Source organism: Dendrobates tinctorius, unplaced genomic scaffold (assembly GCF_039654945.1).
Source record: "Dendrobates tinctorius isolate UK_male_01 unplaced genomic scaffold, ASM3965494v1 ptg000049l, whole genome shotgun sequence".
Classification (NCBI taxonomy): Eukaryota; Metazoa; Chordata; class Amphibia; order Anura; family Dendrobatidae; genus Dendrobates; species Dendrobates tinctorius.
The window spans coordinates 553,634-841,991 of record NW_027361717.1 but is presented as its reverse complement, the minus strand read 5'-3'; the positions used below and the strand labels follow the sequence as shown (position 1 = coordinate 841,991).

Here is a 288,358-nt window from a genome sequence, read left to right as displayed (position 1 = left end):
ACAAAGTTGCTATATTATAGTCAGTGACAGACCAGGAGAGATGAAGAGATCTTTCAAAATTTGATTTTTACTATTTTGGCAAATTTGCCCCCAAAATTTGATTTCCCACTGTATATCCATACAGTGCATGAACTAAGCATTGAACACATCACCAATTTTCTAAGTAAATATATTTCTAAAGGTGTAATTGACATGAAATTCTCTCCAGATATCCAATCCACACAATCAAACCATACACTTACGTCCATATATATTTGGACAGAGACTACATTTTTCAAATTTTGGTTCAAGACATTACCACAATGAATTTTAAACAAAACAATTCAGATGCGGTTGAAGTTCAGACTTTCAGTTTTCATTTGAGGGTGCCACCCTGTTTTTAAAGGGACCAAAAGTACTTAGATAGTAATTAGACAGATTAAATAATTGTAAATAAAATGTTCATTTCTAGAACTTGGTTGAAAACCCTTTGTTGGCAATGACTGCCTGAAGTCTTGAACTCATGGACATCACCAGACGCTGTATTTCCTCCTTTTTTATGCTCTGCCAGGCCTTCACTGCGGTGGTTTTCAGTTGCTGTTTGTTTGTGGGCCTTTCTGTCTGAAGTTTAGTCTTTAACAAGTGAAATGCATGCTCAACTGGGTTGAGATCAGGTGACTGACTTGGCCATTCAAGAATATTCCACTTCTTTGCTTTAATAAACTCCTGGGTTGCTTTGGCTTTATGTTTTGAGTCATTGGTCGTCGTTTCATACTACAGATGGACAATCAGTTTGGCTGCATTTGGCTGGATCTGAGCGCACAGTATGGCTCTGAATACCTCAGAATTCATTCGGCTGCTTCTGTCCTGTGTCACATCATCAATAAACACAAGTGACCCAGTGCCACTGGCAGCCATGCATGCCCAAGTCATCACACTGCCTCCGCCGTGCTTTACAGATGATGTAGTATGCTTTGGATCATGAGCTGTATCACGCCTTCGCCATAATTTTCTTTTTCCATCATTCTGGTAGAGGTTGATCTTGGTTTCATCTGTCAAAAGAATTTTCTTCCAGAACTGTGCTGGCTTTTTTAGATGTTTTTTAGCAAAGTCCAGTCAAACCTTTTCATTCTTGATGCTTATGAGTGGCTTGCACCGTGCAGTGAACCCTCTGTATTTACTTTCAAGCAGTCTTCTCTTTATGGTAGATTTGGATATTGATACGCCTACCTCCTGGAGAGTGTTGTTCACTTGGTTGGCTGTTGTGAAGGGGTTTCTCTTCACCATGGAGATTATTCTGCGATCATGCCGCCACTGTTGTCTTCCGTGGGCGCCCAGGTCTTTTTTGCATTGATGAGTTCACAAATGCTTTCTATCTTTCCCAGGATGTACCAAACTGTAGATTTTGCCACTCCTAATGTTGTAGCAATTTCTCGGATGGGTTTTTTCTGTTTTTGCAGCTTAAGGATGGCTTGTTTCACCTGCATGGAGAGCTCCTTTGACAGAATGTTTCCTTCACAGCAAAACCTTCCAAATGCAAGCACCACACCTCAAATCAACTCCAGGGCTTTTATCTGCTTAATTGAGAATGACGTAATGAAGGGATTGCCCACACCTGTCCATGAAATAGCCTTGGAGTCAATTGTCCAATTACTTTTGGTCCCTTTAAAAATAGGGTGGCACATGTTAAGGAGCTGAAACTCCTAAATAGAGATGAGCGACTTTGCCTTTTTTCGGGTCGAGTCGGGTTTCATGAAACCCGACTTTCGCAAAAGTCGGGTCGAACGAAATCGGCCGACCATAGGGAAAAGTCGGAGGCCGATTGAAACACGAAACCCAATGCAAGTCAATGGGGAAGCAAAGTCAGCAGGGAGTGGAGGACAGTAAACACACCTACAGTGCCCATTTCAATGCCAAAAGCATCAATTCTTATAGCTGAAGCTTGTCAACCTTAATTTACTTCCTAATAATAGTTACGCATTGAAAACTAGGGGTCATTTGGCTAAAGTTGTGGGGGGGTTGGGCTGGTTCCAGGTTTTCATGTGCCCTGGGCCAAAGAGTGTCAGTGCACCCCTTTAACACATACCACAACTCATGATGCTCCGATACGAAACAGAAATATAGGTGTAGTACAATGACACATGCTTCACTGCTTACATGACATGACTGATTTATTTTAAATTGTACAATAGCTCAAAAACAGGACAGTATATTACTTCATACAGTATTATGGCCACCACATTGTGTGCCATACAGAATAGTGAGCTGCATATATTTCTCCATACCAAATAATTAGTCACATATAATGTTTCATACAGTATCTGATGAGCTCCACATAATGCTCCATATATAATATGCCCCATTTGCAATGCTCCAGTGTATAATGTGCCCCTTAGATGCTGCTCCAGTGTCTGATCTGCCCCATTTACATTGCTCCAGTTCTTGATGGGCCTCATGGATTCATGGATGATGCTCCAGTGTCTGATGGGTTCCAATAATGCTCAATATATAATGGGCCCCATTTGTAATGATCCAGTGTATAATGTGCCCCTTAGATGCTGCTCCAGTGTCTGATCTGCCCCATTTACATTGCTCCAGTACATGATGGGCCTCATGGATTCATGGATGATACTCGAGTGTCTGATGGGCTCCAATAATGCTCCATATATAATGGGCCCCATTTGTAATGCTCCAGTGTATAATGTGCCCCTTAGATGCTGCTCCAGTGTCTGATCTGCCCCATTTACATTGCTCCAGTACATGATGGGCCTCATGGATGATGCTCCAGTGTATGATGGGCTTTAATAATGCTCCATATATAATGGGCCCCATTTGTAATGCTCCAGTGTATAATGTGCCCCTTAGATACTGCTCCAGTGTCTGATCTGCCCCATGTACATTGCTCCAGTACATGACTGGCCTCATGGATTCATGGATGATGCTCCAGTGTCTGATGGGCCCCAATAATGCTCCATGTATAATGGGCCCCATTTGTAATGCTCCAGTGTATAATGTGCCCCTTAGATGCTGCTCCAGTGTCTGATCTGCCCCATTTACATTGCTCCAGTACATCATGGGCCTCATGGATGATACTCCAGTGTATCATGGGCTCTAATAATGCTCCACATATAATGGGCCCCATTTGTAATGCTCCAGTGTATAATGTGCCCCTTAGATGCTGCTCCAGTGTCTGATCTGCCCCATTTACATTGCACCAGTACATGATGGGCCTCATGGATGATGCTCCAGTGTATGATGGGTTCTAATAATGCTCCATATATAATGGGCCCCATTTGTAATGCTCCAGTGTAAAATGTGCCCCTTAGATACTGCTCCAGTGTCTGATCTGCCCCATGTACATTGCTCCAGTACAAGACGGGCCTCATGAAGTCATGGATGATGCTCCAGTGTCTGATGGGCTCCAATAATGCTCCATATATAATGGGCCCCATTTGTAATGCTCCAGTGTATAATGTGCCCCTTAGATGCTGCTCCAGTGTCTGATCTGCCTCATTTACATTGCTCCAGTACATGATGGGCCTCATGGATTCATGGATGATGCTCCAGTGTCTGATGGGCTCCAATAATGCTCCATGTATAATGGGCCCCATTTCTAATGCACCAGTGTATAATGTGCCCCTTAGATGCTGCTCCAGTGTCTGATCTGCCCCATTTACAATGCTCCAGTACATCATGGGCCTCATGAATGATGTTCCAGTGTATCATGGGCCCTAATAATGCTCCATATATAATGGTCCCCATTTGTGATGCTCCAGTGTATAATGTGCCCCTTAGATGCTGCTCCAGTGTCTGATCTGCCCCATTTACATTGCTCCAGTACATGATGGGCCTCATGGATGATGTTCCAGTGTATCATGGGCCCTAATAATGCTCCATATATAATGGTCTCCATTTCTAATGCTCCAGTGTATAATGTGCCCCTTAGATACTGCTCCAGTGTCTGATCTGCCCCATGTACATTGCTCCAGTACAAGACGAGCCTCATGGATGATGCTCCAGTGTCTGATGGGCTCCAATACTGCTCCATATATAATGGGCCCCATTTGTAATGCTCCAGTGTATAATGTGCCCCTTAGATGCTGCTCCAGTGTCTGATCTGCCTCATTTGCATTGCTCCAGTACATGATGGGCCTCATGGATTCATGGATGATTCTCCAGTGTCTGATGGGCTCCAATAATGCTCCATATATAATGGGCCCCATTTGTAATGCTCCAGTGTATAATGTGCCCCTTAAATGCTGCTCCAGTGTCTGATCTGCCTCATTTACATTGCTCCAGTACATGATGGGCCTCATGGATTCATGGATGATGCTCCAGTGTCTGATGGGCTCCAATAATGCTCCATATATAATGGGCCCCATTTGTAATGCTCCAGTGTATAATGTGCCCCTTAAATGCTGCTCCAGTGTCTGATCTGCCCCATTTACATTGCTCCAGTACATCATGGGCCTCATGGATGATGCTCCAGTGTCTGATGGGCTCCAATAATGCTCCATATATAATGGGCCCCATTTGTAATGCTCCAGTGTATAATGTGCCCCTTAAATGCTGCTCCAGTGTCTGATCTGCCCCATTTACATTGCTCCAGTACATCATGGGCCTCATGGATGATGCTCCAGTGTATGATGGCTCTAATAATGCTCCATATGTAATGGGCCCCATTTGTAATACTCCAGTGTATAATGTGCACCTTAGATGCTGCTCCAGTGTCTGATCTGCCCCATTTACATTGCTCCAGTACATGATGGGCCTCATGGATGATGCTCCAGTGTATGATGGGCTCTAATAATGCTCCATATATAATGGGCCACATTTGTTATGCTCCAGTGTATAATGTGCCCCTTAGATGCTGCTCCAGTGTCTGATCTTCCCCATTTACATTGCTCCAGTACATGATGGGCCCTATTTTTAATTAATCCAGGCATGGTATGTGAAAAGAGCTCCATGGAGTAATCTGAAGTGTGTGTTTCCACATCCTTCACTTTTAGTGTGGGTGAAGGACACAAGGAAAGGGGTTGCTCCTGACCAGAAGCCTGCAGTTATGACTCAGTGCTTGCATTTTTTACAACTTCAGAATAGGAGGCCATAGAGCAGGAGGCTGTTTCAGCAATGTAAGCCACAAACAGTTCCTGATACTCCGGCTTTAAAAGCAGTCTACCTACTCCCAGAAAAGGGAGCCTTACAGGCCTTCCAGAGCTACACCATGACGCTGGCTCAACACCTCCTGCCTTAGCTGCTATTGTGTTTTTGGCACTACCAGCAGATGCACCACCACCACCATCAGTACCAGGTGGCCCTCCACGCCCACATCTGCATCCTCTTCCGCCATACTTCCTCATGTTTTTGAAAATGGACCCAAAATGCCAGCAGATACATGGTACTGTATCATAAGCATACAGCTCTATACAGTCTATGGATAACAGTAAATCTCCATATATATTTCATGAGGCATACACAGACATTCACAGGCTCAGTATGGATTACCCAATAAAATAACAAGTTGAAAAAGGGTACAGTATCACCAGTTAAAAGGTATATATAGTACAGTATAAACATTCTCATTCTCCGTATACATTTCAGGAGGCAGACACAAATGCTCTCAGGCCCAGTATGGATTACACAATTGTTGTGAGTTCATTTTTCCCTTCACTATTGAGGTCTGATGAACTCCCTCCTCTGGTGAAGGAAGGTAGTGAGGCTGATTATCAGACACATGGGCAGCTAGATGATGACTGGGTGGCTGGAATTGAGGACTGGATATAAGGCTGCCGACGCCCTTCTTCCTGGCTGGTGATTTTCCTGCTGGATTCTTGGAGACCAGTCTGATTCCTGCATCTCAAAGCTAAGTTTTTCTGCTCTGCTTTGTACTCTTCAGTTTGTTTTTGTTTTGCCTTGTTTTTTGGGAGTTCTGCCATCCCCGGTCGGGGGTGAGCTGAATTCCATTTTTGTCTCTGATCTTTTGCGCTGTCTTCAGAATATACCTGAGTGCTGATATAGTCTTTTGAAGCCTAGCGACTTCAGGGCCTGTTTTTTCTATCAGTCGGTTGGCTCATTTTTATAGGGTTTTTGCGGATGGCAGACAGCAGCTTTCCTATCCTGTCCTATGTAGTTAGCTTGGGCCCCATCATTTGCTCAACCTATCTTTCTATCTGTGTTAGTGTTTTCATCTTGCTTCACCGTCATTATATGTTGGGGGCTGCCTATTGCTTTGGGGTCTTCTCTGGGGCAGTTTAGTTTTTCCCCTTTCTATTTTTAGGCTATATAGTTCTCCGGCTGTGATCGAGGGGTCTAGGGCACCGTAGGAACCCCCCACGGCTACTGCTAGTTGTTGTGGATAGGTTCAGGGGTCTGCAATCCGATAGCTGCCAACCTCTCTGGTTTTTCTGGACTTAGCTGGTATTTTGTTTTTTCCTCCTTCGGTGACTCATCTTAACACACAATAATATGAAAAGCTGTAAATGGGTTATGTAACACAAGCGTACAGCTGTATACAGTGTTGGGGTAATCTTAAAGTTCCAAATATATTGCCGGAGTAACAGACAGACGTTTACAGGCTCATTATGGATTACACCAGAATCTAAATAGCTAAAAAGGTTACTGTATCAGAAGCGTTCTGCTGAATACAGTGTTGGCTAAATTGAAAATATCGGTATATATTTCCGTAGTCACCCTCAGACGCTCACTCAGTTTGGTTTTGACCATAATAAAAAACGTTGCAAAAAAGTTCCTGGATAACAAGATAGCAAGTATATATTTTTTAGGGGACAATTGAAATCTCCATATAAATAGTCCCGTAGTCACTCTCAGACGCTTACACAGTATGGATTGGACTTTAATGCTAAATGTTGAACAAAGATACTGTATAACAAGAAACAAGCTGTATCAAGTATAGTGTAAAAATTTGTTTCTCCGATTCACCGTATATATAGAAGGCATAACCCACACATGCTCACACACTATGGATGATGTAGGGAAGGTGGACTGACAGACAAACCAGCCTGTAGTGAGAAGCAGAGGTGTAGTGCAGTATGGTGTGAAATCGCTAAGATAAAGAGAAAGGGTGGAGTGTTTTAGCTTGCCCATTGGAGGGCAGTAGAGAGTGTAGGCGTGGAACTGAATAACTGCCATTGGTCAGAGAAACTGTTAGGTGATGGTGGGCGGAGTTACCAGAACTGGAAGTATGAAAGGCTGAGGGAAGGTTCTGGAAGAGTCAGTCAGCGAAGGGAGCACAGTAAAGAGAAAGTTCTGCTGAGGAAATAGAGACAGTGGAAAGGATCCAGAGAGGACTGACAGTTGAGGCTGTCACGGGGGGGTGAGCCAGAGGACAGAAGCCGCAGACGAAGACGGCCTGGGGCTATCATACGGACGGTGGGCTCAGACTGGTGCAGCGCTGTGGTGGTTGGGCCAAGGCCAGCCACAGTGGAAGAGCCACAGAGGATTGCACAATTATAGTTACAAAGGAAGAGAAGGTACCGGGGCGTGTGTACAGAGAAATGTGAAACGGCTGTGGTGAATTGCTGTTGTTGACAGAAGGGTGGACACTAAAAACGGACCTGTTCAATACAAACTATGTCTCAGTCTCGTGTTTGTCTGTGGCAAGAAGAGTGTCCCCCCACAGTTGGTTATCCTACAGATGATACCTTAATACAAATTTTTGAAACAAGGTACTGTATTAGCACATACCATGTGTGTCCAGTCTAGGGTTAAATTTCCATCTATACTTCCGGAGTCAGACACAGACACTCACAGGCTCACTATGTATTACACCAGAATTAAAAAAGTGGAAAAAGCGAAAGGTATTCATAGCATACATCAGTATACAGTGTTGTGGTACTTTTAAATCTTCGTATGCATTTCTGTTAGGATTCGGATTCCTGCCATTTACTCAACAGGGATCCAGATCCTCACATTCTGCACTCTCCTCCTATTTTTCCACTGCAGAGGAGATTTCAGAGGAGATTGCCTTGCTGCAAATCTCTCCTGAGGCTAAGTCCTTCTGTCCTCTTACTGGGCATGCTCATGGGACGATCCCCCATTGGAGATCGGTCATGTGCTCAGGTCCCGCTCCAGTTCTCATTGGTCCATCTCAGAGATCTGGAAGCGTGCAGAAGGTCCCGGCTGCTATAAAAGGCGTGCATGGCTGTTCCGCCATGCACTAGTATAGTCATACTTGCTGCTGTGTGTATGAGGACGGATGCATGATTCTGGTGCCTGACTCATTTGAAACCCCTTCCCTCTGATATTACGCATGTGAATAGGGACTGAGTTAGTTTCAGCGTCAGCGCTCCTCTGATTCAACTTGCACAGCTGCTAGCGTCCGACATTGCGCTTGTGCCTTGCCTTTGTCGTTTGGCGGCAGTGTCCACGCCGTGCTGCAGTAGCAACTTCCTTTGCGTTCACAGTTGCAATGCCGCGCACGGGAGGTTGAGACGGATGTAGTGCTGCCTTCTTGGGCTACTCCTGTGACCGTATACCGTGTGTGCGTTTTTTACTGAGTACTGTGACTACAACAGGCTCAGTTATTTGTGTTTTGTACTATTGGCATCTCCGTGAGTTTAACTGAGATTGCTCTTCTCACCTGGGTGGAGTTTAACCCTGTGTGCAATTCCGCTATTTTGCTCCTGCCACCACTTAGCAGTGGTTATTTCACCTACTGCACGGTGGACCTCGAGCGGCGAACGCACTTTATTTATATTTTTATTTAGCGCGTTCCGCCATTCTAACACATTTCAATCTCAGTAAGCCAGTTAAGAATCTCCGCTACTGGAAACTACATGGATACAAGTATAGTACAACATAGGGTATCAAACCTGCCATCATCAGTACATCTTAAAGATTGGGCAACCCCCTATTATATTAATACTAAACCTACAAGAGAAGCTGGAATCTAAATTGCCCCAGACAATATATAAGCAAAAAACATCTTCTTTCTTATAAAAATATCATTTTATTAGAAATTACATATAATGTGGTACAAACACAATAAGAAATGAGTATATTATCCTAGATGGTAAGACACAGCCCCCCCGAGGAAGCCCCGTTGGGCGAAACGCGTCAGGTGATAGTGAGGTGCATCAGGACCCCACATGGGTAAGGTTTTTTCGCACGTTGGCATTTAGCACTCTGTCACTTTGAGATCTAAGGTAGTGTTTGTTCTGGTGATTGACTATACAGGGATACCATTCCTTATATCCCCTTTTATTCAACCTCTCTGGGCATTTTACTATTGCTGAGCAACTTATGTGGATCATGTGGCTGCCTATATTCATAAAATTACATATGCGTTACTCAGTAGCCTTTATTTGGGAGAGTTTGGATGGTTTGTTTAATAATTTCCTACAAGTTTTGTAAAACCTACCATTTTGTAATAATGTAACTAATGTGTGCTATATTATAAAATTCCTGGTGCATCTTCTCTGTGTCTTACCACCTAGGATAATACACTCATTTCTTATTGTGTTTGTACCACATTATATGTAATTTCTAATGAAATGATATTTTGTATAAGAAAGAAGATGTTTTTTGCTTATATACTGTCTGGGGCAATTTAGACTCCAGCTTCTCTTGTAGGTTTAGTATGGATACAAGTACAGATGCAAAGTCGAGTGTTAGCAGAAATTTTGGAATTACTCATCGCAGGGAAACCTCCCGGTATATGTTGCAGAGACTATGCAGACCCTCAATTACTGTGTCTGTGGAGAAAGCGAAAAAGGTTCTTTGTGAAGAAAGGATTGCTTTATCGCAGTAGCATGGATCACATCACCGTTACTTGTCTCCATCAAATTGTGATCACAGGGAGAGATGTACCCATGGTCCTCACTGCCTATCATGATGTGTCTGGTCATTTTGGAGTGCAAAAGACAGAAGCCACAGGCTGTAGGCGATTCTATTGGATTGGCATGAGAGGAGACATTGAAAAATGGTGGGAGGAATGTCACACGTCTGTGACTATCACAACTGTGAAAGGTGATCATAAACCACCACTGCATCCGCTTGTAAGCTGACTTCCATTTCAAATGGTAGCCATTGATCATCTGAAGGTGGAGGCCAGCAGGACAGGCCATAGCTACATCTTAACCATCATTGGTCAATACACCAAATTTCGAGTGGCTGTCCCTGTGAAGGATTTAACTGCCCAGACTACACAGCGGTGGAGCAGGGACAGGTAAGTATTGCAACTTGCAAGTGCTGTGGCCACGACCGAGCAGGGCGGGGCACAATCGTGGTCGGCGGTACTGGCACAGGGCCCCTCATAGTACGCTGGTGTGTCTGACGGCGAGTGGGTACTCCCACCATCTGAGACACTGTATTGTACTATGAGGGGCCCTGTGCCATTGCCGGCGGCCATCAGTGGGCCCATCCACCTGTTCAGAGCAATGGCACTTGCCGGGGTGTGCCAGGTCTTGACCCCAGCCGTTGGGGGAGGGGTGGGCAGCCCAGTTAGGGAGGTTTAAAAATTGGCATATGTAGATGTGTTGGCTGAACATTCAGCTGCTGCAAAGGGCATAATTGGGCAAGTCTGAGGAAGAGGAGGTGTGCTTAATGGTGGCGGTGGTCTTATAGTGGGGGTAGAGATGGAGCGTTGTTGGCTACCTTCAGTCGGAGCAGGTGCACATGTGCTACCTGAGGTTTTGTAGTGTGTCCACGCTTGCAAGTGCATGTTGATTAAATGTCTAAGCATGCAACTGGTATTCAAATTTCTGAGTTGTTTACCTCGGCTAAAGGTCCTTCCGCACTTCTTACAGGTAACCTTTGCTTCGTCAGTAGGATTTTGGACAAAGAAGTGCCACACTGCACTCTTCCTACTATGGTAAACATTTTCTGGCCTTGCACGCTGTGCTAAGTTGACACGCTGTGGTCAAGCTGTCCTGCAACTTTTTTAGTTTTTGTTCCATGTTTTAGGACAGCTACGGGCCTGCTAGATAACCGCTGCTGCGATGTCAATGCCTGCTGCGGATCCTTCTCCTTATCTGAACTATTGCCAGCGCCACCCTCCTCCCCCAATGGATGCCAATCCGGGTCCAGATCAGGGTCATCCATCACCTCCTCTTCAAAGACATCTGCACCTTCCTCTTTACCTTCCTCTGTGTCACTGTGTAAAGTGGTATGGTATGCGGGAAGGGGCACCTGGGTTTCATCAGGGTCAGATTCTGGCTCAATAGACTGGGAGGGCAATGTAGTGCTGTGGGTCAATGTACCAGCAGAATCATCTAGCAGTGGCTGTGCATCAGTGCAGTCCATGTAAGATTCATCTTGGACTGGGGAATTCAGGATTTGACTGGATAACCCAGGCATGGTATGTGAAAAGAGCCCCATAGAGTAATCTGCAGTCTGGGCTGCCGCATCCTTAACTTTTGGTGGGGGTGAAGGACACAAGGAAAGGGGTTTTTATGACCAGAACCCTGCACTGACGACTCCGTGCTTGCAGGTTTCGACCGTTCAGAAGAGGAGGCAATAGAGCTGATGGCTGTTTCGGCAATGTATGCCAAGACCTGTTCCTGATGCTCCGGCTTTAAAAGCGATTTTCCTACTCCAAGAAAAGGCAACCTTACAGGCCTTCTTGGGCCAGAGGATGACGCAGGCTCAACACCTCCTGCTTTAGCTACTATTGTGCTTTTGCCAGAACTTGCCGATGCACCACCACCATCAGTTCCAGCCGCGCCCACGTCTGCGGCCTGTTCCACCATACTTCCTCATTTTTGGGAAAATGTAACCAAAATACCAGTAGAGAAATGGTACTGTATGAGGATGAGGAGCGTCCAGCTGTGTAAGGTGTATTAAACAAATTAAATCAACGTATATATTATGTTAGTCACAGAAGCTCTCACAGTATGTATTGGGCCGTAATCCAACAAGCAGATATACGGAACTGTTTGAAAAACGGACACGACTCTAAGGTGTAGGTGTGGAAAAATGGACAAACGCCTCGTTTTTTTTTTTTGCAGAGTCACACACAGGTAGCTTCTATTTGTCCGTGCTAGAAGGCGTTACACGGTAGTGTGTGAAGAGCGTACACCGCTGTACGGTGTGTGTATGTAAAATTGTCAAGCTCCGTGTATTTGTATATGGACTGACACATGCTGTCTCTGTCTATTTGTGACCGTCATCAAACAGCAGATATACGAAACTGTTTGAATATCGGACACGACTCTAAGGTGTAGGTCTGGAAAAACAGACAAACGCCTCTGCTTTTTCTTCCAGAGTCACACCCAGATAGCTTCTATTTGTCCGTGATAGCAGCCGGAATACACGGTAGTGTGTGAGGAGCGTACACCGCTAGACGGTGTCTGTATGGAAAATTGTCAAGCTCCGTGTATTTGTATACGGACTGACACACGCTGTCTCTGTCTAGTTTTGACTGTAATCAAACAGCAGATATACGAAACTGTTTGAAAAACAGACACAACTCTAAGGTGTAGGTCTGGAAAAACGGACAAACTCCTCGGCTTTTTCTTCCAGAGTCACACCCAGATAGCTTTTATTTGTCCGTGATAGCAGCCGGAATACACGGTAGTGTGTGAGCAGCGTATACCGCTAGACGATGTATGAAAAAATGAACGCTCAGTAACTCACCAGGACAAAATAATAAAATTTGGAGTGCTTTGAAAAAAGCAGTTTGAACAGCAGTGTGCACACAGCAATGCAGCTATCAGGTAGCGTTAAAAGGCAGCCTAATCACCACCAGCGCTGCTGCACACAACAAAAATCCTCCCCTTTCACTGCACACTAACTGTACAGTGAAAAGCGCTATCAGCAGAAGCAGTTTTTTTTTTCTTCTTCCCTGCCTAATGCTTTCTCTGTTCAGAATCAGCAGCAGCACCTCTCCCTATTGTAAGATCAGCAGACGTAAGATGGCGGTCGGCGTTCACAGCCTTTTATACCCCTGTGATGTCACACAAAGCCAATCACTTTAATGCCCTTCTCTAAGATGATGGTGGCCGCTGCCAATGTCATCACGTTGCCCACAGTGTGCTTCCTCCATCATTGGCTGAAAAAAGGCGCATCATTTGAAATACGACTTTGGCGCTCGGGTTGCCGACATCATGGCCGACCTCACGCTATGGTCGGGTTTCGCTTCATGAAACCCGACTTTGGCGAAAGTCGGCGATTTCTGAAATTGACCGACCTGTTTCGCTCAACTCTACTCCTAAACCCTTCATCCAATTTTAATGTGGATACCCTCAAATGAAAGCTGAAAGTCTGAACTTCAACTGCATTTGAATTGTTTTGTTTAAAATTCATTGTGGTAATGTCTAGAACCAAAATTAGAAAAATGTCTCTGTCCAAATATATATGGACCTAACTGTAGATGTCGTTAAATTAAGTTATGTGTAATAATGAGAAGTGACACAGGAGAAATGTATTTAAAGCAAAGAAATGAAGAAAATGAGGTGCACAAAGCCATGGAAAGTCAAGACACCAGCAGAAATCTATCAGTAATTAGAAAGCAATCATGCCAGTTAGTGAATGATAAAATAATATCAGCAGGTTCAACTGATGGCCTATAAAAAGGCACCTCATTACCAAAGTCCCACACAAGAAAAATTTTATGATGGGTAAAACCAGTAAGTTGTCTTAAGATCTTCGCTACCTTATTGTTGCAAAACATACTTCAAAGCTTGCTTAACAACATTTAGACAAGTCTGTGAAATACTAGGAGAATATAGTCTGGTTAGATGAGACCAAAATTGAACTCTTTAGATGTCATAATACACACCATGTTTGGAAGCCAAAAAACACTATATATCACCTTAAAAACACCAGACCAACAGTGAAGTTTCGAGGTGAGAACATCATGGTGTGGGGCTGTTTATAAGCATATGGTACTGACAAACTTCATATGATTGAAGGAAGGATGAATGGACAAATGTACCTAGACATTCTTAATAAATATCTGCTGTCATCTACCAGGATGATGAAGATGATAGCGAGGATGGACATTTCAGCAAGACAATGTTCCCAAACACACAGGCAAACAAACTCTCAATTGGTTTTAGGGAAAGAAAATGTCCCAGCCAATCATCAGACCTGAATCCAATAAAAAATGTATGTAAGCAACAAAAGCTCAAATTTCATAGAAAGAGGAACCATGAGGATTTGAAAAGTGTTTGTGTGGCAGAATAGGCCAAAATCACACTTGAGCAATGCATGCGACTAGTTTCTCTATGCAGGAGACATCTTGAAACTGTTTTTACCAACAATGTATTAAATACATTTCAGTAAGCATGGTCAATACTTTTTCCCTGGGTCATATCACATTATTACATGTAACTTAATTTATTGACATTTACAATTTTATTTCTTCACCTGTGTGGATTGGATGGGTGGCTACCAACATGCAGTGAGAATTTAGTGTCAATAGCACCTTTATACAATGGGTTTGGAAAGTATTCAGAACCCTTTAAATTTTTCACTCTTTGTTTCACTGCAGCCATTTGGTAAATTCAGAAAAGTTCACTTTTTACTCATTAATGTACACTCTGCACCCCATCTTGACAAAAAACAGAAATGTAGAAATTTTTGCAAACTTATTAAAAAAGAAAAACTAAAATATCACATGATCATAAGTATTCAGACCCTTTGATCAGCAATGAGTAGAAGCACCCTTTTGAGCTAGTACAGCCATGAGTCTTCTTGGGAATGATGCAACAAATTTCTCACACCTGGATTTGGGGATCCTCTGCCATTTTTCCTTGCAGATCCTCTGCAGTTTCGTCAGGTTGGATCGAGAACGTTGATGAACAGCCATTTTCAGGTCTCTCCAGAGATGCTCAATTGGGTTTACATCAGGGCTTTGGCTGGGCCAGTCAATAATGGTCACACAGCTGTTCTGAATCCACTCCTTTGTTATTATAGCTGTGTGCTTAGGGTCATTGTCTTTTTGGAAGGTGAACCTTCCGCCAAGTCTGAGGTCCAGAGCACTCTGGAAGAAATTTTCATCCAAGATATCCCTGTACTTGGCCGCATTCATATTTACTTCAGTTGTAACCAGTCATTCTCTCCCTGCAGCTGAAAAACACCCCATAGCATGATGCTGCCACTACTATGTTTCACTGTTGGGATTGTATTGGGCAGGTGATGAGCAGTGCCTGGTTTTTTCCACACATACCGCTTAGAATTATCACCAAAAAGTTCTATCTTCGTCTCATCAGACCAGAGAATTTTTTTTCTCATAGACTGGAAGTCCTTCATGTGTTTTTTTAGCAAACTCTATGCATGCTTTCTTTTGTCTGGCACTGAGGAGAGGCTTCCGTCAGGCCACTCTGGTATAAGGCCTGACTGGTGGTGGACTGCAGTGATAGCTGACTTTGTGGAACTGGGTCGCCCCGTCCCAGGGCTGTGGGGTACTCGGTACCGGGCCAGTGTCAGTGGGATATGTCATGGCAGCTGTGACCTGGTCCGTGGCCCTGGGCGCCCAAATCAATGGTGGTTTGAGATACAGTTTATGTGATAGTTCGTGACGCCACCTGTGGTGTTTGGCAAGCAAGATGTTAAGCCAACGCTGCGTGCAGATCCTCTGGGGCTGATGATGTGTTGCAGCATAGATGGTGTAGCTCCCCACAGGTGAAGCTGTAACCCCAGAGCAGTGTATAGGCGCTGGCGGTGTGAGGAATGTTGGTACCCAGATGTAGCAATACTGACGGTGTTGGCGCAAAAATGAATGGAAGACACCAGAGCTTGCAGTTCCAAAGCTTTACTCACAGTTCGTGGCACACACTGGTGCCTGCCTCCGTGCCGTGTCTTCCAGGGTAGAGACTCAATCAACCTCCCTGGGCAAGTTAGGATTCTCCTCTCCAACACCCCGCCAACCTTTCCTGAACGACTCCTCTATTGTGCCTTTTAGTGTGAAGAGCTCCAGTACCGTGGTACTCTGAAGTTCCTCCTGTCAGATGTTCCTAACAACTCTACTTGTATGACAGACAGCTGTACCCTCTCTCGGGGACTCCCTTCTCCGGAGTCCTGGCTCTCTATTCAGTTGCTGTTGTGCCCCAAGTCTTGGATGGGAGTAGTGCATTTACAGCCAACTACTCCACCGGTGTCTGCTGCAGAACCATAAGTGTCCATACAACCTCGGGGACAGGGCCCCGACCTTGCGCTGAGAACCTATAGGCAGGTTTCCTCTTCCAACCCACAACTCCTCTCTGTTCTCCTACTCCTTTGTTCCGTGCTGGTCCTTCTCTCTCTTATGGAAGCTTAGGTTGCAGTTCTACGTCTTTCTACTTCTGTTCCTTTCCCGTGCCAGCTGGCTCAGATCGCTGAGGCAACTGCAGCACTCCTTCCTCCATCCCTTCTTCCAGAGATCCTCACTCCTGTCTTAGTGACTTCCTAACCGACTGACCTTCTGTCAGACTGACCTGTAATTCTAAACCTCCCCACCTTTTATATATATCAACTCGACCCACCTCCCAGCACATCTCGTGTTACGAAGCAAGGACCCACGAAAGGTGCTCCGCTACCCTCTAAGCATGAAGCCGCAATGTGGTCAGTGCTGAACTATCCTGTGTGTGGGATGCAGGTGTTGGAGTGTGGAAAGGAGTTCCCAACTTACGTAAGTGGTGGGGCACTACACCTTAGGAGAAGGTGCAGTACCTCTGTGGCGACTGAGCCTCAGGGGCGCCACATAAACCTCCCGTTAAACACAGCATGTCCGCGGGCTGCAAGACAACAAAGTAGACAGCAAAGAAACATACAAAAATTTTGTAATGCAAAACAAACTTTTCTTATACTAATCTTCCTAGTATAGGAGTTACTCATCCTGAACGTTACAAACAATTCTATCTTAAATTCTATCTAAAATTTTTAATTCTAAGTGCAATTCTCAATTCAAAGTGCTATTCCCTGTACCACATTTTTCTCTCATTTTTTTCTCTTTGTCTAGATGCAGGATGCTGACCGCAAGTACCTGGTCCGTCACCTGTCACTTTCAATTCCTTATTCATATCGCTCATCTCTATATCAGACATTCCTAGTTCTTCTATAAAAGCCATTTCTCAGTTACTAATACTCTTATAAAACACATTATCAAATACTTCACAGTAAAACATTCAACAGTTATTCTTGTAAGTGCTGGACACCACTCCCAGCCGGGATTTCTTGCAGTGTCCTTTGAGGTAGACATCATCTTCGAAAAGTGTCCAGGCAAACATTATCTTCGCAAAGTGTCTTTTATATGTAAAACCAAGAGAGAGCACCTAAAGAGGTGCAACTATTTACAGGTGAGAGTTTTTGGATCACTCCAAGTTCATGATCGCTAATTCAAAATTGAAGAACGCTGCCCTTGCAAAAACTCGGCAACAAAAGTGCTACCAGAAAAACATGATAACAACAGAAAAATAGAAAAAGGCACAACTGGTGCAAACAAACCCTCCTGGGTAACGAGATTTGAAAGTTTTTACTTGTGTTCCCCTCCTGGGGTTCTGGAAGCTGAACTGAAACTGTCCTCATCCCGATTCTGGTTTCTCACCAAAGGACCTTGAAGCTCTGGCAAATGGAACCCATGATGTATCTCAATGCCCATCAACTGCTCTTCCTCGCTTGGTGGTTCCACTGTCCTGGTACGAGGTCTAGCTCCTAGGGCTACTGCTGCTTGTCGGCGCTGGCAGGCAACTACCTGGGGACTTGGCAGTGAAGGAATCCCGAGATCACCATCCCAAAATGATCCAGATCCCCCTCTTCCCTGTAGATGTCGGATCGGGCATGCCGGCTCCAACCGTACCCCCAGCAGCAGGGTCCTCCTCCTCCTCCCCATCAACCCATTAGGAAGGCTGGGGTATATACCTGGGAATTCCCGGCGGTGCGGTCTCTGCTCCGGTGCAGGCGTGGTGGCAGCAGGCGCTGCACGGTGAGACACCGGGGATGGCGGTGGAGCCCATGGCAGCTCCGGTTCCGCGGGGGTCGCTGGCGGGACCTGCGCAGCCACACCAGATCCGGGCAGGAGCTTGTCTTCTTCCGCTTCAGCTCCGTGGGCTCTATACAACTCCTCCGGTATCAGCTGCAAAGAGGTGACAGTATACGCTGCTGATGGTATGGCAGTGGCTCCAAGCTCCACAAGGTCTTCCAGGAAAAGATCCGATGCAGCAGCGGCTGGTGCCGGTGTCGTGGGTACCGCAGGTGTAGGCCCCTCCTGGGCATGCTGCTGGTTCAATGTCCATAGCGCTTCTCGCCTCAGTCGCAGGCGGAGCGTCAGCTGGATAATCTCGTCCTCCAGCTGCAGGTGATTCAACCCTGAGATCGGGTTGGAGCCTTCAGCCATGGGCCGAGGAGATCCATTTCCCCACCCTCCGCAGGCCTCCTTCCCTTACTCTCCAAAATGCCGTTCTGGCGTTCTTCTTCCTGCCTCGGCCCCTTTCCCGCCACTGGCTTCTGCCCCTCCTTCCGGGGGCGGCGTCTTCTTCCAGCGCCTCCATACGAAGCCAGTATACGAACCCCTCAGGGGGTGGGCCATGTCGCTGTTACATAGTAATTCAGGCAGGGAAGGCCCAATACTCTTCGTGGTCTTTTCCTAGGACCTCCCATCTCTTCACGCCATTTCTAATGTCCATTTTACAGTCTATCAAATCAGGTCTTCTGCACATTTTCAAAATTATAAAGTCTCACAAATTTCAGGCGCACAGAACCCGAAGGCATCGGGTCTCGTTATCCTGTTTGTGATGCCAAAATTGGGTCGCCCTGTCCCAGGGCTGTGGGGTACTCGGTAACGGGCCAGTGTCAGTGGGATATGTCAAGGCAGCTGTGACCCGGTCCGTGGCCCTGGGCGCCCAAATCAATGGAGGTTTGAGATATAGTTTATGTGATAGTTCGTGACGCCACCTGTGGTGTTTGGCAAGCAAGATGTTAAGCCAACGCTGCGTGCAGATCCTCTGGGGCAGATGGTGTGTTGCAGCATAGATGGTGTAGCTCCCCACAGGTGAAGCTGTAACCCCAGGGCAGTGAATAGGCACAGGCGGTTTGAGGAATGTTGGTAACCAGATTTAGCAGTGCTGACGGTGTTGGCGCACAAATGAATGGAAGACACCAGAGCTTGCAGTTCCAAAGGTTTACTCACAGTTCGTGGTACACACTGGTGCCTGCCTCCGTGCCGTGTCCTCCGGGGTAGAGACTCAATCAACCTCCCGGACAAGTCAGGATTCTCCTCTCCAACACCCCACCAACATGTACCTTTCCTGAACGACTCCTCTATTGCGCCTTTTAGTTTGAAGAGCTCCTGTACCGTGGTACTCTGAAGTTCCTCCTGTCAGATGTTCCTAACAACTCTACTTGTATGACAGACAGCTGTAGCCTCTCTTGGGGACTCCCTTCTCCGGAGTCCTGGCTCTCTGTTCATTTGCTGTTGTGCACCACGTCTTGGATGGGAGTAGTGCATTTACAGCCAACTACTCCACTGGTGTCTGCTGCAGAACTATAAGTGTCCATACAATATCGGGGACTGGGCCCTGACCTTGCACTTAGAACCTATAGGCAGGGTTCCTCTTCCAACCCACAACTCCTCTCTGCTCTCCTACTCCTTCGTTCCGCGCTGTTCCTTCTCTCTCTTATGGAAGCTTAGGTTGCAGTTCTACGTCTTTCTCCTTCTGTTTCTTTCCCATGCCAGCTGGCTCAGATCACTGAGGCAGCTGCAGCACTCCTTCCTCCATCCCTTCTTCCAGGGATCCTCACTCCTGTCTTAGTGACTTCCTACCCGACTGATCTTCTGTCAGACTGACCTGTAATTCTAAACTCCACCCACCTCCCAGCACATCTCGTGTTACGAAGCAAGGACCCACGAAAGGTGCTCTGCTACCCTCTAAGCATGAAGCCGCAATGTGGTCAGTGCTGAACTATTCTGTGTGTGGGATGCAGGTGTTGGAGTGCGGAAAGGAGTTCCCAACTTACCTAGGTGGTGGGGCACTACACCTTAGGAAAAGGTGCAGTACCTCTGTGGCGACTGACCCTCAGGGGTGCCACAGAACTTTCCCACATCTCCTTACTGCAACTGTGGAGCTCAGACAAAGCAATCTTGGGGTTCTTCTTTCCCTCTCTCACCAAGGTTCTTCTCCCACGATTGCTCAGTTTGGCTGGATGGCCAGGTCTAGGAAAACTTTTGGTGGTCCTAAACTTCTTCTATTTAAGGATTATGGAGGCCACTGTGGTCTTAGGAACCTTGAGTACTACAGAAATTCTTTTATAACCTTGGCCAGATCTGTGCCTTGCCACAATTCTGTCTCTGAGCTCCTTGGCCAGTTCCTTTGACCTCATGATTCTCATTTGGTCTGACATGCACTGTGAGCTGTGAGGTCTTATATAGCCAGGTGTGTGCCTTTACAAATCAAGTCCTATCAGTTTAATTAAACACAGCTGGAATCCAATGAAGGAGTAGAACCATCTCAAAAAGGATCACAAGGAAATGGACAGCATGTGACTTAAATATAAGTGTCTGATCAATGGGTCTAAATACTTAGGACCATGTGATATTTCAGTTTTTCTTTTTTAATAAATTTCTACAATTTTGTTTTTTTTAGTTAAGATGGGTGCAGAGTGTACATTAATGAGAATAAAATGAACTTTTTTGAATTTACCAAATGGCTGCAATGAAACAAAGAGAGAAAAATTTAAAGTGGTCTGAACACTTCCAAACCTACTGTTTGTATATTTACTTAGGAAATTAGTGAGGTGTTCAATACTTTTCTTACCTAAAGGCCCTTTTACATTTAGCGATGCACCAGCGATCCGACCAGCGATCCGACCCGGTCAGGATCGCTGGTGCATTGCTAAATGATCGCTAGTGAGCTTTCATACAGAAAGACCTCACTGCGATGCAGCAGCGACGCAGCGCACAATACTTACCATTCACACACAGCGATCCTGACGTCCTCCCACCCGCGTCCAGCGTCGCTCGTCGTCACAGCAGGAAGTCTCAGCAGGAAGCGCCCGACGAGAAATGGAGCTGGACATTCTCGCGTGATCAGCGATGGACAGCGGGGGAGCCGGTTGCTGGTAAGTATCACACATAGCGATATCGCTAGCAATATCGCTATAACGTCACAAAACCAGTGACGTTTTAGCGATATTGCTAGCGATATCGCTTAGTGTAAAACCCCCTTAATGTATGCACACGTGGTCAAATTTGTTGATAACCCTCGTTTAATGACAGAAAAACCCACAATAATCACAGAAATAGCTTGAATCTGACAAAAGTAATAAATAAAAAATCTATGAAAATTAACAAATGAAAGTCAGACATTGCTTTTCAACCATGCTTCCACAGAATTAAAAAAAAAAATAAAACTCTTGAAATAGGACTGGACAGAAATGACGGTACCCTTAACTTAATATTTTGTTGCACAACCATTTGAGGCAATCACTGGAATCAAACAATTGTATGTGTTCTTGAACTCACATTGTGTGCTTAAACTGTAAAATATTATGCTTAAAATCGCATAGCATACATGATAAATAAGCAATATTATGTTAGCAGCATGGATGCAGACGAGAGTATGTAATCTATAACAGAAAAATATTTTTCCCCTTCACCAATTTAAAAGTTATTGGTGCATGAAAGAGGTTTGAACTAAAACAGCCTGTGGGTACTGACGATTCCCATTGTAGTAAGCAATTGCTTCAGCTACAGTTAGGAACAAAGAAAGAACATTTTGGAAAAAAAAGGTATGAAATAGACTTGTGTTTATTTTTGCTTTTAGTTATTCATTTCCTATAATATGATTTATTTTATTATATTTACACATATATACATTTTATTAATATTTTTAAAGAATAATTAAAATGGAATTTAATGTATGTACTAATTATTATTTTAACTGATATTTAAATACTAAATTTCCTGATTTTTTTTTTAAATCCAATGATATTTCTTTACTTTTATAGAAGATAGAGAGAAGAACGTAGATAGATTAATAGAATATACTGTATATAGATAGATCAATCGATCGATAGATAGCTAGATAAACTTCATAAGTTATTGGAATTACAGAAAATGTAATTTTTTTTTTCTTCAGGATGAAATTATTCAGTATTACCGGAATTCTCTTAATAATGACAATATTTTTTCTGCTGTGCATCACAAAATATATATTTTTTGGTAAGTTTTTCAATATATTAACTGTTTCCGCTGCAGACCATTGTTTCGCTTTTTCCTTCTTTAATAACTTTTTTATTTTTCAGCCAATATTGCCATATTAGGGCTTCATTTTTTTTAGTTTTTTTTATAACACATCAAGATAACATTGTGCTGATGGAGGGCTTGCTTTTTTGTGTTTTATAGATATTATTTTGGAGTAAACTCTTCGCTTTGATCACTTTTTCAATGCACTTCATTGCAGAGTTGCAGCTTTCATGAAACATCAATTCAGACATTTTGATTTTTTATGTACATTATGGCATTTACCCAAGGAGGGAAGGGAGGTGGGGAAAGTCAGCTCACCGCATCGAGGTGCACCTTGTGTGGTGGAGGCAGTCCATAGAATTTTTTCATGAAAAACATTATTTTTGGAAAACAAGAAAAATTCTCCCCAAACGGCAACAACCAAGATAGCAAGGGGAGGAGGAAAATTTGCTTCCCATGCTAACTCCCTTCGTTTGTAGGAAAAAGTGACTTGTAAAGGATAAATAATTATTTCACAACAGAAAGGAAATTTTCTAAATTAAAAAATCCTGTATCTTTCTGTTTTAAATACTGTATCTGTCAAGAAAACCTTTTTGGCTAATTTCATTTCTATTGTCACATAATTATTTTTCCTTTGCAGGTCCTTTGCTAATATGGCAATGTTGACTGAAAAATAAAAAAAAAGTTATTTTCCCAGAATAATGTTTTTCATGAAAAAATTTAATTCTATGGTTGCTACAATGATGACCTGATAATAAGGTAGAAGGGTTCGGAATTGAAAGCAAAATTTTTTATTTCTTGCCTTAATGAAAACAACTTTAATCTCAGGTTTACATATTGCCTCTTCACTACATCCATCAATGATCTTGATGTCAATTTATCTGGTGGTATCAATACAGATTTCTATAGTTCCCATTAAACAAAACACAAATAGCATTTCCATCTTAGAGGCGAGTTCTTGCCACCCGCCACATGTTATTAGGATATTTCAGTTGTTGAGCTTATTAGAACAAAAAGAAATTGGTCTTTGAAAGATAATTAGTTACACCAAGGAGGCTTATAAAATCAACGACAGACTCAAATCTAGAGGATACATAAATCGGATGTTAAATAGAGCTAATTCCATAGTTAGTAACACAGGCAGACAGAATTTTTTATTAGACCGTCCCAAGACTAAAAATTTGAATTCCTTCATAACATTTTCATTGCAGAACATTCCACAGTATTCGGAGATCACAAAAATACTTACCTATATAAAATGAAGCTAGCAAGCTTTACAAGGTTTTCGAAAAATCTGACATCAGGTTTGTTACGAAAAAGGCCCCTACGTTGGGTAACATTCTTTCACCCAGCTATTTCTCAACTAACCAGCAAGTAACACAGTCTACATGGCTCTCATTAAAGGGGTTTATCAATTGCGGGCCTACGACCTGCAAAGTATGTCTTTATGCTAACAGTGAACATAAATTCAAATGTAACACTACCAACCAAAAATTTGTAATAAAAAATGTTATCAACTGTAACACAGCAACGGTTATTGACCTCATTGAATGTGAGGAGTGCTGTGTACAATATATAGATTTCACTACCGGATCACTTAAAAAAGTTATAAGGAGGCATCTGTCCGAAGTGGTCAGTGCCACAGCAGTTAATATTGCAGTAGTCTCCAAACATATCTCACAAATACACCATGGAAATACCAATTCTTTTAAATTTTGTGGTATTGAAAAAATGTTCAAACCTAAAAGAGGAGGAGATCCCAAACGAAAAATACTCAACAGGGAATCTTTTTGGATTTTTAAACTTCAGACTAGGGTCCCCCAGGATATGAACTCTGGATAAGATTTAATTATGCAATATAACTGATATTTTATTTGATGTAAATATTTCTTTGATTGCTGTCTGCTTCTTCGCAGCATTTTATATGCATATTTTTTTTATCTGTCTATGAGATTGTATTTTCTCTTCTTATCTTTCACTTTGGGGTTAAATTTCATCACAATCATTGAACTTTCATTCATTACACCTGTGTTAGGATTAGTTTATCAACATCCCCAAACATGAACGGGGATATAGAGGCATTAATACAGTATTAATTAAAATAATTTTATTCAAACATGTTAAAATAATGACACCTAAACAAGGAATCCTCATAGGTAAAAAACCGGAGGTATAGAAAAACCAGGAAAGCTATAATGTCATGAGATATATAGTTACACACATAGCAAAAAAGAAATATATATGAACATATGTAACTAACAAAACAATGAAAAGTGCACCATGCAATTGTGCCACATAATAATCAGCACAAAAAAAAAAAATTTTTTGAAAAAGTTTTTTTGCAATCAGAATAAGCAATATAAAGTGCACCGTGCAACTGCGCTATACAAGGGCCAGTTAATGAAATGCAGTGTATAGTAACTATCAAAACAATGAAAAGTGCACCGTGCAATTGTGCCACATAATAATCAGTACAAAAAATATATATATATTTTTTTTTTATAAGTTTTTTGCAATCAGAATAAGCAATATAAAGTTCATCGTGCATCTGCGCTATATGAGGGCTAGTTTATGAAATGCAGTGTATAATACACCATTCCTTGTAATTTCCTGACAAAAATGTATCTTACTGCATAAAACAAAAATGGCATGATAAAAATAAAGTGCTTCGTGCACTGCTCCAAAAAGCTACCAGCCAAAAATGTTTGATCTAGCAATCATTATATATCACAAACTGATCCAAATGTATTACTCACAGTGAAAAGTTCCTGGTTAACCTGACCACCCGGGCGTACCCCGACTGCACTGTTTCACCTGACCGGCTTCCTCAAACAGGGGCATGCATTTGGATCAGTTTGTGATATATAATGATTGCTGGATCAAACATTTTTGGCTGGTAGCTTTTTGGAGCACTTTATTTTTATCATGCCATTTTGTTTTATGCAGTAAGATACATTTTGGTCAGGAAATTACAAGGAATGGTGTATTATACACTGCATTTCATAAACTGGAAAAATTGATCTGTGCATGACCAGCTTCCGGCAATGATGGCACTTGTGTGATATTTCAGCCAGAGGAGGCAGGTCATGAAATGCAGACTTGTCAGCCATACACTGAAGGTAGATGGATAATATTAAGCCAGGCAGGAAAAGACCAAATTCACCCTTAAGCGCTTCAGCCCACTGTACTTTTGCCTCATTAGCATAAAACTTCCACATCGGATTACAGAAGAAAGACAAAACAGATTTCTTTTAAAAAAAGGATAATTTTAAGCTGCTTCAAAGATGCAGGACAACTATGCAAATCTGCTGACAGATCCTCTTTAAATTTCTGCCTACTGTCTTGGTACCATCACTTGGTGCATGGCGTTTTCCAATGCCAGCCATCTCTAATGGAGACTACTCTGGAGGTATCACACCTGAGGATTCCATGTGGGAAAGTTCACTGCTCCCTGTTGGGGTTAATCTCACATAACGCAATCTCAAACTGGCCATACACATTTAGCAGCTGATGGCAAACCTCTCATTCAGCCGTCAGTTATCTCTCCCAATTCCCCTATAATTATGAATGTTTGACTCTGCCGAGCGTTCATGTGTTTACAAAGTAGAGAGCAAGAGCCAATCAGCTCTGGCAGTACATGAAAGGGCATCTGTCAGTGGGATCAACTTTCCTAAGTCATCTATATGAGCACAGAGGTGATAGAAAGTTGACTAGAATGATACCTTAATATCTGCGATCTATCTTATTCCAGAGAAATCCACTTTTTTCTTAATGTTTAAATGTGTGTTAAGATCTATGGGCCAGACACAGATATCCCTGAGAATATGCCTCCAGAGCTTATTTAAAATGTGAAATATGTAGGTTAGGAGAGCAGACTGTCAGTCATTACAGGTCTCAAACTGGAAATGCCCCCTTTCGTTTAAAAAAGGCTTTGGAGGCAGATACTCTGAGTTCAGCCCGTAGATCTTAACAGCTCATTTACATCTATTAGGTGCGCCAATTCTACCGCTTTACCTGACTCTTCCCACTTGCCAGGTGGTGGTGGCAAGTGTGGTTCATATTTGTGGGGTTGATTTCACCTTTGTATATTCCAGTGACATCAAGCCATCTAATAGATGCGACATCAATATCTAATAGGTGCATGGTGGCTGCAGGCTGTAATTTTTAGGCCTGGGGGACAATATCCATGACCCCTTAGCAGTTGAAGAATACCAGCTCCCAACTGTCTGCTTAAGCATGGCTGGTTGCTAAAAATGGGGGGGACCCCAAGACTTTTTTTTTAAATTAATTATTTAAATAATTTAAAAAACATCATGGTGACCCTCTATTCTTGATACCCAGCCTTACCAAAGCTGAAAGCTGAAGGTTGAAACCCATAGCTATCAGTTTTGCCTGGCTGATTATAAAAAATACAGGGGAACAAAAGTCATTTTTTTCTTATTATTTATTTATTTATTTATTTATTTATTTAAAGAGCAAACCCCGGCTGATGAATACTCCTATCACCCACCGCCTGCTCTCACTGTTATCAGAGGCAGCAAGTGCTGGCTTATGGGAGAAGTAGTCCTATCAGCTGACGCCTGTGACCATAGGTAACCTTTTACCCCCAGTCAGAGTTGCGGGCTCACATTGTCATTTGGCAGCATGAGAGCCATGGTTTTCTGACCAGCAGTAATGATCTTACAGCTGATCAGAGGCAGTGTTTGTTGCGCTGTCATGCACATGACAGAGTGGAAAATACTGGATGTTCCGAATCTGCATTCATGTGAATGGGGTTCGGGTTTGGAAATTGTTCTGGTACCCAAAATAAACTTTTTGTTCAGCTGAACTGCCAGACCCGAACATCTAGGGGTACACCCATCACTAGTTTTAAATTAACAGCATTATAATATTATTTATTGTCTTTCTGTTTATATATTATTTAATGAGATGCCTCACTTCTTTGGTTTTTCATTTGTAGCTACAAGTAAGAACTTGGAAGTCATTAACAATCGAACAATTCATAAGCGAATAAAAAGGTAGCGTAATTCAAAAAGATAATTGTTGATTTAGCTTAAGGACTTTTTGTTCATAAAGTTTGGGCAAAATACACTGTAACATACATCTATGGAAATTGAAAGTGTGCACACACCAGCCTTCAGACACAAGGGAAGAACATTGTTCATACCAATGAGCACAATATAAAGTTGATTTCAATTATGTTTTCACATGGCTTTACGTTGATCTACACTGTGGGAAATATATCTCGCTGCCCATTACTTTCATAATTATGTCATCATTATAAGTCATGCATTATTAACTCTGTAAAATATCTCTTTTTAATAGAACGCGCAGTTGGCGGCTAATAATTGTACCCTGATCACTGGAAATATACAAATGATTTCTCATTTTCTCTATATGTTATGCACTGTGTAATTAACTATACATTAGCGTATCCATCATACGCATTATTATTCTTGCTTATGCTTGCATGCCAAACAAAGTCACTTTATCAATGACATTTCAGCCTTTGCTAATGCTCAAGTTTCATTGTGAGTTTTGTAGAATTTTTTTGACATTATAAACTAACCAAAAACACTTCATCTCTGATAGGAACTGTGCCTAATTGATAGACAATATGATGCCTTGAAATGTTACATAAGTCTCTTTTCAATAAGACTTTATGAACATCACTTTATGAACGGCAGTTTAAATAGGTTAATTCTGGGTAACATTGTATTTATATGAGTTTGAAATTGTTTTGAGCCTATCTTCTAGACTATGTGCATCTTTGGCATCCAATTTCTCACAGGCATCTTTTATGCCGAGCTTGAGACGCGCATTTGTTACAGCTATCTTCTGACAAGCATCAAACACTCTCTGGTAATTGATGTTGAGAAAATCGAGATTTGCGGGAATTTGTGGCCACAAATAGAATTTTTCAAAAAATTTGGTGAAGTTATCGAGATTTGAGTCATTCAAGTGTGGACTTGTTTTTGAGAACATCATTGTCATCTCCAAGAACATTCAGCAGTTTGCAGGGCTGCTGAGAGCAGAAACTGGGGCAATCAACTTTTGTAAATGGTCATCTGATGTGACAATCCCTTTAAATAAAATATTTTTTCAGATTGAATAAAGCTTCTGTAAGTTTTTTTCTTTTGCAGAACTTCAAACCAAAGTGACAGAGTAACAGCTGCTTTAATTCAACAAAACAAAATTGGTTTCACAACTGGAGAAAAATTAAAACTTATGATGCAAGATGTAAACAATAATACTAAGAACACATCTATTCATCCCAATGGTAATTATTTCTATTATGCATTTGTAAAGAAAATATGATCTAATTTATATTCACTGCTACCAACTCACTATTAGACAATAACTGACTTGTCAAAGTAGTAATTTATTAAGATGGAATCATATGGGTGCAAAAATAATATCTAGTTTGGAATCTTTATGCAAAAGATGCTTTTCTTCATAAGTGAATAATTTAGCTTTGCTACAATTTCTACGACAATGGCAGGAGGGAATATTCCTGTTTGTGCTGAATACATTTAATGAAGTCAATTATTTTACACAACGTATTTTTCTGCAAGGTTAATAGATTTGTTCAGGAATACTCTTCAAAAATGTTTACTGCATGCATAATTGAATAACCCGGTACTGTGTATTAACAATGTACTGTCTGAAAACCTACGACAAACAACACAATGAACACAATCGTGTATTGTTTGATGTAAGTGGCATCTATTATGTCTTTGTTCAGCATGGAAAGCTCTTAAAATGTAGTGACATTCCGTAAGTTGTTTCATATCATAATTGAAATGTCTCAAACTAAATTTTAACAAAAACATTGTTCAAAAGGGCATTTGTCACTAATTAGATTCATTTACTTAAGAACAAATCATAAGAGAACTTTATTGGGCCTCAGCATCCGCTAAACACCTTCCCATGTTGTGTATACAAATGTTATGCTAACTCTTACTGAATCTGGAAGAGAGCCATTTCTTTTGACTCCCACATATGCATGAATCATAGAATCATAGAATCATAGAATCATAGAATCGTAGAGTTGGAAGGGACCTCCTGGGCCATCTGGTCCAACCCCCTGCTCAAAGCAGGATTCGCTAAATCATCCCAGTCAGATGTCTGTCCAGCCTCTGTTTGAAGACTTCCATTGAAGGAGAACTCACCACTTCTCGTGGCAGCTTGTTCCACTCATTGATCACTCTAACTGTCAAAAAGTTTTTTCTAATATCTAATCTGTGTCTCCTCCCATTCAGTTTCATCCCATTGCTTCTAGTCTTTCCTTGTGCAAATGAGAATAAAGTTGATCTTTCTACAATGTGACAGCCCTTTAGATATTTGTAGACAGCTATTAAGTCTCCTCTCAGTCTTCTCTTTTTCAAACTAAACATTCCCAAATCCTGCAACCTTTCCTCATAAGACAGGGTTTGCAGACCGGTCACCATTCTGGTCGCTCTTTTCTGAACTTGCTCCAGTTTGTTGATGTCTTTTTTAAAATGTGGTGCCCAAAACTGGACACAATATTCCAGATGAGGTCTGACCAAAGAGGAGTAGAGGGAAATAATGACTTCACGTGATCTAGACTGTATGCTTCTGTTAATACATCCTAGAATTGCATTTGCCTTTTTTGCTGCTGCATCACACTGTTGACTCATATTCAGTCTGTGATCTATTAGTATACCCAAGTCTTTTTCACATGTGCTGTTGCTTAGCCCTATTCCTCCCATTCTGTATATGCTTTTTTCATTTTTATTGCCCAGATGTAGTACTTTGCATTTTTCCCTGTTAAAAACCATTCTGTTAGTTGCTGCCCACTTCTCCAGTTTATTTATATCTTTTTGAATCCTCTCTCTCTCTTTTCTAGTATTAGCTATCCCTCCTAGCTTTGTGTCATCAGCAAATTTAATCAGTTTACCCGCAATTCCTTCATCTAAATCATTGATAAAGATGTTGAACAATACAGGGCCCAGGACAGAGCCCTGTGGTACCCCACTTGAGACATTCTTCCAACTGGATGTGCAGCCATTTACGACCACTCTTTGGGTCCGATCACTAAGCCAGTTATGAATCCACCTAACAGTTGCCTTGTCCATTCCATACTTAGTCATTTTTTCAATAAGGATTGTATGAGATACTTTGTCAAATGCTTTGCTGAAGTCAAGATATACTATATCTACAGCATTTCCTTGATCCACCCAATCAGTGATTCCATCATAGAAGGAAATTAAGTTAGTCTGACATGACTTATTAGTTACAAACCCATGCTGACTCTGTTTAATCACTTCATTCTTATCCAGGTACTGACATACATGTTGTTTAATAATTTGTTCAAAGATCTTTCCTGGTATAGAAGTCAGACTCACCAGCCTATAGTTGCCTGGGTCCACCTTCTTCCCCTTTTTGAAGATAGGAACACCATTTGCTCTTCTCCAGTCTTCTGGGACTTCTCCTGTTCTCCAAGAATTTTCAAAGATTATGGAGAGGGGTTCAAAAACTTCTGCTATCTCCTTCAGTACTCTGGGGTGTAATTCATCTGGACCTGGAGACTTGAATTCATTTAGGATAGCTAAGTGTTTCCTCACTATCTTTCTGTTTATAGATATCCTGGATTCTTCTATACCCTTAATAGGACAGTGAAGAACAGTTGATGTTACGTTTCCTTTCTGAGAGAAAACAGATGCAAAATAGGAATTTAAAAGTTCGGCCTTCTCAACATCCTGTCTTACCATTTCATCATTTTCATCCTGTAAAAATCCTATAGCATCTTTGACTTTTCTTTTACTTTTGACATATCCCCAAAATCCTTTATTATTGCTTTTGACATCTCTTGCAAGCCTCAATTCATTTTCAGCTTTAGCTAATCTGATTTGTGCCCTGCAAGTTCTGCAGACAGCATTATATTCTTCTTTAGATATGCCTCCCTATTTCCATTTTATAAACATTTTTTTCTTCCTTTTTAGCATGTGCTTAAGTTCTGTGTTCATCCATCCTGGTTTCCTTAAATGCTTCCTATTCTTCCCTCTTTTCGGAATTGTTAACAATTGTGCTTTGAGAATTTCATTTTTCAAGATTTCCCATCCTTCCTGGACATTTTTGTCTTTAAGGATATCCAGACATTGGATCCCTCCAATTCTCTTTCTGAATCCCTTAAAATCTGCCTTTCTGAAATCTAACCTTGACGTCTGAGTCTTCACAGGTCTTCCTCCTCTAGTTATCCAAAATTCTAAAATAGCATGGTCGCTACCTCCTAGGGTCCCAGCCACTTTTACCTCCTCAACCATTTCCTCCCTGTTTATAAGGATTAGATCCAAGGTAGCAGTTCCCCTTGTTTTCTCCCTTACCTTTTGGAAGATAAAGTTGTCAGCTAGAGAGGATAAGAATTTCCTTGACCTGTTAGTTTTGCCTGAGAGAGATTCCCAACAAATGTCTGGATAGTTGAAATCTCCCATGACAACTATGTCATATTTTTTGGAGAACTTGGCCATTTGATGCATAAAGAGTTCATCCATATCTTCAGCTTGCACAGGCAGCCTGTAGTAAATGCCTACAATGGTGTCCTTTCCATTGTTCTGTCCTTGTATTCTTACCCAAACAGTTTCCACAGAACTCCCAGTCTCTGAAGCTTCAATCTCTGTGCAGATATACGCGTTTCTAACATACAATGCAACACCTCCTCCTCGTTTATCAAGTCTGTTTCTTGCAAATAAGTTGTATCCTTCTAGTCTTGTATTCCAATCATATGTATCGTCCCACCAAGTTTCAGTGATTCCAATGACATCATACTTCTTTTCCTGTGTTAGTAGTTCCAATTCTCCTTGCTTGTTGCCCATGCTTTGTGCATTAGTATAGAAACATTTTAGTTTGTGATTGGTTTCTCTTTCTCCAATTTTTTTATTAATTAGATTCTTTTGTCTTTGTTCTTCCTTTCGACTTCTAATAGCAGAGTTCTCAATAGCATTTGTCAGGTGTATGGCTTTTTCTGGTCTTTTGCTTCCCTTCCCACGTTGTTCTAGTTTAAAGCTCTCCTTACAAGTGTAGCAAGGCGACTTCCAAATACATGTTTTGCAGTCTTCGTAAGGTGCACCCCATCTCTAGCAAGCAGTCCATCGTAAAGGTAATTCACTCCGTGATCCATGAATCCAAATTGTTGCTGACAGCACCATCAACGTAGCCAGTTGTTCACCTGCAGAATCTTATTCCACCTCCTTGTTCCATGGCCATCCACTGGGAGGATGGAAGAGAAGACCACCTGCGCTCCCAGTTCTTTCACTTTCTTGCCTAAGTCTTCAAAGTCTCTGCAGATGGTTTCCAGGTCGTTTCTTGCGGTGTCATTTGTCCCCACATGTAGTAGCAGGAATGGGTAGTCATCTGTAGGTCTGAAGAGTCCTGATATCCTGTCAGACACATCTTTAATTTTTGCACCTGGAAGACAGCACATTTCTCTTGAAGTTATATCCGGTCTGCAGATAGCGGCCTCTGTTCCTCTCAACAGGGAATCCCCCATGACCACCACTCTCCGTTTCTTCTTCACAACATTTTTCTTTCTCCATCCAGGAGGACTCTGAAGGCGTACAAGGTTGCTGTTTGTGGGCAAAGTCTTATCATGATGTATTTCTTTATCGTTTTCCTGCGTGAGAGCCTGGTACTGGTTCCTGAGCAGTATGGGTGCTGACTGCCTCCTGATCCTCCTGCTTCTCTGGGTCACATGTCTCCATTCCTCTGTTTCTTCAGGTGCACTTCGAATTTCTTCTCTTTCTGTAACATGAAGAGATAATTCTGCTCTGTCTAAGAACTCTTCCCCTTCCTTAATGATCTTCAACGTAGCTAACCTCTCTTCGAGATTTTGCAACTTTTCCTCCAACAGGGACACAAGCTTGCACCATGCGGAAAGTAAGCAGAACATTTGCGGATGGTACCCACGGTCCGGAGGAGAGGAGACTGTCCTCCGGGCTTTGGGTACCATATCCCTGCAAAAAATAGAATTTAAAAATAAAAAATATTGTTATTCTCACCCTCCGACGTCCCGCACAGTCTTCCTGCTTCTCTTCACGCTCTCGTTCCCAGTAATCCTTTGCGAAAATGCCCGCGATGGCATCCGTTCTCACGGGATCGCGAAGTCTCGTGGTCATTCGCGCGACGTCATCGCGAATTACCGCGAGTCGTCGCGATCCCGCGAGAACTGACGTCATCGCGGGCATTTTCGCAAAGGATTACTGGGAACGCCTACGCGGGACGTCGGAGGGTAAGAATAACACCATTTTTTATTTTTTTTTTTACATTCTATCTTTTACTACTGATGCCGCATAGGCGGCCTCAGTAGTAAAAAGTTGGTCACACTCGTCAAACACTATGTTTGACGAGTGTGATCAACCTGTCAATCAGTTCTCTAAGCGATGCTACAGATCGCTTGGAAAACGCTAGCATTTTGCAAGCTAAATACGCTTGCAAAATGCTAGTTTTTCCACGGGAAAATCGCGGGAATTTAAAATGCGATTTTCCTGCGGAATGGAATTCCGGAATTCTCATGGTAATTTCCGCGAGAGTTCCGGTACGTGTGCACTTAGCCTAAGACACACTTTTTTCCCCAAAATGGGGGTGTGTCTTATAATTTTAATATACCTTACCGGCCGCGGTGGAGTAGGGTCCCAGGGTCGCTGCTGGAGGAGGCAAGAGTGGAGCATTGCTGCAGGCCGCAGGCTGGGATGAGAGGGTGGTTGGAGGTGCGACACTGCGGGTGTTTGGTGGTGCGGAGGCTCAGCCAACATTTTATGAAAGCCCGGAGCCCCCGCACTTCCATGGTTTACTATGCGGTGGACTCCGGGAATATGGCTGCTGGGGCGGCGCATGTGTAGATGGAGATCTCGGCACCAAGATCTCGGAAGATAAGATCTCAGCTGTGACATGGTCTTATTAGGCTGGGAAGGGGCCAATATCTATGGACCTACCCAACCTATTAATATCAGCCCCTAGCTGTCTGCTTTGCCTTAACTGGTTATTAGAAAAAGTGAGTACCTGATGTCATTTTTTTGGGAGGTCCCCCATTTTTTAATAACCAGCAAAGGCAAACAGACAGCTGTGGGCTGATATTAATAGGCTGTGGAGGTCCATGGATAATAGGCCTTTCCTAGCATAAGACCAGCTCACAGCTGTCTGCTTTCTCTTGGTTGGTTATTAAAAATAGGGTGACCCCGCATCCTTATTTTGGGTCCCGATTGACTCATATAGGTTTCGGGCATGTAGACAAGTTTGTGTCAAGCTCTGGTACCCGAACTGAACTTTGGACTAAAGTTCAGCCAAACCCAATTGTTAGGGACGGCGGAACGCACTAAATATAAATAATAGGAAGTGCGTTTGCCACCCGGTGTCCACCGTGCAGTAGGTGTAACAACCGCTGCTGAGTAATGGCGGACTCACTATATGGTGGTATACTGCGCTCACCCGGGGTGCGGAGAGCGGACTCTGTTAAACTCACAGAGGCCCTAAGGCATAAACGCCGAGCCTGTTGGCTTCACAGGTCTCAGCTGGCGTGCACACACGATATATGGTCACAGGACACGGCCCAAGGCAGAGGTCGGCGTCCATCTTGACCTACGTGCGTGCGGCGTCGCTACCGCGGACGCTGGTAAGTGCTGCTAACTGCAGCGCGGTGGTAACTACTGCCGCTATATGATAGTGCCATGAGGCGTGACACCATCGGACGCTAATGCAGAGGTGTGGTATGCACTGTGGCCTATAGTTTGCCACTGACTGATGCTGACTATCTCTCTAGCTCCCTATCCACATGTGTAATATCAGAGGGAAGGGGTTTCAAATGAGTCAGTCACCAGAATCATACATCCGTCACCATTCACACATAGCAAGTATAGTCTATACTAGCGCATGGCGGAACGGCCATGCGCACTTTTTATAGTAGCCTGGACCTTCCGGAAGCTTCCAGATCTCCGAGATGGACCAATGAGATCTGGAGCAGAACCTGAGCACATGACTCCCGAACTCCAATAGGAGATCGTCTCATGAGCATGCTCAGAAGGAGCACCGAGGAACTTAGTCTCTGGAGCGGTCTGCTGCAAAGTAATCTTCTCTGCAGTAGATGGGCAGCAGGAGACCGCAGAATGTGAGGCTCTGGATTCCTGCAGAGCAGATGCAGAAACCAGACACCTAACATTACCCCCCCTCCTAGGGCCCCCTCCCCTCTGAGCCTTCCAATCCACCACCTTGTGCCCATCAGAGGCATAGATCTCATACTCGCCCGAAGGCAAGTCTGATGTCCCGGTAGATGACACAGAATACCGGGACACGTGGAAGGTATCAGAGGTGGCAAGATCGCCAGGTTTAACAAGGAACACGTGGGAGACAACAGGAGCGGTAAAACCGCCCGAAGCATAGGTTGAAGTGGAACGCCGCAGTCAATTGGCGGACGTTTCCACTCTCTGTTTAAGGAGGCTATCCCGAGCACATGAGGTGCATGCCTGAATATATTTTTTAATGTCCCGAGCCCTGTGCAGCCACCAATACGACCCTGCCAGGAGTTTTGTGGTCTGCATGTAGCCACAGTAACCACCCACCCTGGACGCGTGCGCCCACACGAGAGCCTTTGGCCGAAGGTGAAGGGGGACAAAGGTCTTGCCCGGCGGCACAGAGTTTGGCCATTGCGGGACCCCGTTATCCTGGGGGACAGAGTGTTGACAATGCAACCGCAGATGGAGTTTTGTGCCGGACGCGACTCGAGATCGGCGCAAGACACCTCCATGGGCTATGGGAGTGAAGTCTCTTGCTGGGGTGGTTCCAGAGGCTCAAAAAAGTTGGGAGCCGAGGTAACCTTCCATTTGGATTGAGCACGCTCCAGGTCGTGCTCCGAAAAACGGAGATCAATGCGAGTGGAAATAGCAATCAGCTCTTCCAAACTTGCAGGAACCTCTCTGGTAGAGAGAGCATCCTTAACATGCTCCACCAAACCTCTCCAGAACATAGGGATGAGGGCTTTGTCAGACCACTCCAGCTCGGAAGCCAGTGATCGGAAACGAACGGCATACTGACTAACCGAGAGAGATCCCTGAGTCAAAGCAAGTAGCTGCAGAGAGGTGTCGTGTGTGACCCGCGGTCCTAGGAAGACCTGCTTAATAGCTTTTAGAAAGTGAGCAGCGGTCCGAACCTCTGGGTCACCACGCTCCCATAATGGCGTAGCCCACTCCAACACCTTGCCCGACAGAAGGGAAACAATAAACCCCACCTTGGCCCATTCCGTAGGGAATCGCGCAGCCAGTAGCTCCAGTTGGATAGAGCACTGGCTGATGAAACCCCTACAGGAGGCGCCATCGCCAGAAAATTTATCAGGCAACGGGAGGCGGGTAACTCTTGACACATGGGAGGACGTGGACATACGAGAAACCGCCTCGGCGATCACCTGTACAGCAGCCTCCGAAGACTTTGCTGCTGCGATGACACTCTCAAGAGTAGCCAACCGGCCCTCTAGCTGGCGAATGCACTGAAGGAGTTGCTGCTGATCTGCCATCACTAGCCAGACCCTGGCGCTAGTATGTTAGGGACGGCGGAATGCACTAAATATAAATAATAGGAAGTGCATTCGCCGCCCGGGGTCCACCGTGCAGTAGGTGTAACAACCGCTGCTGAGTAATGGCGGACTCACTATATGGCGGTATTCTGCGCTCGGGTTAAACATCACCCGGGGTGCACAGAGCGGACTCTGTTAAACTCACAGAGGCCCTAAGGCATAAACGCCGAGCCTGTTGGCTTCACAGGTCTCAGTTGGCGTGCACACACGGTATATGGTCACAGGACACGGCCCAAGACAGAGGTCGGTGTCCGTCTTGACCTACCGTGCATGCGGCGTCGCTTCCGCGGACGCCGGTAAGTGCTGCTAACTGCAGCGCGGCGGTAACTACTGCCGCTATATGATAGTGCCGTGAGGCATGACACCATCGGACGCTAGTGCAGAGGTGTGGTATGCACTGTGGCCTATAGCTTGCCACTGACTGGCGCTGACTATCTCTCTAGTTCCCTATCCACATGCGTAATATCAGAGGGAAAGGGTTTCAAATGAGTCAGTCATCAGATTCATACATCCGTCACCATTCACACATAGCAAGTATAGTCTATACTAGCGCATGGTGGTACGGCCATGCGCGATTTTTATAGTAGCTGGGACCTTCCGGAAGCTTCCAGATCTCCGAGATGGACCAATGAGATCTGGAGCAGGACCTGAGCACATGACTCCCGAACTCCATTAGGAGATCGTCTCATGAGCATGCTCAGAAGAAGCACAGAGGAAGTTAGTCTCTGGAGCGGTCTGCTGCAAAGTAATCTTCTCTGCAGTAGATGGGCAGCAGGAGACCGCAGAATGTGAGGCTCTGGATTCCTGCAGAGCAGATGCAGAAACCAGACGCCTAACACCAATGAACACAAACTTCCACGAGTATGTTCATTCCTAGTTCTAAGCTCAAAGTGTAAATAGCTTTCTGACACGCAGTGTTTTTTAATTGAATGAGGTTGATGACGAATTTTTTCCAGTACTGTAATTGTTGAGAACAGGAAAGGTGTGCCGTCTATGAGGAAAGGTGTACTTACAATTGCAGGAGAATAAACTTGCAATACATATATACTCTGCTCAAAAAAATAAATGGAACACTAAAATACTACATCCTAGATATCGCTGTAAGATATATTCCAGTTGCAAATCTTTATTCATTATATAGTGGAATGCGTTGAGAACAATAAAATATAAAACATGATCAATGTAATTCAAATTTAAAATCCCACTGAGGTCTGGATTTGGAATGATACTCAAAATCATAGTGGAAAACCAAATTACAGGCTGATCGAACTTCAATGGAAATGCCTCAAGCAAAGGAAATTATTCTCAGTGTGTGTGTGGCCTCCACGTGCCTGTTTAACCTCCCTACAATTCCTGGTCATGCTTGTGATGAGGCAACGGATGATCTCCTGAGGGATCTCCTCCCAGACCTGGATTAAAGCGTCAGTCAACACCTTTAAGTCCTGTGACAGGGTCACTGGCACAGTATCTGAGGAGAGATATGTGTCACGGAGACTGCTTTCCTTCATGATCAAGAAACCCATAAGTTTATCTTCAGCATATGTGCTGAAGGAGTTAAGCGGCCATGTTATGGGCAGGTTTTTAGGTGAATGGGTAAGAGATGTGTGGGACACCTACTCACCATATCTCCACCTCAAGGGTGTGGCTGGGGAAATAAATATCCAGCCATTTTTTTTTCTTTGGTCTGTGTTGTGTAGAGGCAAGGAAGCCTCTATCTAGGGTGACACTCCTGTGAGAGCTGCCATAGGTGTTGGCCCAGAAGTGCTGGGCAGGACTGCTTATGAACTTTTTATTTCCTTTTGAGCGAGAAAGGCTGTTTTTCTTTTACCATATTGGGTTTATGATACAATAAACCACCCAGAGACTTAACCCCACTTGTGCTTGTGTCTACCTTGAGGAGCAGTTAAGTGAGCCTATCTTCCTCAGTCCCAAGTAGAGATTAGTGGATCGGGCAAAAATTGAAGAGACATGTTCTTGTGTATTTTCCTGGGAAATGTAATTTGTAAGCTATTTCTCCATAAAACCAATGTCATTTATTATATTTTGGTATGTCTCCAGACCACAGAGCATAATAAAGTTAATGCAAGATGAAAAAACGTATATAACTAATCTATTTCCTCACCTCACCGCTAACCTCTCTGACCCCTCTGCTTTCCACTGTCACCCGTCCGGTACTCACTCCATCTTCAGATTTCCGCCACTTACATTGAAATCCCTGCTCATTTGTGCACAAATGACCTTGTGGATACTTATGCAGAATCCTCCCGGGCCTCATCAAAGACCGAATTCTTGACTCAGCATGTCAGGCCCATGGATTTCAGGGCTAATGGCAGTAATCTTAGGATGCAGTGAGATCCAGACGGGTGATGCAAAGGGGTTGGAGAGATGATTGGTAAGGTGAGTATAAGGATTTTTATTATTTTTTAACATTTTGATGGCCTTTTACTGTTCAAAAAAATATATTTTTGTAAGGTTAGAGTAGAATTTCTTTCCACTTGAATTTACTTACTCATACATAATCCCAACATATTGGGGTGTTATTCATCTGAGAATTAGACCACTTAGAATTCACATGCTCTGCTGTCTCTTTTTACAAACTATCCCCTGAAGCAAATGGGAAAGGTTTATTTTTGGAGTTTTGAAGGAATGGCCTATGGTTCAGAATATACTACTGCAACCCTGACCAGTTTACTATGAACCCTGTCTTAGGTCTCCTTCACATGTCTGTGCTTCCAGTACTTGTAACTTCAAAATGTTTTCTCGGATGCCACGTGCACCCATCATAACCTATGGTGCTATGCACGTTTCTGTGTTTATACATGGACCTTGTGTCCGTGCTAAACACACGAAGACATGTCTATTTTGTTTACAGCAGCATGGATGACAAGGGACAATACAAATCTATGGGTTCGTGAAAAACACGTACAGTACACACGGCATCTGTGTGCCATCCATGTTTAACATTGAGTAGTATAGGAGAAGTTTGGCAATTTCTAACTTTCTTTATTCATAGTGGAAAGACACTGATGGTAAAAAGACTTACACGGGACCGTACATTAATGGTAAAAACAGACACACGGATGACACATTGCTGGTAAAAACAGATACAACTGTACCATACACTAATGGTAAACATGGACACACAAATAACACATTGAAGAAAAAATGGACACACAGATGATGCATTCATGGTAAAAATGGTCACGCGGATGACACACTGATGCTAAAAATGGTCACACGGATGACACACTGATGCTAAAAATGGTCACACGGATGACACAATAATACAAAAAATGGTCACGCAGATGACACACTGATGCTAAAAATGGTCACACGGATGACACACTGATGCTAAAAATAGTCACACGGATGACACAATGATGCTAAAAATGGTCACGCAGAAGACACACTTATGCTAAAAATGGTCACGCAGATGACACACTGATGCTAAAAATGGTCACACAGATGACACACTGATGCTAAAAATGGTCACACGGATGACACACTGATGCTAAAAATGGTCACACAGATGACACACTGATGCTAAAAATGGTCACACGGATGACACAATAATACAAAAAATGGTCACACGGATGACACACTGATGCTAAAAATGGTCACACAGATGACACACTGATGCTAAAAATGGTCACACGGATAACACACTGATGCTAAAAATGGTCACGCAGATGACACAATCATGCTAAAAATGGTCACGCAGATGACACAATCATGCTAAAAATGGTCACGCAGATGACACAATCATGCTAAAAATGGTCACGCAGATGACACACTGATGCTAAAAATGGTCACACGGATGACACTCTGATGCTAAAAATGGTCACACGGATGACACAATAATACAAAAAATGGTCACGCAGATGACACACTGATGCTAAAAATGGTCACACGGATGACACACTGATGCTAAAAATGGTCACACGGATGACACAATGATGCTAAAAATGGTCACGCAGATGACACAATGATGCTAAAAATGGTCACGCAGATGACACACTGATGCTAAAAATGGTCACGCAGATGACACACTGATGCTAAAAATGGTCACACAGATGACACACTGATGCTAAAAATGGTCACACGGATGACACAATGATGCTAAAAATGGTCACGCAGATGACACACTCATGCTAAAAATGGTCACACGGATGACACACTGACGCTAAAAATGGTACACGGATGACATAATAATACAAAAAATGGTCACGCAGATGACACACTCATGCTAAAAATGGTCACACGGATGACACACTCATGCTAAAAATGGTCACGCAGATGACACACACATGCTAAAAATGGTCACGCAGATGACACACTGATGCTAAAAATGGTCACACGGATGACACACTGATGCTAAAAATGGTCACGCAGATGACACAATCATGCTAAAAATGGTCACACAGATGACACACTGATGCTAAAAATGGTCACGCAGATGACACACTGATGCTAAAAATGGTCACACGGATGACACTCTGATGCTAAAAATGGTCACACGGATGACATAATAATACAAAAAATGGTCACGCAGATGACACACTGATGCTAAAAATGGTCACACGGATGACACACTGATGCTAAAAATGGTCACACGGATGACACAATGATGCTAAAAATGGTCACGCAGATGACACAATGATGCTAAAAATGGTCACGCAGATGACACACTGATGCTAAAAATGGTCACGCAGATGACACACTGATGCTAAAAATGGTCACACAGATGACACACTGATGCTAAAAATGGTCACACGGATGACACAATGATGCTAAAAATGGTCACGCAGATGACACACTCATGCTAAAAATGGTCACACGGATGACACACTGACGCTAAAAATGGTACACGGATGACATAATAATACAAAAAATGGTCACGCAGATGACACACTCATGCTAAAAATGGTCACACGGATGACACACTCATGCTAAAAATGGTCACGCAGATGACACACACATGCTAAAAATGGTCACGCAGATGACACACTGATGCTAAAAATGGTCACACGGATGACACACTGATGCTAAAAATGGTCACACAGATGACACACTGATGCTAAAAATGGTCACACGGATGACACACTGATGCTAAAAATGGTCACACAGATGACACACTGATGCTAAAAATGGTCACACGGATGACACAATAATACAAAAAATGGTCACACGGATGACACACCGATGCTAAAAATGGTCACACAGATGACACACTGATGCTAAAAATGGTCACACGGATGACACACTGATGCTAAAAATGGTCACGCAGATGACACAATCATGCTAAAAATGGTCACGCAGATGACACAATCATGCTAAAAATGGTCACGCAGATGACACACTGATGCTAAAAATGGTCACACGGATGACACTCTGATGCTAAAAATGGTCACACGGATGACACAATAATACAAAAAATGGTCACGCAGATGACACACTGATGCTAAAAATGGTCACACGGATGACACACTGATGCTAAAAATGGTCACACGGATGACACAATGATGCTAAAAATGGTCACGCAGATGACACAATGATGCTAAAAATGGTCACGCAGATGACACACTGATGCTAAAAATGGTCACGCAGATGACACACTGATGCTAAAAATGGTCACACAGATGACACACTGATGCTAAAAATGGTCACACGGATGACACAATGATGCTAAAAATGGTCACGCAGATGACACACTCATGCTAAAAATGGTCACACGGATGACACACTGACGCTAAAAATGGTACACGGATGACATAATAATACAAAAAATGGTCACGCAGATGACACACTCATGCTAAAAATGGTCACACGGATGACACACTCATGCTAAAAATGGTCACGCAGATGACACACACATGCTAAAAATGGTCACGCAGATGACACACTGATGCTAAAAATGGTCACACGGATGACACACTGATGCTAAAAATGGTCACGCAGATGACACAATCATGCTAAAAATGGTCACGCAGATGACACAATCATGCTAAAAATGGTCACACGGATGACACACTGATGCTAAAAATGGTCACGCAGATGACACACTGATGCTAAAAATGGTCACACGGATGACACTCTGATGCTAAAAATGGTCACACGGATGACACAATAATACAAAAAATGGTCACGCAGATGACACACTGATGCTAAAAATGGTCACACGGATGACACACTGATGCTAAAAATGGTCACACGGATGACACAATGATGCTAAAAATGGTCACGCAGATGACACACTGATGCTAAAAATGGTCACGCAGATGACACACTGATGCTAAAAATGGTCACACGGATGACACACTGATGCTAAAAATGGTCACATGGATGACACACTGATGCTAAAAATGGTCACACAGATGACACACTGATGCTAAAAATGGTCACACGGATGACACAATAATACAAAAAATGGTCACACGGATGACACACTGATGCTAAAAATGGTCACACAGATGACACACTGATGCTAAAAATGGTCACACGGATGACACACTGATGCTAAAAATGGTCACGCAGATGACACAATCATGCTAAAAATGGTCACGCAGATGACACAATCATGCTAAAAATGGTCACGCAGATGACACACTGATGCTAAAAATGGTCACACGGATGACACTCTGATGCTAAAAATGGTCACACGGATGACACAATAATACAAAAAATGGTCACGCAGATGACACACTGATGCTAAAAATGGTCACACGGATGACACACTGATGCTAAAAATGGTCACACGGATGACACAATGATGCTAAAAATGGTCACGCAGATGACACACTGATGCTAAAAATGGTCACGCAGATGACACACTGATGCTAAAAATGGTCACACAGATGACACACTGATGCTAAAAATGGTCACACGGATGACACAATGATGCTAAAAATGGTCACGCAGATGACACACTCATGCTAAAAATGGTCACACGGATGACACACTGACGCTAAAAATGGTACACGGATGACATAATAATACAAAAAATGGTCACGCAGATGACACACTCATGCTAAAAATGGTCACGCAGATGACACACACATGCTAAAAATGGTCATGCAGATGACACACTGATGCTAAAAATGGTCACACGGATGACACACTGATGCTAAAAATGGTCACGCAGATGACACAATCATGCTAAAAATGGTCACGCAGATGACACACTGATGCTAAAAATGGTCACACGGATGACACTCTGATGCTAAAAATGGTCACACGGATGACACAATAATACAAAAAATGGTCACGCAGATGACACACTGATGCTAAAAATGGTCACACGGATGACACACTGATGCTAAAAATGGTCACGCAGATGACACAATCATGCTAAAAATGGTCACGCAGATGACACACTGATGCTAAAAATGGTCACGCAGATGACACACTGATGCTAAAAATGGTCACACAGATGACACACTGATGCTAAAAATGGTCACACGGATGACACACTGATGCTAAAAATGGTCACGCAGATGACACACTCATGCTAAAAATGGTCACACAGATGACACACTGATGCTAAAAATGGTCACGCAGATGACACACTCATGCTAAAAATGGTCAAGCAGATGACACACTGATGCTAAAAATGGTCACACAGATGACACACTGATGCTAAAAATGGTCACGCAGATGACACAATCATGCTAAAAATGGTCACACAGATGACACACTGAAGCTAAAAATGGTCACACGGATGACACAATGATGCTAAAAATGGTCACATAGATGACACACTGATACTAAAAATGGTCACACGGATGACACAATGATGCTAAAAATGGTCACGCAGATGACACACTCATGCTAAAAATGGTCACACAGATGACACACTGATGCTAAAAATGGTCACACAGATGACACACTGATGCTAAAAATGGTCACACAGATGACACACTGATGCTAAAAATGGTCACACGGATGACACAATGATGCTAAAAATGGTCACACAGATGACACACTGATACTAAAAATGGTCACACGGATGACACAATGATGCTAAAAATGGTCACGCAGATGACACACTCATGCTAAAAATGGTCACACGGATGACACACTGACGCTAAAAATGGTCACACGGATGACACATTGATGCTAAAAATGGTACACGGATGACATAATAATACAAAAAATGGTCACGCAGATGACACACTCATGCTAAAAATGGTCACGCAGATGACACACACATGCTAAAAATGGTCACGCAGATGACACACTGATGCTAAAAATGGTCACACGGATGACACACTGATGCTAAAAATGGTCACACGTATGACACACTGATACTAAAAATGGACACACAGATGACACATTGATGATAAAAATGAAGACACGGATGACACACTGATGGTAAAAATGGTCGCATGGATGACACATTGATGGTACTGTATAAACAGTCACACAGATGGCACACTGATGGTATAAATAGTCACACAGATGGCACACTGATGGTAAAAATGGTCGCACTGATGACACACTGATGGTAAAATTGGACACACGGATGACACATTGATGGTAAAAACAGACACACGGATGACATGTTAATGGTAAAATTGGACACATGGATGACACATTGATAGTAAAAACGGACACATGGATGACACATTAATGGTAAAATCAGACATATGGCTGACAAACCGATGGTAAAAACACTGATGTCATGGGTACTGTTTTGGTCACGCATGTGTTTAAACAAGGACGTGTGAAGGAGGCATTATGCAACATCAGAAATGTGTTTCCATTTACTAATTGGTGACTATAAGGCTAGGGTCACATGGCTATTTTTCTGTCATCCAAAATAATTGGTCCAATTATGCTAATCAGACAGATCAGACTTTGACCAGAGTGTAATCCGATTTTCTTGTAAGTGGAGAAAAATAAAAGTTTCTCCTTCTTCTCCATTCAATCTGTTCTTGAAAATGGGACTGCAATCCAATATAATCTGAGTGAAGTTCGAAGTTTTCCACAGACTAATAGACTTGAATGGCTGAGTGCGATCCAAATGTGACATATGCTTGGCCTCGATGAATAACATTGGGGAAAATGTGAATGTCCGATTTTTATGGTCGTGTGCAATTGTACATAAGCTCTAATACACACATTTTAATATATACCTACAACCAGACATTACTGAATCTAGAACAAACGTGTAGACTGGAAAAAGAATTGAAACTTAGTTCAATAATATAATCCATTTATTTTTAGGGCTACCTCAACAGATTCTCAGTCTTATTGCCAATATGACCGGTTGTATTGCTCCATATGATCCACCATCTTGTACAAATACTTGCTGGGAATTAAAGTACAGATTAATCACTGGAGCCTGCAACAATAGGTGAGCGGCACTGGTAATGTCTGTGTTTTTATTATTATAAGACCTGAAAGAAAACTGCCACTACACATAAATGTGGCTATTTTTTCTCCGGTTTTTCCATTTTTATACACTGTGTCTGTATCTGACATTAAATGTACTAATAATCTTTAGATAGATAGATGATAGATAGACAGACATTTAGGCCCAATTCAAGGAAAATTTGACAATTTCGTGCAACAAAAAACGTTCCACTACAATTTTGTGAATTTTGTAATTTTTAAGCCAATCCAGGACTTCTCCACAAAATTTGGCATGGGATGAGGTGTGGAAGTGTTTGTCCATCAAATTCATCTTAATTTATGCCACAAAGCAACCAGAAATTATGACAGAAATGTACCCAATCCCCTAGCTGGAGAAACATGTCTGTTGGTGGTGTATGCCAGTTGTAAGATGCACCAAATAAATTAAAGGGCATCTGTCATTAGGACCAACCCTCCTAAGCCATTTACATATGCATGTAGGTCATAGGAAGTGGAATAAAATGATAACTAGATATCTGTGATCCAGTGCTTTATTCCAGAGAAATCCATGGTTTTTTTTTCTTATACAGTCATGACCCTTGAAATTGTTCCAGAAAATGAAGTATTTCTCCCACAAAATGGTTGCAACTCCAGTTGAGAGGTTTAAGAAGCTTGTTGATGGTTATAGGAATTAATTGATTGCAGTTATACATACCAAAGAGTGTACAACCAAATATTAAGATGAGGGTGCCAACAATTGTGTCCGGACCATTTTGGGGGTTTAGTGTGAATTTATGTCCAATTTGCCTTTTTTCTGTCTTTCTTTTTTTGTGTGCTGTTCCAATACATACAAAGAAAATAAACATGTGTATAACAAAACATGTGGAATTGCAATAATTTTCTGGGAGAAATACTTCATTTTTTGGAACAATTTAAAGGATGACAACACTTTTGGCCATGACTATATGTAAATGAGTTGTTAAGATCTATTGGCCAGACATAGATCTCCCTGAAAATCTGCACCCAAAGCTTATTTAACATGAAATGGGGCCATTACTAGTGGGAGACATGTAACTAACACAAAATAGTAGAACTGAGCTTTGTCTCCTTATAAACACAGCTCTCATTGCTCTGCTGCATTGCAACACTGTCTGCCTGTGAGATGGAAGCTGAGTAGAGCCTGCAGAAGTGTCAGATATAATAACACACAGCTCTGCAGTGAGATTAGGAGTGCAGAGAGTGGCTATTACATATACTGGTAGCACCAGCTATTATTTATAATAACCTCCGGAGGCAGAGTCTCATGCAGATTAGTGTCCGGCCTATAGTCCTGAACAGCTCATTTACATATAAGAAAAACACAGATTTCTCTGGAATAAGACATTGGGTCACACATATCAAGGTATCATTTTATTCAGCTTCCCATGACCTACAGACTCATATAGACGGTTTAGGAGGGCTGATCCTACTAACAGATTCCCTTTAAGAGGTGTGTACTTTCTATCAAATTTGACACATTGAACTCCAGTGCACATTTCATTAAGAATTTGATTTTTCTACAGTATAATAAATGTCAAAGTAAATGTTTTATATATCTACTGTAGTAAGGCCAGGTAATTAAGAGTTAAGTCCAAGCACTGCAATCTCTTGATTAGGAGGGCTCCTGCACTGTTTTGCTAAAAACCAGGCAATGGGTTAAGTGTATCTTTGCTGGGGTTTCGGTCAGTCTGCTGGACATTGAAACAGAGGCAATTGGGTTAAAGCTTGCGAGTGACCAGCCAAGATGTGAGCTGCAGTTGGGAGAGAGACAAATGAAGTTCTCTCTCTTAATGGAGTGACTGGGTAGTCAGCTGCGGAACTGAGCAGTTTTTCACCCTGGAGAGAAAAAGGGCCAATGAATAGTGCACATTCTGCCTGAGTGTGGGAGCTGGAGAGATCTCATACTGTGTGTGGGTGGAAGCATACCGGCTAGAGTATTGACTGGTCGTATGTTCTTCCTCTTGGTTTATGGAGCTAATAAACCTCATTTTTTTTTTACTAGAAATTGGATTCTTTGAATATTTTTGCATGAATTAATAAAAGTAAAATACATTTTCTAATGTCTTGTGAAAGCTGGTAAATAAAATGTTCATTTGCCTTGTATTGTGGTAAATGAAGGCAAAAAAATTTTAGTCTGGAGACTTCCTGTTATCAGAAAACTCGAGAGCATATTAGAGTCCTATTATGACTATAAAAGGGTGAAGCTTTCCAGGTAATACCTGCTGAGTAATATTCCTCTAATTCCAATCAGCCAACTTAAGAATTTTTTTTAGTCTAAATATCGTGATTTTATTGTTTTATTGTTTTTCATTTTTTTATGGGAATCTTTAATACTTGTTGAGTGCATGAAATAATTAATGGCTGTGTTCGGTGGTACATACCCTTGTGATAACATGTTTACTCATTACTTGCAGTACCCACATTACTTTCACATTTCTGTCAATGCCTTAGTAAACTTTCTATAAAGAAAGGAACAGGCAACCGTAGTCTAAAGTCTAGAGTGACTAAATAATTATATATGGGTCCCAAACAAACAGGTGAATTAAGCCCCCCCCAACCTCTATTTTGGATCATTTTATATGGAGTTCATAGCTGTTCATGTTTCCTGAATTTTTTACGCTAAACTTCATGTTGGCAATCAGTGGTACTTGCACCAGTGCAATCAGTGCTTACATGGACTAAAGGTATAAAAACCATCACAAAACAGTAAAGAAAAGATAAAACATGATACACCCAACAAGTATGGGGCACCATTATGGTAACATCAAGTGGTTTACGGCAGAGAGGGGTTTGGTGCTTTATAATCTGCGGCACGGTGATCAAGCTTTCTGTCACAATGAGTCTCTTACTCATCCCCAATTACACACAAACACATGCCCACAATATGGAAACAAACAAACATGAATAAGTATACACAAATAATGGCTGATGTTGTTCTGGAGTCCCTAATAGAACCATATTTTTAATCCTATCTATCTGCTATTGGTCGCTATACAACTCTAATTCTAAACTGAGTACCCAGCCAAACATTAAAACTATCTATTACCCTTTTAACTTCAGTCGTTATTTATGTATGTTTATTTACAGTATGTTGTCTAAATTTTCTAAATTTCCAGATTATTGAAATAAAGACTTTTTAGGGAGGGGGTGTTAGGCACCAGGGTTCTCCCTCTGCACAGGATGAATCCCAGGTCTTGTCTGCCTCTGCAGTCTCCCATTCAGGCCCAGACATCGGTCCCTGTGTCTTGCACTACTTCATAGTGTCCACGTGGTTACTGCTGGCACTCCAGCTAAGTCTATGGTAACAAGTGGTACACAAAGGCAGCCCTACCCTCTGGAATATAAGTCCAGAAATCATCTTACTGAGCATGTCTGTGATGTGGTGCCTTCTTATTGGTGCTCGGACGCTGACTGTTCTGGTGATGTGGCAGCTCTGGATTGGCCCATGGGCAACGCCCTGTCTGATGGGGTGTGAGTGTTTGGAGTGGAGCCTAGTGCATAAAAGGCTTCCAGCTGCGCCAGTGGGCATGCTAGCATCATTTGTGTTTTGGTGTATGTGGGTGGATACTCTACCACTCTGTCTGTATGCTTTTGTGTGCTTAGCACTGGTCAGCTTCAGATAGGCAGTGTAGATTTTGCCTTTTTGTTTGACTTAGCACCTGTCTTGGCCATGTGTGCAGTTAGCAGTGGTCAATTGCGGGTCAAGCTTAACCCATGTGCTTATTCTCTGCGGGTTTAACAGGGTATTGCACTCTTCTTTTTTTTCTCTGCCTCTTGGTGGTTAGCTGACCTTGGTACTCTTCGTCCCGTTCGCTCTGTGTGGTTTTAACGCAGTGCGTTCGCTAGTTTTTTATCATTTGTTCACACTAGCAGCAGGTAAACATCTCTGCACGATGGACCCCGGGTTGCGATTGCACTTTATAATTTTCTAGCTGAAGAGCCCGGCGCTGCCCGGGCAAAGTAACTAACTACGGTTAGTTATAACAAATTATAATGATTATATCTATAAATATATATAAAGCTGAGTGTATAGCCCCACCCACTCCGCATAGCCACATTCACTATAATATCCCACATCATGCCGTCAGCCAGAGCCATCGCACTACTACCCCTAATATCCCACATCATGCCGTCAGCCAGAGCCATCGCACTACTACCCCTAATATCCCACATCATCCTGTCAGCCAGAGCCACCGGACTACTACCCCTAATATCCCACATCATCCCAACAGAGCCACCAGACTACTACCACTAATATCCCACATCATCCCATCAGAGCCACCGGACTACTACCCCTAATGTCCCACATCATCTTGTCAGCCAGAGCCACCCCACTACTACCACTAATATCCCACATCATTCCGTTAGAGCCACCGAACTACTATCCCTGATATCCCACATCATCCCATCAGCCTGGGGTCAGAACCAGAGCACTGAGTGGAATTGCCCTAACTTCCATACCGGGGATCCCATTAAGAGAGGCCTGGTGTCAGAACCAGAGTGCTGAGTGGATTTGTCCTCACTTCCATACCGGGGATCCCTTTAAGAGGGGCCTGGGGTCAGAATCAGAGCTCTGAATGGAACTGTCCTAACTTCCATATCGGATATCCCTTTAAGAGGGGCCTGGGGTCAGAACCAGAGCACTGAGTGCATTTGCCCTAACTTCCATACCAATGATGCCTTTAAGAGGGGCCTGGCATCAGAACCAGAGCGCTGAGTGGATTTGCCCTGACTTCCATACCAATTATCCAATTAATAGAAGCCTGGCTCAGAATCAGAGCGCTGAGGGATTTGCCCTAACTTCCATACCGAAGATCGCTTTAAGAGAAGCCTGGGGTCAGAACCAGAGTACTGAGTAGAATTGCCCTAACTTCCATATCGGAGATTCCTTTAATAGAAGTCTGGGGTCAGAATCAGAGCGCTGAGGGATTTGCCCAAACTTCCATACTGGGGATTCCTTTAAGAGGGAAGATGTGCCTATGGGACTTTGGGATGGAGGATGTGTGATGGGGATATAGGCAGGGAGAGGGTGATTCATTTCTGTCATGTGCTCTCTGCTCCTTTCTGGGGGGGCAGACAATGGCTAGGAGCTTATGTTCCTGAGGATGCAAGATTTCTCCCACCCAGTCAGTGTCTGCTGAGGTGTTGTGGAGTGGGAAAACTGTTGCTCATAGCAACCAATCACAGCTCAGCTTCTTTTAAACAGCTTTGATGAAATGAAAGATGCTTATTGATTGGGCGGAGCTATGTGGAGTGGGTGTGGCTGATACACACATACATTCATCTTTATATATATAGATTTTAGTTTAGTGCAATCCGCCAAACCTAAGAGAAGGGATTTCTAGCTTTTGTTTGCTTTGGCACACACAGCTGATAACAAATCCTAAATATGCGCATATCAGAAAGGGCAATGTGGTGAATGATGATTTATGTAATCGATGCTTCTTTAAGTAGAGTATGATGGTGGTGGTGTTAGTTGTTTGTACAGCTAATCCCCAATGATGAAGAAGCAGTGTTGACTAGAAAAGAACAATCTCTTTACTAATGATAATGGTCCATGTCATCATCGTCTCCCGCCTTGACTACTGCAACCTCCTGCTCTGTGACCTCCCCTTTAACACTCTTGCACCCCTCCAATCTATTCTAAACTCTGCTGCCCGACTAATCTACCTGCCCCCCACCACTATTCTCTGGCCTCTCCCCTCTGTCAATCCCTGCACTGGCACCCCATTACCCAAATACTCCAGTTTAAAACCCTAACCATGGCATACAAAGCCATCCTTAACCTGTGTCCTCCATACATCTGTGACCTCGTCTCCAGGTACTTACCTGCACGCAGCCTCCGATCCTCACAAGATCTCTTTCTCGACTCCACTCTTATCTCCTCTTCCCACAATCACATATAAGATTTTTCCCACGTATGCCCCCTACTCTGGAACTCTCTACCACAACACATTAGACTCTCATCTACCATAGAAACCTTCAAAAGGATCCTGAAGACCCACATCTTACGTCAAGCCTACAACCTGCAGTAATAAGGTATTAAGACCGGAAGGTCCGGCGCCATTTTTGGTGCGCCCCACTATGAAGTGCACATTGCCTGTTCCTCCTCCCCCCGGTATCCAAGGGCGGGAGTGTTTGATTGAAAGCCGGTATCGAAGGTATGGAGCTAGATTATAGCTGCCAAAACCGGAAGCTCCGGTGCCATCTAGGATGTGTTCCACTGTGGAATGCACGCTGGAGTTTTCCCGCCCGCTTTGTATCCTTGGGCGATCAGGATGAGGTGGGACACTTTGCTGACGCTGAGGGTATGTGGCTATTTGTTATCATATGGACGTATTGGGGCTACCGCTGCCTTCTCATATGTGATTTGACCACCGGATAATGGGTGGGACCAATCTGTGGCTGTGCATCATGGGGGTTATTTAAATCCACCTCTTTATGACCACCGATACCATCATGTATCATCTGGGTATCGGAAATGGATATAATTTTTATTGATTGATCCTCCTGATGAACCGCTACAGGCGGAGAAACGCGTCGGGGCATACCTGCACATGATAAGTGACCCTGTTTATTATATTTTGATTAATAACATACCCCTGAGGGGGGAAGATTTTTATCATCTGTCTGTTTGATATACCAGTTGGTCATAAGTGATCATGATGAGGAGACATTAGAATTTTTATGTATCTGTGATATTTGTCTGGGGTCCTGCCTTAGCCTAGGGCAATTTGAATGTTCATCTCTGCACTATCTGATTATTGTTTTGCCTCCTGTCTCATTAGGGACTGGTAGGGGAGTGAGGGACAGTCCTCGTTGAGTGGGGGCACCAAAATTCGTTCTTCTAGGCTGCCAAACTCCACAGCTAGGAAGGTATCAGAAAGCCTTATTGTAGGGCTATGTAGCATCCCAGATTAGGTCTTTTTCATTTATGGCATTTGCCATTGATTCACTGGGATAGGTGTTTTTTAATGTATTTTGAATAAAATTTGTTTTAGGGGATTTATATGTTCGCACATCATGTGTTAATATGCACTTACATTGTGCATACACATTAACTTACTTTTCTCAGTTCAGATTCGTTTTCTATATTTTTTTTTTTCTTGGAGTCGGAAAACCACTTTTAAAGCCGGAGCATCAGGAACAGGTTTTGGCGTACATTGCCGAAACAGCCACCAGCTCTATTGCCTCCTCTTCTGAACGGTCGAAAACTTCAAGCATGGAGTCGTCAGTGCAGGGTTCTGGTCATAAAAAACCCCTTTCCTTGTATACTTCACCCCCACCAAAAGTTACGGATGCGGCAGCCCACACTTCAGATTACTCTATGGAGCCCTTTTCACATACCATGCCTGGGTTATCCAGTCAAATACAGAATTCCCCAGTCCAAGATGAATCTTACATGGAGTGCACTGATGCACAGCCACTGCTAGATGATTCTGCTGGTACATTGACCCACAGCACTACGTTGCCCTCGCAGTTTATTGAGCCAGAATCTGACCCTGATGGAACCCAGGTGCCCCTTCCCGCGTACCATACCACCTTACACGGTGACACAGTGGAAGGTAAAGAGGAAGGTGCAGATGACTTTGAATAGGAGGTGATGGATGACCCAGTTCTTGACCCGGATTGGCATCCATTGGGGGAGGAGGGTGGCGCTGGCAATAGTTCAGATAAGGAGAAGAATCTGCAGCAGGCATTGACATCGCAGCAGCGGTTATCTAGAAGGCCCGTAGCTGTCCTAAAACGTGGAACAAAAACTAAAAGAGTTGCAGGACAGCTTGACCAGACGGTCAACTTAGCACAGCGTTCAAGGCCAGAAAATGTTTACCATAATAGGAAGAGTTCAGAGTGGCACTTCTTTATCCAAAATCCTACTGACGAAGCAAAGGTTACCTGTAAGATGTGCGGAAGGACCTTAAGCTGAGGTAAACAACTCAGAAATTTGAATACCAGTTGCATGCTTAGACATTTAATCAACATGCACTTGCAAGCATGGACGCACTACAAAACCTCAGGTAGGACATGTGCACCTGCTCAGACTGAAGGTAGCCAACAACGCTCCATCGCTACCCCCGCTGTAAGACCACCGCCACCATTAAGCACACCTCCAGCACTAAATGTGGAGGTGTCATCGCAAGGCCAAAGCACTCAGGGAATCACAATGGTTCTGCAATACAACACTGAATCTAGGCCATCACCACCAATACCATCACCAACCCCCTCTCACTCCATCCGGTCCACCGCTACTTCCCCCATATGCAGCTCTCCAGTCCAGCTCACCCTACCAGACACTCTGAGTAGGACAAGAAAGTACTCATCCTCTCATCCGTGTACACTGTGTTTGAACGCCTACATTGCCAAACTAATCTCATTAGAGATGATGCCCTACCGTTTGGTTGAAAGCGAAGCTTTCCGCGACCTCATGGCCTACGCTGTCCCACGCTATGACCTACCCAGTCGTCACTTCTTTTCTCGAAAAGCGATCCATGCCCTCCACCGGCATGTGAAAGACCGCATTGTCCATGCACTAAAACAGTCAGTGAGAGGAAAGGTGCACCTCACAACGGATGCATGGACCAGTAGACATGGCCAGGACCATTATGTGTCCATCACTGCGCACTGGGTTAATGTAGTGGATGTAGGTTCCACTGGGGACAGCGGCGGTGGAACAGTGCTGCCTAGCCCACGGTATAGGAAACAGTTGGCTGTAGGCTTTCGCTCCTCCTCCTCCTCGTCTATCAGTGAAAGCTCGTCCACAGAGTGCAGTCGCACGAGCACTACATCGGCAGCTGGCAGTGTTGCGCACGAGGTGTTCCACTATCGAACAGCTAGTGGTAAGCGTCAGCAGGCTGTGTTAAAGATGATGTCTTTGGGCGACAACAGACACACCGCGGAGGTACTGGCCGACTAATTGCAGCGACAAACAGAGTCATGGCTGGGCAGTCTACATCTTGAGGCTGGCAAGGTAGTCAGTGATAACGGCCGTAATTTTGTGGCAGCCATAGCCCGTGTAAAACTCACACACATACCTTGCCTGGCTCACACTTTGAACCTGGTGGTGCAGTGCTTCCTTACACTGTGTTCCAAATTATTATGCTAATTGGATTTAAGTGTCATAAAGATGTAATTTTTTGTTTTTCAAATAAACTCATAGATGCTATTGTGTATCAGGGCTCTTTGGATCACTGAAATCAATCTCAAACGCCTGTGATAATTAGTTTACCAGGTGAGCCCAATTAAAGGAAAACTACTTAAGAATGATGTTCCACATTATTAAGCAGGGCACAGGTTTCAAGGAATTTAGGAAAGAAAATGGATCTCTCTGCTGCTGAAAAGCATCAAATAGTGCAATGCCTTGGTCATGAGATGAAAACATAAGATATTTCCGAAAAACTTAAACGTGATCATCATACTGTTAAGAGATTGGTGGCTGATTCTGAGCACAAACATGTTTGTGCTGATAAAAGCAGAATGAGGAAGGTTTCTGCCAGGCAAGTTCATCGGATTAAGAGAGCAGCTGCTAAAAAGCCATTACAAACCAGCAAATAGATATTTAAAGCTGCTGGTGCCTCTGGAGTGCCTCGAACCTCAAGGTGTAGGATCCTTCAAAGGCATGCTGTGGTGCATAAACCTACTATTCGGCCACTCCTAAACAGTGTTCACAAGCAGAAATGGTTGCAGTGGGCCCAGACATACATGAAGACTAATTTTCAAACAGTCTTGCTTACTGATGAGTGTCGAGCAACCCTGGATGGTCCAGATGGATGGAGTAGTGGATGGTTGGTGGATGGCCACTATGTCCCAACAAGGCTGCGACGTCAGCAAGGAGGTGGAGGAGTCATGTTTTGGGCCGGAATCATGGGGAAACAGCTGGTAGGGCTCTTTAAGGTTCCTGAAGGTGTGAAAATGACCTCTGCAAAGTATATAGAGTTTCTGACTGACCGCTGTCTTCCATGGTATAAAAAGCAGAAATGTGCCTTCAGGAGCAAAATCCTCTTCATGCATGACACTGCACCATGTCATGCTGCAAAGAATACCTCTGAGTCATTCACTGCTATGGGCATAAAAGGAGATAAACTCATGGTGTGGCTGCCATCTTTCCCTGACCTCAACCCTATAGAGAACCTTTAGAGTATCATCAAGCGAAAGATCTATGAGCGTGGAAGGCAGTTCACATCAAAACAGCAGCTCTGGGAGGCTATTCTGACTTCATGCAAAGAGATACAAGCAGAAACTCTCCAAAAAATTCACAAGTTCAATGGATGCAAGAATTGTGAAGGTGATATCAAAGAAGGGTTCCTATGTTAACATGTAACTTGGCCTGTTAGGATGTTTTGGAGTTAAATAGCTTTTTTGTTCGGTGAATGTGACCTCCTAATGCTGCAAATTCCACAAATGAGCATTTATTTTCAGTTCTTTAAAACATATCAAATGTTTAGAAATTCTACTGTGCATAATAATTTGGAACAGTGCAATTTGAGTTGTTATTCATTTTGGAGATTATACTGTTATTATTAGGAGGTTTCTTCAATAAAATTCGATGCATACTCTAACCGGTGATGACTTTTATTAGACTGACTGTCATTTGTACCGACTATTTAGGAAAATCATAGAAAAATATCATTTGAATAATAATTTGGAACACAGTGTAATAATTATCCAGAGTTAACATCCCTGCTCCATAAGGTGCAAAGACTGTGCTCACACATCCGTCGCTCAGCCATACACTCCAGTCGTATGCAGAAGCTGCAGCGATTGCTCCACCTCCCCAAGCACCGCCTAATCATAGACATTGCAACAAGGTGGAACTCCACCCTGCACATGGTTGAGAGGCTGTGCGAACAGAGGCAGGCTGTAATGCATTTGTGGGAGGATACACGGGCAGGCAGTTTGAGGGAAGACATGGAATTGTCGGGTGTGCAGTGGTCAAAGCTGAAAGACCTCTGTAAAGTCCTTCAGTGTTTTGAGGAATGCACATGGCTGGTAAGCGCAGACGATGCCATCATAAGCATTAGCATCCCACTTATGCGCCTGCTCATGCAAAGTTTGACGCACATTAAGGATCAGGCGTCTGCAGCGGAGGAGGAGGAGGGAAGCCTTGATGACAGTCAGCCATTGTCTGGTCAGGGAACTGTCCTGGACGAGGTGGAGGAAGAAGAGGAGGAGGAGGAAGATGAAGGGGATGATTATTTTGGGCAGGAGGATGTTTCTCAGGGGGAAAGAGAAAATGTTGGCGTTCCAAGGTCAGGGGCAGTGTTTGTGAGTGACTGTAGGGATGTGGATTTGCCAGAAACTGCTCCTCCATCCACCACGGGCAGTGCATCATTGACACCTGGAACATTGGCCCACATGTGTGATTATGCCTTGCAGATCCTAAAAAGGGACCCCTGCATTGCCAAAATGATGAGGGATGATGACTACTGGCTGGCCAGCATCCTCGATGCACGCTACAAAGGCAAATTACACAACATCATGCCACAGGAGAACCTAGAGATAATAGTGGCAAACAAACAAGCAACTCTGGTAAACCGTTTGCTTGAGGCTTTTCCAGCACACAGCAGCGGTGCTGGTTCTCCCACGAGCCGTAGTGGGCACAATGGAAGAGGTGTTCGTGGTGCACACAGCAGAAGTGGCATCAGAGACGGGTTTAATGACCATGTGGAATTATTTCTCAAGTACCGCTCACACGACTGCTAATACTGCATCAATTAAAAGTGACAGGAGGCAGCAGTTGTCAACTATGGTTACAAACTACTTTTCCTCCCATATCGATGTTCTCCCTCACAGGTCATTCCCCTTTGACTATTGGGCCTCTAAACTGGACGCCTGGCCTGAATTGGCACAATATGCCTTACAAGAGCTTGTTTGCCCTGCTGCTAGTGTGTTATCTGAAAGAGTCTTCAGTGCTGCTGGATCAATCCTGACAGAAAAAAGGAACCGTCTGTCGACCCAAAATGTTGATGATCTAACCTTCATTAAAATGAACCATGCATGGGTTTCAAAGGATTTTGTACCACCTTCCCCTGATGACACAAAGGTTACCAGAAAAGTGCCTCGGTTTTTCCCTTCTCTTCCTCGGACTTGCCCAATTACGCCCTTTGCAGCAGCTGAATGTCCAGCCAACACATCTACATATGCCAATTTTTAAACCTCCATAACTGGGCTGTCCACCCCTCCCCCAACGGCTGGGGTCAAGACCTGGCGCACCCGGGCAAGTGCCGTTGCTCTGAACAGGTGGATGGGCCCACTAATGGCTGACGGTCAAAGTCAAAGATGCTATAGGATTTTTACAGGATGAAAATGATGAAATGGTAAGACAGGATGTTGAGAAGGCTGAACTTTTAAATTCCTATTTTGCATCTGTTTTCTCTCAGAAAGGAAATGCAACATCAACTGTTATTCACTGTCCTATTAAGGGAATAGAAGAATCCAGGATATCTATAAACAGAAAGATAGTGAGGAAACACTTAGCTAACCTAAATGAATTCAAGTCTCCAGGTCCAGATGAATTACACCCCAGAGTACTGAAGGAGATAGCAGAAGAAATTTTTGAACCCCTCTCCATAATCTTTGAAAATTCTTGGAGAACAGGAGAAGTGCCAGAAGACTGGAGAAGAGCAAATGTTGTTCCTATCTTCAAAAAGGGGAAGAAGGTGGACCCAGGCAACTATAGGCCGGTGAGTCTGACTTCTATACCAGGAAAGATCTTTGAACAAATTATTAAACAACATGTATATCAATACCTGGATAAGAATGAAGTGATTAAACAGAGTCAGCATGGGTTTCTAACTAATAAGTCATGTCAGACTAACTTAATTTCCTTCTATGACGGTATCACTGATTGGGTGGATCAAGGAAATGCTGTAGATATAGTATATCTTGACTTCAGCAAAGCATTTGACAAAGTCTCTCATACAATCCTTATTGAAAAAATGACTAAGTATGGAATGGACAAGGCAACTGTTAGGTGGATTCATAACTGGCTTAGTGATCGGACCCAAAGAGTGGTCGTAAATGGCTGCACATCCAGTTGGAAGAATGTCTCAAGTGGGGTACCACAGGGCTCTGTCCTGGGCCCTGTATTGTTCAACATCTTTATCAACGATTTAGATGAAGGAATTGAGGGTAAACTGATTAAATTTGCTGATGACACAAAGCTAGGAGGGATAGCTAATACTAGAGAAGAGAGAGAGAGGATTCAAAAAGATTTAAATAAACTGGAGAAGTGGGCAGCAACTAACAGAATGGTTTTTAACAGGGAGAAATGCAAAGTACTACATCTGGGCAATAAAAATGAAAAAAGCATATATAGAATGGGAGGAATAGGGCTAAGTGACAGCACATGTGAAAAAGACTTGGGTATACTAATAGATCACAGACTGAATATGAGTCAACAGTGTGATGCAGCAGCAAAAAAGGCAAATGCAATTCTAGGATGTATTAACAGAAGCATACAGTCTAGATCACGTGAAGTCATTATTTCCCTCTACTCCTCTTTGGTCAGACCTCATCTGGAATATTGTGTCCAGTTTTGGGCACCACATTTTAAAAAAGACATCAACAAACTGGAGCAAGTTCAGAAAAGAGCGACCAGAATGGTGACCGGTCTGCAAACCCTGTCTTATGAGGAAAGGTTGCAGGATTTGGGAATGTTTAGTTTGCAAAAGAGAAGACTGAGAGGAGACTTAATAGCTGTCTACAAATATCTAAAGGGCTGTCACATTGTAGAAGGATCAACTTTATTCTCATTTGCACAAGGAAAGACTAGAAGCAATGGGATGAAACTGAATGGGAAGAGACACAGATTAGATATTAGAAAAAACTTTTTGACAGTTAGAGTGATCAATGAGTGGAACAGGCTGCCACGAGAAGTGGTGAGTTCTCCTTCAATGGAAGTCTTCAAACAGAGGCTGGACAGACATCTGACTGGGATGATTTAGCGAATCCTGCTTTGAGCAGGGGGTTGGACCAGATGGCCCAGGAGGTCCCTTCCAACTCTACGATTCTATGATTCTATGATTCTATGATTCTATGACGGCAATGGCACAGGGCCCCTCATAGTACAATACAGTGTCTCAGATGGTGGGAGGGCCCACTTTCCGTCAGACACTCCATCATACTATGAGGGGCCCTGTGCCAGTACCGTCGACCACGATTGTGCCCCCTCTGCTTGGTCATGGCCACAGCACTTGAAAGTTGCAATACTTACCTCACCCTGTTCCACCGCTGTGTAGTCTGGGCAGTTAAATCCTTCACAGGGACGGCCACTAGAAATTTGGTGTATTGATCAATGATCGTTACGATGTAGATATGGCCTGTCCTGCTGGCCTCTACCTTCAGATGATCAATGGCTACCCTTTTAAATGGACGTCAACTTACAAGCAGATGCAGTGGTGGTTTATGATCACCTTTCACAGTTGTGATAGTCACAGACATGTGACATTCCTGCCACCATTTTTCAATGTCTCCTCTCATGCCAATCCAATAGAATTGCCTACGGCCTGTGGCTTCTGTCTTTTGCACTCCAAAATGACCAGACACATCATGATAGGCAGTGATGAACATGGGTACATCTCTCCTTGTCCTCACAATTTGATGGAGACGAGTAACGGTGTTGTGATCTACGCTACTGTGATAAAGCAATCCTTTATTCACAAAGAACCTTTTTCGCTTTCTCCACAGACACAGTAATTGAGGGTCTGCATCGCCTCTGCAACATATACCGGGAGGTTTTCCCGCGATGAGTAATTCCAAAATTTCTGCTAACACTCGACTTTGTGTCTATACTTGTATCCATGTAGTTTCCAGTAGCGGAGATTCTTGACTGGTTTACTGAGATTGAAATATATACGAACATTTAAAAGTACCACAACACTGTATACTGATGTACGCTATGAATACCTTTCGTTTTTTCCACTTTTTTAATTCTGGTGTAATACATAGTGAGCCTGTGAGTGTCTGTGTCTGACTCCGGAAGTATAGATGGAAATTTAACACTAGACTGGACATACCTGGTATGTGCTGATACAGTACCTTGTTTCAAAAATTTGTATTAAGGTATCATCTGTAGGATAACCAACTGTGGGGGGGGACCCTCTTCTTGCCGCAGACAAACACGAGACTGAGACAGAGTTTGTATTGAACAGGTCCGTTTTTAGTGTCCATCCTTCTGTCGACAACAGCAATTCACCACAGCCGTTTCACATTTCTCTGTACACAGGCCCCGGCACCTTCACTTCCTTTGTAACTATAATCGTGGCGTCCTATGTGGCTCTTCCACTGTGGCTGGCCTAGGCCCAACCACCACAGCGCTGCACCAGTCTGAGCACACCGTCCGTATGATAGCCCCAGGCCGTCTTTGTCTGTGGCTACCGTCCTCTGGGCCACCCTCCCGTGACCGCCTCAACTGTCAGTCCTCTCTGGAGCATTTCCACTGTCTCTATTTCTTCAGCAGAACTTCCTCTTTACTGTGCTCCCTTCGCTGACTGACTCTTCCAGAACCTTACCTCAGCCTTTTATACTTCCAGTTCTGGTAACTCCGCCCACCATCACCTAAAAGTTTCTCTGACCAATGGCAGTTATTCAGTCCCACTCCTACACTCTCCACTGCCCTCCAATGGGCAAGCTAAAACACTGCACCCTTTCTCTTTATCTTAGCGGTTTCACACCTACACTGCGCTACACCTCTGCTTCTCACTACAGGCTAGTTTGTCTGTCAGTCCACCTTCCCTACATCATCCATAGTGAGTGAGCATGTGTGGGTTACGCTTTCTATATATACGGTGAATCAGAGAAACAAATTTTTATACTATACTCTATACAGCTTATGTCTTGTTATACAGTACCTTTGTTTGACATTTAGCATTACGGTCAAATCCATACTGTGTAAGCATCTGAGAGTGACTACGGGACTATTTATACGGAGATTTCAATTGTACCCTAAAAAATATATACTTGCTATCTTGTTATCCAGGAACTTTTTTACAACATTTTTTATTATGGTCAAAATCAAACTGAGTGAGCATCTGAGGGTGACTACGGAAATTTATACCGATATTTTCAATTTGGCCAACACTGTATACAGCAGAACGCTTCTGATACAGTAACCTTTTTAGCTATTTAGATTCTGGTGTAATCCATAATGAGCCTGTAAACGTCTGTCTGTTACTCCGGTAATATATTTGGAACTTTAAGATTACCCCAACACTGTATACAGCTGTACGCTTGTGTTACATAACCCATTTATAGCTTTTCATATTCTTGTGTAATCCATACTGGACCTGAGAGTGTTTGTGTCTGCCTCCTGAAATGCATACGGAGAATCAGAATGTTTACACTATACTATATATACCTTGTAGCTGGTGATACTGCACCCTTTTTCAACTTGTTATTTTTTTGGGTAATCCATACTGAGCCTGTGAGCGTCTGTGTATGCCTCATGAAATATATACGGAGATTTACTGTTATCCATAGACTGTATAGAGCTGTACGCTTCTGATACAGTACCACATATCTGCTGGTATTTTGGGTCCATTTTAAAAAAACATGAGAAAGTATGGTGGAAGAGGACGCGGATGTGGGCGTGGAGGGCCACCTGATACTGATGGTGGTGGTGGTGCATCTGCTGGTAGAGCCAAAAACACAATAGCAGCTAAGGCAGGAGGTGTTGAGCCAGCGTCATGGTGTAGCTCTGGAAGGCCTGTAAGGCTCCCTTTTCTGGGACTAGGTAGACTGCTTTTAAAGCCAGAGTATCAGGAACTGTTTGTGGCTTACATTGCTGAAACAGCCTCCAGCTCTAACGCCTCCTCTTCTGAAGTTGTAAAAAATGCAAGCACTGAGTCGTAACTGCAGGCTTCTGGTTGTCATGGTTAGGACATGGTTAATGTCCTGTTCTCACAGGGTTAACTTTTGCCGGCCTCTCTTTGGATCTGGGAGGGGTATTTATACTCACTCCAGACTAGGATTCCCTGTCAGCTATACTGTTATTCTGGCTGTGTGTCTGACCCCCCTGGTGTGCGTGTATACTGCAATGCTTGTTTGATTCCCGTGTATGACCTGGTCTGTCCCCTCACTCTGTACTCCGTTCTCATTTTGGTACTATTGTCTTCTCCGGTTCTGACCTCCTGGCTTGGCTATTGTTACTCCGTTACAGTTTGTCCCTATTGTACCGTCCATAGCCCGCTCTGGTTTTCTGATCTTTTGCTACGTCCTGAATATTCGCTCTGTCTAACCCTTTGGTACTGTCCTGCTATTTCGTGCTTTGACCCGGCTTGATCTGGTTTACGTCCCTGTCTATACCCCTTGGTATCTTGTCCCGTAGTTACCTTCCTAGGAGTTTCCCTGCAGCTCCTAGCTCTGTGGAGCTTAGGTCACACCCCCAGCAGTCACATGCTTCAGGTCCTGATAGTCTGAAGCACACATCGTCACCGTTGCTGCCCCGCTCCACAGGTATCTTTGAGCACTGTTTTTGTACTCAGGACACGCACACTGGCTCAGTGAGCAAGTGCAGTGCGGTGTTCCTGACATTATAGCTGACCATTTCAGTTTTTTTTTTCCTCTGAAGGAAAAGAAAAAAAAAAAAGTTTGTTATCCTCATGGATCCCATACAAGCTTTGGCTGATCAGGTCAAGCACCTGACCCAAATGTTCCACAAACTGAATGTGGAACAGCACACAATGGCCCATACCCAGCAACAGTTGGTGGATACTGTGCAGGGGGCTGTCGCTGCAGGGGCTCCTAGTGCTGGGGATAGAGATGTGTCATTGGCATCCACCGAATCTCCGGTCAAATTGCCAGACCATTTCTCAGGGGATAAAAGGGAGTTCAGGTCGTTCAGAGAAGGATGCAAGCTTTTTTTTCTCTGAGGCCCTGCTCCTCCAGGGATGAGTTGCAGAGGGTGGGGGTCGTCATTTCCCTACTTTGGGGGGATCCACAGGCATGGGCTTTCTCTCTCTCTTCCTCTGCTCCTGAACGTATGTCTGTGAATTTGTTCTTTGAGGCTCTGGGGCACATTTATGATGAGCCTGATAGAGTGCGTCTGGCAGAGGATATGGTGCTGAGTGTGACACAGGGGAGGCACTCTGCTGAATGGTTCTGCTCAAAGTTTAGACGTTGGACTGCCGAAGTATCCTGGAGCAATGACGCCCTGAGGGGGTTGTTCCGCAGGGGCCTGTCTGACCGTCTGCAGGACGCTCTGGCATTACATCCTCCCCCTGATACTCTGGAGGATGCCTTGAAGCAGGCGTTCCGTATGGACCGGAGACTCCGTGCTAGAGGAATGATGCAACAAGAGTCTCCCTTGTACCCCAAATTGTGTGACACTGCACCTGTATCTGAGCCCATTGAGGTTGGGTCAGTCTCGGTTAAGGAGAGAGAAGGCACAGTAGAGACAATCTACTATGCTTTTACTGTGGAGCCTTTGGACATTGGAAAAGGAATTGCCCCTCCTGCCCTTCTTCAGAGAAACCATCAGAGAAATGACTGAGTCTGGGCAACAATCGAGGAGGTTGTCCAGACTCCCAGGTACATTTTTTCTCATGTACAAAGATGGTGCTCCAGGTTGAATTGGAACTTGCTGGCGGTCCTGTTATGACCACCGCCTTTGTTGACTGTGGTTCCTCCATTAATCTGATTGATGCCCAAGTTGTGACTCTTAATAAGATAGGGACAGTCAGGATAAAAGACCCTGTTAAAATTGTGGCTGTGGATTCATCCCCTCTTACCCGGGATGGAATTTGCTTTATGTCTGAAGTTTTTTTTATGAAAATGGGTTCCACTCATGTGGAAAAGTTAAGTTGTTTCATTATGAATAATCTACCTGCAGGACTGGTATTGGGGATGCCCTGGTTGCAACGCCACAATCCTCTCATTGATTTGGTGAAGGGGGAGATCATCCGATGGGGATGTAATGATAATGGTCTGTGTTGTAACCCAGTTCCTTTTGTCAATCCGATAATATCTGTATCTGTGTTGTCTGTCCATCTGGAGGGTATTCCGGAGTACCTGAGAGACTTTGAAGACATGTTTTCCAAAAGCGAGGCTGAGGCGCTCCCACCACATAGACCATTTGATTGTGCTATTGATTTAGTACCTGGAGCCAAATTACCGAAGGCTCGTTTGTTTAATTTGTCCGGGCCTGAGCACCAAGCTATGAAAGAGTACGTCAAAGAGAGCCTTCGCAAGGGGCATATTCGGCCCTCGGTCTCACCTGTGGCAGCGGGGTTTTTCTTTGCAAAGAAAAAAGATGGTGGGTTGCGACTGTGCCTCGACTTTCGGGAACTGAACAAAATTCCTGTTAAGAACACGTACCCTCTCCCGTTGATTCCTGATCTATGCAACCAACTCACAGGGGCCAAATGGTTTTCTAAGCTCAATCTACAAGGGGCTTATAACCTTATAAGGATCCGGGAGGGGGACGAATGGAAAACAGCGTTCCTGACAACTGAGGGGCTGTTTGAAAACCTGGTTATGCCCTTCGGCCTCACTAACGCTCCTGCTGTTTTTCAGAACTTCATTAATGTTGTTTATTCTGACTAGATTGGGCGTTATGTAGTCATCTACTTGGATGACATCTTGATATACTCTGAGGACAGTCAGTCACACTTACACCATTTACGTACGGTTCTTATGAGACTCCGGGAGAACCATTTGTATGCTAAGCTGGAGAAGTGCTCATTTTTTATGCAAGAACTTTCTTTTCTGGGTGTAATTGTATCCGGAGAGGGATTTCGCATGGATCCAGGGAAGGTTCAGGCCATTACCGATTGGGTGCAGCCTCATGACCTGAAGGGGTTGCAGCGATTTCTGGGCTTCGCTAATTATTATAGGAAGTTCATTTAAGGGTTCTCGCAGGTGGTGAAGCCCTTGACGGACCTCACTCTTAAAGGGGCAGATGTAAAAAATTGGTCCGTGGCGCAAAAAATTCCTTCCTTACATTAAAGAAGTGTTTTACCACAGCCCCTGTGTTGGTACAACCCGATTCTTCAAGACCTTTTATTGTCAAGGTCGACGCTTCGGAGGTGGGGGTGGGGGCAGTATTGTCACAGGGCTCCTCTACCCTGACTAACCTCAAACCCTGTGCCTTTTTCTCTAAGAAGTTCTCTTCGGCCGACAGAAACTATGATGTCGGTAACAGGGAACTGTTAGCGGTTAAATTGGCCTTCGAAGAATGGAGGCATTTTTTGGAGGGGGCTACTCATCCCATTACGGTCATCACTGATCATAAAAACCTGGCCTATATCGAGTCTGCTAAGAGATTGACCCCCAGACAGGCTCGGTGGGCACTTTTTTTTTCTCGATTTCATTTTACCATCATGTTCCGACCAGGGTCTAAAAATGTAAAGGCAGATGGCTTATCCCAAAGTTTTGATTCTGTGTCCCCTCCAGAACCTCCTTCCTCCATTCTTCAACCGGGTGTGGTTGTAGCCGAAATCTCCTCTGAGTTACAGAGAGAGATTCTGGAAGCACAAATTCTCCTTCAAGAATTTCATGATTCTGTGTGTTAAGTGCACACCCTCTTATTGCAGCTACCCCGGGGGCAGTAGCTAGGGGTTTTTGGTGGCCCTCTATGGGTACTGATATAAAAAGGTTTGTAAATACTTGTGGGGTGTGCCCACGCTCTAAAAGCTCTCAGGTCCGGCCGGCCGGGGAATTGGTACCTTTGCAAATTCCGGATAAACCATGGACACACCTGTCCATGGACTTTATCACTAATCTTCCATCTTCCAAGAGCAACTCAGTGGTATGGGTAGTGGTTGATAGATTTTCTAAGCAAGCCCACTTTATGCCATTACCTGCGTTACCATCTGCTGAAACCTTGGCCGCTTGTTTATACAGTACATTGTTCGATTGCATGGAGTGCCCGTGAACATGGTGTCGGACAGGGGTGTGCAATTTGTGGCCAGGTTTTGGAGAGCGTTTTGTATGAAGTTGGGGGTCACGTTGTCATTCTCCTCTGCCTATCACCCGGAATCTAATGGACAGACTGAACGCACCAACCAGTCGTTGGAGCAGATTCTGAGATGCCTGGCCTCCTCCAGACAGGAAGACTGGTGTGAGGTATTGCCCATGGCAGAATTCGCATTCAACTGTCGTATTAATCAGTCTACCGGAAAGTCTCCCTTTCAGGTCAATTATGGGTTTGTTCTGCAGTTTGGGGAATTTTCCTGTATGGATTTGGATTGCCCTGGTGCCGAGGGGATGGTACAACAGTTAAAAACCCTCTGGAGGGAGGTGCAGGGGAACATCTCCAAAGCGCAGAAGAAGTACAAACATTTTGCGGACAGGAGGAGGGGGTTGGGTCCTGCGATAACAGTGGGGGAAAAAGTCTGGTTGTCCACCCGTAACATCAAACTTAAAATACCCTCTATGAAGTTGGGCCCAAAATTTATTGGCCCATACAAGATTGTAGAGGTGATCAACCAGGTGGCATACAGATCACAGTTGCCCACATCCTTCAAAATATCTAACGTCTTCCACAGGTCCCTCTTAAAACCTGTGGTGACAGAGAAGATCCCTCATCTGTGGCTCCACCAGTGTTGGTAGAGGGTCAACTGGAGCACGAGGTAAGGCGCATCTTTGATTCACGGTGGGTGTGCCGGAGACTTCAGTACCTTATTCATTGGAAGGGATATACCGTTGAGGATCGGTCATGGGTTCCGGCCAGTTCTGTGCACGCTGATCGACTGGTGCTGGCTTTTCATGCCAGATACACAGAGAAACCTGGGGGTCCAGTGGACCCCCATTAAGAGGGGGGTACTGTCATGGTTAGGACATGGTTAATGTCCTGTTCTCACAGGGTTAACTTTTGCCGGCCTCTCTTTGGATCTGGGAGGGGTATTTATACTCACTCCAGACTAGGATTCCCTGTCAGCTATACTGTTATTCTGACTGTGTGTCTGACCCCCCTGGTGTGCATGTATACTGCATTGCTTGTTTGATTCCCGTGTATGACCCGGTCTGTCCCCTCACTCTGTACTCCATCTCTCGTTTTTGTACTATTGTCTTCTCTGGTTTTGACCTACTGGCTTGGCTATTGTTACTCCATTACAGTTTGTCCCTATTGTACCGTCAATTGCCCGTTCTGTTTTTTTGATCTTTTGCTGCGTCCTGACTATTTGCTCTATCTAACCCTTTGGTACTGTCCTGCTATCTCGTGCTTTGACCCGGCTTGATCTGGTTTATGTCCCTGTCTATGCCCCTTGGTAACTTGTCCCGTAGTTACCTTTCTAGGAGTTTCCCTGCAGCTTCTAGCTCTGTGGAGCTTAGGTCATGCCCCCAGCAGTCACGTGCTTCAGGTCCTGATAGTCTGAAGCACACATCGTCACCGCTGCTGCCCTGCTCCACAGGTATCTTTGAGCACTGTTTTTGTACTCAGGACACGCGCACTGGCTCTGTGAGCAAGTGCAGTGCGGTGTTCGTGACACTGGTCAGGAGCAACCCCTTTCCTTGTGTCCTTCACCCACACCAAAAGTGAAGGATGTGGAAGCACACACACCTCAGATTACTCCATGGAGCTCTTTTCACATACCATGCCTGGGTTAATTAAAAATAGGGCCCATCATGTACTGGAGCAATGTAAATGGGGCAGATCAGACACTGGAGCAGCATCTAAGGGGCACATTATACACTGGAGCATAACAAATGTGGCCCATTATATATGGAGCGTTATTAGAGCCCATCATACACTGGAGCATCATCCATGAGGCCCATCATATACTGGAGCAATGTAAATGGGGAAGATCAGACACTGGAGCAGCATCTAAGGGGCACATTATACACTGGAGCATTACAAATGGGGCCCATTATATATGGAGCATTATTAGAGCCCATCATACACTGGAGCATCATCCATGAGGCCCATCATGTACTGGAGCAATGTAAATGGGGCAGATCAGACACTGGAGCAGCATCTAAGGGGCACATTATAAACTGGAGCATTACAAATGGGGCCCATTATATATGGAGCATTATGTGGAGCTCATCATATACTGTATGGAACATTATATGTGACTAATTATTTGGTATGGAGAAATATATGGGGCTCATTATTCTGTATGGCGCACAATGTGGTGGCCATAACACTGTATGGAGTAATATACTGTCCTTTTTTGAGCTATTGTACAATTTAAAATAGATCAGTCATGTCATGTAAGCTGTGAAGTATGTGTCATTGTACTATACCTATATTTCTGTGGCGTATCGGAGCATCATGAGTTGTGGTATGTGTTAAAGGGGCGCACTGACACTCTTTGGCCCAGGGCACATGAAAACCTGGAGCCAGCACAACCCCCCCACAACTTTAGCCAAATAAGGCTGGTTTCACATTAGCGCTTTTTAAGCGCACACACGGCCGGGGGTAGCTCCGCCCCCGAGCCGGCTCTCTGCCCGGCGTGCCCGCCCCTTGCTTGTAGCGCCGCCTCCTAGCGCACAGCGGCGCCTGCGATCGGCGCACCCTATCTTTAGCATAGGGTGCGCAGATCGTGCGCAGGCCGTGCGCTAGTTGCGCTTTGACCTGCGCTGCGCACCTTTGACGGTGCGCCGTGCGCGCCAAAATCCGAAAAGTTTGATTTTGGCGCGCACGGCGCACCGTCAAAAGTGCGCAGCGCAGGTCAAAGCGCAACTAGCGCACGGCCTGCGCACGATCTGCGCACCCTATGCTAAAGATAGGGTGCGCCGATCGCAGGCGCCGCTGTGCGCTAGGAGGCGGCGCTACAAGCAAGGGGCGGGCACGCCGGGCAGAGAGCCGGCTCGGGGGCGGAGCTACCCCCGGCCGTGCGTGCGCTTAAAAAGCGCTATTGTGAAACCAGCCTAACCCCCAGTTTTCAATGCGTAACTATTCTTAGGAAGTAAATTAAGGTTGACAAGCTTCAGTTATAAGAATTGATGTTTTTGGCATTGAAATGGGCACTGTAGGTGTGTTTACTGTCTTCCACTCCCTGCCGACTTTGCTTCCCCATTGACTTGCACTGGGTTTTGTGTTTCAGTCGGCCTCCGACTTTTCCCTATAATCGGCCGATTTCGTTCGACCCGACTTTTGCGAAAGACGGGTTTCATAAATCCCGACTCGACCTGAAATAAGGCAAAGTCGCTCATCTCTAATTGTGAGCCCTCGCAGGCAGGGTCCCCTCTCCTCCTGTACCAGTCGTGACTTGTACTGTTTAAGATTACTGTACTTGTTTTTATTATATATACCCCCCTCACATGTAAAGCGCCATGGAATAAATAGTGCTATAATAATAAATAATAATAAATAACTATATACAAATATATATTTGGTGGTCAAATTTTCACTCACATTTGAAGGTTGACCCATATGTGCAGACAAACAGATCTCTGTGCGATAGTTCAATTTGCTCACTCTGATTCAATTAAATAACTCTCTGTTAATCCTCACTCAATATTCCTTACTGAGGGCCAAACTGTGCTTCTTCTCTGAGGCTGTTTTTTTCCTCTTTTCCTTCTGGAGGTATAATAGGAATCCTTCCAATCTGAAGTCTGTCAGCTCCCCTCCTTTACTATCAGTCCTTTCCAGATTCAACAGTCAGGAATAGAACAACTTCTCCTCTTTGCAGTCTTCCTTCCTCTACTTGCTTCTCCCCATGATCTGTTTAAGCTATTGTCAGGTTTCAAACCCAGCAGCTCTTGTATACCAAGCTCTTCCCTCTGAGCTATATTCAGCTATATTCAACGCCGCCCTTGATTTAGGTAAGCAACTTGGTTTCAGCTGTAGCACAACCATTCGGGTCATCAAATACTTGATCCATAGCTGGGATGAAGGAAACTAAGTCACTCAAGAGGTCACAATTCTTTTTCACATAATGTGAAGACCATGCAAGAGCCTCATCAAAGAACCTTTTTATGGACATTTTGGATACCTCGTTATGCATTTCAGCCTTAGCAACGTCCCTGCCATCTTTCATCACTTCATTAATGATGTTTTTTGAGCTCTCTTGGATCGATATGTTGTTATTTATCTCTCTGACATTCTTATATTTTCACATACCTTGGAGAAGCATTGCAGGAATGCCCAGTTAGTCCTGAAATGTCTACAGGAGAATCAGCTGTATATCAAACTTGAAAAATGTGAATTTGAACAAACCAGGACTTAATTTCTGAGATATATCATTCATCTCCCCCGAAGGTCTGAGTATGGATCTCAGTAAAATCAGAGTGGTAGCTGACTGGCCTACCCCACAAAATCTAAAAGATGTCCAGCGCTTTATAGGATTTGCAAATTTCTACAAAAGATTCATTAAAAAATTTTAAAAATCTTTTTACCAGTTACTTCACTCACAAAGAAATCCAGAGTGTTTTCCTGGTCTCCGGAGGCACAAGAGGCTTTTGACAAACTAAAGACACTTTTTACTTCTGCACCATTACTTGTCCATCCAAATCCTGAACGGCCATTTGTTGTCGAAGTAGACGTCTCAGACTCTGCGGTGGTAGCTGTTTTATCACCGTGAGTTTGCGACAATATGCAGCTTCATCCATGTGCATTCCTTTCTCATACCATGTCATCTCCAGGAAAAAAGTCTGACATTGAAAATAAAGATTTTTTAATTATTAAAGTTGCCTTCTCTGAATAGAGACTTTTTTTTGGAACGGACCAATCATCTGGTGACTGTCCTTACTGACCACAAAAACTTAGAATTCATCCGTACAGCTAAGGCTATGTGCACACACTGCGGATTCACCAGCGGATTTTTCCGTGCGGATCCGCAGGTAAAACCACAGGTAAATTGACCTGCGGTTTTACCTGCAGACTGGCCTGCGGTTTGACATCTGGACAATGGAATAGGTGGCAAACCGCAGCGGAATCCACAAAAAGAATCTGTACACTGTCTGCGGAACTGCTGCGGATCCGCAGCGGCCAAATCCGCTGTGGATCCGCAGCAGAATCCGCAGCGTGTGCACACACCCTAAGAGGTTGTCTGCAAGACAAGCACGTGGGCCTTATTTTTCTCCAGGTTTTATTTTGTAATTTTTTATTGGTCTGGTTCAACAAACGACAAAGTTGATGCTCTCTCCAGGATATTTACCGAACCTCAGGAGAGATCTAACACTGACTGTACCATTTTAACCCCTAAAATTTTGGGGGGAATACTGGACACGAGAGTTGAGTGAAACGAGTAGAAAAAATTCAAAAGTCGCCGACTTTTGGCAAAGTCGGGTTTCATGAATCGAAACCCGACCCTAGGATGAGGTCGGCCACGAGGTCGGCGACTTACGCGCCAAAGTCGCGTTTCAAAAGTTTGTTTTGCGCTCTTTTTCAGCCAATCAGGATCCACGGACACTGTGGGCAACGTGATGACATAGGCACGGGTCACCACCATCTTTCAGAAGGGTATGCAAGTGATTGGCTTGCTTTGGTGGGCGTCACAGGGGGTATAAAAGGGCGTGCACGCCGACCGCCATCTTACTTCTGCCGATCTTAGTATAGGGAGAGGTTGCTGCTGATTCTGTAGGGAGAGCGTTAGGCAGGGAAGAAGACAAAAAAACTGCTTCTGCTGCTAGTGATTTGGCCTGCACAACACACCAGTCACTGTGTGTGCAGTGCAAGGGGAGGCTATATAGTGGTGTATCAGTGGTGTTGGTTGTTGGGCTGCCTTCTAAGGCTTCCTGACATTCCTGCATTGCTGTTTACCCACTGCTCCGCAAACTGCTTTTTTAAAAGCAATCCCAATTTTTTTTTTTGTCCTGCTGAGAAGAAAAAAAAACTGCTTCTGCTGCTAGCAATTTGGCCTGCACAACACACCAGTCACTGTGTGTGCAGTGCAAGGGGAGGCTATATAGTGGTGTATCAGTGGTGTTGGTTGTTGGGCTGCCTTCTAAGGCTTCCTGACATTCCTGCATTGCTGTTTACCCACTGCTCCGCAAACTGCTTTTTTAAAAGCAATCCAATCTCCCTTATCCTCTAGTCACTTTTGTCACAGCTGTGCAATCGAGCCTGTCACATAGCGCTCAGATATTCATTGGGCCTCACACAATCCAAAAGTGTCCAGTGTCCAAAAGTGTGTGCAGAGATTCAAAATCTCCCTTATCCTCTAGTCACTTTGGTCACAGCTGTGCCATCGAGCCTGTCACATAGCGCTCAGATATCAGTGGGCCTCACACAATCCAAAAGTGTCCATCCAGTGTCCAAAAGTGTGTGCAGAGATTCAAAATCTCCCTTATCCTCTAGTCACTTTGGTCACAGCTGTGCCATCGAGCCTGTCACATAGCGCTCAGATATCAGTGGGCCTCACACAATCCAAAAGTGTTCATCCAGTGTCCAAAAGTGTGTGCAGAGATTCAAAATCTCCCTTATCCTCTAGTCACTTTGGTCACAGCTGTGCCATCGAGCCTGTCACATAGCGCTCAGATATCAGTGGGCCTCACACAATCCAAAAGTGTCCATCCAGTGTCCAAAAGTGTGTGCAGAGATTCAAAATCTCCCTTATCCTCTAGTCACTTTGGTCACAGCTGTGCCATCGAGCCTGTCACATAGCGCTCAGATATCAGTGGGCCTCACACAATCCAAAAGTGTCCATCCAGTGTCCAAAAGTGTGTGCAGAGATTCAAAATCTCCCTTATCCTCTAGTCACTTTGGTCACAGCTGTGCCATCGAGCCTGTCACATAGCGCTCAGATATCAGTGGGCCTCACACAATCCAAAAGTGTCCATCCAGTGTCCAAAAGTGTGTGCAGAGATTCAAAATCTCCCTTATCCTCTAGTCACTTTGGTCACAGCTGTGCCATCGAGCCTGTCACATAGCGCTCAGATATCAGTGGGCCTCACACAATCCAAAAGTGTTCATCCAGTGTCCAAAAGTGTGTGCAGAGATTCAAAATCTCCCTTATCCTCTAGTCACTTTGGTCACAGCTGTGCCATCGAGCCTGTCACATAGCGCTCAGATATCAGTGGGCTTCACACAATCCAAAAGTGTCCATCCAGTGTCCAAAAGTGTGTGCAGAGATTCAAAATCTCCCTTATCCTCTAGTCACTTTGGTCACAGCTGTGCCATCGAGCCTGTCACATAGCGCTCAGATATCAGTGGGCCTCACACAATCCAAAAGTGTCCATCCAGTGTCCAAAAGTGTGTGCAGAGATTCAAAATCTCCCTTATCCTCTAGTCACTTTGGTCACAGCTGTGCCATCGAGCCTGTCACATAGCGCTCAGATATCAGTGGGCCTCACACAATCCAAAAGTGTCCATCCAGTGTCCAAAAGTGTGTGCAGAGATTCAAAATCTCCCTTATCCTCTAGTCACTTTGGTCACAGCTGTGCCATCGAGCCTGTCACATAGCGCTCAGATATCAGTGGGCCTCACACAATCCAAAAGTGTCCATCCAGTGTCCAAAAGTGTGTGCAGAGATTCAAAATCTCCCTTATCCTCTAGTCACTTTGGTCACAGCTGTGCCATCGAGCCTGTCACATAGCGCTCAGATATCAGTGGGCCTCACACAATCCAAAAGTGTCCATCCAGTGTCCAAAAGTGTGTGCAGAGATTCAAAATCTCCCTTATTCTCTAGTCACTTTGGTCACAGCTGTGCCATCGAGCCTGTCACATAGCGCTCAGATATCAGTGGGCCTCACACAATCCAAAAGTGTCCAGTGTCCACAAGTGTCTGCAGAAATTCAAAATCTCCCCTGTCCTATAGACACCTTGTACCTTGTTTTACATTACTATATAGTTTGTTGGATTTTGTCTACATTTCTACCAAAAATGAGGAAGGCTGGTGGAAGAGACCGTGGAATTGGGCGGGGGTTGGCAGCTGGTAATGATGGTGTTGGTGGTGGATCTGATGGTAGTGGCAAGAGCAAAATAGGACCGAATGCAGGAGGTGCTGACCCTGCGTCATCGTCTGGCTACATAAGGCCTCGAACGCTTAGTTTTCTAGGCGTTGGCAAACCGCTTTTAAAGCCAGAGCATCAGGAAAAAGTTTTGTCTTACATTGCTGACTCAGCCTCCAGCTCTATCGCCTCCTCTTCTTCAGTTGTAAAAAGTAAAAGCACTGAGTCATCATTGGAGGCTCATGTTCATGAACCACACCTTCCCTTGTGTCCTTCACCCCAACCAAGATTGAAGGATGACGCAGGCCATACTACTGATTACTCCATGGAGCTGTTTTCACATACCATGCCTGGATTATCAAGTGAAATGGTGAATTACCCAGGCCAAGATGAATCTGACATGGAGTGCACTGATGCACAGCCGCTGATGGATGATTCTGCTGGTACATTCACTCAGAGCACTACATTGTCCTCGCAGTGTACAGAGCCAGATTCTGACCCTGATGAGACTCAGGTGCCCCTTCCCGCACACTATACCACCATACACGGTGACACAGAGGAAGGTGCACATGACATAGAAGAGGAGGTGATGGATGACCCAGTTGTTCACCCAGATTGGCATCCATTGGGGGAAGAGGGTGCTGCTTCCAATAGCTCAGATGAGGAGCATCCACAGCAGATATCGACATCGCAACAGCTGTTATCTGGCAGGCCCGGAGCACTCCAAAGACAGGTTCCAAACATCAAAAGAGTTGCTGGACAGCTTGTCCAGAGGGTCAAAAGATCACAGCGTGCTAGGCCGCAAAATGTCTGCCAAAGTAGGAAGAGTGCAGTGTGGCAGTTTTTTGAACAAAATCCTCATGATCAGGCCAAGGTTATCTGTAAGAAGTGCGCAAAGACCTTTAGCCGAGGGAAAAATCTGAAAAATTTGAATACCAGTTGCATGCTTAGACATTTAACCAGCATGCACTTGCAAGCGTGGACACTACACCAAACCTCAAGTGCCACATGTGCAACTGATCACAACGAAGGTAGTCAGCAACGCTACATTGTTTCCCCCACTGTAAGCCCACCGGTTAGCACAGCAGCAAATGTTGAGGTGTCGTTGCAAGACCACAGCAGTCAGGGAATCCCACTGTTATATCAACGAAAGACTGATTCTAGGCCATCAGAAAGAACACCAACTCCATCACCATCATCAACCCTCTCTCAGTCCGCCCTGTCCACCGCTACTTCCACCATATGCAGCTCTCAAGTCCAGCTCACCCTCCCAGACACTATGAGTAGGTCAAGAAAGTACTCAGTCTCTCATCCGCGTACACTGGGTTTGAATGCCCACATTGCCAAACTAATCTCGTTTGAGATGATGCCCTTTCGGTTGGTGGAAAGCACAGCTTTCCGCGAACTCATGGCCTATGCAGTACCACGCTATGACCTACCCAGTCGCCACTTCTTCTCTCGCAAAGCCATCCCAGCCCTCCACCATCATGTGAAAGACCGCATTGTCCATGCACTCAAGCAGTCAGTGAGCGGAAAGGTGCACCTCACAACTGATGCATGGTCCAGTCGGCATGGCCAGGGCCGTTACGTGTCCATCACTGCGCACTGGGTTAATGTGGTGGATGCAGGGTCCACAGGGGACAGCGGTGGTGGGACAGTGCTGCCTAGCCCACGGTATAGGAAACAGTTGGCTGTAGGCGTTCGACCCTCCTCCTCCTCCTCCTCCTCCAGAAGCGAAAGCTCGTTCACAGAGCGCAGTCGTACGAGCACTCCATCTGCAGCTGCCACTGTTGCACACGATGTGTCCCCCTATCGAGCAGCTAGTGGAAAGCGTCAGCAGGCTGTGTTGCAGATGATGTGTTTGGGCGACAGACACACCGCCGAGGTGCTGGCCGAGTACTTGAAGCGACAAACTGAGTCATGGCTGGGCAGTGTACATCTTGAGGCAGGCAAGGTAGTTAGTGATAACGGCCGTAATTTTGTGGCAGCCATAGCCCTTTCAAAACTCAGCCACATACCTTGCTTGGCTCACACCTTGAACCTGGTGGTGCAGTGCTTCCTCAAAAATTATCCGGAGTTAACAGCCCTGCTCCAGAAGGTGCGAAGACTGTGCGCGCACATCCGCCGGTCGCCTGTACACTCCGTTCGTATGCAGAAGCTGCAGCGATTGCTCCACCTTCCCAACCATCGCCTCATTATCGACATTGCAACAAGGTGGAACTCCACCCTGCACATGGTGGAGCGGCTGTGCGAGCAGAGGCAGGCCATAATGCATTTGTGGGAGGATACACGGCCAGGCACTTTGAGAGCAGACATGGAGTTGACAGGTGTGCAGTGGTCGAAGCTGAAAGACCTTTGTAAAGTCCTTCAGTGTTTTGAGGAATGCACACGGCTGGTAAGCGCAGACGACGCCATCCTAAGCATGACCATCCCACTTATGCGTCTGCTCATGCAAACTTTGACGCACCTTAAGGAGCAGGCGTCTGCAGCCAATGTTGATGAGGAGGAAGAGGAGGAGGGAATCCTTGATGACATTCAGCCATTGTCTGCTCAGGGACCTCTCCTGGACGAGGTGGAGGAAGAAGAGGAGGAGGAGGATGATGATGGGGATGATTACTTAGGGGAGGAGGATGCATCTCGTGGGGCAAGTGAAAATGTTGGCATGGCAAGGTCTGGTACAGGGTTTGTGCGTGACTGGAGGGATGTGGATTTGCCAGAAAGTGCTCCTCCACCCAGCACTCGAAGTGCATCATTGACACCAGGAACATTGGCCCACATGTCAGATTATGCCTTGCGGATCCTAAAAAGGGACCCCCGCATTGCCAAAATGATGAACGATGACGACTACTGGTTGGCCAGCATCCTGGATCCACGCTATAAAGGCAAATTACAAAACATCATGCCACAGGAGAACCTTGACCTAATATTGGCTAATAAACAAGCAACTCTGGTAAATCGGTTGCTTGAGGCATTCCCAGCACACAGCAGCGGTGATGGTTCTCACACGAGCCGTACGGGCCGGGGGCAGCTTGGCAGAGGTGTTCGTGGTGCACACAGCAGAAGTGGCGTTGGAGACAGGGGTTTCATGACAATGTTGTGGACTGATTTTTCAAATACCGCTCACACAACTGGTAATACTGCATCGATGGAAAGTGACAGGAGACAGCAGTTGTCAACTATGGTTACAAACTACTTTTCCTCCCATATCGATGTTCTCCCACACAGGTCATTCCCCTTTGACTATTGGGCCGCTAAACTGGACACCTGGCCTGAATTGGCCCAATATGCCTTACAGGAGCTCGCTTGCCCAGCTGCAAGTGTGCTATCGGAAAGAGTCTTCAGTGCAGCTGGATCAATCCTGACAGAAAAAAGGACCCGTCTGTCAACCCAAAATGTGGATGATCTAACCTTCATTAAAATGAACCACGCATGGGTTTCCAAGGATTTTGTCCCACCTTCCCCTGATGACACATAGGGTGACAGAAAAATGGCTTGCTTTGGTCCACCTCTTCCTGGTACTTCACCTATTTCGCCTTTTGCATCAGCTGAATGTCCAACATCAACATATGCCACTTTCTAAAACTCCCTAACTGTGCTGCCTCCCCCCCATGGCCGGGGTCACCACCTAGCACACGATACCGTGCGAGTGCCGTTGCCCTGGACAGGTGGGTAGGCCGACTCTTGGGCGCGGGCACTGGCACAGGGTCCCTCATAGTGCAATCAAGTGTCTCTGACGGTGGTGGTGCACACCCGCCGTCAGACACACCGCTGTACTATGAGGGGCCCAGTGCCAGTACCGACGCCCATGAGTGGGCCCCCCTTGCTTGGGCAGGGCCCCAGCATTTGCAATCTTTACCTCTCCCTGCTCCTCCGCTGTGTAATCTGGGCCGTCAAATCCATACTGTGCCTGACACCGTCTGAGCCTGCCTCCTGATGTATAGACATATATTTTGAATGTGTACGCTATCCATACATGTTATCTGGGGATACGGTACCCTTTCTAACCTTTGTGCAATCACGTGCAATCCATACTGGGCCTAACACCGTCTGAGCCTGACTCCTGAGACATATATTTTGAATGTGTACGCTATCCATACATGTTATCTGGGGATACGGTACCCTTTCTAACCTTTGTGCAATCACGTGCAATCCATACTGGGCCTAACACCGTCTGAGCCTGCCTCCTGAGACATATATTTTGAATGTGTACGCTATCCATACATGTTATCTGGGGATACGGTACCCTTTCTAACCTTTGTGCAATCACGTGCAATCCATACTGGGCCTAACACCGTCTGAGCCTGCCTCCTGAGACATATATTTTGAATGTGTACGCTATCCATACATGTTATCTGGGGATACGGTACCCTTTCTAACCTTTGTGCAATCACGTGCAATCCATACTAGGCCTAACACCGTCTGAGCCTGCCTCCTGAGACATATATTTTGAATGTGTACGCTATCCATACATGTTATCTGGGGATACGGTACCCTTTCTAACCTTTGTGCAATCACGTGCAATCCATACTGGGCCTAACACCGTCTGATCCTGCCTCCTGAGACATATATTTTGAATGTGTACGCTATCCATACATGTTATCTGGGGATACGGTACCCTTTCTAACCTTTGTGCAATCACGTGCAATCCATACTGGGCCTAACACCGTCTGAGAATGATAGATGGGGCCCACCATACACTGGAACATTCCAAAGGTGGACATCAGACACTGGAGCAGCATTTACAGGGCCCATTATACACTAGAGCATTAGAAATGGGGCCCATTATGTTTGGAGCATTATTTGGGCCCATAAGACAGTAGAGCTTCATCCATGGGGACCAACATATACTGAAGCATTATGTGGAGCTCATCATGTACTGTTTCAAACATTATATGGGACCAATGATTCTGTATGGAGAAATAGATGGGCCTCGTCATGAGATGTAAAAAAAGTGAGGTATTTTTCATTGTACTATACCGCTATTTCTCTGCCGTATCGGAGCATGATGAGTTGTGGTATGTGTTAAAGGGGCGCTCTTTCGCCCAGGGCACATGAAAACCTGGAGCCAGCCCTCCCCCCCCACAGTCTGTAGCCAAATAACCCCCATTTTTCAGTGCGTAACTTGTATTATGAAGTTAATTAAGGTTGACAAGCTTAAGTAAGAAGAATTGATGCTTTTGGCATTCAAATGGGCACTGTTGGTGTGTTTCCTGTCCTCCTCTCACTGCCGACTTTTATTCCCCATTGACTTACATTGGGTTTCGTGTTTCGAGACGACCCCGACTTTTCCCTATAATCGGACGATCTTGCTCGACCCGACTTTTGGAAAAGTCTGGTTTCACGAAACGAAACGCGACCCTAAAAAACCAAAAGTCGCTCAACTCTACTGGACACCAAAGAATTTTTAGCAAAGATTAAAGATGGATACCAAACTAAGCACGTATGTCTCACTAAGCTCTGCCTCTAATGGTGGCTATAAGGGAAATAATAAGAAAAGTTTTACCAGTATGTTTAGAGGAGCTTGTGAGCAGTAACTGTTTGTGGCTAGGATTCCTCTCCCACGCCCCTATCTCCCATATTATGCTGTCAGTTCCAGCCAATGCTTCCTTATCACCTTCTCCTTTGCACCACTGAGTCTGGGTATCTTCTTTATTCTTTCTGCTCCAACCTCTGTTCTCTTCAAGCACATCTGCCTATGCTCTCTAATTTACTGTTTTCTTTCTGCGTTTCTCTTTTGCACTTCAATTTTCTTTCAAAATTCTCCCTTTTTTCCTCTGATCTTATAGGTGAAAATATCTGATTCTTCATCTCCTTTCACCACTCGCAAACCTGATCTAGTTATTGGTATGGCGGTATGGCCAGATGGAATACCTAACTTAGCAGCTCTCTGCAGTACATGCATGGCCTCTATTCACAATATAGGGACCAGAAAGGTGTGGCAACCAAACGCTGTTCCTCAGGCAGTGTGGCCCACACTGGATCTGCCCGCCAAGAATCTGCCCTGTGAAGGAGATTGTCAGTCCAAGCATGATAAAGTTTCATGTTCAAGGCAAAGCAGTGAGTACCAAGCCTACACTGTAGCACAAAGAGCCATAATGGTAGGATATGTGCAACCATATGGTGCATCAATATGGCACTGTTGTCTCTTTTATACTTGGAGAAATGCTTCAAGCAAAAAATATTTTAATACAAGTCTATATGGAATAGACCATATGGTATTTTATTTCTTCTTATGAATTCATGGAAAAAAAAAATCTAAATCTTGATAGGAAATCAGAACTACACTTCTCAATAGGAAATCATAATGTTTAAACAATGTGCCTAAGGCTGGTTTCACATTTGCGTTTTTTAGCGCTGGAAAAAAACGCATACCTGCGCATGCGTTTTTTCCCCTATATTTAACATGGGTGCGCATACCTGCACGCTGGTTAGCGCATGTATGCGATTTTCATGTGCTGCGTTTTTTTGGGGTGTGCGTTGGTATTTTCCAGACGCAGCATGTTGCATTTTTTGGCCCTGCAAAAAAGCGCATGCGCACATATGCGCATGTTTTGCGCTAAAAATGGCCATTATAGCCTATGGATGCGCATATGTGCGCACTGGCATGCTCATGTATGCGTTTTTTTGCATATGCATTTTTTTTTTTAAACCATGGAATTTAGGGGTTTGGGTTAGAGTTAGGGTTAGTTAAGGGGGTTTAGGGTTAGGGTTATGGTCAGGGTCAGGGTTAGGGTTGGGGTTTGGGTCAGGGTTAGGGTTAAGTATGGTTTGGTTAAGGGTTAGGGTCAGGGTTAGGGTCAGGATTAGGGTTAAGTATGGTTTTGTTAAGGGTTAGGGTCAGGGTTAGGGTTAGGGTTAGGGTTAGGGTCAGGGTTAGGGTTAGGGTTAGGGTTAGGGTCAAGGTTAGGGTCAGGATTAGGGTTAAGTATGGTTTTGTTAAGGGTTAGGGTCAGGGTTAGGGTTAGGGTTAGGGTTAGGGTCAGGGTTAGGGTTAGGGTCAGGGTTAGGGTTAAGTATGGTTTTGTTAAGGATTAGGGTCAGGGTTAGGGTCAGGATTAGGGTTAAGTATGGTTTTGTTAAGGGTTAGGGTCAGGGTTAGGGTTAGGGTTAGGGTCAGGGTTAGGGTCAGGATTAGGGTTAAGTATGGTTTTGTTAAGGGTTAGGGTCAGGGTTAGGGTTAGGGTTAGGGTCAGGGTTAGGGTTAAGTATGGTTTTGTTAAGGGTTAGGGTTAGGGTTAGGGTTAGGGTTAGGGTCAGGGTTAGGGTTAGGGTTAGGGTTAGGGTCAGGGTTAGGGTTAGGGTTAGGGTTAGGGTTTGGGTTAGGTTTAAGTATGATTTGGTTAAGGGTTAGGGTCAGGGTTAGGGTTAGGGTTAGGGTTAGGGTCAGGGTTAGGGTTAGGGTCAGGGTTAGGGTTAGTAAAGTCATGGTTTGGGTAGTGTGAGGGGCCACCTAAAAATGTTGGAAAAAAACGCAAACGCGGTAAAAACGCACTAAAAACGCATACAAACGCATAAAAACGCTGCGTTTTTTTCATGCATGCTCATAAAAATGCTTGAAAAAAACGCAGCAGTTGTATGCTTATGTATGCGTTTTTTCAATGCGTTTTTTTGCGGGAAAAACGCGCTGCAAAAAAAAGCAAGTGTGAAACTAGCCTAATATAGTGAAGGTCCACCTTGTGGCATGAAAATAATCTTGTGACATCAAGGCATGGACTTCACAAAACCTCTGTATGTGTCCTGTGGTATATGACACTAATTCGTTAGCAGCAGTTCTTTTACATAGGTTTTCTCAATTTTGAAAGTTATTCTACCTGATAATTGGGATCTGATCACAAACACTCCCATCGATCCCAAGAACCAGAGCTCTTTAGAGATATTGGAGCAATGATTGATTGTGCCCATTCATTCTTAAGAGGACTGGTGGAGTTTGCCCAACACAGCTCTCAGCTGGTCTTTGTCACTTCATTGAGAATAAATTGAGTGGCAGTGCCCATGATTAACCACCGCTTCATTTCCATAGTGTTCTCGGGATCATAGGTTGTCCCTGTGGTTTGACGTATAGCTATCAGGAAGCGATGCCATGGATAAGGGATAACATCCAAGCTAAAGCCCCTGTCACACACAGTGAGAACGCTAGCGAGATCGCTACTGAGTCACAAGTTTTGTGATCTCACCAGAGATATCGCTGTGTGTGACACCTATCAGCGACCGGCCCCCCTGCCGGGTATCACTGATCGTGCTCGAAAGCCCTGGACATTTTTTTGATGGTTTGTCTCCCGCTGGCCAGCACGCATCACTGCGTGTATCAGGCGGGAGACCAACGATCAGTGAGCTGGAGCTGTAACCAAGGTAAACAGCGGGTTTCTAAGCACCGTGCGTCTATCCTTGGTTACCAGCTCCCAGCGCCAGCACGCTGGTATCTAAGGTACACAGCAGGTAACTAAGCGACGTGAGCATTTGTTACCCGCGTGTCACTGGTGCTGATCGCTGGTGAAGCTGCCTGTTTGGCAGCTCACCAGCGATCATGTAGCGACACCCCAGCGATCCTGACAAGGTCATATCGTTGTCGGGATCGCTGGTGCGTCGCTGTGTGTGACAGGGCCCTTGGAAATACCACTCGGACCTGTAAATTCTTGGTGCCTATGAACCTCAGGTCAGTTTATTGGCTGTCGTTCTTAGACTAATTTTGATTTCTAACCACTGCATACCAGGAATAGCTTATAAGATCTATTCTTGAGATGAGATATTCTGGTTTATCTATACTGAATTATTTGGCATTTTGTAAAAGCCAATTTGATAATTTTGCTTTCCATTTTTCCTACTTCCAACACATCGCCTGGAATAGTTGACTGCTCTCTTGCTGCCTAATACATCCCAATCCTGGATAGGTACCTACCAATCAAAATAATTAAGGCTATTCATTTCATCATTTTAACATTATGGCTGATCTGTGTATATGGAAATACTATAGGGGCCCATAAGTTTCTCTGTGTCTCCTTCTGGTTTTTTTTACTAAGGTGAACCTAAGCCACCATACATTTATATTATGACCTACGTTGGACTTCTAGAATTGCAAAACAGATGGGGGCATTGTGGTCTTAATGAGGTTGCTTATGCTGTGTGTGGCCTTGTTGCGTCCATCTTAAACCCTGGTCTTACTCTGAAACAATCTTAAAACTTTTGCAAGTAATAATATAGTTTGGATAATTAGCAGAACCAATATTACCATGCACAGTATCTCGCTTATTATTTATGCACTCTGCTGCTAATGAAATGAAAGGCATTACTCAGCATCCCATAATGACATTGCTAAACAATGAGCTCATGTTTTAATAAGGGGCTAACAAATTTCGAAAACATTACCCAGATTAATTTGTAAATGTTTAAAGAATTAGAATAAATTTAATTGACCAAATCCTTTTGTAAATGATTAAAGCATCAAGAATTCATCATTTTAATCTGTTTTTAAGCATTTCTTTTTTTTTCTTTTATATAAACAACATCAATCACAACAGCAACGATACGGTATCGGGGATTTTGATCATTTTCCAGCATTTATTTTATAGTTTTTATAGTTATTATAATAAAATGAATGTGGTTCACTTAATTTTAAATAAATAAGGCATATTTATAAATTAGGTTGTTTAAGAATTTCTATAGAAACACAATTTATTTAACAAAAAAAAGGAACATTACAATGAACGTACATTTAAGTGGGAAACACATAAAAAAAAGGAACACAGTGGTTAAGTGCTTAACACAATACCCGAAATCCAGACTCCCCCGGAGACTATAATGCTCAAATTTAGTTCATATTTGACTTAGAACTTTTGGAAACAACTGAAAAGCTTGAAAGGGCTTCATTGTAGAGGCTTAGCAGGTGGGAGCTTGCTACTCACCATTTTATCAGCAGGCAATCCAGAAGGTTGGAGAGGAATTAAATTATGTTAAAGAGAGATGGCATGCAAAACTGTTTTGCTTAAAATACCAACTTTAACACAAAAACCCACATTTCCTAAATAAAATCTAGACCAAAATGATGAAAATATGAAACGTATCCTTGTAGATGATGTAATTCTATTGTTGATTCAGTGCAGTTCTCGGCAGGGGAATATTGGATAGCGCAGCTCCATTTAATGGTTAATCCAACTACTCGGGAACTAATAAAATCAATCCGTGGGCGTTCTCGGTGTTGGACCCCCAAAGTTTGATATTGATGATCTACCCAATAGATCATTAATTTCAAATGCGGGGAACAATCCCTTTAACTGTCCTTCTAAATTATGTTTAATGTGTTTTATTATGCATTAGGAAAAATAGATGTGGATCCAGCTCACTCACAAGGCTTATTTAAAAATTAGAAAATTTTTATTGGATGATCCTTAAAAAATTCAAAATGACAAAACAGACATCTTAGATGGCACAGCAATGACAGGGGGTGATGTGTAATGAGACCATACGCGTTTCGAGCAACACGGCTCTTGATCACTGGTAACCATAACTGGTAACCATAACTGGTAACGCGTATGGTCTCATTACACATCACCCCCTGTCATTGCTGTGCCATCTGAGATGTCTGTTTTGTCATTTTGAATTTTTTAAGGATCATCCAATAAAAATGTTCTAATTTTTAAATAAGCCCTGTGAGTGAGCTGGATCCACTTCTATTTTTCCTAGTGCCTTGGACGCTGTGCAGCAGTGAGGAAGCCGTGCTCCTTCTTGTGCTTGGAATTACATCTCAGGGCTGAGCGGAATGTTCTCTTTTGTTTTTGTTTTATTAAGCATGCATTTAAGACACTGTTTAAAGGGAACCTGTCAGCTCGTTTTTCCGCAATAAGCTGCAGCCACTGCCTTTTGGGGCTTATCTACAGCATTCTGTAATGCTGTAGATAAGCCCTCGATCTAACCTGAAAGAGAAGAAAAACAAGTTTTATTACACTCACCCGGGGGCGGTCCGGTCCAATGGGTGTCGCATGACCGGGTCTGGCGCCTGCCATCTTCTAGTGATGACGTCCTCCTTCTTGCTTCATGTTGCAGCTCCTGTGCAGGCGTACTTTATCTGCCCTGTTGAGGGCAGAGCAAAGTACTGCAGTGCACAGGTGCCGGGAAAGGTGAGAGTGGTCCAGCGCCTGTGCTCTGTAGTACTTTACTCTGCCCTCAACAGGGCAGATCAGTATGCCTGTGCAGGAGCCACGACATGAAGCAAGGAGGAGGACGTCATTGCTAGAAGATGGGAGGCGCCGGACCCAGACCTGCAACTCCCATCGGACCGGACCGTCCCTGGGTGAGTATAATAAAACTTGTTTTTCTTCTCTTTCAGGTTAGATTGGGGACTTATCTACAGTATTACAGAATGCTTGTAGATAAACCCCGAAAGGCAGTGGCCACAGCTTATTGCGGAAAAACGAGCTGACAGGTTCCCTTTAATTCATGGTGGTTTTTACAAGAAAACAAAGTTTGAGAAATGTCCTTAGATTGGGTATAAGGAGAGAATGTCAGGGAAGAAGCTGGATTGGAGCTGCCTAGAGTTCACTCAACCTTGAGCGTGGCACCTTGTAAACTTATTTTTTTCTCATAGACTAAACAGCATTTGAAAGTAAAATATAGTTTAACTGTTATCAATGTGGCTGCTACCCATGACAACATAAATCTACTAACAGGTTCCCTTTAAAGGGAATCTGTCACAAGTAATGATGAGAGAGTGTGCTCCCCACTCAATCGTGCATCAGGGTGCTTGGGTATGCATGAGTATCTCGGGTGCTTGAGCGCCCTACTTGAGTCACTGCACCCCATGTTTGCTGTAATTAGACAGCCAATAAACATGGGTGGATTTCCTGCTATACGCGGTAATACCAAATCAATGTTTATTGGCTATATAACAGTCGTAAAAGATGCGAGGCAGGGACTCAAGCATGGTACTCGAACATGGCGATACTCATGCATACCCTAGCACCCTGATGCATGATCGATTGATGAGCATGCTCGCTCATCCCTGGTAACCAGGTTTTTGCTATCCCTTATGAGAACAGCATATTGTAGAGATAGAGACCCTGATTCAAGTAATGTATCACTTACTGGGCAGCTTACTGCTCCCATTCTACAGCTTTCTTTGTACACTGTGCATAGGCAGAAAGCTGCCAACTTCCTGTTGATAAAACTTTAGAAGGTTAAGTATACAGCAACATCAAACATGAAAAGGACTTTAATTTATTGTTAACTATTAATATATGACAACGGGAAAATAAACCATAAAAACACTAGGCCTATGTATTTCAAGGCTCTGATTCGTAGAACTATGTTTTTTTATGGTTTATTTTCCCTTTTTGATATTTTAATAGCTCTCAATTAATTAATGTTTAAATTAGTCCTTTTTTGTTAGCAGTTGCTGGATACTTACCTTCTACTGGACCAATTTACCCGGGAGCTGGCCTGATAACCTTGTCCATGTATCGCACCCTTATTTGATTGACCTACATATATCTGGACTGGGTGAGCTGATGTGGTTTTTCTTTTGTTTGTGCTGATGAAACAATTATTTTATTACAATTTTCCTAAGCAGCCCAATAAGTGACACATCACTTTATTCACAAATCCTGTAATTATCCTTCTCCGTCTCCACATCCATGGTATGAAGATTGCATACAGTATCTGCTGCTTCTCTGTTTCTGATCCTAAGAATCATTGAGAAATTATTTTATATTGATTTATTTTCCTTTTTTTTACAATTTTCAAAATCTTACACAAACATTCTGAGTTAAAAAAATTAAAGGGTTTCTCAAAAAAAAAGAAAAAAACACTATTATCCCTATTATCCTGTTTTCGCAGATAGCTGGGGCTACAATTACTTGGACCCCAAGAAATCTTAAAAATGGGGCTCTGGAACCCCAAGAACAGGCTCCACATCCTCATATTGAATGGAGTGAAAGTAAACATGCTCAACCGGCTACTCATTTAACTCTCCATTGGACTGCCGGAAAAAATAGCCAAATGCTGAGTCTATCTCTTGTAATTCTATATAGTGAAGGTCGAGCATGTGCACATAAACTCCATTCAAGGCGGGACTTGAGACCTACATTCACAAGATCACTAGGGATCCCAAAGATTGGATCCCCAGCAATTAACAAGTTATCTTATGGATAGGGAATAACCTGTTTTCTTGGGACTAGCCCTTTTAAATTGTTTAGCAATTAAGGTAAAAGCTAGCTAAGTTCTCGGAAAATATATATATTTTTATAATAAAATTAGCTTTGTTTTCTTACGTTTTCTTTTCTTTTCTGGGTGTTTAGAAATCATCCTTCCTGGGGAGCCTCAAATACTGTTTTATCTAGGTGGCTACCGTCACAGTATGAGGATGGACTGAGTGAGCCAAAGGGATGGAATACAGATTTCCTCTACATGAATTTTTCTCTGCCTCCAGTAAGAACCTTTCAAGACAAGTGAATTCACATTGTTCAGGGTGGGGCTGCAGCTTTTTAATGTAAATGCAATCTGTTATTTTAAGCAAGATTCCAACAGCGAGTGCACCAGCTTTTTAAAGGGAACTTGTCTTGGGGAAGAAATGCTATTAAACTGCAGATATGGGGTTAATCTGCATGTTATTAGTGTTCTGACAGCCAGCTAAAAGGAAGTAATGAACTTCATTTCTTCCGACAGCCTCCAGCCTTCAGTTATAGAAGAGCGGCCGCTACGGCCTCAGTCACCTCCTAGTACATGGCGAACTGTGGAAGTGAATTCAATTTGCCTTGAGTTAATTTCCTCATATTTAAATGTTGGATGTCTTAGGCTGGGTTCATACTGCGTTATGGCAGTCCGTTAGACAGACTGGGTTACACCGCGGCATAACGTGATGTAACCCAGTCCGTTAACGCTGCCATTAACCCCCATTATAAGGCGCATCGCTAACGCATGCCATAATTGGCATGCGCTAGCGATGTGCCGTCATTCTCTGACGGAGCCTTGGGCGCGGTCTACAGCGTCTGAGGCTCCATCACCGCTAGCACAGATGAAGCTAAAGCTATAGCGTTAATGCAGCCCGTCAATGCTATGCTTTGAACGGGCTGCCTTAACTCAGTATGAACCTGGCCTTAAAAAATGTTCCTGTGCTGAGCTAATCTTATAAATCTGCCATGCACTGTGTAATGACTGTGTCTGACTGTGCAGGGACATGGACTGATCATACCGCAGCTCCTGGGCAGGGGAGGGAAGCAAAAGAGAGTATGCAGACAGGACATCTTGGGTGAAGCATGGAGGGTAAAAGGAGGAGGAGGTTACATCAGAAAGGAGTTATATTCTTCACTGGGTGAGAAAAAAAATCTTTAGTTAAATAAAAGCATGGTTATTGTAGAACTTACTCCATAAAAATAGTAAAAAAGCAGAGCATATGAACCTTACGCATTTTGGACTAAAAGCTAATCCCTATTCATAGCTAAAAGATATGGTCTGAGCTTTCATATAAATAGAGGTCTTTATTCCAGGAAACAGACTGAATTCTTTACTATCCTAGATGATCAATGAACAATCTTAACCACTTTACCTCCCAAGCCTGTTGTCACCTTCATGACCAGGCCAAATTTTAAAATTCTGACCAGTGTCATTTTATGTGGCAATAACTCTGGAATGCTCCAGCGGATCCTAGCGTTTTCTCATGACATATTGTACTTCATAATAGTGGAAAAATTAATTCAATATGATTTGCTTTTATTTGTCAAAATATCGGAAATTTGGCAAAAAATTTGAAAATGTAGCAATTTTCAAAATTTTAACTCTTATGCCCTTAAACCACAGTTATGTTACACAAAATAGTTAAAAATTACTTTTACAATATGTCTACTTTACATCTGCATCATTTTTTAAACATACTTTTATTTTGTTAGTAAGTTAGAAGGGTAAAAAAGTCAATCAGCATTATCGCATTTTGTCAACAAAATTTACAGAACCATTTTTTTTTAGGGACCGCATCACATTTAAGTGACTTTGGGGGCAGAACATACCCAAAAGTGACACCTTTCAAAAAACTGCACCCCTCAGAATCCTCAAAACCACATTCAAAAAGTTTATTGACCCTTCAGGTACTTCACAGGAAATAACGAAATGTGGAAGGAAAAAAATTAACATTTTTCTTTTTTTTCACAAAAATTTTATGTAACCCCAATTTTTTTATTTTTGCAATGGTAACAGGAGAAAATGGAATCTAAAATGCGTTGTGCAATTTCTCCTGAGTACATAGATGCCCGATATGTGGAGGGAAACTACTGTTTAGCACACAGCAGGGCTCAGAAAGGAAGGAGTGACGTTTTGGAATGCAAAATTTGATGGAATTGTTTGTGAGTGTCATGTCCTATTTGGAGGACCCCTGATCTACTTGAACAGTAGATGCCCCCAACAAGTGATCCCATTTTGGAAACAATACCCCTCAAGGAATTTATCTAGATGTTTGGTGATCACCTTGAACCCACAGGTGCTTCACAGAACTTTAAAATGTTGAATTTTGAAAAGGAAAAATAAATTCCCACTAAAATGTTGTTTTGGCGCCTTTTTTAATTTTCACAAGAATAGCAGCAGAAAATGGAACACAAAATTTGTTATGCAATTTCTCCAGAGTACACCTATACCCCATATGTGCTCAAAAATTATTTTTGAGGCACAGTGTAAGCTTAGAAGGGAAAACATGCCGTATTGGAGTTCAGATTTTGCTGGAATTGTTTGAGGGTGCCATGTCACAATGGCAGTGCCCTCAAGGAACAAGAACAGCAGAAACCCCCCTCAGAAGTGACCTTATTTTACAAACCACCCCCAATAAACTTCATCTAGTGATACAGTGAGCATGTTGACAACATACCATTGGGCGGTGAAAAAAGAATAATTACATTTTTACCTCTAAAATGTTGCTTTAGCTCCAACTTTTTAATTTTTCTAAGGGCTTGTGGAAAAAATTAACATCAATTTGTTGTGCAATTTCTCCTGAGTGCACCAATACCCTACATTTAATCAGGAACTACTTTTCAGGCACAGCACAAAGCTCAAAAAGGAAGATGCGGCATATTAGAGTACAGATTTTACTGTTATGGTTTGCTGGTACTTTAATCCACTGGAAGAGCCCTTGAGGTGCTAGAACAGCAGAACCCCCATAATTGACTCCATTTTTAAAACTGCACCTCTCAATGAATTCATCTACGGGTGCAGTGATCATATTGAAACCACAGGTGTGTCACAGAATTTTACACAATTGGGAGGTGAACAAAAATTAGTTACATTTTTACCACCAAAATTTTAGCCACAGATTTTACATTTTGCATGGGGAAATGGGGAAAAATGACACCAAAATTTGTCCCTCAATTTTCTCTGAACTTGGAAATACATGTGGCTATACAGTACTGATTAGCCTTAATGTGAGACTCGGAAAAGAAGGAGTGCTATTTGCTTCCTGGAGAGCAGATTTTCCTAGAGTAGTTTACCTCAGATTTTACATTTTGCATGAGGAAGTGGGAAAAAATGACACCAAAATTTGTCCCTCAATTTTCTCTGAACTTGGAAATACTTGTAGCTATACAGTACTGATTAGCCATATGGTGAGACTTGGGAAAGAAGGTGCGCTATTTGCTTCCTGAAGAGGAGATTTTCCTAGAATTGCTGGCAGACTCCATATACCGAGCCCCTAAGTGCTAGAAGAGCTGAATCCCCCATTATGTGACCATATTTTGGATATAATACCCCTTTGGGAATTTATCTACAGGTATAGTGATGATTTTAACTCCATGGGATATTAACAGAAACAAGCAACAGTGTATGATGCTGAGTGAAAATTTGCAAACTGCCACTGTGCTTTTATGCACGTCTAAAAAGATGGACACCACCGAATCACAGGCCAGATAGTGCCCACAGTGCCTCCATCTGCTTCATTATAGGGACTCTTCCTCCTGGGGTTCCATCTGAATCACATATTTCAGAGATTTACGCAGAAATCCTGGTGCAAGCGCTCAGTGTAAAGTGCAGGATAAATGTGAGATGAGCCATACTGTGATCTTTGGGAGGCAAAATGAAAAAATCAACAGCAGGTGAAGAATTGATTTTGCTTATTTTTTTATGTCGATACTTGGACAGCATAAGTGATTAGATGACTTTATTCTTATGGTCTGTGCAATTACAGCGATATCAGATTTATATTGCTTTTTTATGTTTGACTTTTGTCACACACTAGAAGACGCTTTTTGTTGCTATTTTGGGAGCTTTAATTTTCCTATATTTCTGAAGACAGAGTCATGTTAGGGCTTGCTTTTTGTGGGACAAGTTGTTTTTATGAGTAACATCTTCGGTCACATAACATTTTTTGATCGCTTTTTATTCTTATTTTTGGAATGCCAAATGAACAAAAACCAGCAATTTAGGAAATATTTTTTGTATTTTTGTTTTATTCCTTTCCACGTGGGGTAAAACTGAAGATGCAGATTTTTTCTTTTGGGCAGCACGATTACTACCATACCACATTTATATAATTTTTTTTATATTTTGGAGCTTTTACACAATAAAAAGTATTTATTAGCAAAAAGTAATATTTTTTCTTCACTTTATTCTGAGAGTGATACCATTTTTATTTAGATTTTTCTTTTTGCCCATGTTTTATTCCACTTTGTGTTCAGCAGTATGATTAAAAAGCATCTTTTTTGCCGCTTTCTTTCTTTCTTTTTTTTCTTTTTACAATGTTCATTTTTATGGGGTGGGTTGTTCCAGACGCAGTTTTACCACACGCATACTTTTTTGGTTGATTGCTTTTAATATAAAATTTACGGGTGCATTTTATTTTTATTATTATTTTGTGATTTGTTTTTGATATTCTTACAATTTTTTTAACACTTTTTTTACTTTATTACTTAGTCCCGCTATGGGACTTTTACTTTCAGCAGTTTGATTGCAATTATAAAGCATTGCAAAGCACTAGCATTGCAATGCTTTATAACTGTTAGTTCTGCATTGCCATGCATGTTTCTTACACCATTCTCTGGGCATGGTCTAACAAGCATTCTAGCCTGGTAACCTGGATGTTGTCATGACTACGTTTGGTAACTATGGCAACAATAGGCCCCGAGTGATGACATCGTGAAGGCACAGATAAGAAGTGAGAGGGAGCCTCCTCCCTCTCCCTGCCTTCTAAATTCTATGATCACTTTACTCAGTGACTTTAATGGTGTCTGGGGAGCCCAGTCCAATGACTTTTGGCTAGTCCATGCACAATTTCTTCATCCTTCATATATCTGTGAACCTAAAAACAGAAGTTTTATAGTGAAATTTGTCATTAAACTATGTAATGTTCCAAAAGAACCCGACATCTATTATGGTAGGACCATGCTTGGTTCTCCTATCCCTATAGTATATAATTTATTAAAGCCATTTCTTTATGTTGCACAGACACAAAAATCTTAGGCTAATACCTTGTTCTTTACTTTATAGGTCCGAGAGGTTACCAATAAAATAATCCATGCATCAAATAACGCTGTTCAAGAAGACAGTGCATACTCCCACATTATAATTGAATGGGGTCAGTACATAGATCATGACATGGCTTTTACTCCACAAAGCATTAATAAAGTGAAAAGTATGTGCGGCTCAGGCTGCCACTGTGCCAACGAGAAGTCATTGTTCCCTATAATGGTAAGTGCTTTTATGTCAGTTTATTTTAGGAGTATGTTCACACAAGGCGGGTGTCCCGCGAAACGTGCGTTGGGGTCTCTCTGGTTAGCGGTGTTCTCGGTGGCTGACAAGATGGGTATGTCCTAACTTTATCCATGATTATTACATCGGGCTATGTGCAATAGGTTAATAGACACTTTTTTCTCTCTACCACTCCGCCTTGGCTATTTAGGAGTACTATATCTCCATATGATTTTATTAACTGGAGTCTAGAGAGTTTCTGTCATTATACCATACACTAGTTTTGCCAGCCTTTAATGAGGGACTTTTATGTAACTTTACCCATATGTGCCATTAACTACACTGCTCAGGTTCCTTTGTTGTATCCGGTTATAAATGACATTGTTCTCCTTCATCTGATTTTATTATTGCCTTCACTTGTCCTGCTCCCTGTATTGTCTTGTTTAAAATAAAGTTGTTATTTTCTATGTAACTCTGGACTCAGTTTCTCCCTTTTTTCTCAGCATTTTTTTTCTGCAGCCAAAACCTTCACTCTTGGCAGTAAAAAAAAAAAAATGTGTTTAAAAAGCTACAAAAAGTTGCATTTTTTGCTGCGTTTTTCAAGCGTTGTTACATGTGAGATTTGTCTACAATACTTAAAGTTGTTTTATTCATCAAAAAGGCTACATTTTATGTTGATTTTTTTCAGCATTTTTGCAGTTTCTTATTGCTTTCAAAAGGGTTACAAAAATCTGCAAAAATGCAGCAAAAATTGCTGAAAGAATAAATATGCTGTAGATTTTGAAAAACGCTGCAGTGCTCAAATTCAGTCAGGAAAAAAAGCTGTGCGTGCATAAGATTTCTGAAAGTGAATTGCTATTGCTGGGACTGTAAAATGCAGCTTCATGTGCACCGAAAAATGCATCAAAACAATGCTGCAAAAAGCACCACATGTGACTATACCCTAGGGTAGGAGCTGGAGGGCGACTTGTAGGCACACAACATGAGATTGCAATGGGGTAGCATTGCTAATCATCAGAAATCTAAATAAAATCCATCACGAATTCACGATCACAATAACGATCATAAATTGTGATTTAGCAGCGTAACATTGACACCTTATGCCACAATATGCCTAAAGGGCCCTTTACACATAGCGATATCGCTAGCGTCACCGATTTTGTGATGCAGCAGCGATATCATTAGCGATATCGCTACATGTGATACTTCCCTCCGACCGCTCACCCACTGGCTATCCCTGATCACGCGAGATCGGCCTGTTCCTTTTCTCGTCGTCGGCTTCCTGCTGGCGCCGACGAGCGAGCCATGGATACAGGCGGAAGACGGTCACCCTCACCGCGTCTGACAGGTGAGTACGACCGCAGACAGCTGCTGCATCGCTGTGAGATCTGCCTGTGTGGAAGCTCACTAGCGACCATTTAGCAATGCACCAGCGATCCTGACCGGGTCGTATCGTGGTCGGGATCGCTGGTGCATCGCTAAATGTAACGGGACCTTTAGGCCGGAGTCACACTAGAGACAAATGCGGACGAGTGTTATGCAATAAAAAAATCGCATAGCACTCGGACCAATGTTAATCTATGGGGCAGCTCCCATCATGCGTATATATATAGACTGTATATAAGTTTTCACTAATATTTGAGGTCATGGATCCATTATATGTCTATTTTGCAAGTATGGATGCCATACGGATGTCACACGGATGCTTAGATGCGAGAAAATCGCATCCTCGCATTGCAAACGGATGACATATGGATCACTGTTCAGGGTACATTTCTGCGATTCTCGTCCATAGAAACCGGACTGTATTTTTATACGTTAAGTGTGACTCCAGCCTTATCCTAATGGTATATATGCAGTACTTTATAATCCAAAAGTAGACTTTCCATTCATAAAAAGAGAGTGAAAGTCCATTCATATGAATTTTCTGACCAGATGTATAATTTTGGACCTTTATTCATATAAACCACTGTACTTGACTTTCTCAAAAAGTCCCATACACAATGAATAGACTGATGGTCAAGCAAGCGCACCTCTACTCCACTCAACACGTGGCTCGGCAGAACCTGATTCCAGACACCCATAGCCCTGTCTGAAGATCATCGCAAGTCCACAATGAACAATAAGTTATCACCTATGCTATTTATGACGGATAACTTATAATTTTGGGACTAACCCTTTCTAAATATAGGGATGTACATAAAACTGATGTGTTTGCTGTCCATTTCAGCCCAAATGCCAGCATTTGTTTCAGGTTACACAAAGTCCACCAAGACCAAATGTGTTTGAAATTAATCTAAAAGCATATTAGGTCATTTAAATTCTTATATAGCACCCTTAATTTCCACAAAAATTTTCATCAATGGCTTCGGAGTGTAGGAGGAAAGCGGAAAACCCAAATGAAACCCACGCAAATACAGGGAGAACATACAAACTCTCTGTAGATGTTTTGCTTTGTAGTATACGAACCCAAGTCCCCGGTGCTGTAAAGTAACAATGCTAACCACTGAGCCATCATGCTGACCTATACGTGTTGGTGTCTACCACTGTACGCTATGATCATTCATGATATTCAGTATGTTCAAGACATGTGTGTACATTGACATACTGGGCAACATTAGAGTTCCATAGCAAAGATGAAGATGAATATTTCTTTTTCCATCAAGGCTCTTTCTCTGACCCTTAGGGTACCGTTACACGACAACGATATGGATCGCTGGTGCATCGCTAAGTGGTCGCTAGTGAGCTGCCACACAGGCAGCTCTCACCAGCGACATAGCAGCGGTCGAGGGTCACTAATTACCTGTCAGACGCGGCAATCCTGACGTCCTCCCACCCGCGTCCACGCATCGCTCGTCGGTGCCACAGGTAGCCCAGCAGGAAGCGCCCGACGAGAAATGGTCCAGGACGTTCTCGCGCGATCGGCGATAATCAGTGGGGGAGCCGGTCGGAGGTAAGTATCAGACATAGCGATATCACTAGCAATATAGCTGATATGTCACAAAACCAGTGACGTTACAGCGATATTGCTAGCGAAATCGCTATGTGTAACGGTACCCTTAGACCATTTTCCTAATCCAATGTTCCGTTAGAAAAGAGGATACTACATAAGTTCCCTTCAGCTAAAACTAACCATGACTGTGTACCCTTTCTCTGATAGCAATTACGCAATATTCCTCTATGGTATGAAGTGTGTTCTGTGCGGTAAATGTGAGGGAAGCATCTGCCGGGTGGTTCTTTAAGGCCATAGCTACAGTGAAACTGTGTAAAAGGCAACAAAATGAGTGAATGTGGAGAGAAATCCAGCACCCCATGAGAATTCACAAAGGATATGGACATCCTTAGACCTCACACACTTCTCCACGAAATGAGATTCTAATTTTTATTTTTTGCCTATTCCAAAACCCATTGATATTTCTATCGACATTGTCACAAGCATCTTGGTTCATAACATCTTTATCTCCAATACAGAATATTTTCTGCATTATAAATCCCATGGCAAAAATCTTAAGCTATTTGACTGGACTTTGTCCACTACAGCATGAGCACTGGAATCTCCCCGAGTGACGGCCATAATTATCTTTGTTGTACGGACAGCCATGAAACCACATTTGCATAAATCTGCTTCTCAGGGGTCGTTGCCATATATTTTCCTCCATCACATATTCTGTCAGTTTTTCAGAGGGGCATGATAGTGAAGGGTTACTTTTCAGATATTGCTCAGAGGCTTCAGTCATAAATTAGCATTGATATTTTCTTAGGCATGCAGTGCATAAAGCTGGGAATATACCGTATTGGAGAAAAAAAAAATCTTTTCCCAGCAGTTCAGCACAACAGTGAAGTTGTCATATAAATCAATGCAATTATATAGAGTTTTCATTTGGGGATGCAGTTTTATATTTTAACAGCTAACAGAATAGAAATAAAGTTCATTATATTTTCTACATGGAGGAAAGGATGTTATTATTAAAATAATGGCAAAGAAAAATATGCCGGGGCATAATATGCAATCAGACATAAATATTACAGACTAGCTGAAGAGTCCAGCGTTGCACGGCCATAGTAACAAACTGTGGTTTGTTATAACAAGTTATAATGATTATATCTATCTATATATATAATAATCTTTATTTTTATATAGCGCTAACATATTCCGCAGCGCTTTACAGTTTGCACACATTTTCATCACTGTCCCCAATGGGGCTCACAATCTAAATTCCCTATCAGTATTGTCTTTGGAATGTGGGAGGAAACTGGAGTACCCGGAGGAATCCCACGCAAACACGGGGAGAACATACAAACTACTTGCAGATATTGTCCTTGGTGGGATCGAACCCAGGTCTCCAGCGCTGCAGTGCTAACCACTGAGCCACTGAGAGTATAGCCCTGCCCACTCCGCATAGCCACACTCACTCTAATATCCCACGTCATCCCGTCAGCCAGAGCCACCAGACTACTACCCCTAAGATCCCACATCATCCCGTCAGAGCCACTGGACTACTACCCCTAATATCCCACATCATCCCATGCGCCAGAGCAACCAGACTACTACCCCTAATATCCCACATCATCCCGTCAGCCAGAGCCACCAGACTACTACCACTAATATCCCACATCATCCTGTCACAGCCAACATTGTCAGGTTGGTGCTGTTACACCTATTAAAATGATACCTAGGTTGGAGAAATCGGTCTTGTGCTTTTTAATCTGTGTTTGAATTTTTAAGTTAATGAGGATGCTTCATGCTAGGCAAAGAGAAGTTACTGATTCTGGGCTCTCCCTGCAGTCTGTGTCAGAGAGTGGTCTGTCAGCACAGTAATAAATTGTGTTATATCCAGCTTTACAGAAGGATGCTAACACCATAGAAATGATAAGAATAATAGGTCTCAGTTACCACAATTGTCAACAAGGAAAACTGTTGCTCATAGCAACCAATCAAAGCTCAGCTTTCATCTTTTAAACAGTTCTGGTGAATTGAAAGATTCTTAGTGATTGGTTGCTATGGGCAACACAGGCAGTGTAACCTGTTGTGGTCAAGAAGATATGCCTAAGAAATAGATATGTTATTTATTATATATTGTGAGGTAGCGCTGTTATTCAGTTAGGGGATCCTCGCTAAGCAGCGAACAAAACACAACCGGCATCAGGTTTTCCATAAACCAAAAGAGTCCATGCAGTTTATTCAGCAGCATATACCCATAGAAGCAACATAAAGTTCTTATAACAGCATAGCGTCCATGACAGAGTTCCACTCTGTAAACCCTGTGTTCACCCAGGTTGTACAGTGTCCAGCATACAGGCTTTCTTAGCCTCACTTACCTCACCCACATCCGGGTTTCCGCATGGCTGCTTCAGCTTACTGCAGACATTCATTCCCTCCCCTGGGAACTCACAGACATGTGCAGCCATTCATCACAGCCACTTCACAGGCTGTTAGCCAGGAAGCTCCATCTCAGCGAGACCTTCCACACTGGACCAATCGGGTCCCAGCATTCACCTCATGTGACCTACCCTGGCCACATTATATGGTCCATAGCCACGCCCACCGGGTCACATGACTATGACCTCATCACAGGTCCTTCACACACACATATACACTTTACAATACCGTTATTAAACACACCCCCTGGGTGGGTTTGTAGGTAACTAGTCCCTGACACATTGAACCAGCACCTCAGCAGTATCACTGCTGATTAACACACACATAAACCTCCATCTCAAGGCCACCCACCTTGAGATACATAATGGTCATTCAGTATCTTGCCATTGATCCACTCTCCTGGGATATCCATACAGCGCCCCCTAGTGGACACAGTGGTCACTACACCACATACCTCTCCCCTCTGTTCAAACTTGTGGGGTTGAAAACACAACCTTACATCATGCTCTCGAGACCGGGCACTCATTACACCTTGCCCCACAGGTCGAGAGAACTATCTCCTGTCATATAGCCTTATCTCTACGTTAGGCCTCCCCCGCCCCCAGCGGTCAGAATATCGGCCCTGATCTTTGGCCCTCCAGTTACAGTCTGTCTGCGTCATCAGACACTGTCTAGTCACCACATTCCTCTCCCTGTTTGTTCCGTTCCCCGACCAGCTCCCCCGGTTGGTACGGTCATCAGTCTTAGTTGGGTGTTATGATTGAGTCACCGTAGGAGGCAAAAACACAAATGCTAGCTAAGTCCAGAAAACCAGAGAGGTTGGCAGCTATCGGACTGCAGACCCCTGATCCTATCACAAAAAATAACAGTAGCCGTGGGGGGTTCCTACGATGCCCTAGACCCCTCGATCACAGCCGGAGAATTAAATAGGCCTAAAGAAAGCAAGGGGAAATCTAAACTGCCCCAGAGCAGACCCCAAGGCATTAGGCAGCCCCCAACATATAATGACGGTGAAGCAAGATGAAAACACTAACACAGACAGAAAGATAGACTGAGCAAAGACGGGGCCCAAAACTACCTAGATAGGAAAGGACAGGAAGGCTGCTGTCTGCAATCCGTGAAAAACCCTATGAAAATAAGAGCCAACAGACTGACAGTGAAAAAGGCCCTGAGGACGCTAGGCTTCAAAAAAGCTATGTCAGTACTCAGGAATATTCTGAAGACAGAGCAACCGGCAAAAGGAGATTCAGCTCATCCCAGCAGGGAATGGCAGAATCCAGAAAAGCAAGGAAAACAAACACAAAACAAAAATGCAAACAGGAAAAGCAGAAACTTAGCTTTAGGGAAGCAGGAATCAGACTGGTGTTCTAGAAGTCCACAGAGAAATCACCTGCAGGGCAGGAGGGCGTGGGCAGCCTTATATCCAGTCAGTGACTCCACTCAGCCAGTCATCCTCATTAGACTCAGGTGCCTGATAATCAGGCTCATTACCTTCCTTTACCAGAATAGGGAGTTCCCCAGACCTCAGTGAAGAAGGGGAAAATGAACTCACAACAGTTGGGCCTACTGTCTGGCCTGAGTCTGACCCATTCAGCATCTCACAGGAACTAATGTCCCTCAACGTCATCCTGCCAGTCGAACTACCACTTGCTGACATTCTTTGGCCATTGGTCCTGTCACTTCTTGGTGGAACCCTTCGGGTCCTTACATCTTGTTGGGTTGGAGGCGGCCGCCACCTGGTATTCCGTACCTCTTTATTAATTCGCCGACGGTCCAGCCTCAACTGCTCAATCTCTTGCAGGTACCCCACTCGATACTCCAAGAGCATCCGAAAGTTTCTCAGGCTTTCCACGGAGCCAACCACCAGGATGGGAATCCTACCCTCTTCACTGGATACCTGGTCTTCATCATCAGGAGGGATCCTCGCCCTCACCACACCGGAGCTGTTTACAAGGTCTTGCATTACCTTCCCGAATCTTCCAATGATTTTCCCAATCAGACCTTTGGGAACCGGAACTACCTCTTTCCGCAAACCCAACCGATCCATAGCCTCTCTTGCTAACTCTAGGCGTCGAGCAGCTTTCATATTACTCCGCCTAACCAACTGTTTGACATGGAGACACTGCAGATGCATGTTTTTCAACACAGCCACCCGCTTTGCTGTGTCTTCCCTGGCTGACATTATCACCAACTGTCGAGTCTCAGGCGCCCAGTGCACTTTACACGCTTTGACCGCCTCTTTGAAAGCCTCATGCACAGGCTTCTTGCATGTCTTTTGGTGCATCAATCACAAACTTGAAGGTCGTGGCCTTGCTCTCTTCCTGGCCAGGAGGCTCTAGCTTTACCACGGACACTTCCCTCACCACAGTTGCCCCGACCGGATGACTGTCTTCTTCAGTTCTCAGCTCCTCAACCTCACAAGATCTCATCTCTTCCCGACCGTCTGCCAAGACTGGCACCAGCAGCTCCGTTCCACCACTCGTCGGACCTGGCCACTGTTCCTCACTGTCCAAGTTCTCCCGCAGAAGACCACTTACAGTTTCTTTAAGCTCCAAGACCTCTTTCTCGAGCTCCTCAACCCTGTGCTCGGTCATTTGTCTCAAGACTCTTTCTCGTTCGATATGTCCTTCCACTGTCTCCTTTTTTAACTGTATCTCATGATCTTGTTCTCTTTTGTCCAGCACGTTGGGCACTACTACCCCTTTAATTATATTGTCAAAGGGTACCACTGGGTCAGTCCCGTCAGCCGAGTGAACGTCCCGTTACCGTTTAACCGTGTTTTTACCCCAGTCGTCTCATCTCCCAGCCCACCTTCCATCATATCACGAGACATCAGGTCCGTAAGTTGGGCAGAAGTACTTCTTCTTCCGGTCAGTTCTACCTCTGACCTGTCCACGTCAGGAGCCGTCACTGTCTCAGTGTCGAAACGTCTCCATCATCCGATCATACGTCATCAAACAAAACAAGTCCCGGCCCCTCTCCAAGGCATAGACTAAGTCGCATGGTATCCCGCCCCCTTGGCACTCACCACCTTTGTTCCCCTCAAACATTACTCTGTCTATGGCATAGTTTACCGTGACCCCGTGTTTACAGCGAACCCTGGCGTTTTTCTCGGTCAGAGATAAAACGAGAGGAGTTCCTGTCAGAGTCACCTGACTCTGAGTCCAGTCTACCAGAGACTCCTTCCCGGTGCAGCATCACGGTACACACCTGTGGCCTGTCATTATCTGGAAAATACATGCCGCACTCCTCAAAACTCATACAGACACACTGCGGTTCCCCAGACATACCCACTGAGGCAACCAGTGCTGCCATTTCCTAAACTACCCCAATTTGGGTCACCGCCCCCTCCCGGGACTCCACCCCTTTTTGGATTACCACCCCAATTTGGGTCACCGCCCCCTTCTGGGACTCCACTTCTTTTTGGGTTACTACCCCAATTTAGGTCACCACCCCCTTCTGGGACTCAACCCCCTTTTGGGCTACCACCCCAATTTGGGCCACCACTCCCCTTCAGGATTTTCCCATGTCTGTTATACCGGTCTCCTTAGACCACAGTTCACACAACACAGTTTGTCTCTTTTACAATACCACACAAGTCCTTGTTGGCACCACCACAGCTCCTGCTGTCAACGATCACCGACACCACTGGCTGCTGTTCACGCACAGTGGCTGGTGTCCTCTTCGTAACCCCGCCGAGTTACAGGAAGCCGCTTGACCCCTTCATAACCCCGCCGAGTTACCGGAAGCCGCTTGTCACCTTCTTGACTCCCACTGAGCCCCCGCAGGCTGAGTTGAGAAAAGAAGAAAAAACACCACACAAAAAAATCACGTGTCCTTTCTGTGTGCTATTCAGGACGTTCCGTCTGCTCTCCTGAGACCGTCCAACACACAGGCCGCACCAGGTGCTATTCAGGGAGCAGCCCTCCTCCCAGGATTTCCCAACACACGGGCCTCACCAGGTCCAGGGGCTTAGCGGGTGCTCTTCAGGACATCCATCTCCTCCTGAGACTGCCCAACACTCACGCCTCACCAGGGCCAAGGTCATACCACGTGCTCCAGGGATCTGATTCTTCTCCCAGAACCTCCCAACACTGACCCTCCAGGACCTTGCACACTGAACCCTCCAGGTACACAGTCTTTCCCACTGACCCAGGTCAGTACAACACGAACACCTGTCCATTACCTGAGTCGGCCACACAGGTCCTCGGGTACCTCTTCTCCACAGAGGCACCCTATAGCAATCACCAGTCTCTTTCTCACTGACCCGCTCTCCCTGCTCAGTGTTGCCAGAACTGCACCATGTGCCTTTGGAAACTGTTGCCCTTAGCAACCAAAATTTTTCAGTCCTCTTCCATTGCTCCCAGCAACAAGGCTACAACACTGCCCATAGCTTTCTCCACCAATTGTGAGGTAGCGCTCTTATTCAGTTAGGGGATCCTCACTAGGCAGCGAACAAAACACATCCGGCATCAGGTTTTCCATAAACCAAAACAGTCCATGCGGTTTATTCAGCAGCATAAACCCATAGAAGCAACATAACGTTATTATAACAGCATAGCGTCCATGACAGAGTTCCACTCTGTAAACCCTGTGTTCACACAGGTTGTACAATGTCCAGCATACCGGCTCTCTTAGCCTCACTTATCTCACCCACGTCCGGGTTTCCTCATGGCTGCTTCAGCTTACTGCAGACATTCATTCCCTCCCCTGCGAACTCTCAGTCACGTGCAGCCATTCACCACAGCCACTTCACAGACTGTTAGCCAGGAAGCTCCATCTCAGCGGGACCTTCCACACTGGACCAATCGGGTCCCAGCATTCACCTCATGTGACCTACCCTGGCCACATTATATGGTCCATAGCCACGCCCATCAGGTCACATGACTATGACCTCATAACAGGTCCTTCACACACACATATACACTTTACAATAGCGTTATTAAACACACCCCCTGGGTGGGTTTGTAGGTAACTAGTCCTTGACACATTGAACCAGCACCTCAGCAGTATCACTGCTGATTATCACACACATAAACCTCCATCTCAAGGCCACCCACCTTGAGATACATAATGGTCATTCAGTATCTTGCCATTCATCCACTCTCCTGGGACATCCATACAGCGCCCCCCAGTGGACACAGTGGTCACTACACCACAATATATGTATCTAATATATAAAGCTCAAAGTGTGTATGTATGTATGTATGTGTGTATGTGTGTGTGTGTGTGTGTGTGTATGTCCGGGATAGGCATCCGCACCGTCACAGCTACAGCCACAAAATTTGGCACAGTCACACATCTGGACCCCGAGAGCATCCTAAGCTATGTTGTGAGGTGAAATTTTAACCCCGCGCGTTCCAATTCACCAAACAATTTTGCCCCTGTCTACATACTGGGTAAAAACTGTGTGCTTGTCAAGCCCCGCCCCTCATTATGATGTAATTATGCCCCTATCTACATAATGGGGAAACAGTATGTGCGTATCAAGCCCCGCCCCTCATTATGATGTCACAATGGTTGCCATGGCGACGCTGATGTCATCAAGCCCCGCCGCTCATTATGATGTCATAATGGTTGACTATGGGATGGAGGATGTGTGATGGGTATATGGGCACTGGACTGTGGGATGGAGGATATGTATGATGGGTATATGGGCACGGGCCAATAGGATGGTGGATATGTATGATGGGTATATGGGCACGGGACTATGGGATGGAGGATATGTATGATGGGTATATGGGTATGGGACTATGAGATGAAGGATGTGTGATGGGTATATGGGCACTCGACTTTGGGATGGCGAATATGTATGATGGGTATATGGGCATGGGCCTATGGGATGGAGAATGTATGATGGGTATATGGGCATGGGACTATGGGATGGAGGATGTGTGTTGGGTATATGGGCACGGGACTATGGGATGGAGGATAATTATAATTTGCTATAACTAACCACAGTTAGTTACTATGCCCGGGCAGCGCCTGGCTCTTCAGCTAGTATATATATATATATATATATATATATATATAGTTCCTTGCGAAAGTATTTGTCCCCTGGAACTTTTCAACCTTTTCCCACATATCATGCTTCAAACATAAAGATGCCAAATGTAAATTTTTGGTGAAGAATCAACAACAAGTGGGACACAGTTGTGAAGTTGAACGAAATTTATTGGTTATTTGAAATTTTTGTGGAAAGTCAAAAACTGAAAAGTGCGGCGTGCAATATTATTCGGCCCCTTTAGCTTAATACTTTGTTGTGCCACCTTTTGCTGTGATTACAGCTGCAAGTCACTTGGGGTATGTCTCAGTTTTGTACCTTGAGAGACTGAAATTCTTGCCCATTCTTCCTTGGCAAACAGCTCGAGCTCAGTGAGGTTTGATGGAGATCGTTTGTGAACAGCAGTTTTAAGCTCTTTCCACAGATTCTCGATTGGATTCAGGTCTGGACTTTGACTTGGCCATTCTAACACCTGGATACGTTTATTTGTGAACCATCCCATTGTACATTTTGCTCCTTGTTTGGGATCATTGTCTTGTTGGAAGACAAATCTCCATCCCAGTCTCAGGTCTTTTGCAGACTCCAACAGGTTTCCTTCAAGAATGGTCCTGTATTTGGCTTCATCCATCTTCCCATCAATTTTAACCATCTTCCCTGTCCCTGCTGAAGAAATGCAGCCCCAAACCATGATGCTGCCACCACCATGTTTGACAGTGGGGATGGTGTGTTCATGGTGATGAGCTGTGTTGCCTTTACGCCAAACATATCGTTTGACATTGTTGCCAAAAAGTTCGATTTTGGTTTCATCTGACCAGAGCACCTTCTTCCACATGTTTGGTGTGTCTCTCAGGTGGCTTGTTGCAAACTTTAAACGACACTTTTTATGGATATCTTTGAGAAATGGCTTTCTTCTGGCCACTCTTCCATAAAGGCCAGATTTGTACGGTGTACGACTAATTGTTATCCTATGGACAGACTGTCCCACCTCAACTGTAGATCTCTGCAGTTCATCCAGATTGATCATGAGCCTCTCGGCTGCATCTCTGATCAGTCTTCAGCCTTGTTTGAGATGAAAGTTTAGAGGGACAGCGGGGTCTTGGTAAATTTGCAGTTTTATGATATTCCTTCCATTTCAATATGATCGCTTGCACAGTGCTCCTTGGGATGTTTAAAGTTTTGGAAATCATTTTGTATCCAAATCCGGCTTTAAATTTCTCCACAACAGTATCACAGACCTGCCTGTTGTGTTCCTTGGTCTTCATGATGCTCTCTGTGCTTCAAACAGAACCCTGAGACTATCACAGAGCAGGTGCATTTATACGGAGACTTGATTACACACAGGTGGATTATATTTACCACCATTAGTCATTTAGGACAACATTGGATCATTCAGAGATCCACAATGAACTTCTGGAGTGAGTTTACTGCACTGAAAGTAAAGGGGCCGAATAATATTGCACGCCCCACTTTTCAATTTTTGAATTTCCACAAAAATTTAAAGTAACCAATAAATTTTGTTCATCTTCACAATTTTGTTCCACTTGTTGTTGATTCTTCACCCAAAATTTACATTTGGTATCTTTATGTTTAAAGCATGATATGTGGGAAAAGGCTGAAAAGTTCCAGGGGGCCGAATACTTTACTGTGTATATATATATATATATATATATATATATATACACTGTGTTCCAAATTATTATGCAAAACATATTTCCTCATAATTTCTCTACATTACCTATATGAATTGCAGTCATTGTTATTTTCCAGTCATCTAATATTCTAGTATAATTGCAATGTTTTTGAACAAACTGCCTATGAAAACAGTTTATTTTTAAAAATAAGAAACACTCAAAATGCATGTTCCAAATTATTATGCACAGCAGAGTTTTCAACCTTTTTATTTGGAACAAAAAAATGGTCAATTGTGAAATTATAAGCATTATCAGCTTATTACAAAATGAAATCAAACAGTTTTCAAGTCAAAACTTTATTCTCGGTGATGTTACATTTGCACATAGGACCCCTTGTTCGAAAGAAGCTTTTGAACTCTCTCGTCCATTGAATTTGTCAGTTTTTGGATGGTTTGTGCTTCAATTGTTTTGCATGTGGACAGAATACCCTCCCAGAGCTGTTGCTTAGATTGTGAACTGCCTCCCGCCATCATAGACACTCCTTTTGGGGTTGAAGTCAGGGGAAGATGGTGTCTACATCATAAGTTTGTCCTCTTTTATGCCCATAGCAGCCAGAGATGCAGATGTGTTATTTGCATCATGAGACGGTGCATTATCATGCATGAAAATGATTTTGCTGTGGAAAGCACGGTTCTTCCTCTTGAACCATGGCAGGAAGTACTGTTTTAGAAGCTCCACATAGATTATGGAGTTCATCTTTACCCCTTCAGGGATCCTAAAGGGGCCGACAATCTCTCTCCCCATGATTCCAGCCCAAAACATTACTCCACCTCCTCTTTGTTGGCGCCTTAGCCGTGTTTTCATGGGGTGTCCATCAACCAGCCATCCTCCACTCCATCCATCTGGACCATCGAGCATTGCACGGCACTCATCGGTGAACAAAACAGTTTGGAAGTCAGTCTTCATGTATCGTTTGGCCCACTGGAGCCGTTTCTGCTTGTGTGCTGTGGATAGAGGTGGTCGACAGGATGTCTTACGCACAGCTGCAAACCTCTGAAGGACCCTGCATCTTGTTGTTCGGGGGACGTTAGAGGCACCAGCATCTTCAAAAACTTGTCTGCTGCTATGACAAGGCATTTTTGCAGCTGCTCTTTTAACCTGACGCAATTGCCTGTTGGAAAGAGCCCTCAATTTTTCCTTATCAGCACGCACACGTGTGTGCTGGGAATCAGCTACATACTTCTTGATTGTGCGATGATCACGATGAAGTGTCTTGGCAATGTTGACTGTAGTCATGCCTTGACCTAAATACTCCACAATTTGTTGCTTCTCAGGAGCCGACACATCCTTTTTCTTTCCCATTTTGGCAAAAAATGTAGGTTGCTTAATAATGTGGAACAGCCTTCTTAAGTAGTCTTGCCTTTATTTGGACACACCTGCCAAACTAATTTGCACAGGTATCTGCAATTGCTTTCAGTGATATAAAGAGCCTTGACACACATCACCATCAATGAGTTTAAATGACAAACAAAAAAATTCTAACCTTATCACTCCTAAACTCTTTTTGCATAATAATTTGGAACACAGTGTATATTAGATTATATATTTATTACATTTACATGTATATATTAGATATTTATTTTACGAGACTTTGCGTGTGGCGTGAGTGTGGGTATGCCGAGTGGGCGGGGCTTTGTGGAGTGGATGGTGGCTTGATGCACACACACTCATACATACTGTACATACAGTCATTTTTTATACATACTGTAGATGAGCAAACCGATCTGTGGAGTCAATTTTCTAAAATTCTCAATTTCACACGAATTTAAACATTTTCAATTAGCAGTTTGCAAAAAAATGTACAGGCTGAATATTTGGTCAGCATTTTACATCAGCATTTGTAAGTCCAACAAAGTAGTGGGTGAAAAATACATAAGTGATGGACGTATTTCTATTATACTTTTCTTCTGAGTGTTCCACTCCAAGTTTTTGTTTACTACTGTAAAAAATTCACCAAATACTCAAAAAGTCCACATGCCCTTAGGCAATTAAAAAAACAGTTGCTTTTTTAAGCAGATATTCTTCCAAGCATCTTTTAGCATTCTCTTAGACTTTTATTGTTATTGCTAGCATCTTCCTAGCGAGATACACCTATAAGTGGACATGTCACCTTTTTTAAGCTCTTGGCTTCTTAAAAGCTTGAAACATTTAAAAGATGCCCAAAAGCCTGAAGGTGAACAGTATGTAGTTTTTACAATAAAACTGTTATAGATGGCGCACATGATTCATGGACCCTCTGTGCCACTGACCAGACCTACCCAGCAGGGACTTGACTAAGCAGCTACCTTGGTATTCCTCTAGTGGTGAGGTCAGGCTTGTGTGGCTGAAGCTGCTGGGTACCACGCCAGGGCCGGGTCCAGCAGTAGCAGCTGACCCTTTGGGTCTAACCTTTAATCCAGTGAAGAATATACACTGTAACAAGTTCAGACTATGTAGATATGATGCTCACTTGGGACGGGTTCAGGCTGTGCCAATAGGACTGCCACTTGGGACACGTTCAGACTGTGCCGACAAGGCGGCCACTTGGGACAGGTTCAGACTGTACAGTCACCGTATAACAGATGGGACAGCCACAGGGACAGATTCAGACTGTGCTGTCTCAGGATAGCAGATGGAAGAGCCACAGGGACAGGTTCAGATGGCCACAGGAACAGGTTAGACACACTGGTCTCAGGAAACAGTTCGGGTACCACTGATTCAGTTTCAGGAAATGGACACCACTAAAGTGAACACAGGAGCAAGGACTAACTATACTGGACTAACGGAACACAGGAAACAGGAAACATTAACAGACTAAGGACGGGGGACCTGGCATTATACAGATGCACACACTAAATCACCCAACAGTAACTATAGGGTTTGCTCAGGCACCTCCCAATTGGGAAAATGGCCTTTTATACAAGATGCCTCCCAGCTATTGGCTGGGAGACACCTTGCAGGTGTTCACCTTAACAAAATGCCTCCCAGCTGACAGCTGGCATCCCTACACAGAGGGAGAAGGGGACACCATGCTGGGACCTTGGCAATAGCGCTACAAAAACAAATGTATCGCTTGTTTTCACCATTTTGAAAACCCTTTTTCTAGTGTTTTTACTAGAGACTCATAAAACAGAACTGGTCATTGCTGATGTTAAAGACACAGCAGGCGACCATATAAATTTTAAAGAGATCAGGCCGCAATACAAAGAGTGGCCTGCGGCTCTCCCAATCCAACGTGACAGCTTCATATATTTCTATGCAGCGGTCACACTTGGGAAAATAGAGCTGGCGGCCCGTCCGAGCACTGCGGTCCTATCTCAGTCTGATTTATATGGCCGTCTGACTGCGCCCTAAGAGGAATGGATAATTCGGGAAGGAGCTAGTTCCTAGTAACACTTTCTTCTGACCATTGGGCTGACTAAACAGGCAATTAATTACCCGAAAGAATGAACAAAATGTTTGTTAGATGAAATTATTTTTAGTCAACTTAAAAATCTAAACAGATAATGTGCTGCCAAGAACAATGATATTCTATGTGGACAGAACAACCACATTAGCGAACATTTTGCATGCACACAATTTTGCTTGGGCTGTCAAAACAGGCCATTAAATGACTGCCTATGAGTCTGCATGTAGCTGATTGATGAATACTTAACTACCCCAGACAACATGTCTAAAGCAAGTCTAAAGTATAGAAGAGTATGCTGAGTTTTATGTTCAGATTTTTCCCATAGACTTGCATTAAATGAGGCAAATTGCCAGGTAAAAAATGCAATTTTTTTAATGCATTTCTGAGGCTGAAATGCTTTTAACCCTTTCGCGCCTGAGCCTGTTTTTGCCTTCGTGACCAGGCCAATTTTTTCAATTCTGACCAGTGTCACTTTATGAGGCCATAACTCTAGAACGCTTCAACGGATCCTGCTGATTCTGACAATGTTTTCTCATGACATATTGTACTTCAGGATAGTGGTAAAATTTCTTAGATATGAACTACGCTTATATGTTAAAAAAATCGAAATTTGGCAAAAATTTTGAAAATTTTGCAATTTTCAAACTTTTAATTTTTATGCCCTTAAATCAGAGAGTGATATCGCACAAAATAGTTAATAAATAACATTTCCCACATGTCTACTTTACATCTACACAATTTTGGAAACATAATTTTTTTTTTTTAGGAAGTTATAAGGGTTAAAAGTTGACCAGCGATTTCTCATTTTTACAACAAAATTTACAACACCATTTTTTTTAGGGACCACCTCACATTTGAAGTGAGTTTGGGGGATCAATATGACAGAAAATACCCAAAAGTGACACCATTCTAAAAACTGCACCTCTCAATGTACTCAAAACCACATTCAAGAAGTTTATTAACCCTTCAGGTGCTTCACATGAATGAATGGAATGTGGAAGGAAAAAATAAACATTTAACTTTTTTTCACAAACATTTTACTTCAGAACCATTCTTTTTATTTTCACAAGTGTAAAAACAGAAAATGAACCACAAAACTTTTTGTGCAATTTCTCCCAAATACGCCGATACCCCGTATGTGGGGCTAAACCACTGTTTGAGCACACGGCAGAGCTCAGAAAGGAAGGAGTGCCGTTTGACTTTTTCAATGCAGAATTGGCTGGAATTGAGATAGGACGCCATGTCGCATTTGGAGAGCCCATAATGTGCCTAAACAGTGGAAACCCCCACAAGTGACCCCATTTTGGAAACTAGACCCCTTAAAGAACTTATCTAGATGTGTCGTGAGCACTTTGAACCCCCAAGTGCTTCACAGAAGTTTATAACGTAGATCCATGAAAATAAAAAATCATTTTTGTTCCACAAACATGATCTTTTAGCCCCCAATTTTTTATTTTCACAAGGGTAACAGGAGAAATTGGACCCCAAAAGTTGTTGTCCAATTTGTCCTGAGTACACTGGTACCCCATATGTGGAAGAAAACTACTGTTTGGGCACACGGGGGGGCTCGGAAGGGAAGTAGTGACGTTTTGGAATGCAGACTTTGATGGAATGGTCTGCGGGTGTCATGTCGCGTTTGCAGAGCCCCTGATGTGCCTAAACAGTGGAAATCCTCCACAAGTGACCCCTTTTTGGAAACTAGACCCCTCCAAGGAACTTATCTAGATGTGTGATGAGCACTTTGAACCCCCAAGTGTTTCACTAAAGTTTATAATGTAGAGCCGTGAAAATAAAAAAATCATTTTTTTTCCACAAAAATGATCTTTTAGCTCCAAATTTTTATTTTCACAAGGGTAACAGGAGAAATTGGACCCTAAGAGTTGTTGTCCAATTTGTCCTGAGTACGCTGGTACCCCACATGTGGGGGGGGACCACTGTTTGGGCACACGGTGGGGCTCGGAAGGGAAGTAGTGACGTTCTGGAATGCAGACTTTGATGGAATGGTCTGCGGGCGTCATATTGCATTTACAGAGCCCCTGATGTACCTAAACAGTGGAAACCCCCAATTCGAATTCCAACCCTAACCCCAACACACCCCTAACTCTAGCCCTAACCCTAGCCCTAACCCTAGCCCTAACCCTAGCCCTAACCCTAACCCTAACCCTAGCCCTAACCCTAGACCTAGCCCTAGCCTGCCTACCTGCTTTTTTTTTCTTTACTTTTTTTTTTATTTTTGTGTTTTTTATTTTTTGTATTTTTGACTCATAGTAACGCCACTTCTCTTCTGATCTCACACTGGCAGATGATCAGAGGAGAAGCAGCGTTACTATGTGACAAGATCGCTGCCCGGCACATAGTAACGCCACTTCTCCTCTGATCTCACACTGACAGATGAGCAGAGGTGAAGCAGCGTTACTGTGTGACAAGATCGCTGCCTGACACAGCTGTGCCAGGCAGCGATCAGCTGTGCCAGGCAGCGATCTAGTCACAATGTGACGCTGCTTCACCTCTGCTCATCTGTCAGCATGAGCTCAGAGGAGAAGTCGCGTTATAATGAGAGAGATCACCGGGAAACAAGCAGCTTTCCCAGCGAGCTCTCTCATTGGCTGCTGTGACGCGACGTCATCAGAACCTGAACCAATCAGGTCTCGATGACGTCGGGGGTCCCAGCATGCATTGTGCACCGGGATCCCCGCGTTATAAGGTATGAGGGGGTCCCGGGGGGCACAAAACCGCCGACAGTAGATAAACGTCGGCGCTGCACAAAGCCCAGCAAGCGCCAACGTTTATCTACTGTGGGCGGTCGCGAAGAGGTTAAAGCACATGTAATCCACACATGACTGCATCAATAAAGTTTTATCAATCGAAAATACCAGCAAGTATCAAAAACCAAGCATCTTTGTTTAAAACATGACATACCAACAAGAGCTAAAAACGCAGTGTCAAAGCTGCAATAAAAACTCATGTAAAAAAAAGTACTCAAAAATATAATGTAAAAAATGCAAGTAGCCTAATTCACAAAATAGGTGCAGAAAATTTGCAACATCAAAAACTCACCAAAAACGCATTGTGGGAACGTAGCCTAAGACACTGTGTTTTTTGCACAGCAAAAATACAGTGTCAAAAACGTATTGTGGGCACACAGCCTAAGTAATTGGTTTTGGTGAAAAGATACAACATGTTCTCCTGAAAACCTCTAATTAAGGCTATGTGCACACGTGCGGATTTTTCACGGTATTTTCCATGGCAATTCTGCAACTCCCTGCCACTGGAAATACGCGAGAAATCCGCATGCATAATTCCCGCGAAAAACTAGCGATTTGCAAGCCTAATTAGCTTGCAGAATGCTAGCATATTCCAAGAGATCTGTAGCATCGCTTGGAAAACTGACAGGTTGGTCACACTCGTCATACATAGTGTTTGACAGGTGTGACCAACTTTTTACTATTGAGGCCGCCTATGCAGCATCAGTAGTAAAAGATATAATGTTAAAAATAATTTTAAAAAAATCATGATATTCTCACCTTCCGGCGTCCCCGCAGCCTTCCCGATCCTCGCGATGCTCCAGCTTCGTCATCACAGGTCATTGTTGCAAGGCATCACTGCGACCAGAAGATGCCGGGAGCGTGGCTGACAGGCGGGAAGGCTGCAGGGGACGCCGGAAGGTGAGAATATCACGATTTTTTATTTTAATTCTTTATTTTTAACAGGGATAGGGTACCCAGGGCCTGGAGGACAGTCTCCTTTCCTTCAGACCCTAGGTACCATCCACACATTTTCCGCTTACTTTACGCATGGTGGGCATAGCTACATGCGGAAAGTATGCGGAACAATGCATTCCTATGTGTGCGTAATCGCCGCGATTCCGCAAAAAGAATGACCATGCTGCGTAGTTTTCCGCAATGCGATTCCGCCGCAGAAAAATACACAGTATTAGCACATGTGCGGAATGCTACTGAATTCAATGGGTTGCAGATTTTTAGCATTTACGCAGCGCTTTCGCCTCGCTTTCGTGGCAAAAAAACGCAGCAAAAACGCTAAAAATCCGCAACATATGCACATAGCCTTAAAGTTGCTCTGAGGAGACATCTTCAAAAATGTTAAAGGCAAAATATTTTCATTTCATATGACAAAACTTATTTTACATACAGTAAAAAACATAAAATGTTCAATAAGACGGTATAGTATCTGGAATAATAGGCCTGAAAGTTTTAAATATATAGATATTAATTAGTTTTCTTTCCACATTTTTATAACCTCATGCTGGTGCACAAAAAGGAAATTGAAACGTTCTCAACGAGATACAAAGAAAGGAACAAATACATATTTATAAACATTTAGAAATTACATTTTAGTTTTCTTTCTTGCTGATACTTAAATGCCAGCCCTTTAATCTAATTTCCTTTTTCAAGCTTTTGTGACAATAGCTAAGACAGCGGGTAATTAACTGCACAGAGACCTCTGCAACTGCTAATTTCGAAAATTAGATTTGCTTGATAAATTAGACAAAAGGGTGTGGGTCTCCATCTCAGATGAATAGAAGATGTCAACGAGATCATGACTCCTTAAGTGTCTATCTAGAAATAATGCACTTATTTAATCTCCCCCAAAGGCATCCAGTAGTGAAGCAGATTGCATCTTGGCTACTAAACCGAGATTTTATAGTTAAACTTATAGGGAATATCTTGTGTTTATATTTAGCTGTATTAGGCCGGGTTCTCACTGTGCTATGGCAGTCCGTTAACGCTGCCATACACCATTATGTGGCGCATCGCGACGTATGCCGTTAAGCGGCATGCGTTCGCGATGTGTCGTTAAGCGCTGACGGAGCCACGGGCGCAGCCTGCAGCGTCTGAGGCTCCATCACAGCTAGCGCTGATGATTCATCAGCGCTAGCGGTATATCATGTCACCGCTACCGCTGATGAATCATCAGCGCTAGCGATATAGCATAACGCATATCGTGTTATGCTATAGTGTTAACACAGCCCGTCAACGCTATGCGTTCATAGGGCTGGTTAATGCTATGTGAACCTGGCCTTAATTAGATAATGGGTGAAATCTGCTGTATGTGCTGCCGCCTAATTTGACAGGCTGCAAAAACCTAATTTGGAGCACCACTCAATTTCTGCTGAAGTTCTTTACATGAGGATATAATGTCATAACGTCTCGGCCACAACATTTGTGCTCTGCTGTAGGATTGACCACTGGCCTGTCCGGTTCGGAGAGACCTTTAGGGTTTAAGAGGTTGACCACTTTCATATTTTAGTGCATTTTTTGCATGTTAATGTAAAGGCATGGCCATAATGGCACTGATATACCGATTCAATAAATACCTTTAGTTGAAGTAAGATGACAATATAAAAAATCATTCCGATTTTCATCCAGAAAGGTAAGACAATTTTTGTTCTCACTTGCAGCTATTAATCATTTACAAGATCATTCACAGTCTCTTATGTCACAGAATTGTAATGTATCCATAGAAATTGGATATCATACTGAGGTATCCAACTTTTTTCATGCATCCATCTGATTTCAGTGTGAAATCGCAACGCACTGCAATTTTTCAGTGAAAAAAAATCAGTCATAAACAATGCCCCATTGATTAACACTAGAACTACGGGATGGGTCATTTTGACCCTTTTGCTATTTCTTTTTCCTATAATTTCTAAAATTTTAACAAATGAGTTCTGACTTTTTGTGACTTTTATTTATTCATGGTAGTGTATATTTTAGGACACAAAAATGAATTGTAACTTTTTCAGGGGCCTGGATTTTACAATTCATACCTATAAGTACTGAAGGGGTCAATTTGACCTCATACATAAAAGTAGTAGTAGGCAAGTTACCTAATATTACAGAGTACAGAAAATCACAGTGCTTCTCCCTAGTTGTAGAGTGTAATTGTATATTTGCATATCAGGGATGATTCAGCATTTTGTTTTGTCTAAACTTGTCTGAACATGTTTGATCCATGTCTCTTGTAGCGATTTCTGTCTGCACTTCAGTAGCAAACATTACAGTTGAAGCTACAACTCTGCATGTTTGTACAATGTCATTTTATTACTTCTGCGATCTTACAAGTCCCTTTTTGCGACGTATATTTGAAGCATGAGTAAGCAGAGGGGTCTGACAAGTGATGAAATTTTGAAATGTCTTCAGAATTTATCTGAAAATGAGTCAGAAGAAGTGGCCCATCATCCGCAATGTCTGAACCACAAACAAAAGGACAAGAAATCCGCAAGCGTCAAAAATGTGGAGTTGGAAGATGCAACGAAAACAAAACAACTAAAACTTGCGCAAGCTGTAACAAGCCAGTTTGTGGAAAATGCACTGAGAAAGTGGAAGAAAGTACTGTTTGTGTTAACTGTTGGACACCGCATGCTATGACCATGTAAAAGGAAAATGCGTGCTGTACTTGATCTTAACACTGTTCCTACTAAGTTAAAATAAATGTTCTTTAATTTGTTGGCAACAAAAAAGTTATTTTTACTCCAGTATCAGTACTTTTGAATGGGGGTCAAAATGACCCCTAATGGTAGTTATAGGTATTATGAAACATGCGGTAGTTCTAGTGTTAACATAACGTTAAAAAATTGGATAACACTCGTCTGATTTATACCATGGTGTGAGTGAGCCCTTAGTGAAGAAATCCACATGGTGGTTGTCTTTTAATTTGGAGTTGAAGTTTTGTTGTAAAAGGCTTTAGGTGCATAGGGAAGAGACTGTAGGAAAAGTCTTCGGCTCCCGCCTCGGCCCCTACACCGGCCCCTGGTGTCCTGTATCTGACTGCTGTACGAATGTTTTCGCCTGAGCTATTCTTACCTCTGATAAGAGTCAGTGATAAGCGGTCATAGAGGAGCACTTAGGAAGCAACCCAGGGGCAGACAAGGATGTCAGGTCTCCACCGCAGCTCCAGCTGAAAACCTCCAATGGAGGATAGGAGCAATGAGAAAATGGAAAATGGTCTTAGAAGCGCAGGAAAGGGACTCAGACAAGAGAAGGGTTTAACCACCATTCTTACCTCTGATTGATTGATCTCCCTACAGTTTTCAATAAAACTGCGTAGGTGGCAATGCATGCACAGATTGATCTCCTGGCTGTCTTCAGTGAAATGGCAGCGCATGCACAGATTGAGATCTTGGCTCATCATTGAGCTGAGATTTTAATCTGTGCAGGCGCTATCACCGACACCATTTCATTGAAGACCGCTGGAAGATCAATCTGCACAAGTGGTGCCCTTGAGGAGGATGATGCAGTTGTGAATTTCCACACAGGAAACAGATACAGACACCAAAGGCATGTGGAGGAGCTGGGTAGGAGCCGAAGACTTTTCCTACAGTCCTGCCCCTACACCCCGAAAGATTATTACACCCAAACGTTAAATGTTGATTAAACAACAACCAGGAAGCTGAATTCTTCATTAAAGGTATCTATGGAAGAAGTCTGATAGACCGGTCTGGTCACATTCTCCTCCACCAACAGCCAGTGAATGGACAGAAGTGGCAGACGATTTTAAGCTACAGTGGCAAAGGCAGCATTATGTGTAATTAATGAAAGAAATGTAACATCTCCCGGGGACTGACCAGATAGCTAGTAGATTTAATTGCAGTGTTGAGTAAGGAAATTCTACATTAAAAATAATTAATAAATGTAAGTGGACATGTCCACATAGGACGTAGCTTCTGCAGAATCTCTGCAGTGGAATCCACAGCTGCAAAAACTGCACTGAATTTTGGTCACTGCTTCGGAAATGCTGTTGATGTACACAGACATGACATTTTGCATTCCAAAAATTAAAATCTCCATTTCTACTGCTGTGAACATACCCATAGGCTATGTTGATATGCCGTTTTTTTGCAGCATTGATTTTTATACAAATTGAAAGATGCTTTTTACAGTACCAGAAAAAGCTAGAACATTACAGAAAACTCCTGCACGCTCTTATTTTTTTCCTGACCGAGTTTGAATATTGAAGTGTTTTGGAAATCTGCAGCATGACAATTCTTTTATTTTTGCAGCATGTTTTCCCTCTTGGAAAGTAATGAAAAAGTGAACAATTGCTGCATGAATGCAACAATCATTTTGAAGCATTTTTGCTGAATAAAACTAACTTTATTAAACGTCCTGTAGACAAAGCAGGTGTAATCCGTACTAAAGGAGAATGCTGCAAAAAATGAGACGAAAATCTCAAAATAAGCGCTTTGAAAATATTGTTTTTATGGCCAAAATTGCAGGTATTGTCTGCAGAATAAAACAGTAAAAAGGCTGCTTGTGAACATAGCCTTACACAGCATAAAGCATTGAACGTGACAAGTTTAGGCATCAGGTTACAGTTTTCTCCATCAAAGTCTCTTGGTGAATTGTGGTTAAAAATGAGACAAATCTCCCAAAATTTGATTTCAGTAGACTGAATTGGTTCTGTGAGCTGAATCAAGGTAGTCTGAAAAACATTAGTCCACATCAAAAGTGCCCAATTGCTGTGAAAAAGAGTTTATTATGAGTTGAGGTCGCTCCAGAAAAACAGGAGATCAAGAAAGTGTTAAAATTATGAAATACACTATGTTCACCTAGGCCCTGGCCTGTCCTTACACCTACAGTTCCCCGATTCTGGTTGATTTTCCCTGTGCTCTTTTTCTCCTGCTGAGGCCAGTGATTGGCCTCATATAGTCAAATGGAGGGGGTCAGTGCTTGTTGATGTCAATGACAGATGTGTCCCTCCCATGACCGCTTGAGGCCAATCACTGGCTAGCTTCATCACTGAAAGGACCAAAGACTGGCATGAAGGTCCAGGGAGCTGCGGTGGAGGCGGGGTAAAGAAAGATGAAAGCCTAGCTGAGTAATATGGATTTTATTAATTCAACTACTTCCTGGTTCTTAAAAGAAGACAGCGAGGCACCATTTTTCTGCATTTATGCAAATTAAATTCACAAACTTTAAAATACCAGAATCTGACTTTTTAAACCATTCATAGTCAAGTCATTTTGTTATGGATCGAATTGCTTGTCCAAAATTGTGGTGTGATGTGTCAAATGAGGAAATTAAAAAACTAGGGAGAAAAAAAGAACAAAATACGGTCTTATCTAACATACAGTTATAATTCTTAATGAGATTGTTCTAATCTGATTTATGATTAAAAGGCATTTTTAAATCCTTTGTCTAGCTGCTGTGAATTCACAAGTAGAAACGCGAAGAATAAAAACCTCGTTTGAATAAATCGCTGAGATTTTTACGTCTTCCATACACAGCAGCGTGGGAAGCATCCACAAATTATTCATATCTTCAAGTTAGGAAATTAGGCATCTATACTTTACATTTTAGAATCTACTCTTAGGACAAGTGTTATGTTAGTGTATGTAGAATCAATAACAACAAGTTTGTACTTTGTGGCAGGAAAAATAAATCACAGTTAGAGATGAGCGACTTTACCTTTTTTAGGGTCGAGTCGGGTTTCATGAAACCCGACTTTCTAAAATGTTGAGTCGAACAAAATCGGCCGACTATAGGGAAAAGTCGGGAAAAGTCGTGAAACACGAAACCCAGTGCAAGTCAATGGGGAGAAAAGTCGGCAGTGAGTGGAGGACTGTAAACACACCTGGCATGAATTTTAACCCTAGAGGCGGCAAAATCTCTCTCTCTTCTCTCTTCTCTCTCCCTCTCCCTCTCCCTCTCTCCCACTCCCACTCCCACTCCAGCTATGCTCCCGCTACGCTACGCTCTGCTTCTCTCACTAGCTGAAAAAAGTCACGTGCAAGCATTCGGCGAAACCCGACTTTGATGCTTGGGTCGCCGACCGCATGGCCAACTTCACACTGTGGTCGGGTTTCGTTTCGTGAAACCCGACTTTGGCGAAAGTCGGCGACTTTTGAATCTGACCGACCTGTTTCGCTCAACTCTAAAGGCCCAGTCACACTAAGCGACTTACCAGCGATCCCGACACCGATATGAAGGTGTCAGGATCGCTGGTAAATCGCTATGTGATCGCTGGTGAGCTGTCACACAGACAGCTTCACCAGCGATCAGCACAGCGATGCCGAGCGCCCTGTAAAAAATAGAATCAAAATAAAAAATATAGTTATTCTCACCTTCCGACGTCCTGTTCAGCCATCCCGCCTCTCTCCACGCTCCGGTCCCAGTGATCGTTTGCGAGAATGACCGCGAGATGTCAGTCTCGCGGGATAACAAAGTCTCGCGGTCATTCGTGCAAAGGATCACTGGGACCGGAGCGTGGAGAGAGGCGGGATGGCTGAACGCGACGTCGGAAGGTGAGAATAACTATATTTTTTATTTTTTTTATTATTTTTTACACCTGATCGCTGGTCTCCCGCCTGTCACACACAGCGATGCGTGCTGGCCAGCGGGAGACCAGCGACCAAAGAAATGTCCAGAGGTTTCTTGCAGCGATCAGCGATACCGGCAGGGGGGCCACTCGCTGATCGCTGTCACACACAGCGATCTCGCTGGTGAGATCGCTGTTATGTCACAAAAGTTGTGACTCAGCAGCGATCTCGCTACCGAGATTGCTTAGTGAGACGGGGCCTTAACAGTCAGTTTACAAAAGTATTTTTTTAAGGATTATTATATTATCTAGATTTAGTACAGCCATCTCCATCAGTTGCCAAAAAGATCCTTATCTGTCACAGCACAGTATATTTTATGCTATAGTATAGGACTTACTATAGTGTATAAATTTCTAGCTTGTCTTACTTGGCCTTCAGCAACTCAATAAAGCTGCCATTACCATATCCACCCTCTAATGGTAAGGAGATGACTCTGTTCATTCAGTGCCAAACTATGACGCAAAGTTTCAAAGAATATATAATTAGTATTTGTCAGTCTGCAGGAATTTCTGCAGATCTCAAAATGTTTCTTGCAGAAATCCTGACAAGAGCAATAGTACTTCTTTCGTTTTCATTTCTTCCATTTTAACCTGGAAAAAGAACACAGTACAAAATGTCACTAAAAGCGAGCCATGCATGAATTTCCCACTAAACACAGTTTGATGTCATAATGTCTACAGTTCGCACATGCTCAGAAAGTGGAAGTGAGTGACAGGCTTTACCTCTTAACCACTCATTGACTACTTGCATACATGTTCACAGGAGGTGCGCGAGCAACCTGACAGCCACCCTTACCAAGGAACTTGCTACATACCTCTTCCTACTGGGAGTTCCACGTGGCATTTGGACCTTCTTTCCTCATACAGAGCAACTTTGTGATCAAAGTCTGAGTGGGTCGAAACGTTAGAGTCGCTACTTTATATATGCCTTGACTTTTTCCACCACATGCACTTGTGTTGAACAATCATTAAAGGGAATCTGTCACCCATTTTTTAAGAGATCATGTAAAGATATCTTTGAATTGTGTGTTACCTAAGTATTCTAGTCGTACTTTGATCCCCCCTGTCCCCGCACCTTTGATGCATAAATACCTTTTTGATCACTCTTCCGCATTGATAAGGCTATTTGCGCAGTATGCTTTGCCCAACTGTGAGCAAAGCATATAATTGCTACTATGCATGCACCTGTATTTTTCCCTGCGTCTGTGACCCGGAGGTCTTCACATGCAAGCGCGAACGGCCTTATCAATGCTCAGGCGCGAATAAACAATGACATTTGTGATATTCACAAAAGAAATTACGTCCAGCAAGCCAAGGGGGGAGGAGAATAAGCCGCGTCCATCGGACCAGACCGCGGCGATTTCCATAAATTGGAAGAGTGATAAAAAAGGTATTTATGCATCAAAGGTGCGGGGACAGGGGGGATCAAAAGTACGACTAGAATACTTAAGTAACACACAATTCAATTATATCTTTACATGATATCTTAAAAAAAGGGTGACAGAGTCCCTTTAAAGATTATTTGCATGAAAACTCTCGAGTGTGAGGAGAAACTATTTATCTACTGTATGATCCATGAGTTTGCCACTCCCTTCCACTAGCACCTCTTCCTCCAGCTGTGTGCACACCATCTTCTTCAACATTACTTGCATGACCAGTGCGCTGATGAACCTGGGGAAGTGCAGCTGGCTTTACTGCATATGAATGGGGAGCCAGCAGTGATGATTTGAACTGTGAGCAGCACGATGTTAGGTAATCTTTAGACCATCAACCAAGCCAAGGTAATGGAGGGCTCTGAAGTTTGACTGTTCCCATTAAGGAAGTGCAAGGATCTTTTCCTGGCCTACAAGAAAGATGTTTCGTTATGATATAATTTTTATAATATATTAATATTTTTAAAAGTTTATTGAATTTATAGAATCCCAGATGAGGGACAGAGATACTGTACCATTGATGATATATGTTCAGTTGCACAGGGGCCCAAGAAGTAGGGTGCCTACTTCTATTTCCAAAGCAGGTGGAATTGTGCATTCTGACGAGCTTGTGCCCTGCAAAGGGCCCATATCTTGTTCTTACAGAGGGGACCTCTTCTACCTGTATCCAATCCTTTCCAGACATATATTACTCAATATCCTTGTGGACCCATTAGCAATCATGCATTGTTAAATGTTTGTCTTGAGACAATAGGAAGAAATGGAGCATCATATCAATATGCCAGCTGTTGCTAGACTGGTGATTGAAGTTGGAGGTGTTTATGGGGCCATGTGCTACGAGTGCTGCAAGGTGGGGGTGTCTGTTAACCACTTTGCCTTGGCTATACTATTTGCATGCAGGCCTTGAGCAGTGAATTAATTCTTTGTCTTGTGCAGGCATAATGTTATAATAAAAATGTAATGCTCAATGTACTGTACATTATAACTTTATGAAAGCACTATGTAGACTGGAGAAATATAAAAATATAATGAGAAATGAAGAAATCACAGTTTAAAAGCAGCTTATTATAGCCAATGAATCCTCTGTGCAAAGACTTGTCAGGGATCAGATGGTTCAGTACAGAGAAGCCAGCACCAGAAGATATCAGAGAAATCTATTTTATTTAGCGCTATGAGGTTAAAATTAAAATTGCATCACAGGAAACAGTGAAAAGTAGAAAAATAGATTTTTTTCATGAAAAATGGGGGAGTTTGAGGGTGCAGACATGGCCGAAGGTGTTGACACCCTTGAAATTGTTCCAGGAAATAAAGTATTTCACCCAGAATATTATTGCAATTACATGTTTTGTTATGCACATTTATTTCCTTTGTGTGTATTGGAACAACACAAAAAAAACAGAGGAAAAAAAGGTAAATTGGACATAATTTCATACAAAACCCCAAAGTGGGCAAGACAAAATTGTTGGCACCCTCAACTGAATATTTGGTTGCACACCCTTTGGAATAAATAACGGCATGACAGCTGATCTGAAGACCTGTCATGTGCACTAACAACATGTTAAATGATGCTCTCAATGTCTGACAGCGGCATTTAACTCACACAAACCAGATGGCCATCATTAGCCCCACCCAACGGTGCCTGTGTAACATGACCGTGCAGACCGATGGGCTGACATGACAACACGGGGCCTGCAGGAGACCCCTGTAGTTGTCATTGTAAATCTGCTATGAGTGCTCATAACAGACAAACATTTCTGCTACACATAGCAGGGCTGCAGCTCTGCTTTGTGTAACACAAGCAATCAGAAGATTGCAGCTTCAAGCCCCCTAATAACACTATTGAAGCAAGTAAAAAACAAATGTTTTTAAAAATATAAAAGTTCAAATTGCCCCCATTCAAAATAAAGCAATTAAAAAAATAATAAAAAATACATATACTTGGTATTATCACGTTCAGAAATACCCTATCTATCAATCATAAGTAGACAGTGTCATGCAGGGGAGAAAAGAACAATTCCTCTTCTCCTCACTGATCTCTGCCATCCACGTCGAGGAAGATTAGCTACAGTGCCATTGGTTGCAAACTTCTTCTTCTTCTTCAGATTTCTTAGACAAGCAATCCAAAAACAGTGATAGACCTACTGCAAAGCTGAGTTATGTATCATTACAAACACTTCCAGATCTCATCACGCAGTGTTGTCAGCTCACCACCCCCCACACTGACTGCTATAAAATGAGATACAACGGTTGTGGCCCTGTTGGCAGAAAAATAAAAAAGTTCTCACAGAATTTGCAGAAACAAAAACAAATAATGTTTTGTAAACAACTGTTTTTATTGTGCTGAAGTAGCAAAACTAAAAAAAGCAATAGAAATCTAGTACCACTATGATCATACTGGTCCAAATAATAAAGTTATGCTCTCACTTTTACCTCCCAGTGAATGATGAAAGAAAAAAATACATATATGTAAAAGCAATTCTTGAATCGCTGTTTTTTGTTCATTTGGCATTTGAAAAATCTGACTAATAAACAACGTAAAAATGTGGTGTGGCGCCAATAATAACTGCAACTTATCCCACAAAAACAAGCCCTCATACAGCTCTGTATTTAAATGTATGCGTATGCATGTGCATGGCAGTGGTTTAGCAGGATAACCCCACGTAACAATTTATGGGATACATGCCTCCAGAAAGAAATGGCAAGTTAGGCACAATCGGCATTGTTGCAAATTTCACTGTGCAACACCCATCCCATCGCCGGTAGGGTCCTCTCTCCTCCTGGACCAATCGGTGACCTGTATTGTTCATGATAATTGTTTTTTTATTATGTATACCCCTTTTCATATGTACAGCACCCTGGAAAAAATGGCGCTATAATAATAAATAATAACAATAATAATGTATACCCAGTTTGATAATACTGAAGATTATCATGACAAACATGGATTGCTTATATACAATATCATACTCTTTATATCGCTGGGTGTTTTATCATTACCGTGAAGACAAGATGATATAATTACTAATTATCAGTAGAATCAGTAATACTCATGTTGGCTTTTTACCAAAAATAGCATTCGCCTGCATTTAATGGCCGCTTAACTGCAATATGGATGGAGAAACTTTACAAATGCTGGAAAATTCTAAGATCATTTTGCTACAATTCAAGAGAATTTTAAAATCTACCTCCAGGGAGAAGATCTATAACTATTATACTACTTGATGTTTCCTATGCAGCCTGGATCCTCTCTCTTTCTGGATTGCATTCTCTAACAGATGGTAGGGTAGTTTATCTCCAATCTCCCTGGGATTAGGCACTTTACTACTTTAATGAGATGTGTGAATAAGGGGTCTTCGGAGATGATGGTGTAAGCATTGCTGGGTTTTATAGGCATTCTGACTATTTAAAACACTTCTTTAAAACTACCACCTGACATTGAGGCCCACATTATATTTTCATCCAAATTGTGTGTACTTGTAATAAATGGCCCTGTAAGCTATATCATTTGTTAATCGATGTGAATACTTTTCTGCCCAACAATGATAAAAGTATTCTTGGAATGATACCTTTATTGGCTATCCAGAAAATAATAAATGTTTGCAGCTTTCAGAGCACATGGGTTCCTTCTTCAGGCGGATTACAAATGAATTATTATGAAAAAGGCACAACATTTAAGAGAGAGATTTTTTATCGCTTTGATAAAAGGTATTTTACTTACGGTATATCTCCTCGTCCTATATTACTTTGATCACAGGTTTGGATCTTTCTCTTTGCTCCATTTAAAAGAGATATTACAGCAGGACATTTGTTCATGAGGTGAGAGCAGTGATGCCTCCTAAAGATTAGCCAAGGAAATCAAATTAGGCATTTGGTTACAAATGAAGAGGCAAGAGGAATTCTTCTTACAATGTATATAAGGTATACAATGTACAAGGTGCCCTGAAGGTACTTATATTGTGGAAACCATGCGAAAACTACGAACGAGGATGAATCTATGTGAGGAGACTGCAGGCACTTAGGATGCAGTAACGGACCGTACACAGACCAAGGGTGATAGGGGTTTGTTTTACAGCAGGTCAAAACTCCACGCAGGGAGAAAACGGAGGGATGATATTATTCTCTAATACAGCAAATGACTATTGGGGATAACTTAAGGTACAAGAATAAGTAAGGCAGACAGTACAATTAAATACTACTTATCGCTCAGGTGTAAGCCACGGTTAAACTCTTGACCGTGTCTGGAGACGCTTAGGATGTGTCACAGTGTGGGTCTGACACAGTCCTGAGGAAGCTGGTATAATATATCCTGACGATGGTGGTGTCCTCTCGTGGTCCTGACGAAGGCGGCGACTCCTCGGGATCCTGATGCAGGTCTTAGGTCCAGTAGATGAAGCGATGAAGAGGGAAACATCTATTACCTCAGTGGTGAGTGTCCCAACGCTATGGAGACTTGCAGCACTGCCCAAACACAGTTTACAACAGGCAGCCCGGTTCGCTGTGTTGACTCGCCACACGCCTAATTCCAGTTCACAGACCTTGTCTCTCACGGTCAGTGCTGTCGGCGGGGTAGCTGTGGCAGAGTTGTCAGCTGTGTCAGCGGTCTCAGCTAGGGCAGAGATGTCAGCGGGGACAGCGGTGTCTCAGCGGTACTTAGTCGGTAGTCTCCTGTCAAAGCGCTCTGCCGTCCAAGGCTCTGCTCTACTCTGCCCTGTCGCCTCTCAGCTGATTTTACTTCACAGGTGTCTAGCACACTCGACGTTCCCGCCCAAACTGCCTGAATCCTCGCGCACGAACCTTCTCTCAGGTTGGCCATGCCCCCTTCTCTCGAGTACAGGGAGTGGTCTTGCGCTTTAAGCTTTTCCCCCTGCGACCTAGGTGACAGCGCCGACGGTTCTGGACCCATCACGGAGGAGACATGTCTAACTAGTTCCTTCCCCTTACATCTACACCGACACACAATCAGGAATGAAATGGACACGCCTGTGGGAAAACATTTCTCTGGACCTGGACACTGTATGACAGACTTAAAAGTCTTAATACTAAAAGGTGATTTTAAGGTCAACAGAGAGAGAAAAAATTGGGAATTCAAACTGATAAGGATGTTCAATTCTTTGATACTAGGACTCAATTTAACACCTGGATTTGTGACTCACTACATGGATACAATTCACTCCTCCACCAGACGGACTCCAGTTAACTCTCCCATCTCATTAACAAAGGTCCTGATGTAAAATCTCATAAATGTTCTGCCTTTTTCTTATTAATTAATTTGTAATATGCCTGAAGAAGGAGCCTCTGTGCTCTGAAAGCTGCAAACAAACATATATTATTTTCTGGTTAGCCGATAAAAGTATTCTCAGAGTGATTCCTTTGTCAACATTGGGCTGAATAGTATTCACATCGATTTTTCTGTCTAACACGGTACCACAGTATAATTTGTTATTGTACATCATTTGTTAATCTAATTCTGTTACTCATATTCGTATTACTAAATAGAAACAGAAATATTCTTAATATAATATTATTAAACTTTGTATGGACACTAGTATTGGAGGTTTTATAGCTCCCCTAGTACATTTAAATTCATAGACTTTAATATCGAGTTGGTCCCTCCTTTAAAGCTATGATAGCTACCAATCTTCTGGGAAGACTTTCCACAAGATTTTGGCGTTGTCTGGAGGAATTTTTACCTGTCCATCCATAAAAGCATTTATAAGTTCACACACTGATGTTGGACTAGAGACGAGAGGGCCTGACTCATAATCTCTGGTCTAGTTCACTTGAAAGGTGTTTGATATGGTTGGGGTCAGGGCTCTGTGCAGCCGGTCATGTTCGTTTACACCATACTCTCCCAACCATGTGTTTATGGAATGTTGGAATAGAAAAGAGCCTTCCCTATACTGTTCATATAAAGTTTGCAGCATAGAATTTTCCAAAATGGTTGGGATGCTGAAGCATTAAGGGAACTAGGTAAACCACTGGAAAATAACCTAATAGTACTATCCCAACTACAGCAAACTTTAAAATTGATGCAATGCGGTCAGACTGGTTAGATCGTCCTTGACCAGACTCATCCATCAGACTGTTAGATTGAAAGGTGTGAATTGCTGCTCCACAGAACATCATTCCACTTCTCTAGAGTCCAGTGGTGGTACATTTACACCACTCCATCCAACAAATAGCTATGGAAACCTTTGTCGCTACTTAGACAGAGGCCAGAAGAGTATTATTTTGATTTCTATTGGGCCGATATATATTATGTCATAGCACAAAAACAAAGAATGGAATTGCACGATTGTCTACAGCATAGCACAACATAAGCTTTACAGATATTGTATTTTTCACAATGGGAACCTATGAGTGATGGATGGATGCCACTGTATGTCAGATACATCCATTTAACTTATATGTCCCAGTGTGTAACGTAAATAGTTCACTTGGAATATGAACCTGTACTTTTGTGTGCCAATGGTCTTAATTTTTTTTTACTTATAACTTTATTTTCGTGTTTTTCCTGTTTATTTACTCAACAGATAATGACAAATGATTCCATATCCCAAAGTGGATGCATGCCATTTTATCGCTCTTTACCAGCCTGTGGCACTGGAGACCAGAGTGCGATGTTTGGAATTCCCTCTATTGCAAGCCCAAGAGAACAAATAAATGGTTTGACATCATTTATTGATGCATCAACAGTGTATGGCAGCACAACAATTGTTGAAAATAAACTGAGGAATCATTCCAGCGAGGAGGGTCTTCTGAGAGTAAACCTTCAACATTCTGATCACGGCCGAGAGTACATGCCCTTCGTAGATAATACACCGTCACCTTGTATACAAGATCCTAATGCAGTGAATGAAAGCAGAATTGAATGTTTCTTTGCAGGTGAAACCAGGTCAAATGAAGTTACAACCTTGGCAGCAATGCATACATTGTGGCTGAGAGAACACAATCGTGTGGCCAAAGCTTTGAAACAAATAAATTCCCAATGGAGTTCTGAAACAACTTACCAAGAAACTCGGAAAATAGTTGGAGCCCTTCATCAGGTAATTATGTATGACTTTTCCAACTGATACTTTTCTCTAATCTCTTACATAGATTAAAATTAAATCAGTTTACCTATAACAATAATCAGAAGGGGGTTCATATGAAATTTTCTTTTGCGATTGTTTGGTTCATGTATACTATTATTCTTGCCAGCGCTTCCCCTCTGCACACCCAGGAGGGGTGCTAATAAATAGTTATAAGAGTATTGATCAGGAGAAATGGATCGAGTTTGAGATGAATTTCCTGAAATGCTTGGTTTTTAGCAAATTCAAACATTTTGAGGTTAGATTTGCAGAAAAAAACCTTGCTCGCCACCATTTCTCACACTGCTGATCAGAGAATGAGATAACGTCATTGCCATGCCGGCCTCCCCATAAAGCCTTGCACATATGTCATTTTACTTTGTACAGTGGTGGTCAGTACCTGGCCCATCACAAACCACTTTCCAATGGAGCACAGTTTGTATGGCAAAATACAAATAGGTCCTCTCTCTCACATGTAAAGTGTAATTTTTATGTTTGACAGATACATACATGGACATAAAATATCTATCTATCCTATCTATCTATTTTATCACATATACAGCAGTGTGAAAGACTGGTGGCTAGCATGCCAAGATGCATGAAAGCTGTGATTAATAATCATGGTTATTCCACAAAATATTGATTTCTGAACTCTTCCTGAGTTAAAACATTAGTATTGTTGTTTCTACAGTAAATGATTATGAACTTGTTTTCTTTGCATTATTAGAGGTCTGAAAGCAATGTTTTTTTTTTTAATTTTGACCATTTTTCTTTGTCAGAAAAAAAGCACAAAATGTATTGCTTGGAAATTCGGAGACATGTGGCAGAAGTTTATAGACTAAAAGAACAATTTTACATTTTACTCAGAAATATACCTATAAAGAGAAAAATCAGACAAACTGAACATTTGAAAGTGATCTCTTAATTTTTGCCAGAGCTGTATATATTCCGTCCTTACTAATGAACCTGGATTCATATAGCTTATACGGGCAGCTAAACCGCTATACCAGGGGTCCAATAAGAAGACTGTAGGTTGAATCTGTGCTTTATTGAACGTGATGGAATATTGAAGTGCGGTGAAACTACAAGCAAAACATACAATACAATCAATCAGTATGGGTACATAGAAATACATAATATACATTATACAGATTACCTGTGATAATAGCTAACCAGGGGAGACCTAACTGAGAAAGGTGATCTAGATAGGGATTAGATGTGGGCAGCGGGATTGCTCACCGATGATGCTGACGCAGTGGGAGATGAGGGATGAGGTGTTTCCAGTATGCAAGCCTGATAGAAAATGGCAGACTGAGTAGAAAAAAGGGGCTGGAATAGACCATGATGCCTTATAAACTTACCCAGGATACATAGGGAATTGGAGGGAAATCAAGAACGAAAATGAAACGAAGATAGAATAACACTGTAGTCATTATTTTTGGCCACTAGATGGAGCCAAAACGGTGAACATCAGAATCTATGAAAAACTGAGCATTATCACTGAATTTATGTTATGAAAATAAACAGCTAAGGCTAGTTTTACACTAGCGTTCTCGGGTGCAGCGCAGGGCCGCTGCTAAGCCCCGGCCGTGCCCCCTCCGATCAGTTCCTCCTCTGATCGCATGAGGCTGCATGCAATCAGTGTATACTATATTTAGCATATTTATGCAGCCTCATGTGATCAGAGGAGGAACTGACCGGAGGGGGCATGGCCGGGGCAGGACTTAGCGGCGGCCCTGTGCTGCACCCAAGAATGCTAGTGTGAAACTAACCTAACAATCATTAATTATGTTGGAGACAGAACAGTACACAGTATATATACAGTATATATATATATATACAGTATATATCTCCATCTATCTTATCTTTCAATGTGTCTGTTACTCATCTATCTACAGTAATATGTGTAGATGGATTGACAGATATTAGAAACATACATGGATATTAGGAATAGATTTAACCCCTTTCTGACATTGGGTGTGATAGTACGCCGATATCAGACTCCCTCCCTTTGATGTGGGCTTCAGCGGTGAGCCCACATCTTTTCCGGCACATATCAGCAGTGGTCAGTGCTCATAGCAAGTGAGTAATTCAGCTACATACAGTATAGGTGATGTGATCATTGCCTATATGTAGCTGAGCCGATCGGGATATGGCATCTTCTAGTCTCCCATGGAGACTATTGAAGCATGCCAAAAGTAAAAAAAAAATGTTTTTACAAATATAAAAAAATAAAAAATCTAAAAGTTCAAATCACCCCCTTTTGTCCCATTCAAAATAAAACAATAAAAAAATCAAACATACACATATTTGGTATCTAAGCATTCAGAATCGCCCGATCTATTGATAAAGAAGGATTAACCTGATCGCTAAATGGTGTAGCGAGAATAAAAGACAAAACGCCAGAATTATGTTTTTTTGGTTGCCACGACATTGCATTAAAATGCAATAACAGGCGATCAAAAGATCGTATCTGCAAAAAAAATTGTATAATTCAAAATGTCAGCTTGGCACATAAAAATTAAGCCCTCTCCCAACCCGAGATCACGAAAAATGGAGATGCTACAGGTATCGGAAAATGGCGCAATTTTTTTTTTTTAACAAAGTTTGGAATTTTTTTCACCACTTATATAAAAAAGAACTTAGACATGGTTAGTGTCTATGAATTCGTAATGACCTGGGGAATCATAATGACTGGTCAGTTTTAGCATGTAGTGAAGCTAGTAAAAAAGCCAAACAAAAACAAGTGCAGGATTGCACTTTGTTTTCAATTTCACCGCACTTGGAATTTTTTTTCCCATTTTCTAGTACATGACATGGTAAAACCAATGGTGTTGTTCAAAAGTACAACTCATTCCTCAAACAACAAGCTTTGACATGGCCATTTTGATGGAAAAATAAAAAAGTTATGGCTCTGGGAACAGGGAGAGCAAAAAACGAAAATGCAAAAACAAAAATACCTCCGGGGTTAATATCCATCTAAATGTATCTAATAGAGAAATAGATAAATAAGTACATAGATATTATATAGATGAAACATACATATATGAAATCGATGGACACATTAAATTGATAGATAAATTGATGATATGTCTATCAATTTATCTAAGGCCTCTTTCACACTTCAGTTTTTTGTGTCAGTTAAAATCCGCCAAAAAGGCGGACAAGCGGATCCGTTCTTAACTGATGTGAACGGATGGCACAGGATCCGTTTTTTGATGGATCCGCAAAATGAGGAAATTTAAAGGAACCGCTGGCGAGAGAGAGAGAGAGATTTTTTTTTTGGGTCCGGCACCCAGACAGAATTTTGGGTTAAATCAGTGTCTGGAGGATCCGCCAGCCAAAAGAACGTTGCAAGCTCCGTTTGGAAATCTTTGAGGATGTTGACGGACAGCAACATTATGGCGGATCCGCACAAAAACGAATGCAACGGACAGCAATCCACAAGATCCGCCAATAATGAAAGTCAATGGGGAAAAAAACGGATCCGCAAAAAAAAATTGCGGATCCGTTTTTTTCAAAACATGGCGGATTTTGACTGATTGTAAAAAACGGAAGTGTGAAAGAGGCCTAATATCTATGTATGTTTCTAAATCAAGAAAAATAGACAGCACTCCAAATTAAATGCGAAAAAAGTGGACACTTTACTGATCCTCAGGTGGCGACATTTCAACGGTGACCCGTCTTTACCAAGCCTAAAGACGGGTCACTGTTGAAACATCGCCACCTGAGGATCAGTAAAGTGTCCACTTTTTTCGCATTTAATTTGGAGTGCTGTCTATTTTTCTTGATTTATTAACTTGGTTGTTTGGACACTGCTGAATAGGTTTTGCACCAATTTTATAATTTTGGTAGTGCTGCCCCTTTTTTTGATTTATGTATGTTTCTATCTATCTAACAGATATTATATAAAATATACATGTGTCTATTATATAGTCTATTACAATAGTTATTAGATAGATAGATAGATAGATAGATAGATAGATAGATAGATAGATAGATAGATGATAGATGGATTGGTAGATAATAGATAGTTCACACCAGTTCATAGCACTACATAGTACACGACATCCTTTAAATCACAGTCACAGTCACAGTCCCTTTGTCCAGTTTCCGTGGGTGATTGGAGCGCCGTGTTAATGTAGATAGATAATAAATAAATTATAATAATAAATTTTATTTTTATAGCGCCGACATATTCCGCAGCACTTTACATTTCAGAGGGGATTTGTACAGACAATAGACATTACAGCATAACAATAATCACATACAGTAGATTATAACAAATACCAAGAGGAGTGAGGGCCCTGCTCGCAAGCTTACAGTCTATGAGGAAAGAGGTAGACACGAAAGGTGGGTGGTAACAGTTGCCCTGATTGTATGGACCAGCCATAATGTTAAGTGTGTAACAGTACAGACACAGAGGGCTAATGGATGCATAAAGCATGTGGGAACATGATGCGGGAAATATGGTTATGGTAAACCTTTTGGCTGTGCCACACAGGGATAGGTTAGGTTAATCTGTTGAGGCGATAGGCCAGTCTGAATAAATGCGTTTTCAGGACACGCTTAAAATTGTGGGGATTGGGGACTAATCGTATAGATAGATAGATAGAGATGAGATAGATAAATAGATAGATATTAAATAGGATGGATAGATATTTCCATTTAGGCCGGGGTCAGACTTGCGAGAAACACGAGTCTCGCATGTCAATACCCGGCACTGCTGCAGGCACTCGGACAGGAGCATGCGGCTGCATGTATTTCTATGCAGCTGCACACTCCGGTCCCGAGTGCTGACGGCAGTGCCGGGTATTGACATGCGAGACTTGTGCGAATTTCTCGCAAGTCTGACACCCGGCCTTACCAGTATTTTCATTGTGATACTTTTCCTATTTTGTATTAAATATGAGCACCATAATGTGTGTTTTGATGAAAATTCCTTTTTTGCATAAAAGAACTATGGTATCAGCAGGTGATGCATTTCATTAACACAACTCCCACTGACAAAACTGGAAATGTTCCTTTCTGATTACATTTGGGACACCTGGAGCATGGATCTGTGACACAGAAATCTACATCAATATGGGAATAGCTGCTTTGTGACTTATCGACATAGTTGACTTCTAATCTAAACAGAGAAGTTTACTGCATTATAATTTGCAATGTACAGGTGTAGCATCTCCGCTGTGACAGGCAGCGCAATACTCTGATGGCGGTGCCTCACGCCGCACTGTCTGCGCCATTTGTTTAGCATCATTGTTCTCATTCCGTCATTCCGTTTGGGTGATTCAGCATAGAAGCGCTACATCTGCACTTTATGTGATGAACACTTTATGTAATGCGCAGATTTCACAGAATATTCAGTTCTAAAGCAATCACTATGCCAATATACAGTAGCAAAAACACAAAAATTGAGCTTGGTTTGAGTTGGTACACATGCAGCATATAAATGCATGTTCACATGGCCAAAAAGCATACAAAACCTACCAAAGACAAGATGAAAAAAAACCCTGCTATAATTAAATAAGTAAAAAGCAAAAGTGCATTTAAATCATACAGCGTTCTTAGTAATACTGTATTTGATCAAACATAGCATAAAAGCCGTCCCACCATCGACAAGGTGACTCTGTGGTCGGGGCGGTCCTACACTGTCTAATAATAATAACCTTATCATGTGTCAAAGGTGACGTCTGTGTGAATAAGGGCAGACAAGGACCGAGTCCCAACCAGTGGACACCAGTCAGGGGAAGCCTTTAAATACAATTTCCAGCTCAGGAGAGGGAGGCCACACCCCAGCTTGCCTGGAATGCAAAAATACAAAGAAAAGACACAAAAATTGAGCTTGGTTTGAGTTGGTACACATGCAGCATATAAATGCATGTTCACATGGCCAAAAAGCATACAAAACCTACAAAAGATAAGATGAAAAAACCCTGCTGTAATTAAATAAGTAAAAAGCAAAAGTGCATTTAAATCATACAGAGCTCTTAGTAATACTGTGTTTGATCAAACATAGCATAAAATATACAGTTGCAGTAGCTTTGCCATTGATACTTGTCTAGAACAATGTTAGTTACAGTGTAAATTCTGCCCATTGCCAGGAAATCAGTACAATTGGTTGCATCAGGAATCCCGTAAGACTACTTAAAGAGGTATTCTCATGTTTGGAAGTGTGCACTGACATTCATTCTTATGGGAGTGCTAAAGACTAGCTGAGTGCAGAACACGATTACCTCCAGCACTCCCATTATTGACCACTATTCAGATCTTTGGAGCTCCGATTCTAAGGGCCCCGTCACACATAGCGACTCACCAGCGATCCCGACAATGATATGAACTTGTCAGGATCGTTGGTGTGTCGCTACATGATCGCTGGTGAGCTGCCAAACAGGCAGCTTCACCAGCGATCAGCACCAGCGACGACGAGCGCTCACGTCCAGTGCGCTGGTGCAGGGAGCTGGTAACCAAGGTAAACAGCGGGTTTCTAAGCGCCGCCCTTGGTTACCAGCTTCCTGCATCAGCGCACTGGTAACTAAGGTACACAGAGGGTTTCTAAGCACCGCACAGCGCTTAGAAACCCGCTGTTTACCTTAGTTACAAGCTCCAGCTCGCTGATTGCTGGTTTCCCGCCTGCCGCACGCAGCAATGCATGCTGGCCAGTGGGAGACCAACAATCATAAAAATGTCCACCCCTTTCCACAACGATCAGCGATACCTGGCAGGGGGCCGGTTGCAGATAGGTGTCACACACAGCGATCTCGCTGGTGAGATCGCTGTTGCGTCACAAAACTTGTGACTCAGCACCGATCTCGCTAGCGAGATCGCTGTGTGTGACTGGGGCTTTAGGATTGATGGGGGTCTCAGTAGTCGGACCCTCAGTGATTAGGAAGTTACTTCCTATCCAATAAGTTGGGAATAACTTCCGAACTTGAGAATACCCCTTTATGTAATATTAGTCATGGTACATGGTAAGGATTTATGCATGGACCCTCTATGGAGGCACATAAAGTCCTTGCATTCTAACTTATGGGTCCTTAAAGCCCCTTATTCACCCTATAAAAGTTATTCTTCTGTACAGTTTTTATTTCTAGCAGATCTAGCATACCACTGTCATTATTGACTCAGTTCCCTCATGTGGCTTTCTAAATTATTAATCAAGTGCTTGATGATCTTGTATCAGATTTAAAGAATAATTGTAGTTTAAGCCATGTTATGAGGATAGTATTATGTTCTATGACTGAAATAAAATATTAGAATTATTCTTTTTTTAAACAAAGGCTCCGCATGCTGCCATGCTTGTAAATTTTGCAAGTGAAGTGCTCAGATTGTGAAAGAGGATTCTTTTTCCTTTTGTATGAGGAAGAACATTTTTTATGGTATGCTTTGCCAATAAAAAGAATATTATATGAAAAGGAATAGAGTATGGAAACTCGAGGATATAATGAAGAAAGCTTCGAGATAGTATATTTGTCTGAATGTAAGGCTTTTCTCCATCATAAGCATTAGATAAAACAAACTTCTCTGCCAACAACTACACTCAAATATATAGATTTACAGTCTGCTCTGAAAAAGGAAAACTTTTTCTTCTTTCAGATATTGCCTATGGAACTATGGCTTTGAAGTAGTCCCACATCTAAACATAGCATTAGATACAATATACTGTAAATTAGTGTCTTTGGAGCAATGTGTAGCTCTCAGGTCCCTAGCATTTAAAGGCAGCTAAAGGGTACTTTTGTGTACCAACTAAGGTTGCGTGAATGTGCTCAGTGATACTTGGATATCACTCAAGTATCTTCATGCTCAGATGTGCTCAGCACTTGGCAAGCATCAGTTGGGGGTCAAATTTGAAACTCGATTCCCTGTCCCGCATGTTTGGCGCCTATTATACAGAGATTGCCTGCGAGTCACTCTAATTCCTTAGCCATCTTGGTAGTGGCATTACTGTAATTGGCTGGCACAGTTGCAGGAGCAGGGAGAGTGGCTGAATAGTCTCTAGACAGGGTTTAGGGCTTTGCAGTCCATTGCAAAATATATAGCTGCAGCAGTTGACCACATTCTTTATTTGGGGTGAAAAGATTGACTATATTGTCATCCATATATTACATGCTTTGCGGTACATTTCAGTGTTATATAAAACCCCCAAAAAGCATTGAAGATTTTTTTCTGTGTTCAGTTACTCATCCATAGAGTATTAAGTGCTCTGTGGTACATTTCTTTGCTATATAAGACTCCAAAAAAGTGTGGAAAATGTTTTTTTGGATTCAATAGCTCATCCGTTGAATATTACGTGCTTTTTGTCATCAATAGAGTATCAGGTGCTTTAGGTTACATTTTGGTGGTGTACAAAAAAAAGCATTCAAAAATGTTTCTGGATTCAATTAGTCATCCATCGAGTATGACGTGCTTAGAGGGCAACAAAGATGATAGAATCCCGCAAGACTCCCGAGGGAGAGACTGGAGGAATATCAGAGCCAGACCAAGCTGGCATGACAGTGGAGGTGGCAGGAACTTGTGATCCAGAACCGAATGCTTTGCTGGAACCACCAAGGCCTGAACCCAATCTGCAGCTTTTGCCACTGGGTTCTTATAGACTGCAGACAGTAGAGCCAGGATCCAGCAACTAGTGAGTGGACTGAGAGGCCTAGGCTGGTCAGAAGAGAGAAGAAGGTGAGCCAGGACCAGGAATGGAGATATGCTAGCAGGCCCATTAGCCGAAAGGTACAGACAGTTGGCATCCCAAGGGAGATCTTTGCATACAATTGACAGCGGAGATGGGGGTCAATAGAAGAGTTTGGGACACATCATCATATGTCGTTCAACCAGTGCTCTGTAGAAACAAAAGACTTGCCTCGAAGGCTCCAAGAGGAGACGGCTGGAAACAGGGTCACATTCCTCAAAGTAGAGGAGCAACATCATTGGTATGTGGTAGGTGTGATATGAGAAGAAAGGGAGCAGGATGAACCCTTCTTGAGAAATGAATGAGCCTGGGGGAGTTTCCTCAAGGTGGCTCGAGGTGGGGCTACCACCCCCAGATCAGATTGTCCTTTGGGTTCCCTACCTCCTATGCCAGGGCAAACAATGGTACAGGTGACAAAGGGCTGTCATCCAGTTCTACATGTCGGGGGCTCCGACACTACTCAAAGCTGAGTCACTTACAGCCCAGGCACCTTCGAATTGAGCTCCAGGAAGTAGGTGGAGGCAGTCACCTCAGCCTCTCAAGGAAGGAGAAGAAGTGAACACCTGAAAAGGATTATTGTATTACTCTCCTTAAATGTTTTTTCTTGGTTTTGCACTTTGTGCAAAACCTTCATGAGTTTAGGAGTACATCAAATACGTTTTCAAAATATTTGAATGAGGCCCACCAGTTGTTGCCTTTCAGGGGCCAATGTATGACCCTCCTTATAATTTTTTCTTAGCTTTGAAATTTGTGCAAAGTCTTTATGAGTGTAGAAGTGCATTTTCTTATTTTTTTATGAGACACTCCAGCTGGTGCCTTGAAGAGTGTATGGGTGACCCTGCTTGTAATTTTTGGCAAGCTTTGCACTGTGTGCAGAGCTTTTATAAGTGTAGAAGTACCATAAATACTTTGTTCACAATATTTGAGGTACTACAGTTGGTGTCTTCGAGGGTCTATAGATGTCCTTCCTTATAATTTGGTCCTGGCTTTCCACTTTGCGCAAAGCCTTTATGAGTGTAGGAGTGCATCAACTACACTTTCAAAATATATATGTTCAAAAAAAATTTTGGATTCAATTAGTCATCCATAGAGTATTTTGTGATTTATTTTACATTTCAGTGGTATCTAAAACTTCAAAAAACTGTACAAATTTTTTCCGGGATTCAATTAGTCATTCATACAGTTTAACACAGTCATTGTAACATAACGGTGGTATATAAAACTCCAAATAAAGTTCCAAATATTTTTCAAGATTCAATTAGTCATCCATACAGTTTAACGTGGTTTTTATAACATTATGCTGGTATGTAAAACTCCAAAAGATGTTAAAAAAAAATTTCTGGAATCAATTAGTCATCTGTACAGTTTAATGCAGTTACTGCTAATTTACAGTGGTATATAAAACACCAAAAAAGTTGAACATTTTTCCTGGATTTAATTAGTCATCCATTCAGTTTAACATGATTATTTTCACATTACTATGGTATGTGAAACTCAAACAAAAGTTCTATAACTTTTACTAAATTCAAGTAGTCATCCATAAAGTTTAACGCTGTTATTGTTACATTATGGTGGTATATAAAACTAAAAAAAAGTTCTACATTTTTTCCTGGATTCAATTAGTTATCTATACAGTTTAATTGGCTTTGTGTAAAATTACAGAGGTTTAAATTTTTTAAAAATGGCTTGGCCTGGTACAGTTCACAAAATATTTTTGCTCCATAAATTGGCTATTGTCATATATACTGTAGAACTTGGTTTGTGGGAAATTTCGTTGGCTTAAAATGAAACAAAAATTTGCCTGCTACAGGTGTACAAATTTGGCCCCTCGGTACTCTGTCCCCAGCCACCACTATTTCTCCTGGTGTGGCGTTCCCGTCTTGTACCATCAAGTATCATGAAACATCACCCATGCCCTTACCAACGTGGTTACTGGGATTATTCACTTAACGACCAACATGTGGAAAAGAGCTTGTGGTCAGGGACACTGCATTTCCCTGAATGCACACTGGGTGAACATTGTGTAGGCCGGGGTCGAGTACCACTCTGAGATGGCACATGTGCTACCTATGCTGAGGATTGCAAGCCCAAATTCTATCAGTTTCCTCCACCTACTACCCCTGTTACTGCAACCCCTCCTGCTCCTCCTTATCCTCTCCATCTTCTGGTTTCAATGTGCTATCTCAGAGCTCATTGTCCACATCAGCCGGAAGCTGGAAGTTCTGCTGCACTGCCTCAGCGAAGCGGCAACAGGCTCTGCTGAAGCTAATTTGTCTAGGAGAAAAAACGCAGTCATATTGAAAGGAATAACAGGCCAGACAGATTTGTGACTCTTACCACTGAGTCTCTAACCAGGAATGTTCATGTGATAATTGCCGTAACCTGGTGGCAAGGGTGAAATTTCAGAAGCTCACACAAGTACCATGCTTGGCATATGTGCTCAACTTGGTAGTTCAGTGGTTTCTAAAAACCTACCCAGATTTGCCACAGCTTCTAGTCAAGTACGCCACATAAGCACCCATTTCCGCAAGTCAGCTACAGTTTCCACTACTCTGGCAATGCTGCAGCAATGCATGCAAGTGCTAGCTCACCAACTGGTGTGCGGCAACACCATGAGATGGAACTCCACCCTGCATATGCTGACAAGACTTTCAGAACAGCAGAAGCCAGTTGTGGAATACCAGCTCCAACACACCCATCGATATTCTGGTCAGTCTCTGCACATAACAACTGAAGAGTGGGCATGGATGTTTGACATTTGTGCAGTTCTCCAAGACTTTGAGGACTCCACAAAGATGGTGAAAGATGCCAGTTCTGTGCTAACTTAAACAGTCGTGACTGACAATTAAACATGAAGCTTTGCATGCAAACCAGGTAGAGATGGAGGAAGACCTTAGACAGGGAGATACTACCAAGCACAGCCTCATCTCATCTGCTCATCATGGATTGGGTAAAAATGAGGAGGTGGTGCCTGAGGAGGAGGAAGAGGAGAATCAGAGGCTAGAAGCCACATATGCTTTGTCCCATCTCTCCTATGAGGATGGGCTGAGGAGTGGAATGAGGAGGAAGAGATGGAGAAGGAAGAGGAGGAGATGGAGAGTAGTCATCATGGTGGAGACAGGGAAGTAAAGAGAACTGTTAGTTCACCCTACTATACCCATGCTACAAGTACAACCTTGCATCTCTACTTCCTGAGGCAGAGAGGTCTACTAAAATAGTGCTACAGCAGAAGACCATTATGGAAAATATGTTGAAAAAATTCCCATCAGACAATGCTAGTGGCAGTGGGCAAGCTTCCTTGCCAAACCAAGCAGTAAAGGCGAGGGAGACACACACCAGGTACAGCAGAGAAAGGAGATCACTGTCAAAATCCTGGGCCAATTTCATGACACACTCCCAGCATCCAGACCCTGATGACTGGGTATTTTTGACAAAGAGGGAAAAGTTTTTAAAAATGCTCAAGCAATACCTGCCTGACTAATCCAGCATACCCCCTAATTGCCCTGTGATCTTCAGCTATTGTGTCTCAAAGCTAGACACCTGGCATGAGATATCCCACTATTTCTTGGAGGTGTTGTGCTGACCTGCCACTAGCATCTTGTATGAGCGGAGTTCTAGTGCCGCCGGGGAGTAAAAGCAGACAGACGTTTTAGCCTATCAACAGAAAGTTCTGACATGCTCAATCATCTGATAAACATGAACAAACCTTGGATTAGCCCCAACTTTTCCATATCACCAGAAGACAGCAGCAAATAAAATGTTTTTAATCTGCAATTTTTGTCTATGGATGACTGGTAGGCCATACTTATATTTTTTCCTTGCTTTGTAATTTGTACTTTGTGCAAAGCTCTCAAGAGTGTAGGAATACATAAACTACATTTTCAAAATATTTTAGTGAGACAAGCAGTTTGTTGCCTTCAAGGTTCTATGGATAACTCTATTACCCCCTTATCACTTTCCATTGTGTGCAGAGCCTTTATGAGTGTAGAATTGCAACAACTACACTTTTTTATTTTTTTTTATAAAGCACTCCAGATGGTGCCTTCAAGGGTGTATGGATGACCCTGCTTGTAATTTTTTGCAGACTTGGCACTGTCTGCAGAGCTTTTATGAATGTAAGAGTACTACAACTATGCTTTGTTCACAATATTTTAATGAGATACTACAGTTGGTGCCTTCAAGGGTGTATGGATAACTCTGTTTGTAATTTTTGGCAGGATTTCCGCTTAGTGCATAGCCTTTATGAGTCTACGAATACCTGTGACGACCGTCTGCGAATCTGGGTTGCAGTAGGAACAGCACCCCGAGTAACCCCGAGACCCTTAACCCCTATACAGGGATCTGGAATTGTAGCAAGGCCCAGGGGGTAGCTGTCTAGCGGAGCAGTGGACCAGAGCAGGACGGCCGCCAAGGGGTTAAAACTAAAACCCATAATCGTGGTCCAAAGGCAGGAGTCGGAGGCCAGCCGGCTGCAGAAGTACAAAATCAGCAGGCAGAAGAAGGGTCTGAAGTCTGGGCCAAGGTCAATAAAAAACCAGGAGGGCAGCAAAGGTACAAAATCAGCAGGCAGAAGAAGGATCAGGAATCCAAGCTAAGGCCAGCATCAAAAATCGGGAGAGAGGCAGAGGTACAAAAATGGCAGGCAATAGAATGGTCAGAAATCCAGGCTGAGGTCAGAGTTAACTATAGCAAATCACACAGTAGCATGCAGGGGAACCAAGAATATATCCAGCGGCTTGCAAGACCAGTCCAAAGGTATTTGAGGAATCAGGTCATCCCTCACAGGTTCCCGGACTAATGATGTCATTAGGACCGCCCCCAGGACTAGGCCAGATGGTGATGCAGTATCCCCCGATGACGAACAGTGGGGCGGAGCCTGCACCCACCAGATGCCTGCGCAGGAGCCCCTTCTCTGTCACCACCATCACCCATGGACGAACCACGGCGCCTCCCAGTGGCCAAGGCAGGAACAGCAGGCCCCGAGTCTGATGGCGACGTAACAGACTGGCGCCTCCTAGTGGCCGAGGCCGGAACAGCAGGCCCCGAGTCTGGCGGCAACATGCCAGTCCAGCGCCTCCTAGTGGCTGAAGCCAGAACAGCAGGCCCTGAGTCTGACAGCGACGTGACAGTACCCCCCCTTTAAGAGGGGCCTCCGGACCCTCAAAACCCGGTTTGTCAGGGTGAAGGAGGTGAAACCTTCTAATTAACCCCTTGGCATGGATGTCACTAGCGGGGACCCAGGACCTCTCCTCTGGACCGTAGCCCTTCCAATGCACCAAATATTGCACGGACCCTCTCACCAAGCGGGAATCAAGGATACCCTGGACTTCGTACTCCAAGGCACCCTTGACCAAAACTGGAGGAGGAGGGGACTGGATGGGATGAATTGGGGAGTGGTACATCTTGAGGAGGGATTTGTGGAAAAAATTGGGTATTTTAAAGGACTGAGGGAGCTTTAAACGAAAGGCTACTGGGTTAATTACCTCTAATGTCTCATAGGGACCAATAAACCTGGGGCCCAGTTTGGCAGATGGCACCTTAAGCTTAATGTTCTTAGTAGACAGCCAAACTTTGTCCCCAACTCCTAGGTGCGGCCGCTTGGACCGCCGTCTATTTGCGGCCGAAGCCTGCCTGACCTGGGACCCTTTCAAGTTTGTGTTCACCTCCGACCAGATTGTCCTTAAGTGATGTATGGATTTCTCTACCCCCGGGAGCTCTGACATCTTGGCCAAAAATGAACCAAAACGTGGGTGCAAACCATAATTGCAGAAGAACGGGGTGGTTTTGATGGATTCCTGGTATTAATTATTTAGGGCGAATTCGGCTAACGGGAGATGTTCCACCCAATCAGACTGATGTTCCGAGACATAGCAGCGGAGATACTGCTCTAGGGCCTAGTTGGTGCGCTCAGTTTGACCATTGGTCTCAGGGTGGTAAGCGGAGGAGAAGGATAATTCAACGCCAATGCATTTGCAGAATGCCCTCCAGAATTTAGAAACGAACTGGGTACCTCGGTCGGACACGATATTCACCAGAGCGCCATGCAGTCGTATTACATGAATAATGAACAACTTACTCAAAGTTTCTGAATTAGGTAGTCCAGACAGGGGAACAAATGGCACTGCTTACTGAACCTGTCCACCACCACCCAGATACATGTCTTCCCTTCTGAGGGCGGCAGGTCAGTAATGAAGTCCATGGAGATGTGGGTCCATGCACTCTCTGGGGCGGGCAAGGATTGTAGCCAGCCGACAGGCCGATTATGGGGGGACTTGGCACGAGCACAGATTTTGCAAGCTAGTACGTTATCTTTACAGTCCTTAACTACCGTCGGCCACCAAAAATTCCTAGTCACTAGTCTGGCGGTATTATTGACACCAGGATGGCCTGCTAGGACAGAGTCTTGCGACTCCTTCAGAACTTGTAGACGAAACGGGGCTGGAACAAACAATTTCTTGGGGGGGCGTTGTGTCAGGGGCTGGTTTTGAGGACCTACAGATCTCCTCCAGAAGGTCCAGAGACACTGCCAACACAACGATCCCATTGGCCAGTATTGGAACTGGTTCCGAGTCCTCGGCCTGTGAGGGGCAGAAACTTCGAGAGAGGGCATCAGCCCTTACATTTTTAGTCCCTGGACGAAACATGTTCACAAAGTTAAACCTTGAGAAGAACAAAGCCCACCTAGCCTGCCTAGGATTCAGTCGTTTAGCTGACTCCAAGTAGGTCAGGTTCTTGTGATCTGTGATCATTGTAATCTTGTGTTTAGCACCTTCGAGGAAGTGGCGCCATTCCTCGAAGGCCCATTTTATGGCCAACAATTCCCGATTCCCTATATCATAATTTTTCTCAGTAGAAGAGAATTTTCGGGAAAAGAAGGCACATGGACGGAGTTGAGTGAGGGAGGTGCCTTGGGAAAGCACTGCCCCTACTCCAACCTCAGAGGCATCGACCTCTACCACAAATGAGCCGTCTAGATCAGACTGGATTAATATCGGGTTGGCAGAAAAACAATCCTTTAAAACAGAAAATGCCTGAAGTGCCTCAGGCTTCCAATTAACCACATCTGCCCCCTTCCGGGTCAAATCCGTGAGCGGTTTGGCGATCTCAGAGAAGCCTTTGATAAATTTACGGTACTAATTTGTAAACCCCAAGAATCGCTGCAGCGCTTTTAGAGTTTTGGGTTGCACCCATTCTCTAATGGGTCGGATCTTGATAGGATCCATGCAGAACCCCTTAGCAGAAATCATGTACCCCAAAAATTGTACCTCCTCAGCCATAAAAACACACTTTTCCAGCTTGGCAAATAGAGAATGTTCTCGAAGTCTCTGGAACACAGAACAGACATGTTGCGCGTGTGTAAGAACATCAGCAGAGTAGATCAGGATGTCATCTAAATAAACCACTACATATACCCCACAGATATCCCTGAAGATATCATTCACAAAGTTTTGGAACACTTTAGGTGCGTTACTTAACCCGAACGGCATAACAAGATACTCAAAATGACCAAGGGGTGTGTTAAACGCGGTTTTCCACTCATCTCCCTCTCTTATGCGGACAAGATTGTAAGCTCCCCGGAGATCAAACTTAGTAAACCAACGGGCTCCCAGTAGCTGATTAAAAAGATCAGGGATGAGTGGAAGCTGATACTGATTTTTTACAGTAATAGCATTCAGCTCACGATAATCAATGCAAGGTCTGAGTCCACCATCTTTTTTTTCTACAAAGAAAAACCCAGCCCCTACAGGTGAAGTGGATGGTCTAATAAAGCCTTTTCGTAGGCTGTCTGCTATGTAGTCATTCATGGCTACACGCTCTGGACCAGAGAGATTAAATATTCTCCCCTTAGGGAGATGGGAACCTGTGACCAAGTCTATAGGACAGTCATACTCTCTATGAAGAGGTAATTTCTCAGACTCCACTATGGAAAAGACATCCTCATAGTCCCTGAATGCATATGGTATAAAGGGTGTTTTAATTTTAATTTGGTTCACTGACAGCGACATACAGTTATTCTGACACTGGACTCCAGCGCACGATATCACCTAGGTGCCAGTCAATAACAGGATTATGCTGGCGCAACCATGGCATACCTAAAACAACTGCATGTGATAAATTGTGAATAACAAAAAACGACATTTGTTTGGTGTGTAATGTCCCCACTGACATAGCAATTTCTGTAGTGACAAATTCCACTCCACCCTGGATAATAGATGTACCATTAATCGCAGTGGTTTGAACAGGGGCATTAAGCCTTAGCAGAGGTACACCAAGATTCCTAGCAAGCAAAAAATCCATAAAGTTGCCTGCAGAACCACAATCCACATAAGCCTTCACATACAGAGATTTCTTAGAAAACGAGAGAGAGACGGGTAACAAAACTTTAGCCGCATTTGCGGGCAATACCTGAGCCTCTTGGCCAGCATGACCAGAGCTGCACAGAGGCCGACGTCCCAGGAATGTGGATTTCTGACGCCCAGCATTTCCCTTGAAGTCTCCAGGCTGCAGCATGCTGGTATAGGAAGATGGGAGTGTTCCTTCAGGCTGTGCACTGAAGCAGGTGTTAGGCCATGAAATCAGCTCAGGCAGGAGAAGAAGGAAAAAGAAAAGTTCAGGAGACTGCTTTTATATATGATGGACATACATACAAAAAGCAGTCTTTTGGGCCGGATGTAATGTGACGACCGTCTGCGAATCTGGGCTGCAGTAGGAACAGCACCCCGAGTAACCCCAAGACCCTTAACGCCTATACAGGGATCTGGAATTGTAGCAAGGCCCAGGGGGTAGCTGTCTAGAGGAGCAGTGGACCAGAGCAGGATGGCCGCCAAGGGGTTAAAACTAAAACCCGTAATCATGGTCCGGAGGCAGGAGTCGGAGGCCGGCCGGCACCAGAGGTACAAAATCAGCAGGCAGAAGAAGGGTCTAAAATCCGGGCCAAGGTCAGTAAAAAACCAGGAGGGCATCAAAGGTACAAAATCAGCAGGCAGAAGAAGGATCAGGAATCCAAGCTAAGGTCAGCATCAAAAATCAGGATAAAGGCAGAGGTACAAAAGCGGCAGGCAATAGAATGGTCAGAAATCCAGACTGAGGTCAGAGTTAACTATAGCAAATCACACAGTAGCACGCAGGGGAACCAAGAATATATCCGGCGGCTTGCAAGACCAGTGCCAAGGTATTTGAGGGATCAGGTCATCCCTCACAGGTTCCCGGACTGATGATGTCATTAAGACCGCGCCCACCAGATGCCTGCGCAGGAGCCCCTTCTGTGTCACCATCACCCACGGGCGAACCACGACGCCTCCCAGTGGCAGAGGCAGGAACAGCAGGCCCCGAGTCTGATGGCGACGTGACAGACCGGCGCCTCCTAGTGGCCGAGGACGGAACAGCAGGCCCCGAGTCTGGCAGCGACGTGCCAGTCCGGCACCTGCTAGTGGCTGAAGCTGGAACAGCAGGCCCTGAGTCTGACAGTGACGTGACAATACCACTATATGACTATTTGAACAGAATGTGTATGAGGACCTCCTTCCTTTCTAATATAGGGTGTATCTGAGTCCCTTTTCCATCTTATTTTTGGCAATTCTTGCTTCCTTCATAATTTACACTGAAATTTCTAATGTTTTAAAAAAATTTCAAATTTGGTTTATTTAAATTATTTTTTTTATCCTTTTTAAATGTTGGCTCATATATAAGTTATTATATAGGAAAGAATACTTCTTAACATTTTTTTCTTGTAAACTCCAATTTCACATCAATTTTGAATATTTTATTGTCAGTCCTTAAAGTGGAATAAAAGTGTGACCTTATTGTACTTAGCGGCAATTTGGAAGTCAGAGATGCTTTCAGGGGTCTTCCCAGTGCTGTTCTCCTTCCATTCAGCACTTTTTCCATCCATTTCAACATTTTCACTGCCTCCCCCAGACCTCTTTGTAGAGTCTGTAGGGATGGGCGAATCTACTCGTTAGGACTCGTTACTCTGCGAGTAGTAGGGGACTCGCAGGAGTCGGTACTCTGCGAGTTTCCAAGCGATTACTCGCACAGTAACGAGTCTAATACAAATCAATGGCAATCCTAGTTTTTTCAGAGTTTAATACAAGCAATCCTAATTTCTTAGCGATTTTGTGTCCCCTTGCTGACACAAAATCGCTAAGAAACTAGAATTGCTTGTATTAAACTCTGAAAAAAAAAAATAGGAGTCTTAGCGATTTTGTGTCCCCCTGCTGACACAAAATCGCTAAGAAACTAGAACTGCTTGTATTAAACTCTGAAAAAAAAAAAAAATAGGAGTCTTAGGCCTCTCTCTCTCTCTCTCTCTCTCTCAGGAATCGCTGCAATACTCGCATCCCCATTCATTAACATTGGACTCGCTAGACTTGCAACGAATAGCGAGTTTCCGACTCGGACTCGTTACAGTCTAGCGATTCCGAGTATTTCAGGATTCGCCCATCCCTAAGAGTCTGTAAGAAAAATGTTCGGATTTCCCATTGGCTACCATTATACTCGTTACTTGAAACGAGCATCCGAGCTTTAGGAATTGCTTGGTTCGAATAACAAGCATTCAAGCATTTTAGTTCTTGCTCATCTCTAGTACCAATAAGTACAGGGTCTTTATAGCAATGCTAAAAATTGATACAAAAGGAGTTAACAATATAATGGGAAGTTGATATTGGAATTATGTTGCTGGGTTAATATCAACCTGTCAACAATGCAATATGGAGTGCTAAAAACACTTATGTTAACACAATACTGCCAGTGCCATCAGTCAACACTGTAGAACGTCGCTTGGCCCAAAACACTATAGCCACCAATGTAATCAGGAAATACTGTAGAATACTACTTAGACCAACTTTCTATTTCTTCAAATGCCATTAGTCAACACTCCACTCCACACCTCCACTAAAAAATGAAAACTTCCTAGTGCTCTTTGATCTTCTTGTACATGACATTTGTAATTTCTTTTTCTTTCAAAGCTAATCCATTATTTTACAGAATCTAGTTTCTCCCCTTCCAAAACCAGTAAGGAAATTTCACTTTATTACAATAGTCATGATGTTGCCCCTTTTACACCTGACCAGTCCCACTAAAGAGATAGAATGGAAGAGATTGCTTACTTGATTGTGTGCAGATGCTGATGTGATCACAGAATGTTATTTAGGAGCACATTCCCTTGTAACAATTATGTGGGTACTTAGGAATCTAGCTCCTAAACAAAACTAATTCTAAAAATGCATATACTTTACTATTAATATTTAAAAACATAGAACATCCAAAAATCACCAAGCAATTTATTGCTGATTAGAATTATAACCCTAGTCACACAAATGAATAGAATAGGATATGGGGATCAGTGGCCTAATTACCCCTAAGTGGCCCTTTACTTCCCCCTACCTAGCAGCGGAGGTTGGCACCCTCTTGAAGCGCAAATGGTGCCCCCGCTCCAAGGTGGCTATCCCTGCTCACCCAGTTAAATACTGTTCTCAGGGAAAAAAAATCAATCAGAGTAAGGAAATATATAGGAAAGCAGGATATCTGGACAATAATATAGACACAGTCCAAAAATATAATTCCAATAACCTTAAATCATCACAAACCACCAAAAATTACTATAAGACAGAGGGGAGGGTGTACAACCAGTAACCGATAAAAAATTATTTTGTGGGAGAAGACAAGGAAAAAAGAGACCTAGATTCCCTAGTTTCAACAGTCCCTACCTATCTTTTGTTTAGGAGCCATTTTCATGACTAATTCATTCTGAACTTTTTACTAAGGAATCTAATTGCGTGGGATAAAACAGAACTGAGACCAAAGCTGAGGCAAGCAAGTGTATTTAGCAATATAAGACATTGAACCAAAACTAACAGAGAACTTCCGGCAACAGTAACGAAGTGCACAGCACAACATAGAAATGAACAGCAAACAGAACAACGGGGCGAGACCGCTGAAACACACAAGTCCAGCAGTAATATGAAGCGAAAGTTCGGCACATAGCGTAGAAGTCCAGCAATAATATGAGCAAGAGTGCGCATAACACTTAACGTATACAGTAAGTTCAGCAATAATTTGAGCAAGAGTGCCCACAGCACTTATTGTAGGTGTGCAGCAATAATATGATCAAGAGTGCACACAGCACTCAACGTAGAGGTCCAGCAATACACAGGTGGAGCATTAACTGGAGAAGGACTGAAAAGTCCCGCTCATGTCCAGCACTGCAGCCCACACAGAACACAGTCCAAGAAGTAATAACGATGTCAGAATCTCTTACTGACCACATGAGTTCCAGAGATGAGTAGCTCCACACTAGAAGTCCAGACAATGAGTAGCACCAGCCAGGATCAGAAAGCCGCACAGAAGGCTGAAGGCAGCTGTAACAGGAGGGGCAGAGCACAGATTAACAAGCAGCAGGAATTCCAGAAGCAGACCAGGAGGAAGCTTATAAAGCCAGCAGCAACAAAATTCTCCGGCAAGGAGGATCTTCTGAGCCGGACTTAAATAGCAGGATAGACTGGAAGTTCGAGGACAGGGCAAGGTACAAGACTTCATCTTGGACAAGGGCACACAGGCTCTATGGAATATCTGGAATCCTTACATCCCTATACAGACAGACAGTTTACTTGGGAAAATCGTAAAGTTATTTTAGCTGTATCTATTTCCTTATATAACTCTGGCTTCCATGTCTGAGCACAATCCTGCTGCAATTGTTGCTGTTGGTAGGCAGTGCAGTGCTGACATCATGTTATCTATGGGCAATGCAAGCATTTTTCCCTTAAAACCCTAGTATTGCTGTTTTCCTCAAACCAGTTTTTCTTTTGGTTTCTCCGGGCAGCTTATTAGTTAAATATAGAGACAGATTCCCCACTGTTATTAGCTAAATATAGAGACATATTCCCCACTGTTCAAACCTATGGCGATCAGTCCCTGGCTGACTGCTATAGCCTTGCTACTGTAGTTATCCATATGTCTGTTGATTGTATATCTCTTGTTAATAACTTTGGCCTGTTTTCGACCATCCTTTTGCCTGATATTTTTGTTATTTTAATGGATATAATGGTTTGACGCAGCTTTTCGATTACTCTTTGATAACCTCTTTCTGGCTATCAGGCACTACCCTCAATGACAATATCTGTCTAGCAATCTATACCTCTTTCATCCGGGAGAAGGAGAAGGTCTAAAGTAATTTTAGTATCCTACTGGAATTAATGAAGTGTTCTCAATTTTAACCACAGATTACAATCTTGAATTTGCACACCGAAGATACTGTATATCCTTTAGTAGATCCTTGAAGGTAAACATTAGGGTATGTTCACACAAGAAAAACTTAGGCTAAAAAAATGAGCAAAAATCATGTAGAATGTATATATGGTACACAAATAGTAATAGTACCTGTAAATAACATATAGTACTTAGTTGGCACATTACACTTATACTAACGTGATCCGGCTCATTTTTTGGTTTTCCTTTACTTTTTCTGTAATTTGCACATACAGGATTTTGGATCCCCCTTTTTGGGTTGTGCTTTTTGTCTACATAGCTTTCCAGGTGCAAAACAGTCAGGTCTAAATCCTGCTCTATTTTGAGGCTTGCTGGCACATAGTGAGGTGAATAAAAGAATTAACGTCCATCATGATTGGGTACACCTTGTCGCGGTGGAATGGCTTTATAAGAATAGTGTCAACTAAGTATCCTATGTTATATATATATATATATATATATATATATATATACATGTGTTTCAGCTAATTTCTTTGGTTTTGCTTATGTTCACACATAGCAGAATGTAATGGATTTTCGATTCATTTCCACAGCAAAGTCTGCATGTTTTATAGATTTACAATCCGCACTGCATGCCAGTTTCCATATGGATTTTTTTAAAATCTCAGAATGTGGATGACACTTATTAAACTTCATCCACTTTGCTGCTAATTTAATTTACTGCAGTTATTCTGAATACAAAATTAAGCCCCCGTTACACATAATGATGTCCCAGTGATCCCCACCAACGATCCGACATGATGGGATCGCTGGGACATCATTAGGCTGATCGCTGGTGAGCTGTCACAAGACAGCTCCTCCAGCGATCAGGACCAGCGACGCTGGACGCTGGTTTCTAATGTAAACGTCGGGTATCCAGGAGCCGCGGCTCCTGGATACCCGACTTTTACATTAGAAACCAGCGTCGCTGATCGCTGGTCTCTCACTGCCACACGCAGCGATGCGCGCTGGCCAGCGGGAGACCAGCGGTCGAAAAACGGCCCAGGCCGATGCTGCACGATCAGCGATAACCGGCAGGGGGGCCGGTCGCTGATCCCCGTCACACACAGCGATCTCACTGGCGAGATCGCTGTTGTGTCACAAAATCAGTGATCTCGCTAACGAGATTGCGGTGTGTGACAGGTCCTTTAGACTAAAAGTCTGCGGCATATCTGTCGCGTCTGGTCATACTATTAAGCAGTTTGCTAATATTGCTTCACAGATTTAATATATAAAAATACCTTCCCATTTCTGCCAGAATTACCGTTTCCAAGTCCTTTCTATTCAACCAGAGCTCTTTACAAGTGCACTAACAATAACCTTACATTGTTTTCAGATAAAAGCAAAGATTTCATTTTTGTGTTCTGAAATGTATTTTAGAGGATGAAAATCTGATTAACCATCTGCACACTGTTCAATCGATCCAGGGCCATGGATAGAAACACATTATATATTCCTCCGCACAAAGAAAGCAGATAAGGGCCCTGGATATTAGATTAAAGGCAATAGTTGTTTGTGCAGAAACCCTGTGCCAAAGATAAAAATGTTAGCAGTGTTAATAACACAGAAACATGGAAATGTTAAGTCATAGTGTGGATGTTTGGCAATAAATATAAGGTCAAGAATTCTATTATGGACCAATTTTTGCGTCCTCATTTTCCAGTAGTAGCAGCTGGCCAGAGAGGGAGTACTTTATATAAGGTCATCAAGGCTAATAGAGAGCTAAAAAAGTGTAAGCTTGGCAGGTTTTTACAGTGCATGTCTTAATAAGTAGCTTGCTAACATCACAAATCTAGACTTTTGACAAGGAACGGTAAAGATTGCTTACGAGTGTAGTTATTGTTATCTGTAGCAAGACGTTCAACAGAAAGCAAAGAAAACCCTCATCATTTTAAGGCTACAGATGAGCTACATAGAGCTGAGTGATTGGTATGTGTGTGCGGAAAAGGAATATGGGCATGCAGCAGGGGAAAAATGGTGAGGAAGCAGAGCAAGAGCGGCTGAGGAGGCCTAACAGCAGGAATTGGAAAAGGTATGTATAATAGTAGACATCAAAAGCAAACCCTACTGTGCAGAATGTGGAACGATGAAGAAGATCTTTGAGTCTACATTGTAGAAGTTAGGTGCATTTTCTTTACATTTATAAATTATTAGATATATGTTGTGTAGGTATTGGTACAAGAATAGCCCTTTGTAGATGCCCACACCTGCCAACTGTTAGGTGTCGGATTCCTGGCACTGCACAGCTGGAATCCAGAGCCAAACATCCTGCGGTCTCCCATTCCTCTCCGACCGCTCGGACTCCTGCTCAGCAATCTCGGCTGGCCAGGCATCTCCCTCTGACTCGTTCTGTGAGCCTGGATGTTGCTGCCACCTCTGGTGCAGCAAAGGTGACGCAACCTGCTTTGCAGGGAACTGCTCCCGAGGCTAAGTCCTCATGCCGTGCTACTAGGCATGCCCACAACTTGTCCTCTCAGTGGAGAGCAGGGGTCACATGTGCAGGTCCTATGTCGGATCTGATTGGTCCTTCCTATAGTACTGGAAGGTCCCGGAAGCGCATGGCTATAAAAAGCCCGCATGGCGGCTCGGCCATGCGCTAGTGTAGCATATTATGCTGTGTGTGTATGGTGATGGATGCATGGACTGGTGACTGACTCATTTGAAACCCCTTCCCTCGGTTATTACGAATGGTGACAGATTGTTGGGTAGTCAGCTCCAGGTTGTGGCCAGCTACACGCCACTGTGCCTCCTGCACAGGGGTCGAATTAAATATTTGAGGAGCACTGATGTTGGAATATACCTAATTATAGTGGATGTCCTGAACATGCATGTAACCACAAGCAAAGTGCAAAGTCTAATCGCAATCAGGTGTTGGAAAAGGTTCTGTGGCCCTGATAATTAAACCTAGTTTGCACCTTCCTGCTTGCGGAGTTTGGCACCCTAGAGATAATAAAGAGAGATTGCGCCTCCACTGGTGGGTCATCTGTCCCTAGGCTCCTCTATGTAGCCCTAAGTAGCAGACGGACAGAACACACGGCCCCTAAAATGCTACACACCTTGTCAATGATAAGCATAATACCCACGATCCATTATCCCACTAGGGGGATGGTAACACTTCAATTATATAGTACATCCTACCCATTCCCACATTTATGTGGGCAAGCGGAAGTGTTTGAACAGAAAAATTAAAATTATATATCTATTGAGACAATTTAAAACACAAACGGTATATTAAAAGATGCCTTAAAACCAAACAAAGAAGAAGGGGTAGCTGGAGTCAAAGAAATATACTGTATGGCCTTTAACATTTTCAAACAAAATATGTGCATATAGAATATGTCAAAATCATGGGGGAGTAAAAGCAAAATAGATAGCATAAAATGCATATCTATTGATCAAATATTTGCAAACAATTGCTCCTTATCTACAAGGAGTGCATATCAAAAAGTACTCATAGCCAATCATGGATGGAAAAAAGGTTTGTATGTTTCAACCTATATTGCTACTATTTAAATCCCACCATAAAGCACAAGTTTTATATAGCTGATTACACAGATTACACGCCATGTTATATAAGTAGCCAGCAATATAAAGATTTGAAAAGGTACATATCTAAAAGTGGGAAGTGTAGCTGGCTCAGAGCTGATGAAAGCATGCTGCCTCTCCTCACCCCGGTGCGCGTTTTGCTGATGCTTCTTCCCCTAGAAACTTTCTAGGCCATACAGTATATATGTCTTTGACTGCAGCTGCCTCTTCTTTGTTTGGTTTTGAGGCACCTTTTAATATATGTGCTTTAAATTGTTTCAATAAAGATATATCATTTGAATTTTTGTGCTCAAACACTTCTGTTTTCCCACATAATTGTGGGAATGGGTATGATGTATACCTCATCAATGTATTAGCTCCCCTCCAATGCATACTGGCTAAGCTCTGGCCATGTATCCAGCTTAGAGACCCAAAACTTGAAGGAGGAAGAGCCGTGTGGGAGAACACTGAGAGGGCAAGACATGTAGTCTGTCACCATCTGATGGAAATGTTGCCTCCTGCTGACTGGAGCCATCTGTGATGGTGTTGACATTTGTGGCGGGGGCACAAAACTTTGCCACATTTGGGCCATACTGGTCTTGCCTTGTGCTGAGGCGCTGCTTCTGCTCCCTCTTTATGCAGAGCTTCCTCCACTGCCTCAACGCACTGAGCTGCTTTGTAAAGCACTAGCAGCACTGTTCTCGGGTGGAATGGAGAACATGATGGAATGCACCAGTGTGTCTTGGTACTCCCGCATTTTACGCTCCCGGTTCAACGGTGTTATGAGGCTTTGTAAGTTGTCCCGGTAGCGAGGATCTAGGAGGGTGTACACCCAATAATCAGCCATGTTGAGAATGTGGGCGATGCGGCGGTTGTTTCTCAGGCACTGCAGCATGAAATCAACCATGTGCTGCAGACTCAAGAAACGCTGTCCCCTGCTTGAGGCGTCATCTCTGCCTGCTCTGCATCACCCCACCCTCGCTCTACATACTGACTACTAGAGCATTGTGTACCTCCCTCCTCTGGACAGATGTCTTCCTCCTCCATTGACTCCTCCTCATCCTCCTCACAAAGTGTTCCCTGCCTAGGCCTTTGTGAGGAACCACGTTGCGCAGACTGTCCAGAAGCAGATGGCATTTGTGACTCCTCATCCTCCACCTCTTCCACAACCTCCTCCCTTAGTGCTTGCAGTGTTTTTTCAAGCAGGCAGATAAGGGGGATAGTCATGCTGATTAGTGCACCATCTGCACTCGCCATCCGTGTGGAATCATCGAAGGCACGCAAAGCGTGGCAGATGTCCTTCATAGAGGCCCACTCAGTGGTGGTGAAGTGTGAACGGTGCGCAGTGCGACTTGTTTGCGCCTGATGCAACTGGTACTCCATTACTGCTGCCTGCTGCTCACACAACCTCTCCAACATATGTAACGTTGAATTCCACCTGGTGGGTAGGTCACATATGATGCGATGTTCTGGAAGGCAGAATCGGCGCTGCAGAGCTGCAATGCGCGATCTTACCATGCTGGAACGCCGCAAGTGAGCGAACTCTATGCGGACCTTGTGCAGCAGTGCATCAAGATCCGGATAGTCCATCAAAAAACTCTGCACGACCAAGTTGAGCACATGTGCCAGACATGGGATGTGAGTGTGGTTGCCTAGGCCCAGAGCTGCCACCAGATTTCGGCCTTTGTCACACACTACCATGCCTGTCTGGAGATTCGCTGGCACAAACCACACGTCGCTCTCCTGCTTGATGGCATTCCAGAGTTCCTGCGCTGTGTGGCTTCGATTCCCCAAAGAAATTAATTTCAATACGGCCTGTTGACGTTTAGCCACTGCTGTGCTCATATCTGTCATAACAGGTAAGCGTTCACGGGTCCATGTGGAGGTGGACTGTGACGGTTCCTGCAGCGCTGATTCAGAGGAACTGGAGTATGAGGAGGAGTCAATGTGTACAGACTGGATTCCTGCAATCCTTGGAGTTAGCAGAACACGTACAGCGCCACTCTCAAGATCTGTACTCAGCTCCACAACATTTACCCAATGGGCAGTGAGGGAAAGATATCGCCCCTGTCCATGGTTACTGGTCCACGCATCGGTGGTCAGGTGGACCTTGCTACTGACGGCGCTTAGTAGCGCATGTTTAATTTTTCCCTCCACATGCTTTTGCAGGGCAGGGACGGCTTGCCTGCTGAAATAAAAGCGGCTGGGCACGTTGTATTGTGGGACTGCCAATGCCATGAAGTTATGGAAGGTGTCAGTCTCCACCAGCCTGATTGAGAGCATTTCAAGGGACAGTAGTTTTGCAATGACGGCATTCAGAGCCTGTGCTCGGGGGTGGTTTGCCGAGTATGGGCGCCTTTTCTCCCATGCCTGTGCTACCGAAGGCTGTAGACTGGCCTGGGAGTGTGAGGATGACATGGAACGTGGTGCTGTGGGTGGAATGACACTGGGTCTCTGTACAACAGTGCCAGAGGTTCTTCCATGGCGATCCTGTGAGGAAGCCGAACCAGCTGTGTGTGAGCTGGAGGAAGAGGCTACAACATGAGCTGAAGAGGTGGTAGGTGGCGCTGTAGGTTGGCCTAGGTCTTCAGTGTGTCTTTGTAACTCCACCACGTGCTTGGTCCGCACATGTTTCCACATATTTGTGGTATTGAGGTTGCTGACACATTTCCCTCTTTTCACTTTCTGATTACACAGCTTGCATTTGACAAAGCAAATGTCATCTGCAACTGTGTCAAAAAAGGACCAGGCACTGCAAGTCTTGGGAGCGCCTGTTTTGGGTTTTGGAAGAGGCATGCTCCTAATGGGTGCCAAAGTGGAGGCTACAGGCAACCGAGTCTGCCCCCTCCCTCTCCCTCCTTTTTTGGCCGTTTGGGGAATCTCTTCCTCAGAGCTGCTCCCACCACCTTCCTGTACCTCACGCCATGATGGGTCAAGGACCTCATCATCTACACTACCCTCTTCAAATGACTGCTTCTCCTGGGTATTCTCGACACCACAGTATGCACCAGAAATTGGTACCTGAGTCTCATCATCAGATGCGTACTGAGGTGTGCTGACCATAGGCACTGGCCCACCTGCCTCTTCAGATTCAGAGAGACAAAGCTGTTGCGCATCACTGCATACTACCTCTTCTTCAAATTCTCGAATGCTGCTTGGCTGGCCCCCTCTTTCCAAGCCAACAGATTCAGAGAACAGAAGTAGAGATGGCTCCTGTCCAGGGCTCTCTGACTGCCTGGGCAATTTGGCAGGTGGTGAAGAGACAGATGGGTGCTCTTCAGTGCTCTGGACCTGAGAGGATCTGGAACTAATTGAAGTCGATGCATTAGTTGCCATCCATCCGACAACGGCTTCAATTTGTTCGTCCCACAGCAGTCGGGTACGGCGAGCTCCTACAGAGCTGCGCATAAAGGACTGTTCCCTGGGAAAACTGGGGGATGCTAAGTCACTGGTGCCCGCAGCAGGCACAGAATCCCCACGTCCTCTCCCTGCAGAAACTCCACGCCCACGACCACGTGCCTTACTCCCTGCCTTCTTCATCTTGGTAGACTGATAAATAGAAACACTAATTTTATAAAGTGTGGACTAGACTTTAATATGAGCTAATGTGGCCTACACAACTGTAAATTGGAGTGTTTGGTGATCTTTATTAACCTTTTTTTTTCACAAAAAGACACTGGATGTGCCCAAAGATGTAAAACCGATATAGTATCACAAACTTTTTGTAGCTATTACAATGCAGGAAGGTAACCTACAATGCAATAGATGAGGCTCCAAAAAATAGGCTAATACTAATCTGGCTGGGGCTGCAGGGCACAAGCCAGCAGAAAGGCTCCTCTATCTACTCCTATATAGTGTTTGCAAATATTCTAGCTGGATACGGATGGAACCACACTAATAGGAGAAATCTGGAAAAATGAGCAGCACTAATGCAAAAAAAAGGACAATGTATGAGGCAGTGACGCACGCTGAGTGGACTACAACTAGAAGTGGCTGGCTGCAGAACACACTACAGCGTGAGCTGCACTCACACACAGAGACCTCACAGACAGCCGTGAACAGTGCTGCAAGGCAAAAGAAAGCTACAGCAGTTGATAAAGTAGCCTGGGTAAAGCACTATATAGCAAATCGCTAGGTCACACTGTCCCTCAGAACAGCAGCATCCTATCCCTAACTGAATTCACAGCAGAGTGAACCGAAAATGGCGGCGGCGGCTTTTATAGTGCATCATGACATCATTTCAGCAGCCAATCATAGCCATGCCAGTAGTTACATGCCTAACATGCTATAAATGGATATGCCCACACTTCTTAGGATCCTCATTGGCTGAATAAAATCAAACTGGCTCATTGCATTATGGGAACTTCCGATTCCGGTATTCGATATACTCAAAGTATCGGAACTCAGTATCGGAATTCTGATACCGCGAATATCGGCCGATACCCGATATTGCAGTATCAGAATGCTCAACACTACTGGTCAACTTTTAACCCTTATAACTTCCTAACAAAAATTTTTTTTTTCCAAAATTGTGCTGATGTAAAGTAGACATGTGGGAAATGTTATTTAGTAACTATTTTGTGTCACAATAATTCTCTGGTTTAACAGAATAAAAATTAAAAATTTTAAAATTGCAAAATTTTCAACATTTTTGCCAAATTTCTGATTGTTTCACAAATAAAAGCAAAAATTATCGACCTAAGTTTACCACTAACATAAAACCAAATATGTCACGAAAAAACACTCTCAGAATCGCTAGGATGCGTTGAAGAGTTCTAGAGTTATTACCTCATAAAGTGACACTGGTCAGAATTGCAAAAAATGGCCTGGTCATTAAGGTCAAAATAGGCTTCGTCATGAAGGGGTTAAAAGACAGACAATTCAACCTATATACTGTTCCACAATTAAAAAATATAAAGATTAAAATGTAAATAACATTTCAGAAATGTATACACATGCTATTTTTTTTCCTATTTTTTTAAGGTCATCACCAAACGTGATTACATTCCGAAAATTCTGGGTCCCTCAGCTGTTAAGAAGTATATCGGAATTTACAAAGGATACAATGAAAACATCAATCCCTCAATCTCCAATATATTTTCTACAGCAGCTTTTCGCTTTGGTCATGCAACTATTCCTCCAGTTATACACAGATTAGATTCTCGTTACAGAGAACACTCCCAGTATCCAAGTCTTTTATTAAATGAAGTGTTTTTTCGCCCCTGGAGAATAATACGAGAAGGTAATTAGCAGCTTTATTTAACAATACATTCTTAAGCTTTAGACAATTGTAAGTGTTTTGTCCTTTTCATTTTTAAGGGACTCCCCAAGACTGTCATTTGGTGTATTAATCTCAGTAAACTTCAACCCTTCCTGCTTGAATTGGTTAAGTTACAGTATCAAGCATACAAAAAAAGCAGCACTTCACCTGGATATATTATGATATTACTGTTGATTGTGGGGTTTCTGGTAGTTGTCACTCCATAACTATTAGGGATGGGTGAAAGTGCTCAGTGATACTCGAATATCTCTCAAGTATCTGCTTGTTCAGATGCGCTCTGCACTCGACAAGCATTGGCTATTGCTTGGATTTGAAGCTCAAATCCTTGCCCCACATGTTTGGTGCCTGCTACACAGCCAATAAATACTGCCAGGATGTAGTGCTGTAGCCATCTTGGTAGTGGGATTACTCTGATTGGCTGGCCACATTACCTCAGAGGTTATAAAAGAACAGGCTCCGCCAAACTCAGCACACTGACGCCATTGCGCAGCTCAGGGACAGTTCTTAATGGAGGGAGAGAGTGGTTATCCAGGCCTGTGTGTGCATAGTTTAACAAATCAGAGTCCTCTAGTGTTGATACTGGTGCTGATTAGAGTTGAGCAAACTTGTTTGGAAAATGTTCACTAATCTCAAATTCAGCACAAATGTTGCACATTTAGATTCGTGTTAATATTCCCAAGCATTTTTCCTAAAAATCGCCAAAATTTGTTGAAAACTCAGTAGATCATTGACTTTCCAATACTGCTTTTGTTAGGACTTTAGCTAGGATAGTGGTGCTGTATGATGAGCGGAGGGACGTGTTTGATGAGGAGAGGGAGTTAGGATATGTCAGAGTAGCGGCAGAGTGTATTTTTTTTACTTAATTTGTGGAGATTCCAGCCAATCAGGGCACAGAAACCATCCAAAATGTCCAGACACCAAGACATCTGTCATTGGCTGCCGAAGTCACATGTCACTCTCCATATAAAAAAAATGGACATTTTTGCACCATTCTGTCAGTGTAACAGTGCAGCTGATCCTACTGCTGCAAGTAGTCAGATAGTTCAGATAGTATCCTGTGTCAAATCATGTGTCAATAGTGTGGTGCAGCCAGGAGAGTCACATTTCAGAATCTAAATTGATTGTGCTAATAGTGTGGTGCTTTCAGGACTCCACATTTCAAAATCTAAATTGCTTGTGCTAATAGTGTTGGCTCTGCCAGGAGTCCACATTTCAGAATCTAAATTGTTTGTGCTAATAGTGTTGGCTCTGCCAGAAGTCCACATTTCAGAAACTAAATCACTTGGGATAATGTGTAGTGCCAACCAGGAGTCCACATTTCAGATCTAAATCCTTTCTGCGAATAATGTGGGTAATATATCAAGCCACATTTCAGAATCTAAATCATCTTTGCTAATAGTGTAGGCCAGAGACCAGGCCATATTTAAGAATCTAAATCATTTGTGAAAATAGTGTGGGGCAGACACCAGGCCACATTTCTGTATCTGAACAATTTCTGCTAATAATGTGGTCCAGACACACTATCTCAGAATATAAATACTGATTGTTAATTTAGTGAATGGTGACTGTAAAAAGTGAAATAATGAAATCCATCAGGGGGAAAACAGTATGAAGCAGTAGTAAAAGACAGCGCTGTGTAATGTCAGCCATGAGCAGAGAAGAGATTTTACCTTCAGATGTCAGTTTATCTAGCGGCGCTCCCGCGCTAAGCTCTGGTGCCGGCGTATCAGCTGAGTGCATGGTGTGAGTTTATAAATGTGGAACGCTGGACCAGAAGTCCACGACCCTGACCGGAAGTGACGTCACGCTGCTAGTGGAGTGTACTGCGCATGCCTGCGCATCATTAAGGTAGATCTCAGTCTAGTAACCTATCCCCTACATTGAGCTGATAGCATATGCAAAGACAACTGACTACATCTGTTACAGGATGGGCTCCTCAACTTCCTTTCTTTAGCAGCAGCTCAGCGGAACACCTTGTAGATGAGGACCAGAAAGTGCATGTGCTCCAGTGAACGGCAAGCGCTGAAGCAAATGGCCTCTCTCTCGTCTTCCTCCACCTTAAAATCACACACAGTGTAATCCTCAGAGGTGGCAAAACAATTATTCTTGCTTCACCCGCTTCACAACTCTGCACCCACCCAACTGACTGTGGGGATCCACAGTTGGTCAAGTTTACAGAGAGCTGTTCAAGCACTCTATTCCATGGGCATCAGAGGTCTGCTCCACAGATTCACAGAAACAAGAGAAGAAAAGCTTCTGCACAAATGCCCAAAATATTTTTCAGTTGAATCCATGGTCGGATGAAGAAGGTCCCGAGCAGAATCCAGACCCTCAACACCAGACTTTAACTCCCGGTGGTGGAGTTGATCCTGACAAGACTCAGACACCAGAGGCGCACACTGACTGTCCTGTGCTGTCAGGGCAGGAAGAGGAGGAGGGTGACTCCCAGGGAGAGGAGTGGGAGAACAGAGAAGATGACAAGGAGGTTGTAAATCTCATTTAGTGTGAACCCAGAATCATGCAACTGAGTAGCTCAGCAGAGGAGCCGGATGGGGAGGAAGATGAGGAGGTTACATTATGGCTTGCCGCATAGACATTGAGTGATGCAACCATGCCAAGCACTGTACCCTCAAAGACAACTCTGGTGGTGGCCAGCAGCAGTCACAGGTCTGCAGTTCACAGGGCAGGCAAGGGTTGCCTAGTCTCGACCTTTTTTGAGATTGTAAAGGATGACCCTACTTACATTTTCTGCCAACTTTTCAAAAAAACTCAATAGAGACAAAAATTACAATTGCAATTGCTGAGCTACTCAATTGCATACTTGTGGGTTCACACAAAGTGGGATCTACAACCTCATCCTCATCGTCTCTTTGCTTACACTGCTCGCCCTGGGAGTCACCCTCCTCCTCTTTCTGCCCTGAAATGACAGTACAGTCCACGTGCGCCTTTGGTATCTGAGTTTCATCAAGATCACCTACATTCCCTGGGGTTAACATCTGGTGACTAGAGTTTGGATTTTGCTCGGACCCTACTTTGTCCAGCCCCGGATCCAAGATGAAAAAATTTTGGGCATCGGTACAGATGATTTCCTCTTCTGGATTCTGTGATTCTTTGGAGCAGACCTCTGATGCCCATGGAATACAAATAGAATATGTGAAGAGCTCTGCAGAATGGCCCATCTGTGGTTCCCCACAATCAGTTGTGCATTTTTGACACAGGGGGAAACAAGGATGATTGGGGTGCCACATCTGGGGATTGTCCTGTTTGTTTTGTTAAGGTGGAGGTAGAGGAGGACAGGCCACTTGATGCAGTGCTTGACATCCAATGGAGCATATTCTCTTTCTGGCCCTCTACTATAAGACGTGCCGCTGTACGACTGCCAAAGAAAGGGAAGAGAGTAGCCTCTCCAGTAACAAATGTTATCAGTAGTCTTTGGATAGGATGAAACAGTGTTTGTCAGTTGAGCTTTCATCACCATTAACACCTAACCCACGTACACATCAAACACCAAGCCTATTCTCCCTTCCGCCATGACTTTGCTTTTTCCTACTAATGTTGTATGTATCTTTCCCCTCTTGATGCTTTACAACCTTAGGCCCACACGTGTCAGTCTCCTGTCACTAAATGAACAATCACTGTTTATTTTCTTAGATAGTTTGCCTGAACAACACGCTTGCACCTAACGATTTTTAAGATGAAATGTGTCCTCATTCCTCACTGCAGCACAGTTTAATCCCAAACAATTTGTATTAGCAAATTGCAACTCGTAGCTGAAAACCACTATAAGGTCTAACATTATTAAGTGGAAAATGGCTTCTTGATTCCTCACTGCAACACAGTTTTATCCCAAATGATTTAGATTAGCAAATAGAGCTTCCTGGCTGAACCTCTATATTAGGCCTAATAATTTTTAAGAGGAAATGGGGCCTCCTGATTCCTCACAGCAACACAGTTTTTGCCCAAACAATTTAGAGTAGCAAGTGGGGCCTCCTGAGACTGCAACACAGATTTAGCACAATCTAGTTATGGTATATGCTGGAAGATGGATTTAACACCGTACAGGATCCTATCTAGCTAACTGACAAGTTCACTTTCAGCAGCTGCAGCAGGACAGAAAGACAAGATGTCCGCTTTTTATTTGGACAGGGATATGTGACTTTGGCAGCCAATCACAGAAGACCTTGTGTCATTATCTTGTGGATAGTTTCTGTGCCCTGATTAGCAGCCGAAATGTAAACACGCATTAAGTTATTACATAACAAAAATAAAATGGAAAAAAAAAAATTACACTCTGCCGCTCCTCTGACCTAGACACAAACCTTCCCCTCATAAAACACATCCCCCTCGCTCATCATACAGCACCACTATCCTAGACAAAGTCAAAACAAAAGCATTAGTGGAAACATGATCATTTACTGATCTGTGACCAAATTTTGCCGACTTTGAGTAAAAATGCTAGGGAAACCAAACACGAATCTGAATGTGCTACGGTCTTGCCGAATTTGAGATTGGCAAACATTTTTCGTTCAAGTTCGCTCATCTCTACTGGAGAATCTTCATAGCACGCAGTAAGAGCGATGTGAGTTTTACCAGTCTGAAGTCACACAGTGTGATTGTAGACTTGTAGCTTAAAACGGGACAACCCCTAGGTCACCTTGGTTCCTTTAAGACCAGGGATCTATGGAATAAATCCTGGCTATCACCAATAACATCCAAATTTTCTCTTACTGCTAGTGGTGAGGTGGAGTGTTTTTTTTCAAACAAATGTTTGGGAATTAACTCTTTATCCTAGAAATGACATATGCTTGTATCCTGATCTTTTTTCAAATATACTGTGCATAAGTTGAAGGGTCATTAGAACGTCTTTAATTTTCATAGCGACGATCTGCACCATTTCATAAATTTCTTGTGTTTTATTTCACAACTACCTCGTAACTTTTTTAGGAGGCCTCGATCCCCTGATAAGAGGTTTGCTTGGAAAACCCGCAAAGCTGCAAACCCAGCAAGAAATTATGAATGAAGAGTTAACAGAAAAACTACTCGTGCTTTCCAATAATGGTTCAATGGATTTGGCATCTCTTAACTTGCAGAGAGGTCGTGACCACGGCTTACCAGGTCAGCTTTCTCTTTAGTCAAGGAAAAAGTTCTTTCTAAAGAAGAGATCAGTTTGTGGCTCTTGTCAGAACTTTTGTACATTTTCTAAAGAGCCATTATTAGTTATGTCGGTTGTCTATTCAGCTTTCTAGCCTATTCATTCTTTCTTGAAACCATCACCTTTACCATATTAATCCCCACGATCATTTAGAAGTTTGATTATTTGATGTTAAAGGAGTTGTCCCTTTTCAGAAAACTTTTTCATATAAGTTCCTATACTTATACTTAATGATCCTACTTTTTTCTATGAGCTCCTGCACTGAGTCTTGTTGGCTGCTCACAGTGTCTGTTATTGTCTGCTGCAATGCGCACAGCTGAGCTCAGAAGCTCTGCTGATATAGACAGTAGAAAACACTCAAAGCTGATGAGTTACCTGATTGGCTGCAAGCTATTACAGCAGCCAATCAGTGAGCTCAGTAGTTTGCACCATCTACATGAGTAGAGGTGCTGAGCTCAGTTGTCTGCGGCACCGTCGGTGTGATGTCGGCATGACAGAAATAGGGAGCAGCCAACAAGACTCTGGGTGAATTAGGTAGCATGAGAAATACAAAATATGTATTTTATTACTAATAGAACTTTTAGGAAAAATGTTTCTGAAAGTTTTCAACCCCTTTAAGAGTAACATTTTTGGGGGCACACACAAAGTTGAATTAAATGACAAACATAAAAGAAATCAAATGTGTCAAAAATCTGCAGAATTAAGAATTTCCAACTTTGGGTAAAACAAAGTTGTGAAAGTTTTCAAAATTCAGTCGATTTAAAAGCCGCACCATTTTCCAGGTCTGTTTTTGTCAGTAGAAACATTGTAATTAAAGAGGTTGTCCGGCCTTAGGCTAAAAGTCTGCTATCACTCTATGTAACTGCAGACTTGTGAATTTTCACATCGTGCGCACTGTGAGGATTCTCTGATTCCGGTGTCAGGAGCCAGCTGTCATTTGCATACTTCCAGCCAAATTTTGACTAGATGCATTGAGAAAGGCCGTGCAAGTCTAGGCAGCACATGACCGCAAGTACGCAAATGGAATACTTGCGGACAAGAGCCCGCCGCTCCCGACGCCAATACCGGATAATCCTCACAGTGCATACGATGTGAAGATTCACATGTCTCCAGTCACGTAAAGTGACAGCAGACTTGTAGTCTAAGGTGGGGAATCCCTTTATTTTCCAGTGACTGAGAACCAGTTATACAACTATTTTTTATTACATCCTCATATAATCTGTAAAATATACTTTAAACGTAGAGTTGAGCAAGTGCATTTGCAGGAACATGGTCCAGTAGCCACTTTGGTAGTCCGTGGTTGCAAGACCAAAGCCCTCCTTAGCTCCTCCTTACCAACATTGCCTGATTAGAAGGCTAGGCACAACCTAATGAGTGTATCATTCCATAATGACGTTGATGTGCAGCCATACTAATCAAAAAAGGTGCTGGCAGGTCGGCGATGGTTCACATGTCTATTGTCCAGCGGCCTCAGACTACTCACATGTCTGGAACTGAACATCTTTGTACTTAACTCTACTTTAATGCTCTATTATTTTATCACTCTAAGACCAGGGTCACACAAGCATGAATTGAACCAGTCCTATCTTATTTTTTATCAGATATTTTGAGAGGTTTGATTTTTTTTCAAGGATACAATAATTGGAGGGAGTTTTGTGGACTACCAAGACTTAATTCAACTTTGGACATGAAAACTGTTATCTCTGAAGAGAGTACCAGAAGGAAAATGCTTGAGTTGTATGGACATCCCGATAACATTGATGTGTGGCTGGGAGGTTTAGTAGAAGATCTATTACCAGGTGGACGAACAGGACCTTTATTTGCTTGCTTAATTGGAATGCAAATTCGAGCATTGCGAGATGGAGACCGGTAAAGAGAATCTAACATTCATTCAATTCAAATGCTTATACAAATGATCTACCCTTGTGCAACTAATATTTGTTAAAGAAAATAAAAAGGTGATTGTTAAGTCATGTTCCTTGGGTACAGAGCACGGGACTTGGGTCCATGAGTGCTGTGTCTTTATAGTGGTGTCAAAGAGCAGACAAGTGGAACACTTTTCTCCATAGATGACTTAGATTCTAAACTAAGAAAGGGAACCATAGATAGTTTGATTACACCCTGTTCCAATGATGTCAATCAGGGAGAAAAACCTGATCACTTGATGAAGGCTCTTTGTGAGCAGAGACGCGTTGTGTTGCCACTTTTTATGACACTTGTCATTTTTAGAAATCCTTTTTAATGGACATATAGGGGTTTTTTTTACTTGTAACCTTGGTGAATAAACCAAATCTTTTGAAATAGCAAAGTGTTCCCACCAGTCAGAGACCAGGTTGGCCCACACACTGTTATTAAAACTTCAAACAGAAGTGCCTCCGAAATTGTTATACATGGATAAAATGTACCATATACCATGCAGCACAAGAAAGGGAGATCCAACACTCTTCTGAAGAGGCTTGATTGTCCAGAAATGAAAATCCACCTCACACCATTAAGAGATTCAGCTGATGAGGTTAGAACAAACAAATGTTCCTTTGCCCCTTCAGATGAATCTCTTGCTGGTGTGAGATGGATTTTAACTTGTAGACAATAAAGCCATAAATCTTTTATATTCAGAAGAGTACTGGATCTCCCTTTCTTCAGCTCCATTTGATGGTACAGTATGTGTTTGGTGTTGCATCTTAGCCCAATTTAAGTGAATGAGGTTGAATTGTAGTACACATGACAATACCGGAATGAGGCTACTACTGAATCTGGAAAAACTGTGAAGGAGCAACAGCAATTCATCAAGCACCACAAACCCTTAAGTTCTCAGAATTGTTAATGGCCCCAAAGGTCATAAATCCCCCTTTCCCACATCAGCATATCCTAGGGATGAGCTTTAAGTGTTAAAATCCAGAAAGCCTTAAAAGAATTCTGTAAAGAGATCCAAAAAAATATCATTATAACAGCACTTCTCCAGCAGCCATGGGAACACGATGATAATGACACCCAAGAAATTTACTCTAGTCGTTCAACAGATTTGAAGGACTCTGCGGCATTATTGATCTTCTTTTCACAGCGGTCCTTCAGGACACCCGCTGTGACAGGAACTAAAACGTAGCATGATTCACTAGAATCAAGAGAAATGGAAAAGCCAAAGTGACCTCTGTTCCTTCATCATTCTTAAAATCAGTAGGGGTCTAAAGAGGTCAAAACTTTCCCAATGTGCCCTAATATTGTTTTATGCTACTTATTATGTCTATATGTTGTTTATTGTGAATCTTTCTGCAATAATATGTATTTTTGTTTCTATCTCAGTTTAACTTTCAGTATATGGAGAAAAATAGCATTACTTGTGGTTAGGGTCATTGATAGACAAACCAGTACCGATCCTTTTTACTAAAAGCAAAATATAGCATAGCTACAATGTGACTGTCTGCTCATGATTAACTGAAGTCTCCCGGCAGAGTTAAAGTGACTGAACTGGGACACATTGATGAATTTATCACAAGTCAACCTATATCTTGGGACACACGTGTATCGCTGCAAAAAAAAAAATTGGAGGAGATTTTGCACATCCAACAATATCCAAAAGTAAAACGTGAACAAGCTTAAGGCACCTGCTAAAAATAGAGAGATCATTGAATTGTCACCATCCATTAACGCAAAATTACAGTTTCTCACAAAAGTTTTCTTACAAAATGTTTAAAACATTCAACATTGCAATGAAAGTGTTTAGTCCCCAATTTGTAGTTACTACTTTGGATTATATGTAATGCAGAAATATATTGTCATGACTTGTCCCTGCCCATTTAATTATATAAACTCAGATATTAAATGCTCACATTTTTCTAACATATAGAAGTCTCGGCCATGAGATCACAGGGATTGCTGTGTGCAGTTTATTCACTTTGGCTCCCTATATACTTTTCTAGATTGATGTTTTATCTGTATGGTGATGAAATTTTCATTATTTGCTATGTGTATGTGACATATATGTGGACAATCTACACAGCCAATGGTATTGATTTAAGGCAAAAATAATATCTTACCATAATAATGATAACTGAAGTATGCACACTTCTAAACTTGGGCTCTTTATTGGTTCCCCTTTATAAAAGAAGACAAGACACGTTAGCTGATGCTGCTGTAAGAGGGTGGGGACTCTAAGAATTACCTCATAATAAAAATAATAATTTTATTTATATGGCGCCAACATATTCCGCAGCACTTTACAATTAAGTGGGGACATGTACAGACAAAGACATTACCGAGTAACACACTTTTCAACAGTGAGGGTCCTGCTCACAAGCTTACAATCTATAAAGAAATAGGGGGGACCCAACAGGTAAAAAGTGCTTGTCATGTATGGTTCAGCCATCATTATAATAAATAGGGCACTTCAGTTAAGCTGCATGATCTGGTCATCATCCAGTGTCTGTCGAAGAACAGTTAGCAAATGCTATCGGGTGCATGCAGATATGGAGACAGACGAATAGGAGGGACCAGATTCTGAGGAAAATTTAGAAAGCGGAAACAAGGAAGAGTTAGATTAGTGAACTGAGGTGAAAGACCTACCTATAGAAATATGTTTTTAAAGCAGGTTTAAAGGGACTCTGTTACCTAATTTTCGGCCTATCAGCTGCCGGCACCGACATCAGGGGCTTATCTAAAGCATTTTGTACACCTGCACAGGATCCAAGGGAATAGCAAGAAGGAGGACGGCATCGTATGAAGATGGGAGGCGCCGGAGCAGACCGCGACACCCATCGGACCGGACTGAACGCCGGGGTGAGTATAATATAACTCTTTTTTCTTATCTTTCAGGTTTCATCGGGGGCTTATCTACAGCATTACAGAATGCTGTACATAAGCCCCTGATGGTGGTGGCCACAGCTGATAGTCCAAAATTGGGGTGACAGATCCCCTTTAAAAATTTGAGGGCTAGGCATTAGTCAGATCTTCTGGGGTAGTGCATTCCAAAAAACTGGGGAATCTTGAGACAGAGGTGGGATGATTGGATTATGGAGGATGTTAGTCTTAGAATAGTTGCCGAATGGAGAGCACGGGTGGGGTATAACAGTTCTATTTTGTTGGGCCGACCAAAAACTTGTACAAATAACAAGCCCAAGTTCATTCTTGGTGATGGTGCTACATTATGTCTATTGAAGTTTCTACACTGAAATCCAGACTGTGAAGTGCGCTTGTTTACAAAGGTTGTATTGGCATGTTGTCATTGCCTTTCCCTTACAGACAGGTGTATCAGAAGTGACTTAACTAATGCACTCTGGAGATTTTGTGCATGTTGTGATGTAGTTGAAGTGAGTGGAGCAAAAGTTGTGATTGTGTGTGGAGGGTGCATGCTATTAGGAAGGGAGAATATTTAGTTAGTCAGTGGATTAAGAACAGGGAGAGTTAGTTAGTGGATTGAAAATAGCTTGTGCTACATTGTTTTATATAAGCCGGTATATGGGATTCCACTTTAGACACAAGTCAGAGTGATCTACAAGCATCAAGGGCATTGAGGACATTTGAGACTGTTTTACTGCTGTCTGAAATAGCTGAATGAACCTAAGCCAGTTGTAAGCAGAGAGAAAGAAACAGAATTGACCTGATTTGTGGAGTGGAAGACCAAGAGATTGCAAGTCCGGTGTTGTTCTAGGTGTCTGCTCTCCTATGGACAAATCAAGACATCTGGTAGAAGTGAGAGGTGCTGCTGCCCTCTCATTCCTCCAGATGTCATTGATGTCAGTAACATAGGAGAGTGAAGCCAGCTCTGATTGGCCACAGGGATCACATGACAAAACAAATTTTCACAAGAACCCCGGGAGAGCCAGTGCCGACACCACTGGAATGATAGCAACACCGAAGGTGAGTATGTCTTAGTATTTTACTAGGGCAAACATAGGGTGGACAACCCCTTTAATCCAGTATTGGTGTCTTGTCATGGAGCCAGTCCAGACTACATGGAACACAGTTCTTCCATTATACCCCTGCTAAAGTGTTAGTCTCTATTGTTTGCTAGACCATTTCACAGCTAGACTCTACCAGTCCACCTGCCATCACTTTTGCATCATGACTCATGCTCCTGGACCAGCAGGTGACTCCTCTGCCCTGCACAGGTTGTTGTAACAACTTCCAACTTTCTGTTCACTAACTCAACAACTTTGAGTCTCTCCACCCTCAACACAGAGGGACAACATTCTTCCTCACTCGTAACCAGGTACCAACCGATTGCTGGCTTTGAATCTCAGCAGATAATCCTGTATGTCATTACTGTATGTCCATGCTGCAGTTCTATTAATTTGGCACTATGTGAAGAAGTTGCCCCCTCAGCGACTAAATTAACGAGTTAAGCAAATTGAATTGACTATTGCGTTCAATTTCACTGGCCACACCCAGCCATTAATTTTACTATAGCTGTTGAATCAATAATTAAATAGAATTAGTCTGGCAATGTATAGGAGCTAAAAGATCTCAAAAAGTCATGCATGGTTCCACATGCGAAAGACAATCACATACAGATACCAGAGTCACCCAAATCGACTAGTCTGAGTTTGGCTATGGGCTACAAGTCACTGGAAGGTGCTGAACCTGCACTGAACCTTTATCCAAAATTGGTCAAAACATTGAATAATGGTAAATATTTTCCCAGCCAACCGAAAAGTCACCAATGGTGACAACATATAGTGTCACCTAAGGTCCTCAGTCTAAAGTCTCTTAACAACAATTTTATTGAGATTAATTAAAATATAAAAAGACAGTACAACAAGAGAAGGCAAATCAGAAGAAAGAAACAGGCAATAATCCAGGAAACGTGTCACAGTAGCTATTAGTACATACAGTACATACATAATAAATACATATGATAGTACTAATTTATAAATTATCACCAATAGAATAAAGCGCATTAAATGTGAAAAAAATTAATAGTAAATGTTGGCAGTATAATTCCTAATAACACAAAGATACATATAATTAATGGAGGAATAAGATAACCTCACCAATAATTGGAGAAACAATACTTCTCAAAAAAGGGCCCAGTATTTACAAAGGGTAATATACTTGGTTGCTGCCTGGATAGAGGGTCCTGGTACCCCAGGGCGTTTCGCCATGTTCATCAAGTGGTGGGGAGATTACAAAAGACATTGGTTAAATCAGTTAAGATCAGTGTACCCTGGACAAAAATGGAATCCATAGTAGCAGTAAGTGACCCGAAAGACTTTTTGAATTTTATTTTGTCGACTGATGAGTTAAAAATTTAACATTTTGGAACACATGGATCCCATTATATTTAGCATAAATCTTTTTGATGGCAATGTAATTGAGTGGGGCAGGACATTGACGACTTGTCGTAATGGATGAAATTAAACTCAATTAAATGATCATTTATGTGCTGTGTTTTTTGCTTTCTCATGTTGTTTTATCTTTTCATTAAAACTAGTTGACTGATATGAAACATATAAATGCAGAACATTTTCAAAATATAGAGCAATAAATTTGTGTGAGGTGCAAATACTTCTATACAGCAATTTATATAGGAAGTTTATTTTGTTTTCTCTTTTTAATATGTTTAGGTTTTGGTATGAAGGCATAAATGTGTTCACCGAAAAACAGAAACTGGAACTTGAAAGACATTCCCTATCTCGTGTGATTTGTGATAATACAGAACTAACACAAGTACCTCCTGATAGCTTTCTGATGGCAAATTATCCTGAAGGTTTTGAGTCTTGTGACAATATACCTAGTATGAATCTAGAAGCTTGGAAAGAGAATCAAGAACAAGGTATATGTGTAACTGAAGGTCTCTTTATCTATGATGTCTTTTTTTTAATTCAGTCTAGTGACAAAGATAAATGTGACAATTGAGGGAACATTTATCAGTTTTATATGGGAAATATATTTTTCATCAAACTTTATATATTGATCATCTACATTTGACATTGCAAATTGCTCCATTTTTCCTTTGACTCACAAGAAGGCATCAAATGTTTTCATTTGTAATTTCATATATGGTCTAAGGCAAATATGTAACCAGATTTCACAATATATGCTGAATATATGAATAAATTAAACTATTGTGAATGTCTAGCAAGCGAAGATTCAGGCACCAATTGTGTAGCTTTTAAAGTATCTGTGGAACCAACACCTCTTGTACTTCTTCAATGGATCACTTCAGGGTGGTGCAAGTATAAAGAATTGCAGCACTCACCCGATTCTTGATGATGTATTTCTTTATTCCATTACATGGAGAACATTGTAATGTGCGCTGTGCAGGTGGTGTTAGGAATGGCGGAACGCACTAAATAAAATAAATAATAAAGTGCGTTCGCCGCTCGGGGTCCACCGTGCAGAGGGTGTTATAACTGCTGCTGAATAATGGCAGACGTGCAATATGGCGGTATACTGCGCACGGGGTTTAATGTCACCCAGGTGCGCAGAGCAATCACTGTTTAATCACAGAGATACCAGTAAGGGTAAACACAAAAAGGCTGAGCCTGTTAGCGTCACAGGGCTCAAATAAATGCACACACGATATTAGGTCACAGGTGCAGGACCAAAGGCAGAAGGAACTGCGTCCGTCTAGACCTACCGTGTGTGCGGCGTCGCTACTGTGGGCGCCAAAGAGAGCTGCAACTGCGACGATAGTGCCGTGAAGAGTAGCACAATCGGACGCTAGTGCAGAGGCACGGTGTGCACAGTGGCCTAAGGCTTGCCACTGACTGGCGCTGACTGCTGAACTAATTCCCATGTGTATTATCAGAGGGAAGGGGTTTCAAATGAGTCAGTCACCAGAATCATACATCCGCCACCATTCACACATCTAGCAAGTAATGTCTATACTAGCGCATGGCCGATCGACCATGTGGTCCTTTTGTAACCGTGCGCTGCCGGGATCTTCCAGATAGCTTAGATGGACCAACCAGATCAGGGGAAGGACCTGAGCACGTGACTCCCGAGCTCCAATGGGAGATCGTCTCATGAGCATGCTCAGTGGAGCGACAGCGGGACTTAGCCTCAGGAGTGACTTGCTGCAAAGCAGTATGTGAGGCTCTGGACTCCTGTTGTGTAGCTACAGGAATCCGACGCCTAACAGATGGCAGGGGAGATTAACAGGTGAGACAGAAGACCTGACAGACTACAGCTGTTTTATGCCTTCCTTGCACTTCTTTGTGTCCATTTATACCAGTAGAAGTACATCATCATCATCGTCTCTTTGCTTACACTCCTCGCCCTGGGAGTCACACTCGTCCTCTTACTGCCTTGACGCGACAGTACCGTCCGTGTGCGCCTTTGGTATCTGAGTTTAATTAGGATAACCTACACACCCTGGGGTTAGCGTCTGGTGACAAGGGTCTGGATTTTGCTTGGACCCTACTTTGTCCGGCCCCGGATCCAAGATGAAAAATTTTGGGCATCAGTGCAGATGCTTTCCTCCTCTGGATTATATTATTCTTCAGCGCAGACCTCTGATGCCCATGGAATAGAATGTGTGAATAGCTCTGCAGAATGGCTCATCTGTGGTTCCTCACAGTTATTTGGGCAATTGGAAATTTTTGACTCAGGAGGAAACAAAGGTGATTGGGGTGCCAGCTTTGAGGATTGTACTGTGTACGATGTTAAAGTGGAGGAAGAGGAGAAGAGGCCACTTGATACAGCGCTTGCAATCCACTGGAGAACATGCTCTTTCCAAGCCTCAACTACAAGGCTTATTGCTGTGCAACTGTGAAAGAAAGGAAGTCGAGTAGCCCGTCCAGTAAAAGATGTTGTCAGTGGTCTTTGGATAGAACAAGACAGTGTTTGTACAGTTGAGTTTTCATTTTGTACGTAACACCAAGCCTTTTCCTCCTTTCATCACAACCTCACTTTTTCCTACTCATGTTCTAAGTAGCCTTTGCCTCTTGTAACCTTCTGTTTCACAACCATAGGCCCACAGCTGTCAGCCACCTGTCACTAAATGAACAATCACAATTTCTTTTCTTAGATAGTGTGCCTGAACAAAACTGTTATACCTACCAATTTTTAAGTGGAGATCTGGCCTTCTGATTTGTCACTAAACCCAGTTTTATCACAAATGAGTTGGATTACCTAACTGAGCCTCTTAGCTGCACCTCATTATTAGGCCTAACGATTTTTAAGTAAAAATCTTGCTTTCTGATTTATCACTGAAACACGGTTTTATCACAAATGATTTGGATTAGCTAATTGGGCCTCCTCAGTGCACCCATATATTAGGATTAATGATTTTTTTTATGTGGATATCAGGCCTTCTGATTTTTCTCTGAAACACAGTTTTTTAACACAAACGATTTGGATTTGCTAATTCGGCCTTATGACTGCATCCCAATATTAGGCCTAACTATTTTTAAGTGGAAATCTGGCCTTCTTATTTGTCTCTGGAACACATTTTTATCACAAACAATATGAAGTAGCAAATGGTGCCTCTGGAGACTGACACACAGTTTTTGCACAATCTAGTTAGATGCTGGAAGATCCATTTCACACAAGACAGGATCCTATCTAGCTAACTAACAAGAACACTTGCAGCACCATCAGGAGCAACTTCTCTGCAATGTGTCACTGAGCAAATTGAGTCAGTAAAACAGGATGTCAGCTTTTTATATGGCCAGGGACATGAGACTTTGGCAGCCAATCACAGAAGACCTTTTATCATGACGTTGTGTATGGTTTCTGTGCCCTGATTGGTTGCCAGAATCAGCATACATAAAGTTAATGAAAATAAAAAAAGAGCACATCGTTCCTCTATCCTCATCAAACACGCCACCGCGTCACCCCCGCTCATCATATAGCAACTCTATCCTAGCCAAAATAATAACAAAAGCATTAGTAGAAACGCAATGATTTACCAAATCGTGACTGAATTTTGACAACTTTGCGTAAAAATTCTTGTGAAACCGAACATATATGCTATGTCTGAGTTTTACTGATCTCACATTTCAATCCGTGATTCTCACAAACGTGTGAATAGATCAATGAAACTCTATGGGTCCGTGTGCTGATCGGGCAGCACACGGACTATTCACACCAATGTGTGAATGCAGACTAATTCAGGATTTCCTCATATAGAAGTCATTAGCAATTGTACGCAGTTTAATACTTTTTTCTAGACCACTGAATGCACCCAGTATAAACTGGAAGAAGAGATAAAGCATTTTATACATACTACACCCAGAGGGTACTAGTATAGATAAAGACAAAAAAAAATAGAATTAGCTCTGTATTTTTTTCAATTGTCTGCTCCAAATTTACCGTTCTCTTTGGAACTCTATAAATGTTTTCTCTCTTTTTTTTATCCAAAGGCAAGACTGTGATTGCAAAAATAAAACCAAGATAAATTTCAAACTGGATTTAACAGGCCCATATCTTATTGTAGGTGCATCATGTGGTCTTCCAAAGAAGATAAAGAATGGAGATTTTGTATATTGTTCCGAAACGCTCTTAATTTATTTTTGCTACCTTGGATATCGCCTAGTGGGACATGAAAAATTAGCCTGTCTTGGAAATCAATGGAATACTACCCAACCCCCATTCTGTAAAGGTACAATTTAATGTAGAGCATCACAATAAAAGGCTTTGTGAGGTGAACTGAATGTTAAGTAGAGTGAACATAAGTAAAGCGTCAGGTGCAAACTACTTTGACAAATTCATTCTGCAAATTAAAGTTTACTGCTGAAATATTTACATTGAAGATATACAAGGTCATGTAAAAGTATAAAAATTAAATTTATGAGCTTCACATAAAATTAAATTGAAAACTTACAGAGATTGGAAAACTGTAATAGTATTTCCCAACTTAATTTGTGGTGGGTATGGAAATGACTAACAGGTACACAACATATTTGAACAAAGTGTAGTTAAAAGGTCATCATTTACACGTACAACACTAAAAGATTGGACTGTTTTCATTAGCTGCTATTGGCAAAAAAATGTATCAAACCATGAGGCTATATTCACACTGTGTTTTTATCTAGCAGTCATGCAAATTGTCTCTTCAGAGAGGAAGAGGACTAGAACTCTAGCGCCACCTATTGGAAGTAGCAATCCTAAAAGTCAATGTCGACCCTTTAACGAGCCTTGTTACATGACTTAGGATAAAAGCCAAGCCAGAATCTCAATTTGCAGACACTGTGTTTTGGGGTACTGCCCCTCGTAAGTGCAAAGTGTGAGATCTGGTTTGGCTGTGAGAGAGGAGAAATGATACTTCTTGGATATCTAGCAGTCAAAAACAAGTTTTTAAGACAGAAACTTCAGGAAATACTGACGTCTGTTGTTCTGAAGCATTTTTGTCAATTCTTTGTTAGCATTTCCTGGAACATTTTATTGGCTTTTTTCTTTGGTGTTTGTTTATAACAATTTAGCCTTTTTTCAGATTTTTTTTTAACAAAATGCTAACTTTTTTGGGACAAAAAAATCTCGAAAAGATGCCCAGCAGCCTTCAGGGAAATTGTTTTTGTCGTCTTGTTGACTTGTATTGTATGGAGCAGCTTTAAATCAGATAATGACTGAAGGATGTGCCGCTGACTTTTCTTAACTGCTTGGCATTTTCGCAATCCTGAGTCAGTTAAAAAAATTAAATCAAAAACCCATGTTTGTCCTTGTGTGGTGTATGACTGCTCCTTATACAAGCTTTATCTGTGCTCCTTTATAATACTGAACAACCCTCCTCTCCACCCACATGGATGACAGGTGTGTAAGTGGTTGTTAATCAGTATTTTGTACCTGTGTTACCTCCACCTTTTTTCACTGGGGACCAGGGATGTTCATACCGTGGTGCAACCTCTGCAGCCGCAGAGGGCCCAGAGCTAAGGGGGGCCACTACAGAAACAGGATTAACTATATGAACTACGGTTATTAAGCACAACCACAATGCTTCATAGAAAGATATGCAAAAATGGGGTAACTTATCGATTGCAGTCTTTGCAGGAGAAAGGCTGGAAAATCCGTCGCAAATCGTGAACTAAGTCTCTGGCTCTATTACGGAGGAACAAGAAACACTGTCTTCCAACATTGCGGATGGTTGTGGAAGCAGTCCTTTGTATGAATCCCTCAGTGATGCGCCGAACACGAGCTGTTTGCTCGCTCACAGACCGCGGTAGTGGGCGGTCCTCTGGGATAGTCTCTAGGAACGCAGAAAGTCAGCTTATCAATCACCACAGGCAGGACAGGGCTGTCCACAGGAACAGGGTCAGACGATAACTCAATAGCGATTGTGGGGTCAGCACTCTGTGGGAAGGGTGGGGTGGGGTTGTCAGCTGGAGCAGCGGAGAGGGAATCAACCTTCTCCTGTAGCTTTCCAGCCAAGTCTGACCCAATCCCACGCTCAGTCCTCTTTATATTCCTCTTTACACTCCCCGCACCCCCTGCTGTTGACCATGAAGGTCCTTCCCTCCCAGAAGAACCCTCCCCCGGCAACAGTAGTGACAGCACCGATAGTTCCGGCCTTAAAGGGCACCGGAAACTGCTGTTTCTGCCTTAGCTCATCTTCTTACACCCCCTTTCTTTTCACTCGCCATTCCACGGGCAAGGCATTCTGAGCACTGCTATAGAGCTAGTCCTGATTGTAACAATTGGGGGGTTGTCCAGCCGTTGTTCGTTCGGAGCGACGTGGTTTGGAAGGAATACTGGAGTCTTCTAGTGAAGGCAAAGTTGGTTCTGCACCTTCCGCAATGTTTTCTTCCGGGGTCCCAGGGCCCGGACCAACAGACATATTTTCAGATGATTGCTCAAGACTTTCTTCTTCATCATCCTCTCCAGTCATGGGAGGCACCTCTTCAGGAACCTCAGGGATTTCTTCCCTTAGTATGGGGTCCTCGGAGAGGCATGGCCGGAGCATACTCCTGTGGACCACTCCGGTGGGCGCATTATCTTCCCCTTCTGGGTAGATCTCGTACACGGGCCCTTCCGTACTAACGCGATGCTTCACTCTGTATGGCCTACTCTCCCAATGGTTTTCCAGCTTGTCACAGGGGGTGCTTGTCCCGCACCAACACTCGATTTCCAACCTGAAGATCTATCCCCCGCAGAGGTAGCTTCTCCGGGTGCTCCAACTCCCGGAGTCGTGTGTGAACTAGACAATGTAGGGTCTGGAGACGGTGGCGATGTTCTTGGACCCAGGAAGACAACCCCGCCCATGGGTAGTCTTCCCCTGGATACAGCTCCAGCTCCGTAACTTTTTTTTGCCCGAACAACAAGGAGTAAGGTGTGTAGCTGGTGGTTTGATGGACCCTATTGTTATAGATCCATACTGTCAGGAACACCGCACTACACTCGCTCACTGAGCCAGTGCGCATGTCCTGAGTACAAAAAACCGTGCTCAAAGATACCTGTGGAGCAGGGCAGCAGCGGTGACAATGCTTGCTTCAAACTATCAGGACCTGAATCATGTGACTGCTGGGGGCGTGGCCTAAGCTCCACAGAGATAGGAGCTGCAGGGAAACTCCTAGAAAGGTAACTACGGGACAAGTTACCAAGGGGCATAGACAGGGGCGGAAACCAGATCAAACCGGGGTCAATACACGAGATAGCAGGACAGAACCAAAGGGTTAGACATAGCGGATAGTCAGGACGTAGAAATAGATCAGAAAACCAGAACGGGCAATAGACGGTACAATAGGGGCAAACGGTAGCGGAGTAACAATAGCCAAGCCAGGAGGTCAGAACCAGAGAAGACAATAGTACCTAAAACGTGAGGCGGAGTTCAGAGTGTTGGGACAGGTTGGGTCATACACGGGAATCAAACAAGCAATGCAGTACACGCACACCAGGGGGGTCGGTCAGACACACAGCCAGAATAACAGTATAGCTGACAGAGAATGCTAGTCTGGAGTGAGTATAAATACCCCTCCCAGATCCAAAGAGAGGCCGGCAAAAGTTAACCCTGTGAGAACAGGACATTAACCATGTCCTAACCATGACAGTACCCCCCTCTTAATGGGGGGCCACTGGACCCCCAGGTTTCTCAGGGTATCTGGCATGAAAAGCCCGCACCAGTCGAACAGCGTGCACTGAACTGGCCAGAACCCACGACCGATCCTCAAAGGAATATCCCTTCCAATGGATAAGACCCTGAAGTCTCCGGCGCATCCACCGTGAATCAATGATGCACCCTACCTCGTACTCCAGTTGACCCTCTACCAACACTGGTGGAGCCACAGATGAGGGATCTTCTCTAACTGTCCCCACAGGTTCTAATAGGGACCTGTGGAAGACGTTAGAGATTTTGAAGGAGGTGGGCAACTGTAATCTGTATGCCACCGGGTTGATCACCTCTACAATCTTGTATGGGCCAATAAATTTGGGGCCCAACTTCATAGAGGGTATTTTAAGTTTGATGTTACGCGTGGACAACCAGACTTTTTCCCCCACTGTCAATGCAGGAACCACCCTCCTCCTCCTGTCTGCAAAATGTTTGAACTTCTTCTGGGCTTTGGAGATGTTCCCCTGCACCTCCTTCCAGAGAGTTTTTAATTGTTGTACCATCCCCTTGGCACCAGGGCAATCCGAATTCATACGGGAAAATTCCCCAAACTGCGGAACAAACCCATAATTGACCTGAAAGGGAGACTTTCCGGTAGACTGATTAATCCGACAGTTGAATGCAAATTCTGCCATGGGTAATACCTCACACCAGTCTTCCTGTCTGGAGGAGGCCAGGCATCTCAGAATCTGCTCCAATGACTGGTTGGTGCGTTCAGTTTTTCCGTTGGATTCCGGGTGATAGACAGAGGAGAATGACAACGTGACCCCCAACTTCATACAAAACGCTCTCCAAAACCTGGCCACAAATTGCACACCCCTGTCCGACACCACGTTCAAAGGCACTCCATGCAGTTGAACAATGTGCTGTATAAACAAGCGGGCCAAGGTTTCAGCAGATGGTAATGCAGGTAATGGCACAAAGTGGGCTTGCTTAGAAAATCTATCAACCACTACCCATACCACTGAGTTACCCTTGGAAGGTGGAAGATTAGTGATAAAGTCCAGGGACAGGTGTGTCCATGGTTAATCCGGAATTGGCAAAGGCACCAATTCCCCGGCCGGCCGGACCTGAGAGCTTTTAGAGCGCGCGCACACCCCACAAGTATTCACAAACCTTTTTATATCAGTACCCATAGAGGGCCACCAAAACCCCCTAGCTACTGCCCCCCGGGTAGCTGCAATACCAGGGTGTGCACTTAACACAGAATCATGAAATTCTTGAAGGAGTGTGGGACGGAATTGTTCGGGTACGAACAATTTACCTGGGGGTTTATTCCTGGGAGCTTGTGCTTGTGCTTCCAGAATCTCTCTCTGTAACTCAGAGGAGATTTCGGCTACAACCACTCCCGGTTGAAGAATGGAGGAAGGAGGTTCTGGAGAGGGCACAGAATCAAAACTTTGGGATAAGGCATCCGCCTTTACATTTTTAGTCCCTGGTTGGAACGTGATGGTAAAATGAAATCGAGAAAAAAAAAGTGCCCACCGAGCCTGTCTGGGGGTCAATCTCTTAGCAGACTCGATATAGGCCAGGTTTTTATGATCAGTGATGACCGTAATGGGATGAGCGGTCCCCTCCAAAAAATGCCTCCATTCTTCGAAGGCCAATTTAACTGCTAACAATTCCGTTACCGACATCATAGTTTCTCTCGGCCGAAGAGAACTTCTTACAGAAAAAGGCACAGGGTTTGAGGTTAGTCAGAGTAGAGGGGCCCTGTAACAATACTGCCCCCACCCTCACCTCCGAAGCGTCAACCTCGACGATAAAAGGTCTTGACGAATCAGGTTGTACCAACACAGGGGCTGTAGTAAAACACTTCTTTAATGCCAGGAAGGAATTTCTTGTGGCCACTGACCAATTTTTTTCATCTGCCCCTTTAAGAGTGAGGTCCGTCAAGGGTTTCACCACCTGCGAGAACCCTTTAATGAACTTCCAATAATAATTAGCGAAGCCCAGAAATCGCTGCAACCCCTTCAGGTCATGAGGCTGCACCCAATCTGCAATGGCCTGAACCCTCCCTGGATCCATGCGGAATCCGTCCCCGGATACAATTACACCCAGAAAAGATAGTTCTTGCATAAAAAATGAGCACTTCTCCAGCTTAGCATACAAATGGTTCTCACGGAGTCTCATAAGAACCATACGCAGATGGTACAAGTGTGACTGACTGTCCTCAGAGTAAATCAAGATGTCATCCAGGTAAATGACTATGTAACGTAAAGTCAGAAAAAACAACATTAATAAAGTTCTGAAAAAACGCAGGAGCGTTAGTGAGGCCGAAGGGCATAACCAGGTTTTCAAACAGCCCCTCAGTTGTCAGGAATGCTGTTTTCCATTCGTCCCCCTCCCGGATCCTTATAAGGTTATAAGCCCCTCGTAGATCGAGCTTAGAAAACCATTTGGCCCCCGTGAGTTGATTGCATAGATCAGGAATCAACGGGAGAGGGTACGTGTTCTTAACAGTAATTTTGTTCAGCTCTCGAAAGTCGAGACACGGTCGCAACCCACCATCTTTTTTCTTTACAAAGAAAAACCCCGCTGCAACGGGTGAGACCGGGGGCCGAATATGCCCCTTGCGAAGGCTTTCTTTAATGTACTCTTTCATAGCTTGGTGCTAAGGCCCAGACAAATTAAACAAACGAGCCTTGGGTAATTTGGCTCCAGGTACTAAATCGATAGCACAATCATATGGTCTATGTGGTGGGAGCGCCTCAGCCTCGCTTTCGGAATACACATCTTTAAAGTCTCTCAGGTACTCCTGAATACCCTCCAGACCGACAGATGACACAGATACAGATTTTATCAGATTGACAAAAGGAACCGGGTTACAACACAGACCAATATCATTACATCCCCACCGGGTGATCTCCCCCTTCACCCAATCAATAAGAGGATTGTGGCCTTGCAACCAGGGCATTCCCAATACCAGTCCTGCAGGCAGATTATTCATAATGAAACAACTTAAATTTTCCACATGAGTGGAACCCACTTTCATAGAAAAAACTTCAGACATAAAACAAATTCCATCCCGGGTAAGAGGGGATGAATCCACAGCCACAATTTTAACAGGGTCTTTTAACCTTACTGTCCCTATCTTATTAAGAGTCACAGCTTTGGCATCAATCAGATTAATGGAGGAACCACAGTCGACAAAGGCGGTGGCCGTAACAGGACCGCCATCAAGTTCCAATTCAACCTGGACCACCATTTTTATACGTGAGAAAAAATGTACCTGGGAGTCTGGACAACCTCCTCGATTGTTGCCCAGACTCAGTCATTTCTCTGATGGTTTCTCTGAAGAAGGGCAGGAGGGGCAATTCCTTTTCCAATGTCCAGAGGCTCCACAGTAAAAGCATAGTAGGTTGTCTCTATGGTGCCTTCTCTCTTTCTCCTTAACCGAGACTGACCCAACCTCCATGGGCTCAGATACAGGTGCAGTGTCACACAATTTGGGGTACAAGGGAGACTCTTGTTGCATCATTCCTCTAGCACGGAGTCTCCAGTCCATACGGACTGCCTGCATCATGGCGTCCTCCAGGGTATCAGGACGCGGATGTAATGCCAGAGCGTCCTGCAGACGGTCAGACAGGCCCCTGCGAAACAACCCTCTCAGGGCAGCGGCATTCCAGGATACTTCGGACGTCCAACGTCTAAACTCTGAGCAGAACCATTCATTAGAGTGCCTCCCCTGTGTCACACTCATCACCATATCCTCTGCCAGACGCACTCTATCAGGCTCATCATAAATGTGCCCCAGAGCCTCAAAGAACAAATTCACAGACATACGTTCAGGAGCAGAGGAAGAGAGAGAGAAAGCCCATGCCTGTGGAGCCCCCCGAAGTGGAGAAATAATGACCCCCCACCCTCTGGAACTCATCCCCGGAGGAGCGGGGCCTTAGAGAAAAAAAAAAGCTTGCATCCTTCTCTGAAAGATCTTAACTCCTTTTTTTCCCCTGAGAAAGGGTCTGGCAATTTGACTGGAGATTCAGTGGATGCTAATGGCACATCTCTACCCCCAGAACTAGAAGCCCCTGCATCGACAGCCCCCTGCACAGTAACCACCAACTGTTGCTGGTTATGGGCCATCGTGCGCTGTTCCACATTGAGTTAATGGAACATTTGGGTCAGGTGCTTGACCTGATGAGCCAAAGCTTGTATGGGATCCATGAGGATAACACTTTTTTTTTTTTTCCCTTCAGAGGAAAAAAAAGAACTGAAACGGTCAGTTATAATGTCAGGAACACTGCACTACACTCGCTCACTGAGCCAGTGCGCATGTCCTGAGTACAAAAAAACGTGCTCAAAGATACCTGTGGAGCAGGGCAGCAGCGGTGACAATGCATGCTTCAAACTATCAGGACCTGAAGCATGTGACTGCTGGGGGCGTGGCCTAAGCTCCACAGAGCTAGGAGCTGCAGGGAAACTCCTAGAAAGGTAACTACGGGACAAGTTACCAAGGGGCATAGACAGGGGTGGAAACCAGATCAAACCGGGGTCAATGCACGAGATAGCAGGACAGTACCAAAGGGTTAGACATAGCGGATAGTCAGGACGTAGAAATAGATCAGAAAACCAGAACGGGCAATAGACGGTACAATAGGGGCAAACAGTAGCGGAGTAACAATAGCCAAGCCAGGAGGTCAGAACCAGCGAAGACAATAGCACCTAAAACGTGAGATGGAGTTCAGAGTGAGGGGACAGGCAGGGTCATACACGGGAATCAAGCAAGCAATGCAGTACACGCACACCAGGGGGGTCAGTCAGACACACAGCCAGAATAACAGTATAGCTAACAGAGAATGCTAGTCTGGAGTGAGTATAAATACCCCTCCCAGATCCAAAGAGAGGCCGGCAAAAGTTAACCCTGTGAGAACAGGACATTAACCATGTCCTAACCATGACACATACGAGTTCAGACATACTCTGGCCACCTAGCCTTCCTGTCATCTTCCAGGGCCCTCAGAATCTGGATTAGAATATGGTTAAACCGCTCACAGGCCCCATTTCCCTGAGGATGGTACGGCGTGGTGTGCGACCTGTTGAACTGATATATCCACTGCAACTCATCCATTACTTTTCACAAGAAACAAGTTCCTTGATCTTAATGGATCCGCTGTTGGCATCCATACACCTGGATAAAATATTTACAAATGGCGTGCACAGCAGACTCAGCCGTTTGGTCCCGGGTGGGTGTCGCTACCACAAACTTCGTGAAGTGGGGGTGCCACGGCTTCTTTGGAGTTATGATACCTGGCATTCAGTTGTTTCTTGCCACTCACTTTCTCTTTCTGCCTCTGTTATGAATACCCTTATCACTTGAATTCGATTGAGGATGCATAGGTATTGAGGCAAATATCTTTTTCAGGCAATTAAGTTGGGTGCTCTTTGAATATGGTTCATACATGGAGAAATCTATATAGAAAGCATTTTTATTCAGGTAAGGTGGGGACACCTGACCACACTCCAACACCTGCATCCCACACAACATAGTAATGTAGCAAAGCACCCTTTGGTGGCTCCCTGCTTGGAACACGACAAGTGCTGGGAGGTGGGTGGAGCTTAGTCTGCACCAAAAGATTGGGAAGAGTTTAGGATTGAGTCAGTCTGATGGGGTCAGAAGGAGAGGGAAGATCCCCGGAGTGGGATGGAGGAAGGAAGTGCTGCAGCGGACTTCAGTGACCTGGGTCTGCTGGCACTGGAAAGAGACATTGATGGAAAGCCTGACTCTTTACAAGAAAGATACATTTGAACGGAATGTGAGGAGAAAAGGAGGACTGAGGATTAGGGTTAGAGCAGAACCCTTCCCAAGTTCACAGCACAAGGCCAGGGTCCGGTCCCCAAGGTTGTATGGATACTAATGGTCCTGCAGCAGACACCGGAGGAATAGAAGTTGTCACCACTTTATTCCCACACAATACTTGGGGGCACGACAGCAACGTGAGTGAGCCGGGACTTAGTAGCAAGGAGTCCCCAAAGCAGGCTACAGCTGTCTTCCGTACAAGTAGAGTTCATAGGAACATCTGACAGGAGGAACTCCAGTGTAACTCAGTACTGAGAGTACTTCACTACAGGCGCAAAAAGGGAGACGTTCAGGAAAGGCACATGTTGGCGAAGTGTTGGAACGGAGTGCTTCATCTAGCTTGGAGGTTGACTGAGCCCCTGACCCGGAGGACACGGCACGGAAGCGGGCACCTGTATGCACAACAGACTGTGAGTAAAGCTTTGGAACTGCATGCCCTGGTGTCCTCCACTTATTCCTGTGCCAAAACTCCCAGCACTGCTACATCTCTGTGCCTGACACTGCACCATCTACGTCTCTCCCCTATCTCTACACCTACACGGCCTTGGGACTACTGCCCTACCTGTGGAGGGCCACAACATCATTGCTGCACCACACCATCTGTCCCAGAGGATCTGTCTGCAGCTTCGGCTTCACATCTTCATTGCCGAACACCACAGGTGGCGTCACGAATCATTCAATGAACATTTCCGCTAATTACAATGGGCGCCCAGGGCCACAGACCGGGCCATAGTTGCCGTGACAACAACCCCCTCTTAGGGATCAACGGGCCCGGTACCGAGTACCCCGCCGCCCTGGGTGTGAGGGTGACCCATTTTTGGCGTCACGAACAGGATGACGAAGCCCGGTACCACCGGGTTCTGTGTGCCGAAGATTTATTGGACTTAATTGCTGAGAATGTGCAAAATAACCAAATTGATAGAATGTAGAAGGGACTCTCAAAATGGCCACCGGCGAGGTGAAGAAGGGCGTGACAACATGGGTGGTCCTAAGAAAAGAGCGTGGACTGTCCTGGGCCTCCCCTGCCTTAACTTCTATGCTACAGCAACATCACCCACCCCCAGAGGGGTTCGTATATTGGCTTGGTATGGAGGAGTAGGAAGAAGACGCCGCCCCCAGAAGGAGGAGCGAAGCCCTGTGGCGGGAAAGGAGCCCGGGAAGGGAGAAGAACACCAGGACGCCATGATGGAGGAAGGACGGGGACCAGGCGAACGTGATGGAGAAAACCAACTTGCCCCCAGGCAGCCCCCGCAGGGCATACGGCCACCGCAATACCATCTGCAGCGCCCACCTCCACCTCCAAGCCGATGCTGCCACTGGACGCGGCCTGCTAGGAAGAGGTACATGAGAGTCCCGGAGCAGACTGGGGGGCAGGGACTGAGTCCCAGCACAGACCTGGCGCGGCCGCACAGGCTCCTATCGGCGTTCCCCAAGCCTGTACAGGGAAGGGCCCCGCTGCCGCTCACCCACCAGGCAGCCCCGGAGATTGCCGCTACCATCGTTCACCATACGGCACCCGCGCAAGAGCTAGAACATCCGCGGGAAACACCAGGTACGATCACAGCCCCTGCCATGATCCTGGTGTTAGGGACTGCGCCTGTGGACCGAAATGGTCCTATACTTGTTCCGTCATTAAGCGGCAGTGTCCCAATGGTACCATACCCGCTGCGACAGGCAGCCGCACCGTTAGCTGTCGTATCATCTGGAAACGAAGGGCAACAGCCATTAGCACCTACCATGGCCCCTGTAGAGTCACAGGCAACAGTTGCATCAGCTGCTATTTCATCTACACCGGCAGAGACCAATCCCACTCCATGGGAAAAAGAATATATGCAATTTGTGGTTAACCAGCAAGAAGAGGATGTCCTCAAGTTCTCCCCTGGAAGCAGCCCAAGAAATCAGCTTCCATCACCCCAGGAGGGAACCAACATTAAAGAACATGCCAAAAATAACGGTTACCCAGGAGGGTATTAGCACCATTGTGCCTTTTTGCTTTTTGTTGTTCATCATGTTTTCTTACAGTTTTCTACAGTTTGCCTAGTTGCATTGGCAGCATTTTTTATGAAAAATTGAACTGCAGTGATCATGAGCTTGGAGTGTATCATAAACTTTTCTTGTAAATAGTTGCACCTAGAGTTGAGCGAAACGGGTCGAAAAATTTCAAAAGTCGGGTTTCATGAAACGAAACCCGACCCTAGGATGAGGTCGGCCACGAGGTCGGCGACTTACGCGCCAAAGTCGCGTTTCAAAAGTTTGTTTTGCGCTCTTTTTCAGCCAATCAGGATCCACGGACACTGTGGGCAACGTGATGACATAGGCACGGGTCACCACCATCTTTCAGAAGGGCATGCAAGTGATTGGCTTGCTTTGGTGGGCGTCACAGGGGGTATAAAAGGGCGTGCACGCCGACCGCCATGTTACTCATGCTGATCTCAGAATAGAGAGAGCTGCTGCTGCTGCTGATTTTGTAGGGAGAGCGTTAGGCAGGGAAGAAGACACCAAAAACTGCTTCTGCTGCTAGCGATTTTGCCTGTACAACACACCAGTAACTGTGTGTGCAGTGCAAGGGGAGGCTATATAGTGGTGTATCAGTGGTGTTGGTTGTTGGGATGCCTTCTAAGGCTTCCTGACATTCCTGCATTGCTGTTTACCCACTGCTCCGCAAACTGCTTTTTTAAAAGCAATCCCAATTTTTTTTTTTCGTCCTGCTGAGAAGAAGAAAAAAAAACTGCTTCTGCTGCTAGCGATTTTGCCTGTACAACACACCAGTCACTGTGCAGTGCAAGGGGAGGCTATATAGTGGTGTATCAGTGGTGTTGGTTGTTGGGCTGCCTTCTAAGGCTTCCTGACATTCCTGCATTGCTGTTTACCAACTGCTCCGCAAACTGCTTTTTTAAAAGCAATCCCAATTTTTTTTTTTGTCCTGCTGAGGTACTGAGTGTGCATTTTTTCACACCATACAGCGGTGTACGCTCCTCACACAGTACCGTGTAACGGCTGTTATCACAGCCACAGTGAAGCTATCAGTGTGTCACTCTGTGAGAATAAGTGGAGGACATGTTCCGTTCTTACAGACCTGCACTCTAGGGAGATTCCTATTCTGCCCAATTCTACATACACCTTGTAGTTTGTGATACACTAGCCAATTTCTGCCTGTGACATAGCGCTCAGATATTCAGTGGGCCTCACACAATCCATAAGTGTCCAGTGTCCACAAGTGTGTGCACAAATTCAAAATCTCCCTTATCCTCTAGTGACTTTGGTCACAGCTCTGCCATCGAGCCTGTGTCAGAGCGCTCAGATATTCAGTGGGCCTCACACAATCCATAAGTGTCCAGTGTCCACAAGTGTGTGCAGAAATTAAAAATCTCCCTTATCCTCTAGTGACTTTGGTCACAGCTCTGCCATCGAGCCTGTGACAGAGCGCTCAGATATTCAGTGGGCCTCACACAATCCATAAGTGTCCAGTGTCCACAAGTGTGTGCAGAAATTCAAAATCTCCCTTATCCTCTAGTGACTTTGGTCACAGCTCTGCCATCGAGCCTGTGACAGAGCGCTCAGATATTCAGTGGGCCTCACACAATCCATAAGTGTCCAGTGTCCACAAGTGTGTGCACAAATTCAAAATCTCCCTTATCCTCTAGTGACTTTGGTCACAGCTCTGCCATCGAGCCTGTGACAGAGCGCTCAGATATTCAGTGGGCCTCACACAATCCAAAAGTGTCCAGTGTCCACAAGTGTCTGCAGAAATTCAAAATCTCCCCTGTCCTATAGACACCTTGTACCTTGTTTTACATTACTATATAGCTTGTTGGATTTTGTCTACATTTCTACCAAAAATGAGGAAGTCTGGTGGAAGAGGCCGTGGAATTGGGCGGGGGTTGGCAGCTGGTAATGATGGTGTTGGTGGTGGATCTGATGGTAGTGGCAAGCGCAAAATAGGACCGAATGCAGGAGGTGGTGAGCCTGCGTCATCGTCTGGCTACATAAGGCCTCAAACGCTTAGTTTCTAGGAGTTGGCAAACCGCTTTTAAAGCCAGAGCATCAGGAAAAAGTTTTGTCTTACATTGCTGACTCAGCCTCCAGCTCTATCGCCTCCTCTTCTTCAGTTGTAAAAAGTAAAAGCACTGAGTCGTCATTGGAGGCTCATGTTCATGAACCACACCTTTCCTTGTGTCCTTCACCCCAACCAAGATTGAAGGATGACGCAGGCCATAGTACTGATTACTCCATGGAGCTGTTTTCACATACCATGCCTGGATTATCAAGTGAAATGGTGAATTACCCAGGCCAAGATGAATCTGACATGGAGTGCACTGATGCACAGCCGCTGATGGATGATTCTGCTGGTACATTCACTCAGAGCACTACATTTTCCTCGCAGTGTACAGAGCCAGATTCTGACCCTGATGAGACTCAGGTGCCCCTTCCCGCACACTATACCACCATACACGGTGACACAGAGGAAGGTGCACATGACATAGAAGAGGAGGTGATGGATGACCCAGTTGTTGACCCAGATTGGCATCCATTGGGGGAAGAGGGTGTTGCTTCCAATAGCTCAGATGACGAGCATCCACAGCAGACATCGACATCGCAACAGCTGTTATCTGGCAGACCCGGAGCACTCCAAAGACAGGTTCCAAACATCAAAATAGTTGCTGGACAGCTTGTCCAGAGGGTCAAAAGATCACAGCGTGCTAGGCCGCAAAATGTCTGCCAAAGTAGGAAGAGTGCAGTGTGGCACTTTTTTGAACAAAATCCTCATGATCAGGCCAAGGTTATCTGTAAGAAGTGCGCAAAGACCTTTAGCCGAGGGAAAAATCTGAAAAATTTGAATACCAGTTGCATGCTTAGACATTTAACCAGCATGCACTTGCAAGCGTGGACACAACACCAAACCTCAAGTGCCACATGTGCAACTGATCACAACGAAAGTAGTCAGCAACGCTACATTGTTTCCCCCACTGTAAGCCCACCGGTTAGCACAGCAGCAAATGTTGAGGTGTCGTTGCAAGGCCACAGCAGTCAGGGAATCCCACTGTTATATCAACGAAAGACTGATTCTAGGCCATCAGAAAGAACAACAACTCCATCACCATCATCAACCCTCTCTCAGTCCGCCCTGTCCACCGCTACTTCCACCATATGCAGCTCTCAAGTCCAGCTCACCCTCCCAGACACTATGAGTAGGTCAAGAAAGTACTCAGTCTCTCATCCACGTACACTGGGTTTGAACGCCCACATTGCCAAACTAATCTCGTTTGAGGTGATGCCCTTTCGGCTGGTGGAAAGCACAGCTTTCCGCGAACTCATGGCCTATGCAGTACCACGCTATGACCTACCCAGTCGCCACTTCTTCTCTCGCAAAGCCATCCCAGCCCTCCACCATCATGTGAAAGACCGCATTGTCCATGCACTCAAGCAGTCAGTGAGCGGAAAGGTGCACCTCACAACTGATGCATGGTCCAGTCGGCATGGCCAGGGCCGTTACGTGTCCATCACTGCACACTGGGTTAATGTGGTGGATGCAGGGTCCACAGGGGACAGCGGTGGTGGGACAGTGCTGCCTAGCCCACGGTATAGGAAACAGTTGGCTGTAGGCGTTCGACCCTCCTCCTCCTCCAGAAGCGAAAGCTCGTCCACAGAGCGCAGTCGTACGAGCACTCCATCTGCAGCTGCCACTGTTGCACACGATGTGTCCCCCTATCGAGCAGCTAGTGGAAAGCGTCAGCAGGCTGTGTTGCAGATGATGTGTTTGGGCAACAGACACACCGCCGAGGTGCTGGCCGAGTACTTGAAGCGACAAACTGAGTCATGGCTGGGCAGTGTACATCTTGAGGCAGGCAAGGTAGTTAGTGATAACGGCCATAATTTTGTGGCAGCCATAGACCTTTCAAAACTCAGCCACATACCTTGCTTGGCTCACACCTTGAACCTGGTGGTGCAGTGCTTCCTCAAAAATTATCCGGAGTTAACAGCCCTGCTCCAGAAGGTGCAAAGACTGTGCGCGCACATCCGCCGGTCGCCTGTACACTCCGTTCATATGCAGAAGCTGCAGCGATTGCTCCACCTTCCCAACCACCGCCTCATTATCGACATTGCAACAAGGTGGAACTCCACCCTGCACATGGTGGAGCGGCTGTGCGAGCAGAGGCAGGCCATAATGCATTTGTGGGAGGATACACGGCCAGGCACTTTGAGAGCAGACATGGAGTTGACAGGTGTGCAGTGGTCGAAGCTGAAAGACCTCTGTAAAGTCCTTCAGTGTTTTGAGGAATGCACATGGCTGGTAAGCGCAGACGACGCCATCCTAAGCATGAGCATCCCACTTATGCGTCTGCTCATGCAAACTTTGACGCACCTTAAGGAGCAGGCGTCTGCAGCCAATGTTGATGAGGAGGAAGAGGAGGAGGGAATCCTTGATGACATTCAGCCATTGTCTGCTCAGGGACCTCTCCTGGACGAGGTGGAGGAAGAAGAGGAGGAGGAGGATGATGATGGGGATGATTACTTAGGGGAGGAGGATGCATCTCGTGGGGCAAGTTAAAATGTTGGCGTGGCAAGGTCTGGTACAGGGTTTGTGCGTGACTGGAGGGATGTGGATTTGCCAGAAAGTGCTCCTCCAACCAGCACTCGCAGTGCATCATTGACACCGGGAACATTGGCCCACATGTCAGATTATGCCTTGCAGATCCTAAAAAGGGACCCCCGCATTGCCAAAATGATGAACGATGACGACTACTGGTTGGCCAGCATCCTGGATCCACGCTATAAAGGCAAATTACAAAACATCATGCCACAGAAGAACCTTGACCTAATATTGGCTAATAAACAAGCAACTCTGGTAAATCGGTTGCTTGAGGCATTCCCAGCACACAGCAGCGGTGATGGTTCTCACACGAGCCGTACGGGCCGGGGGCAGCTTGGCAGAGGTGTACGTGGTGCACACAGCAGAAGTGGCGTTGGAGACAGGGGTTTCATGACAATGTTGTGGACTGATTTTTCAAATACCGCTCACACAACTGGTAATACTGCATTGGTGGAAAGTGACAGGAGACAGCAGTTGTCAACTATGGTTACAAACTACTTTTCCTCCCATATCGATGTTCTCCCACACAGGTCATTCCCCTTTGACTATTGGGCCACCAAACTGGACACCTGGCCTGAATTGGCCCAATATGCCTTACAGGAGCTCGCTTGCCCAGCTGCAAGTGTGCTATCGGAAAGAGTCTTCAGTGCAGCTGGATCAATCCTGACAGAAAAAAGGACCCGTCTGTTAACCCAAAATGTGGATGATCTAACCTTCATTAAAATGAACCAAGGATTTTGTCCCACCTTCCCCTGATGACACATAGGGTGACAGAAAAATGGCTTGCTTTGGTCCACCTCTTCCTGGGACTTCACCTATTTCGCCTTTTGCATCAGCTGAATGTCCAACATCAACATATGCCACTTTCGAAAACTCCCTAACTGTGCTGCCTCCCCCCCATGGCCGGGGTCACCACCTAGCACATGACACCGTGCGAGTGCCGTTGCCCTGGACAGGTGGGTAGGCCGACTCTTGGGCGCGGGCACTGGCACAGGGTCCCTCATAGTGCAATCAAGTGTCTCTGACGGTGGTGGTGCACACCCGCCGTCAGACACACCGCTGTACTATGAGGGGCCCAGTGCCAGTACCGACGCCCACGAGTGGGCCCCCCTTGCTTGGGCAGGGCCCCAGCATTTGCAATCTTTACCTCTCCCTGCTCCTCCGCTGTGTAATCTGGGCCGTCAAATCCATACTGTGCCTGACACCGTCTGAGCCTGCCTCCTGATGTATAGACATATATTTTGAATGTGTACGCTATCCATACATGTTATCCGGGGATACGGTACCCTTTCTCACCTTTGTGCAATCACCTGCAAGCCATACTGAGTCTAACACCGTCTGAGCCTGCCTCCTGATGTATAGACATATATTTTGAATGTGTACGCTATCCATACATGTTATCCGGGGATACGGTACCCTTTCTCACCTTTGTGCAATCACCTGCAAGCCATACTGGGCCTAACACCGTCTGAGCCTGCCTCCTGATGTATAGACATATATTTTGAATGTGTACGCTATCCATACATGTTATCCGGGGATACGCTACCCTTTCTCACCTTTGTGCAATCACGTGTAATCCATACTGGGCCTGAGAACGGCTGGCGAGCTGTTAAGCAAGCTACAGCACCTGTGGTTTGCACACGTAAGTTTTTCATTTTTTCAGGAATGACGGTTAGGCCTAATTCCGGAACTGCGGTTGACCTGCACTTACTGGGAAATCAGCGTTCGGTAATAATTGTAATCACAGATCCCCATCACTAACGTTGTTCAGCGGGTTATCTTCACCTGTAAGCGACAAACGCTGGCCTTTTCAGTGTAGCGCACATGCAGCCACGGACATGTAAGGGCATGACACACCAGTTATTGGCCAATCTCATGTGCCAGAGCCTCACGTGTCCCTCTAGTAAGCCGGACTCGGACCGCGGGGCATGACGGAGTCTCGTTCGTTAACGGAATTAAGCTTGCAATCTGTGCATCTTTTCTGTAGCTTGCATGGTTGAGGTTTCCCAGGTGGAGTCGAATTAAACCGTAGGCTCCACTCCTGGTGGTGCCCTTCTGGACATTCCTTTAAGGTTCAGCTTTGCAACCATACTGCCCACGTAAAACAAACACTTTGCCTTCATGAACGCTGTTTGGAGGGTCATGACTCGTGGGAATAACGCCGCCCAATCAGTTAACCTGCTAGAGAGATCCTTCGTTGCTCCCAAGCATGACATCACACTCCCTAGGAGGAAGGTAATGACACTGTGGCGACCGTACTCCTGGGGGCGACACAAGTGCACTGATGCCCAGCCACTGCTCGATGAATCTGCTGGTACATTGACCCAGACCACTACATTCCCCTCGCACGCTACACGGCCTGAATCTGACCCTGATGAAACTCAGGTTACCCTTTCCATATACAGTTCCATCTTACACGGTGACAAAGAGGAAGCTGCAGATGAAAGTGCAGGTTCGGCCCACCCGCCATCAGACACACCACCGTACTATCAGGGGCCCTGTGCCAGTGCCGTCGCCAACGAGTGGGCCCCCCCGCTTGCTCAGGATCACAGCACTTGCAAGGTTGAAATACTGTGCAGTGAGATGGAAGATGGGGACGACGAGGAGTCCAGACTAGTACAGGGATTCCCTAGCGAGGAGACTTATTTGATTGTTTTCAATGTTGGGACAGCAATTTTTGGGGTGCACTATACTCTGGAGAATGATAGATGGGGCCCACCATACACTGGAACATTCCAAAGGTGGACATCAGACACTGGAGCAGCATTTACAGGGCCCATTATACACTAGAGCATTAGAAATGGGGCCCATTATGTTTGGAGCATTATTTGGGCCCATAACACAGTGGAGCTTCATCCATGGGGACCAACATATACTGTAGCATTATGTGGAGCTCATCATATACTGTTTCAAACATTATATGGGACCAATGATTCTGTATGGAGAAATAGATGGGCCTCATCATGAGATGTAAAAAGTGAAGTATTTTTCATTGTACTATACCGCTATTTCTCTGCCGTATCGGAGCATGATGAGTTGTGGTATGTGTTAAAGGGGCGCTCTTTCGCCCAGGGCACATGAAAACCTGGAGCCAGCCCTCCCCCCCCACAACTTTAGCCAAATAACCCCCATTTTTCAGTGCGTAACTTGTATTATGAAGTTAATTAAGGTTGACAAGCTTAAGTAAGAAGAATTGATGCTTTTGGCATTCAAATGGGCACTGTAGGTGTGTTTCCTGTCCTCCTCTCACTGCCGACTTTTATTCCCCATTGACTTACATTGGGTTTCGTGTTTCGGGACAACCCCGACTTTTCCCTATAATCGGACGATCTTGCTCGACCCGACTTTTGGAAAAGTCGGGTTTCACGAAACAAAACTCGACCCTAAAAAAACAAAAGTCGCTCAACTCTAGTTGCACCTCTTTAAGTGCCCTTTCTTGGTTTTACATAGGCTTTCTAAGAGTAAAGACTACCTCAACCTGGAGCATTGCTCCAACCTAAGGACACTGCAAGAAATCCCGGCTGGGAGCGGTGTCCAGCACTTACAAGAATTATGATGTTTTAATGTGAATAGTTATATAATGTGTTTTATGAGAGTATTAATAGTTATAGAATAGCTTTTATATAAAATTTAAACAGATAGTAATGACTAGGTATCTGATTAGGAGTAAAGAGATGAAAATTTAAATAAAGAATATTCAGGTGACCAACCAGGTACCAGCGGTTGTCACTTAAGGTTAAGAAGAAGTGAAAATGTGATAAAGGGTATTGAATAGCGCTTTAAATAAATCAAAGTTAGTTAAGTTGTTTGCAACGTTCAAGAGTGAGTGCCTCCCACATTGGGAAGTTTAGGTAAGAATTGTTTATCACCATATCAAAATTTTTGTATATTCCTTTGTTTTGTCTAACTTGGTTCACTTGCAGCCCGCTGACGTGCTGTGTTTAATGGGGGGGTATGTGGCACCCCTGAGGGTTCAGTCACCACAGAGGTACTGCACCTCCTCCTGAGGTGTGGTACCCCACCATTCGGGTAAGGTGGGGACACCTGACCAGACTCCAACACCTGCATCCCACACAGCATAGTAGTGTAGCAAAGCACCCTTTGGTGGCTCCCTGCTTGGAACACGAAGAGTGCTGGGAGGTGGGTGGAGCTTAGTCTGCACCAAAAGATTGGGAAGAGTTTAGGATTGAGTCAGTCTGACGGGGTCAGAAGGAGAGGGAAGATCCCCGGAGTGGGATGGAGGAAGGAAGTGCTGCAGCGGACCTCAGTGACCTGGGTCTGCTGGCACAGGAAAGAGACATTGATGGAAAGCCTGACTCTTTATAAGAAAGATAGATTTGAACGGAACGTAAGGAGAAAAGGAGGACTGAGGATTAGGGTTAGAGCAGAACCCTTCCCAAGTTCACAGCGCAAGGCCGGGGTCCGGTCCCCGAGGTTGAATGGATACTAATGGTCCTGCAGCAGACACCGGAGGAATAGAAGTTGTCACCACTTTATTCCCACACAAGACTTAGGGGCACCACAGCAACGTGAGTGAGCCGGGACTTAGTAGCAAGGAGTCGCCGAAGCAGGCTACAGCTGTCTGCTGTACAAGTAGAGTTCATAGGAACATCTGAGAGGAGGAACTCCAGTGTAACTCAGCACTAAGAGTACTTCACTATAGGTGCAAAAAGGGAGACGTTCTGGAAAGGCACATGTTGGCGGAGTGTTGGAACGGAGTGCTTCATCTAGCTTGGAGGTTGACTGAGCCCCTGATCCAGAGGACACGGCACGGAAGCGGGCACCTGTATGCACAACATACTTTGAGCAAAGCTTTGGAACTGCATGCCCTGGTGTCCTCCGCTTATTCCTGCGCCAACACTCCCAGCACTGCTACATCTCTGTGCCTGACACTGCACCATCTACGTCTCTCCCCTATCTCTACACCTACACTGCCCTGGGACTACTGCCCTACCTGTGGAGGGCCACAACATCATTGCTGCACCACACCATCTGTCCCAGAGGATCTGTCTGCAGTGTCGGCTTAACATCTTCATTGCCGAACAACACAGGTGGCGTCACGAATCATTCAATGAACATTTCCGCTAATTTCAATGGGTGCCCAGGGCCACGGACCGGGTCATAGCTGCCGTGACAACAACCCCCTCTTAGAGATCCGCGGGCCCGTTACCGAGTACCCCGCCGCCCTGGGTGTGAGGGCGACCCACTATGCACTTTATTTTATAGGCCTCTTTTGGCTGTCTAATATATTCATGTGTGGATTATAATGTATGTTTTATTGTGAGTAGTACAGAGGTTGTTCACTGACCTGGATAATTTACTGTGTATTTTCTATATGCAAGCCTTTTTAGGCTGTTTGATGTGTTTACTCATTGAAAATTGTCCACTTCATGGGGCTGATATATATGGTCCACAATTTTCTCATTAGTGCATTTTTTTTTATTGCTTTATTCCTCCAAAAGCCGTTTGTTGTTTGCTTTGTTTGTCCCCAATTTTTCATTTTTTTAATAGGTTTATTGTACCATTTTAATTATAATTTAATAAAATTTGTAATTTTTATGGTGATATGACTTCTTGATTCCTTTATAAGATGATTTGATTTTTTGATGTTGCCATTGAACTAGGCATTCTGTGATTTTGGATTACCCGGTCCATGGGTAGTCTTCCCCTGGATACAGCTCCAGCTCCGTAACTTTTTTCGCCCGAACAACAAGGAGTAAGATGTGTAGCCGGTGGTTTGATGGACCCTATTGTTATAGATCCATACGAGTTCAGACATACTCTCGCCACCTAGCCTTCCTGTCATCTTCCAGGGCCCTCAGCATCTGGATTAGACTACGGTTAAACCGCTCACAGGCCCCATTTCCCTGAGGATGGTACGGCGTGGTATGCGACCTGTCGAACTGATATATCCGCTGCAACTCATCCATTACTTTTCCCAAGAAACAAGCTCCTTGATCTGAATGGATCCGCTGTTGGCATCCATACACCTGGATAAAATATTTACAAATGGCGTGTACAGCAGACTCAGCCGTTTGGTCACGGGTGGGTGTCGCTACCGCAAACTTCGTGAAGTGATCTACCATCACTAGACAGTGGTCGTATCTTTGGTGGGCCGGCCCGATGGTCAAGTAGTCAATGGTCAAGAATTCCAGCGGAGCTGATGTTACTATCGTCTGGGTATGAGCTTGTTGTTCTGGGAATTTGGCCAATTCACAAGCGCGACAGAGTCTACAAGCTTCCTCAACCGCTGCTCTTAGCCGATGATGGTAAACAAGCCGCTGTAACCACTGCAACGTTTTTTCAATACCGAAGTGGGCCCCTTTTTCGTGAGCTTCGGTGGCCACGGCAGACAGCACCATCTCTGGAATCACTACTTGCCAGGAGGGCCCAAGTAGCCTCTGTAGTTGAACCTTCCGGTACTGTTCCTCATCTGGAGACACTCCCACTACCGGAGCATCTTCAATGCTTCTGGAGTAAGAGCACTCCACTGTTCTTGATTAGGCAGCTTCTTTAGTGTCACCCCCTGCCTGAACAGAGTGAGATCATGATCCTCCTGCTGGAACCGAACCCACTCATCCCAAGATTTTCCCAACATTCCTTCATGATGGAGGGCTTGTGCTTGATCAGCGTAGCAGCCACCGTCCCAGCATTCTTTCGTAAACAGGAAACCCCTTCCTCTATCATCTCATACTTACTCTTTCTTTACCCTTTTATAGGTGATTCAGTTTGGAACTGCACCTCGGCTACCTCACAGACCGCGGTACTGGGCGGTCCTCTGTGATAGTCTCTAGGAACACAGCAAGTCAGCTTATCAATCACCACAGGCAGGATTGGGCTGTCCACAGGAACAGGGTCAGACAATAACTTAATAGCGTCAAAGTCAATGTGGGAAGGGTGGCGTGGGGTTGTCAGCTGGAGCAGCGGAGAGGAAGTCAACCATCTCCTGTCAGTTTCCCGCCAAGTCTGACCCATTCCCGCACTCAGTGCTTTTCATACTCCCTGTGCCCCATGCTGTCCAGCATGAAGGTCCTTGCCTCCCAAAAGAACCCTCCCCCAGCAACAGTGGTGACAGCCCCAATAGTTCCAGCATTAAAGGGCACCGGAAACTGCTGCTTCTGCCTCAGCTCATTTTCTTACACAAGCAGCTTCTGTTGCATACATAATGTTGGACTACATAGAGCCCATGTACTGTTCTTGCACAGGGGCCTTCTTCTGTGCATGTCCATTCCGGAGGGGTATTATGACCTGGTATTGGTAAGTAGATGTTTGTTTCTTTGATATTCGTTATAAAGTGACAAGTTTGAGTGGGGGCGTGGCCTGGTCATGGAGCAGGGCAGATGCACATAGAGAGAGCTCTTGCTTCCCAAAGCCCTTACAGCAAAGATTTAGCAAGCATGGGCAGTTCCCCGGCCTCTACATGAGAGATAAAGCCCGTCTTTGCTCTCAGGCACCACGGGAGCCTTCCTCCGGACCTGCTGACCCTGGAATTACTCGGTATCTAATAGCCACAAGCAACACGGGAAAACAGACCACACGTGCAGCTATGGCAGCTGCTGAGGAGAGATCTGATGTGCGAGGCCCGAGGGGTGCATGCTTATCTGCTACTGCAGCTGGATCATCACATGGAGGACGCACACAGGGAAAGCAAACCCACAGAAAATGCGAAGCTGGACAGAACAAAACTGGAGATAAGGTCGGTAGCAATACAGCCATTCAGAGAGTGGAAGACTCCCTGTCCCTCCCCTCCCCCTCCAGGCCAGCTCCTGCCGCTAAACAATTAACTCATTCCTCTGCTCCAGACGAATCTCTGAGGAGAGCAGGGACTGCAGACAGCACACTTAATGGATCCTTTGTTTTGACACTGGCATAGTGGGGACCAGCGGTGAGGCTACCCAGGATGGCCCTGAGACCCCTATGGGTTCTGGGGATTACTCGTCCCTGACTATGTATGTAGGGGAACTATGTGCCCATTTAAGTGCCATCCCCACCAAGACTGACATGGAAGGTTACATCCAGTGTTTGGAGGCAGTACGCAAGGGAGAAAATGGCTCCCTCAAAGAGGACGTTTCCAACATAAACTCTGCCATCACTGTGTTAGAGGCTAAAGTGGATGAGCTATCTTCCCAGCTTCATACTCAGCAGCAACTTTTAGATCAGTATTCACAGAATTTTGATCTAGTTCTGGACATGCTAGAAGACTCTGAAAACAGAAACAGGAGAAGCAACATGTCTCCCAAAGTCGGTGGCCCCACGGGATCTGAATTCAGCCCTACAGCATGTTTTTAATTCATTGCTGAGTAGATCCACGGATGAACGTATTGGACAGAGCTCATCGTTCCCTGGGCCCAAGACACCCTGACCCATCTAGATCGAGAGATGTAATTTGCAGGATCCATTTTTTCCAAATTAAGGAAGGCATTATGCGTAAAGCTAGAGAGAACGACGCTATAGACTTTAATGGCATAAATATTCAACTTCTAGTGGAACTCTCCCCTATAACTTTGGCTAAGAGAAGGGCCCTGCGACCTCTCCTGGAGGCTCTGCGCGCGAAAAACATTGCCTACACATGGGGATACCCTTTTCAGCTACAAGTCGGGGGGACACTGGCAGGGTGATCCTGAGATCCCCGTCGGATCTCCTGGATTTCTCATCGGCCCTGGGGTTGCCACCAGTCACCTTGGGGGAGTGGCCCCGTTTTTCCTCTTTTGAGTTCGGGGGAGCTCGAGGAGGTGGGAGAGTACCATCGGAACGTGGGAAGAAGAGGAGAAGAGATCTACGCCGTGTTTCCGGTGGTCCCTCTGGTGACGCCTGAGCACTGAGGAGTTTGTCCTATACTAATCACTTGCTCTCTCCACTGTCCTTTTCCTTGGGTCCGGGAATATTGGTGGTTTTCTAGCGGGGGGGCCTTGTGGCCCTGGGGTGGAGCCTTATTATGCATTGTAGTGGTTTACTATAACTAGAAAAATAGTCTACAGGGATCCTCATCACCTCCAAGTTGCTTCTGGAATTATGTTGTGTTTGTGGGGTATTTGTTTGGATCCAATACATAGTCAGTATAGCCTTGAGGCCAGGGGCACTGAATCTGTTTGGTTGTTTAAATCAATTTACATGTATAATTAACTTGCTGTGGGGGCCTGGCTGTTCGCTCTGTTTTAGAGTCCAGTCACCTCCCAAGTTAGGGTGTCTTTGATACTTCCGTCAGAGAATTTCTCTGCTTAACTCTTAGCCCATAGGAGTAGCTACATGTGGTTTAATAAGGTGGAATATTCTGCTCCGTCTGAAATTTTTGTTTACATTTTTTCATACATTTTATTCTGCTCTCTTCTATTCTTCTCTCATAACTTCCTTTTATATCCTTTTTCTTAAGTGTTTTCTCTTCTTTACCCAACACCTCTCCCCCCCTACCGCCACCCAGTCCTACTACTGATTCTTGTACTAGTTTACGATGGCCACCTTGAACCTTTGTTCCTTGAACATCAGAGGGTTTAATACTCCTGAAAAACGCTCGCAGGTTTTTTATCACATGCACTAGAAACGGGTTCATGTGCTGCTTCTACAGGAGACCCACTTTAGTTCAGATCGGATACCGTCAGTTAACCATAAGTTTTACTCACAATGGTTCTATAGCGGCAACCCAGACTCAAAATCCAAAGGAGTTAGTATTGCCTTACACAAGTCGCTACAGGCCCAAGTAATTGCCTCTAAATCTGATACGCAAGGAAGATATTTGTTTTTAAAGATTAAAATTATCAGAGATGTATTTTTTACCATTGCTAATTTTTATCTCCCTAACCAGGATCAGATCAGAACTTGTAAAGCTTACCTACGAGACCTGGACTCATCTACGGGTAGGTCGGCCGTCTCCCCCTCCCAGTTGGAGAGTCTGAAATCTAAGCTAACGGAATATAGACTGGTTGACGTTTGGAGACTGATCCACCCCACTACACGTGACTATACCTTCTATTCTGCGGTACATGATTCATATAGTAGGATAGATTATTTTTTAATTAGTCACGGGCTGCTCTCGTTTCACCCGACATTTATTGACACGATGATTTGGTCCGACCATGCCCCAGTCTTACTATCCTTGACGGTTCCGGAACTCACATCGAGCGAATGGACCTGGTCCTTACACCCAAGGCTTCTCAAAAATCCCTCTTGTCAGGAGGCAATCAGGAAGGCAATCACAGATTTTTTCAATATTCACAAAGATAACCCCAAAGCTTTGCCATATCAGTGGGAGGCTTTAAAAGGAGTTATACGGGGAGTATTCATCCAACAGGGGGCACGATTAAAGAGAGAAAGGGTTTCTGCCATTCCTAATTTGTTGACGCAAATCCAAGCTTTGGAGGTGGAAAACAAAAGGTCACAAAATCCACAAGTCATGACTGATCTGTTGAAAGCTAGAACTGACTTAAGCTTATTGCTAGATGCAGCAACAGCAAGACAGAGAGACCGCTTCCGCAGATACCTATACGAATACTCTGACAAGCCTGGTAGGGCCTTAGCACGATTTTTACACCCACAAATACACAAATTCCTACTACCTATATACGTACATTATGTCTGGGTCAGGTAAATCCCTCCACTCCCCCTTGGAGATTGCAGACTCATTTAGGGACTATTACAACTCCCTTTACAACCTTAGAGGACCATTGGCAGACATGGCTGTGTCCGACTTCCAGGAAAGAGTGGATAACTATGTAAATAGCACTCCAATTCCTCCTCTTCCATATGAGGACGTAATGGCCCTTGATACCCCATTCTCGGAACAGGAGATACTGGATACAGTCAGGTCTCTGGCAAATGGCAAAAGCCTCGGTCTGGATGGATTCCTGGCTAACTTTTCTAAGCTATTTGCATTAAATTTAATTCCACTTATGACGAAACTCTTCAACTCTATCTCTGAGAATTGCCCCTTTGCTCCCCAAACCTTAGCTGCCACGATTGTCATTATTCCCAAGCCAGGAAAGGACCCCTTATTATGCGCTAATTATCGGCCTATCTCCCTAATTAATGTTGATGTAAAAGTATACGCCAATGCAATTGCAAACAGACCAAGCCCTCTACTCCCTAGCTCCATTCACATGGATCAGGTTGATTTTGTACAACGCAGGGAGGCTAGAGGTAATACTGTAAAAACATTGCTCCTTGCCTCTCATATGTGTAAACATAAAATTCCAGCATGTCTATTGTCCATTGATGAGGAAAAGGCGTTTGATCGTCTAGGAAAGACCTTTATGAAATCTGCCTTGACACAACTTGGTTTGGGACCTGACATGCTGGGTAGGATTCTTGCACTATATCAAGGCCCCACAGCCCGACTTAGAGTTAATGGTACTTTGTGATCCCCCTTACAAATAGCTAATGGCACACGCCAGGGGTGCCCTCTTTCACCCTTACTTTATATTATTGCAATGGAGCATCTTGCAATAGCACTGAGGAATGCTCCAGATATCAAGGGCCTTCAGGTTGGTCGGAATCATGTTAAATTGTCTATCTATGCAGATGACCTATTGATCTAAATCAGTAACCCGACCATTGCTTTCCCAGTGCTGATGAGAGAGTTCCAAAGGTTTGGAGAAGTAACTAACTTTAAAGTTAATTTTTCAAAGACAGAGGCCCATAATATATCTGTACCTGATGACCTGGTCCAGAGACTCCAGGCTTCATTCCCATTTAAATGGAAAGATAAAGCTATAAAATACTTGGGAGTTTGGATCCCCAGAAACTAAGTGGATCTTTTTTCCCTAAACTATGTCCCACTTTTACATAAAACTTTATTGTATCTTAAAAAATACAATAGATCTCAGCTCTCATGGTTTGGTCGTATAAACGTCATCAAAATGGACATTCTCCCCCGCTTTCTTTATTTTTTTCAAACAGTCCCAATAGAAATTCCTGATTATTTTTTCAATCGTTTACAATCTGCTATTAATAGTTTTGTCTAGGGAGCTCGTAGACCCCGAATTAGGCTCTCGGTTTCGACTAGACCCAAGACACAGGGGGGCACAGGTGTTCCTAGCTTCAAAAGATATTATCATGCCATTCTCCTGACTAGAATAGTTGACTGGAGATATAGCGACTTACACAAACAGTGGGTGATTTTAGAAAAACTCCTCTCTCCTTGCTCTCTTTACTGGATACCATGGTGTGGTGCCAATTTTAGGCCCCCAATCTCAGACTTTCCACCTCTTACGCAGATAGTGTTGAGATTTTGGGATAGAAATCAGGGGAGACTGAGACTTTGTAACATTCCGAGTAGACTGGGCCCCCTCTTTGACAATATTGCTTTCCCTCCAGCAGTGGACAGGACTGCGATTCTATGCTGGAGATCTGTCGATCGGGTGAGACTGGGTCAGGTTGCGGACAGACTCTCTGGGCTCTCCACTGTGGGGGGGTTGCGGGACACCTGCCATAGCAAATCGCTATCTTGGCTTGAATTCGCTCTGTTGAAGGACTTCCTTTTGGGTATTTCCTTTAACACATCGACCCGATTTGAGTCCTTGATGCTGGCTGCGGAGGGTCCTACCCACACAATCTCCCTGCTTTACAGTTTGATCCTGGAAACGATATCTATTGACACCCCCAGCTTTATTACAGCTTGGGAGAGAGATTTGCGGATCACCCTCTCTGAAGCAGACTGCCTGAAGATCTTTACCCTTACCCACAAGATCTCTATCTCTTGCAGATCACAAGAGAAAAACTATAAAATATTAAAGCGTTGGTATAGGTGTCCTGTGCTACTCCATAAAATAAATCCTGCAATTCAAACTTATGCTGGCGATGTGACAATAAGGAGGGGTCTATGCTTCATATATGGTGGTCTTGCATTCTTCTATGTCCATTTTGGGAAGCTGTTTTTGGAGCCATTGGCTTGATGACGGGCGTTCGCTGTGAGCCAACCCCTCAAATAGCTCTCCTTTCACTGGTTCCTGGGTCCATAACAACCATAAAGAAAGAAATTATGAGGTTCTGCTTAGTAGCGGCCAGATCAATTATTCCCCGGTACTGGGGAGCGACAAGGGTTCCGTCTGCGGTGGAGTGGGTGTCCGAGATGGATGGAGTGAACCGAATGGAGTCGCTGATGGCTCAAGATGACGAATCTGTGACTGATCGGGGACAAATGTGGATCCTCTGGGAGACATTCAAGAGAGTTCGGAGTTTCCTGGCTGGTTAGCTAAGTTTCCATAAGTCTTGTAGGGAAGCTGGGACCGAGGTTGGTTTAGTTCCCCCTCCCCTCCCCCCATTTCTTACCCACTTTCTCTCTTTTCTTCTCTTTCCCTCTTCTTGTCTTTTTCTCTCTATATCTGCCTTTTTCTTGCACAATCTCAGAATGATTAGTCCAAAGGTTGCTAAAATGTGAATGGACACGACGTGTCTGATTTGAGATATCTAGGATTATAAGCTTGTTTTGTCCCTCACAATGTTGTATCTTACCTGTCTGTATACTCTTATGTATTCATATGTATAGCATCTTTCTGGATTGTTGTACCTTATTTTGTAAAGTTTAATAAACACATTTATGAAAAAAAAATAAAGTGACAAGTTGTGGATGTAAAAATCTGCGCTGCAAGTTATTTTCTGTGTGCAAAATTTGTAAATGACACATGGATGAGATATGTCACTTCGCTACAACACTATTCAACAGCGTATTTTGTATATGAAAATCCAGAAATAAACTACACAGCCTTTTCACTATGAGTGAATTTTAGCCGTAGCTTGGACAAAATGGCATCCACTTCCTTCCTACCAATCTGGAAAAACAGTGGCATCACTCTTCAGATATCTCAATCACACACAGGTTTACATATGTTTTTTATGCATTTCCACCTCAGAAAGGCACTTAAAATGCCTGTGAGTTTCTTTACCTGCAGATTTTCCTCCTCTAATACAAGTCTACGGTTAAAATATGCATATAAAAAGCAAAGTACCAAGAAGAGAAATTGACATGTTGCGGATTTGGAACCCGCACTGCAGGTCAGTTTACACAGGGTATAAAAAAAACAGAGTGTGCAAGAGATTTCTATAAATCCCATCCACTTTTTTGGAATTGTAGGAACCTACGTTTTTAATGCAGCAAAAATACAGAGCATCAAAAACTCACTAAAAGCTCATCTTGGGAACGTAGTCTAACAATCCAATAGTTACTGTACATTTATAACCCCAAAAATAATATAAGAATACTTACTTTTTACTGATGAGGAAACGTGCTCAGATAAGGCGTTATCAGAATATGCTCGGGTCCTAACTGAGTGACTTCGGCGTGTTCGAAAAATATTAGCAAACAGGCAATCCCCATAAGTTTTGCACTGTCAAACAGCCACGAGACATGCATCCATGGGGACTCGCACATATTTTTCGAGCACGCCGATGTCACTCAGTAAGGACCCGAGCATATTCTGATAACGCCTTATCTGAGCACGTTCGCTAATCACTATTATTTTGTAAAGAGTAATAATAAATACAAAAATGTTTTTTAGTTAAGCCATAGCATCTCATGCAGTTTTTCTATTCTTCAGCAATTTACAGGTTAATTGTTTCAGTGCATTGATTTTTTGGAAGAGTTTTTATGACCTGGCCTGACACACTGACAGTTTCCTTCAATTTCAATTATGAGATGAGCTCCCTCGTCAGCTCCTTTACTGCTACTTTTTGCACCACATAAAATCCAAAATATAGAAGATAACATGTGCAGACTGGTGAATTGTGCTGGACTGCTGTCAGTTTTTTCCATTAAGTAACAACAAGTGCTTCTCACAAAATTAGAATATCATCAAAAAGTTAATTTATTTCACTTCTTCAATACAAAAAGTGAAACTCATATATTCTATAGAGTCATTACAGACAGAGTGATCTATTTCAAGTGTTTATTTCTCTTAATGTTGATGATTATGGCTAACAGCCAATGAAAACCCAAAAGTCATTATCTCAGTAAATTAGAATACTTTATAACACCAGCTTGAAAAATGATTTTATAATCCAAAATGTTGGCCTGCTGAAATGTATGTTCAGTAAATGCAATCAGCCTGTGGCACTGCAGAGGTGTTATGGAAGCCCAGGTTGCTTTGATAGCAGCCTTCAGCTCGTCTGCATTGCTGGGGTCTGGTGTCTCTCAACTTCTTTTTGACAATACCCCATAGATAGATTGGCGAGTTTGCTGGCCAATCAAGCATAGAGTACTGTTGTTTGTAAACCAGGTATTGGTACTTTTGGCAGTGTGGACAGGCACCAGGTCCTGCTGGAGAATGAAAATTCCATCTCCAAAATGCTTGTCAGCAGAGGGAAGCATGAAGTGCTCTAAAATTTCCTGGTGGACAACTGCGTTGACTTTTTCTTGATAAAACACAGTGGACCTACACTAGTAGATGACATGATTCCCAAAACAATCACTGATTGTGGAAACTTCACACTAGACCTCAAGCAGCTTGGATTATGGCCTCTCCAATCTCCTTCAGACTCTAGGACCTTGATTTCCAAATGAAATTCAAAATGTACTTTTATCTGAAAACAACACCTTGGACCACTGAGCAACAGTCCAGTACTTTTTCTCCTTGACCCAGGTAAGACACTTTTGGCATTATCAATTGGTCATGAGTGGCATGACAAAAGGAATGCGACATTTGTAGCCTATGTCCTGGATACATCTGTGTGTGGTGGCTCTTCAAGCAATGACTCCAACAGCAGACCACTCCTTGTGAATCTCCCCCAAATTTTTGAATGGCCTTTTCTTAAAAATACTTTCAAGGCTGCGGTTCTTGTGCACCTTTTTCTGCCACATTCTTTCCTTCCACTCAACTTTCCATTAATCTGTTTGGATACAGCACTCTGTGAACAGCCAGCTTCTTTAGCAATGACCTTTTGTGGATTATCCTTCTTGTGGAGTGTGTTAATGGCTGCCTTCTGGAAATCTTGCAAGTCAGCAGCCTTCCCCATGATTGTGGAAATGCAGAAGAAATAAACTTCACCAAAAAACAGTCTTTTATGATTCGCACCATACTTATCCAATAAAGGGAGCATGATCTCACAAAAAAGGAAGTGGTCTAATAGAAAGGAGCACGAATTAACATGAAACATCATGGCACACCATGGCTTTGCACTCAAACAGTACTGGCATGCAGAGCATCGAGTATTCCAGCAGCTGCCCTTCGGCTTGTAAGCAGCGCATGACATCCCTGCCATGTGCTGCTTATGAGCATAAAGCTGTTGCTAGCATCAGAACAGGATGCTGCGAAGGAGTGCTGGGAAGGTAAGTGTAATTTTTTTTATGTTTTCTGATGGGGCCATGCATACCATGGTAGGGGTGGGGGCCAATAATACCAGGATAAGGATGGGACCATCCATACCAGGACCAGGATGGGGGCCAATCATACCAGGTTAAGGATGATGCCCTGCATGCCAGGATAGGTGTCACGGCACCGTCAGACTCAGGGCCTGCTGTCCCGGCCTCGGTCATTAGGAGGCGCCGGACTGTCACATCACCGTCAGACTCAGGGCCTGCTGTCCCGGCCTCGACCACTAGGAGGCGCCGGACTGTCCCATCACGTCTGACTCGTGGCTTGCGGTTCCGGCCTTGGTCTCTGGGAGGCGCTGTGCTTCAACCCCGAGTGATGGCGGCGATAGTTATGAGGCTCCTGCGCAGGCGTCCGCTGGACGCAGGCTTCGCTCCTCGATCAGTCATGAAGGGGCTGGTGCATCACCATCCAGCCTGGTCCTGGGGGTGGTCCGGATGACATCATCAGCCCAGGAGCCTGTGAGGGATGACCTGATCCCTCAAATACCTTGGGACTGCTCTTGCAGGCCGCCGGATATATTCTTGGTCCCCCTGTGTGAATTACTGTTTAACTGACTCTGACTTTTGCCTGGACTTCTGACCCTGCTTCTGCCTAACGATTCTGTACCTCTGTGACTCTCCTGGTTTATGACTCTGACTTTGACCTGGATTCTGACTCTGCTTCTGCCTAACGATTCTGTACCTCTGCGACTCTCCTGGTTTATGACTCTGACTTCGGCCTGGATTCTGACTCTGCTTCTGCCTAACGATTCTGTACCTCTGCGACTCTCCTGGTTTATGACTCTGGCTTCGGCCTGGAATCCGACTCTGCTACTGTCTACTGTTTTTATACCATTTCTGCCCGACTGGTTTAGTCTCGGATATCATTGCCTCTGTGTCCTGTATTGGAACACCTTTCTGGCGACCGTCCTGCTCTGGTCATTGCTCCTATTCAGACAGCGCCTCCTGGGCTCTGCTATAAATCCAGATCCCTGTATAGGGGTAAAGGGTATCAGTGTTTCTCGGGGTGTTGTCTGGCTGCAGCCCAGACCGCAGGCAGATGTCACATTATATCCGGCCCAAAAAATAAAACTGCTTTTTTTGTCTATACTTAACACATATAAAAGCAGTTTTCCTTACCTTTTTTTTTTTTCCTCTTCCTCCTGACTGAGCTGATTCTTGGCCCAAACACCTGTTACATTGCACAGCCTGGAAGGTCACTCTCAGGCTCAAGCATGCTGCAGCCTGGAAGCTTCAAGGAAAATGCTGGCTGTTGGAAATCCACATTCCTGGATCATCGCCCCCTGGACAGCTCTGGGGGCCAGGTATTGCCCGCAAATGTGGCCAAACTGTTGTTACCAGTTTCCCTTTCTTTTGCTAAGAAATGTCTGTGTGTGAAGGCTTATGTGGATTGTGGTGCTGCCGGCAACCTTATGGATTTTTTATTTGCTAGGAGCCTTGGTGTACCTCTGTCAAGGCTTAAAGCGCCTATTCAGACTACTGCGATTAATGGTACATCTATATTCCAGGGAGGCGTGGAATTCGTTACTGCCGAAATTTCTATGTCAGTGGGGACATTACATAACAAACAGATGTCATTTTTTGTTATACATAATTTATCAGATCCCGTTGTATTAGGCATGCCATGGTTGCACCAGCATAATCTGGTAATTGACTGGCGAATAGGTGATATCGTGCGCTGGAGTCCACGGTGTCAGAGTAACTGTATGTCACTGTCAGTGAACCAAATTAAAATTAAAACCCCTTCTATTCCATATGCGTTTAGGGATTATGAAGATGTTTTCTCCATAGTGGAGTCTGAGAAACTACCTCCTCACAGAGAATATGATTGTCCTATTGACTTGGTCGCTGGTGCCCGTCTCCCTAAGGGGAGAATATTCAACCTCTCTGGTCCTGAGCGTGTAGCCATGAATGACTACATAGCAGACAGCCTACGGAAAGGCTTCATTAGACCTTCCACCTCACCTGTAGGAGCTGGGTTTTTCTTTGTAGAGAAAAAAGATGGTGACTCAGACCATGTATTGATTACCGTGAGCTGAACGCCATTACTGTAAAAAATCAGTACCCGCTGCCACTCATTCCTGATCTTTTTAATCAGTTACTGGGAGCCCGCTGGTTTACTAAACTTGACCTCCGGGGGGCATATAATCTGGTCCGCATAAGAGATGGGGACGAATGGAAAACGGCCTTTAATACACCCCTTGGCCATTTTGAGTACCTGGTAATGCCGTTCGGACTCAGTAACGCTCCTGCAGTATTTCAGCACTTCGTCAACGATATTTTCAGAGACATTTGTGGAGTGTATGTCGTCGTATATCTGGACGACATTTTGATTTATTCTGCTGACCCTGTGACACATGCTCAACACGTTTGTTCAGTACTGCAAAGACTGCGCGAAAACTCTTTGATTGCTAAATTTGAAATATGTGGGTTTTTTTGCTGAAGAGGTGCAGTTTTTAGGATACATGGTCTCAGGCAAGGGGTTCCGCATGGATCCTGCCAAGATTCAACCTATTAAGGATTGGGTGCAACCCAAATCGCTGAAAGCACTGCAGCGACTTTTGGGATTTGCGAATTATTATCGCAATTTCATCAGGGGATTCTCAGAGATTGCCAAGCCACTCACAGACCTTACCCGGAAAGGGGCGGACGTGACCAATTGGAATCCTGAGGCAACTCGGGTTTTTCTACACTAAAGGAGTGCTTCGTGGCCAACCCGGTGTTGATTCAACCAAACTTGGACCACCCGTTTATTGTAGAAGTAGATGCCTCCGAAGTCGGAGTGGTAGCAGTGCTCTCGCAAGGCACTGCATCCCTCACTCAGCTTCGCCCATGTGCCTTTTTCTCCCGCAAATTCTCTGCCACGGAGAGAAACTATGACATCGGCAATCGGGAGTTACTGGCAATCAAGTGGGCCTTCGAGGAATGGCGCCACTTCCTCGAAGGTGCCAAACACAAGGTTACTGTTATTACCGACCACAAAAACCTAACCTACCTAGAGTCGGCTAAAAGACTAAATCCTAGGCAGGCCAGGTGGGCCTTGTTTTTCTCCAGGTTTGATTTTTTAATCACCTTTCTCCCCGGAACTAAAAATGTGAGGGCAGATGCCCTCTCCCGCAGCTTTTGCCCCACACAGACCGAGGACTATGAACCAGTTCCAATATTGGCTAATGGGATTGTCATGTCGGCAGTATCTCTGGACCTCCTGGAGGAGATCCGTAGGTCATCAGAACGAGCTCCTGACACTACACCCCCAAAAAAATTATTCGTTCCAGCTACCTTTCGCTTACAAGTGTTAAAAGAATCACACGACTCCATCCTGGCAGGCCATCCTGGTCTCAATAATACCACTAGGCTGGTAACCAGGAACTTTTGGTGGCCGACGGTTGCCAAGGACTGTAAGGACTACGTCTCAGCGTGTGAAGTCTGTGCCCGCGCCAAGTCCCCCCATAATCGCCCTACCGGCTGGCTTCAGTCCTTGCCCACCCCTGAGAGTCCATGGACCCACATCTCCATGGACTTCATTACAGACCTGCCACCCTCCGATGGGAAAACTTGTATCTGGGTGGTGGTGGACAGGTTCAGTAAGCAGTGTCACTTTGTTCCCCTGTCTGGCTTGCCTAACTCTGAAACTTTAAGTAAGTTGTTTGTTCTTCACGTTGTACGTTTGCACGGCGTTCCGGCAAATATTGTGTCTGACAGGGGTACCCAGTTTGTCTCGAAGTTCTGGAGGGCGTTCTGTAAACGTATTGGTGTTGAGTTGTCCTTCTCCTCGGCATACCATCCCGAAACCAATGGTCAAACTGAGCGTGCCAACCAAGCGCTGGAACAATACCTCCTCTGCTATGTCTCAGCACATCAGTCAGATTGGGTGGAACATTTGCCATTGGCGGAGTTCGCTCTCAATAATAGATACCAAGACTCCATAAAAACTACCCCCTTTTTCAGTAACCTTGGACTACATCCGCGCTTTTGATCATTTTCGGCCAAGATGTCGGAACTCCCAGGGGTTGAGCAAAATATACATCGTCTGAAGACAATTTGGTCAGAAGTAAACTCAAATTTGAAAGGGGCTCAGATTAGGCAGGCTTCGGCGGCTAATAGACGACGATCCCAGGGGCCGCACCTGGGAGTTGGTGACAAGGTTTGGCTCGCTACAAGAAACATCAAACTTAAGGTACCGTCTGCCAAACTGGGTCCCAGGTTCATCGGCCCATATGAAATATTAGAGGTAATTAACCCGGTAGCGTTTCGGTTGAAACTCCCGCAGTCGTTTAAAATTCCTAATGTTTTCCATAAATCCCTCCTCAAGGTGTACCGCTCCCCAATTCGTCCCGTCCGGTCCCCTCCTCCTCCAGTTTTGGTCAAGGGTGCCTTGGAGTATGAAGTCCAGGGCATCTTTGATTCCCGTCTAGTGAGAAACTCTGTGCAATATTTAGTGCATTGGAAGGGCTACGGCCCAGAGGAGAGGTCCTGGGTCCCCGCTAGTGACATTCATGCAAAGGGGTTGATTAGAAGGTTTCACCTCCTCCACCCTGACAAACCGGGTTTTGAGGGTCCGGAGGCCCCTCTTAGAGGGGGGGGTACTGTCACGGCACCATCAGACTCAGGGCCTGCTGTCCCGGCCTCGGCCACTAGGAGGCGCCGGACTGTCACATCACCGTCAGACTCAGGGCCTGCTGTCCCGGCCTCGACCACTAGGAGGCGCCGGACTGTCCCATCACGTCTGACTCGTGGCCTGCGGTTCCGGCCTCAGTCTCTGGGAGGCGCTGTGCTTCAACCCCGAGTGATGGCGGTGATAGTTATGAGGCTCCTGCGCAGGCGTCCGCTGGACGCAGGCTTCGCTCCTCGATCAGTCATGAAGGGGCTGGGGCATCACCATCCAGCCTGGTCCTGGGGGCGGTCTGGATGACATCCTCAGCCCAGGAGCCTGTGAGGGATGACCTGATCCCTCAAATACCTTGGGACTGCTCTTGCAGGCCGCCGGTTATATATTCTTGGTCCCCCTGTGTGTTACTGTGTGAATTACTGTTTGACTGACTCTGACTTTTGCCTGGACTTCTGACCATGCTTCTGCCTAACGATTCTGTACCTCTGCGACTCTCCTGGTTTATGACTCTGACTTCGGCCTGGATTCTGACTCTGCTACTGTCTACTGTTTTTATACCATTTCTGCCTGACTGGTTTAGTCTCGGATATCATTGCCACTGTGTCCTGTATTGGAACACCTTTCTGGCGACTGTCCTGCTCTGGTCATTGCTCCTATTCAGACAGCGCCTCCTGGGCTCTGCTATAAATCCAGATCCCTGTATAGGGGTAAAGGGTATCAGTGTTTCTCGGGGTGTTGTCTGGCTGCAGCCCAGACCGCAGGCAGATGTCACAATAGGGATGGAGCCATGCATACTAACATAAGATGGGGGCCCTGCATACCAGGATAGGGATGACGGTGATCATTCCTGCCAGGATAGGGATGAGGGGGACCATTCCTAACTAGGTAGGGATAAGGGATCATGTATACCAGGATGGAGGTGGGGCCAATCATACCAGGATAAGAATGGAACCATTCATACCAGGTTAAGGATGGGGCCATGCATACTAGGATAGGGATGAGAGAGCCATGCATACCAGGATAGGGATGAGGGAGCCATGCATACCAGGATAGGGATGAGGGAGCCATGCATACCAGGGCAGGGATGAGGGGGGCCTTGCATACCAAGGTAGCGATGAGGGGTGCCATGTATACCAGGTAGGGATGAAGGGGGACTATGCATACTGGATAGGGATGAGGGGGGCCATGTGTATCAGTATGGGGATGAGTGGACCATATATACCAGGATAGGGGATATTAAGTACAGCATTGACCACATCTTTTGCTTCCAATTTTTCTCCGCATAATTTCCTCCTCTAAAACCTAGGTGCGTCTTATGGTCTGGTGCGTCTTATAGTCTGAAAAATACGGTAATTTTTTGCCATAGAAACAAAGCTCTGCCTGATGTCATTACACTGGACTGCTCTGCATGTGTGTCTCTGATAGATCTGTGTAGTAGGGTAAGTGTGGCGCATGGAGCGCACTACTCCGCAATAGTTTTCATCAGGATGTGCATGCACGAATGCATCTCCAGTGGTAAATAGTATGTCTCCCTGGGGGCCCCCTCTCCTACCCCTCGCATCCCATGCAACCATATTAGTTACACCCTTGACTGTTTATTCTTTATAATTAGGGAAGAGTGGACCCCTGGAAGTTCGGGTTCGTCGGGTTAGGTTGAACTTTAGTCCAAAGTTTGTTCGGTTAACAGAAATTGACCGGAGCATGACCATGGATTCATATAAGTCAAAGGGGACATGAACTTTCCTGCTGTAAAATGGCTGTAAAATGGTCTAGTAAGGGCTAGAGGGCCATGCTATTAATGATGAGCGCCACACATGTACGGCATTCCTCCAAGTGTGTTTATATGAAACTGGCTCAGGAGTCAATCTTTGATAGTAGAATTTATAGCGTGTGGAGTGGACCTGTTCTATGCACACATTAACCTGTCTGCTTTTCGATTGTGGGCTGCCAGTGGGTTGCCATGGCAGTCGAAGGTTTGCTGATGACCACAGTACTTTCTATCAAAGTGCTCCTATGAACACCAGCTTGCAGCTAACGTTCATAAGAGACTAATTTTTATAATATATTAATTTCTACAATATACTGCAAACAAGTAATAAGTAAAAATAAGAAAAATGATTTTAAATATATTAAAAATAAAGATATTAAAAAATAGTTAAAATATAAAATGTATTAACTCAATTGGTAAAAACAATAAAGGAAAAAACTGAAATGACGGAACTGTAATTTTATAATTTCTGAAGGTGATCAAATTGCCAGCTCACCATACTTAAACAAAGCCGTCACACAGCTCAGTCAACCAAAAAATTTAAACGTAACAAGTCTTGGAAAACGGCGACACAAGCAACATTTTATTTTTGAATTTATGAAATATTTTAACTTACCAAAAAAAAATGCAAGTGTGATATTGGTGAAATCCGACTGACTTGCTAATTAAAGGTCCCGTCTCACATAGCGAGATCGCTGAAGCGTCACCGATTTTGCAACGCAACAGTGACCTCGCGAGCGATCTCGCTATATGTGACACATAGCGGTGACAAGGCCCCCACTGCGATGTCGCTGATCATGCTCGAATGTCCTGGGTCATTTTTTGATCGTTGGAGTCCCGCTGGCCAGCATGCATCGCTGTGTTTGACACCGACGAGTGACCTCGTTAGCGACGCAGAAATCATGGACGCAGGCCGGAGTCGTCAGAATCGTTGCTGTGTGACAAGGTCCCAACGACCGCCGAGGTCGTTATACGGATCGCAAGATCGTTGCTGCGTCGCTGGGTAAGTCTGCCTGTTTGACGGCCATGTAGAGATCATGTAGCGACGCACCAGCAATCCTTACCAGGTCGTATCGCTGTCGGGATCGCTGGTGCATCATTTAGTGTAACAGTACCCTTACTTTTACTGCACAATGAACACCATAAAAACTTGGCATTTTTTTCCCATTTTCCACTATATTGCATTTTAAAATAAATGGTGTGATTCAAAACTATAATTGAAAACAAAAACAAACCCTCATACTGCTATATCTGTGGAAAAATAAGAAGTTATGGCTCTTTGAAGAAGGATCAGGAAAAGACGAAAGTGCAAAAATCAAAAATCATCCGGTCTTTAAGGGATTAAAAATGTCCTTATCGTTTTGATCAACTACTCTGCCAAAATAAGGGAAGGGACATCATTTTGTCATATTGTAAGATAATTTACACTGAATCATTTTATTAGGTTTTATATCAAGAAAAAATCAGGAAATATTTAACGTTGTCAGTCACCGATAGTACAATTGTATCTTTTTCCTAGATATCGATGAATGTACAGATCGGCTGACGCCTCCATGTCATGCTTCTGCTACATGTAGGAACACACTGGGCAGCTATAAATGTTTGTGCACAGATCCATATGGACTTGCTGAAGATAACAGGACCTGCGTAGGTAATACAGTACATTCTCTTTATCATTGACTTGCACTGGGATCTGGGGCATCTCTGTTCTCCATTAAAAATACTCACTTAAGAGGCTTCTGTAGTCTCTAGTTAATCATAGTGGATTGTGCCAAGAATAAATGTCAACGAGCTCATAAAATTTAAATATCATCTCCTTATTCTCAAATGCGGCATGGTCTCTAGGAAATACTTTCTCACCAAGTGCCAACCGTTCCATCTTTAGGTTTTAATTAAGATCTCTGTTTATAGAAAACAATTTGCCAAATGGTGCATCTGTTTCTTGAGTGTCATCCAGAAAAATGCCTTGTGGTGATTAAAGATTAGTGCAAACAGTTTGTTTGCTCATCAGCGTATTAGTGCCTTTAGTTATTGATTGATAGATAACAGATAAATACCATCATGTGATCTCATTATTCAAAAGAAAAATCACACTATGTGTGATTGGTATGGATATAAAAAGAAAGGGGTTATCCATGAACAAATATCACCTATCCACAAGTTGCGTTAGGAGTGAACGATTAATGTTGATCTGACTATTGAAACCACCAATAATCATGAGAATGGGAGTACCGAGTCCCCTATGTGAATGTTGCATATGCTGGATGGATGATCACCAATCTATTTCTCGCAGTGGTCATGCAAGCATGTTGGCACTCTTTTTACACAGTGGCAATGGGACTCCAGTTCCCTTGAAAATTGACAGTATGAATCATTCTTTTGGAAGGATCTGGTATTTTTGGCTCCATATCAACACACCAAAAATTGAAGCCAGTGACCGATATGGCCATGAAAAGGATGGTCCGAAACTAACATTTATGTTAAACCTTAATGTCAGTCTATTTAATTTAATAATTTAATCTCTTTTCTAATATACTCACTTGAAGGGGCAAGGTTAGTATCTGCTGGTGGGAATTCTCATTACAATGCGCACTGACAGTGGGCTCTGTTGTTGGCTCATCACAGCTGTAGAGGGAGTGCACTGTCACTGTGTGCATTAAAAAGAATATTGCACAGTGACAAGATCCTATTGAGTCTTGATTGACAACAGATGCTTGCTCACTAGAGCAGAGACAAGCTCAGCCTCTGAAATGGACAGTACTGATGATGTTTTGTTTCAGGGTGTAGGCAGAGGCTGTAATAGTGACGACAGCCTCTGCCGCCTGATCACATCTTATTTGAGTATCCCAGTAGGCACTGGGGGGTTCTCAATGAATGCTCGTCAAACAAGAATTAAGTGACAAAAATAAATACAGAAGTTTGATACCATAGTGAGGGAATGATAGGCAATTTTTAATTAAAGCATGTTAGAAAAGAGATTAGATTATTACATTAAATAGATGTAGTATTTTTTATATAAATCTTCAATGTATATGTAAGCAGGTTGCGAGATGCAGTGTCAGACAGGAGACAGAGCAAGGGTTAACAAATTTAACAATTTAATTGAACGGTGTATAAGCTCCTTGCAGGGAGATTATTGGTTTAAGAGTTAATGCAAGAAACAAAATCAAGGACACAAAATGCAGAATAGCAGGGCCGCAGCACTCCCAGAGTCAAACGTGGACTGGCGTACAGCAACTGGCAGGGAAGGTCACCAGCTGTTGTGAATTCTCCCTCTGGCTTCCCTCTGGTGATTACTGAAGATAGTGGAGCTGGTCAGATTGACAGAGGGGTTGCGAGTTCTCTTTCTGGACTCCCTCAGGTGGTTGCTGGAGGTTGTGGAGCTGATCTGATTGAGAGAGGCTTGCCACCTGATAATGTGGAAGACTATTGGAGATCTGGGGTTTCTGATTCGGATTTAAGACAGCTGACTCCCTCTATCCCTGCTGGTGATTTTCTTCCTGTTCCTTCTGAGGTCTGATGTCTCCTGATCTTTCCCTGCATGGTTCAGCTAAGTGGTTCCTTTGCTATTCTGTTTGCATTTGACCTGGTTTTGTCTATCTCTGCTTTGTGCGAGTCAGCCAGCTCCGGCTGGGACTGTGCTTAATCACCGCCATATGTTACTGCATGTACCAGTTTGTTTTGTCCCCTGTTATATTGGTCTCTTTTTGCTTTTGCGTCTTCATTGTTTTTTGTGCATCAGACGTGTTGGACTTTTTGCAGGGTTTTCTGCGTGATTGCAGACAGTGTCTTTCCTTTCCTGTCCTGTCTAGTCAGTGTGGGCCCCATCATTTGCTCAGTCTATTTTTCATCTTGTTTCACCGACAATATATGGTTGGGGCTATCTATTCCTTTGGGGTCTGCTCCGGGGCAGTTTAGATTTCCCCTTTCTTGCTTTAGGCTTAGTTAGCTCTCCGGCTGTACCGAGGCATCTATGATCATCGTAGGCATGCTCCACGGCTACTGCTAGTTGTGTGGACAGGATCAGGGGTCTGCATCCGCTTAGTTACCAACCTCTCTGGTTTTCTGTGGCTTAGCTTGGGCCTGCTATCCTCCTCGGTCCCCATTCATAACAGAATCACCAGCCTAACTGTAGACTCTAGGGTACTCTAAAGAAGGAAAGAATTAAAAAAAAAGTTCCTTTTGGCGATTACCCTGATCTGCTCCTTATCTACATTTTCGGCTAAGGCTTTTGTTGATTCAGGAGAAGCTTTGAATCTGATGGATTTGGACTTTGCTAAACATTGTGGTTTTCCCATGATACCCATGCAGACTCCTATCCCTTTGAGGGGTAATTTTTGGTGTTGCACAATTTGCGTGATACTATTGTTCTTGGTTTCCCTTGGTTGCAAACTCATAATCCCTTTTTAGATTGGAAATCTGTGTCTGTGGGGAGTTGGGGTTGTCAATGTGTTCTTAGTATCTCATGATATTCCTGACAATTTGACTGATTTTTCTGATGTATTCAGTGAGAGTAAGTCTGCATCTTTGCCCCCTCATAGGAGTTATGATTGTGCAATTGAGTTAATGTCTGTGTGTAAATTATCCAAGGGTCGGCTTTTCAACTTATCGGTACCCAAACATGATGCTATGCGATCTTATATCAAGGAGTCGTTGGAGAAGGGTCATATTAGACCATCCTCTTCACTTTTAGGTGCTCTTTTTTTTTTTTTTGTGGCCAAGAAAGATGGTTCATTAAGGCAAAGTATTGACTATCGTTCCCTTAACAAGATCAATGTTAAATATCAGTACCCGTTACCCCTGATTTCTGATTTATTTTCTAGAGTTAAAAGTGCCTGTTGGTTTACCAAGCTTGACCTCGGGGGGCGTATAATCTTATTCGCATCAAGCACGGGGATGAATGGAAGATGGCGTTTAATACTCCGGAGGGACATTTTGAATACCTGGTGATGGCTTTTGGGCTCACTAATGCCCCTTCTGTTTTCCAGTCTTTTATGAACAATATTTTGCGGTACTTTGTGGATAAGTTTGACCATTTATCTGGATGATATTTTGATCGTTTTCAGTGATTGGGATTCTCATATGGAACATGTGCGGACTGTGTTCCGGATTTTGAGGGAAAATTCTCTGTATGTTAAGGGATCAAAGTGCCTCTTTGGTGTACAGAGGATTTCATTTTTGGGATTCATTTTGTCCCCGTCTGCTATTGAAATGGACCCAGCCAAGATACAGGCCATTTATGATTGGGTTCAGCCCACTTCTTTGAAGGCTCTCCAGAAGTTTTTGGGTTTTGCTAATTTCTACTGTAAATTTAGAAGTAATTTTTATGGTATTGATATACCACTGACTGATTTGACCAAAAAGGGTGCTAATGTGGTGAATTGGTCTCCATAGACAGTTTCGGCATTTCAGGAGCTTAAGCGGATATTCACTTCTGCTCCGGTTCTACGGCAACCTGATGCCTCACTCCCATTTCAGGTGGAGGTAGATGCTTCTGAGATTGGTGCAGGAGCCGTTTTGTCCCAAAGAGATCCGGTGACTTCAAAGATGAATCCCTGTGCCTTCTTTTCTCGAAAATTCTCCAAATCTGAACGTAACTATGACTTGGGGAATCGGGAATTGTTGGCCATGAAATGGGCATTTGAAGAGTGGAGACATTGGTTGGAGGGAGCTAGACATCAAGTTGTGGTCCTTACCGACCACAAGAATTTGATTTATCTTGAATCAGCTAAAAGCTTGAATCCTAGACAGGATAGGTGGGCCTTGTTTTTCACGCGTTTTAATTTTGTGGTCTCTTTTCTTCCGAGCACTAAGAATGTTAAGGCGGACGCCCTTTTCTTTGCGGATTCTCTTGATGTGACCGAACCTACTACCATTCTAAATGAGGGTGTAGTTCTTTCCACCATCTTACCCAATTTGAGATGTGCCCTGGAGGAATTTCAGTAGGACAAACTTGAACGTTGCCCTATGAGAAAATTGTATGTCCCTGACCAGTGGAGGAAAAGAGTAATGTCTGAAATTCATTGCTCCGCGTTGGCTGGTCATCCAAATATTTTTGGTACCAGAGATTTGGTGAGTCGGTCTTTTTGGTGGCCTGCCTTATCTCGTGATGTCAGGAATTTTGTGCAGTCCTGTGGGACTTGTTCTCGGTTCAAGCCCTGTTCTTATTCTGGTGGGTTGTTGATGCCCCTGCCAGTGCCCAGGAGGCCATGGACTCATATCTCAATGGATTTTATTTCTGATCTTCCTGTCTCTCAGAGAATGACTGTACCACTCCCAAAGTTGACTTCTTCTTCTGAGTTGGTGCCCTTGTTTTTACAACAGGTGGTTTGGTTGCACGGGATTCCTGAGAACATTGTGTCGGACAGAGGAGTCCAGTTTGTTTCCAGATTTTGGAGAGCTTTTTGTTCCAAATTGGGAATTCAGTTATCTTTCTCCTCTGCATTTCATCCTCAGACCAATGGGCAGACTGAGAGAACAACCAGACTTTGGAATCCTATTTGAGATGTTTCATATCTGCTGATCAGGATGACTGGGTCTCATTTTTGTCCTTGGCCGAATTTGCGCTAAACAATAGGGCTAGTTCTGCCACTTTGATGTTGTGGTACAGAGTATGCAGCAGATTTGGGACCAAGTGGTGGATAAGTTGTCCCACTCTCAGGAAAAAGCCCAACGGTTTTCTAACCAGCATAGGACCATTGATCCCCGGTTTAAAGTGGGTGATATGGTTTGGTTGTCTTCAAAGAATATTCCTATGAAGGTTGCATCTCCAAAATTCAAGCCAAGATTCATTGGACCTTATAAGATTTTGGAAATCCTTAATCCCGTATCTTTCCGTTTGGCTCTTCCAGTTATGTTTAAGATTCATAACGTGTTCCATAAATCCTTGTTGAAGAGGTTTGTAGAGCCAGTAGTTCCCATGGCGGTGCCTTCTGACCCTGTATTGGTTAAAGGTAATTTGGAGTATGAGGTAGAGAAAATATTGGATTCTCGTTTGGCTAGACGGAGACTCCAGTACTTGGTCAAATGGAAGGGTTATGGCCAGGAGGATAATTCTTGGGTCTCTGCTTCTGACATTCATGCCGAAAGACTGGTTTGTGCTTTTCACCGGGCCCATCCTGACCGGCCTGGTGGCATGGATGAGGGTTTGGTGACCCCTCCTCAAGGGGGGGTACTGTTGTGAATTCTCTCTCTGGCTTCCCTCTGGTGATTACTGAAGATAATGGAGCTGGTCAGATTGACAGAGGGGTTGTGAGTTCTCTTTCTGGACTCCCTCTGGTGGTTACTGGAGGTAGTGGAGCTGATCTGATTGACAGAGGCTTGCCACCTGATAATGAGGAAGACGATTGGAGATCTGGGGTTTCTGATTCGGATTTAAGACAGCTGACTCCCTCTATCCCTGCTGGTGATTTTCTTCCTGTTCCTTCTGAGGTCTGATGTCTCCTGATCTTTCCCTGCATGGTTCAGCTAAGTGGTTCATTTGCTATTCTGTTTGCATTTGATCTGGTTTTGTCTATCTCTGCTTTGTGCGGGTCAGCCAGCTCCGGCTGGGACTGTGCTTAATCACCGCCATATGTTACTGCATGTACCAGTTTGTTTTGTCCCCTGTTATATTGGTCTCTTTTTGCTTTGCTTTCAGAATATACCGCAGTGCTGATATAGTGGGGGCGAAGTTGTGCAGCTTCAGTGTTTTTTTGTGCATCAGACGTGTTGGACTTTTTGCAGGGTTTTATGCATGATTGCGGACAGTGTCTTTCCTTTCCTGTCCTGACTAGTCAGTGTGGGCCCCATCATTTGCTCAGTCTATTTTTCTGCCTGCGTTTGTGTTTTCATCTTGTCTCACCAACAATATACACTCACTGGCCACTTTATTAGGTACACCATGCTAGTAACTGGTTGGACCCCCTTTTGCCTTCAGAACTGCCTCAATTCTTCATGGCAGAGATTCAACAAGGTGCTGGAAGCATTCCTCAGAGATTTTGGACCATATTGACATGATGGCATCACACAGTTGGCGCAGATTTGTCGGCTGCACATCCCTGATGCGAATCTCCCGTTCCACCACATCCCAAAGATGCTCTATTGGATTGAGATCTGGTGACTGAGGAGGCCATTTGAGTACAGTGAACTCATTGTCATGTTCAAGAAACCAATCTGAGATGATTCGAGCTTTATGACATGGAGCATTATCCTGCTGAAAGTAGCCATCAGATGCCTGTTCTTAGCTGAGAGGAGTGGTACCCAGTGTGGTCTTCTGCTGCTGTAGCCCATCTGCCTCAAAGTTCGACGCACTGTGCGTTCAGAGATGCTCTTCTGCCTACCTTGGTTGTAATGGGTGGCAATTTGAGTCACTGTTGCCTTTCTATCAGCTCGAACCAGTATGCCCATTCTCCTCTGACCTCTGGCATCAACAAGGCATTTCCGGCCACAGAACTGCCGCTCACTGGATTTTTTTTCTTTTTCGGACCATTCTCTGTAAACCCTAGAGATGGTTGTGCGTGAAAATCCCAGTAGATCAGCAGTTTCTGAAATACTCAGACCAGCCCTTCTGGCACCAACAATCATGCCACGTTCAAAGGCACTCAAATCACCTTTCTTCCCCATACTGATGCTCGGTTTGAACTGCAGGAGATTGTCTTGACCATGTCTACATGCCTAAATGCACTGAGTTGCCGCCATGTGATTGGCTGATTAGAAATTAAGTCTTAACACACAGTTGGACAGGTGTACCTAATAAAGTGGCCAGTGAGTGTATGTTTGGGGGCTATCTATTCCTTTGGGGTCTGCTCCGGGCAGTTTAGATTTCCCCTTTCTTGCTTTAGGCTTAGTTAGCTCTCCGGCTGTGCCGAGGCGTCTAGGATCATCGTAGGCATGCTCCATGGCTACTGCTAGTTGTGTGGACAGGATCAGGGGTCTGCATCCGCTTAGTTACCAACTTCTCTGGTTTTCTGTGGCTTAGCTTGGGCCTGCTATCCTCCTCAGTGCCCATTCATAACAGTCAGCGTATGTCTGGCACCCGGGTTTCTCCCTTCCGCACGTGCGCGGTACTCACGGATACTGAGCGCACGGCACCTCTCTCTCCAACGGTCTCACTGAAGATGGCAGGACCAACAAGCACAGCCTGTCACAGCATCTGTGCTCAGGGGATGGAGCACACTGCTCACCCTGCTCAATGCTGTTGGTTCGTGCCAAACTGCTTGCCATCACGCTTGCTTTTCCTTTTATCTGGCCCCTCCTACTCGGGTCGTGAGGTTGGTCCGTTCCCTCATTTGTTTCCCCAGGCAACATGGAAGGCAGCCTCAACAGTTCAGGACCCAGCTCATTACAGGGGAGTTGATAAAGCAAGCGCGAAACGCACGTCAGGGGCGGCACGTGGCTCCGGGGCACTATAGCAGCATACTTTATGGGTAAGCACTGAAAGCACTTTTTGCACAGTGTTTTACCATTTCCTCTTAACAGCGCTCTAACATTATATATACTGGAGGCATTCCAGGCTTTAAGAGCAAAAGCATTTGTCTGTTTTTGAGGGGTTTATGTTGTAGATAGAGATGGTTGGAAATTGTATCTTATATTGATATTGCGATTTTCTTATGTGCCATATTTTTTACTACATTACTATATTACCCTATTGTGTGCCCTGGGTTCATGCATTTTTTTTAGGGTTTTTTCTATTAATTGTTTTTATACATGCATGTCACTTGATGGAATAACAAAATTATTGATTTTTTTTACAATTTTTTTGTATGGAACTCCATTTTTTTGTTTTTATTGGTTATTATTTGGGGTATACAGTTTTAAGTCCAATATCACCATAGGGGGTAAAAACCATTTTTTTTTTTAATTTTATCAATATAATCAAGTGTTAGACCCATAGCTTCCTTTTTGGAATTGTGTTAGTTAAGAATCAGGGAAGCATCAAAACTGTAGCTAGCTGAGATCAGTGACAGAGAATAGCTCTTCAGTTTTTGAAACCAATTTCGACCCTTTTAAAAAAGGAACCTTTACACAAAGGTGTCGGGATCCCTCAGATTACTCTTTCATCTGAAGGACCGATGTTCTTAGGTGTGAAGCATCATATGTCTCTAATTAAATCAGCTCCGTCGAGAAGAACTACACAGACACCAGCTGTATAAAACCACTCGGGATGCCTCTCAAGACGCCTCTGGCTTATCAGTTAGGCTTCCGTCTTTTATAGTAAAGAATTTAAACATTTTACAGACATGCGCAGTACAAATGATTTTACAACTTGTTTTCGACAAAGAAAGTCATTTAGGCGAAAAAGCAGAGGTATTTGACCTTGGTTCACAAGGGAGATGTCTGAGACATCTCCTCGAAGAACAGATAAGGTTTTAAACAAGAGAATGCAACATAGACAGAACTCAATTTAACTCCTTCAGTTCCTATCATTCCCCCCTTTGACATCTTCATTTTCCACAATCTGGAACACTGGATCCTGCAACAACAGCGGATAGTGGCTCGTTCACCAGGTACTATCCCAGGCCGACGGGTTGCCTGAGGGAGACAGGTCTTCTACCTTCTCCATCCCCCAGATACTGAAGCCACGTCCATCATTGCAAGAGTACGCTCCTTCATGCCAGAAATGAGATGTCAATCTAGGACTCAAAGGAATAATAGTTAAATTCTTGTTGTTTACAGTCAAACTTCCTTATCTATTTCTACATCTTTTCTTGCATACAGAGATACACCAAAAAACAAGTTTCAATAGCACATATATTACGAAGATACAAACAACAATACGTAATAGACTTAGTATAATCCCAGTTAGCCAGCCTCCAATACCCTTAAACCAATTAGCTGGATTAAGAAAGGAGAATGTATCTGACCACCAACTATCCTTAGTACGATCATTGTCTTTATCGTACTGATCTCTAAGTTTTTGAACATCCTCTATTTTCAATTTTAACTTTATAATGCTGTTGGGATCTATATAATGACAGCAAGCGGGTCCGATGACTTGACACATACCTCCTTGCACTGCAGTTAAATAATCTAATACTATGGTATGCTGATTAGTGGCTATGATGAGCTGATTTTGGACAGCAACGGTGGTGTTCAATATATCCAATATATCCCATATTTGGTCATCTAAGTAATCTGTAGCCCTGACTAATTTATCCCACATTTGAGTAATCATAGGATAAATAAAAATAGAGCTGACAATTTTATTAGCCACACTCATCTGCACTATATGTGGTCTCCCAGAGAGGCGAGGTGTATTGTCAGCAGCTCTTTTGTACAACGTGTGTTTAGGTATGCTCTGAGTATTCAACTGGTCATTCGGAATAACAAAGGTAGCTGGAGTCAAACGACCCAGAGTACAAGCACCTTTTACCCCTACTGGCAACCATTTATATGCATTGTCTCCACATACCCAGAACATGTCACTAGGTAGGTCCCATAGGGCTGAATGTTGTAATACCAGTCTATGAACTAAATCTATGAACACAGATACATTCTGAACCATACACCAATTTGGAAGTTGTCCTAAAGGGCTACACTACCCTACATCGGGATTTCCACAGGTGGGAGTTCCTTTCTCATATCCAGATGACTCGTTGCAAGGTATATTACCTGAAATATTAAAACAAGTTTCATTATTGCCCTGGGGAAATAAATTGGAATACTCCCAGGACGTGTTATGCAACCTTCTTTCTAGCAGTATTGGTTTGAAGGCATCAGTAGAGTGGGAAGTTACATTAAAACTAACTTGTAGGCCATACATTGGAATTTGCCCCAGGTAGGTTAATCGAGTTCTATTCCTGGGTACCCAAGCCCCCCCTTTATATGCCAGATATTGAAGGTATGTATTACTTCCTGAAAGATTACCCTGCCACCAAGGGTATCCTACCCATCCCACAATAGGTATACCAACAGTTGTGTTCCATAACTTCACATTATTTGTGGCATTATTAGCAAGTGTATCAGAACAACTGGTCCAGGCAAATAATTCCTCGGGTGGCATAGGAATAACAAGGAACGGAATACTAGTGGCTGATACTGGTGAATGTGTGCAGATCCAGCAAATGATTTGACCAATCATTCAGTAATTTTTCATGATGTTGTATAAACTTATTATTCAAGGACATTGGAGAATTTAGATTGTCCCACGCAGCTACCATTATTACAGATAATGCAACAAAACCAAACCAAAACATTATGCACTCTTATGCTTTGTTAATTCCTGTGGCTAGTTTGCAATGCGATGCGTGGATCCAGGTTGGTCGTCCTTCCAACTTAACAGAAGTAGGCGTTATTAGGAGTACTTGGTAAGGTCCTTGATATCGGGGTTCAAGGGTCTTTCTGGAGTGTTTCTTGACATATACGTAATCACCAGGTTGTAGACAGTGATTCCTTCCACACTATCTGGATCTGGAGTGGAAGAGAAAACTAGAGAATGCATTTGAGTTAAATGCTTTTGCAACTGGATTACATAACTTGTCAAATTATCCACATTGAGTGTTAAGACCTGTGGGTAGTACAACCCTGTGTTCGGTGGTCTTCCAAACAGTATCTCGAAGGGTGACAGTTTAGCTTTCCCCGTGGGTGTGTACCTTACTGAGAATAATGCTAATGGGAGACACTCTGGCCATGGTCTATGGGTCTGCTCCATGGTTTTCTGTATTTTCAATTTCAGTGTCCCGTTCATTCTTTCTACCTTCCCTGAACTCTGTGGGTGGTAGGGTGTATGAAATGCCTGTTCTACACCTATCATTTGCATTACATTTTGCATTACCTCAGCAGTAAAGTGTGTACCTCTGTCTGATTCAATTGTTTCAGGGACACCGAATCGTGGTACTAGTTCCATCACCAGTTTCTTTGCAGTGGCTCGAGCTGTAGCCGTTTTCACCGGGTAGGCCTCTGGCCATCCAGAGAAGAGATCTACACATACTAGGATATTTGCATACACTCCTACCTTGGTAGCTGTATGTCGTCAATCTGCCGTCTCTGAAACGGGTAGAGAGGCCTAGGTGTCGCTTTCTTAGGGACTTTTACTGTTTTACCTGGGTTGTGCTGTGCACAGATGAGGCATGATTGTACAAGTTTCGCGGCTGCGCAACTGAAGCCAGGAGCGATCCAGAAGGCATCTACCATGGCACACATGTGACTTTTTGAGGTGTGATTGGGGCCATGTGCTGCTTGCGCCATGATTGGGAACAGGGACTTTGGTGGGCACATTTTATCCTTATTCTCCCATACTCCATTTGAGTTCAGCTCAGCTCCCAGTCTCCCCCGGTGTACCTTCTCTGTTTGGGCAGCCTTTTGCTGGAGGGATTTCAGGACATCTAGACCCAATGTGGCTGGAATACGCTGACTCCCCGCCACCGTCCACTGCTCTCTCTAGGCCGCCTTGTGCTATTTTAGCAGCCTCGTTCGCCCTTCTATTGCCCTCTACCTCCACGGAGTCACCTTTGTGTGTGCTTTTACCTTGACAATGCCAACCTGGACTGGTAACATCAATGCCTCCATCAATTGTTTCACCAGCTCTGCATTTTTAATGGGCTTCGAATCTGTGAAAATATTAGCGACTTTACCTGCAGCGGCTCTACACGCCTCAGTGAGTGCCTTCAACTCTGCCTCCTGCGCCGACATGTGAGGAGAGAGTGGTTCCGCTCGGATTACCTCATGTGAGGATACTACTGCATATCCAGTGTAGAATCGTCCATCCTGGTGGTATCTGGGGCCATCTACAAAAAAGAAACTCAAAGTCTGCATTTGGAACAGGTTTTTCATGAATGTGTGCAAACCCAACTGTCTCCTGACTCATCAGTTCTATGCAGACATGTTCATGCGTCATGTCAAAGTATCCTTCCTCACTTGCCAATACGGTCACCAATTCCCCCTTTTCTGAATCCATAGGCAGGAGGGTGGCTGGATTCAGAACGTTACATCTTTTGAGGAGTGACATACTCAGGAATTAGTAGAGCACACTCAAGTCGGAGCTGTCTGGCCCTAGACAGATGTTTTGGTTGAACTTGTAGGAGTATGGCATGGATGTCATGTGGGGAATAGATTGTCAAAAGAAACGTCAGTGTCATCTCACATGCCTTCCCTATTACGTCTCCACTTTTTTCCTTGTGCTCCAGCATACATGACAGGTCGTTTTATTGTCCTTGTTTGCTCAATTTCTTTAGCTACCTTAAGGAGGTCTTTCGGATCTACATGTCTCCATTCAGGTCTGGCTGTCTGTACTGCGTCTCGTAAGTCTTTGTTCATACCGTCAATGAATGCATTCACCAGTATTCTAACATCAAGTGGATTTATGCAAATGTACCCCATGTCTGCCCATTTCAGCTGTAACCGTCCAAAGTACATCTCTACACTCTCTCCTCTTTGCTGTGTCACATTAGTCAGGAGTACAGACTGCTCTGATTGTTCCACTGCAGCCCATTGTCTTAGTGACTCACAGTACGTCTCCCCAGATCGTGCAGATTTATCATCCATGCCCCAAGCCTGATTCTTTGTCACATCTGTGTGTCTTAATTATATGATCTAGTGCGTCACCTGCCTTTAAACTCACCAACCTCTCTAAGTCTGCCCAGGTACACTTATATGTCTGCTGTACTTCCTTTGTGTCTGTAAAACGGGAATGGTTGGTCTTCAGGGGCAGGCAGCTGCTTCAGCAAAGCTAGCTGGTCAGAGGGGCTCCAGGGATAATACACCTGTATCTTTCTTATTCTAGTCACACTTCTAGGTCCTGATGGGGTTGGCCGTCTGATGTCTACTGTCAGCTTACTCCTCAAGGGCCAATGTCCCCACTACCCACTATCCACACTATTATGTCAGCTTCTTATGATCTTGTCTGGATAGGATTTAGTGCAATTCTCTTAGGTCAGTAGCACAGGTCACACAAGTAGCTATTCAGTCTTGGTTTGTCTGAGTCTGACCACAGTGTTTACAAGTCCATCTATTTTGTCTGGGTCTCTGGTTACACTTTGTCAATCAAACATTCATAATACACCTTCCATACTGCTGCACATTCTCAAGCATCATTTATTCACTTGCTATTTTCTTCCCTTGTCTGTGCCTTTTTGTACATCCAAACATTCACACTCTGGTATTTTTGCCTTTTTCAATATTTGTCCCACTTGTTTTACTGCTTCCTTCCTTCTCTGTCTTTTGTAATTTGACACAATTTGCTATACAAATCAATCACACAACTAGAAGCAGGTTCAAACACATTAATGACCAAGCAATCACTTACAATTCCCTTCTAAATTAGGCACCATATCTTACTTTTAACTTCCAATCTTCAATTAAGTACTGTTGCTTTAAAATGCACAAATCTTTCAGCGTGTACCTTACGGATAGAATTACAGAGAATTTTGAGCACAGCTCACACTCAGCAGAGATAAGAGCGAAGGGAGAAGAAAAACTACGCAGCGGTATCATTCCCCCCTCCCATCAGAATGCAGCGTCGTCCTTCACAGAATTCTGTAGTTCTTTAGACTTATCAAAATCAATTTCTACAAAGAAACTCAAAATCACGGGATTTCACTGTAAGGGCAGATAACTGTATAATGAGATTAACCATGCCTTGCCCTTTTTCTGGCCAAATGCATTCAGGAAACTTTACAATGTAATGCCACATATAACACGAACTATATCATTACTCAATTCATTCAGTCTCAGATGTAGATTTGAAATATCTATAACGCATCTGTCCGGGATTCCACCACAACTAGAAAGGTCACAAATCTCTTGACACAAAAATGATGTGTGATGATTCATTCATACGTGCTCATTCACTGATTTTTTTTTTTTTTTTTTTATACTCAATTACTCATCTCTCATCTTATTCAGAGGTTCTCATAGACATATATACAAGGATTCACACAGCCTGACTATCTTGCACTTTGGATTTGATTAATACTTTTTCCAGGTTCTTTGCTGCACTACTTCCATATCTATCCTCAATTATATCACATAACCGATTTCCTTCTTCAGGTGTCTTTCCCTGACTGTTCCCCATCTTATCTTTTATTCTTATCCTGTCTCTCTTGTTGTCTTCCTGTTAGTCCCCTGCCTTAGGTGGTGTATTGGGTAAGCTCAAGACTAGGCTCTACTATACCTCGTTACCTTCTTCCTAAGGTGCTAACAGGCTAAATGGAGTGTCTGTTCCTCGGTGTACTACGTGTTTCGTGTACTTATATGCTATGTAGCATCCGAACAGAAATACTCCCACAACACACAGGATTGTAAATAAAGTGTCCATCTACTGGGGTTCTTCAGTCATATCCTGTCACAGGCTCATTTCACGGTCCTGTGCTCATTCGGTCACACTCTTATCTGTCACAAGGTTTATTCGTAAAGGGTGTTGATTTAAGCTTAGGCGGTGACCTCCCCGAAAGGACGCTGTCACATGACCCAGTTAGGCAATATCACCACTCTTTGAACGAATACCTACTGTGCAGCTTATTTGTCTACTTTCCACAACCTTTCAAATCAAAGTAGCCATTCAACAACCTCCTCTATTCCTAGTGCGGAACCGTCTATTGTGAAAAACTTGTCCGTCCGGGTTGCGCAGTATGAACTGTTCACCCAGCCTTATATTCCATAATGTCAGACCTCTCCCATTTTGATTTGCATCAGCTCTTTTTCTAAAAAATAGCTGTGCACAGACAGAACCTACAGTAACCTCTCATTCGAGCAGAAATTACATATGCGTGTCACACCCGATTTCCTCAGAGTTCTTATATGGACCTGATTTTACGGCCCCCTCCTCTACTAGATTCCCCTTTATACGGACCTTAGTTATAATGATAGATTATGAAGAGCAGAGAAGAGAAAAATTGATCTCTTACCTGGCCAGGTGTTTAGGTCTGCTGTTCACAATTTCATCAGTAACTGGTGTGGTCTGTAGATCGGGTAGTCTTGGAGAGGTGCCTATATCAGGTCCCTGTTTCGGGCGCCAGGAAACTGTCGGGATCCCTCAGATTACTCTTTCATCTGAAGGACCGATGTTCTTAGGTGTGAAGCATCATATGTCTCTAATTAAATCAGCTCCGTCGAGAAGAACTACACAGACACCAGCTGTATAAAACCACTCGGGATGCCTCTCAAGACGCCTCTGGCTTATCAGTTAGGCTTCCGTCTTTTATAGTAAAGAATTTAAACATTTTACAGACATGCGCAGTACAAATGATTTTACAACTTGTTTTAGACAAAGAAAGTCATTTAGGCGAAAAAGCAGAGGTATTTGACCTTGGTTCACAAGGGAGATGTCTGAGACATCTCCTCGAAGAACAGATAAGGTTTTAAACAAGAGAATGCAACATAGACAGAACTCAATTTAACTCCTTCAGTTCCTATCAAAGGGAAGACCACTTGTACAGTGCCTTGCGAAAGTATTCGGCCCCCTGGAACTTTTCAACCTTTTCCCACATATCATGCTTCAAACATAAAGATACCAAATGTAAATTTTTGGTGAAGAATCAACAACAAGTGGGACACAATTGTGAAGTTGAACGAAATTTATTGGTGATTTTAAATTTTTGTGGAAATGCAAACACTGAAAAGTGGGGCGTGCAATATTATTCAGCCCCTTTACTTTCTGTTAGGCATCAGATTCCAGCTGCTGCACAGCAGGAATCCAGAGCCATGCATCCAGCGGTCTCCCATTCCTTTCCAACCGCTCAGGGACCTGCACAGCAATCTCAGCGATCCAGGCACCCTGCTAAGACCAGATCTCTTGGTCCGGATGTTGCTGCCACCTCTGGACCAGCAATGGTAGCAAACCAAAATTGAAATTTTTAGCAACAATGCCAAACGATATGTTTGGCGTAAAGGCAGCACAGCTCATCACCCTGCACACATCATCCCCACTGACAAACATGGTGGTGGCAGCATCATGGTTTTGGCCTGCTTTTCTTCAGCAGGGACAGGGAAGATGGTTAAAATTGATGGGAAGAGGGATGAAGCCAAAAACAGGACCATTCTTGAAGAAAACCTGTTGGAGTCTGCAAAAGACCTGAGACTGGGATGGAGATTTGTCTTCCAACAAGACAATGATCCCAAGCATAAAGCAAAATCTACACTGGAATGGTTCCCAAATAAATGTATCCAGGTGTTAGAATGGCCAAGTCAAAGTCCAGACCTGAATCCAATCGAGAATCTGTGAAAAGAGCTGAAAACTGCTGTTCACAAACGATCTCCATCCAACCTCACTGAGCTCGAGCTGTTTGCCAAGGAAGAATGGGCAAGAATTTCAGTCTCTCGATGTACAAAACTGATAGAGACATACCCCAAACGACTTGCAGCTGTAATCGCAGCAAAAGGTGGCGTATAACCCCTTCACTACCAAGGGTGGTTTGCACGTTAACTACCGTGCCAACTTTTACAATTCTGACCACTGTCCCTTTATGAGGTAATAACTCTGAAACGCTTCCATGGATCACGGTGATTCTGACACTGTTTTCTCGTGACATATTGTACTTCATGTCAGTGGTAAAATTTCATTCATATAACTTGCGTTTATTTGTGAGAAAAACGGAAATTTGGCGAAAATTTTGAAAATTCCGCAATTTTCCAACTTTGAATTTTTATGCCCTTAAATCACAGAGATACGGCACACAAAAAAGTTAATAAGTAACATTTGCCACATGTTTACTTTACATCAGCACAATTTTGGAACCAAAATTTTTATTTGTTAGTAAGATATAAGGGTTAAAAGTTGACCAGCGATCTCTCATTTTTGCAACACCATTTTATTTTTACGGACCACATCACATTTGAAGCCACTTTGAGGGGTCTATATGATAGAAAATACCCAAAAGTGACACCATTCTAAAAACTGCACCCCTTAAGGTGCTTAAAACCACATTCAAGGAGTTTATTAACCCTTCAGGTGCGTCACAGGAATTTTTTGAATATTTAAAAAAAATTAACATATAACTTTTTTTTCACAAAAAAAATTACTTCAGGTTCAATTTTTTTTATTTTACCAAGTATAACAGGAGAAATTGGACTGCAAAAATTATTGTGCAATTTGTCCTGAGCACGCTGATACCTGATATGTGGGGGGAACCACTGTTTCGGCGCATGGCAGAGCTCAGAAGGGAAGGAGCGCCGTTTGACTTTTTCAATGCAAAATTGGCTGGAATTCTGATCGGACGCCATGTCGCGTTTGGAGAGCCCCTGATGTACCTAAACAGTGGAAACCCCCCACAAGTGACCCCATTTTTGAAACTAGACCCCCTAAGGAACTTATCTAGATATGTGGTGAGAACTTTGAACCCACAAGGGCTTCACAGAAGTTTATAATGTACAGCGGTACAATTAAAAAATCATATTTTTTCCACAAAATGATCTTTTCACCCCCAATTTTTATTTTCCCAAGGGTAACAGGACCCTAAAAGTTATTGTGCAATTTGTCCTGAGTATGCTGATACCCCATATGTGGGTGTAAATGACTATTTGGGCACATGGCAGAGCTCGGAAGGCAAGCAGCGCCATTTGACTTTTTTGGCTGGAATTGAGATCGGACACCATGTCGCGTTTGGAAAGCCCCTGATGTACCTAAACAGTGGCATCCCCCCACAAATGACACCATTTTGGAAACTAGACCCCCCAAGGAACTTATCTAGATGTATGGTGAGAACTTTGAACCCCCAAGTGCTTCACAGAAGTTTATAACGCCCAGGCGTGAAAATAACAAAAAAAAATTTTTTTCCACAAAAATATTTTTGCCCCAAAATTTTTATTTTCCTAAGGGCAACAGGAGAAATAGGACCCCAAAAGTTGTTTTGCAAATTGTCCTGAGTAGGCTGATACCCCATATGAGGGGGTAAAACACTGTTTGGGTGCATGGCAGAGCTTGGAAGGGAAGGAGCACCATTTGACTTTTTCAACGCAGAATTGGCTGGAATTGAGATCAGACGCCATGTTGCGTTTGGAGAGCACCTGATGTGCGAAAATAGTGGAAACCCCCCAATTCTAACCCTAACCCTAACCCTAGCCCTAACCCTAACCCTAACCCTAACCCTAATGGGAAAATGGAAATAAATACATTTTTTTAATTTTATTATTTTTCCCTAACTAAGGGGGTGATAACGGGGGGTTTGATTTACTATTTATGGCGGTTTTTATGTTTGGCAGCTGTTGCACGCTGAAAGACGCTTTTTATTGTAAAAATAGTTTTTGCATCACCACATATTGAGAGCTATAATTTTTCCATATTTTGAACCACCGAGTCATGTGAGGTCTTATTTTTTGCGGGACGAGTTGACGCTTTTATTGGTATCATGTTCGGGCATGTGACATTTTTTGATCGCTTTTTATTTCGTTTTTTGGGATGCAGAATGAACAAAAACCAGCGTTTCATGAATTTCTTTTGGGTGGTGCGTTTACGCCGTTCCGGGTGCGGTAAAATTTATAAGGCGGTTTTATTCTTCGGGTCAGTACGGTTGCAGCGATACCTCATTTAGGTCTTTTTTTATGTTTTGGCGCTTTTATGCAATGAAAACAATTTTATATAAAAAATAATTATTTTTGCGTCACTTTATTCTGCGAGCTATAACTTTTTTATTTTTTCGCTGATGATGCTGTGTGGTGGCTCGTTTTTTGCGGGACAAGATGACGTTTTCAGCGGTACCATGGATATTTATATGCGTCTTTTTGATCGCGCGTTATTGCACTTTTTGTTCGGCGGTATGATAATAAATCATTATTTTTTGCTTCGTTTTTTATTTTTATTTTTTAAGGGGTTCGCTTAAGGGGTTAACTATTGGGACAGTTTTATAGGGCGGGTCGTTACGGACGCAGCGATACCAAATATGTGTACTTTTATTGTTTTTTTTTTTTTGTTTTTTTTATTTCCAAAAAATGAATTTATTGGGGAATATTTTTTTTTTTTTTTTTTTTTTTTTTTTTTTATTATTATTTTTACACTTTTTTTTTAATTTTTTTTAACTTTATTACAATGTCCCAGGGGGGACATAACTGTCCTGTAACAGATCGCTGATTGCACATTGCGCTGCCGTGGGGGGCTCAGGGAAGCACGGAGGGAGCCTCCCTGCCGATGCTTCCCTTTAACCCCCGGTACACCGCGATCGTGTTTGATTGCGGTGTGCAAGGGGTTAACGTGTCGGGGGCGGTCCGTGACCGCCCCTCACACATTGTGCCGGGTGTCAGCTTTGATAATTAGCTGACACTCGGCCGCGATCAGCGGCGCTCACCACGTGGGCGCCGCTGATCGCGATGACGTAATATTCCTTCCATGGTAATTAGGTCCATGGTCACATGGACGGAATATTACGTCAATTGTAGGTAAGGGGATAATATTGCCTGCCCCACTTTTCAGTTTTCGAATTTCCCCAAAAATTTTAAATAACCAATACATTTCGTTCAACTTCACAATTGTGTCCCACTTGTTGTTGATTCTTCACCAAAAATTTACATTTGGTATCTTTATGTTTGAAGCATAATATGTGGGGAAAGGTTGAAATGTTCCAGGGGGCCGAATACTTTCGCAAGGAACTGTACCTAATAATTTAGCAATGTAAATTTCCCAGCAATTAAAGGGAATCCGTCACAAGATTTTTCTCCATTTTTCCATCTAATCTGACACCATCACTGATTGGTAGCTTTTTGCCTATGCACAGTGTACACAAAAAGCTTTCAATCAGTGGTGTGAGCGGGGTTATACAGAGCTCAGCATTCAGAAAACCAGAAGATCTGCAACAGATACTACTGATTTTATCAAAATTACAGCCAGCAGTCCAGTAAGTAAGTCATCACTGTAATCAGGGTCTCTGTTTCTATATTATTCTGCTCTCAAATGGAGTAGCACAAACCTGGTGTCAGATTTCCTTTAAACAATAAATGAGAAAATGCATTTGTCTTTCATTACATATTGATCACTTGTTCATTGCAGCACATCCTCTTAAATAAACCGTGGATGTGCTGCTGACCATACTAGAAGGGATGGGAGCAAATGGTTGCAAATATCTATTATGGGTACATGATAATGAAAGGAAGTGAGCACTAGGGTGACCGGATCTCATATGGGGGGGAAAAAATGTCAGAATCTTGTTCGTCTGGACCCCACAAAACGATTCCCCTTTCCAGATATTGAGAGAGCCAAAATTTGAGCTCGATCAAACGACGTTAACTCGTGCCGCTCGTCGCTCAAAGTTTGAAAAAATCCAAATTGAGGTATTTTAAGATTTAGGTATTTTGCATAGTCTGTTAGACTATAAAGAATGTGACAACAACATTGCAGAAATAGCCCTGACCACATTTTCTAACCATTTGTGGTATTTAAATGCAGAGTTGGTGGGAATTATCGTTTTTTGATCCCACCATTACAGACAATGAAAAGTTGTTAATGGCTAATAAATTGCTCAGTAGCACAGATGAACCATCAGAGCACGCTAACCTACATGAGTTGATAATTTTACATAGTTATCTAATCTATTCTAGAGCTTTTGTTAAAGTAGTTTTTGAAACGTCAGAATATAATGCTCGGCATTTGCTTACAACTTGCAGGACATATTGCTTTTGTTCTTTATCTTTTGTCAGAAGGTCGTTAAAGTCGGTTACTTCCTATCTCTTTTAATTTTTCTTTCCTAACTTTTGGATTTACAACCCTAGCGTGCTCTGATGGTTCATCTGTGCTACTGAGCAATTTATTAGCCATTAACAACTTTTCATTGTCTGTAATGGTGGGATCAAAAAACGATAATCCCACCAACTCTGCATTCAAATACCACAAATGGTTCGAAAATTTGGTCAGGGCTATTTCTGCAATGTTGTTGTCACATTCTTTATAGTCTAACAGACTATGCAAAATACCTAAATCTTAAAATACCTCAATTTGGATTTTTTCAAACTTTGAGCGACGAGCGGCATGGGTTAACGTCGTTTGATCGAGCTCAAATTTTGGCTATCTCAATATCTGGAAAGGGGAATCGTTTTGTGGGGTCCAGACGGACAAAATTCCGACATCGATTTTTTTGCGGTCACCCTAGTGAGCACTAATAAGCTTCTCATACCATTAATCAGCAGTCGTCATGGGCAGTATAACTGCCTGTGGAAAAGAACCTTAAGCTGATTGTAAGTAGATCTCAACAAATGTTTGCCAGAGATCTACAAAGAAACATATCATGTCTAGTAACCATTTAATGTATTTAAGTAAGCAAGAAATTTGGCACTCAAATTGCAGTGAATGAAACTAATTATTTAATGGCAATCTAAATAGTTGTTAACGTTTCGGTCCTAACATTGGACCTTCATCAGAACTGATTGCCAGCAATAATATTCAATCTCCATCCATTTGTTTAGGCATGGCAGTGGTATCCAGATAATTACTGATTTTTGTGAACTTGGTTACAGAAGTGGTGGACACCATCTGATATGATGTTCTCTCCAATTGTTTCTTCATGAGCTTAGCTCCAGAAGAGTGTGGACACCATCTGCAATGATGTTCTCCCCTATAGTTTCTTCAAGAGCTTTATGATGTTCTATTCCATTGATTCTTCAATGTGCTTGGCTCCTTAAGGGATGGACACCATATGCTATGGTGTTTTCCCACAATGAATCTTCATGAACGTAGCTTCAGAAGAGGTGGACACCATCTGCTCTAATGTTCTCCTCCAATGCTTCTTCATGAGTTTAGTTCCAGAAGGTGTGGATGCCACCTATTATGATGTTTTTAGCCCATGAGCTTAGCTCCAGAAGGGGTGGACACAATCTTCTGTTATGTTATCTTTATGAGATATGAGATCTAGAATAGGAGAGAGGGATTAGGCTTTTGTAAGTTCAATGCCTAAAGTTTTTGCTTTCAGACAAAATAAGTCACTGCCAAACATGTCTGGCAGCAACTTCTTCCTCTTTCTTTTGAATACTTGGCCAAGAAGAGTGAGGTGTGTGGGCGTGAGACATGAGCGATTTCATGAGCATGACGTGTTGTATACTGTTTAAAAATAAGAATAATACTAATACAATTGAATTTTATAAGCCCCAGTGTAATGAAGAATTAGGAATTATCAGGAGATGAAGAGGTTAAAGGAACCTGTCTTCCCCCAGGGCGTTTTTCAGTTAAAGAGCCACCTTCAGCAGCACTAAGGCTGCATTCTGTGAAGGTGGCTCTTCTTTTTCTGACCCCCAGTAATGCCAAAATATTGACTTTTATAATTAGTTCCTCATACCTGTAATGTGTCCCACAGGTATGTTGTGTCCCCCAGTATCAGCCGCCTACCATCCGTCAATCATGCCTGTCCGGGGTCCTAGGTGCCACCCACGATCTGTCCATCATGATGCCCCATGTGTCACTGCTCCTCTTGATTTGAATCCCGGCGCCTGCGCTGTAACAAGTGTTCTCAGGCATGCGCAGTGCGCGCTGCCCGAGAACCGACATCAGGCTATTGCGCCTGCCCATTGTGGAGGCCCCAGATCCCGCCCCGCAGTATGTTATGATGTATTCACACTGCGGGGCTGGGGTCTCCGCAACACGTATACCTGTGGGACACATTACAGGTATGAGGAGCTAATTATAAAAGTCAATATTTTGTCATTACTGGGGGTCAGAAAAAGAAGAGCCACCTTCACAGAATGCAGCCTTAGTGATGCTGAAGGTGGCTCTTTAACTGAAAAACACCCTGGGGGGGGGTGACTGGTTCCCTTTAAGAAAATACAGCATTTGGTCCTTTGTACTGTTCATGTTATCAACGTATATAAACAGCAATCCAATTATAGTTAACGTCTCAAGTTAATAAATTATACACTACATTTAATTCTTACACCCAGGATTAAATTAGAGGAGAATCTTGGAATAGAATTGTTAGTAGATAAAATAATTATAGTTTTATCTCTGCTCCACATATAATATCTGTTTTATGCTGATCAATGGAAGAGATAGCCTATAGCCATCTAGAAATTCAATGACAAAATCAAAGTTTAGTAACATCAATGAGATGGGAAACTGAGTATATCAATGAAGTAGAACGTGGAGCTCATGGCAGGAGATAGAGATCTCCAGAGTAATCAATTCTGTGTTCATCATTTCTCTGTCTGTGAGTCACGCCACGTATTAAAAGGGAAATAGCTCTTAAAAAGGAATCTTTTGTGTACTGCATAGTCTTAGCTTTCTTCAGCTTCATTCATGACAAAAATGTCAAAGATTTTAAATCAGAAAGTCTCTCTCCCTTATAAATTTAGCATTAATGCTAATGTCTGTTTATCCTCCGTAACTGCTATTACAGAAAATGTATTGATGGGGATGCACTGTGTTTAATCCACCAGAAAATACTTTGATTATTTAAAATTTAGTTCTTTAAAGTTTATAATCTTGAATGTTTTGGGTGAAATTCCCCAATTGTATTTTTTTGGTTTATGTACCTGTTCGTATACCATTACCCGTAGTATTCAATTTACAATACAAAGCAAAAAGAAATCAATTTTTGGACTATGGGATATACTGAATAATAGACAGCCGAAAAGCGATAAAAACATGTCGTAGTAATGGCCCATTCAGACAAACCAATAGAAAAAAAAAGAATCCCACCCGACGAATGAGCAAAACACATGTTTGTCAGATACGATTATTTTTAGGCTGGTATAAAAACTATCATTCTCAGCAGCACATCGTCCTATACAAATGGATGATGTGCTGCAAATAACATGATATTCTATTACAGTAAATCTTGGACACACTTTGACAGAAATCTCGGACAACCTCTTTTAATTACTACTTGAGGAAAGTGGAGCTATTAATGATATCAGCTCTAGTGGGCTAGGGTAATGGAAGAATTAGGTGTACCTTCCTGATGATATAATGAAAGCCAAAAAAGGAGAGGTCACCAGGGAGCACAGGGAAGGCGGTGAGGGAGGAATATTAAATGGGGTGGTCCAATGCAGCTCCAGGCGTAAACCTCCAATGGAGGATGATAAGCTAGTGTAGGTAAGGTGGGGGGTGAAGGCAACCGACCGGGGGGTGGTCCGTTACTGGCCGCAGACAGACTTGAGACAGAGACAGGATCGTGTCCAACAGGTCTTCTCTATTATTTATCCAGCAGCTACGCAACAACTTCACAGTCTCATTTCGTGACTGCTCGACAGCCTCCGCGGCCTCCCACAGCCGCTACACGACACCACACACAGCAGCTGCTCGTCACTCTCCACAGCCGCACACAGCAGCCGCTCGACGATTCCCTCAGCTACACACAGTAGCTGCTTGACTTTGTACACAGGCCCGGGTACCTTCACTTTCTTTCGTTGACAAATGGACGTCCCTCACGGCTCTGTTACTGTGGCTGCCCTAGGCCTACCACCACAGCGTTTCACCAGTCCGAGTCCGTTCGGTTTAGTGGTACCCCAGGCTGTCTCTGTCTGCGGCCTCTCTTTGCTCTCCATCTGTGGCCTTTGCTGTCTATGTCTGCGGCTAATCCTGTCAGGGCCATCCCCCATAACTGGCACAACTGTCAGTCCTCTCAGGAACTTCCTTTCTCCTCTGCCGTCCTTCTTGTTTCCTGTGCTCCCTTCACTGACTGGACCTTTGAGAACCTTCCCTCAGCCTTTAAACTCCCAGTCCTGGTAGCTCCACCCACTATCACCTGACAGTTACCTTTGACCAATGGTAGTTACCTCAACCCATGGCAGTTACACAGTCACTCTCTCCTACACTCCCCACTGCCCTCTAATGGTCAAACTGCCACATGTCACCCCTTTCTTTGTATCTCAGCCTACACTGCGCTATCCCTCTGCCTTTCTCCACAAGCAGACCTGTCCGTCAGTTCAACCTCCCCACACTAGGGCAGTGTGAGTGTATGGTCAGAGGAGCGCTAAGGACACAAGGAAAAAGCAAAAGCTTCTTTAGCCCACAACGTGTTTCAATGGCAGTCCTCTGACCGCACACTCACACTGTGCTAGCTTCCTGATGGTATAGTCCTGGGCAATGGACAGTTGATGTCACCCTACTTGGTGGCTAAAATTACTACAGATGGCAGTGTTAATTTCCCTGGTTATCTAGAGTAATGAAGGAGAAAATATCCAGTTTTTCTGTAACCTAGAATAGTGTGTTTCCGGTGTTCAACTTTCTTTTCCTCCTCAGACTCCATCAATGTATCATATCCTTTCTTTTATACCAAGCTTAATGATTTATTATCCAGCCTGTCCATGTCCTTTGCGACCACTGAGGATCAGAACAGGAGAGTACAAGGACATTACTAGAAAATGCCTCCGATGCTGACCTTCACACAACAAAGAATGTCATAGGTCTACTCTATTCCTAATGGGACTGGTCTAGATATTTTTTGTGCATTCTGGGTTGGTGGTACATTGTAGATATCACAATTTAAGATGGGCATTGTGAGGTTATAATGTATGAGGGGCACTGAGGAGGAATCCTAATGTGTTGGGGTACTGTAGGAGTTATCATAATGTGTAGGTGGTAATGTGGGAGCATTATACTTTAAGTGAGGGCAGTGTGAGGCATTATACAGTCTGAGAAAGGCATTGTGAGAGTATCATACTGTGAGGGAAGGCAATGTTGAGACATCATACTGTGAGGGAAGGCACTGTGGAGACACAACAATGTGCTACTGTATGTGACATTATGGAAGCATTATAATGAATAAAGGGCCATGCTGGGCCATTATATGTGACAAGCTCTGTGGGACTATTATAATATGTGAAAGCCTTGTGGGGTATTTTACTATCTGACAGCACTATTGGGCATAATAGTGTTTGTGTGAGGTTATTTTGAGCCATCATACTGTGTAGGGAAGCATCATATCATTTGTGAGGGGCAGTATATGGAGGGCATCAACTATGTGGAGAGGCCATTGTGGGGGTGTCATATTGAGAAGACATCATTTTGCATGGCAAACATGTCTTCTCATCTCATTATATTGGGATGGGAAGACATCATTCTGTCTGGGGACCATGAAAGGGAAACACTAAAGGGGATTAAGAAATTAATTATTTCTTTGTGGGCACACAAAAAAGTCTGGTCAAGGTTAAGAGTGTAGCTTGGCAAAGAATAGATTTGTGGTGCTGCAATTTTTTTCCTACGCACATTACACAAGCATGAAAAAAGATGGAAAAGTCATGCTATGAAGTCCAAAAGAAGCTTCTTTAAAATGTTCTCCTTTCCTTTCCTGACTGTTATTGGCTGCTCTGTTCTCTTTGTGAGACGGTTAACATTCTTCTACTCCTAAATATATCCCTTAAACCAAGATTAGTTTTTAATCTCTCGGGTCATGGACTAAATGTTCCTTTCACTTTGCAAATAGGTGATTATTAGAATAATTGTGCCGCAGCGGTGACTACAGAAATGTCACAAAAGATTTCCATCATTATTTTGCTATTGGGAAAAAGAACACAACACATCCTATTTTGTTAGATGCAATGTTTTACAGCAGCAATTTTGTTGAGACTGTAACACATTAGGGCCATCATAAAATGTTCTTTTTGTAAATGTTTCTCATGATTAAAAGCGAAGGCTGTTAAATAAAATATTTATATCTCGTTATAAAAGCAGCAATAATTTGTGGGTTTCATTAGGAGAATGCTAAATGGTTTCAAGAATTAATTTTTTGACGCTTCGAAATTTTTTTCTCAATAGAACATCCTATTAAACCAAGATCTTTATGCAACTTTTATGTCTTCAGATTCTGGAAAACTTCCGCGAGCATCCATAGCATCCATCGTTTTGGTTGCTCTTTTATTCCTTTCCTGGGCTGTAATGTGCTGGTTTCTGGTCTGCAGAAGGTAAGGAAAATGTATTGGGTTCTCTACTTATTGTATATTTGTTTCTTGCCAATCATTTGGATAATCAGACTCTTCGTCGTGTCACCAGCCTGCCGGTATCTGAATGCCCTTGCAGATGTTTGTGAGCCTTTACATGTTGTATGTGTGCATCTTTATCTATGTTTCAGCTCCATCTGTCTACCTGGATATCATTATTACAGTCTGTTTTATTCTATTTGCATTTTTGGCTATTTTTCACATTGTTCCTTATATAAAGGAAAGCCTCTTTTCAGTCATCATTACTACAGTCATATGTAAAAGTTTGGGCACCCCTATTAATGTTAACCTTTTTTCTTTATAACAATTTTGGTTTTTGCAACAACTATTTCAGTTTCATATATCTAATAACTGATGGACTCAGTTATATTTCTGGATTCAAATGAGGTTTATTGTACTAACAGAAAATGTGCAATCTGCATTTTAACAAAATTTGACCGGTGCAAAAGTATGGGCACCTCAACATAAAAGTGACATTAATATTTCGTAGATCCTCCTTTTGCAAAAATAACAGCCTCTAGTCGCTTCCTGTAGCTATTAATGAGTTCCAGGATCCTGGATGAAGGTATTTGTGACCATTCCTGTTTACAAAACAATTCCAGTTCAGTTAAGTTTGATGGTCGCCGAGCAAGGACAGCCCGCTTCAAATCATCCCACAGATATTCAATGATATTCAGGTCTGGGGACTGGGATGGCCATTCCAGAACATTGTAATTGTTCCTCTGCATGAATGCCTGAGTAGATTTGGAGCGGTGTTTGGATCATTGTCTTGCTGAAATATCCATCCCCTGCGTAACTTCAACTTCGTCACTGATTCTTGCACATTATTGTCAAGAATCTGCTGATACTGAGTTGAATCCATGTGACCCTCAACTTTAACAAGATTCCCGGTGCCGGCATTGGCCACACAGCCCCAAAGCATGATGGAACCTCCACCAAATTTTACTGTGGGTAGCAAGTGTTTTTCTTGGAATGCTGTGTTTTTTAGCCTCCATGCATAACGCCTTTTTGTATGACCAAACAACTCAATCTTTGTTTCATCAGTCCACAGGACCTTCTTCCAAAATGTAACTGGCTTGTCCAAATGTGCTTTTGCATACCTCAGGCGACTCTGTTTGTGGCGTGCTTGCAGAAACGGCTTCTTTCACATCGCTCTCCCATACAGCTTCTCCTTGTGCAAATCGCGCTGTATTGTTGACCGATTCACAGTGACACCATCTGCAGCAAGATGATGCTGCAGGTCTTTGGAGGTGGTCTGTGGATTGTCCTTGACTGTTCTCACCATTCTTCTTCTCTGCCTTTCTGATATTTTTCTTGGCCTGCCACTTCTGGGCTTAACAAGAACTGTACCTGTGTTCTTCCATTTCCTTACTATGTTCCTCACAGTGGAAACTGACAGGTTAAATATCTGAAACAACTTTTTGTATCCCACCCCTGAAAAGCTATGTTGAATAATCTTTGTTTTCAGATCATTTGAGAGTTGTTTTGAGGAGCCCATAATGCCACTCTTCATAGGAGAATCAAATAGGAGAACTACTTGCAAGTGGCCACCTTAAATACCTTTTCTCATGATTTGATACACCTGGCTATGAAGTTCAAAGCTCAATGAGGTTACAAAACCAATTTAGTGCTTCAGGAAGTCAGTAAAAAGTAGTTAGGAGTGTTCAAATCAAGAAAATGATAAGGGTGCCCATACTTCTGCACCGATCAAATTTTGTTTAAATGCAGATTGCACATTTTCTGTTAGTACAATAAACCTCATTTGAATCCAGAAATATAACTGAGTCCATCAGTTATTAGATATATGAAACTGAAATAGCTGTTGCAAAAACCAAAATTGTTATAAAGAAAAAAGGTTAACATTAATAGGGGTGCCCAAACTTTTACATATGACTGTAATTATTTTATGGATTCATCTTGATCATATATATTATATTGTTTATGAGCAGTTGCATTTGGACCCTGGTGCATGTTCCCAACGGCACCTAAGGCTACTTTCACACTTGCGTGCCTTGGAGCTGCGGAAGGATGCACACGCCCACCGCTAAGCTCCGCCCACAGCCGCGCCACCTCCGGTCAGCTCCGCTTATGGGCGCATGACACTGCATGCAACCTGCGTACCCTATCTTTAGCATTGGGTACTCAGGCCGTGATCAGGTATGCATTTGCCAGCGCATGCTTCCTTTTGACGGTGTGCCGAGAGCACCAAAATGCAACACGGTGCGTTTGGCGCAGGTCGGCGCACCGTCAAAAGGATGCACGTGCCGGCAAATGCATACCTGGGCACGGCCTACGTACCCAATGCTAAAGATAGGGTACGCAGGTCTCATGCAGCATCATGCGCCCATAGGTGGAGCTGACCGGAGGAGGCGTTGCCGTGGGCAGAGCTTAGCGGCGGCCATGCGCAGCCCGATGCAGCTGCAAAGAACGCAAGTGTGAAAGTAGCCTAAGAAGACTCCAGACATTAATGGCATGTGGTAGACGGGGGAATTCTGTACCGCACCTCTAGGTTACACACAGGCTTGGACTGGCCCACAGGAGAATCCTCCGGTGGGCCCCTTTACAAGAGTGGGCCACTACTGTCTTAAACGAGCAGTACTTGGCAATGTATACTTGAATCACTATGTACAGAGAAAGGCAGCATCTTATTCATTTAACAATCAATCTCGTATATATATTTGTGATTGAAGGAAATGTCACATTTTCATTAAGCTAAAAAGTGGGGCCCTGGACTTGGTTACTGGTGGGTCCTTGCAATCCCAATCCAACATTGGTTACACATCTATCTGCTCTCTTCCAGGGTTGTTCTGTATTCAGTTATTACCACAAATTATATATCCACAAATTATAGTTTGAAAAAGGGAGTTCTATTTTGATACCTATCTCCAGAACCATCCTAAAGATCTTAGCTCATATGAGATAGTCAGCCGATCATTTTGATTTTGGCAGAAACAACCAACCATGTAATATGTATAGGGGGCCTCCTGGAAGATAAGTATTGGGCGGTTGGAAATCTAGCACCTGTTCCTTTTACCCTGCAGGCAGATGAGTGGCTCTCTGCTCATCCTTTTCTCAATCCACTCAGAAAATCAGCAACAGAAATTGACATGGCGCAGCTTGGAAAGCCAAATCTTGACAATTTCCTTTTTGAAACACTCACTTCATGTAGATGAGATCTGTAGGACATTATCCAATGATCTACCACTGTTATCTAATGCAGATCTCAAAGGCGCAAACTGCAATATCTGTGAAATCATCTGTATTTCTTTCCTGTGTTGTAAATCTCTGTGTTTATACAGAGGGACACAGAGATTTTAACTCCTCTCTTTTTAAAGACAAATATATTGTCAAATGGAAAAGTCACAATGCAAAGTTGTGCAAAAATGTTGTGACTTTTGGGGATTCTGCGCCAGTTTCCCCCAAATGAGGAGAGACAGGGGGTAATGCTCACTCACCTATTTCATGACTAGCTGTGACATATCTGATTGGAGTTGAATTTGTCAGCAAGGCACCCCCCACTTTTGATGACCTACGTGATTCATTATTCTTGTAGACAAAGTAATACACAGCCGGTGACCCCCGCCTGCCACAACAACCCATAAGTACCCCTTAATCATGGCCCAAGGGGCTGATGGAAGTCAATGCATGCACTCACAGGCAATCGCATCATTTAAATAAAGCTGTTGTCAATGGCATTTAAATGGTTAAACTACAGCGATCAGAACAGGCTCCGGTCACTGCGGTTACACCAGTTCCTCACATTGTACATGCGGCATTTCACTGGTCGCAAATGGGATAGTATAAAACATTGCTTTACACAAAATAATGACATCAAAGATAGGGATAGATCTAACACACATTAATGCTCTTCTTTTTCACATTTTAATACTGCAAAAATCTCTGCCATTTTACTGTAATAATAAGTGAAATATGTCATAAAAATGACATTAGAGATGGGCAAATATATTTCAGCGAAATGGAATTTGACGAAAATCCATATTCTCCACATTGAAGATTTTTTTGTTACTTGCTCCAAATTTAGCATAATGGAGGCCGGCTGGCCGCCATTTTGCAGAACTGTAGAGGGCCAGCAAAAGGTTTAAAAAGGAAAAATACAAGAAAAAGGACTCACTCACACGAGCAATGATTGTTTTCTGAGAGAATCGGATAGATTATGGTAATGACACTTTGCTTAAACTCTGATCAGAATTTGAGCCGAGTGTCATTTTAATGTGGTCCGATTCTCTCAGCTGAAAGAATTGTATCACAGGTGCAGAGAAGATGGAGAATGTCACATCTCCATTGTCTGTGTTTGCATAAATCGGACTGCACTCGGATGACCCGTAGGCTTAAAAGGGTGCGTGTAAGCCAATTTGCAGAGCCACTCGCAGCATGCTGCGATATATTTCTCATGCCAAATCGGATTTAAAAAAAACCCAAAAAAACACAGATCTGAAAAGCTCTAATACTACGTCCCCGCCTTGAATACACATCCTAAGGTCGCAGCACATGTCGTGACATCATGACGTGTGCAGAGACCTTACGGTATGCACTCTAGACCAGGACTTTTTGCCGAGGCTAGGCCTGAAATGTCCCTCATGACATGCGTGAAGATGCCTGGGGTTTCAGCACACGATGAAGGAAGGAAGAGATGCTGAGGGGTGCATAAGAGACAGTGAGCAATGGAGGTGAGCAGTGAGTTGAGTATTAGTTGCCATTTTTTCTAAAAGTAAGGTTATTATGATTAGAGTTGAGCGAATTTTTCAAAATTCCGTTCCGATTATGATTGGCGGTGAATATTGTACTTGCAATATTCAACGAACACAGCCGAATGTCATTGGAGTCAAAGGGAGTAGACATGAATAAAGAAATTCGGCACAAATTGAGTACACATGTGGCAAATTCAGATTCGGCAACTGATTCTGAACATATTCGCTCAACTCTAATTATGACCTGGGAGCATAATGAGGGACATGTAATTTGCAAAGATTAAATTTGGTGCAAATCAAATTTTACTGTAAAATCTGCACAATTTGGCGAATTTGAATGTCATCAGATCCGCTCATCTCTCAATGACACTATTGCTGCATGACACATACAAATGACAGATCCCTAGAATGATAGGCTGTAAACCTCTCTTGGAGATTGGGATAATTTCATTGACTGCACAGAAATATCTATCTACTTCTACAGCCTTGCTCCATGACTGTAGCACATCCACTGTGGAACCTGCTGTGCAAGTTCAGGATGCCAGAAACAAAAAGAAAATTGCTTCCATATCATTCTTTACAGATAGAAACACAAAATAGAGTATAGGTCTTACATCAATTGATTCATCTTTTCCACCCAAGCATTTATTAAACTCCCTGATTGCCCAGCATGACTCCATCTGGTGCTATTCTATGTTATCTACAGTATTTTCTGCTATGATTAGAGTATGACTTGTATTGAGAAATCCATAGCACAAAAGTCTTATGTAAAGTGTATCCCAGAAAAGTTTTGACGCATGAAAGAGATGTCAGAAGTATCATCAGTATTAAGACCTCCACTGACTGCCAAAACAAAGGTGCAGAACGACGCAACCCAGTTCTACTCTCCTACAAACAAGACTAAAACTTTGCTCATCCAGAGGTTTTAGACAGATTCATGAAATGCCAAATGTCACACCTTTATTTTTTTTTTTTTGTTCCTCTCACGCCAGTCCCCAGGAGTAAAGTTTATACCAAAGAGTTTTTAGTTTGGCTCATTTAAGACAAACATGTTAAAAGATAATTACAGATCTCTCCATTCCTTGTAGCTGGTAAAATTTGCAAATTCAGCAGTGTATCAATATGGTCATGATGCACTGTTATGGGGGTAGGGGTGATCTGCTGCAGACAGCGCTACAGGGGTAATGTCCCCCAATTCTGTACTAATATCCCCCATCCTGGTATATATAGGTCCCCTCGTCCCCATCCTTTTATCCTGGTATATATGGCCCCCTCATACCCATCCTAGTATACAAGGCCCCCTCATCCCCATCTTGGTATACATTGTCCCCTCATCCCCATCTTGGTATACATTGTCCCCTCATCCCCATCTTAGTATACATGGTCCCCTTCATCCCCATTCTGGTATACATGACCCCATCAGAAAAGTTTATAAAAAAACATAACCCAGTCTACTTCCCCTCTAAATGCTCCTTTCCAGCGTCCTGTTCTGATGGCAGCTGCTGATTTATGCTTGCAAGCAGAGCATGGCAGTGATATCATGTGCTGTGTACAAGCCGATTATAGCTACCGGAATCCTCACTGCTCCCCACGCCCGGGACTATGGGCGTGTGAAGCAGTGAATATTGATCTTTAATAGCAGGCACACTGTTAGTCGCAGCCACCAGCTTCTTACAGGGGCTGGGCGATCATTTGTGCCCGCTACTAAAGAGAATGAATACTCACTACTCCCCATGCCCATAGTCCCTCCCACCTCTCGGCACCGGCTTCAGTGCATAGGGTTGGGAGGTATTATGGGTGTGCAGAGCAGTGAATATTCATTCACTGGAACAGCAGGCACACGTGTTGGCTAAGGCACCCGCTCCTCCTGCCTGTGACCTACTCTCCTGCCGCTGCCACTCCACCACCCCCACATCCACAACCACAGCAGGTACATCAGGACTATAAGACGCACATCCCATTTTCTTCCAAAATTTTAGAGGAAAAAAATATGTCTTATAGTCTGAAAAATATGGTAGGTTTTTTTCTACTGTATGATTCTGCATAGAAAGGTAGCATGGACTGCTCTTTTCTATATAGTAAAAATCAATAGATATACCAACAGAAACCAGCTCAACCAAAGCGTATGGACACATCTACATATATAATCGCCAGTGGCCACTGTCCCTGAATCCCTTAAGGCACCGCAGCAGCAGTATGTAATGGTGCTTGCTCCATAGTAGCTGGGAGTGATGTCATGCGGCTCAGCGTCCCACATGACTGGCCCACTCCCCCATCTGACAAGTCAGGACGGGGAGCAGCCCACTCCCCCATCCGACAAGTCAGGACAGGGAGGGAAGCCAGCCACGCTATGGGCACATTGCCATGGAGACTCACAGCCCGGCTTCGGAGGAGAGCACACACCGCAGTTTGAGTGGAATGAGGGAGGGGCTGCATTTTCTAACTAAAAGTAGTTCCCAATGGAAGTAGCAGCGAATATTGGACCAGACCTCAATGTGGGTGAGAAGACTGCAGGGTAAATCTAAAATCCTCAGTGAATGGCTAAGGGGGCGCTATCCTATAATACTGTTGGCACCAAATACATATTGCAAACAATCTACATATATAATTGCAAGTGGCCGCTGTCCCCGACTCCCATAAGGCACTGCGGCAGTGTCACTTGCGCAGGCGCCTTGCGGCCACGAACTGTGCCTGTGCAAGAGACATGCACGTCGTTACTGCGCCTGCGTGAGGAATAGTGGTGACGTCTATTCCCAGTAAATTCATCGCGCTCCCGATGCGATAGCATCGGGCCTGTTTCTAGTTTGACATAATCGACATGAGGAGATGATTCAGAATTGGTGCAGATATTAATAAAAATCATTTAGATTGATGCTTTAAATTTCCAAAGGGGCCTCTGAAGAATGACAAAATAAAATAGATCAAATCATTGGGGAAAATGATTCAATCTAGAGCAAAAGAAAGGTAAATTTTAAAGAAAAAAGTGGGGGGCCTACATTCTAAAGGTTCAGTAAGATTCATATGTGGTGACCTCTTATTGCTGATTGTGGTGCTTAGCATTTGTACTGTATATCAATCGCACTTAAAGTGAAGCTATATATTTTTAGATAGATAATTAATATTTATAATGTTGTTTCCAAACCACCTTTAACTATTGTGTTTTTTCCATAGCAGGAAATTATCCTTCACGACATCTGCTGACTCCCATCAAAGAGAAGAACTGAAAAAAACATCAATATTAATAGATTGTTCTTCCAAGTGTCACACAATGTCGTTGCCATTGTACCCATCAATGACTTTAGAGCCAAATAAAGGAAATAGCTCAGTATAAATAAAATGTATCAGAATCAGAAAGTCAGACTGGATTTTATTTTTCATTATCTATCAGTTCTATATGGTGAAGAAAAGCGATTTGCTTGTTTGTACCTATAACAGAACTCTAGTAATTTTTAATGGAACTATAGCAGAAGATTATCAAGAAATCTGAATAATTCTCATTTTGAAGACTTAAAGGGAATGTCAACAGGTTTTACTATGGAATCTTTCTGCAGCACGAGGTAGGGACAGAGACTCTGATTTCAGCGATGTATCAATTAGTTTACTGGGTGCAGCAGCAGCTACGATGGAATCATTGTTTTCTCTTCTGCAGATCTAGCAGATCTATTAAGGCTGAGCCCTGTATAAATCTGACCACAACACAGCATAAGCCCCCTTCTCACATAGCGAGATCGCTAGCGATATCACTAAAGCGTCACCGATTTTGTGACGCAACAGCGATATCACTAGCGATATCGCTACATGTGACCGCACCGGCAACCACCCCCCCCCGTTGGATATCGCTGATCACGCTCGAATGTTCTGGGCCATTTTTTCCTCGTTGGCGTATCGCTGGTGCTGACTAGCGATGCATGGACGCAGGCGGAAGTCGTCATCATCACTGCGGTGTGACAGGTAAGAGCGACCGCCGATGGGCTGCTGCGTCTCTGGTGAGATCTGCCTGTTTGGCAGCTCACTAGCAACCATTTAGCAATCTGGATCACCCTCCCAGGGCTGCGGGGTACTCGGTACCGGGCCGGTATCAGTGAGACGTGTCACAGTGGCGGTGACCCGGACCGTGGCCAAATTTTTGCAATGCTGAATAAACATTTCTTATACTAAACTTCCCAATATCAGAGGCACTTATTCTTGAACGTTGCAAACAGTTATCAATTAACTATCTAAAATTCTTAATTCAAAGTGCTATTATCTGTTACTCTCTATCACTTCAGTATTCTTCAGCAACACATTTCTTTTCTCTCTCTAGTGCACATTTTCTACTTTCTCTCAACTCTGAGTGATAACCGTGATGCACCATATACATTTTCAATTCTTTATTCAAATCTCTCATCTCTGCATCAAAACATTTCTAATTCTATATAAAAGCCATTTCCTAGTTACCAATACTCTTATAAAACATATCATCAAATACTTCACATTAAAACTTTTCAATAATTCTTGTAAGTGCTGGACACCGCTCCCAGCCGGGATCTCTTGCAGTGTCCTTTGATTGGAGTTATGCTCCAAATGAGGTAGACGTAATCTTCGCAAATTGTCTATATGTAAAGCCAAGAGAGGGCACCTAAAGAGGTGCAACTATTTACAAACACAGTTTTTGGATCACTCCAAGTTCATGATCGCTCAGTTCAAGTGTAAAGGCTGCCAATAAACAGGGCAACTCTGGAAAAACAAAACCAAACCATGATGGTCAAAAATAGAACAAAAGGCACAACGGTGCAAATAAACGCTCCTGGGTAACGAGAGTTACTAGTACAGGTAACTAATGCTGATCCCCTCCTGGGGTTCTGGAAGCTGCCGATTGGGAACTGCTCCAGATGTAATACTTTGGGTGTCTTCATCCTGCTGCTGGTTGCTTGCTAATTCCAGTGCTCTGGTGTGTGGCCTAGCACCGAGGGATGCCGCAGCTTGTTGGTGCTGATAAGCGACTACATGGGGATTCGGCAGCCAAGGGATCCCAAGGTCACTATCCCAAAGCGAGCTAGACACATCGAATCCCTGAAGATGCTGAATCGTGCGTGCCTGTTCCAGCCGTACCCTTCTCAGTAGGGACCTCCTCCACCTCCCCATTTCCGACAGTCCAGTGCCCCCAGCTGACTCTTCCAACTGCCCCATTTCGAGTTCCCGCAAGCCTGCCTCTGACAACCTGAAGTCGGGGGCAACCCATTAGGAGGGCCGGGGTATATACCTGGTGCCTCCTGGCGGTGTGGTCCATGCTCCAGGGCAGGCATAGTGGCAGTGGACGCTGCTTGGAAGAACACCGGGGACGGCGGTGGAGCTAATGGCGGCTCCGGGTCCACGGGGGTCTCTGTAGGGACCTGCGCAGCCGCGTCAGGTTTGGACGGGGGCTTCTCTTCCGCTGCTTCAGCTCCCTGTGCGGTGTACAACTCCTCCGGTAGCAGCGGCAGGGAGGGAACAAAGTACGCTGCCGGTGGCATGGCAGTGGTTCTAGGCTTCACAGGGTCTCCCTGGAAGAGGTCTGGTGCAGCAGTGGCGGGTACCGATGTGCGCTGCAGATTCAAGGTCCATAGTGTTTCCTGCCTCAGTTGCAGGCGGCGCGTCAGCTGGGCAATTTCGTCCTCCAGCTGCTGACGGTTCATCTCTGCTACGTGGTTGGAGCCTTCAGCCATAGCGCCGGGGAGATCCACTTCCCCACGCTCCGCAGGCCTCCTTCCCTCTCTCTCCAAGATGGTGTTCTGGCGTTCTCCCTTCTCTCTCGGTCCCTTTCCTGCCACTGGCTTCTGCCCCTCCTTCTTGGGGCGGCGTCTTCTTCCAGCGCCTCCATACCAAGCCAGTATACGAACCCTTCGGGGGGTGGGCCATGTTGCTGTCACATAGTAATTCAGGCAGGGGAGGCCCAAGACTGTTCGCGGTCTTTTCCTAGGACCTCCCATCTCGTCACGCCCTTCTTCTCCACGCCAACGGCCATTTTCAATGTTCATTGTACAGTCTATTAAATTGGGTCTTCTGCACATTCTCAAAAGTTTTAAGTCCAACAAATCTTAGGCACACAGAACCCGATGGCATCGGGTCTCGTCATCCTGTTCGTGACGCCAAGTTGGGTCGCCCTCCCAGGGCTACGGGGTACTCGATACCGGGCCGGTATTAGTGAGACGTGTCACAGTGGCAGTGACACGGACCGTGGCCCTGGGCGCCCAAGTAATAGGAAGATGTGAATGGCTTGAATATTATTAAATGAATAGTTCGTGACTCCACCTGTGGCGTTTGGCAAGGGAGGTGTTAAGCTGACGCTGCAGACAGATCCTCTGGGACAGATGGTGTGGTGCAGCAAGGATGGTATAGCCCTCCACAGGCAGGGCTGTTGTCCCAGGGCAGTATAGATGTGGAGACACTTAGGTGGTGTAGTGTCCGGCGCAGGGGATGTAGTAGTGCCAGGCGGATGGACGCAGGAAGGAATGGAGGACACCAGGGCATGTAGTTCCAAAGCTTTACTCACAGTCTGTAGTGCCCGCTTCTGTGCCGTGTCCTCCAGGTCAGGGACTCAGTCAACCTCAGGCAAGATGGAATGCTCCCTTCCACACTCTGCCAATTTATGTGCCTTTCCTGAACGTCTCCTCTATAGCGCCTTTAAGTGTGAAGATCTCCTAGTACTGTGTTACACTGGAGTTCCTCCTGACAGATGTTCCCAAGAACTCTACTTGCATGGCAGACAGCTGTAGCCTGCTTCGTGGACTCTCTACTCCTAAGTCCCGGCTCTCTATCCGTGTTGCTGTTGTGCCCTCAAGTCTTAGATGGGAGTAGTGCATTTACAGCCCACTACTCCACCGGTGTCTGCTGCAAAACCATTAGTGTCCTTACAACCTCGGGGACCGGGCCCCGGCCTTGCGCTTAGAACTTCTAGGCAGGGTTCTTCCTCTAACCCACGTCCTCTATGTTCCCTTTTACTCCTATGTGCCGTACTTGTCTTTTCCCTTCTATGGAAGCTCAGGCTTCAGTTCAATGTCTTTCTCCTTCTTTCCTTTCCCGTGCCAGCTGGCTCAGATCACTGAGGCAGCTGCAGCACTCCTTCCTCCATCCCTCTTCCAGGGATCCCCACTCGTCCCGAGTGGCTTCCTCTCTCACTGACCTCCTGTCAGACTGACCTGTAATCCTAAACCATCCCGCTCATATATATATTCTGAACTCCACCCACCTCCCAGCACGTCTAGTGTTCCAAGCAGGGAACCACCAAAGGTGCTCTGCTTCTCTCTAAGCAAGGAGCCGCAATGTGGCTTTGCTGAACTACTCTATTGTGTGGGGTGCGAGTGTTGGAGCGTGGTCAGGAGCCTCCAACTTACCTGGATGGTGGGGCACCACACCTTAGGAGAAGGTGCAGTACCTCTGTGGCGACTGAGCCTCAGGGGTGCCACAGATGCACCAGCGATCCTGACCGGGTCGTATCGTTGTCGAGATCGCTGGTGCACCGCTAAATGAAACGGGACCCTTACTGTGTACACTGTATATTGACAGAAAGCTGTTACCAGTGGTGGGGTGTGGTTGGACATGGAGGTGCAAGACACCTAGTCTGTATTCTCTGCAGGGATCTACAGTGGGTATGGAAAGTATTCAGGCCACTTTAAATTTTTCACTGTTTCATTGCAGCCATTTGGTAAATTCAAAAAAGTTCACTTTTTTCTCATTATTGTACACTCTGCACCCCATCTCATTGGAAAAAAACATATGTAGAAATTTTTGCAAATTTATTAAAAAGAAAAACTGAAATATCACATGGTCATAAGTATTCAGACCCTTTGCTCAGACACTCATATTTAAATCACATGCTGTCCATTTCCTTGTGATCCTCCTTGAGATGGTTCTACTCCTTCATTGGAGTCAGCTGTGTTTAACACTAGGACTAGAACCACCGAATGGAGTCATTTTGACTCATGGCTTGTTTTCGTTTATTTTTAGAGTCTCTTGCTCCTGGTATTTTTGTAACTTTAATTTTGTTTATTATTACTATATTATAAAATAGCAAGAATATTGTCAGGCTTTAGCGCACTGCTTCTAGCCATATTAGAATGCAGGCCGTATTCTACAGAAATTATGTAGTCCACTTGAGAGTTCACTGGTTCACTGAGGGATGTCCTGTATATGTCCTGTGTATGTCAAGTATATTTGCAAAAATGCTAATTATTCTAAGTCAACATTTAATGTTGAGGATTATGGCTTACAGCTAATGAAAACCCAAAAGTCATTATCTCAGTAAATTAGAATATTTTATGACACAAGCTTGAAAAAATGATTTTAAAATCTGAAATGTTAGCCTACTGAAATGTATGTTCAGTAAATGCACTCAATACTTGGTCGGTGCTCCTTTTGCATCAATTACTGCATTAATGCGGTGTGGCATGGAGGCGATCAGCCTGTGGCACTGCTGAGGTGTTATGGAAGCCCAGGTTGCTTTGATAGCAGCCTTCAGGTTGTTTGCATTTTATATGTTCTTTATCTAATATATAAAGCTCTGTGTGTGTATGTATGTATGTCCAGGATTGGCATCCGCACCGTCGCAGCTACAGCCACAAAATTTGGTACAGTCACAAGTCTGGACCCCGAGAGCGTCATAGGCTATGTTGTGAGGCGAAATTTTAACCCTGCGCGTTCCAATTCACCAAACAATTTTGCCCCTATCTACATAATGGGGAAAAAGTGTATGTATTGGCATCTGCACCGTCGTAGCTACAGCCACAAAATTTTGCACAGTCACACGTCTGGACCCCAGAGATCATCATAGGCTATGTTGTGAGGCGAAATTTTAACCCCGCGCGTTCCAATTCACCAAACAATTTTGCCCCTATCTACATAATGGGGAAAAAGTGAAAGGAAAAGTGTTGGAGGCAAATTGACAGCTGCCAGATGTGAACAAGGGGGACTTAAAGAATGAGAGCGATGGCGCCAAAGAGTATATACCGTAAAGTTGCTAAGGTGGGGCCCTGACATGGGATACTCACCACACACGGGGATATGAACACACACACAAAATGCGCCACACCTTACCACGTGCTTCAACACATATACCGCCCTCAGCACAAATTTCACCACACATACACCAACCTCGCCACATAAAAGTCGAAACACAAAAGTCGCCACTAAAAACTCGCCACGCTGTCCCAGAGCTGTTTAAAAGATGAAAAATGAGCTGTGATTGGTTGCTATCAGCAACAGTTTTCTTCGTAGACAATTGTGGTAACTGAGGCCTATTATTCTTATCATTTCTATGGTGTTATCGTCCTTCTGTAAAGCTAGAAATAACACAATTTATTAATGTGCCAACACAGACCACCCTCTGACACAGACTGCAGGGGGAGCCCAGTATCACACAGGATAGGATTAGATACACGGCTCAGCAGTCAGTATCACTCAGGATAGGATTAGATACACAGCTCAGCAGTCAGTATCACACAGGAGAGGATTAGACACATGGCTCAGCAGGCAGTATCACACAGGATAGGATTAGATACACAGCTCAGCAGTAAGTATCACACAGGATAGGATTAGATACACAGCTTAGCAGTCAGTATCACACAGGATAGGATTAGATACACGGCTCAGCAAACAGTATCACACAGGATAGGATTAGATACACAGCTCAGCAGTCAGTATCATACCGGATAGGATTAGATATACGGCTCAGCAGTCAGTATCACACAGGATAGGATTAGATACGCAGCTCAGCACACGGTATTACAAAGGATAGGATTAGACACACGGCTCAGCAGTCAGTATCACACAGTATAGGATTAGATGCACGGTTTTTATGTGCAATATAATCATTATAATTTGTTATAATTTACCACAGTTGGTTACTATGCCCAGGCAACGCCGGGCTCTTCAGCTAGTTTATATATAAAGAAAAACTTCTGAAATATTTCAGTTACTACACTGGCCAACAGAGTAAACACAATAGGTTGACACTTCCTGGTTTCTGCCAGTGCCTTGTTCCTTGTTAGCTTTACTGTGTAGACTGGCACAGAATCAGCATGTGACAGGAGAATTCATGAATGTTCTATTGTACTGCTTGAGATCTAGAATATGTAGCAACAATAAACACATAAAAAGGCTTTAAATGCAGTTCTCATGCTACTAACTGGTCTACTATTGTGTATTGATGTCTTTTGTCAAGTAAAAGGGTTATCCGGTGCTTTATTTTTTACAAGGTGCCCAATAATGAATATTTAGGTAGTTGCTAACTGCTAGCCTATTATCCCTGGCGAAGATCTATGCTAGGCTTCCACTGACGTCAGGTTGACAAAGCAGCAGCTTCTTTTCCATCCTGCTCTGTTCATGGGGCTTGACAGCTGGCTCCCCACTGTCTAGCTGCGGGAAGCCAGTTGTCAAACAGGATGATGCTAGCAGCCAGGCCCATTGACGAAGCAGCCCAGAAGAAGAAGAGCTGCTCTGTTAACATGGAACAGCTGAATCCCTGACAGGAGCAGTCGGGGAGCACTCTGAGCAATCGCCGGGTACAACAGACAGGTAGTTGGCATCTTCCTGCCTGTTAGTTTTAAGGCATATTTGCAGCAAAAAAAAAAAAGAACAACAAATAACTGTGGCTCCCCTGAGGGTCCAGTCGCCACAAAGGTACTGCACCTCAACCAGAGGTGTAGTATCGCACCTTTCATGTAAGATGGAGACACCTCACCTGGCTCTGCACAACACTACATCCACCATACACTAGGGCAGCAGGTACTGTCATCCCTGCTGGCAGTCAAAGAGTTTGGGTGGAGATTGGGTTCAGAGTGGGAGTTAGAAGGGAAGTTAGGACACAGTCTTCCTGTAGGGGAAGAAGGGGAAAGATGTGCATAGGCAGCCCTCCCATAGGGGAGGGTGGGAAAAAATACGATTGTGCAGCAGACCCCTGGTCTGAGGGGCTGCTGGGATGGACAGAAGGACTGAAGGAAGCTCCCTGAAGGGGAAAGGGATTTCCCAGAGGCACGGGTGGAGAGTGCTCTTCGTGGGGCTCGTTCCATGCTGACGGACATCAGGTGGGGGAAAATCCAGGTCGCAGAAGGGGCTCAGCCCCAAGTCTAGTGAAGAGAACAACAGAACTTAACTAGCAAGCCGATAGCTGTGGCTACTTTAGGGGCTACAGCCACCTACCACAGTTATCTTCTCCAGAAAGGCTGCCAGATAGGATCAAGGAAACGCCTGGGTCCCGTTAGATGACAGGATCTGCGGCAGCTAGCCTGGGACACTGACTGTGAGGTGCTGGAAGGGAAGGCAAGTAGATATCAGCACTGGAAAGACGGCCAGGGAAGGCACATATTGACAGGGAGTTCTGGAAAAGGTGTTCTCTATCTGCCTGGAAGTTGGTTGGATCCCTCGCTTGGAAAACGTGGCACTAAGCGGGCATCTGTGTGCACCAGAGCTGTGAGTAAAGCCTTGGAACCGCATTCAACTGTGTCTTCTGCCTTCTTCCTGCATCACCAACCCAGCACTGCTACATCCATTACTCCACACTACATCACCATCTCTCAACATCTCTCATCTGCCCCGGGACTCAGCTCTGCCTGTGGAGAGCGATTCCAACACTGCTGCATTACACCATCTGTCCCAGAGGATGTGCACTGCAGCGCTGGTCGCCTCTGACCAGATACCACAGGTGGCGTCACAAACTCATTACAAAAACACTTTATTTTTCCACTCCCTTGTAAATACACCCCTTTTTTTGGACGCCCATTGGTCACCGCTGCTATGACACTGCCCCTTTAAGAAGCGGCCCGGTAGTGAGTACCCCACTGCCCTGGCGGGTGCTCTAACTTGGCATCACAAACAGGATATCGAAGCCCAATGTCACTGGGTCCTGTGTGCCAGAAATTTGACTGAACTGAGAAATGACCAACCAAAATGTGCAAAGGAACAGATTTATTGAACTGTGATTTTGACTGTAAAGATGGCGGCTATGACGGTCCCATGAGGTGTGCAGTGAGGTTTGCCATCGTGGGCGGCACCCAGGAAAGAGCGCGAAGCAGCATGAACCTCCCCTGCCTGTACTTCTATGTAACTGCGTCATGGCCGACACCCAGAGGGGTCCGGATCCTGGCCTGGTATGGCGGCAAAGGAAAAAGATATCGCCCCCAAGGGGTGGAGAGAAGCTCTGCGGCGGGAAAGAGAGCGGAGAAGAAGCCAGTACACCAGGAGGCCATGATGGAAAGCGGAAGGAGGCCTGTGGAGTGCGGTGTAGAGATCCCAACTTCTCCCTGTTCTATGGAATCAGGCTCCGGCCCCTTGGAAGACCTCAACCTGGAGCAGCTGGAGAAGGCGATAGAGGAGCTGAATCAGAGTCTGCGACAAAGGCAGGCTGTGCTTGCACTGAAGAGATAGGCTGTCCAGGAGGAGTCCGCCATATTGGTACCCACACCACCGGTACCCACTGCCAGTCCCTAGGTACGACCACCACCGGTACCCACAGCCAGTTTCCCAGTACCATTGTCCCCATTACCTACAGCACCAGTCTCCCCGTCACCGGAGCCTGAAAAGGACTATCATGGCCCTGGAGGAACAGGTACAGCCATCGCCACTGGGACATGGGAAGCCATACTAGGCCCCATCGGGTTACCACCGACCCCAAAATGTGGCCAGGTCATCATGGACGTCACCTGGGACCGGAAAATTGCGCCCAGGGGAGGGATACTGGAACCTGTCCCCATACCGTGGTCACCTACAGCAGCGTGCAGCAGGCCGGAGTTACCCAGTGGGGATGAACAGGGAGCAGATGTGATGGGGTTCCCTATCTCTACAGAGGAGCTATGCCGCAGGCAAATCCTAAAGTTCAAGCAGGAGGAAAGGGAGCGGCAGCAACAGAAACTGGCCCTGGCGGAGTGGGATCTGCGGGGAAAGAGGCAGGACCGGGGTAAGCGCCTGTAGGACTGCAACCCTTTGGGATGGGGCAGAGTCCTCTGTTTTGATATTGATCGGGGGTTCGGCTTCATCTAGGACTCCCGGAAAGCTCCCGACCTATTTGTTAACCGGCGAGACGTGGAGGCGCATTTCATCAGGGGGCATCCAGAGCGTGACCTGTTCCCCGGGGAGTATGTGTAGTTCACGCGCCATCTGAGCCCGTGGATGGTACGCGCTCCATGTCAGGAGGATCCCAGCAGAGTTGGCAGTCCTGCATGACCACCAGGGGGCAACGGTAACCTCAGCAGCTCCATCCACAGCCCCAGTCGTGACACGTACCACAGCAGTAATACCAGCTGAAATCAAGCAGCAGGCTGCAATTCCACCTCAGCAGGCAGCCATTACATCTGCATCACCAGATGAGGTTCCGCAGACAGATTTTACCCAGTTTGCCAACGCAATGATTATGCATCCCAACCGGAGGAATCAAGAGGGTCTTCCCTGGAGACAAGGACACTAAAAAGCTTACACTGGACCAGGAGGTAATATGCCTCAACAATCAAGAGACAGGCACTTCAGCAAATAAGGAAGAGGAACAGCATCCGGTCCAGGTGAAAAATTATATCAAAAATTTATTCTGCCAGTACAAAATACAACGTTTCGGCCATATTGTGGCCTTTTTCAAGTATAACATAACAGCACAAATGGTGGCCTTTTATAGTGTGGCACAGCCAATCACCATTTAGGTAACACCCATCACAGAAAATCCATACATAAAGTACATATAAATACATCCATCAGATACATATATATTCAATAGCACAGTTTATCCAATCGTTAACAATAATGGTCATATTTATATTAGAAATATTGCAAAAGCATTTCATATATAAACAACAATCCCCAAATCAGCCCACCAATGATCGTGATGCATCAAAGGTATCCATAGAAATAACGCACCAATCACTTGCAGTAATACATATCCATATATAAACCGCCAATCCCTAATCACATAATAGTGGCGCCAACCCCAATGGACCAATCATATGAGGACTCACAAATCCCTATATCGGCAGAGTTCCCTCTCCCTCTATGACAACATCAGCCAGAGCCAGGATGTATCAGGAGCGCAGTCTAATGACGCGCACCACCAAGTCACGGCGCGCGCGCCGCCCATCCCCACAGGTCCGGTCACGTGACGCCTCAGTCACAGAGCACCGCGCATGCGCGGTGCTATGCAAGGGATCAGCCACACGAACCGCCCACCGGGGAGGACCGCGCACGCGCAGATGTCCAGAGCACGTGATCACACACCACACTCCCTCACAAGCCCGCGCATACGCTGATTGATGTGCTGCGTTTAACGGGGGGGGTTGTTGGTGACCCTGAGGGTCCAGTCATCACAGAGGTACTGCATGTCAACCAGAGGTATAGTATCCCACCTTTCACGTAAGATGGAGACACCTGACCTAGCTCTGCACAACACTACATCCACCATACACTAGGGCAGCAGGTGCTCTCAACCCTGCTGACAGTCAAAGAGTGTTAGAAGGTGGGTGGAGCTTGGGTTCAGAGTGGGAGTTAAAAGGGAAGTTAGGACACAGTCTGCCTGTAGGGGAAGAAGGGGAAAGACGTGTATATGCAGCCCTACCGAAGGAAAGGGTGGGAAGAGATATGATTGTGCAGCAGACCCCTGGTCTGAGGGGCTGCTGTAATGGACAGAAGGACTGAAGGAAGCTCCCTGAAGGGGAAAGGGATTTCCCAGAGGCACGGGTGGAGAGTGCTCTTCGTGGGGCTCGTTCCACACTGACAGATGTCAGTTGGGGGAAAATCCAGGTCGCATAGAGGCTCGGCCCCTAGTCTAGTGGAGTGGACAACAGGACTTAACTAGCAAGCCGATAGCTGTGGCAACTTTAGGGGCCACAGCCAACTACCATAGTTATCTTCTCCGGAAAGGCAGCCAGATAGGATCAAGGAAACGCCTGGGTCACATTATCTGACAGGATCCATGGTAGCTGGCCTGGGACACTGACTGTGAGGTGCTGGAAGGGAAGGCAAGTGGATATCAGCACTGTGGAGACAGCCAGGGAAGCCACATACTGACAGGAAGTTCTGGAAAAGGTGTTCTCTATCTGCCTGGAGGTTGGCTGGATCCCTCGCTTGGAGAATGTGGCACTAAGCGGGCACCTGTGTGCACCAGAGCTGTGAGTAAAGCTTTGGAACCGCATTCAACTGTGTCTTCAGCCTTCTTCCTGCGTCACCAACTCCTCACTGCTACATCCTTTACTACACACTACATCACCATCTCTCAAGAGAGCGATTCCACCACTGCTGCATCACACCATCTGTCCCAGAGGATCTGCACTGCAGTGCTAGTCGCCTCTGACCAGATACCACAGGTGACGTCATGAACTCATTACAAAAACTCTTTATTTTTCCATTCCCTTGTAAATGCATCCCTTTTATTGGACGCCCAGGGTACCGGACCGCTGTGACACTGCCCCTTTAAGAAGTGGCCCGGTACCGAGTACCCCACTGCCCTGGAGGGTGCTCCATAACCTTTTTATCTCATGGTTATTTTAGGTTCCATATAGCACAAAAAACCTACTGCCCGGTCTGTATGGACAGTACAGGATGGATTATACTAATAGACAGTTTTTAAAATAAACCTAGACATCCACATTTAAAAAGGAAACTGATCACCACGGATCTGGCCACTGAATCTCTCCAAAAAGCATCCATACATATCTCAATCAGAGATCCAACACTGGGAAATTAGATTTTACATTGCATCTGTGCCTCTACAAAACTGAAATTGCAAATAGCCTCTTCAGAAAGGAAGAGGACTAGAACTCTAGTGCCACCTATTGGAAGTAGCTGGCTTGTCACTCTCCACAATGAGAAAAATTACCCATTATATCCAAAACTGAAATTGAAACACAGATCTCTCACCTTATGTGTGTTGTCCTTCAAAATGTCAACTGTGCAAGTTTCTCTGTGCACCAGACAATCCATTGATCTTTTTATCCACGCCTTCAGCACAATCTAATCTTATAAATTATTGCAGCTTATTTTCTTTAGGTTGCTCTAGTTTTCTAGCATAACTTCTCTTATAGGACTCTTGTTTAAATCAAAGGTCAGGCCACCTCTTTAATCACTAAAGATCATAGCACCACACCACACAATGCCATCTCTAGCTTTATTATCCAGCCTAGGCTTCTTCTTGTTTTTAGCAAAATGGTAAACTTCTCTATAGTCTCCTATAAAATTTCTTATTTGCCTAATAATGAATAGAGATGAGCAGATAGGTTCACGAAACCTTGCTCCTGGACAGCGCTCTCTGGCCAGGCCATGGGCAGGTGCTGCACGAATCTCCTGACCTCCTGGGATCCCAGACTTGCCTTATGCTTTGCTTTGGTAGCACGTGGTCACTCAAAGCTGGCGAATCAAACACCAAACCAACAAACCCAGAAGGTCTGGAAATTCGTGCAACTCCTGTCCATGGACAGAGAGCACTGACCTGGACAGTGGAGCCAGATTGCATGAAGTAATCTCCTCATCTCTAATACTGAAAGATTTACTTACAAGTCAGAATCCCTTTCTGCCAATCAACATATGAAAGGGGTTGTTCAGGCTTGTGACAGAAGTCTGCAGTCACTTTACATGACTGCACAAACATGAGAACATAAGAATGAAAGACAGCAAAATGTGCTGGAGTGGGTTATCAAAATCATAGTGATTTAGATGTGTTGGTAATCACAACCAAGATTCCAGCACATGAATGGATAGTGCAGAACACACTGCATATAACCATAGCAACTGACGAAAAGCAGTGAAAAAGTCCTCATATCAGAAGGTAAAGTGCAAAGTAGGTTTTTATTGAAAGGTGAAACAAACAGAACATGGCTAAAAAGTGACATTGGTAGGAAAAGAAAGGCCGGGTGACCATGGCAGCTCCAAATAAATAGTCATGAGAAATACATGAACATTGTGAAGTGTCTAACTGTCTAAACATAAATAATGTTTGCCCATGGTCGTGACCATAACTACAGGGAAAAAAATTCCTGCATGAATGATGACAGGCAAAAACATACAATATGGTAATAAAGGGGGCACTTACACAAGAAGGAGCAGCAAGGGAGACCACAGCCGTACCCCAACGCGCGGCGTTTCGGCGATAATGCCTTCCTCAGGGGGCATGTGTAACTGCTGACAAAGGCCCATTATATAGGGGAAGTGAAAGTGAAAGTAAAATCATGCCCAGGATCAAGACACACCCACCCATCGGTCACAGCTAATGCATACAAATTCTTTTCCTACCAATGTCACTTTTTAGCCATGTTCTGTTTGTTTCACCTTTCAATAAAAACCTACTTTGCACTTTACCTTGTGATATGAGGACTTTTTCACTGCTTTTCGTCAGTTGCTATAATCATGAGAACATGTGGTGTGCACGCTTTCATGATTCCCCTCTATTCCCATTGTGAGCTGGAGGTCATGTGACTGCCTGTAAATGATTTGCATACTTGCAGTCACGAGTAGAGATGGGTGAATGTGAACAGTAAAGTTCAGGATTCGCACCAAAGAAGGACTAACACTGACAGCTTAGGGCCCCTGTGCAAAAAATGTGTCTGGGCCCCCCTCCTTTCATGGCGACAAAGCTACTGTACATATATCTATATACATAAATGCCTTATCGTGTCTGTCTGTAACTGATATGGCGGGCCGCTGATTGGTCTCGGCCGCCAGGACCCCGCCAGACCGCAACCAATCAGCGACAGGCGCAGCTGGCGGCCGCAACCAATCAGCGGCCAGCACAGTCGGGGACAGCGCTCAATCAGCCGCAGGGATTATTCCATTAGAAAGATTAAAAAAAAAATTAGTATCACCAACGGCCTCCAATGTCCTTTCCACCCGCCCGGCCTCGCAGTCCCAGTAAGGCTTTGCGACTTAGACCCGCGATGACGTCACTCTCGTGAGAACGCGACGTTATCAGCGGTTTAAGCCGCAAAGCATTACTGGGAACGCGAGGCCGGGAGCGTGGAAAGAATATCGGAGGCCGTCGGAAGGTGGCCATGGGTAACAAAAACAAAAAAAATATATGCTCACCTTCCGGCGGCCCTCAGACTATTTTCCTTCTCTCTCCAACACGCCCGGCATCGCGGTCCCAGTAATGCTTTGCGGCTTATACCGCTGAAGACGTCCCCTCTCGCGAGAGTTACATCATCTATGGTCTTTAGCGCTAAACATTACTGACACAGCGATGCCGGCAGCGTGGAGAGGAGAACAGGGGGGGCGCACTCGCATTGCTGATTGGTCGCAGGCAGAGGCCCGCGCCAGTGACTGGTCGGGTATACAGGGCCGCGTTGCTTATTGGTGAGGGGGGTGAGGGGACCATGCATATCAGGAAAGGGGGGTGAGGGCACCATGCATACCAGGATTGGGGGGTGAGGGGACCATGCATACCAAGAAAGGGGGGTGAAGGGACCATGCATACCAGGAAAGGGGGGTGAGGGGACCATGCATACCAGGAAAGGGGGGTGAGGGGACCATGCATACCAGGATTGGGGGGGTGAGGGGACCATGCATACCAGGAAAGGAGGGTGAGGGGACCATGCATACCAGGATTGGGGGGTGAGGGGACCATGCATACCAGGAAAGGGGGGTGAGGGGACCATACATACCAGGATTGGGGGGTGAGGGGACCATGCATACCAGGAAAGGGGGGTGATGGTGAGCATACATACCAGGATTGGGGTGTGAGAGGACCATGCATACCAGCAAAGGGGGGTGAGGGGACCATGCATACCAAGAAAGGGGGGTTAGGGGACCATGCATACCAGGATAGGGGGGTGAGGGGACCATGCATACCAGGATTGGAGGATGAGAGGACCATGCATACCCCAAAAGGGGGGGTGAGAGGACCATGCATACCAGGATTGGGGGGTGAGGGGACCATGCATATCAGGAAAGGGGGGTGAGGGGATCATGCATACCAGGATTGGGGGCTAAGAAGACCATGCATACCAGGAAAGAGAGGTGAGAGGACCATGCATACCAGGATTGGGGGGTGAGAGGACCATGCATTCCAGGATTGGGGGGGCCAGGGGACCATGCATACCAGGATAGGGGGTTGAGGGGTAGCATGCACGTCAGGATTGGGGGTGAGAGAACCATATATATCAGAATTGGGGGTGAGAGAACCATACATATCAGCATTGGGGGGTGCATTATTGCATTATTATTAAATCTTCAAAAATAAACTGCATACATATTCTAGAATACCCGATGCGTTAGAATCGGGCCACCATCTAGTATAAATATATATATATATATATATATATATCACACACAGCTCTGGCAAAAATTAAGAGACCACTGCAAAATTTTCATTTTGTTTGACTTTTCTCTTTCTAGGTATATTTTTGAGTAGAATGTAAATTGCTCTTTTATTCTCTAAATTACTGGCAACAAGTCTTCGAATTTCCAAACACTAAATTTTGTAACTATTTTCAGAAAATGAGAAATGGTCAAAATAACAAAAAAGTAGTGCTTGCAGACCTCAAAAAATACTCAGAAAACAAGTTCATAATCTTCTAGAAACAACAATAGTAATGTTTTAACTCAGGAAGAGTTCAGAAATCAAAATTTTGTGGAATAACCATGATTTTCAATCACAGCTTTCATGCATCTTGGCATGCTTTCCTCCAGTCTTTCACACTGCTTTTGGGTGACCTTATGCCACTCCTGGTACAAAAATTTAAGCAGTTCTTCTTTGTTTGATGGCTTGTGACTATCCATCTTCTACTTGATTACATTCCAGAGGTTTTCAATGGGGTTTAGGTCTGAAGACTGCCTGGCCATGACAGGGATTTGATGTGGTGGTCCTTCATCCACACATTGATTGACCTAACTATGTGGCAGGGCGCATTGTCCTGCTGGAAAAACCAGTCCTCAGTGTTGGGGAACATTGCCTGAGCAGAAGGAATCAACTGTTTTTCCAGGATAACCTTGTATTTTTCCTTGATAACTTTGATTCATACGTCCTTCGCAAAGATTAACCTCCCCAATTCCTGCCTTGCTGATGCATCCCCAGATCACCACCAAATTTCAAAGTGGTGGCAAGACATTGTGGCTTGTACACCTCTCCAGGTCTAAGATTTGCTTCAGGTGATCACCTAATCAGAAGCACATTCAGTAGAATGAGGTGTACTCTGGTTGGAATTCAACTGACACTGGAATCAGACAAGCTGATTTTTATAAAACTGTGCAGTGGTCCCTTAATTTTTGCCAGAGCTAAATATACTGTATCTATATACAGTATATATATATATATATATATAGCCACACACACATACTGTACATGTATATATTACATAGTCTCCATTATTATGTATATTGCCGTCCCTTATACAGTGCCCTCTCTTGTTTTGCATAGCGCTCTCCCTTACATATTGGATTATATTACATACCATGCTATCTTGTTAGCTTTATAATGCAATGATGGCTGATGGAGCATGGGAAAGCTTCTTTTCTAATAGAGGAGCTGATGGACTGGTAGTCTGGTTACCGGCTCCTCCATCAGCAGTCATTTTATATCTAACAAGAGAGGGGACTATGTAACAAAAGAGGGCACTGTGAATAACAAAAATAACAAGAATACACTGTGAAAGAGTCAGCACTGTACACAACAGCAGAGGAAGCTATATAATAAGGGATGGCATCACATACAGTGGGGCAAAAAAGTATTTAGTCAGTCAGCAATAGTGCAAGTTCCACCACTTAAAAAGATGAGAGGCGTCATTCATTTTATTTGCATATTATGGTGGAAAATAAGTATTTGGTCAGAAACAAGCAATCAAGATTTCTGGCTCTCACAGACCTGTAACTTCTTCTTTAAGAGTCTCCTCTTTCCTCCACTCATTACCTGTAGTAATGGCACCTGTTTAAACTTGTTATCAGTATAAAAAGACACCTGTGCACACCCTCAAACAGTCTGACTCCAAACTCCACTATGGTGAAGACCAAAGAGCTGTCAAAGGACACCAGAAACAAAATTGTAGCCCTGCACCAGGCTGGGAAGACTGAATCTGCAATAGCCAACCAGCTTGGAGTGAAGAAATCAACTGTGGGAGCAATAATTAGAAAATGGAAGACATACAAGACCACTGATAATCTCCCTCGATCTGGTGCTCCACGCAAAATCCCACCCCGTGGGGTCAGAATGATCACAAGAACGGTGAGCAAAAATCCCAGAACCACGCGGGGGGACCTAGTGAATGAACTGCAGAGAGCTGGGACCAATGTAACAAGGCCTACCATAAGTAACACACTACGCCACCATGGACTCAGATCCTGCAGTGCCAGACGTGTCCCACTGCTTAAGCCTGTACATGTCCGGGCCCGACTGAAGTTTGCTAGAGAGCATTTGGATGATCCAGAGGAGTTTTGGGAGAATGTCCTATGGTCTGATGAAACCAAACTGGAACTGTTTGGTAGAAACACAACTTGTCGTGTTTGGAGGAAAAAGAATACTGAGTTGCATCCATCAAACACCATACCTACTGTAAAGCATGGTGGTGAAAACATCATGCTTTGGGGCTGTTTCTCTGCAAAGGGGCCAGGACGACTGATCCGGGTACATGAAAGAATGAATGGGACCATGTATCGTGAGATTTTGAGTGCAAACCTCCTTCCATCAGCAAGGGCATTGAATATGAAACGTGGCTGGGTCTTTCAACATGACAATGATCCAAAGCACACCGCCAGGGCAACGAAGGAGTGGCTTCGTAAGAAGCATTTCAAGGTCCTGGAGTGGCCTAGCCAGTCTCCAGATCTCAACCCTATAGAAAACCTTTGGATGGAGTTGAAAGTCCGTGTTGCCAAGTGAAAAGCCAAAAACATCACTGCTCTAGAGGAGATCTGCATGGAGGAATGGGCCAACATACCAACAACAGTGTGTGGCAACCTTGTGAAGACTTACAGAAAACGTTTGACCTCTGTCATTGCCAACAAAGGATATATCACAAAGTATTGAGATGAAATTTTGTTTCTGACCAAATACTTATTTTCCACCATAATATGCAAATAAAATGAAAAAAAAACAGACAATGTGATTTTCTGGATTTTTTTTTCTCAGTTTGTCTCCCATAGTTGAGGTCTACCTATGATGTAAATTACAGACGCCTCTCATCTTTTTAAGTGGTGGAACTTGCACTATTGATGACTGACTAAATACTTTTTTGCCCCACTGTATATCTAGAGAGGATGGTACATAATAAGGGATGTTGTTGCACATAACAAAAGAGGAAACTATAACAAAGGATGGTGTTATACATAATAAGTGAGTACACTATATACTAAGGGACTGTGTTATACATAAGTGAGTATACTAAATACTAAGAGAGTGTGTTAGACATAATAAGAGAGTACACTATATACTAAGGGACTGTGCTATACATAAGGGAGTACACTATATACTAAGGGACTGTACTATACATAAAAAGTGACTACACATATACTGAGAGATGGTACTATATATAATAAACAAGTATACTATATACTAAGGGACTGTACTATAAATAATAAATGAGTACACTATATACTAAGGGGCTGTGCTATTTATAATAAGTGAGTACACTTTATACTAAGGGACTGAGATAGACAGAATAAGCAATAATAACATCTTCCTCCACCTCCCCCTGTTCCTAAATCCATTAAAAATCCCCCTTCCTCCCATCCAAATCCCCCACACCCCTCATTGTCCTCCTCCTCCCACATCCCATTATTGTCCTCTCCCCCACCCCATCATTGCCCTCTTCACCACCTCCATCATTGTGTTCTCCCCACCACCCCATTATTACTCACTCAACCACCTGCATCATTGTCTTCTTCCCTACCATCCCCATCATTGCCTATTCCACCACCATTACCCTTTCCAGCTCCACCATCATTGCCTTTTCCCCATCAACGCATCATTGCCCAATCCACCACCTCTATCATTTCCTCCTCCCCCACCACCCCCATTATTGCCCTTTCCACCACCACCATTGCCTTTTCCCCACTACCCCTACATTGCTTTCTCCCCCACCACCCCATCATTGCCCTTCCACCACCTCCATCATTGCCTTTCCTCCACCATCCCCATCATTGCCTTTTCCACTACCACCACCACCACCATTCTCCTTTCCACCACCACCATCATTGCCCTTTCCCTACCACCCCAATAATTGCTTTCTCCAGCCGTGCCACTGACTGCTGTGTGAAACAGGAAGCACGGGCAGGAAGCAGGACGGGTTGCTGCAGCTCCACTGCCATTTTCTCTTGCAGGCAGTGGAGCTGCAGGGATCTCATCCTGCCAGCCGCACATGAGTGCAATCTGGACAGGGCTCCCCTGGTGCCTTAGGGCCAGATAAACAGGCCAGATTGCCCCCTTTATTAGCCACCCTGCAGGGGCCCCCCTCCACCTCTGGGCCCCGGTGCAGCCGCACCGGTTGCACATTCATGCGGTATGTCCACCCCTGGTACCGAACACCTACTGTTTGGACATAGACTTCTAGAAGAAGCGTTGGAACCGTAGCTCTCTGACCGGTGGTAATGATCTTACCGCCGATCAGAGACAGTGTTTGCCGGGCTGTCATGCAGATTACAGATTGGCAAACAATAGATGTTCAGTGTTCAGGCCCCCCATTCATCTGAAGGTGTTCTGGGTTCGGACTGTTCTGTTCCCAAACCAAACATTTTTCAACTGTTCGGATGAACCCACCAGACCCAAACATCCAGGGGTTCACCCAGAACTAGTTACATGCCAAATAGACACATTTGGCTTCAGAAATTAATTGAGAGAAGCCAGATGAGATTGGTCAACTTGTGACAGCAAAGTGTCAAATTCCATAATCTCACTTGTACATTGTCAGGTTTTCGGCAGTCTATAGTTACATAGAGTGACGACAGACTTTTGTTCCAAACCAGATCAACCCCTTTAAATACAGAGCCAAACTTGCCCACAAGTGTATCATAGAATTTATTTGTTGGACAAAGGCCAGGGGTATACATACCATTTAGGCAGTTCTTGAAGATGCCATGAACAAAGAGAGAGAAGTGTCCCCATTTACTATTAGGTGATGAAAAAAACTTGGTATCACTATTGCTGAGCAAAAAAAAAATAGCTTTAGAATTTTTTTTTTGCTTGTGGAGGGATGGAGGAACAAGGTGCTGCAGCAGACCTCAGTGACCTGGGTCTGCTGGCACGGGAAAGGAAAGAAGGAGAAAGACATTGAACTGAAACCTGATCTTCCATAAGAGAGAGATTAGTACGGAACGAAGGAGTAAAAGGGAACAGAGGATGTGGGTTAGGAGAGAACCCTGACTAGAAGTTCTAAGCGCAAGGCCGGGGCCCGGTCCCCGAGGTTGTATGGATGCTAATGGTCCTACAGCAGACACCGGTGGAGTAGTTCGCTGTAAATGCACTACTCCAATCTAAGACTTGGGGGCACAACAGCAACTTGGATAGTGAGCCGGGACTCAGGAGTGAGGAGTCCCCGAAGCAGGCTACAGCTGTCTGCCATACAAGTAGAGATCTTGGGAACATCTGTCAGGAGGAACTCCAGTGTAACTCAGTACTAGAAGATCTTCACACTTAAAGACGCTATAAGAGGAGACGTTCAGAAAGGTACATGTTGGTGGAGCGTTAGAAAGGAGCATTCCATCTGACCTGGAGGTTGATTGAGCCTCTGACCAGGAGGACACAGTACGGAGGCAGGCACCTGTGTGTACTACAGACTGTGAGTAAAGCTTTGGAACTAAAAGCCCTGGTGTCCTCCATTGATTTTTGCGTCAACACACCCAGCACTGCTACATCTGGGTACCAACATCCACACCGCTTGTGCGTCTCCTCTTACTCCACATCTACACTGCCCTGGGGCTATAGCTTCACCTGTGGGAAGCTTCACCATCTTGGCTGCAACACACCACCAGCCCCAGAGGATCTGCAAGCAGCGTCGGCTTAACATCTGCAATATCTAAGCAAAGGCATATAAAAGTAACAAAAAAGTCTCTCTCTATGTTATCCCTTAAATACAAAAGCACACAATATCTTCTCAATATTCACATAAAGTGCAATAGTGCATGAGAATAGTCCAAAACTGGGACTAGGCCAGGTACATAAAGAGTAATATATAATCCTATGTCACTCACAGCTGATATCTGAGGGAGATAAGTATATCTACCAGTGTAAAGCAAAATGTGTATAATGCAAGTAATCTTAAAGTAGGAACCACTGGTAATCACAGACAAAGAGGCTGTCAGCCGATGCAAGAGACAATAGACACTGAAGGAGATAAAGCCAGAGGTAAATATGTGCCAGGGATAGATAATAAGTGTGTAAGCAAATACCAACCTATCTGTTGTGTGGACTGCGGGACCCCTATGCGCGTTTCGCTTCTTGCTTCTTCGGAGCGCCCCGAAGATGTCCAGGAGTGCCGCACCTGCCTCATCCTTGGGCCTTTGAAGGGTGGTAAGTTTCAGTTTGTGTTGATTTGAGCCACATATGAATGATGCTAATTGAGAGTTGATCATGGAAAATACCTTTTGTTGGACTATGGAGGATTAAAATTCCAGAACCTACAGGAATTTAGGGAGGACTACAATTTTAACGACATTGATTTTCCCAGATACTACCAGAAGGAGGGCATTGCACATTCTTATTTTCTCTCTTAGGTGTGATAAAAGAGGAGACATGATTAAATCACGGAGTTGCGTATGATTTCTTGCTATGTGTACAGTAGGTACGGAAAGTATTTAGACCCCTTTAAATTTTTCACTCTTTGTTTTATTGCAGCTGTAAGGAGGAAGACCGGGCTGGGGGTACCTGTATTGGGCAGGGTCCAGAACTGTCGAGGCTGCATCCCCTGTTGCCCAGGGTGAAGGAATAGGTGACAGGACAGGAACCATGACCCAGAAAGGGGGGGGCCTGGGTAAACTGTAAGCTAAGTGGAGAGTGAGCGAAGTGGCAGAGTGTTGCCCACCGTCAGGAAAGGTGCAGGAGGGTGAGCAGCGTGCTCCACACCCCGAGCACCGGTGCTGCGACGGACAGCAGCAGACAACCCCAGGTACCACTAGTGGGAAAATGAGTGTTAAGAGTGCCACGTGGCCATTGACAGTTAAGAGTGTGCTCATCCAGGGAAGTGAGGGCCGGTTACAGGACAGTAGGCTGCGGTCCTTTCTGCCGGACAGTGCACATAAGCCCATGTTTAACCCAGGAATTGCTGCAGCTCTCATGGCTTTAGCTGCAGAGGCTCATGGACTAGGGGCTCAATAGGTAAAACCAGAGACCACCAGTTGCTGCCAGAAGTCAGACTGTCGTCTGTGGGACCCTATCTGTAGACACTACCCCGGCCGTTGCCAGTGCTACAACCCCCAAAGGATCATCTGCGGTGGAAGAATATAAGGAGATAATAAGTTTGATAATTGGACTGCTGTTATATTGCAAGTTCTCTTTACCATTTAACTGTTTATCTCCCTAAGGAGTTTCTCTACTTTGTTCATTAAATTGTTAACTCTTGTTCTGCCTTCCTTGCGTCACTGCTTCCCGCAACCTGCTTAAACAGCCATTTGATAAATTCAAAAAAATTCATGTTTTTCTCATTAATGTACACTCTGCACCCCATCTTGACCAAAAAAAAACAGAAATATAGAAATTTTTGCAAATTTATTAGAAATAATAAAGGTGCCAGGAAGGGCGCCGAAATGCGTAGGAGGAAATAAAGGAGTACACTGCTACAACATCTTGCATCCCAGGTGATTTGTTAATCTCGGCAGCGCGGACTGCAACACACCCTGCTTCCCACAACTTTCTGAAGGTTTTTCCACGTGAGAGTGGTTGGTGGAGGTCCTGCAGCAGCTAATTCTGTGATATGCTCTCAAGCCAGTTGTGGGTTACACAACTGGAATAGGTGAGTGGAACTGTATTATACCGCTCATACTTCAAGTGTCACTAGTGATAGGGCACTATTGCGCCTCTTGTTCCCCCCATCATTTTTTGTATTTATCTCAACATTGGCCATTCTTCTTGCGGATTCAATATTAAGACAATATCTCTCGGATAGACCTTGCATTACAGCCCAACATTCCCGCAATTTGAGGGACCACTTGGTGAAATCTCCTTATGCATCAAACAACCAACCAACTATTATGTATGTGGAAAATGTGTGGCTTGTACCAACATCGACCACGCCACTAAGGCTGTTGTTTATCATGCTACTTGACCATGCTCAAAAATTTATGTTGGCCTCACCACCCGTCCATTCAAAGCAAGAGTACGTGAACATGTTAGAGACATTCTTGCCGCAGCCAATGATGACAGCACAGAATATTTAAAACCAATTCCTAAACATTTTAAAACCCACCATTCATGTGACCCCCTCTGGGTTGCATTTCATCGGTATTGATTGTGTCCATTCTGATTATTGTGGTGGCAAAATTAGTCAGTTACTTGTTCAAAAAGAATCCAAAAGGATTTGGACTTTACGTACATTGCAATCATTAGGACTAAATGAAACTCTTAATTATTCCCCATTTCTCTGATCCCCTTTTTTGTTTTTTGTCTTTTTGTAATTTTTTCTCATATACTATGTCATGTTTTTAATGTGTGTTTTTATACGCTTTTACTCATTTTTCTTTTTGTCTTTTTTCAAGATTCAAACCATTTGATGTGCCCATTCATGCCTTGGGACCTGTGCCTCTTATAGGATCGTTGTCCTTGGTTTCCTTCCATATAATTTATATTTTAACCATGCATTAATTCTGCTTTCCTTTATGTTTTCTCTTCAGTCCACTTTTTCACACACACATGTATATTCATTTCAATGTTCCATTCATTATTTTTTTTTTTTCATTTTTCACTTCATTTTTTCACATTTCTCAATATTTTTGTCATTCACACATTCATTTTCATCATTTTATGTTGCACATATTTATTATGCACTTTAAATATGCAATGTAATTAATGTGCTCACTGTTTTATGTCATTTTACTTGTTTTTACTCCTTATGAATTTGTATATATATATTTTGGGTATTGTAATTCAAGCACAGTTACTTTATTCATGATTGCCCTCATCATTTATATACACTGGCGCTTTAACATTACATGTTTACATCTCCGTTTTTCTGCATCAATTAGATTAGGTCACCAGGCGTCTTTCCCATGTTGCCATGGTCACAGCTCGCTGTATTCCAGTAGTCCAGTAGTGTGCTTGCGGGCTCAGCTCCCCCACTTTCTTATCCCCAGCATGTCTTCCCAGTGTTATCGCGGTCTCCTGCATGGGCGTGGCTTCAGGTCATATGATTGGGGTTCTTCCGTAACGTGAGCGACAGGTGGGCAGTGAGTGTCCGCATGCGCCTATCAATACTGGCAGCACTTATATCCCCTTTGAATCCTTTTGGTTCATCTACTCTCATTGGCTACATAGATGTATAAATAGATGCTAGTCTGACACTTAGGATACTCCCCCGGAAGAAGGCTCATATTTCCAAAACGTGCATTCCCAACAGTGAAACATGATGGTGGTAGTATCATGCTATGGGGGTATTTTTCTGCTGCAGGGACAGGACGGCTGGCTACAATTGAAGGAAACATGAATGCGGCCAAGTACAGAGATATCCTGGATGAAAACCTCTTCCAGAGTTCTCTGGACCTCAGACTTGGCCAAAGGTTCACCTTCCAACAAGCAAAATGACCCTAAGCACACAGCTAAAATAACAAAGGAGTGGCTTCAGAACAACTCTGTGACCATTCCTGACTGGCCAAGCCAGAGCCCTGACCTAAACCCAATTCAGCATTTCTGGAGAGACCTGACAATGGCTGCCACCAACGTTCACCATCCAACCTGATGGAACTGGAGAGGAACTGCAAGGAAAAATGGCAGAGGATCCCCAAATCCAGGTGTGAGAAACTTGTTGCCTCATTCCCAAAAAGACTCATGGCTGTACTAGCTCAAAAGGGTGCTTCTACTCAATACTGAGCAAAGGGTCTGAATACTTATGACCATGTGAGATTTCAGTTTTTCTTTTTTAATAAATTTGCAAAAATCTATACATTTCTGTTTTTTTTCAGTCAAGATGGGGTGCAAAGTGTACATTAATGAGAAAAAACCGGATTACTTACCGGTAATACTCTTTTGTAGAGTCCACGACAGCACCCACTGAGAGAGGGGATCCGCCCCTAGGAACAGGAAACCTACAGAGAGATAAATGGGGCGGTCCCCCTCGCTCCCTCAGTTTGTATTACAGAGAACAACGGAGGAACCGCCATACATGTTTTAGTCAATTTGTTAGCACAATTCATCTGTCCTTATATATATATATATATATACACAGTATATATACACAATTCTATGCTTGCTATAGCTTTCTACATTTTAAGTCTTAATTCTAGTCTCCACCACCAAGGAGAAAAACCTGTGAATTTTTACGGGCGGGAAGTGAGCGGGTGCTGTCGTGGACTCTACAAAAGAGTATTACCGGTAAGTAATCCGGTTTTTCCTCTTCGCTACGACAGCACCCACTGAGAAATTTCCAGAGATAATCACCTGGGAGGGCACACCGTGTTAAGGACAGATCTACCAAAAGACAGATCCTCTGTAGAGGACAAATCTAGTCTATAGTTACTATAAAAGGTAGATGGAGAAGACCAGGTTGCAGCCTTACATATTTGCTCAATTGGGACGTTCGCCCTCTCGGCCCAGGAGGATGACAAGGCTCTGGTAGAGTGCGCCTTAATACCCTGTGGAGGGTCCTCTCCTTTTGCTGAATATGCCATTGTGATCGCATCTCTGATCCACCTGGACAACGTGCCCGTTGTAACTCTAGCCCCCTTCTTGTTACCCTGGAAGGAGACAAAAAGAGACCTACTCTGCCTCCAGGGACTGGTCCTATCTAAGTAGGCTAGCACAGCTCTTCTAACATCTAAAGTATGATATTTAACCTCGTCCTGTGTTGTTGGGTTCTCATAAAAAGAAGGTAGGCAGATCTCCTGAGATCTATGAAACTTAGTTGCCTGTTTTGGCAGGTAGGACGGGTCTGTTTTCAATATCAGTCTGTCCCGTGTTACTGACAGGAACGGGGGGTCAACCGACAGGGCGTGAAGATCACTTACTCTTCTAGCTGATACTAAGGCCACTAGTGTAGCAGTCTTTAATGAGAGGCATTTCATTGATATTGAACTTATGGGTTCAAAGGGGGGCTGAGTGAAGGCATCTAACACAAGACTAAGGTTCCATGCTGGTAGCTGAGGAATATGAACTGGCTCTGACCGCTGACAAGCTGAAATAAACCGGGTCACCCACCTATTACCTGCCACGTTGTAGTTAAACAAGGCTCCTAGGGCCGATACATGGACCTTTAGAGTATTTACTGATAGCCTCAATTCCCGACCCTTCTGAAGGAATTCTAGAATGGCCGTAATGGGCACTTCACCGGATAATTTTGCTGGGTGAAAGGCCAGGAATTTTCTCCACACCTTAGAGTATATTCTTGTTGTAGATTCTTTCCTACTTTGCAGAAGGGTATTAATCAGGTTTTTTGAGAAGCCTTTCTGCTTCAATAGTTCCCTCTCAAATTCCAGGCCATTAGGCGCAGGGCTTTGACCTGTGGATGGTAGCAGGGACCCTTCGAGAGAAGGTCCCGGTGTAGCGACAGAATCCATGGGATGGATATTGACATGGCTCTCAGCCATGAAAACCACGGCCTCTTGGGCCAAAACGGTGCTATCAGGATGACCCTCACCCTCTCTTGTCTTATTTTCCTGATCACTGTTGGTAACAGAACCATTGGAGGAAAGGCATAGGCTTGCTGGAATGTCCAGGGTGCTTGTAGGGCATCTAGTATGTCTGGGTTGTCCGCTCTGTAGCGAGAAGCGAACCTTTTTACCTGTCTGTTGGCTCTGGTTGCGAACAGGTCTATCTCTGGCCTGCCCCATTTTGCCTCTATCATTTCAAAGATGTGGTGGCTGAGGACCCATTCGCCCTGATATAGGGTCTGGCGGCTGAGGTAGTCTGCTCGAGAATTGTCTACTCCTCTTATGTGGAGCGCAGAGAAGGAGTGAAGATGCACCTCGGCTATCTGAAAGATCTTCTCCGCGATAGACATCAATGGCTTTGATCGCGTACCTCCTTGCCTGTTTATATATGCCACTGCGGTGGTATTGTCTGACTGGATCCTCACGTGGGTGCCTTTTAACTGCGGGAGAAATTGAGATATAGCATTGTAGACTGCTGTTAGTTCCTTCATATTAGAGGAGCTTTCTGCTTCTTCCTCCAGCCATTGGCCCTGCACCATCTCTTCCTCTAGGTGGGCTCCCCACCCCGAGGGGCTAGCATCCGTGGTGAGTATCCTAGAGGGAGTAACCCACCATTGAACTCCTCTTGATAAATTGGTAGGATCCAACTACCAATCTAGGGAGTTAACGACTTTGGGCGATAGGGATATCCTCCCTTCCAACTGCCCCTGCAATCTGTCTGTCTCCTGTAAAATAGCCCACTGCAATCTTCTGGAGTGGAATTGGGCCCATTGCACCGCTGGAATGCATGATACTAGGGACCCCAGCAAGGACATACCCTGTCTCAATGATATTACAGGTTTTTCAGTGATGAGCCGTATCTTATTAGCTATGGTCTGCGGCTTAGCATGTGGTAGAAAGCATTTCTGACTTACGGAATCTACTTGCAGGCCTAGGAACTTCTGACAGGTTACTGGTTTTAGCCTGGACTTCTCCCAGTTGATTAGCCAGCCTAGTGTCTGTAAGGATGAGACAATATCAGCTATTCTATTTTCACATTGGGCAACAGAATCTCCCACTATGAGCAGGTCGTCCAAGTAGGTACCGAACGGCATCGCCGTAAACTGGAAATGTTGAATCCGACCCTCGAACCAGACCGCTACCCGCAGGAACCTCTGGTGCCTCTGGTATATGGGGAGATGGTAATAGGCATCCTTTAGGTCCAAGACTGCCATATAACACCTGGGGAACAAGAGTTTTATTGCTGAATTTATAGATTCCATTTTAAACGACCTCAGCTTCAAGAATGTGTTAAGCTTTTTTAAATTTATTATAGTCCTAAAAGAGCCGTCTGGCTTAGGGACCAAAAATAGGGGAGAATAAAAGCCCTCTCCATTTTCGTCCCCCGGGACCTCTATCAGAACACGCTTAGTTAACAGCGCTGCAATCTCCATCTCCAGTGCCTCCTGCTGTGCTTGGGACTTCATAGAAGTCAATAGGAAGGAGTTCGGTGGGTGCCGAACAAATTCTAGTTTTAGGCCCGATGAGACGATATCAATGGCCCAGGGGTTGGATGTAATCTTCCCCCATTGGTGGCTGAACTTCAGTAGTCTGCCACCTACCGGTATACTGGTACTAGCGGAACCTGTCTCCTCTGAAGGGATGTTTCCCAAAAAGGCTGCCTCTCTGTTTGGGATCCTTATTTCCCCAGCGGTCTTGAGGTTTGAAATCTCTCTTTTTCCCAAACGGAGGCTTCCTGTAGGCCCTCCTGTTAAAGGGAATATACGGGTTAGGAAACCCTTTCCTTCTCTCCCCCGCTTTTGTTAAGATTTCGTCCAATTCCGTGCCAAATAGGTACTTACCCTGGCAGGGTATAGCGCAAAGTTTAGTCTTTGTCTGCGTATCTCCTCTCCACCCCTTCAACCATAAGGCCCGCCGGCCCGAATTGGTTAGCCCTGCTGCTCTAGCAGATAATCGGAGAGAGTCCGCTGAGGAGTCAGAAAGGAAAGCCGCTGCTCCCTTCATGAGGGAAATAGAGGAAAGGAGTTTGTTTCGGGATACTCCGCTCTTTATTTTGTCCTCTAGGTCATTCAGCCACACTAACATTGATTTTGCTGTGCACGTGGCTGCTATTGCGGGCTTAAAAGCTGTCGTGCATGCCTCCCAGGATCGTTTAAGAAAGGTGTCTGTCTTACGATCTAACGAGTCAGTCAAAGTTCCTGAATCTTCCACCGGCAGGGAGGATCTACGAGAGGTAGAGGCCACTGCCGCATCTACTTTGGAGGCTCTCGACCAAGATGTCAAGTCCTCATCGTCAAACGGATATTTGCGTTTTGACGTTAAGGGGAGGAAGGTTCTCTGACCCTGTTTCTCCCACTCCCTTTTTACCAGCTCCTTTATAGCTGGGACTACTGGGAATGCCCGGACCTTTTTTCGGGAAATGCCTGCAAACATCATGTCCTGCGGAGTCTTGGGGTCCTTACTCTCTGGTAACCCCATGGTATTTCGGACAGATTTAACTAGGTTATTAATACTGTCCGTAGGGAAACAAGTCTGTTCCTCCTCCTCAGAGGAAAAGTATTCCTGGGATCTATCTGAGTCTAGTTCCCCAGTTTCTGACGGCGATCCTGACGCCGGTGAAGCCATTCCTCTTGGCGAAACCATTCCTCTAGAACGACCTCCCAGACTACTGGAGCCGCCCAAGGCCTGTAGCTCCTCTCTAATTATAGCACGGATATCCTCTTTTCTCCCTGAGGATTCTTCCTGTAGGGTCTCCTCAATACAAGACTCGCATAATCTTTTAGGGTGGCCATCTGGGAGGGACTGAGAACATAAGGCACACTCTCTATTTTTCGCCTTCTCCGTTCTCTTGGCCTAAAAGTATAGATCAAGGGAACGCCATTAGCTATAAGTCTGACTAAAAACACTCACCCGTGCTTCTCGTCAGCAATTTACCGGCTGCGGGGTTCGCAATTCAGGCTGAGGCGAAGCGCGAGACGGTTCTTTCTCCTTCCGCTTCTTTTGTGTGGGCTCATTGTGTCTGGAATGCTCGCTGGACTCTCTTCTGGAGCTGCCACTTCTCCTAGTACTGCTGCTCCTCCTTGTAGTGCCGCTCTTTCTGCTGCCCTGTGGGGACTCATTCGGCTGGCTCTGTTGGAGCGAAACCGGGTCATCTATGGATGACATAGCTGCGCACCGTTGTAGCATTACCGGCGCTTCTTATGCAGCTCACCGGTTCCGCCCCTTTCTCCCCTTTTTTTTTTTTCCACTGCGCAGGCGCAGCTGTATTGCCGCGCGCTTTCCTTGCCTCCCCTGACCCCGGAAGCTGATACTGCACTTCCGGGTCGCCTCAGTCTGAGAGCGCTGGCAACCTTCTCCTCGCTCCCTCAGCGACCGCTGCCCCCGGACTCCAGGTATCTTCACGCCTCCAGCCCCCCCCTTGTTGTATCGGGGGGCGGGGGACGAACACCGGCGTTGTAATGCGTACATATCCCCCTTATGGGGATGGGGGGTGCGCACTGCCCCTGCCCCATTAAGTGAGCCTCGGTACTCCTCACTGAGGCCTCACCTGCATTACCAGCTAGGGGACCTCATCTCTTCCTTCCAACGCTGCTTCCAGTCCTGAGGCCCCCGCTGCTCATATTATGCACGCGGGCGGCTACCAGACCAGGTATCCTCTTCTGCGGGTTCCTTCCTAGGAACAGGAAACCAAACTGAGGGAGCGAGGGGGACCGCCCCATTTATCTCTCTGTAGGTTTCCTGTTCCTAGGGGCGGATCCCCTCTCTCAGTGGGTGCTGTCGTGGCGAAGAGGAAAAAATGATCTTTTTGATTTTACCAAATGGCTGCAATGAAACAAAGAGTGAAAATTTTAAAGAGGTCTAAATACTTTCCGAACCCACTGTATACTTATTAGATATTTACAGAGTGATAGTATTCGTAGCCTGAAGAATTCAGCTCCTACTTTCCATCCCACGGTGCTTAGAGTAACATGGATTTCTGTCAGTTTATTTTTAGACTGGAAAACCACTCAAATTCAATCAAATCCATTACCAAAAGCAGTGTAACTCTTGCACTACCCATAAACAGGATTGAATTATCTGCATATAACCCCAAGAGGTCCTCACAGGAACCCACTTGATATCCTGCAGTCTGACGGTTCCTGACAGCTAGTGGTTCCATGGCAATGACAAACAAAAGGGGGACAGAGTGTAACTATGTCTGATCCGGAATTGATGTGAACATAAAACCATTAATCACGACCTTAGTTTTTGGAAATTGATACAAGACTGCAATCCATCTTCTGAAGCCTGGTCCAAAGCCAAATCATAGAAGGGTCTTTTCAAGGTAGACCCACTCAATCAAATCAAATGCCTTAGCAGCATATAGAGATACCAAGACTCAATCTTCCTGTCCCTTTCAACCCAACTGTGCAATTACCTGTGCTTTCTTTATATTATCGGATGTAGACCGTCCTGGAATAAATCCACACTGGTCTGGGTTAATAATTTAGGGAATTACTTAGTCTATTCACTAAAATTTTGGTCCATATTTTATAATCTAAATTTAATAAGGGTATGGGTTTATATGATGCACAACCTTTGGGAGACTTTTCCGATTTTAGTATTACATTATTGGCTTCATAGAAAGATTTTAGAAGCAGAGGGCCTAGTTGGGTTTATTGGGTTTAATATTTTAGATACACTTCTGGAGTGAGTTCATCTGACTTCCCTCATGCCATATCTCTAGCTGCTTCCAATATCTCTTCTTCAGTAATAGAAGTCTCCAGTACCACGGCACTCTCCTCTCCAAGGGTCATGCTTTTCATACCATTCAGATATTCTTGTAGAGTCTCATCAGAGTAATCAGACCGAGTGGAGTACAATTCCTGGTAGAAGTCAGAAAACACAGACATAATCTCATCAGAATCTCATGAGAATCGAACACCACCCTCCCCACAGGATCTGACAGGACTCAAACCCAGCATCTCTTGTACACCAAGCAGAAGCTCCTCCCTCTTAGCTATTCAGCTTGCTAGACAGTTCCTTGCTTACCCAGATACTACCTGTGTTGTTCCTGACTGTCTCCACCCTACTTTCCTAATTGTCTCCACCCTAAATTCCTGATTGGCTCAACCCTGTGATCTCCTGATGGAACATCCTACTTAAACCTGGCATTGTACTTTCTTCCTTGTGAGATTACTGAGTTCCAAGCCTTTAGTCAAGCGTCTTTCCACCTGTTGATTATCTTCAAGATTCTACTGCTGCTACGATGTACTGACCTCTGGCTATTCCTGACAGTGCAACCTGCTGATCCTTTCACTATACTGCTACTCCTGTGTATCGACTTCTGGCTATTTCTGACTACACTACCTGCTTATAAACCCAACTATACTGCTGCTCCTGTGTACCGACTTTTGGCTATTCCTGACTGTGATACCTGCAGTGCTGCCCCTAGTGGTTGCAATACCACTACTCTAACTCAGGTCAGTCTATAACAGGTTCAATAACCTGAAGTACAAGCAATATTACAGTTAACTATATGGGCTAGCAAACATGCTGTCTGATTGCCATGCTTGAAAAAGGATTGTAAAGAGTAGAAGTCTATCTTCTTTTTCTTTTAAAAGTTGTAAGTATTGTCTACCAGTCTGAAGCCAGCTGTGTTTATTTCGATCAGAGGGGTCAGCCACAAAAAAAGTCTCTAGTGAGTGACCTACATCAGGAAGCCAACTCCTCCTGATCCTGACAGTAACCAGGGAGACCTTCAAGGCCTATTAAAGAGTCATAAGCCTCAGTAGGGATGGCAAAGAAATGGGACCAGTATGTGTCAACCATAAGTAATCGAGCTGGGTATGCCATAGATTATGTTGTCTGTAGATTTCTCAGTTGACGTTTTAGATTAATTAATGTGGCTCTTTGCTACTGTAATTCAGCAGAAAAGTACGGGAAGATGGAACTATGGCACTGTCAAACTGGATCTCTCCTTTATATCTAGCCATGCAGAGTGCTCTATTTTGGTTCCGGCAATTTATGAGTCTTGCCAAGAGTGGTCTAGGGGTTGCCCCAGAAAGAGGGTGTTTGGCAAGCATCCTATCCACATATTCCACAGCAAAGACATAGAAGAAGGGTGCGTCAGAAAATAATTCCTTGATTCATTCCTCAACAAACTCATCATGGCGCTGTCTCTCTGTTCTTTCAGGAAGTCTGATAATGCAGTTTAGGAGGAATCAATTCTCCAAATCTGCCTTTTGATGCCAAAGCTCTGATCTACCAATGAGTTTCACATATAGCATTATGCATCCCTGCTGTGAAGTCATGTAATGCCAATACCCAATCTTCCACCTCAGACACCCTCGATTTCAGCTTCTGCATATCTTGTCTGATTAACCCAACATCAATTTTGATTTCTTACAGTTTCACAGTCGGTGAGGCATTTCAAGATACAATAGTGGAAAGCAGTTTATTGGATACCTGCTTCAGTTGTCTCAGCCTCTTCCATCTGTTCCTCTGGAGGTGCCTGGTCTTGTTCCTCCACAGAATTTGATGGTGGGTCTGGAGATGCCCCTTCCCATGAATATGACAGGCAAATAATTTCAAACTATTAGTAGCAGAATAATAATAATAATAATAATAATCTTTATTTTTATATAGCGCTAACATATTCCGCAGCGCTTTACAGTTTGCACATATTTTCAACACTGTCCCTGATGGGGCTCACAATCTAAATTCCCTATTAGTATGTCTTTGGAGTGTGGGAGGAAACCGGAGTGCCCGGAGGAAACCCACGCAAACAGGGGGAGAACATACAAACTCCTTGCAGATGTTGTCCTTGGCTAACCACTGAGCCACCGTGCTGCCCTTAATACTGGTTGGACTCATCATGTCAGGGATGCACAGCCCATGGAATTTGTGCATTTAGAGAAATGATTTGTAAAAATCCAGTCCCCAGCAAGATAGTGAATCATGGGAATTTAGGAAGAAACACACACTTCAGAAGTTACCAAGACATAGGGTCATCAATGACTACATAGCCCCATCTCTTGTGAAGAGAATTATGGTTTACTAAAAAACATATATAGAGAAAAATAGCTTCAATTGGATGAGCCCAAGTTTTGCAATATTGGGTCACACTGTGAAAGGATAGGTAGTCAGAGTAGGGGGATGACAAGCAGTATATGCCCACCTCAGTACTGTGCAGTGAATTGGAGCAGGTTTCTTGTTCATAATTATCTGTAGCCGCTAGCTGTCAGCAGGAGCAATTACAGGGTTAGTTCAAGTCCCTGGCAGAGGCTTGTGGCTTACCATAAGCTGGTTGAGTGCAGGGCTGCAGGTAGTTAGACAACTTAGCCTAGAAATCTGAACAGGGAGAAGAGGGGGCAGCTGCCCTAGCACACACTGCTCACAATGTCACTGATTCTACCTCAGACAGAGAGTTTTCTGCACTCATCCGTTCTCCTGGTATGTGTGTAGACAGACTTTAGCTCACAGTGTTTCATGGGGCTGTGAGTCAAGTGTCATTGTGGCGAGGCAATCAAGAACAATATGATACTTGCAGGAGAAGGCCTTGATCATGTGTACCTTCTGAATCCAAGCAGGCACCACCAGCAGGGCCTTTCTCAAGCTCATAAAACAGTTCAGAAGGCGTTGGTTTCCAGTCCCTTTGCAGTTGGAAGGATTTTTGACGGGATAAGGCCTCTTTCACACATCAGGTTTTCGCCGTCAGGCGCGATCCGGCGCTTTTGACAGAAACCGGATCCGGCGAAATGCAATGCCGGATCCGGTTTCCCCCCCATTGACTTGCATTTGCGCCGGATCGCGCCGGATGGCCATGCGTTTCATCCGGTTTGCGCCGGATCCGGCAATGTGTCGCGATCCGGCGTCTGGAAAAAACGGCGACTGTAACGTTTTTTGTCTCCGGCGAAAAAGCCGGACACGCCGGATCCGGCGCGTCCGGCTTTTTCACACAATGAAAGCCTATGAGCGCCGCAATGCGCCGGATCCGGCGAAAGCCTGATCCGGCGGCCGGATCCGGTTTTTTGGTCTGAGCATGCTCAGTAGCTCTGCCCACAAGACATATATAAAAGCAAGACAGTGGGACCCACAGCCACACCCAACATGCCACCCAAGACAGCAACCAGGCGCAGGAGAAGGCAGGAGACCACTGCAGCACCATCCGCACCACCACCACCCCAAATGGAGCAGCAAATAGAACATGCTGAGGAGGGGAGGCCAGCAGCAGATGAGAGACGGTAATTATCAAATAACCCATTCCTCCAAACTAGGGCTATTGAATATCAAGATATTCATTGGCCCTTTGTTTCTCTTTATTCAACAGCCGCCCAATAGATGCAGCAGCAGCAGCAATGGCAGCAGCTGGAACACCACCCACAGGCATGGAGTGTGGCCACCAGGAAGACAGCACATCATCTTCTGGGAGCCCTCCCTTGCATCGTCAGCGTTTGACGGTAAGTTTTTATTTCCAAAATCCATCTTCTCTGTAATATATGTCTATTCATTGCCTTTTATTTCAAAACAGGAATCACAAGATGAAGAGGAGCTCCCAGAAGAAGAAGGAAGGGGTGGACAGACACCTGGAGTGGGCTCACAATTGGTAAGTTTTTTGCATCAAACGCAGAAACACAACATCACACTACACACAACACATAGAAAACAATGTTCTGCAGACCACACACAGCAAACAAATGCCTACATCCAAAGACATAACATTTTTTGTTTTCTTCTCTAGTCTTCCCAATCTGGTGCTTGGCCAAGAGGTCCTCGCAGTGCCTCCCAGGGTCGTCGGCGACAGCAACGCGGCGGTCACCAGGGTGTAAGTATAAATATTTTTGCTTTGTTTTTTTGCACTTTTTATTTCATTTCTTTTGTGGAGGCTAATTATGTTATTTTTGTCTTTTTCTTTAACAGCCTTCACAGCGTGCTCCCGACTCTGACGGTGAGGATGGAGGGATTGATGTGGACCACCTCATCGATCTCGTCAGAGAAAGGGAGCCGCTCTGGAATATGGCTGACCGCCGCCACGCTGACCTGATCGTTACCCGACGACTCTGGGAGGAAATCTGTTCGCTCCTTGTGGGCCGCTGGGAGGACCTCGAAGCTCGGGCCCAGGTTAAAGAGCGTAAGTATATACAGTACCGGTTGCTTGATGTAAACCAGTGTTTCCCGAACTCCAGTCCTCGTGGTCCCCACGGATCATGTGTTCAGGATTTCTATTTACTATGGAAATCCTGAAAACATGACCCCTGGGGACCATGAGTACTGGAGTTTGGGAAACACTGATGTTGTATACTAACCACTCCTTTCTCGTTTCAGGGAACAGAATTGTGAATCGGTGGCGGTCTGTGAGAGATCGTTTCAAGAAGGAGTTCAATAAAGAGATGCGGGCCCCGAGTGGATTTGGAGGACGCAGGAGCAAGTACAAGTACGCAGAAGCCCTGTCGTTCCTCCGGGAAACAATGGTCACCAGAAGGTAAATAT

The 288,358-nt window shown here is 44.1% G+C and overlaps 1 protein-coding gene across 1 annotated transcript; it reads left to right on the top strand.

Moving 5' to 3' along the window:
• Positions 1–44,957: 44,957 nt before the first annotated feature.
• Positions 44,958–251,528, top strand: TPO (thyroid peroxidase). Its single transcript, XM_073576633.1, has 13 exons — positions 44,958–44,967; positions 45,903–46,032; positions 88,133–88,262; positions 93,291–93,491; positions 128,259–128,771; positions 159,229–159,487; positions 164,471–164,641; positions 166,310–166,547; positions 172,238–172,446; positions 176,056–176,220; positions 216,244–216,369; positions 243,353–243,452; positions 251,369–251,528. Exons 1-13 carry the CDS (start codon positions 44,958–44,960, stop codon positions 251,526–251,528), a joined length of 2,412 nt encoding a protein of 803 aa, XP_073432734.1.
• Positions 251,529–288,358: the final 36,830 nt, after the last annotated feature.

Coding starts and splice junctions, on each gene's coding strand:
- TPO (XM_073576633.1), top strand. Junction 46,033..88,132: donor ACTGGAGCCTGCAACAATAG/GTGAGCGGCACT, acceptor CTGGGTGTTTAG/AAATCATCCTTCCTGGGGAG. Junction 243,453..251,368: donor TGGTTTCTGGTCTGCAGAAG/GTAAGGAAAATG, acceptor TTTTTTCCATAG/CAGGAAATTATCCTTCACGA.